The 288358-nt window shown below is 41.6% G+C and overlaps 4 protein-coding genes and 1 long non-coding RNA gene across 8 annotated transcripts; 4 read left to right on the forward strand and 1 right to left on the reverse strand.

The window, feature by feature from the left end:
• Positions 1 to 18828: 18828 nt before the first annotated feature.
• On the forward strand, positions 18829 to 29422 carry otulina (OTU deubiquitinase with linear linkage specificity a). The gene is made up of 3 exons (XM_060900037.1): positions 18829 to 19091; positions 25046 to 25167; positions 28457 to 29422. Exons 1-3 carry the CDS (start codon positions 18981 to 18983, stop codon positions 28887 to 28889), a joined length of 666 nt encoding a protein of 221 aa, XP_060756020.1. The 5' UTR covers positions 18829 to 18980; the 3' UTR covers positions 28890 to 29422.
• A 4522-nt stretch (positions 29423 to 33944) lies between these two features.
• LOC132867239 (uncharacterized) lies at positions 33945 to 81729 on the forward strand. 2 transcript variants are annotated; one of them, XM_060900039.1, is made up of 12 exons: positions 33945 to 34074; positions 37977 to 38051; positions 38153 to 38375; positions 38480 to 39607; positions 42399 to 42566; positions 43566 to 43835; positions 53105 to 53190; positions 53622 to 53728; positions 66095 to 66238; positions 69437 to 69568; positions 69816 to 70085; positions 77189 to 81729. In XM_060900039.1, the coding sequence occupies exons 3-12, from the start codon at positions 38227 to 38229 to the stop codon at positions 77381 to 77383; spliced, it is 2649 nt and encodes an 882-aa protein (XP_060756022.1). In that variant the 5' UTR covers positions 33945 to 34074; positions 37977 to 38051; positions 38153 to 38226; the 3' UTR covers positions 77384 to 81729. The 2 variants fall into 2 exon arrangements, with proteins under 2 accessions (XP_060756022.1, XP_060756021.1); XM_060900038.1 differs by lacking the exon at positions 33945 to 34074 and adding an exon at positions 34082 to 34213.
• ankha (ANKH inorganic pyrophosphate transport regulator a) lies at positions 81617 to 160241 on the reverse strand. Of its 2 annotated transcripts, none has more exons than XM_060900040.1 (12): positions 159797 to 160241; positions 141905 to 142121; positions 141431 to 141549; positions 138590 to 138673; positions 137255 to 137425; positions 131529 to 131663; positions 131309 to 131401; positions 120597 to 120683; positions 101561 to 101690; positions 91536 to 91659; positions 86061 to 86160; positions 81617 to 85882 (listed from the first exon to the last, which is right to left on the reverse strand). In XM_060900040.1, the coding sequence occupies exons 1-12, from the start codon at positions 159890 to 159892 to the stop codon at positions 85760 to 85762; spliced, it is 1479 nt and encodes a 492-aa protein (XP_060756023.1). In that variant the 5' UTR covers positions 159893 to 160241; the 3' UTR covers positions 81617 to 85759. The 2 variants fall into 2 exon arrangements, with proteins under 2 accessions (XP_060756023.1, XP_060756024.1); XM_060900041.1 differs by having other exon boundaries at positions 159775 to 159840.
• On the forward strand, positions 97699 to 145074 carry LOC132867241 (uncharacterized). Its single transcript, XR_009650700.1, has 3 exons — positions 97699 to 97754; positions 101524 to 101707; positions 144786 to 145074. It is a non-coding gene; the product is annotated as an uncharacterized LOC132867241 (long non-coding RNA).
• A 21254-nt stretch (positions 160242 to 181495) lies between the features above and the next one.
• myca (MYC proto-oncogene, bHLH transcription factor a) lies at positions 181496 to 183818 on the forward strand. Of its 2 annotated transcripts, none has more exons than XM_060900887.1 (3): positions 181496 to 181702; positions 182009 to 182614; positions 183085 to 183818. In XM_060900887.1, the coding sequence occupies exons 2-3, from the start codon at positions 182014 to 182016 to the stop codon at positions 183666 to 183668; spliced, it is 1185 nt and encodes a 394-aa protein (XP_060756870.1). In that variant the 5' UTR covers positions 181496 to 181702; positions 182009 to 182013; the 3' UTR covers positions 183669 to 183818. The 2 variants fall into 2 exon arrangements, with proteins under 2 accessions (XP_060756870.1, XP_060756871.1); XM_060900888.1 differs by having other exon boundaries at positions 181692 to 181761.
• Positions 183819 to 288358: the final 104540 nt, after the last annotated feature.

Below are 288358 nucleotides of genomic sequence, written 5' to 3' on the forward strand. Positions count from 1 at the left end.
CACACCTACGGTCAATTTAGAGTCACCAGTTAACCTAACCTGCATGTCTTTGGACTGTGGGGGAAACCAGAGCACCCGGAGGAAACCCACACGGACACGGGGAGAACATGCAAACTCTGCACAGAAAGGCCCTCGCCGGCCACGGGGCTCGAACCCGGACCTTCTTGCTGTGAGGCGACAGCGCTAACCACTACACCACCGTGCCGCCCCTACTTAAACGTTATATGTAAATTATATAATGCAAAATGGCTATGAAATAAAATTTGCATTCTCATACAATGCACCTGGTAGTCTGTCAGCACCTGTCAGCAATCATTAAAAATTGGCTCCAAATTATCTTTGCTTAATTTCTTTGTGAATACATATACTTCCTTGTTCAAGGGCACCATCCAAATGAGTAAAGCGTTTGTCTTGTGCAAGTGTTTAAAATTTTTGCAATCAGGTGATTAATAATACTAATCATCAAAAAACAGCACACATGAATAAAAAATTTAAAAAACAGAAATCAACAAACATACTCAGGAAGATAAAACACATGAAATAAATTAAGCCAATTATTATATCCTTTCAATTATTATATAAGCATAAAACTAAATAGAACAATATGAAACCAGTATATTATACATTAAAACATGAGGGAACTGCAAAAAAATCAGTTTTTACAGTTTTGTTATCAGATTATATAAGGAGTTTCAAATAAAGTTGAATGATGAGGGATAAACAGAATAGGGTTGATTGTTATATTAGAACTAACTTAGTATATGGTATATATGGTATATATTTAATTATGGGGATAGTTTATATCTTCATATTTACAGGGATAGGTATGTAGTAGATATTTATTTTTGTAATTATATATTTATATAGATATTTATGAAGTGTATATGTGGTGTATATATATATATATATATATATATATATATAGAGAGAGAGAGAGAGAGAGAGAGAGAGTAATTAAATATTTATATAGATATTTAAGAAGTGTATATATATGGTATGTAGTATATATTTTTGCAATTATATATTTTATTGAGGTATTTCACCTGACGTCACAGGGTCACGTGATGCCCCGGTGTCCGCCATTTTGAAGGTCAAGCTAGCTAATGTCAACAACATAGTAGCTAGTATGTTACTGTAGCAATGTTTACGTTCAGTCATTTGGATGACTGTTAAAACCTTTCAGTCTCAAGTTTTTCCTTTACTGTATTTACTAGTTTACTGTAATTATGATCTGGCAGCTATTTACACCGGATCCAGTGTAAATAGCTGCCGGAGTGCGCTCTGGCTTGCTCCCCCTCAAATTAAGCAGCGCGCTCCGGCTTGCTCCCGGAGTGCTCCGGCCGAGGTTCCGGAGCGCGCTCTGGCTTGCTCCCCCTCAAATTAAGCAGCGCGCTCCGGCTTGCTCCCGGAGCGCGCTACTTAATTTGAGGGGGAGCAAGCCGGAGCGCGCTCCAGCAGCTATTTACACTGGATCTGGTGTAAATAGCTGCCAGATCAAAATTACAGTAAACTAGTAAATACAGTAAAGGAAAAACTTGAGACTGAAAGGTTTAACAGTCATCCAAATGACTGAACGTAAACATTGCTACAGTAACATACTAGCTACTATGTTGTTGACATTAGCTAGTGCTAACAGCTAGCTGCTAGTACACTGCTACAACACAGACACCGACCCTAATAATACAGTTCTTGGTCATTGCCTGGTAACAGCAAATTTATAATGGGCCATGTCTCAGACTAAGAAGTTATTTCAGTGACATTTAATAACATTTTGTTTATCCTGAGGACCGAAAGTAAATGAAAATGTGAACAAACCTTAGCTGTAATAAAGATGGTGACCACCGGCTCCAGGGACGACCCGCTGATGTAGACATGTTACCCAGCCTGACACAAAATATTTGTAGGCATCCAAACTCTTATACGCTTTCAGATCAATACCTGTGTATGGCGATGGGTTTTTAACGACATAGGTATACAGATCATGTGGGCCGAAGTCAGGTAAAGACGAGGGCTTCATGTACTTCTGTACGTCAGTGAACAATCCTGGTGGAAGCAGGTAAATGTCGTTCTCTAAGCCTGCTAATCTCAATTTTTGCAAATACCTCTCCCTCTGCTCACCCTGTAAATGCCCTACGTCGCTGGATAGTGAAGGTGTTTTCTGCATCTCGCTCCTTTTTCTTTTATGTTTTTCGTTTGTCGCCTTCCTCGCATTCAAACTGATTCGAGCCGTGACGTCCAAAATGGCAGCCTAACGATGCATCACATGACTTGGTCACGTGGGTGAAAAACCTCAATAGTTGTGTTGTCGGGTGTCAGAATCGTAGCAGTGATGGGGTTAAAATGTACAGAATTCCAGCAGGATCTCACCCATTCCAAAAAAAATCGCCGACGTCTATGGCTACAAGCCATCAAATGTGTAGACTGGGATGAAAGCACTATCAAAAACGAGCGGGTTTGCAGCGCCCACTTCATCACAGGTAAGATCAGGCTATTTATTAAATCTTTCTTTTTTATTCTTTCTAGTCTTCGTTTATTGATGTAGCAAAATACTTTGGTAGCGTTTGTCTGATTAGCTGGGTCATAGTTACACAATGTAATGAATATTGTTAGCATGTTAACTTAGCTTTGCATGCAGTTTTGTTTGTAGGAGAGGTCTCGCTTGACTCAAGCAGTCCAGATTTTGTGCCATCATTATTTGTGTATGCCGAAAATCACAATTTTAAAGCAAGGATGGAAAGGTAAAATTGTGTGCCCTCACTCTAAATGCCAACTTACGTTGACTGCTCTAACCTAGCTCCCGCCCCGTTCAGTTTCATTTCTGCTCTCTGCCTCTCGCTTTTTACGCAGCTCTGATTTCTCTTAGCTGCACTCTTTACACTATCATTCCTTTCATGCCATTACCTCCTGCAAATTGCTGTTTAGTGTTGGTATTTGCTGTTGTAGCTAAAGCCACATTGCCATCACATCACTGGCATAATTTGATTAAAACAAAATGAATATGAATGTCCCATTGTTAATCAAGTTGTACATGCCCGCACATAACATAATCATATGCGTCTAAAGACTTGTAGGCACGAAGTTTTTCGTGGGTGTACACTGAAGTCTTGTCAATAAGGTACGAGTAGATATCCGGCCATCGTATACCAGGGAACTTACTAACATCGTCCGTCCACTCTTTAATTAAATACGGATCCGGTAGGCGATGTCCACTTGTTAGAGTTAACTTATTTATGTAGCATTCTCGATCTTGTAACGACAATTGTTTGGCATAATCTGACAGCTCATAATGCCGGTCTATGGGCAGCGCCATTGTTTCTGGGTCCAGGCTGCGCGCGCATCCTGGCAACGATCGGTTTGTTTACAAACATGCGAAGGGGTCTATAGATATTCATGAAGTGTATATATGGTATATATTTTTATAGGTGTATTAATGTAGTTTGGATTTCGGGGTAGTTAAAAAGGGGTGGGAAATTAAAAAAGTATTGTACTTCTTCCCACTCCTTTTTCGAACAATGTGCGGTGTATTGTAATGTCTTAGCTCTTTATGTTATTTTATTTAGTTATTTTTTTGTCACTTTCTCGTTGTCTTTCTTTTGTATGTACAAATAGTTACATACATTTTTTTATACATGTTCGAAATAAAAATAAATTAATTAATTCATTCATTCATTCAATTCAAAGTTCACATTCTACAAACCAAAGTCCAAGCTGGATCAATAAGAAATGCTGACAGAGGAGAAGAACCTTTCAACGGGGCAGCCGAGCCAGAGGGCATGGTTCCCATTACCACAGCCAACTCTTTGGGTGTTACAGAAAATCTAAACAATTCATGACAGTTTAATAAATAACCCCGGGGGATTAAGTAAGTGACTGACCAAAAGTACTCCTTTGTCAACCCGGTGTTGAAGAAGTAAAGATTTATTCTTGTAAAGAATGTCACAGTTGTGACAGATTAAATATTTGTGTGGAGAAAAGTTGTTTGCAAATTATGGACTAAGCAACTGTTTGTGAAATGCAGACAATTTTACTGTCCTTGTCTTTTTTTCATAATTCTTTTTGAAGAAAAAAAAATGGTGATATTGAGCTTGGAATGCACAAAGTAAGGTGACCTTCCTTCCTTCCTTCCCTCCCTCCCTCCCTCCCACCCACCCACCCACCCACCCTACCTACCTACCTACCAACCTACCTACCAAGTGTCCCAAAGTGACCTGTCTCAAAGTGTCCAGATTATCAAATTCAGGCTGTACAACCCCGATTCCAAAAAAGTTGGGACAAAGTACAAATTGTAAATAAAAACGGAATGCAATAATTTACAAATCTCAAAAACTGATATTGTATTCATAATAGAACACAGACAACACATCAAATGTCGAAAGTGAGACATTTTGAAATTTCATGCCAAATATTGGCTCATTTGAAATTTCATGACAGCAACACATCTCAAAAAAGTTGGGACAGGGGCAATAAGAGGCTGGAAAAGTTAAAGGTACAAAAAAGGAACAGCTGGAGGACCAAATTGCAACTCATTAGGTCAATTGGCAATAGGTCATTAACATAACTGGGTATAAAAAGAACATCTTGGAGTGGCAGCAGCTCTCAGAAGTAAAGATGGGAAGAGGATCACCAATCCCCCTAATTCTGCGCCGACAAATAGTGGAGCAATATCAGAAAGGAGTTCGACAGTGTAAAATTGCAAAGAGTTTGAACATATCATCATCTACAGTGCATAATATCAAAAGATTCAGAGAATCTGGAAGAATCTCTGTGCATAAGGGTCAAGGTCGGAAAACCATACTGGGTGCCCGTGATCTTCGGGCCCTTAGACGGCACTGCGTCACATACAGGCATGCTTCTGTATTGGCAATCACAAAATGGGCTCAGGAATATTTCCAGAGAACATTATCTGTGAACACAATTCACTGTGCCATCTGCCGATGCCAGGTAAAACTCTATAGTTCAAAGAAGAAGCCATATCTAAACATGATCCAGAAGCGCAGACATCTTCTCTGGGCCAAGGCTCATTTAAAATGGACTGTGGCAAAGTGGAAAACTGTTCTGTGGTCAGACGAATCAAAATTTGAAGTTCTTTATGGAAATCAGGGACGCCGTGTCATTCGGACTAAAGAGGAGAAGGATGACCCAAGTTGTTATCGGCGTTCAGTTCAGAAGCCTGCATCTCTGATGGTATGGGGTTGCATTAGTGTGTGTGGCATGAGCAGCTTACACATCTGGAAAGACACCATCAATGCTGAAAGGTATATCCAGGTTCTAGAGCAACATATGCTCCCATCCATACAACGTCTCTTTCAGGGAAGACCTTGCATTTTCCAACATGACAATGCCAAACCACATACTGCATCAATTACAGCATCATGGCTGCGTAGAAGAAGGGTCCGGGTACTGAACTGGCCAGGCTGCAGTCCAGATCTTTCACCCATAGAAAACATTTGGTGCATCATAAAACAGAAGATACGACAAAAAAAGACCTAAGACAGTTGAGCAACTCGAATCCTACATTAGACAAGAATGGGTTAACATTCCTATCCCTAAACTTGAGCAACTTGTCTCCTCAGTCCCCAGACGTTTACAGACTGTTGTAAAGAGAAAAGGGGATGTCTCACAGTGGTAAACATGGCCTTGTCCCAACTTTTTTGAGATGTGTTGTTGTCATGAAATTTAAAATCACCTAATTTTTCTCTTTAAATGATACATTTTCTCAGTTTAAACATTTGATATGTCATCTATGTTCTATTCTGAATAAAATATGGAATTTTGAAACTTCCACATCATTGCATTCCATTTTTATTTACAATTTGTACTTTGTCCCAACTTTTTTGGAATCGGGGTTGTATTTTTTAAGCATCAAGGCAAGTTTATTTATATACCGCATTTCATACACCGTGGCAGTTCAATGTGCTTTACAGAGGTAAAAGCAAAACAGTAAACAATAGAAAATAAAATTACATAAAATAAAGGGGGAAGAAGAGAGAAAAAAATAATAAGAATTAAATAGTAGAAATAAAATAATAAAATGAAGTAAAAGTTCAGTAAAAAAACAGCAGAATAAAATGGAATAAAAGTTAAGTAAAGTTTAAAACATGTAAAGATGATGATATTTATCAGTTAGCAGAAAGCATCTGAGAACAGCTTGGTCTTTAGTCTAGATTTGAAGCTGCCAACAGCAGGAGCATTTTTGATGTCCTCTGGGAGTTGGTTCCATAGCTGTACTGCATAGTAGTTAAAAGCTGCTTCACCACACTTTGTTTTAACAACAGGTTTTACCAGTAAATTTAGCTGCTGCGATCTGGTAGATCTGATTGGGTTCGGCCGCTGCAACATATCAGAGAGGTAATTGGGCCCTGTACCATTTAGAGATTTGTACACCAGCAGCAATGCTTTAAAGTCAATTCTGTAGCTTACTGGAAGCCAGTGAAGGGACCTTAAAGAACACTAATAGGTGTGGCCTGTCTCCTCTGGGTATGACATCTACAGTCTTTCTTCTTGGGTGGTTAGAAAACATCTTAGGGATTACAGGAAGGTATAATTTGTTGATCTAATGTGTTAGACAGATAACACTGGCTTTTGTTGACGGACCTAAGCGGAGTTTGCTGGCTTGATTGAAACACCAAGTCTACTGAGGAAATTTAAACAATTATATGCATTGACTCTTGAAATCTTTCAATAAGGTATGATTTTAAAAAGTGAGACCAAATTTAAAGGTAGACTGCCTTTCAGATTTTTCAAGTTTAGGTCATAAAAATAATTTTCCCTGACACCCAATTATCTTTGTTTAGTGGACTGAAAACTACTGAATTCAAATCACAGACTTCCAATTTTATTATTATTATTATTATTTTTTAATAGAACAATTAATTAATTTAGGGCAACGTGGCCCTAAATTCTCCGCTATTTTTTCTTGCTTCACTGTGACCCAACTCAAGATACTACGTCATGCATTATGTGGTGGGCTTTCTATGTTCGCTCAAGGCATTGTGGGATACAAATTTCAAACAGGAGAGGGAAATGGATGATGTGAGTGTGCGAATGAAACATGAAAGACCAACTACAGTAGCAGAAAGTGAGAAGAAAAGATGTTATGTTGCGAAGGAAAGGAAATGCAGGCTCAAACTAATAAATATCGGCGGTCAGCGAGCACCTTGGTGTGATCAGTTGTTCGTTTAGTGACAGAATGATGTAACTGTCAGTGCACGGTCAAAGTAAACCTGTAGATGGCAGTAATGCAACACTGAATGCCGCATGACGGAAAACCCAACAGAAGAAAGAAGAGAAGAAGAAGAAGCAGGTAAACCTGCGCATGGACTTTCTCTATCTGTTTGACTGCGTGAAGTGACCGATTTTACAATAATAATAATAATAATTTCGATTTATATAGCGCCTTTCTCAAAACCCAAGGTCACTTTACAATTATAAGGGGGAAAAAAAAGTCCACCAAATAAAGGTCAGAATGTCATTCCAATGGTGTAGCAGCCACAGTCCCACCAAAAGGCGCATGAAAACAAGTCCCACACCGCCTACACAGCCGCCACGATACCGCCAGGTGACATCACTCAGAACACCGCGCCATGAATCCACAAAGTGAGCACAGACGCACCACCATGCAGAGTGCTGGTATGTTCCAAACTGCCTGCACATCCGCCATGACACCACCGAGCAACATCGCTCGAAACATCACAGCAAGCACTAAAGCACTGCTGCACAGAGCACTGGACAACCACGATGTCAAAATGAGCAACGAGCTCAGTGAAGTCCATAGCTAGGAGCACAGGCATCACCCACGGCAAACCAAGGCCTGGAGGGAACCGATGCCCAAAACTGGGTCTGGAGTTATACCACATTATCCTCAAATTAAATAACTTCCCAGCCACAGAATGGTCTCTTTTTTTTTTTTTAAGATATTACAGACATAAACATATATCACAATGACCAAATTTCAGAGGGAACTAAATTTCACCGATTTTATGAAATCGAAAGGCCGTCTACTTGGGCGGCATGGTTGCCTCACAGCAAGAAGGTTCTGGGTTCGGCGGGGGCCTTTTTGTGCAGAGTTTGCATATTCTCCCCGTGTCTGCGTGGGTTTCCTCCACGTGCTGCAGTTTCCCCCACAGTTCAAAGACACGCGGTTAGGTTAATATAGGCCTTGGGCTGAGGTCCCCTTGAGCGAGGCACCTAACTTCCAACTGCTCCCTGGGCACTGTTAGCATGGCTGCCCACTGCTCTGGGTATGTGTATGTGTGCATGTGTGTGTTCACTGGCTTCAGATGGGTTAAATGCAGAGAGGAATTTGACAAGCATGTGATGAATAAAGCAGACATCCCAAGTCTCCTGGAAGTTCCAGGAGTCTCCCGCATATTGATAGCGGCTCCCTGATGCCTGCAAATTACATACAATCTCACAGAATCTAGAGCAAGTGAGCAAGCTTCATCCCGAACCGACCAGATGCAAACTTGTGTACATCACAATAACAGGCCTGTGGTGTGGTGGCACACTATTGAGTAGGGTAGAGTGCGGTTTGGGATGCGGCCAATTTCACAACGCGTAGTTCCAGTTAAAGAAAAAAAAAAAAAAACAAGTGTACACGCGTGCTCTCTGGTGGTTCATATGTGTGTGTACGCACGAGCCCTCTGGTGGTTCATATGTGTGTGCACGCACTTGCAATGTAGTGGCGATGGCGCGTGAGGCATGTTTTCTCCCGCCTCTGCATGCGCTGTTTGGCCAAAGCAGTGGAGAGGAGAAGAAATGAACCGGCCGCCATTTTCCACGCGCTTCTCCCTCTAACAATGATTCAGTCAGTCAGTGCATAGGAGCAGGAGCGTCATGGCAGAGGCAGAGTGCCCCAAGAAACGAAAATAGGACATATTCTACATCAGACTACACAAAAGTGTACCCTTGTCTGATAAGAGTAAGGAATACTCTGGGTGTCCAGATTCAATCAGTCTTCTTCTTCTGGCTGCTCTTAGGGGTCGCCACAGTGGATCTTTCGTCTCCATTGCTCCCTGTCTTCCACATCCTCCTCTACCACACCTGCCACTTTCATGTCCTCTCTCACCACATCCATGTATCTCCTCTTTGGCCTTCCTCGTTTTCGTGTGCCTGGCAGCTCCATCCTCAACATTCTCCTTCCCACATGCTCTGCATCTCTTCTCAGGATGTGCCCATACCATCTCAGTCTCAGCTCTCTTAGCTTAATTCCCAAGGTCTCCACATGTGCTGTCCCTCTGATGTGCTCGTTCCTTATCCTGTCCAACCTCGTCACTCCCATCGCAAACCTTAACATCCTCAACTCCGCTACCTCCAACTTTGCCTCCTGTCTCTTCGTTAAGGGTACGGTCTCCAATCCGTACATCACAGCTGGTCTCACTACTGTCTTATACATCTTACCTTTCACTTTTGCTGGGACTTTCCTATCACAAACGACTCCCGAAATCCTTCTCCAACTGCTCCACCCTGCCTGCACTCTCTTTCTCACCTCACTATCGCAGACCCCATTTTCCTGCACAGTTGACCCCAGGTACTTGAATTCACTGTCCAGATTCAATCAGTAAGAAGCTTAATATATTGTGGTTATCATAGTTTATGGGTTGGGGGCAGAGGTGGACAGTAATGAAGTACATTTACTTGAGTACTGTACTTAAGTACACTTTTTGAGTATCTGTACTTTACTTGAGTATTTTTTTTTTTCTGGAAACTTATGACTTTAACCTCACTACATTTGAAAGACAAATATCGTACTTTTTTACTCCACTACATTTCTATCAAGGCCCTTGTTACTTGTTACTATGAAACAGCTTTGAAAGTGGATTTTTTTTCTTTTCTTTTCTAAAATGTGATTGTTTTTTTCACAGGTGACACCTGAGACAGTCTATCAGTAATCACTAGGATCACGTCACATCCATAGACTGTATGAAATCAAGTTCAATGATTTTTCAGCAGTATTATTTGAACACGATCAGTTGATGGCAGAATGGAAGGAGGCGGTTCTTCTGGAGAATGCATGACCCATGAACCCATGTTTCAGTTTTCTGTACGGATTAAAGATTCATTTCGTTTTAAATGTTTGCTTTGTTTGCCTAAAACGAACCACATCACGGCCTATAAAAACCCGCCGTCCAACCTGTGGAAGCATATTGAGGTATATAAACATTTTATGCCAAGAGAAAGCTTGCAATGAAGTTGTCTGTGCTTTTAGAGCTAGCGATAATGTTGCAATAGCTATGCAGTCTGGTTAAGTGTACTGCATGCTCTTGCGACAAGGCTTTCGCAGATAGCTTTTCGCAGACAGTTGTAATTTATCGTTGAGCGGGGAGTAATAGGTGTGCGCGATGTTATTCACCGCCACAACGCAAGGGGGCGCGAAGTCGCGAAATCGCTAGGAGTAGTTGGTGGGTGTGGTTAGTGGAGTGTTTATCCTCCGGTTACTTATAATGACTAGAACTGGAGTCGTATAGATGTACGTACTTCCTCGATCAACCGCTCTTCGTGCTGCTCCATCTTCGCTCGTGTTTTTAAAAATGGCGGTCATGAAAACAAACCAAACCGGGAAAGTAGGGAAGCGGAAGTGCGTGTACAGCGGATGTAGAGTGGACCACTCAGAGCCCTCTTGTCTGCGACACTGTCTGCGAGGCTTCTGCGGTGGTCACAATTTTTGGGAGGTGCGCGCAGAGCGTCTGCGAAGGGGGGGGGGCTACGCAGACGCTATCTGCGACGCTATCTGCGAGGACTGGGTTGTCAGCATAAATTGGCCTTTAGTCAAACGACTTTCTATGGATTTGCCTACCAAGTTGCCATTGTCTTGTCCACAGCTAATGTTGACACGTAGCTAGTTAACTTGGACACTGTTAGTTAGCATGTAAAAACAGAGTTTCGCGAACATGAATAACGTTAACTTATCTGAAGTCCTTTCAGAAATGTTTTAGCATAATCTTGCCAAATAAACAGAATGTAGAAATCTTTCTTTTCTAATAGCATTAGCTACCCAATATGATTTCGAGTTTGAAAAGAGTTTGCTAGCATGTCAGGTGGAGTTTCACTGACTAGCTAGCTTAATGTTAAACCACCATGATGGCACAGCATGCGTTCATTTTGTAAATCCAGTCGGTTGCTTCAGAGACATTAGGTTTTGTAAGCGTTGTGGCGATGATACAACAATGCACTGACAGAAAATGTACTTTTAATACTTAAGTATTTTTAAAAGTAAATACTTTAACTTAACCCTTTGATGCAAAACATGGGTCAAAAGTGACCCGGCTGAGTTTTTATCTTCTATATCTTTGCAATAAATTAATTCCATCATTCAGTATTCAAGGTATTCCTCAAGTAACTTGTTTTTGATCATCATACATCCTTATTTTATTTTTTCCTTTCTTACTTTTTGAATAAAAACCCTTTTTGTATCATTACCCTTCTAATGCACAACATGGGTCAAAAACGACCTGCATTCATTTTCCAGGTTATTTCATGTATGGCTGAGTGTTTCTATGATATACTTTTGAAATAAATTCATTTTGTCATTTACTTTTCCAAATATGCAGTAAATATCTTGATTTTGTTTAGCACAAATCATCATTTTTATTTTTCCTTTCTTAAGTTATGAACAAGCACAGCTTTTGTAATTCTACATCAAGTTTACACACATGGGTCAGAAACGACCCGCATGCATTTACTCCAGCGTTTGGTGGGAACTGTGAATTGTGCTTGTGTCAGACATTTCACAGCTCAGCACAGCGCCCTTTGCCCATCTAATACATGTAAGTAATGTTTTTCAATTGTTCTAACATTACCTTAGAAAAAAACTGATTATGTTTAGGTTACCTTGAGAGTGAGTAGATTACTTGTCAGAAAGTTACAAGTAATTACTATTAGCTACCTAGCTGTTGACATATTCTACTTTAGTTAGCTAATTTTATTGTAGTTGGCTTAGCTACAGTGGGGCAAAAAAGTATTTAGTCAGCCACCAATTGTGCAAGTTCTCCCACTTAAAAAGATGAGAGAGGCCTGTAATTTTCATCATAGGTACACTTCAACTATGAGAGACAGAATGGGGGGAAAGAATCCAGGAAATCACATTGTAGGATTTTTAATGAATTAATTGGTAAATTCCTCGGTAAAATAAGTATTTGGTCACCTACAAACAAGCAAGATTTCTGGCTCTCACAGACCTGTAACTTCTTCTTTAAGAGGCTCCTCTGTCCTCCACTCGTTACCTGTATTAATGGCACCTGTTTGAACTCGTTATCAGTATAAAAGACGCCTGTCCACAACCTCAAACAGTCACACTCCAAACTCCACTATGGCCAAGACCAAAAAGCTGTCAAAGGACACCAGAAACAAAATTGTAGACCTGCACCAGGCTGGGAAGACTGAATCTGCAATAGGTAAGCAGCTTGGTGTGAAGAAATCAACTGTGGGAGCAATTATTAGAAAATGGAAGACACACAAGACCACTGATAATCTCCCTCGATCTGGGGCTCCACACAAGATCTCACCCCGTGGGGTCAAAATGATCACAAGAACGGTGAGCAAAAATCCCAGAACCACACGGGGGGACCTAGTGAATGACCTGCAAAGAGCTGGGACCAAAGTAACAAAGGCTACCATCAGTAACACACTACGCCGCCAGGGACTCAAATCCTGCAGTGCCAGACGTGTCCCCCTGCTTAAGCCAGTACATGTCCAGGCCCATCTGAAGTTTGCTAGGGAGCATTTGGATGATCCAGAAGAGGATTGGGAGAATGTCATATGGTCAGATGAAACCAAAATAGAACTTTTTGGTAAAAACTCAACTTGTCGTGTTTGGAGGAGAAAGAATGCTGAGTTGCATCCAAAGAACACCATACCTACTGTGACGCATGGGGGTGGAAACATCATGCCTTGGGGCTGTTTTTCTGCAAAGGGACCAGGACGACTGATCCGTGTAAAGGAAAGAATGAATGGGGCCATGTATCGTGAGATTTTGAGTGAAAACCTCCTTCCATCAGCAAGGGCATTGAAGATGAAACGTGGCTGGGTCTTTCAGCATGACAATGATCCCAAACACACCGCCCGGGCACCGAAGGAGTGGCTTTGTAAGAAGCATTTCAAGGTCCTGGAGTGGCCTAGCCAGTCTCCAGATCTCAACCCCACAGAAAATCTTTGGAGGGAGTTGAAAGTCCGTGTTGCCCAGCGACAGCCCCAAAACATCACTGCTCTAGAGGAGATCTGCATGGAGGAATGGGCCAAAATACCAGCAACAGTGTGTGAAAACCTTGTGAAGACTTACAGAAAACGTTTGACCTCTCTCATTGCCAACAAAGGGTATATAACAAAGTATTGAGATGAACTTTTGTTATTGACCAAATACTTATTTTCCACCATAATCTGCAAATAAATTATTTAAAAATCAGACAATGTGATTTTCTGGATTTTTTTTCTCATTCTGTCTCTCATAGTTGAAGTGTACCTATGATGAAAATTACAGGCCTCTCTCATCTTTTTAAGTGGGAGAACTTGCACAATTGGTGACTGACTAAATACTTTTTTGCCCCACTGTAACTACATAGTTAATAAATAAATAATTAACTGGCCCCATTCACTGCTAAAGTAATTACTTGAAACAAATTATTATTATAGTATTAAGACATTTAATTTTAAATCACACTTGGATGACCCATGTGTAGTAATATAAAAAGTATTTTTGTTCATAAAGTAGGAAAGAAAAAATTAAATTAATGATTTGTGGTAATTAAAAACAAGATATTTAAAGAATACTTGGAATATTCAATCATAAAATAAATTGATTTCAAAAGATAGAGCAAAGAAAAACTCCGTCAGCATGAAATAACCTGAAAATGAATGCGGGTCATTTTTGACCCATGTTGTGCATTAGAAGGGGTGTGCATATGTTTTGCATCAAAGGGTTAAGTAAAAATTTGACTGGACGACTTTCACTTGTATCAGAATAACATTTGACAAGTGGGATCTGTACTTTGACTTAAGTTATGAAGTTGGGTACTTTGTCCAACTCTGGTTGGGGGCAGCTAATTCCCCAAGTCAGGGTGTCAGCTATGAATCTGAGTGAATTCAGATATTGTTCATCTCTAAAAGGCCACCCCAAAATCCACCAGAATGCAGGAAATCTCATCTCATCTCATCATCTCTAGCCGCTTTATCCTGTTCTACAGGGTCGCAGGCAAGCTGGAGCCTATCCCAGCTGACTACGGGTGAAAGGCGAGGTACACCCTGGACAAGTCGCCAGGTCATCACAGGGCTGACACAGACACAGACAACCATTCACACTCACATTCACACCTACGGTCAATTTAGAGTCACCAGTTAACCTAACCTGCATGTCTTTGGACTGTGGGGGAAACCGGAGCACCCAGAGGAAACCCACACAGACACGGGGAGAACATGCAAACTCCACACAGAAAGGCCCTCGCCGGCCACGGGGCTCGAACCTGGACCTTCTTGCTGTGAGGCAATAGCGCTAACCACTACACCACCGTGCCGCCTGCAGGAAATCACATCAACCAAATTCAAAATTTTCTCGGGGAGTACCACAAAAAAAAATAAATAAATCCCCAAAGCGGGGAGACCTCCCTGAAATGAATTTTGTCAGGTTGGGATGTCTGATAAAGTTCTTCTTTTTGTAACTGGTTTATTTTTCTGCTGGTTTGGCGACACTAAACACGACAGAAGATAGGTGGCGATGTCGGTTGTTTCCAGTTAACCAAAGCAAGTGAAGAAGAAACAAAGTGGCAGCCATTCAGATTGAGGTTGGGGAAATGCCCTTATATTTAAGAAGACAGCAGCTTGCCCTGGTGTACTGGGCTAACCTCAGGGGTCACAATGATGGCCACATTACTCAGCCAGTCCTGAGATATTGCCAAGAGCGACTGTATGAGGGAGGGAAAAGCTTTGGGTGGACAGTCAGGGATTGGGTTATGAATATGGGATTAAGTGGCTTTAATATCTGCCCTACAGTATCATATTCTACAGTTCCCCCTTGGACCTTTGAGGAAGCTAAAGTAGACCTGGGGCTGCTTGAAGAAAGGCAGGAGTGTGAGGTGGACAAGTGGAGAGTTGATGGGTACAGTCATGAACATTACAGCAAGAGTATGTTCATATATACAGATGCCTCAAAGGGTCCTGATAAAAGGGTGGGAGTGGCGTATGTGGTACCCGAGCTGGGGTTGGCCATTAAAAAGAGAATAACTGATGACCTGGCTGTGTATACAGCAGAGCTGGTAGCCATATGGTTTGCCCTGCTCTGGATAGAGGGTAATGGGGATAGGCACAGGCAAGTGGTCATAGCATCTGACTCTAGCTCTGCTCTTGTGAGTATTCAGAACTCACATTCCACATCCAGGAACGGCACTCTTCTTGACATTTTACAGTTGACAAGTGTGTTAATGAAGGCAGGTTTTAAACTTTCCTTTTTATGGGTTCCAGCTCATGTAGGGGTGGAGGGGAACGAGTTGGCTGATAAATATGCCAAAAGAACGGCAAGTAGGGACAATATAGATACAAATATACAGTATAGTAAGGCTGAAGTCAAAAGCATCATTAAGGCCAGAGTACATGGGAGATGGCAGCACCTTTGGGAGAATGGGTCTTCTGGGAGGCATCTTTTTAACATTCAGCCTGATATACATAGAGCTATTGGTTCACTTAATGCTAGGGTGACCAGATTTCCCTAGTCTGAAACCGGGACACTTTTGCGCGCGACCATGCTCGTGCACGCACACCTTTTTTTTACGTAAACGTGACACTCAGAGAGGTGCTCTTATCATTTTGTTGAAGCTCACATTTATCAACATCTCACATGAAATAAAACAAACAGGCATTTTGTTATCTAGTAGCATAGTGGTATACAGATCAGTTAAATTATGGTCAGACAACAGATTTTGTAATGGCTGAGAATAGGCCAGGCTATGTCCATAGGCCAAATTTAAACTGATTTATTTCACCTGTTTGTGAGAACACCAAGAAGAACGCATATGCACATGTAGGCTATATCTCTAAAATTGTATGCACTATAGCATGAACTTAAAAAGTAGATATGTGACCTCAACATAGCCTAGGTCAGACTCAACCTTACTAACCATTCCCCACAACTGCATGAATAAAGCAAGAAGATGTGTACAAAAGTGAACACTTTAATGGAAGGTGCAACAAGCTGTTCAACACAGCAATATGGCCAAACTGTCAGAATGGTATGTTAAACAGAAACAAAAAAAGAGAAGTGATTTGAGAATATACACTCAAACAAAACAGAAATAAAGGAGGAGAGGGGCGACAGCCCGAGGAAAGCCCCCACAGGAGCGCACATCATTTGCAACATAGGCTACCCAACTCAGTACAAGAACAAAACACTTACAGTGTGTGCAGTAGGCTTCGTGCGCATTGTTCTGCACCTCTCGGAGGAAGGAGTAGGTGCCCTGTAAATCTTTGGAAAAGGTACATTTTCTTTTCGGCATAATTGCTGCGGCATTACTGCTGCTAGCTGCTAGACAAAGAACATTCGCGCCAGTTAATGTTTATTTTATTGTTGCATGGCAACACGTTCTGTTGTCTGGAATAATGTGGCTAAATAAACACCCATGCCACAGGGCCAGGGGGCAGTAACCAGGAAAGTTTGCGATTCCCGTCAATTCATCAAAATAGTAAATGCAGACATTTCTCCGCTAATGATTCCCACGCTGCTCAGTCGCAAACATCGTGAGTGGCGAAAACCGGGACATATCCGTGTCCCGACAGACTTTTGTCGGGACTCGGGACCACGGGCGATTGCTCTAAGACAACGAGGGAGGCTCAGCCTCCTCTAAAAATGACGAATATCGTGTAGGATGAATTGCGCTAGGCTTATGTTATAGCCGACCTTATAACATTGCTATTTCAGATCCAGAATCATAGAAATATATGTGCTTAACCCAACTACAGTGCGAAATCATTCCCTTATAACTTTAATGTGTGCGTGAGTTTTCCCCCCTCGTGACAGCGCGATGCAGCGCAGCCTCAGTGGACTTCAATGGCATTTGGGAGCTCTGCACTTTTCAATCTCAAAATGCAAGACGATTATTGGACAAATACTGCGAAAATGCCCGCCTACGGACTCCCAGCCTCACATGGGAGGGACATGGCAGTTTCCGCGAGGAGACTGGTGATTGGTGAAAGCGGCCGGATATTTTCTTTGATTGACAGCTCGTTTCAAATATAGACAGGCAGCGGTGAATCTCAGTTCAGTCCCATGCGGATTCGCAAGTGCTGTGGTGTATTGTAAGAGATCAGCTTACATTTCGATTTCATTCATTACATACGGTTTCTACCAGCTTTTTTAGTTTGTATATATTTTCATTGTAAATAAAGTGTAAATATAGTGTTGTCAAGTTTGCTATCTTAGTTCCAGAAATTTTGTTTATTTGAGTGACTGAACTTGAACTTGAGGGGGCTAGTCAGCTAGCAAGAAAGCTGCGCACGGATGCCAAGCATTGCTGATTTAATTTTGGCAAAGCCATTTGCCAGTCTTCCTTTCGAGGAAAAAATTAAAATTAAAGAGCAGGGTAGACCAACGCCTCAAATTGACTTGGTGAAAAAGGTAGGGAATAATACTTGTTCCTTTCAGCTCTCCTGGTACGAGAAAGTGAATTGGCTAACAGCAAGTGACCCACATCAACAACAGTAAATAGGCTACTTTAGTAATATGTCATGGATGGACCAAAAATATAGAATCTATTTAAAATGTTTATGCTGAGTATATTATATTGGAATATATATTTTTCTGGATATGAATTAAACACCGCTACAATTTGGAAAACATTTTTAAACAAAAGCACAGCCGAGAACATTTCACACTACAGACCTGGATTAAAAGTGAAGGGTTATCAAAATTGTCAATAAAACATTTCTCAGTAAAAAAAAGTAAAATATAGGCAAAGTGTCATTGAATGAAATGCGTGGCACCCAGCTCTATGTTTGGCTCCCCAAGGTCAGTGCTTGTGCCTATTCCAGAACACTCTGCTGTTACTGCTGAGGTTCCTGACAAAGAGCTGCTTTCAATAATGATCAATTTTTAAACAACATGCCACAATTTTAAAATATAAAATGTTAAAATATACCCCTCCCCCCAACACCACCATCATGTATATTGGACAGTAGGCTAATGGGCCAAAAGAACCTGTTATTGCACAGTTTGTGACGCTGCCAACAATCAGCCAGATCAGAGGCAAGAGTATGGGCAAAATTGATGTGTTTTTTCTTTTAAAATCTAGAAATATCGTAACCGACCAGCCTCCCCTGTTTGAAAGACTACCAGCCGCCACTGTTCGGGACACACAACCCCAAATCGTGACTGTCCCGGTAAAACCGGGACGTCTGGTCACCCTACTTAATGCAAGACAGGAGGAAGTGGTATTGGCCAGGCTGAGAATTGGGCACTCCCATCTCAATAGTACTCTCTTTATTATGAGTAGGCATGCTGATGGTAACTGCGAGTATTGTGCATCACAAAGCCCAGAGACTGTAGAGCATGTTCTTATTCATTGTCAAAAATACTATCAAGAGAGACAGAATTTTATTGCTCAAGTCGAAGCCAATAATACACCCTTTAATGTCAGAAATATCTTACAAAGAAGTAATGGGAAAATTTTATCTTATTTGTTTACTTTTTTGAAAAACACAGGATTATTAAAACGTATTTCATTTCTAGATAAGAAGCAACTCCTGTTCCACACTCCAGTCCAGCGGTGGCGGTAATACACAGAAACAGTTGTCAATCGCCATATAAATCAGAAGGAGAGAGAGAAAGAAGAAACAAACGACGCGATTGGATGACGTGGTCACGTGGCCAGAGATTATGGCGAGCTCCTCCACAGGCGTGTTTCTATGGAGAAGCGCTGTTAAAGACGGCTGGGAAAGGCCGTAGTGGACGGTTGGATTGAGCAGCTTGGTGTCTGTGAGCTGATAGGGTTGAAGTTTTAGTCAGCATGTCCTGGGTAATGGCGGTACCGCAAAGCGATGATGTTTATGATGAGGACATAGATGAACTAAGTCTTCAAAACAAAGAATGGAGATTCATGATGGAAAAGCGAGCTAAGGTGAGGCAGTTTTCTGTCCTTCTCCAATTTATCTGCCAGTCATGGCGCTCTCATGTACTGTAAAACGAATAATAATAATAATAATAATGTCCACATAGATTACCTTTATGGATATTCACTTTTGCTGGACAACCGTTTGAAACCTGTCGAAGCATACACTACGGTTTATTTCAGTTAATTCATAATCTCCTGAAGGTGCCTCCCTAGCCAAACAAAAGAATTATGGACCAGGATCCAGGTATTAACGTGGTCCAGTATTTGAGGTTAATATTGGAACTGAGCAGCACATTGGTCTGGAAAGAATTAATTATAATATTTTAATAGTCGGGTTATTTTACAATCAGGGTACAAAGTTTGTGTCACAGGGGTCCAAAATTCAAATTGATTCTTGTACCAGTTTTTAAGTGAAGGACTAGTTAAAGAACAGATTTCAGGTAATTTTTTGACATAATAGGGCTGTAACGATACACCCAACTCACGATTCGATTCGTATTGCGATTTTTGACCCACGATTCGATACACCCACGGTTTTTTAAAATATATTTTTAAAGTAGTAAATTTGACTTAACATTTACTTACTTACATTAACTATTTAATAACAAATAATTCAGACCACTGCAGAGAATGAGTAATATGTATGCAAAAACGAACAAATGTATATCCAAAGACTGTTTTATTTCTCAAAATAATACTGTTGAGCCGGAAGCTCTGTTTTTTTCGGTTCTGAAAAAGTCATTTTTTCCAAATCGTGTAAATCCGTTAAGATTTTTTTTTGGGGGGGTGGCTCTCTCACTGTCTCACTCTCATAGGGCCAATGATTTTCTGTGATCGCGGAAAACAGATGGAAATTACGGAATTTTTATGGTGAAACATTGCTCGCGTGTCTAAGGTGGGGTTTACATTAGACCGTATCAGCAGATCATCAGATTAACGTTTTTAAAAACGATATTTTCATACTTTTATACTCTTTAACGAAAGGTGATACAAGGCGGAAGTCCGCGCCGTTTTTCAGCAGTCGCGTCACATGACCAACGCCAGCTAATCAGGAAGGTGGAGGTCACAGTGACGTTGTCCAATGACGACGCCAGCTAGAGCTCAGCACAGCGTATCCGCGTATTCTCAATGTTTACACAGCACCGGATCAGACACGATCTGGATTGAATATGTGGACTCTGGCGGATTCCCGTTTCCCGGCGTTTCCAGGCGTTTTAATGTAAACGGACAGTGCATCCGTGAAGAAAACGAGACAGATACGGTCTAATGTAAACTTGGCCAAAATGTAACTGCCGCAGAAGCAGACATGCCTTCAGTATTGCCAGATATTGCTAACATTTTCCACCCCAAAATATGTTCAAAACCAGCCAAAAAGCACCTAAACCTGCCCAATCTGGCAACACTGCATGCCTTTCCGGTCAAGTGATTGTGATTGGCTTGTGGCACACCTAGCCAGCCAATGAGCTGCTTGTTTACAGATTCGCTCCCCGCGTCGCAACCAGAATGGTGACCGCTTAAAAGAAATGAATGCTCTGCCAGTGGCGAGTGTGGACGTTGCGTGACTCGCAGAAGATTGTCGCAGGTCGGCGAAAAAACGACTTACTAATAGATATAAAAAATAAAAGTAATTTAAGTAAGTTTAAAATGTAATTTAAATAAAAAGTAAAGTATTCATAAATTGAAGTTTGGAAGCACCTCTGTTTTTGGGCTGAGGAGAAGTTTGAAAGGGTGTACTGCGATTCTGCCTTCTTGTATCGCGACACGGATCGTGGCTCTGCGTATCGCGATTTCGATTTGCATATTGTTACAGCCCTAATGTGTATGGTAGTTTTGTGTAATCTGCTATAAGATGGGAGAAACAAATGAAGTGATTCTCGGAGAGGACTTTTTTTTTTTGACAATTCAGAATCCACTACTTCCATAGTGCTTTTAAATATAAGGCTGTAAACTTTGTGTTAGTTGTCTCTAATATTTATGTCCCAATATCTTGACCACATTTTAGGATGAAAATAATCATTTTAGATATTTTATATTGAAAAATTAGCTGTCTCGGAGAGGACTTTTTTTGACACAATTACATACTAATTTGATCAAAATAGTCTGAAAACTTACTGGCATTCAACATTAAAACTTAACTATGTTTCCAATGATATGGAACCAAATGTGTTTTATGGTATAAAGAATGATTTAAGTGCATCCCTTTTGGAGCTACCTGTGGTCAAAAAAGCACTTTTTCTAAATGACACGAGTAATTTTGCTAAATATGACACATATTGCCATACATTCACCAAAAATAATGTTATCACCAAATTTTTTTTTTTTTTTGCATGGTAAATAGAGCTATCACAGGGCTACAATAAACAATCAAGTTTATTTAGTCAAGCCTTTTGATGCTGAAGATAAGTATTAAATGTGATTTTTAGTTTGCGTACCCTGATTGTAAAACAACCCAGTCTAGTATTTGTTCATCTACAGTAATAGCATCATCCCGGTAAGGGTTTGTGGTGGATAAGGAGCCTGTCCTGGGAACACTGGGTGTGGGGTGGGAACACACCCTGAATGGGGTGACAGTAGCAGGGACACTATGTGCACACACACACTTTCGTACCAGGGCTCGACATTAACTTTTAAAATTTCCACTTGGAAAATGATCACATGTTGAGTTGAAATTTGGTCATCCGTTACTGTTTTACTTGTAACGGACAATAACAATTGTATCCAAAATAGTTTTTCCTGCCATAGTCGATTTATTTCCATTTCATGTGATAAGAAAGTCCCAGCAAAAGTGAAAGGTAAGATGTATAAGACAGTAGTGAGACCAGCTGTGATGTATGGATTGGAGACCGTACCCTTAACGAAGAGACAGGAGGCAAAGTTGGAGGTGGCGGAGTTGAGGATGTTAAGGTTTGCGATGGGAGGTTGGACAGGATAAGGAACGAGCACATCTGACGGACAGCACATGTGGAGAGCTTGGGAATTAAGCTAAGAGAGCTGAGACTGAGATGGTACGGGCACATCCTGAGAAGAGATGCAGAGCATGTTGAGGATGGAGCTGCCAGGCACACGAAAACAAGGAAGGCCAAAGAGGAGATACATGGATGTGGTGAGAGAGGACATGAAAGTGGCAGGTGTGGTAGAGAAAGATGCGGAAGACAGGGAGCAATGGAGACAAAAGATCCTCTGTGGCAACCCCTAATCAGGAGCAGCCAAAATAAGTAGTCATCAATTTATTTCCATTTTGCATGCAGCTGTTGTAAAGTTCAGTGTGTTTGTGTAGAACTCTCTCAGACTCTAGGTTCATTACTCGATAATGTAGAAATCATAAAATAGAAATCTATAACAAAGTTTGTATGAAGAAAACAGTAGGGTGCCAAGACTTTTGAACAGTACTGTGTGAGAATATTTATATATGGGTTTTTTTTTTTGGTTATCATACACCTCTAGGTTAAAAAAAAAAAAAACAACAACAACCTGCGCTGCCTGATGACAGACAGGATAATGTTTGAGTTTAAAATTATTGTTTAGTGTGTAGGTTGTGGGTGTTTTATACAGACCTGGCAACTTGTAACCGAATCAGCGCAGCCAGTCTCATGACGCAGCACTTTTTTTTTTTTTTTTAAATAAACCTAGAGGTGGATGATATAACAAAGTGTGTGTGTATATATATATATATATATATATATATATATATATATATATATATATATATATATAAATAGCATAGCACAGGACTGTGTTCCTTTGATAACAGAAACAAAGCTCCAGCTCTCTCTGCTCTTAATCTGTTCCTTCAGGATTTATCGCGCATGTCGCTCCTTGTTGAGTTTTTTTTATGCCCAAGTTGTTTTTGAAACCAATCAGGGTTTTCTGTGTCAATTAAGGAAGCGGCTTCACCTTTAAGAAAATCAAACACTTTCATGAAGGAGCTGTCTTGAATGCGAACAGAAAAAATAAAACGAGATTCTTAAGCAAACTCTTCCGTCCTCATTTCCGACTTTCTGCTTTTGTAAAATACATTTTAAATACAATCGTAAATTTCTCTGGAGTTTTCAGGCTGAGCTCCTCTCCTCGTATTCTTTAACCACTCATTTCCTCGTTGTTCTTGAAGCATTTGCTTCTATTTGTTAACATTTTTCTTGATAGTGGGGAGACGGTAATACCTTTTATCTATTTCTGTTTGAACAAGCACAAACAGCGCAAAAATTAACCATATTGAAGACAGATTAAGCCTTGCTTGCATGAAGGACGGTGTCTGTCTGACCCCAGCTGTAATTATCACGTAATGCATGACGCCACAAGGAGTCTATAAACAGTACGTGTACCAGACTACAATAGCGGGGGTATATAAAATAACTTGCAAAGCAGTAAATGAAACCGAGACTAAGAAAACAGCCAAGGCCTAATGGTGGATACGTAGTGAGGGACACTTTTAGGAACTAAAATAAAAGATCAAAAAGCCTAATTTTTGTGGTGCTAGTTTGTAATATATCAGACCCTCCAGGATTTCGCGATGTTGCGATTTGCAACTTCAACGCAAATTCAACCAATCCCCGCGAATTCAGGGCGGTGTTGCAATTATATCCAATCACCGCAACTTCCCCGCAAATTTGACCAACCGTTGGCGTCGTCTTGAGGTGACGTCGACAAACTACCTTCCGCCAGTGTATACGTTCAAGAGAAGCAGCATGTGCGAGTCAGTGTTTATATAGGTTTAAATTCTGTTACTGAAAGTGTGTTATGTTTACAGTGAAGGACTGTGTGCACTTTACATTATTTTTTTACTTAATACAAGAAATTAATGGATGCCAACATTTTTGCCAAAATGGTATTTTAGTTTCCATTGTTTAGGCAGCTTCAGCATCATACTGTGAGATTCTGTTCAAATTGTTTTTTTTTCTTCTATGAAGCCTGAGCCATTTATTTTATTAGTTTATAATTATTGTTTAATTTAGTCTTCAGGAGAGACTGCCTGCACACAGTACTAGTATTAATAGTTGTTTTTTTCTTACATGAAAGCTGAGGCATTTATATTATATTTTAAGGTAACTTCATGTTGTGCTGTGAGGTTCTGTGCACTTTAACTTTTGAACCAACAGGTGCATTTGGATAAGTAAAGCCTATTTTTCTGCATTTTTGTAGTCCTGGTAATCTTTTATATTGGTAAAGTTGTTTATAGGACCATTTCTCAGTGTCTTTTTGTTTTTTTTAATCAATAGTTTTTCAGTAATAACTTAAATATTTAACATATCACTCAATTTTAATCACAAAAAGAGAAAATCGCAACAATTTCTCGCAACTTTCACTTCCTCCTGCGATATAATCGCAACAAAAACCTAAAAAACACCGCAACTTTCACTTCCTCCCGCAATGTAATTGCAACAAAAACCTAAACACCGCAACTTTCATCACAATTTTTTGGAAAACCCCCTGCAACATCAGACATTTTAGCCCGCAACAATCACAAAAAAGGCCCACGAAATCCTGGGGGGACTGATGTATGCTCGTTCCAACTTGCCCGGTCGGGCATGTCGGGGACATATCCCACTTGCCCGAATGCATGTTTCACTTGCCCCGGGCAGTCCTTAATGTTGAGCCCTGCACACCTTGGGGCAGTTTGGCATGGCCAATTTACCATGCGTGTTTTTGGAAGGTGGGGTGAAACTAGAAACCGCATAGGTGGTTTTAATTCTATGACAAAAACATATTTTCTGTACCAAGTGTGGAACAGTTGTATGAAATAACTTGGTATTAAGCTCAGGATAGAACCGGGCACCCTGGAACTGAGAGACGGCAACTCTACCCGCTGCACCATTAGTGCTGCCTGTTTTTTAATATCATGTTTTGATTAATTGTGGTACAAAAATGCCCTTTCTGTACTTACCATGTGGAACAATTGTGACTTAACTTGGTATAATAAAATTGGGGATGGGACTGGAATGGACAATGTGGTTTTCTATCAGGACGGTTTCAGGGATGGAATTGACGCAGGCAAAGAGGCTTCCCTTCAGCAGGGCTTCAACTTGGGCTACAGGGAAGGCGCTGTTAAAATGAAGGCTATTGGCCGATTCAAAGGAATTGTGAGGTAAGTCTTTCCTTATGACTGCGTTTTCCTTTCTGTAAGTAGTCCAAACAATCCTTTGTCCATACTACGTATGTCAAGATTAAACCTATTATAGCTCCTTTTTAATGGTTGGCAACCTCATTATATCTCTAAAAACTTAACAGTATAAAGGGGGTCTAAACTTACAGTAAATACCCCTTTTTTATAAAGTGCAAAAGCATTCAACCCCCTTAAATCCTCAGATTTGGCTGAATTACAAATGGCACACAGACCATTCCAGGCAGTATGTTTATTGTAAACCAATATGCTCAAAGTCAAAATTCGTGATTTTTCTTGCTGACAAGTCATTTTGACTTCTGTCACATCACCACCATTATTGAGGTCATGCACGTGAGAGTGACCTGTTCTGCTTGTCTTCAGTGTGCCTCTGTATTATCCTGCACATACCAGAAACAGCCCAGTCTCATTATGTGCATGGTTTTGCACTATTTCACTGTACTCTCCATTTGCCAGTCAGCAGTGCTTTTTTTTTTTTTTTTTTTTGCTTTTTTTTTTTTGGAGGTGTTTTGTTACCTTTTTTTTTTTTTGCATCTTTTATTTACTAATTTGCTGCATCAGTGCTTTGGTGTAGTATGTAGTGCCTTAGGCTACATCCACACGACAATGGCAACAATATTTTATTTTTTATTTTTTTAAATATCGCGTCCACATGGGCAACGGATCGGTAAAATATCAGGTTCGTATGGCAACGCAACGCTTGCTGAAAATGATGCAATACACATGCCACACCTCTACATGCGCTGTAAGACAGTCCCATCGAAGACACCAGAACAATAGAAGTAGACGCATGCGCATAAACCCCTTCTTCTGTAGCATCAGCCACAAAGTTTTGATTATTAATCAGTAGCGTAAAACGAAAGACACGGAAAGAGGAATGAATGGGGGTAGATGGAAGCCGGTACGCCAACATTCTGATATCCTCCAGAATTCTTTAATGGTCCGGAATAAATTGAATGCTACACGTTGATGGATTACTTTGTTCTACGCCCTTTTTGAGGAATGTATTGTCGGACTTAAACCAACATCTGAAGAGGTGAGATTGCTCCTTTTTTTTTTTTTTTTCTATTTTTGCTGGTGGGATTGTTTTTGTTTTTGGAAAGCGCACGGGCGGTGCACGGTTTGGTACTGCTTCCGCAGTGTTTGGACTAAAGACTCTGCCCTAAGGGCTATTCTCTCTCTCTCTCTCTCTCTCTCACACTTTGCACCATTACACAATAAATATTCACAGTGAAAATATTTTGTAAGCGTGTTTCATGAACCAAGTTATAGGATTTGTTGACAACTCGCATCGAGTTCGTTACACTTCTACCCGGCGTGAAGCACTGACAGTCATGTAGTTGTGACGTCATCGTAAACAAATCCGTTCTACTCATCCAGACGACTTCGCAACGGCGCCGTTGCCAGATTTTTTCACTCTGGAACCCGTTCTCAAAAGATTTTGTTTTGGGGCACCCAAAACGCCGGTGCCGTGTGGACGCCAGGCCGAAACGATAAACAATTTTATCAGATTCACCTGAATCCGTTGCCGTGTGGACAGGGCCTTAGTCAGTACAATATTGTATGGAGAGAGAGTTTTTGTTAATTGCTTTAATAGAGAGAAATGAACAAATGTATGATTTTTATTTTATTTATTAATTTTTTTTGGCCAAAGTTTCAGCTATGCACTGTAGTGTTCTTGCTTCACACCACGCTTAAAATATTATTTGGGTCTGGCTAGCATGTTTTGTGTTGGCATGTTTAAAGCATGCAGTGACTTTGTAGTACACAGGAAAAATTTTATGACCACCTTGTTAGATGTATCGTGTACAGGTTCATGAGCGTCCACGTTTCATAGTTTACCGTGTTCCTGATTCTGAAAAGATTATCTGTTCTGCTAGTGCACTTAATCGTCCAAGGAAGACATGTTCTAGCATAAGACAGATGGCGCCTTAGCCGATGTGTGTGGTATAGGAGGTGATGGGATTTGAAAGCACACACGAGTTATATCACTGAAATGTCGCACCACCATGAAAATGTTTATTTTGCAAAAGTCGGTAAGGAGTAGGGTGGGGTTTTTTGTTTTTTCTTCCCATCTCCCCCTGGTTGTTCTACTTACTTCTCTACTAAGCAATTAAGACTAAAAGGAATCTGCTTCTTTTGCTCACTCAAGCCGTTGATTTGTATAACTCTGGATTTCTATAGCTGGATAGAAAATGTCCCTAAAAACATATTGCCTTTTTCTTATTATTCTTTCATCCAGGCCAAACCTAGTTATTTAAGTCACTTTAGCACAGTGTTTCGCAAAGTGAGGTCCGCGAGAGACCTCAAGTGGTCCGCGAGGTGATCTACAAATGTAGTCAGCGTTTTCAAGATAAGCTAGCATATGCTTTGTAACATTATTAGAAAGTTAAATTTATCCAATCTTGTTTTTAACGGCAATAAAACGGGCCTGTAATTTCATTATTATTATTTAAAAAGCGTTCTGCATCTGAATTTGCACCACATAAAACTTGTAGTGTGCACGTGCTCTTATTCCGCCTCTCGTCTCTAGGCAACAGTCACCTCACAAATCTCTGCCTCACAGGCAGGCAGACCTGAAAACAAGCAAATGAAAATTCTGAACATATAGGCTAATCCTAACTAGCTCGTGTTCATGGCGATATTTATTTATTTATTTATTTATTTTTAATTTACTGAAAGTGAAAACTAAAAAGCGAAACCGAGTCAATGTGGCCCCCAATCTCAGATTAAAGCTGTCCAGCTTGGAACCAGATATTAAAATCATTGATGCTTAGTATGCATCAGCACCACTCCTCCCATTAAGAAAAAAGAGTCAGTTTTGAGCAGAAGACAAGTAAGTGTAATCTGTTAAATCTAAAATTTTTGTTCATTTCAGTTCATTCATGTTCCTCCTAATTTTGAACAATTTTGAACTATTGATATGAAATGTTCTGATTAACTGTTTGCTGAATTTTAAACCTCCATACTTTTGCCTTTAAAAACCACGGAGGATATGGCATGGATAGGCCTTTAATGTATTTAGTTAACCATAATTTTTTCAATTAAAAACACCTAATAGTACACATCTCTGTATGGTGTGGGGGGCAGGTGTTGACAGGTGGTCCCTGAAATTTTTTTTTTTTTTTGGGACAAAGTGGTCCTTAGTCTGAAAAAGTTTGAGAAACACTGCTTTAGCACATCATTACTAATTAGCTCATTTGTGCATGTGGATGATATGATGAATGTGACACATTGTCCTTGCCTTCTACAGTGCTCTGCGGTGTTGGTGTCAGTTACAGCCATCAATGAGCTCTGAGCCAATCACACAGCTGCTCCAGAAAGTAGAGGAACATGAAGAATGCCTATTTGAGGCCATGCGCAAAGCTCAGGAGCTTCCTCTTCCCAGTGTATCAGAGCTTGTTGGAGATATGGATGACCTGGGTGTAGGTCAGAGTGATTGTGGAGACTCTGACCGCTGCAGAAATTACGAAGATGGCGAACGTTGCCGGGAAGGACCGAGTGACTGCTGTGGACATGATAAGGACATTAGTGAGAATTCAGCTGGGATTCATGCTGAGAGTTTGTTTGTGAAGGGTGAGAGTCTGGAGCAGTTACTTCAAAGGTGTATGGCACTTGTGACTGAAATGGGACTGCCTGATGAGCTGAGGCTCCATATTCAACAGCTCAGACCCACATGTATTTGACTTGAATTTATTATAATACAAGTGAGCCTCAGTTTCATGACCTTATGTTTCTGTTAGACTTTTACACACACCGTCTAAATAAATTATTTCCAGAAAAATAAATTCCCTATGTAGTGTTTTGTGTCCCAAAAAAAGACAGACATACAATTTGGAAAGCCATATGAAAAGATGCATAAAGCAAACTGTTCTACATTTGAGTGTTAAGATGTTAAATGTACCTTCTGTTTCATAAAGAACATTTTTAGAAACCCGATTTTTTTTATTCACTGATCATAAAATAACCTTTTGCACAGACATAGCGTCTATGTCCAAAACTGTATACTGTATGTTGGGATTAAAATGCAACAGGGTGTGCTGTTATAGGAAAATAATCAGTGCCTGGGTGGTGTGCTGTAGCTCAATGCAAAACTCAAGTACACATTTGATTCCTATTTATACCATAGCGTTTTGCCAACAATAACCTTTTGTTTGTTAAGAATAGCCCATTATAATTTCTTACATTTAATTTTTTAATGCTGTAGAACTGTAAAACAAGTTAGTTCCTCTTATCATTTGCATTATAACAGCTATAAACTGTCATTCTCTCACCAGCCTCTTGTTTTCCTCTCACACAAAATAAATTATTGGCACTATAATGAGCACATTGTCTCCAAGACGGCAACGTGCACAAATGCAGCGGCCCAGAGCTCCCTACGTAGAGACCCCCCCCCCCCCCCCCCTTTATTTACACAATCCTTCATTCTACAGGGTGTCCCAAAAGTCTCCATACATGGGCTAAATTAAGAATTTTTAGCAAAATATAACTTTATTTACAAAGCATCCTCTGCATTTTGCATGACTGCCATTTCATCTCTCCCACTTGTGATGAACTCGTATTAACACACCTGATTATGCATGCAATAACATTGTGAATGTGCTCCTTTAGAGTTTTGTGATGTAGCCATGAGAATTATTTCAATACATTCTTCTTTTGTCAAAAGCATTTTAAAACACTATCTGGGGGGAAAAAAAATCTATCCATAAAATAAACTAAGAATGAAAATTTTGGGAGACATTTTGCTAAAAAATTAATTTCCACTATATATGGAGACTTCTGTGACACTCTATATCTTTTGTCTTTACTATGATGGCATCCACTGGCTTGTTCCAAATGTTCTCATTGTACGGTATTTGAAATTTTGTAAAGACAAACTGAGCATTATTATTTTATTTTTATTTTTGGATTCCAGACCAGGTTGGCCTCGCTGGTAATAAGCAGGCAAATAATGCAGTCACTAAAGAGGTCGCTGAATATAAAATCCCATCCTTAGACCTCAGATCTATGCTGGCATCTTATTTTTTTAAGGAAGTAGCAGACTGAAAGGGATGAATGTCTTGAAAACAAATTGTATGAAATCAACCCTGCAGTAATAAGACACTTATTCTTAGTTCGAACCAGGCATGATCAAGTGGTGTGTATTCAAGGCTCACCTATGTTTGTTTGTTTTTTTAAATTAAAGGGTGAAGAACCACCATCATGCCATTTCTGTAGGATATCTCTGATTTTCAAGCATATTTTACTTTATTGTCCACAGGGGCACAGTTTTATTCCCAAAGTACTTTGGATGATTGTTTTTAACAAGGTGTCGCCACAAAAAGTTTTAGAATTATCACGTGTGTATCTGAAGCATCTCATGTATGTATGTATGTATGTATGTAACTATTTGTTTTAATTATTTATTTATTAAGACATTTTATAACCCCATTTCCAGAAAAGTTGGGATATTTTGCAAAACGCAACACACTCGGAAAAGTTGAGACAGAGGCAAAACAAGACTGAAAAGTTGATTGGATATTCAAGTAACACCATTTTGGAAGATTCCATAATAAGCAGGTTCATTGGTATCATGATTGAGTATAAAAGGAGCATGCATAAAAAGGCTTGGTCTTTGCAAGCAAGGATGGGGCGTGGCTCACCGCTTTGTGCCAAAATTTGTGAGAGAATTGTTCGTCATTTCAAAAACATTTCTCAATGCAAGATTTTTAGTCTTTCAAAATCTACAGTACATAATATTTTGAAAAGATTCAGGGAATTCTGAGACATCTCCGTGTGTCAAGGGCAAGGTTAGAAACCACTGTTGAGTGTGCGTGAACTTCGAACCCTCAGGCGGCTCTGCCTGAGAAACTGTCATGCTAACGTGACACATATAGCCACATGGGCTCGGGAGGCCTCATTCTGCATGGGCTCCAACAGCTTGGCTTTGTAGACACAGAGTGCGTGTGCTTGACTGGCCTGCCGCCAGTCCAGCTCTGTCTCCTATTGAGAATGTATGTGGCATCATGAAGAGGAGAATCAGACAACAGTGACCACGGGCTGTTGAGTAGCTGAATTCTTGTATCAATCAAGAATGGACAAAAATTCCAATTGCAAAACTGCAACAATTAGTATCCTCTGATCCCATGTGATTAAAAAGTGTTATTAAAGGAAAGGTGATGTAACACAATGGTAATAATGCCTCTGTCCCAACTTTTTTTGAGTATGTTGCAGGCATCAAATTCTAACTTCATTTTTATTCACAAAATACAGTTGAGTTGGTCAGTAAAGCTATTGAAAATCTTTTCTTTGAACTTTTGTCAGTTAAATAAAGGTTCACACAAATGAATTAAATTACATTTTTGTTTTTAATGCATTTTGGAAAAAATCCCAACTTTTCTGGAAATGGGGTTGTAGAAATGCTCTTGCCAGCCTTAGGTGCTGACATAGCATTAAAAAAAAAAAAATTTATATATATTTTAAATAACTCTCTCACCCCATCGTATGGTGCCTTAGTCTTACCATGCAACGCTACCTTATTATTGCTGCTGGAACTACTGACATAAAATTAATCCACACTTCCTGATCAATTAAAACTGAGCATTCTGTAGTGCAGTGGTACAAATTATTACATAATGTACAACATCTTCAGAAAAGGACCATTGCTCACTAGGCAATATACTGCATGCTACATTGTTTGTATGAGTTGTTAAGAGGCTCAAAGAGAAGACATTTGTTTGAGCGTACAACAAGCCACAGCAGTATAAATGAGCTGTTTACTTATTCCATCCATTATCTGTAGCTGCTTGTCCTGTTCTACAGGGTTGCAGGCAAGCTGGAGCTCAACTATGGGCAAGAGGCGGGTACACCCTGGACAAGTCGCCAGGTCATCGCAGGGCTGACACATAGAGACAAACAACCATTCACACCTATGGTCAATTTAGAGCCACCAATTAGCCTAACCTGCATGTCTTTGGGGGAAACCGGAGCACCCGGAGGAAACCCACGCGGACACCATGCAAACTCCACACAGAAGGGCCCTCGTCGGCTGCTGGGCTCGAACCCACGACCTTCTTGCTGTGAGGCGAGAGTGCTAACCACTACACCACCATGTTGCCTGCTGTTTACTTATTCTTAATCCATCCATCCATTATCTGTAGCTGCTTATCCTGTTCTACAGGGTTGCAGGCAAGCTGGAGCCTATCCCAGCTGACTATGGGCGAGAGGCGGGGTACACCCTGGACAAGTCGCCAGGTCATTGCAGGGCTGACACAGACACAAACAACCATTCACACCTACAGTCAATGTAGAGCCACCAATTAACCTAACCTGCATGTCTTTGGGGGAAACCAGAGCACCCGGAGGAAACCCACACAGACACCATGCAAACTCCACACAGAAGGGCCCTCGTCGGCTGCTGGGCTCGAACCCAGGACCCTCTTGCTGTGAGGCAACAGTGTTAACCACTACACCACCATTCCGCCCGTTGTTTACTTATTTTTATTGTTTCGTTTTAATTTATCATTGTGGGTTTCCCCCCCCCCAGTTTTATCTGTTACAGGTATTCAGCATTTTATTTTATGGGGCTGCACGGTCACCTCACAGCAAGAAGGTTCTGGGTTTGAGCCCAGCGGCCGGCAGGGGCCTTTCTGTGCGGGGTTTGCATGTTCTCTCCGTGTCTACGTGGGTTTCCCCACAGTCCGAAGACATGCAGTTAGGGTTAATGTGGGACGGCCTTGGGCTGAGGTGCCCTTGAGCGAGGCACCGAACTCCCAACTGCTCCCCGGGCACTGTTAGCATGGCTGCCCACTGCTCTGGGTGTGTGTGTGTGTGTTCACTGCTTCAGATGGGTTAAATGCAGAGAGGAAATTTCACAAGTGTGTGATGTTGTGCCTTCTTTCTTTCTTTCTTTCTTTCTTTCTTTCTTTCTTTCTTTCTTTCTTTCATTCATTCTAGTAATTTTACTGTGTATCCATGTTTAAATTTATACCTTGTGTTAGTTTTTACTTCTGTGTAAGGCTGCTTTAAAGTGCCATTCCACCATTGGATGTATTCTTTGGCATAAAATACAATATATTTTATGACAACATGACTAGACAGAGAAATCTTTTAGCTTCAAAATGATATATCAAACAATGTTTTGACAATGACAAGTATATTAATTTTGCGACCAAAGTCACCTACCCTTTTAATTTCCGCGCGGTAGTGAAACGTGATGTCATCGGCAGGTTCCCCTTCTTGTGTACCACGTCACGTGTGACGTGGCACAGATTATCAGCAATGGCGGATAGAACGCGATTTCCACTTGTCGATTGCTGTGCCGATATTCACCATCGACCGTCTCCTTTGGGCATCACTTGCTATTTTCCTTCGCTTCTTTTCCGAAGCTGACAATCGCATTCTATCCGCCATTGCTGATAATCTGTGCCACGTCACACGTGACGTGGTACACAAGAAGGGGAACCTGCCAGTGACATCACGTTTCACTACCGCGCGGAAATTAAAAGGGTAGGTGACTTTGGTCGCAAAATTAATATACTTGTCGTTGTCAAAAAATTATGTTTGATATATCATTTTGAAGCTAAAAGATTTCTCTGTCTAGTCATGTTGTCATAAAATATATTGTATTTTATGCCAAAAAAATACATCCAATGGTGGAATGGCACTTTAAGACCATTTCAACCGTGAAAGGCGCTGCACAGATAAACTTTACTACCATGGGGATTGGGACGCGACCCAAGGCTGAAGTCTCCTAGTCTTACAGTTGCGCAAGACCATTTATTAAAACCCTTCCTCTGTTAAAAGCTTTGGGAATCATGTTTCCGTCCCGTCTTCCATTTATAGCACGAACACACTGGCCTGAGACATTATAATGGACAAGGTAGTTTTAAAGTAAGTATTTACTTTTTTAAAGTATATAAGAAGTTCACGAGTGGGCGTGAGCCAAGAGGAAAAGCGAAACTACAGTAAAAGTCAAACTTCCTGCTTGATGGTGTCTCAACAAATGTCAAGCAAAGGCTGTAACAATTAGGTAGGTAAAAGGGAAGTGCGCAGTTAATATACTACCATGAATAGATGCACGGGTTTTTTGTGTGTGCGTGTGTATATATAAAGATAAAAGAAAGAACTGCTTGTAATTTTGGTTAGCGTTAGTAATTTAATGCATGTCGCAGGTTTAGAATGTGAGCTGCCGGAAATCAGGAGCACATGTCGCGCTTTTGGTAAACAACCTGACTGAAATGTATTTCAAAGAATATTTCATTTTAAATCCGTCGTGTCGTAAAAATGTCGTGCGCGTATGCGTTGTGAACAGTTGTTTCATTGTTCAGGGTTTAGCACAGAGTGGTACTTTTATATCGCTGAGCCCAGGACGCTTTTATTCAAGCTAGTGAGGCGAAGTGAAATCACACCAGACACCTGTTAACTGAAAGTTCAGCAGCTGAGGAACAAGTGCAGAAAGTTCGAGAAACATGTTAAAACACCAGGGTTGGAGAAAGTTCAGTAAACAGATGCGTTGCAGGTCAAACTAGACAAAGGTAGAAGAGGTCATGCTCGAGCAGTGATTATGCAGAAATCTGGACAAACTTCTGCTCTGGAGTTTTTTTTTTTTTAAAGTATAAAAGCGTCACAGAGCTCTACAGAGACCCGTATTAGCTTCCATATTCCACATAGTGCGAATGCCACAGTGAAAGCACAAACCCTACTGACCCAATTCTGGAGCTGCAACTCCAGTTACTTGTTCCTTCCTTCCTTCGTGTTGTGATTCATGTTCAATGTCATGTTTTTGACAATATTTCAAAGCTTCCTTCTTGTACAGGTAGCAACATGGTTGAGATTTCTTTATCTTCCTTCAACCTGTTTTCATTCTCATTGATCTTTAATAGCCATTTTATTCTGGTAAATGTTATTGTGGATCTCAAACCCGCCCTGGGAACACTGTATGAGGCAGGGTTCTCGACTTTTCAGAAATAAAAAGGTGGTGGTGGGGTTTGGGGGCCGCCTAGGCCCCCCAACAGGATCCAGGGGCGGAGCTGTGGTGGGGGACTTCCTGAAGCTGACGGACTTTTTTTGACAGTGAAACTGGCCGATAAACAGATAGGAAATGCTAAATCTTTATTAAAAATCATTTTACAACAAATGAACATATTCTTACTGTACATATCATCTTCGTCAATATGAGACTCATTTGACATTTCAGTTGAGACTGATGCGCCTGTTGCACATCCCTGAATTATTTTTTTTTTTTTGTGTGTGTGTGAGAAAAACTTCCATGCATAAACAAAATACCCAATTACAATAAATACATACATCCATTATCTGTAGCAGCTTATCCTGTACAGGGTTGCAAGCAAGCTGGAGCCTATCCCAGCTGACTACGGGTGAGAGGCATGGTACACCCTGGACAAGTCGCCAGGTCATCGCAGGGCTAACACAGAGACAAACAACCATTCACACTCACGCTCGATTTAGAGCCACCAGTGAACCTAACCTGCATGTCTTTGGAGTGTGGGGGAAACCGGAGCACCCGGAGGAAACCCATGCAGACACTAGGAGAGCATGCAAACTCCACACAGAAAGGCCTTCGTTGGCCACTGGGCTTGAACCCAGGACCTTCTTGCTGTGAGGCGACAGTGCTAACCACTACACCACCATGCCGCCCATTTTATACAACCCCAATTCCAAAAAAATTGGGCCGCTGTGTAAACTGTAAATAAAAACAGAATGCGACCATTTACAAATCATGGAAACCCTGTATTTCATTGAAAATAGTACAAAGACATCAGATCAAATGTTAAAACTGAGAAATTGTATTGTTTTTTGAAAATTATATACTCATTTTGAATTTGATGTCAGCAACACATTTCAGAAAAGTTGGGACGGGGCAACAAAAGACTGAAAAAGTTGTGTAAAGCTTAAAAAAAAAACTAATTTGGTAAATTGGCAACAGGTCAGTAACGTGATTGGGTATAAAAAGAGCATCCCAGAGAGGCGGAGTCTATCAGAAGTAAAGATGGGGAGGGGTTCACCGCTCTGTGAAAGACTGTGTGGGCAAACAGTGCAAGAATTTAAGAATAACGTTCCTCAATATAAAATTGCAAAGAATTTGGGGATCACATCATCTGTGGTACATAACATCATTAAAAGATTCAGAGAATCCGGAGAAATCTCTGTATGCAAGAGACAAGGCTGAAAACTGACATTGGATGCCTGTGATCTTCAGACCCTCAGGCAACATTGCATTAAAAGCAGACATGTGCCTGGAGTGGAAATCACTGTATGGGTTCAGGAACACTTCAGAAAACCATCATCTGTGAAAACAGTTCATTACTGCATCCACAAATGCAAGTTAAAACCAGATATAAACAATATCCAGAAACACCGCCACCTTCTCTGGGCCAGAGCTCTTTTATGATGGACTGAGGCGAAGTGAAAAACTGTCCCGAGATCTGACAAATCAAAAATAAATATTCTTTTTGGAAATCATGGACACCACGTCCTCCAGGCTAAAGAGGAGAGGGACCATCCAGCTTGTTGTCAGTGCACAGTTCAAAAGCCAGCATCTGTGATGGTATGAGGGTGCATTAGTGCACATGACATGGGTAGCTTGTACATCTGGAAAGGCATCATTAACGCTAAATGATATACACACGTTTCAGAGCAATATGCTGCCATCCAGACAAAATCTTTTCCAGGCAGGACCTTCCTTCTTTCAGCAAAACAATGCCAAACTGCTTTCTGCACATATTAAAACTGCATGGCTCTGTACTAAAAGAGTCTGGGTGCTAAACTGGCCTGCCTGCAGTCCAGACCTGTCTCACATTGAAAACATTTGGCACGTTATGAAGCACAAAATATGACAAAAGAGATCCCAAACTGTTGAGCAACTGAAATTGTCTATCAGACAAGAATGGGACAACATTTGTCTTTCAAAACTACAGCAATTGGTCTCCTCAGTTCCTAAACGTTTACAGAGTGTTGTTAAAAGTAGGGGTGAGGCAATACAGTGGTAAACATGCCCCTGTCCCAACTTTTTTTAAACATGTTGCTGACATCAAATTCAAAACGAGCACATGTTTTTCAAAAAACAACAAACTTTCAGTTTCAACATCTGACATGTCTTTGTACAATTTTCAATGAAATACCGGGTTTCAGTGATTTGCAAATCATTGCATTCTGTTTTTATTGATAGTTTACCCAGCATCCCAACTTTTTTGGAATTGGGGTTGTAATACACATAACGTCAATTGGGTGAAACCACTCCAATCCATGCACAAGCTGGTCCGCGTGCCCGAGACTGGCACGCACTACAAAGCCACACCTCCGTAGTTCGGGTCCTTTGACTTAGGAACTCAGAAGTCCTGCAGTAAACAAACAGTGAAGCAACAGGAAAATGCAGCTCTCGCCTACACAATCACAGATACGTAAAAAAAATTTTTTTTGGCCAAGGGAAGAGTGGCGGGCCAGAATTATAATGTGGTGGTGCGCCACTTTAAAAGCGCCCGTGGAGAACACTGCCCTGGATGGAATGGCAGTCCATCACAGGGCAACACACACGTTCATTCACACCCGAGAGCAATTTATTACAGCCTGCCCACCTACCCGCATGTTTCTGGAGGTGGGTAGAAACCAGAGAACCAGGGGGATGCCCATGTGCACATGTAGAAACACCATAGCAACAGTAACCCAAGCTCAGGCTCAAACCAGTGACTCTGGAGCTATGAGGTGGCAACACTCTTTGCTGAGCCAACTTGCTACCCCTAACTACAACTAATGTGGTTTTTTGCTGTTAACAGGCTTGAGTGTTGGACCTGTCTGGACCACTTCAGGCTCTTCTGATAATCAGCCCTCACCAGATTGCAATAGTACAGGTATACCTCATCACATGTGTTCATATGCATTGGTAGTAGAGGACACTTTAAAACTGTATTTTCAGGTCTATCGTTAGTAAATGTATTTGAATATTCTTCAGTCTGGTCTTCAACTGAGGAAAAAGTGGACGATTGAGTTCAGATGTTTGGATGAGAGTAATTGTAAACCATTAACATGGGGAACAGCTCCTGCTGCCCATCTTCAAACCCGTGTAATCACACGGTGGATGAAACTCAGGGGCTGCTGAACTCACCTGATTCAAAGGTTTCAGCCAGGCCGCTAACCACTGATGGCGTCAGCCAAACACTGGAGGTTGAGGGAAGGTAAGGTGCTCAATAAAACCTCTTTGACAAATGTGATGTAAAGAAGAGTTGTAATAAAAAGACTGAGCGATGATTTATTTCTTGGGTCTCCATTATTCTTCCAGCAAGAAAAATGATGCAGACTGGATAAGACAAGAAAAAGATGCAGTGAGCACGCAACCGATAGCAGCTCCCAAGTCTACCGAGGGGCCTGTACAAAGTTCTTATGGTTCTGTTATCCAGATACTCCACACGGATGTCTCCCTCGCTGCACAAGCTAGCCAGAGTGCCTCACCTGTGTCGAAAGTGCCAGAGGAACAAGTAGATGCAGCTATTACAGCCACAGAAACAAAAAAGGATGATGAGACTATGGGAGAGACCCAGACTTCTGCCACTGAAGTCACTGATGCATTGGCAGTTAAAGCACCAACAGAGTTGGCTGCAGCTAAAGAGGAAACAGAAGCTCAGATAACTGACACACTGGAAAAAGAAGACAAAGCAGGCAAGCCTAAGTTGATGGTACATGATGCAACAGCAGAAGGTCCAGCTGATGAGCAACATGGTGCGCATGTGGACACACTGAAGGAGGTTGCTGAAAACAACACTGAGAAGAGGCCAGCTGAAGCTGATAAAAATGAGGATTCTGCTGAGACAAATAGAAAGAAAGAAGCTAGTGAGGTTGATCTAGAGAAGGAGGAACTTAAAACACCTGTACAACATTTACCTGTGATAGATAGCCTCCATACCACTGAGCCAGTTCTGAATAACTCAGCAATGGATGAACTTGAAGTAAAAGAGTTGCTGACTCCTATGGACATGGCACAGAACAGTGTAGATACCTTACTACCAGAAAATTCCAGTGCAGAACCACTGGTATCTTTATCAGAGCCCTCATGTAAGGTAGAAAAAACATTAGCCATTGAAAAATCAATTGCTGATAAAGTGCTGGAAAACCATGAAGAACATGTTGTTTCCAACATGACTGAAATGAAGGAAGAAAGCTTACCTCGTAAAACTCAGGAAACTTCAGAGCAAGAGTCCTCTCCAGCAATGAAAATTAGTGCGGAACCCACTGTGACTTATATAGAAAATGGCCAAGTGAATGACTTGACTTGTGATTTGAAAGATGGAAACCCTGCTGAGGTGAATGTAGAAGTACCTCAGTTGATTGAGATATCGCCGATACCTTGTGAGGAACCTTCACCTATTGAGAATCAAGAGCTGATGTGTGAACCCCCTGCAGGCAGTAAGAGGTGAGCATCTATTACTGAAACTTGTTTTGTATTGCTTCTACTGATTTATTAGTTTTGCTGCCTTTTATGTTCTTATGATATGACTGCAACCACCAGTCAAATATAGGCCACTGGACACCATTAAGCAACAGTAACCCACTGTCACCTGCAGTTTTTGTGGTAACATTAGTCTACTTACACTGCACCCTACCTCTCATTATTGGCACTGGTCAGCCCTCATTAGCACTCGCTAAACCTTCTGAATTGATGTTGGTGACCCATGGGGGGGGGGAGTGTTCTCTGGCTGTTCATCTTGTAGAGTCGGTGCAGCAGAAGGGAAAGCAAAGTAGATAAAGCAAACAAATGCGCAGATGTGTAGTCTTATTTATAACTACTGCCTATCTCTACAGTATTTCTCAGTTTTGGCTCTTGTGTTCTAACTAGTTATATTTATTCTACAAAGTCATTGAGCAGATTATTTAAATCAGATAGGCTCCAATTCAATACGGAGTTTTGCAGCCTTTATTTTGTTACATGCAGTGTCTTGCAAAAGTATTCAGCCCCCTTGGTGTTTTGTCGCATTACAAGCTGGAATTAAAATGGATTTGGAGGGAGGTTAGGGTTAGCACCATTTGATTTACACAACATGCCCCTGAAGCACCCAAATACTACTGCCATCTCCTGCCCTGGAAAGTTATTTCCTGAAGTTGTAATTTAAAGCGTTTTCCCAATGTCTTGTGACTTACCTGGCATTCATCACATAATATTTTATTTATGTAGGCAATACAGTGTCTTGCAAAAGTATTCATCCCCCTTTGTGTTTGTCCTGTTTTATTGTGTTACAAGCTGGAATTAAAATGGATTTTTGGGGGTTAGCACCATTTGATTTACACAACATGCCTACCACTTTGAAGATGCAAATTGTTGTTTTATTGTGACACAAAAAATAATTAAGATGAAAAAAAAATCTGGAGTGTGCATAGCTATCCCCTCCCCCCCAAGTCAATACTTTGTAGAGCCTCCTTTTGTTCTCCAAAGGAGGACAAACTGTTCAAACTCCTTCAAGTTAGATGGATTGTGTTGGTGTACACTAATCTTCAATTTATGCTACAGATTCTCAATTGGATTGAGGTCTGGGCTTTGATTAGGCCATTCCAAGACATTTAAATGTTTCCCTTTAAACCACTCCAGTGTAGCTTTAGCAGTATGTTTAGGGTCATTGTCCTGCTGGAACGTGAACCTTCATCCCAGTCTCAAACCTCTGTCTGACTCAAACAGGTTTTCCTCCAGAATTGCCCTGTATTTAGTGCCATCCATCTTTCCTTCAGTCCTGACCAGCTTTCCTGTCCCTGCAGATGAAAAATATCCCCACAGCATGATGATGCCACCACCATGCTTCACTGTAGGAATGGTGATCTCAGGGTGTTGGGTTTGCACCACAAATGGCATTTCCCATGATGGCCAAAAAGATCAGTTTTAGTCTCATTTGACCAGAGAATCTTCTTCCATGTGTTTGGGGAGTCTGCCCCATGCTGTTGGGCAAACTCCAGTTTTTTTTTTTTTTTTAAAGTAATGGCTTTTTTCTGGCCACTCTTCCATAAAGCCCCACTCTGTGGAGTGTACAGCTTAAAGTGGTTCTATGGACAGATACTCCCATCTCTGCTGTGGATCTTTGCAGCTCCTTCAGTGTTATCTTTGGTGTCTTTGTTGCATCTCTGATTAATGCCCTCCTTGCCTGGTCTGTGAGTTTTGGTGGGTGGCCTTCTCTTGTCAGGTTTGTAGTGGTGCCATATTCTTTCCATTTTGCTATAATGGATTTAATGGTGCTCCCTGGGATATTCAAAGTTTGGGGTATTTTTTTTATAACCCAACCCTGATCTATACTTCTCCACAACTTTTGTCTCTGACCTGTTTGGAATGCTCCTTGGTTCTCGTGTTGACCAGCTCTTATTTAGAGGTTTCATACGAAAGGGCAGTGAATAGCTATGCACACTCCAGATTTCTGTTTTTCCATCTTAATTATTGTTTGTGTCACAATAAAACAACAATTTGCACCTTTAAAGTGGTAGGCATGTTGTGTAAATCAAATGGTGCTAACCCCCCAAAAATCCATTTTAATTCCAGCTTGTAATGCGACAAAACAGGACAAACACGAAGGGGGATGAATACTTTTGCAAGGCACTGTATGTTGGTTTGTTGTTTCTTGAAGCATAAGCATTACATACATTATTGTAAGCTCACAGACATAAACTCTTTATTTGTATACGATATGCCAATTTCCCTGAAAATGGAATATGTTGGAAATGAGATTTTTACCACTGGGCATTAATCTGTAATTTTAACATGAGGCAAGTTAAGTCTCTTTTTGTTTTTTCCCCTATACTTATTATATAAATTTAGGTTACAGATCATTCTCTGAATAACATGAATTCCTTTCACAACTCTACCTATTCAACTGAATTCAGCATGTGTCATTTGACTTGTCTGTGGGGGCAATACATTATATAACAATAAAATGATTGAATTGTGTGCGAATGTAGCACTGAAAAAATATTAAGTGTTGATCATTTGTGCAAAACTTGTAGCGATTAAGCATAATATGCCTTTCTTAACTGATGCAACATAATCGTGGTAGTAATTTTGACTACTGCTCAATTCTAATTAGGGTGCCAAGTCACATAAATATCACGCATTCTTGGATATATAACTGCACTTCACAGATTGAGCCTTTTACATGTAGTACACAGCTGTGCAGCCCCAGATCAGGACACGATGAGATGATGTCCATTTAAATCTTGTCTCTTCTCTCTAGTACCAGCATTGCAGAGGAGATGAAGAAACCAGAGTCCACAGACCCTGCAGAAGCCCAGCAGACAATCACTGAGTGTACAAAAAAGGAAGGAGATCCTGGAGAGATCTTTCAGAATGGTTTGTACACACATGGTCCTCTAGAGAAGCCCGAATCTACAGAGAAGCCCAAGTAAGCACTTCCTGTTGTTTACACTTCCCTCCACCAGGTGGAATTAAAGGGCCAGAATAGCTTTCTAAATTTGTTTTGATGTTAAGAAGGGGGCTAATAATAGCGCAGCCACCACCATATTTTTACTTTGGAACCACAAGGTGGAATTTTGGACTGTCTCTTCACATGCTTTTAAGTTTACTATTTAAATTTAACAACAATTGGCTAAATATGAAAAATCTTATGGATCAAGCAAGAACATGTTTTTAATAAAAGTCTCCATCAATTCTCAAGTCTATAACAGACCTGTTATCTCATCTCATTATCTCTAGCCGCTTTATCCTTCTACAGGGTCGCAGGCAAGCTGGAGCCTATCCCAGCTGACTACGGGCGAAAGGCGGGGTACACCCTGGACAAGTCGCCAGGTCATCACAGGGCTGACACATAGACACAGACAACCATTCACACTCACATTCACACCTACGGTCAATTTAGAGTCACCAGTTAACCTAACCTGCATGTCTTTGGACTGTGGGGGAAACCGGAGCACCCGGAGGAAACCCACGCGGACACGGGGAGAACATGCAAAGTCCGCACAGAAAGGCCCTCGCCGGCCACGGGGCTCGAACCCGGACCTTCTGGCTGTGAGGCGACAGCGCTAACCACTACACCACCGTGCCACCCCCTGGACAAGTTATACTGTCTTTATTTTGCTTTTGAAAACAAGTTCACTTAAAAGCTGTATTTTCATTGCACATGGGTTGAGCAGGTCTGGGCAAAGTAATTTATTTTATGATCTCGTAATCATAGGGGAGGTATTTGCAGAGGAGATTTAATATTGAGTTAGTGATTACAGCATGTGGCTATGATGTGTTATTGCACTCTCACGAGGGCCAAACTTTATTTAGAACTCCGTGGCCAACAGTGATAAATGAATAGTGTAATGGACTTTGCTATGTGTATTTTAATTGAAAGAATTGTTACTTGTGTACAATGTCACCCAAATGGTCTCATTTTCAGCGAACAAGTTGATGAAAATGAGCCTGAAAGGAACGTCACTGGTCCAAGTGAGGCATTCTCATTGGATCATGACTGCATGGAAGCAATGGAGCCAGCACCCCAGGCGAGCGAGAATGATGAGACAACAGCAGAAGACAAAAATGAGATTGCAGAAAGCAACCAGGCCCGAAAAGGAGAAATTATTTTCAGCACTGGTCGTGATATGAAAGTTGCACTGATACCAGTGAGTGACATAGGAAACATTGCAGAGAAGGAGGATGAGCACAAAGAGTAAGCATCTCTCAATCATCTTAAGCATCTCAGCTTCCTAAGCTTCATTCATTTTAGTAGAACAGAGATTAAAGTTTATAGTATTAGTTTTTATTTTCTTATAAACTTACAATGCCTAGGCTATCTTTCTGCATAGACCATATTGTGTAAGAACACAAACATGGTGTTAAATGCAGTCAGTTTGCCTAAAGATTTCTAAAACTTTGCTTGCTAAATTTGATGTCCTCATACAGTGAATGGCAGGTTTTAATCATGTTGTTGGATTGTTGTGTTGAGTTTCACGAAATCAGTTACATGCATACGTTCTGTCCTTGGACTTTTAAAATGCTGTAACCTGTAGTTAGGGCTGTGCTCACAGCTCGCGATACTCGATCATGCACGATTTTCGGGGGTACGATACGATATCGTTTACTCACTGAAAGGTTTCTTCACCTCTTGCCTTCAGCCTCAGCCAGAACGATTACACCATCTCGAGATCAGTCCCCCCATGTCACCCAGAGCTCTGGGGGTGAGTCGCGAAGAAAGACAGGAACCCCATAAGTTCGCAATCTTTATTCACAAGTCCCCCAATGAGGCAAGAGAATACAGGGGATTTTATATGTGTATGTTATCTGTATGGATGAAATGACATCACTGCAGAGGGTGTGTGTGTGTGTGTGTGTGTGTGTGTGCGCGCATCATTGCATGCTTCAGAGACTGTAGTGAAACCTTGAGCAGGTCACATCTTAATTACATCACTGTTCTGATGGAATGTTCAGATGTGTGTGTGTGTGTGTGTGTGTGTGTGTGTGTGTGTGTGTGTGTGTGAGTGAAACCTTGGCGAGGGTACAGATTTACAGCCTGTTCTTATGATATGATAGCAATGTTCAGACAGATATAAAAGGCCATTCCTTAGGTCAGAGATAGCAAAGGGCAATATGTTCAAAAAGATATCAATATTACGTCTCGAGCGATATGTCATCACGACAGTACTGTGTCTAGCTGAGACAGAAGGTCACAAAAGATTTCTAGCTAAAATAGTAAAATAGAATAAATCCTTACAATATTATTTATCCTTACAAAGGAATAAATCCTTACAATCCCCTCTTTGATACTAATATCACTAGGATCACACCCTGGTATTCTGATCATATATGGGATTACATCGAGAATTAGGATTAGATGTATGCTTGAGTTAATCCTTGCTCTTCTTGATGTGTTTTGGTGCTCAGAGGGCGGGCATGCCCTATCAGCCCTCGTCCCACCTCACCGGAGCTTAGAGAAACTCGAAACCTCTTAATTTGTCCCAAATACACGCTACTTCCTTCAGAGTAATTTGTTCTAAAACAGTGAGGGAAAATGAAATTAGAGGGCATATCGACCTGCAGAGTAGTGAGAACAGAGTCCTGTAAGAATACAGAGCTTCAGAGCATAGAGGCAAAGGTGGACGTGTAATAATAGTAGAAGGCGGCATCAGATGACAGACATAACTTTCATTCGTGTGCGCTCGTGCAGTCCAGTTAGCGAATTGCCAAAGGATGTCATCTCGAGGTCCAGCTCGAGCGGCTAACCCTGCCCCGAGCAGCAGTAGAGTGGTCACGAAGCTCGTGATGAGGATTTTCATGGTTGTAGTGAGGATGATTGGTCCCAGACAGGGCGTGAGATCCCCTCTTTGTTCACAACGTCTTGCAGGGAGTAATCTGAGGATTCTCAGTCGGCCAGGGCTGCACAAATGTCACGTCAAATCTGTGTAGAGCTCAGAGATAGAGAGAGAGAAAAGAGACTGGATAGGGACACAGAAAACGTTAATAGCAAACTTGTCATTGTAACACAACTTTGTTATGGAGCCTTCTTCAATCGCGTGGCATGGATCCACTGTGGAAAAAGATCAGTTAAAACAGCAGTACAAGTAATGGCGACTATGTCTGCAGGCCCACTATATCTAGGTTCTCCCAATTGTCCAAATTGTTTAAAGAGTGTCACCAGCACCTTGTCTCCCACGTGAAAGGGGTGTGTGGGTGCTGCTGGTGGAGATAATATTGTACTATTGACCTTGGTACACATTTTATGCAACTTATCTATAAGGGCTGCAGAATACTCGTCCATATGTGTTTTCAAATCAGAGGTACCCAGAGCCAGAGTTCCCTTCCTCAAGGGGAGAGGGAAAGGTCTTCCAAAAATAATTTCTTGGTGTCATATGAATTTCAGCCAGAGTGGCTGGCAATAAGTCTACCCAATTTTTCGAACCTGTGGCCTGCATGGCCTTAGTTAGTTTGTCTTTCAGTGTTCGATTAGTATGTTCTACGATACCAGAGGATTGAGGGTGGTACGGAATGTGAAAACGCCAGTTTAGTGAGAGATACTTACAAAGGTTTTGTGGGACTTTCGAGGTAAAAGGGGTACCTTTGTCTGAGTCTATGGCGTCTGAAACCCCATAACTATAACAATAATTATTATTATTGATTTCTTATTATTTTATAGTTATTTTATTGTTCTGCTTTTATTGTTTGTTTGTTTTTTTACTGTTCAGTGTCCTTGGGTACCTTGAAAGACGCTTATAAATAAAATGTATTATTATTATAACTAGGTATTATTTCTTTTGCCAGAATACGAGTAACTACCTTCGTGTTCTCTCGAGAACAGGGAAAAGCTTCTACCCATTTAGGGAATTTGTCCACAATCAAGATGACAAAAATCAAATGAGAAAGGAAGAGCGTATGCCTCATGCACAATATCAGGCAGTGAACACACAGAGTAACCACAGAGGTATTATAAATATTATAAATTATAAATATTATACACCGTCTGAGGGTTTAGAACAAGAACCATCAACAAAGAGTACTTCCCCCATCCCTAGAGGGCTGGAGGAGAGATCAGACCTGATACTAGTAGTATGTACGATTTTAGACAGACAATATCAATGTCATCCCAAGTGTCATCCCGAGAATTAAGGAGGCGTGCGAGAGCGTGACCTACAGTATCGAAAGAGGATGTGGCATGAATTGAGATTATTAGTAGAACAGAGAATAAACAGTCATATGTTGGGTCTGTAAATTTTGCAACACCTGTTTAACTTGATGTGACGAGTGCAAGATCAGTGGGTGAGACAAAACCAATTTTTTCAGCGTCTAAAACCATCAAAGTAGCGGTCTGCGCGGGTCGGATTTTTCAGTCCCGCACCCGCATTGTGCAGTCCCGCTCCCGCAAAGAATTATGATTTTCAGTCCCGCTTCCGCCCGCGCCTGCATTGTGCAGTCCCGCTCCTGCAAAGAATTATGATTTTCAGTCCCGCTCCCGCCCGCGCCTGCCATATTTTGTCCTGCTCCCGCCCGCAAATCCTGCATGATGCAGACGTTCGTGTTATTTCTCAGGAAAGTTCTTGTCTTGACACAGCGTGATGGTGCCCCGCCCCCTAATTTGAGTGGATTTGAGCATAAATATCTACAGCTCACGTTCACGTTTGTTATTATTTACCTTGTTTCTGAATTCGGAATGTTGAAATGGCAACATGTAGACCTAATAATAATAATTATTTAAGGAGGCTAATCATTTAAGTATGCGCTCTCCCGTGGTGCGTCTCCTATGAATAATTAGTGTGAAAGGAGGGATGGATCGCACTCTTGAACTTATTCTTTTAGTTACATTTTTCAGTTGTTTTTAGCAGCAGAAGGAGACAAACATTTCGGCTGTTGCCTTCATCAGTGTCTCTAATAATAATAATAATAATTATTATTATTATTATTATTATTTAAGTAGGCTAATCATTTAAGTATGCGCTCTCCCGTGGTGCGTCTCCTATGAATAATTAGTGTGAAAGGAGAGATGGATCGCACTCTTGAACTTATTCTTTTAGTTACATTTCTTTTCAGTTGTTTTTAGCAGCAGAAGGAGACAAACGTTTCTGCTGTTGCCTTCGTCAGTGTCTCTAATAATAATAATAATAATAATAATAAACAATAAAAAAAAGACAGGCGAGCACGTAATTCCAAGTGGAAATTTGGTATATTTATTGTTCAGCCATACAAAACATTAGGCTAACCCAGTTTACATTTGTAAAGCATTTCTAACTAGAATATCCTAGTATGTCAGAACCTTTTGGCACTTATCACAGCAAGCAAAGGGCAGCTGATTTCCCTCCGCGTCGTACACGAGTGAGAATGATTTCCAAATGTTCGATTTCAGGACTCTTGACTTTTTAACGGTAAATGTACCTCTTTTTAAAGCAGCACTTACTTTTGAAGAACTTTGAGCTTCAGTAGAGGAGCTCTGCTCTTCTGCCATGATCGGAGATCTCAAACACGGAAGAGGAAAGGAATCGGAAACGTACGAGAGATATTTATCCTCTCCTGGATCAGAATCAGAATTCTGATGACCAGCTCGTCTAAGGTGTCATTGAGGCATCATGTTAGCCCATGTTTACATTAGACCGTATCAGCGGATCATCAGATTAACGTTTTTAAAACGATTAGTGTGCACACAGCAACACCAATACATGATTTGCGTGCACATAGCAACGCCAATACACGGATACGCTCTGCTCCGCAGGCATCCTGCGCTCCAAATCACTCCGCCCTGAACAGCGAGTGCCCTCTGGAGGGTGCGCACTCCGGCCCTGCGCAGCTCACAGAGCGCGCGAGTGAAGTGCACAAGCCACGATTCGGGACTGAGCCGCTGTGTGTGTGATCCCAGCGCATATCACTTATCACTTGCAAGTGGAAGGATGGCAAGCCTAAAGACAATCATAACTACACAATGGGCAGTATTTGCATCAGTATTTGCAGTATTTTCATACTTTTATACTCTTTAATGAAAGGTGATACAAGGCGGAAGTCCGCGCCATTTTTCAGCAGTCGCGTCACATGACCAACGCCAGCGAATCAGGAAGGTGGATGTCACAGTGACATTGTCCAATGAGACGCCAGCTAGAGCTCAGCACAGCGTATCCGCGTATTCTGAATGTTTACACAGCACCGGAGCTGACACGATCTGGATTGAATACGTGGACGCTGGCGGATTCCCGTTTCCAGGCGGTTTAATGTAAACGGACAGTGCATCCGTGAAGAAAACGAGACAGATACGGTCTAATGTAAACGTAGCCTTAGTGTGGGTCACTGGAGGCTGGGTGTGAACGGCGAGTCATTAGAGTGATCAAAGGATTGCCCGTTAGGGTGATCAATGGCAATCTGACTCTCTCTGCAAATTTAGGCATCTTAAAATGTTTTTATTAATGCCAAATAAAATATCCAGCACAAATTATATATGATAGACATAAATTAATAATTTATAAATTTTATTTTAAACACGTTTTTAGTTAGTGGGACTGTAGCTTATCACCGCTCCCGCCCGCATTGTACACTCGCGCCCGCAATGAGCTTTCAAAATTTGTCCCGCGCCGCACTGCTTTGCGGCGGGTCCCGCGGGACTCCCGCGGGAGTGCAGGGCTCTACATCAAAGCACATGCGGAGACAGCCCTTAGACACGCAGGTAAGCCTTGAGCAACAGTGTCTAATGGTTTAGATAAAAAAAACTGCACAAGGACGCATCCCCCCCCCCATGCTCCCGGGCCAACACCGCAGAGGCTGTGCCTTGGTGTTCACAGGCATAGAGGTGGAAGGACTTGGAGTAATCAGGTAAACCCAGGGGTGGAACAAAGGTCGCTTTTGAGGGAATGATAAGCGTCCACCATAGCGTCAGTCCAGGTCAAAGGGTGTTGCAGTGGATCGTGATGAGAGATTGCAGAACGGAGAATCTTGTCATATAAAGAGCAGTCAGGGATCCATTATCTGCAGTAATTGATGAGACCCAGAAAAGACATCAGTGCATGTTTAGTTGCAGGGCGTTTTGTGTCTAGAATCACCCACACCCGATCAGATGACAGCTTACGACAACCTTGTGAAAGTTCAAAACCCAAATACTTAGTGTCCATGCAATATTGCAGCTTGGTCCTGGAAACCTTAAAGCCCTTGTGCGCCAGATGTTGGAGCAGGCATAAGGAAGCGTCTTGGCAGATTTCTGGTGACTCAGCAGATACCAGAAGATCGTCTGCGTACTGCAGGACCACAGAGCCCTGGGGGAGGGAGAGGTCACAGAGTGCGTTATGAATTATGGCTGAGAAAACAGCAGGAGAGTCAATGAAACCTTGAGGCAGATGTGTCCAAGTATACTGTCTCCCCTTGTGCGTGAAAAAGGCAGAACAGAGATCAGTAACGGAAAAACAGCAATGATGGGCAGGAACCTGTGACATTACAGAAGAAACGTCAGGTACAATGGGTGCAACAGGGACAATCAATTCATTAATCTTACGTAAGTCCTGCGTAAAATGCCAGGTACCATCAGGTTTAGGTACTGGATTGACAGGTGTATTGTACGAGCTGGTACACGGTCTCACCACGCCTTGCTCGAGAAGAGACTGTAGGATGACATCAATCCAGAGAGAGAGGGTACTGCTTAACATAAACCGGATGAATAAGTTTATATAAAACAGGGCAAATTGAAATGACAAACAATTTCACTGAATGTAATTTGAATAAAATTGAATAGCTGATAAGCACTTTTTGTTGGATTCGATATGTGACAGATACTCAAAATACATTTTTAATTCAATTAAAAATAATGGGAATGAGAGGGTTTGTTGTCTTGGACATTTTGACTTTATGTATATGGACTTTACCTAGTAATATAAAGAGATATTAATTATATTAAATTTATTATTGTGTGAGAAAGTGCCAAAAATAATGATTTTCTCATCAAAGTGATACTTGACTGTAGTTTTAGCGAAAATAAAATTTCCCAAATCTTTCGACACTTCAGATATCTGTGTGTCCTTGTCTGCTATGCTTGCATGGATGGTTGTTTTGTTGATATTATTGCTATCTGTAACTGGGTCAGTTTGTGAGCCCTTATCTCAATGTTGGCTGAGAAAAGAGACAGAGACTGTAGTGATCATATTGCTACGGAACAATTATTCAAAATATTATATTTATAATAGGATGACAATTATTCAAAAAATGTCGAAGTAAAGAGCGGGTTAGCTCGCTGCTGATCTAATTGCATGTTTCCCAGACAAGTCCACGTCTCGCTAAAACGCGTCAGAAATAGGAGTATACAGGATATTTAAAGGTTAGAATTTTCAGCATAACCGTTACACATGATTAATAAAAAATACCACTACATGATCAGTTTTAAAATGTTTTAGATCAACATTAGGTCGTTGTTAAACTTTTCGGCATTTCCATTCACAAGTAGGGTAAATATGTTTGGGGTTAATGTTCAGGACGGCACGGTGGTGTAGTGGTTAGCGCTGTCGCCTCACAGCAAGAAGGTCCAGGTTCGAGCCCCGTGGCCGGCGAGGGCCTTTCTGTGCAGAGTTTGCATGTTCTCCCCGTGTCCGCGTGGGTTTCCTCCGGGTGCTCCGGTTTCCCCCACAGTCCAAAGACATGCAGGTTAGGTTAACTGGTGACTCTAAATTGACCGTAGGTGTGAATGTGAGTGTGAATGGTTGTCTGTGTCTATGTGTCAGCCCTGTGATGACCTGGCGACTTGTCCAGGGTGTACCCCGCCTTTCGCCCGTAGTCAGCTGGGATAGGCTCCAGCTTGCCTGCGACCCTGTAGAACAGGATAAAGCGGCTAGAGATAATGAGATGAGATGAGCAATGTTCAGACAGATATAAAGGGCCATTCCTTAGGTCAGAGATAGCAAAGGGCAATATGTTCAAAAAGATATCAATATTACGTCTCAAGTGATATGTCATCACGACTGTGTCTAGCTGAGACAGAAGGTCACAGAAGATTTCTAGCTGAAATAGTAAAATAGAATAAATCCTTACAATATTATTTATCCTTACAAAGGAATAAATCCTTACACTCACTTGAAAATCGAAAATCCCATATATGACATATTTCATGCATATCTCCCGGTTCTGTAGCAGGTTATCATCAATTTTCACTTGATTTAAAGCATGTTTCATGCCAGAAATCGACGGAAATTCATGCTTGCAACCTGTTCCAACCAAAAACGTTTTTATTTACAAATGGCGCTTCCAGTTACTCAGGGCATGCGCACTAGAAATGAGCCTTTTTTTCATCCAAACTACTTTTTGAAACCTTCATTCTGATTGGCTGGTGTATTATAAGCCAGCCAATCAGAATCAGTGTCTTAAGGCAACAGCATGCCGTAATGGCTGTTTGTTGTCTAATTAGTATCCAATATCTCTGTCATTTGTGCCTTTATTGTCCAACTTTTGTTATTGAAACACAACAAATGACAAAGTAGATAACATCTTTAGACATTTGGTGACCCAAATCTGAAGTTTGCTTGGATAATATCAACTGGAAGTGGCTCAATTGGTATGTTGTTATCAGTAGATTAAGTTTCAATGCGCTCTGCTACAGATGCTGCAAGCCGCTAATTACGTCCCCCATGTCTCCATGGCTTCGTCTCGAGACTCATTGATTGAATAATTTTGGCGCCAAACGTATTCGCGCCCTCTGCTTACAATACATTAAAGACATCGTTTAACTCGATATATCGCGATATATATGGTACGATATCGTGAGCAACTGATGGCAAACGAGCACAGCCCTACCTGTAGTTGAGATATATGCAAAAAGGAAAGACCTAGTTAACAAAAGAATGTAGTTTTCAGGACTATAAATATATCATAAATATTAACTCATTTGTCTATACAGTGCTCAGCGAAAATGAGTACACCCCCTTTGAAAAGTAACATTTTAAACAATATCTCAATGAACACAAACAATTTCCAAAATGTTGACGAGACAAAGTTTAATATAACATCTGTTTAACTTGTAACGTGAAAGTAAGGTTAATAATATAACTTAGATTACACATTTTTTCAGTTTTACTCAAATTAGGGTGGTGCAAAAATGAGTACACCCCACAACAAAAACTGCTAGTACTTTGTATGGCCTCCATGGTTTTTAATGACAGCACCAAGTCTTCTAGGCATGGAATGAACAAGTTGGCGACATTTTGCAACATCAGTCTTTTTCCATTCTTCAGCAATGACCTCTTTTAGTGATATTTTTAACCTTACTTTCACATTATAAGTTAAACAGATGTTATATTAAACTTTGTCTTGTCAACATTTTGGAAATTGTTTGTGTTCATTGAGATATTGTTTAAAATGTTACTTTTCAAAGAGGGTGTACTCATTTACGCTGAGCACTGTAAATCGTACAAAATGTGAAAATCTCACCATTTAAGAGTTTCCCAGGTTGCCACATATACATCTGTGTGTTTTGTGTTGCTGTTTTTGTTTTTTAAACAGCAATGAAGACCTTTACCGGGGAGATGATGAGATTGAACAAAAGCAGGCCAAAGAAATGAAACTGATGCCACTCCTGGAGTTTATAAGTATTATTTGTCATTTGATGTACATAATTGAGTGTCTTCATGAAGTTGTAGGAAGCAGAAGAGTGTCCTTGAATCCTCTTTTATTCTAATTACAGCTTGAAAACTTCACAAATTTGGTCTTGAGTCAGACCTTGCATATAGTCATGCCTTTTGGCGTTTTGAAGAAATGCATTCCAGTCAGTATTTTAGTCACCACTAGCCTGCTGGTTTAAGTCAGAAAAAAAAACTTGTGGAGAAGATTTGCTTATCTGTGTTAGAAATATGTAATCATAAAATAAAGTTCTAAGGAACTGTAAGAAATAGTGTACAGAACTAGTTTCTCTACTGCATGGCTTGTTAGTCAAATATCTTAAAAATTTGAGTGTTTTAAAGGAGTGTTTTAGGTAACGTAGCTCAGTTTATTAACAGTCATGTGTTATCTCTTCTTTCAGTCCCTGGAGTGGAGGAGAAGTGCAGCTTAGCACCTCCTGTTGACATTTTGGCTTACAGTGAGAGAGAGTGGAAGGGAAATACAGCCAAGAGCAATCTCATCAGAAAGGTAAGTGACCGTTATAAAGGGATGACAGATGTGCTACTCCTGCAGAGCAGTTACAGGGACATTAAAGGAGAACTGAAGGCAAATTTTTTTTATCAAAATTCTATTTATCTCATTCTATTAAATATAGGAATGCATTTTTGATAGCTATTTTCTCACTGCTATAGCAAGTTATGAGTGTTTGAAATATGCTATGTAATATATCAGTCCATATGTCAAAGCAATGGCCGTAATTGAGATTCGCTGAGACCTGTGTGAGACATCGTAGGACGGAAGTAAAACGTACAGCGGAAATCAAAGTGATCAACATCTGCCAACGTTAGAGCTGTGCAATATATCGTATTTTTATCACGATATCGATATTGGTGTCAAACGATATCAAAATTCATAATATCGATATGAAACGATTTTTTGTCATTTGTCGAAAGGGACGTGCACAATATTTCTACAATGGCAATAAAACAACAATAACATTGACGTGACAGTAAGGTAAAACGAACCCTTCTGTCCCCTAAGGCACACCGTAGCCTTGCATACGTCATCCATTCTACTCCCGCGATATCTCCGCAACAGTAAAAAATCAGTTCTTCTGTTTTCATACGTGTCGGGTGATTTGATATATTGATTTCTTAATATGTTGTTTGATTTGCTTGCTAATAGTTATAATAATACAATTAACATATATTTACGTCATATTTTTGGATGTGGGACTGGGTAATGTAAAAATGGCATCTACGGAAGAAAACAAGCACAACAATATTAGCACATATCCAGCTTGCTAGCTGTGTTAGAGGTGTTAAACCGTGTGGATTTAAGTGGAATAATTGCGAGTCGTCCTGTGGTCAAGGCAGCGTTTTAAGGTAAGGCAATTTGGTTATTAATGTTGCCCGCCGCGGCATGTTTACTTGGGTTCAGTTGATTTTGACTTGTGCATCTGCAGCTAGCATCATGCTTTGAAGTAGGTTCTGCTAAGGACGGGTTTATTGCGCGATGTAGACGGACTCAGATGTAATTACATTGTTTTTAAAATTCCGTGCGCTTAAAACGGTGTCCCCCTGCTAATCATGTAGCCCTAATCATGTGTTGCTTTTACTTTTCTTAATGGCGAGTGAAATATCTCTGCAAATGGTATTTCAATGCTGACATGCCAAAAAGATAGCGGAGTCCACATTTGGAAGATGAAGGAAGAGAAGCCTATTTTCATGTATGTTAATTCTTAAGGACTTGTCTCTATATTGTGCGTGTTTAATGTTGGTGTCTTAACAACACACAAGCTTACGTTGTAGTGTGTGTGTGTGTGTGTGTGTGTGAGAGAGAGATTTTATCCTTGGCTGGCTACGAGCCAGTGTGGACGTTACGCAGTAATCACTGGTAATACCAGCGCTGGCTCCATCCTCTGTGATCGGAAATGTTGAGTGAGGAGAACGTGAGCCTTGTGCAGGCTATAGGACCTATGCAAAGTACGCGCTTGCACAGTAAATAGTTTAAGTAAAAGGCGTTTCAGGGTACAACGGGAAGGGTTGACAGGTAGCCTATGAGGCCTGTACTATAAAAATGTGGCCCGGTGCCTCAGGTGTTGATGATCAGGGCTTTAAAAAAAGGTGTATAAATATCGTTTTAAAAATCGCGATATCGATATTTACTGAAAAAATCGTGATATTGATTTTTTCCAATATCGAGCAGCCCTAGCCAACGTTGTCAAAAGACGCGCGCGCTCTCTTTCGAATGCTGACGTAATCAAGCCGGTAGTTTTGTTTGTTTTGATAGCAATCAGGAAAGTTTGAAAAAAGTAGGCCGTAATCATCATTTAAACTAATTTTTGTGCAATATTTCGTTTGAGAAACAGTTTTCAAAATGGTGGCACTGACACCTGGCTGACCCTTCACGTTTCAAAGTCTCGTAAAGATCGCGTGGATAAGCGACGCCTGCCGTGGACCAAACGAACTAAATTCAACATGGCTAAAAACCGAATAGGCCGATAAGTATAATATTTAATTGCAATTACTTGCCAATACGAGTCACGATATAAGGTTACTAAAACCAAAAACGTAATTGAGTAACACATTAATTAAGAAATAAAGCAAGTTTAAAAATGACTTCAGTTCTGCTTTAATGCTAGCATAACTTCTGAGGGACAGCCAAAGTAAACTTCAGCGAACAACTGAGCTTTTCATAGTCTTTCTGAATATTAGGAGGACCTTAGCTGTCCATCAAACAATATATTAAAATTATAATAGAAAACATTCATTTGAAAGTATGATTTGAGGCTCTAAAATGTTTTTTTGAAAGCTTTTTAAATAAAGCAGCACTTTGTAGGACTCTCATCTCCTATTAAGATTTCAACTTGGATGGGCGAACTAATTTTTAAAATGTAGCTCGCTAAAAATTGATTCTGCATAAACTGCTCCATTTCACGATGTTGAAAGAGAAAAATGGCTTCATCCATCAGTTCAGTAACATGTAGAATATATTAAAGTATAACATGTAGTGTTTGTCTCTATGGGATAAATAAAATTGTTTCAACATTTTAACGATGCTTAGTTTAAAGTGTATAGCTTTACTATGATCACTTCCTCTGTTGAGCTCATTTTTGGATATTAGATTAAATCACGTTTTCTATTAATATATGAACTTGCATTAAGGTCCCCTTAAAGCTAGACTGCCTTTCAGATTTTTCAAGTGTAGGTCATGAAAAGAATTTCCCCTGACACCAGTTATTTTTGTTTAGTGGACCTACTTTTGTTAATTGAAAGCTACTGAATTATTTTTTTTTAATAATAGAACAATTAATGAATTTAGGGCCACATTTTGCCTGCTTCAGCATGACCCAATTCAAGATACTATGTCATGCGTCACGTGGTGGGCTTTCCCCGTTTGCACAAGGCATTGTGGGAGACAAATTTGAAACTAGAGAAAAAAATGGAGGACGTGAGTGTGCAAATGAAACGTGAAAGACCGACTGCAGTAACGGAAAGCGAGAAGAAATATATGTTATTTACCAGCTGGGAGGTCCGTATCGTGAAATACCATGAGGTCTTGAAAGTATTGACAGAGGCCGTCTGGGCCGAGGTCAGTATTCAAGGTCGAGGTCATGGTATTTCACCATACGGACCGACCGTAAGCTGGTAAATAATGTATATGTTTTTTTCTTTACCAAATTCTAACAGAAAATGAGAGCGCCCAAAAGGGAAAACCGAGCCGAGCCGCCATTTTGAATCCTCATTCACGGCTTTAATGCAAATGGCTTCCTCCTCGGTATACAAGTGCACTTCCATGGCAGGAAAAAAACTAGATTTTGCCACCTATGTAGTCCCCTATTTATACAAAATTGAGTCATTCAGAATTCAGCCATGTTTTTGCTCGGTGTTAGCAAGGCTTTCTCCTGAAATTTTTATTTTATTTCTTCTTCCTCAGGGTAGTAAAACTCACTTTCACTGTGAAGACTGTCGTTATCGTTATCCATGCTGTAAAATTAATGCTATTTTGAATCCTCATTCACGGCTGTAATGCAAATGGCTTCCTCCTCGGTATACAAGTGCACTTCCATGGCAGGAAAAAAAACTACATTTTAACGCCTATGTAGTTCCCTATTTATACAAAATTGAGTCATTCAGGGTTCAGCCATGTTTTTGCTCGGCGTTAGCAACAGTTACAGGTTTTTAGCTTTCTCCTGAAATTTTTATTTTATTTCTTCTTCCTCAGGGTAGTAAAACTCACTTTCGCTGTGAACACTGTCGTCATCACTATCCACGCTGTAAAATTAATGCTATTCTCCTGAGAAATGCTGGCAAAAATTTATAAGATTTTTGATAATCTTATAAATAAATCTTGTTAAAAAAAAAAAAGATAAATGTTGACAAAAAAATTCTACTATGTTTGTTGTTGTGAACGAGCGAGTCGCCAGAGGTCCATAACCGGGGTCCATAACTGGGGTCCGTATCGTAGGATACGGACCTGTTCGCCAGCCAATCAGAGCGCAGGATTTGATGGAAACTGCACCACGAAAAAAATAGGGCGTTATGTTGCGAAGGAAAGGAAACACAGGACCAAACTAATATCAGTGGTCAGCGAGCACCTCAGTGTGATCAGCTGTTCGTTTAGCAAAAAATAATGTAACTGTCAGTGCACAGTCAAGGTAAACCTGCGCATGCGCACACGGACTTCCTCTGTCTGCTTGACTGCGCAAAGCGAGCGATTTCATGCGCATTATTTGCTCAGGAAACCCCTCAGATTAAACCACTTCCCAGCCACAGAATGGCCTGATATTTTGTGAGATATTACAGAAATAAACATGACCAAATTTCAGATTTTGTGAAATTGAAAGGCCGTCTCGCGTTAACATTTTGTTACTACCTTAATAAAACATAAGTAATGTTGTTAAAGTAAATTAGCATATATTTTAAAGTGACATTACTTTGTTAAAATATAAGTGCACATCTTTACGGACGGCGGCACGGTGGTGTAGTGGTTAGCGCTGTCGCCTCACAGCAAGAAGGTCCTGGGTTCGAGCCCCGGGTCCGGCGAGGGCCTTTCTGTGTGGAGTTTGCATGTTCTCCCCGTGTCCGCGTGGGTTTCCTCCGGGTGCTCCGGTTTCCCCCACAGTCCAAAGACATGCAGGTTAGGTTAACTGGTGACTCTAAATTGACCGTAGGTGTGAATGTGAGTGTGAATGGTTGTCTGTGTCTATGTGTCAGCCCTGTGATGACCTGGCGACTTGTCCAGGGTGTACCCCGCCTTTCGCCCGTAGTCAGCTGGGATAGGCTCCAGCTTGCCTGCGACCCTGTAGAAGGATAAAGCGGCTACAGATAATGAGATGAGATGAGATCTTTACGGACAAGGGTGGAGGAGGATGCTCTGGTGAGATGCCTTACTCATGCTGTCATAGAATATTTTTTTATTCTGCTTATAACAAAGTTCTTATTTGTTTTGATATGACTGTGGGATATGCTGACTGCTGTATTGCCAGACAAACACATCATGAAGACAGAATGTCACATGCATGTGGGCATGCTTGAGTTAGAATGAGGAGAGGCCCAGTTTGTTGTGGCACAAATGTCCTGAACAGAAACCACAAGGCCCAAAGCATTAGCATTTCCATAGTAGACTGAACACATAAGCCAGCCAGGGCTTGTTGTCCCTTGCTAGTGTACACTAACTTGAGAACTACAATCCAGTCAGACAAGTACTACGTAGTTATAGGCTTTACCAAGAGACCTTCCCTCTCTTTTGTGCATGTAAATGTGCAAACTACATATAACCTGTAGCTGCTGCTGCTCCTCTGAAACAAAAGGGGAACAGTTGAAAAAGAAGCCGTCGCTGGTTCAGAATCCTTGGGGATAAAAGTTCAGTTAGGTTTCATTGTAAACCAGGCAACCCCCAGCACATACCAAGAGACTCACTTACTTTCTAAAATTCATGTCCAAGAACAAGGACGGAGCTCATAATGGAGCAAGCTGTTTGGACACAGGACTCTGTTCATGACACTGCATATGAAGTGTCCTACTGTCCTCTCACTGAAACCCATGTGGCAAGCAGGGATCATGGCCAAATACACATTATTCTGTAGAATGCTTTGTCCACTTCTGGAAAAAAATCATTGAGACTGAATATTGAAACAGAACAACTTATGATTTCTTGCAGCATTCCTCAGTAGGGTTGCCAACTTTCTCATATCCAAACGAGGGACACTTTGTTCCGGGTGCAGACAAGTACCGGTACAGGCCCTGTACGCGCACCCCAGCGCCCCCAAATAGTTACCGAATCACCTTTAGGTGAGGGTTTCAAATGTAGGCCACTACAAATTCATTTCTAAAATAGAGCTTTTAAAAATTAATAGACCAATTAATGGATATTTTAAGTAACTTAATGCAAAATAACAAACAATTCTAATATTATTGTCTCATTTTTCTCTTTTAAACTTTGGCCAAATAATTCATCAGGCCATATTTATGAAGGCAATGTCATAACCTGAAAAAGTATTTGCTGTAACTTTTAAAACCCTGATATTTGCTTAATTGTCCATTTGAAAACCCTAAGAACCTTCTGCAATGCTTCATAGCAGAAGAAGAAGAGAGAAAGATATCACAAAGGCAGGAGTGAGGCAGAAAAGCTCCCCTTCTATAGACCCTTTTCAGTCACGTGACCTTCGTAAACGCGACCACCATTTTGGACATGTAGCGGACTTCGGCTCGAATTGGTTTGAATGCGAGGAAGGCGACAAACGGAGAACATACAAGAAAAAGGAGCGAGATGCAGAAAACACCTTCGCTATCCAGCGACGTAGGGCATTTACAGGGCGAGCAGAGGGAGAAATAACAACAGTAACGACACATTAGCAACGCCGTACAGAAATAACGGTTTATGGCACAGACCCTTTCGGTTCTCGCTCATCTAGCTGCTACAATGACTGCTTAGACTGCAACAATAATACCTAACACACATTTAAGTATCCGTCGTAAAGACGTGAAACTCATCGAGTGACGAGTGTGTTCACTGATAAGCTAACACAATCTAAAAGTAGACATACCATCACACTGCCCTGGCGCTGTGTACAGTTTCCCTTCTATGGTTTGTGCACTCACTAGTTGCCATTACTTTCTCCAACCGTTGTTACAGATTACAGGGAACGGCCTGGATTTAAGAGACAAATACATGTTCCTCTTGTTTTGAACACTTATTTGTAGGCAGTGCTTAATTTGTAAAGTGGGAGGTCCCAGAGCGCAGAGGATGAGCGGCTCCGGTGCGGAAAAAAAGAAGGGGGGGCGCGGCGCTGCGCTTCTGGGCATGTTTTGTAATAACACTGCAAATTAAGTTCATCTGCAGATATTTTGTGGATGTCATTTCATGAGAGAAATCACCAACAAGACAGATATCAAAATCAGACATTAACACTAAATAAACTTGCATTTTTTTATTTAATTATTTGGGTTTTTTTTTTTGTTACATAGTCAAAAGAGGTGTCGGATCACCGGATCCAGTGTAAATAGCTGCCGGAGCCAACGCCCGAGGTTCCGGAGCGCGCTCCGGCTTGCTCCCCCTCAAATTAAGCGCTGTTTGTAGGACACTGCCTCTGATCTGTCCTACAGTCTACCAACAGCAAAGGCAAGGCAAGGCAAGTTTATTTATATAGCACATTTCATACACAATGGCAGTTCAATGTGCTTTACAGAAGTAGAAACAAAAACAGTAAACAATAGAGAAATAAAATTACATAAAATAATTTTATCTTTATTCTAAAATAATTAATTAAAAGAATTAAAAGAAAATAAGAATTAAACAATAGTAGAAATAAAATATTAAAATGCCAAAAAGAAAAAGGAGAAAGAGAAAGAGGAAAAAAAAAAAAAAACCTAGCAGAATAAAATAGAATAAAGTTAAAATAAATTTAAAACATGCAGAGAAAAAGATTATAAAAAAATGTAAAATATTAATTATTTAACAGAAAGCATCTGAAAACAGCTTGGTCTTTAACCTAGATTTGAAGCTGCCAACAGCAGGAGCATTTTTAATGTCCTCTGGCAGTTGGTTCCATAGCTGTACTGCATAGTAGCTAAAAGCTGCTTCACCACACTTTGTTTTAACAACTGGTTTTAATAGTAAATTTTTCTGTTGCGATCTGGTAGATCTGATTGGGTTCGGCCGCTGCAACATATCAGAGAGGTAATTGGGCCCTGTACCATTTAGAGAATTGTACACCAGCAGCAATACTTTAAAGTCAATTCTGTAGCTTACTGGAAGCCAGTGAAGGGACCTTAGAATTGGAGTAATGTGCTCTGTTCTTTTTGTTCGTGTGAGAACCCTAGCCGCTGCATTTTGAACCAGCTGAAGTCGTTTGATGGTCTTTTTTGGCAGGCCTGTGAAAAGGCCATTGCAGTAATCAACCCTACTAGAGATGAAGGCATGTATTAGTTTTTCCAAATCATGTTTTGACATAAGTCCTCTTAGTTTGGAAATGTTTTTTAGGTGATAAAATGCCGTTTTAGTGATTGCTTTCATGTGACTGTCAAAGTTTAGCTCGCTGTCAATGAAAACACCAAGATTTTTAACCATTTCTTTAGTTTTAATCCCTTTTGTGTCAAGAATAGTGGTAATCCTGAGTCTTTCATCTTTTTTCCAAATAGAATTATTTCTGTTTTATCTGTGTTCAGCTGAAGAAAATTTTGTGACATCCAGCTATTGATTTGATCGATACACTGGTAGAGACATTCAAGGGGGGCATAATCATTTGGTGATAGAGCAAAATAAATTTGGGTATCATCTGCATAGCAGTGATACAAAATTGAATTTTTATTGATAATTTGCCCAAGTGGGAGCATATAAAGGTTGAAAAGTAATGGTCCAAGAATCGACCCCTGGGGGACACCACAGGTCAAGGGCATTGACGTTGAGGAACAATTTCCCAGGGTAACAAAGAAGCTTCTATCTTTTAAGTATGATTTTAACCAATTGATAACTTTACCAGTCAATCCAACCCAGTGTTCAAGTCGATATAGCAGTATGTTGTGATCAACAGTATCAAAAGCTGCACTGAGGTCCAGTAAAGGAACACAACGCTAGCTAATGTCATTAGCTAATAGCTACTACAGAAGAACAAAGAGGTTACAATGGGTTATTTTAGCCTATTTGGTTACACACTCGCCACCACAGAATGTTAACAGCAATGTAATGCCTTTTCTGGCTAATTTTATTCGTCTTACCTCCAACAAAGTGGTCACTGCACAAGCGCTGGTATGCCGAGGGCTGCCAATCTTTCCTGTTTATGGCCGCTATCCATCTTCTCCGTCGGGATCCGATAAAATGATAACCCTTGCCTTGTTTGTTGATGATTACTACATCCAGGTGCACAACAATATAGTGGCATGATGGAAGTCTTGCTGAAAATAAACACTTTCTTTGCTGCCGTTCCTCAATGCTGGCTGTGGTAAACTACTGGTAGTATATGTCCAAAATGGTGGCCGCGTTTGTCGTGACGTCACGTGAAAAGGGTCCATAGGCTGAGGTCTATCCTGTTTCGGAAGGTTTTTTTAAGCTATCTGCTATCCTTATCGAACAGTTAGGCTGTATCCACTGGCTGCACCATCTGCTCTAGTTTAATTTGATGCCTATTTTGTCAGTATAGCTTAAAAATGCAGGATATGGCAGCCTTTGACAGTGAATGATTTTAAATCGCAGATGACCGCGACTCACGGTAATAGCGCTTCTCACGGCAGTAACGCAATTTGCACCATAGCATTGGAGTGAGGGGCAGGATCTGTCCCTGATGGGACAAATTAAAATTACCCAAAAAACAGGATGTCCCGCCCAATACGGGACGGTTGGCAACCCTATTCCTCAGACACTTTTTTATTTTTATTTCGTCAGGTTGGGACAAAGCTCTGGCATTTTGAATCATCCAGTTCAATTTTATTTAGGCCCTGGTCATACTACAGCTCGGGATGGGTTTGCGAATACTTGGCGATGAAAAATTGATAGCATCACCACCAATCGTGCAATATACGGCGATTGTTCTCCGAGCTTCGCAAAGTGTTTTTTTGTGTGTGTGTCTCTGGAGGATATGGAGGAGGTGAAAAATCTCAGTGCATGCATTGAAATTTGGTGGCGATGTTTGTTTTTGTCGGCAAACTAAGCAGCAAATACTTACAAATGGGTTTGGGAATATTTCTGGAAGCTTGGGGAACCTTCTTCAAGCCTCTTGAGATGCATTTGTCATGAATCCATGTCCCCAATGCTCACGGGAGCCTCATCAACGCAGCGGCTCGGCACAGCCTAACCTTCAGCGAGACTTGAAAAGTGCATTTACATTCAGGGATCCTTCGGAGCGCATTGTGCACGTGCTTGGGACCCAGTTGTTATGGGAAACACCTGATGCTGATTTGAGCGCAGTCAGCATGCACATATAAGGATGCTGCTTTCACAGAGACTTTGCTAGTATTCTGTAAGCGGCGGTAGACAGATGTAAATGCAGTTAGAGTGTTTATTGGCAGACGTGATATTTACAAAGATAAAACGAAACCGAAAGCAGACTCCTAAACATGGCTAGAAACAAACGTGACAGTGATAATGATAATACTTTGCAAAGGCTCTGTCTCCTTATATGTGCATGCTGATTGCACTCAAATTAGCATCCAGTGTTTTCCATAATGGCTGGGTCCTGTGAACAAGCGTGGCTGCTTGAGCTCACGAAGGTGTGACAGTCAAGCGTTTGCCTGCTGTGTGACCACAACTTTTAGCTTGCCTGTATATCGCCATGCATCATCACCAAAACAACTCCTTTTCAGCGATAACCCATAGAAAAGCATTGCAAACTGTAGTGTGACCGTAGCTTTATACAGCGCTTTTAACAATAGACAGTGCCACAAAGCAGAATTATAGAAATCTCACATTTATCCCACCTTTATACATCTATAATTGTTGCTATGACACTGTTTGGGAGTCCAGACTTGGTTAAATTGGACCTTTCACAGACTGTGCCCGAAGTACCAGGCCCTCTAGATGGAGAAAACAATCTTCCTGTGTGGCACAGGAGAAGCAGCCGCTCTACTCTCCTCACTACGAGAGAAACTCCTTCATGTGTTCCAGATCACAGGCAGAGCTGAGGCCATGAATCCTGTCAGTCTGAGGCACATCATGTGAAGGTGGCGAGACATGCTTCATTGACGGGCACGCCCTGAATAATGCTCAGTTGAGGGTTAGTCCTGTAGTAGTAATTGTCAGAACAATTTTGGAAGCATTCACCCATAAAGTTTGACTACTCGGATGCTTAGTGAGCATGCTGTGGTACTTCATAGCCTGTCTCTAAGCAGCCAGAAGAACAGACATCTATTAAAGTGGCAAGACAAAGGCCTTCTTTCTGAGTGGCACCACGAATTCCACATTTATGGAATTAACTAAATTCCATATGGCCTGTCCCTTTTTTGGAACTAGAAAATACTTTGAGGAGAAGCCCCACACTCCTCAGCAGGAGTGTATCCTGCTGACTGGTGTGTGGTTTGGAGGTCATCTCCACTTCTAGCTCAACCCATTATGCTATAAGCACAGAGGAGACGTCGAAGGCTCTTTTAGTTGTGGCAACTGACTTCTCTGTCTTGGAAGACTGGAAGCTCTCATGCTTGGAAGGAAAGGATGGGTCATCAGTTTCAGGCCTGAGTGCAGGTAAAAAAAACCCTTCCTGGGCTTGACTGGAGGAGAGTAATAAGCCACTTTCCATGTCCACACCATCAGCCAACCCCTGGATCGGGTTTTTGACAGAGAAAGGTTTATTCCATAAGAAGGTGAGTTATTCTCTGCATTCTGGAAATAGACAAGAGCTGCCTAGCTGCACATTTGGATTTGAGCAGCTACTCCCCCTCAGACCTTGCAGTCTCCATGTACACTGGGTTATGGAATGCCTAATTTCCCTACAGTGCACATCCTGCAGGTCCACGTAGAGCTACAAGGTAATGTAGGTATTGCTGCCATTGTCCTTTTAAACATTTAGTTAGGAAGCCTGCAATGAAGGAATGAAGGCTGGATCACTGAAGTCTTCATTCAAAAATACTAAGCAAGACAGCATCCTCCTCCTCCATGGGATCTGATTTAACTTTTTCAGTCTGATCTCTCCACCTTGCACTGGTTGTAATCTTTGCTGCCTCAGTCACCCTTTGCTGAAAAACCTCTTGTGGACCCCAACAATGAGTCTGGGTCTATCAAACTAGTGAAAGTGGGCTTGCTTGTTCACTGTTTTGAAGGTACAAGTTGAAGACTCGGTATCCCCTGAAGATCCTTCTTCTGTTGTAAAGATAGAAGGCGGGGTTTTTTAAATCTCATCTCATTATCTCTAGCCACTTTATCCTGTTCTACAGGGTCGCAGGCAAGCTGGAGCCTATCCCAGCTGACTACGGGCGAAAGGCGGGGTACACCCTGGACAAGTTGCCAGGTCATCACAGGGCTGACACATAGACACAGACAACCATTCACACTCACATTCACACCTACGGTCAATTTAGAGTCACCAGTTAACCTAACCTGCATGTCTTTGGACTGTGGGGGAAACCGGAGCACCCGGAGGAAACCCACGCGGACACGGGGAGAACATGCAAACTCCGCACAGAAAGGCCCTTGCCGGCCACGGGGCTCGAACCCGGACCTTCTTGCTGTGAGGCGACAGCGCTAACCACTACGTTTTTTAAATCATTTTTTTAAATGGTAAAGTTAAAGACTGGCTCCCAGCTGTTGAATTGTTGAAAACCGTGAACTCAGAGAGGCATATCCCAGAGAGATATTTTGAAATTAATTCTTGAAATTACTGACTTATTTTTGGAGTACAGTTACTCCCAGAAATGTTTAAAAAAATTTTTTTAATTTATTTCAAATTTTTGTAATCATTTTCAGGGCTACTCTGAGATATCTTGTAGTTTCACTGGGTTGAGAAGAGTGAGGGGGGACAACTACTGCTCTCTGAGAGCTACGCTGTATCAAGTGCTGGCCACTACAACGCACACACCAGCCTGGCTACTGGAGGAAGATTTCACATCGGTAAGAGCTTATACATTCAGTCCATAGCATTTTAGTTATTTAGAATCACACCACCGAGATACTAAACAATGGATCATATTGTTGTAGTCAGGTCAGTCAACCTGCATGAAGCCAAGCCCATAAAGTCAATATAAAAGAAAAAATGACCATCAGATCCAGATGTCTACAAAACAGTGTTTAGTGATAAAGCACTTAAATGATCCAAGACATTTTTTTTTCCCAAACTGGGATTGTGATGATATTTGCAATGATGCACCATATGCATATTTGATTAGTATGTCATCTGAATACATTATCAACTTTTCAAATGGTGTCTCATTGCAAATATTACATTATCTCAGTTTGAATTATTGGCACCCTGCATGGACAAAAAAAAAAAAAACTTAATCTCATCTCATTATCTCTAGCCGCTTTATCCTTCTACAGGGTCGCAGGCAAGCTGGAGCCTATCCCAGCTGACTACGGGCGAAAGGCGGGGTACACCCTGGACAAGTCGCCAGGTCATCACAGGGCTGACACATAGACACAGACAACCATTCACACTCACATTCACACCTACGGTCAATTTAGAGTCACCAGTTAACCTAACCTGCATGTCTTTGGACTGTGGGGGAAACCGGAGCACCCGGAGGAAACCCACGCGGACATGGGGAGAACATGCAAACTCTGCACAGAAAGGCCCTCGCCGGCCCCGGGGCTCGAACCCGGACCTTCTTGCTGTGAGGCGACAGCGCTAACCACTACACCACCATGCCGCCCCAAAAAACTTAATGAAATTAATAAATACAGTGAGGAATAATTTGTATTTAAACATATGGCAGTGGTGTATGGATTTATTTTTCACACTTTTAAGCTTAGGGTTTAAGTGGTGCATTTTTTTTCCCCTCAAAAATTTGCTTTTAAATTATCTAGCAAGGTTTGAGGCACTTGTACAATATCTTTCTTCTATAAAGATAAATTTAAAACTGTTATTATTCATCACATGCACACTTCAAGCACAGTGAAATTCATCCTCTGCATTTAACCCATCTGAAGCAGTGAACACACACACTCAGAGCAGTGGGCAGCCACACACAGCGCCCGGGGAGCAGTCAGGGGTTCGGTACCTTGCTCAAGGGCACCTCAGCCCAAGGCCGCCCCACGTCAACCTAACTGCATGTCTTTGGATTGTGGGGGAAACCGGAGCACCCGGAGGAAACCCACGCAGACATGGGGAGAACATGCAAACTCCACACAGAAAGGCCCTCGCCGGCCGCTGGGTTCGAACCCGGAACCTTCTTGCTGTGAGGTGACCGTGCTACACCACTGTGCCGCCCATTATATTCTTAGGTTTGCATATGTGGATCGCCTTCCTTCATTTAGACTACATATCATTTAATATTATTGAAACCCAAAGGCTGAGATGATTTTCCTAGAACATTGATTTTGAGATCTGTTAACCATTTCTGTGTTTATTTGGATGCTTGTTTGGGGTCATTATCTTGCTGAAAGATCCAACTTAAAGGACCCATGGCATGGTGGTTTGTTGATGCTTTAAATGGGCTCGTGGAGGCTTCTGGATGTTATATCCTCAGCCTTTCTCGAAATGAACCCTTGGCACGTAAATATAGCCTCCTGTGAGAAAGCCCCATTTCAGCGCTTTTCCCAGTGCGTCATTTTGCTAATGAGAAGCAGGAGGCGGGGAAGGGTAGAGGGTGGGGGCGGGCCATGGGGAGAGGGGCTTGACCAAGCTGCGCGCGCACATACTCGCTGCTATCAGCGCCTGTAGCCACGCTGCTAAGACAAAACCCCGTTCTCCCTCGGACTCCTTTCGTAAACTCAACGTGACACAGAGAACAGAGAGTGAGAGTGTTCGGAGTGGTAGTTTACGAACGTATAATACCCTAGGCTTGAACACGCACTCCATAACCAAAGAGGATAGAAGCAGCAACTACAGCAACATATCGCTTATCCAACAGAAGACATGCATTGCGGAGCAATAGTCAAACATAAGTTCATAAGTTACAGTCAATTTCCAGACTAAACTCGGTTTAACAGAGCATGCTGCATGCTCTTTAGTTTTGTAGCGCAGATTACCTGGCTAACTGCAGGAAGCGGTTAGCTGCACAGCTAATGTAGCTATTGCTAGGCTAACGCACCGATTTTAAAACACGGCAAAACGACCAGTTATACACTTACTTGTTCGGTGTTTGTTGCTAATGCGGCAGGGATGCTTGGTACGGACCCAGGCTTCAGTGACAGTTGATGTGCAAAACCTGCCCTGTACTGTCCCAAGTTGTGGAAACATTCCTCAGGAAAATGCTTCCGACAAACATACACCGTCTTAGGTAGACTCGACGGCGTATTATTGAAATAAATAAAATTAAGCCACTGCGTCTTCAGGGGCTCTCCCGTCGGCAGTAAAAACAGACTCTTTTCTGTGTTGTCACATCCATGTACAGCGCAATTTCCATGTTTCGCTCGCTTAGGTGATGCCATGTTGTTGTGTCCTCTATGGTCTCCTCACTACAACTGGGCGGGGCAATCCATACAGTGGGTGGGAATCCAGAGGGGGGGCGTAGGGATCATCTCCCTTGCTGACGCGCCGTTTTGACGCGCCATTCTCAAATGTTGAGCATAGTTTGGTTTACACATTATGAAATTTCTAGCCACTGGGGTGACTTAAGAAGGTCAGAGGAACTCATTTTAACGTTAAAAAACCTCAAAGTGAAAATTTCATGCCATGGGACCTTTAACCTCCTGGCAGAGGCACCCAGATTTTGAGCTGCAAAATCCTGGTACTAGAAAAATTCCTACTCACAAGAGTTTCTTGACCCAATAGGAATCCACCACTATGTTTTTCATTAAGCCTGTTAATTTTTCCTTTTATGCAGGGAATCTTTTTCTTTCTACAACATGGCGATTTTATGCACAGGCAAATGAGTCAAGCTTTGTAGAGCTGGGTTTGAATTAAGGGTTCTTTCACGTAACCCTTCCAAACAGCTTGTTGTTTTAGAGGTGGTAGTGATTTTTAAAACTTGATTATTCCAAGAATCAGCTAAAGTGTACAGTTCGGTTTGGACACTTCCTTGCCTTCATCATCCTCATCACTGTGCATGAAGGCAATATCCTCACTGTTCCAGATTGTTGAAAAAATCTGGCCTTGAAATTATGCTGGTCATCAAATACTAATTTACTTCTGTTTTATCCATTTTGAAGTTACCAGAGAAAATTGAAGCTCAGGAACACTTGATCGGTATATGGGTGTTCCCCCCTCAGTGTGTCAAAGCAGGAGATAAAGAGGATGCTGTGGAGAAACTTAAACACTATCTGGAGCTCCTGCAGAAAAGAGTAAATCACTTAAACACTTTTTTTCTTTCAGAAAATAAATTGTTTGCTAATATTTTTATAGTTGGTTAGTGTATTTAGTGTCCAAACTGTAAAACACTTATGAACTAACTTTATTCATAGTTTCTTTCTTTTGAATGTAACTGTAGGTTTTATAACAAGCTTAATGCTATATTAATATTTATATCTACAAACCTCATATTACATAATATCTTCTGATTGTGTGTGTCTTGGCTGTGTGTGTTCCCAGTGGCAGGAAGCAGCAGAGGCAGAGAGCCTAGAGGATAAGGAGAGCGTGTGCGATCATGTATTTCAGGGTGGAGAAGAGGAGTACGCTCTTCTGGAGGTGCTGAAGTTCCTCATGCTGGTCAAGGCGGTGGAGCTTCATAGCAAAATGCAGGCAGAACAGGAAGTGCCTGTCTTCTGTTGGCTACTGTTCGCACGGGACACATCTGAAAATCCCAAAATGTTCTTCAGCAATCACCTGAGCCAAGTTGGCTTCAGTGGTGGCCTGGAACAGGTGACGAAATCTGACCTTGTATAAATTGCTACACACACAGCTTTATGAACAAAGGCAACGCTTGAAGCGTAGTAGAATCCTGAATTAACACCGTTTTTGAGTATGTGCACTAATGGCACAGGTAGCATGGTTATAGGTGAAGCAATTACTATTACACTGCAAAAAATTGAAAACTGAATTTGAGGAGAAAATTACTTAATACTAGTGAAATTATCTTGCTGCACTGGCAGATATTTTTACTTGATAAGACATCTTAGAATAAGTTGGTTGTAATCTAGAACTAAGTTTAATAATCTCAGAATTGGTGTCTTGTATTCTTCTAATAGGAAATTTTAGATCGTTTCAACTATTTTCAAGATATTTTCACTTGCTAAGATATCATTTTTTGCAGTGTAGTCAACTGGAATAGAAATATCATCTATCCAGGTTGTAGTTTTTTTTTTTTTTTTATATTCAGCATTGCTTGGTTGAGTGGGGCTGCAAATTTTGAATATAATGTACACTGATCAGCCTTAATATTAAAACCACCTGCCTAGGATTGTGTAGGTCCCCCTTGTGACAACAAAACAGCTCTGACACATCAAGGCATGGACTCCATAAGACGTGAAGGTGTGCTGTGGTATCTGCCAACAAGAATTTAGTAGCAGATGATTTAAGTCCTGTAAGTTATGAGGTGGGGTCTCCATGGATCAGACTTGTTTTTCCAGCGCATCCCACAGACGCTCGATTAGACTGAGATCCGGGGAATTTGGAGGCAAAGTCAACTCCTTGAACACTTTAGGTACCTCAAAGTATTCCTGGACAGCTTTTGCACTATGTCAGGATGCATTATCCTACTTGAAAGAAGCCACTGCCATTAGGGAATACTCTTGCCATGAAGGGGTGTACTTGGTCTGCAACAACAACATAAATGCTGGGATCCACGGTTTCCCAGAAGAACATTGCCTAGAGCAGGGGTTCTCAACCTTTTCTACTTTGAGGCCCACCTATTCATACTTGTAACAAGTCAGGGCCCATTAAAAAAATATCCCAAATTATTTTGGCTCATCTATTCTATTAGAATCTAATAATCTATTGTAAAGTGTATTAATGGGATGTGACATCACTCCCTGTTACAGATGGGAGCCCAGGAATTAAATAAATGCAATAAAAACAAACTGTTTTTAATTGTAGGTAGTGTATTTAAAACTGTATGGATGTGCCAGAAGCCAAACCATGCATGCAGGGCGTTCTCAGTCAAAAGGGATTAATAATCCAAAAGTGGAGTCTGGTCCATTAACACAAGAACTTATTGCCATGTTTGTGTCCAGCAAACAAGCAAGTTATTAAAACCAAGAAGTACACTCAGAAGAAGTGGATATAGAAACCACTCAATGGGATGGAGCCTTACACGCTAACAAAGAAAAATTTTTCCTAAGAGTTGGAAAATTATCTGTCTGTTGAGTTCCTCAACATCTCAAACTACCTGGTGCTGCAGACATCGTTCTACATGGACACACACATGAAAACCTGGAAGAGCATAGAGGCGTACAACTTTTTATATGTGCCTGGGTTAAAGATCTGGGGATGAGGACACTACAAGACAAATCCTGTATCATTTAAGCCTGGGTAAGTTGGAATTTTGGGGCTTTTTGGACACTTTTTTTGATGTTTGCTAGGACACTACAAGTTTTAGTATCAGGTGTAAACAAACCACAACCATTCGATTCTCATTCCTCCCTGCTCTTCTCTTCCAGGTAAATCATTCAAAGATCCACAAAAACTCCTTTAAAGACCTGGGTATTCCACATATTACATATGTGTAAGTTTACAATATGGTGACCACCAGGGTGCGATTTGTCAAAAAAACAGAAGGGGGGATGGTTTTTTTTTTTTTTTTAATCATGAAACGTCACAAAATTAAGGTAACAATAGGCTAACAGCTCAATAACATCCGATGATATCAAATGAATAACACTAAATGAAAACGAACAATAAACCAGAGATAGTAAATTCATCTTCCTATCTCTCTGACTAAATACACGAACACTAACACAACAAACTTCGCATTGCTTGTCGCGTTGCTGTGATGTTTCTCTCCCTCCAGATTAAATGGACAGTGACTCGAAAATCACTAAAATACATGAATACTAAATGAACAGTTTGCTCTGATGGCGCAGTTCACATTGTGCGCAGCTTTCCGATTTAAACTGTTTTTTTCTCATCCTTATACTTCCTGTTTCATGGACTGTAACGGATTTGCTTATTTAGTAATTTTAATACAGAATTTACTTAGAAATTATAATCAGACACTCCAACGTCCCCCCTAAAAAAAAAAAAAATCGGCCGTGAAAAAGGCGGCATCCGCCAAAAGGCGCGCTGTTTGCATCCCTGCATAGAACGCAAAGATATTGTTATTATCTACAATGTATCTATTTGCTGGGGACGTTCGTGAACATCAAAGCTGCCACTTCGGGTCATTTTGAAAGTGAGTGCAATGTAGACCATAGAAAACTGTGTCACAACATGCCTGTCATGTCAACATTTTTTTTTGGTTTGTTTGTTTTATCGACGGGGTTGTCCCTGAGGATTTTTTTTCAGCAGAGATAAAAACCAGAGGGGGGGATGATCCCCCCCCAGCAAATCGCACCCAGGTGACCACGATCAAACAGGAAATAAAAACACATCTGAGGACTTAATTGTCTCCTGAACTTCAAAACATCACAGAATAACAGAACATGGCAAAAAAAAAAGTAATTTGCGAATCCAAGCGAAATAAATCAGAGGAATTTACAAACCTTTCCCAAAGTGATCACTGCAAACTCGAGCGCTCTTCGACTCAACTTCCTTCCATCACAATGAAAGGTTCAAGAGCCACCTCTCTCGTAATCTTTTGGGAAAATCCTTTGTCCTTTCACCCCTTTTTTCCCCCTCACTTCATGAGGAACCTAGAAGAAACTTATCAGTTTCAGGGTTTGTTCTATTCGAACAGCCCAAAATAACACTTGGGCATTTTAACAACTATCAAGGCACCCCAGTGATAGAAACGCTTTGTGAGCAGTGAACTTAGCTGACCACCACTTCATGTCTTGTATATCTAATGAGGCAGCTGTGACATCGGATGCAACCTAGCAATTGTACCCTACTAAAAATTAGCTTCAACTTGGGGGGAAAAAATTTGTGGCCCACTAGATGACGCTTTGTGGCCTACTTATGGGCTGAAGCCCAGTGGTTGAGAAACACTGGCCGAGAGCATTACAGTCAGTGTCTCTACCAGTTCACCCTCGTCCCAAAGTAAGCGATGCACCCAGCTATCCACGTGATGTAAAACATTTATTCATCAGATCAGGCCATCTTCTTCCGTTGCTCCATAGTCCACTTCTGATGCCTACATAGGCATGTCCATTGTAGGCAGTGGACAGGGATCAGCATGAGCACTCTGACTAGTCTGTCACTACGCAGCCCCATACACAGCAAGCTGTGATGCGCTGTGTATTCCAACACCTATCTGTCAAAGCCAGCATTAACTTTTTCAGCAGTTTGTGCTGCAGTAGCTGTTCTGTGGGAGCAAACCAGATGGCTCTAGCCTTACATGCATCAATGAGACTTGGGTGCCCATAATCCTGTCGCTGGTTCACTGGTTGTCTGTCCTTGGACCAGGTACTAGGTAGGTACTAACCACTGCATACCAGGAACAGCCAACAAGACCAGTGTTTTGGAGATGCTCTGACCCAGTTGTCTAGCCATCGCAGTTTGGCCCTTGTCAAAGTCGTTCAGCTCCTTGTGCTTGCCCATTTTTCCTGCTTCCAATACATCAGCTTTGAGAACTGACTGTGCACTTGCTGCTTAATATATCCCACCACTTGAGAGGTGCCACTATAATGATATAAATAGAGGATATCACACAGCTGCACGAAGATATGAAGTTTATCTTCGAGTGGTGAACATGTTCACAAGTAAGCGAACGAGTGAAAATATCTCATCTCATCTCATTATCTCTAGCCGCTTTATCCTTCTACAGGGTCGCAGGCAAGCTGGAGCCTATCCCAGCAGACTACGGGCGAAAGGCGGGGTACACCCTGGACAAGTCGCCAGGTCATCACAGGGCTGACACATAGACACAGACAACCATTCACACTCACATTCACACCTACGGTCAATTTAGAGTCACCAGTTAACCTAACCTGCATGTCTTTGGACTGTGGGGGAAACCGGAGCACCCGGAGGAAACCCACGCGGACACGGGGAGAACATGCAAACTCCGCACAGAAAGGCCCTCGCCGGCCATGGGGCTCGAACCCAGACCTTCTTGCTGTGAGGCGACAGTGCTAACCACTACACCACCGTGCCGCCCGAGTGAAAATATGTTCAATATAAGATAAAACTTCATGTCTTAGCACCACCGTGTCGTATTCTTTATATTATATGGACATATCTATAAAAAATAAGAAAATACGCAAGTTAATCAAAAGAATTTTAATTTTGAACCAGTTTGCCGTTTTGACAACATGCAACCAGTCAGCAGGAAAACACTGGGAGTGACGTCATCAGAGTGAAGTATCCGAAAATATGTCACTCAGAGCCGTGATGTATTTCGTATGAAAAAATGCGAGCTTTTCAACACGGGAAGATAAATTTATCTTCAAACCAACGTGTAATTTTCTTTTTATTATATAGACACATTCACAAACAAAAAGTACCCAAATTTATCAAAACGATTCATTGAGTTCCTCACGAGTGACACAGAGATTTGTCACAGTTTTGGATCTCCATGTACCGGATGTACTGCATATGAAAAATACAAGTGGCGTATTTCCCAGTAAAGCACTTGTTCATATAATATTCAGTTTTATTCACTTCACCTGTCAGTGGTTTTTAATGTTATTGCTGATCAGTGTGTGATTTAGTGGCACAGCTCGCTAATGAATTTATAATTTGTGAACTGCTAAGAGTAAGTGCTTTGACAACTAGAGTTACAGTTGCTTGGGACAGCTTTTTTTCCCATTTTTTAAAGCATGATAGATGTGTGTGTGGGGGGGTGGAATCCAAAAATGCAGTCTCAAAACATTTACAGTTAATATTCTATGATGCCTGCCCTAGAAAAATATAACCGCTCCAAGTATCCTGCAATATCTAACAATGTTGGAGACACTTGTAAAAGGATCTAGGCTCTTTTTTTTCCCGTGTGTGTGTGTGTGTGTGTGTAAAACATTTTAAGCTCTTTTATATTCTTTGGTTTGTGCATGTGAACTTCCCTCTTCAGTTCAGCCATGTGTCCTTAGCATAGTTCAAATTTAATTTGCGTTTCTTAAACCGTGTGTGTTGACTTGGAAGTACAGTGGTGCTTGAAAGTTTGTGAACCCTTTAGAATTTTCTATATTTCTGCATAAATATGACCAAAAACATCAGATTTTCACACAAGTCCTAAAAGGAGATAAAGAGAACCCAGTTAAACAAATGAGACAAAAATATTATACTTGGTCATTTATTTATTGAGGAAAATGATCCAATATTACATATCTGTGAGTAGTAAAAGTATGTGAACCTTTGCTTTCAGTATCTGGTGTGACCCCCTTGTGCAGCAATAACTGCAACTAAACGTTTACGGTAACTGTTGATCAGTCCTGCACACCGGCTTGGAGGAATTTTAGCCCATTCCTCCGTACAGAACAGCTTCAACTCTGGGATGTTGGTGGGTTTCCTCACATGAACTGCTCGCTTCAGGTCCTTCCACAGCATTTCGATTGGATTAAGGTCAGGACTTTGACTTGGCCATTCCAGAACATTAACTTTATTCTTCTTTAACCATTCTTTGGTAGAACGACTTGTGTGCTTGGGGTCGTTGTCTTGCTGCATGACCCACCTTCTCTTGAGATTCAGTTCATGGACAGATGTCCTGACATTTTGCTTTAGAATTCGCTGGTGTAATTCAGAATTCATTGTTCCATCAATGATGGCAAGCTGTCCTGGCCCAGATGCAGCAAAACAGGCCCAAACTGTGATACTACCACCACCATGTTTCACAGATGGGATAAGGTTCTTATGCTGGAATGCAGTGTTTTCCTTTCTCCAAACATAACGTTTCTCATTTAAACCTAAAAGTTCTATTTTGGTCTCATCCGTCCACAAAACATTTTTCCAATAGCCTTCTGGCTTGTCCACGTGATCTTTAGCAAACTGCAGACGAGCAGCAATGGTTTTTTTTTTGGAGAGCAGTAGCTTTCCCTTTGCAACCCTGCCATGCACACCATTGTTGTTCAGTGTTCTCCTGATGGTAGACTCCTTAACATTAGCCAATGTGAGGGACGCCTTCAGTTGCTTAGAAGTTACCCTGGGGTCCTTTGTGACCTCGCCGACTATTACACGCCTTGCTCTTGGAGTGATCTTTGTTGGTCGACCACTCCTGGGGAGGGTAACAATGGTCTTGAATTTCCTCCATTTGTACACAATCTGTCTGACTGTGGATTGGTGGAGTCCAAACTCTTTAGAGATGGTTTTGTAACCTTTTCCAGCCTGGTGAGCATCAACAACGCTTTTTCTGAGGTCCTCAGAAATCTCCTTTGTTCATGCCATGATACACTTCCACAAACGTGTTGTGAAGATCAGACTTTGACAGATCCCTGTTCTTTAAATAAAACAGGGTGCCCACTCACACCTGATTGTCATCCCATTGATTGAAAACACCTGACTCTAATTTCACCTTCAAATTAACTGATAATCCTAGAGCTTCACATACTTTTGCCACTCACAGATATGCAATATTGGATCATTTTCCTCAATAAATAAATGAACAAGTATAATAATTTTGTCTCGTTTGTTTAACTGGGTTCTCTTTATCTACTTTTAGGACTTGTGTGAAAATCTGATGATGTCTTAGGTCATATTTATGTAGAAATATAGAAAAGGGTTCACAAACTTTCAAGCACCACTATGTTTGGTTTATCACATGAAAAATAAGGCTGAACTTTATGGTAGAGTAACCATGTTTTGAGCTGAAATGTCCTGCTAGTTTGCAGGATTCATGATGCTATTAATCTTCACAAGAGCACCTGTGTCTGATGTGGCTAAACATGTGTATAACATAGAAAAATTGTAAAATGTAATTGGTGTTGGCACTGTTGCAGGTGGAGATGTTTCTGCTCGGTTATGCCTTACAGCACACCATTCAAGCCTTCCGCCTCTATAAGACGGACACAGAGGAATTTGTGACACACTACCCTGATGACCATAAGCATGACTGGCCCTGTGTGTGTCTCATCACAGAGGATGACCGCCATTACAATGTCCCCATCAGGAAGCCGACACAATACAGAATGTAACATCATTGTGTTCTGACCTCACCTGATTGGTCATTATCAAGATTTCTGGAAGGTGATTGGATTGGAGGAAGAAAATTGGGAGTGAAACTATGACATCACCATACTCTGCCTTCACCTGAGTAATTAACAATATAATATCTGGGAAGTCTTTAGTTATTAACAGGATTTCTGGGAGGTGATTAAAGGAACAGAGTTAAAGTGAATGAAATAATTCTAAGAGAAGAATATGTACATCTAATATTTGCTTGCATTTGGATAAAGTTAACTGTTTGGCTAAAGCTAATAGCGATAACAGAAGCACTCAGGTTTTTTGTGCAATTCATTTACATTCTTGTTTAGATTTTGTGTTCGTGTACGTTCAATTCTAATTCACTCCGTTGTCATGTTTAGAATGAAGTTATGCATGATGGTTATAAAACTACCCTGCAACTGTTTTAGTATAAACTGATTTCAAAACTTCTTAGAGTTCCAAGTGTGCAAACACAATGTCGCTAATGGTGATACAAACTGACCTTATAGAGACTACTCTGAGATACAACATTCAGTCATGTCAACCAGGCTTGTAGTACTCATGCCCTAATTTTAAGGACTCATGACTTGAGCACTGATGACTTGGACTCGTACATTAACTGCATTCGGACTCGTAAATTGGAGACGAGGGCTCTGATTTTTTCATTTTTTTTGTAACATGCCACAATTTGGCATAAGATATAAATATCTACGGTAAATTATTTTTATACTAATTTCATGCAAGAGAAAGCACATTCACCTGTTCATACGTCAGGTTCAAGAACAAATGTTAACGGCGCTAAAATGCCTGGAGAAAAGCCCCTAGGATTGTCCGCTTTGCTTATACAGACTTCTCGTGCAGTGGGAAAAAATGCACTGCTATGTGCTCCATATGCAGAAGAACTATCGAGGAGACGACGGTGACAACCTCGAACTTCAGGTCATCATTTGCTAAGACTCCACCCAGAGAAGGAAGTGACACGCTATGTTCATTGCTCTGTTGATAGCAGGGCTTGCTTGCTGAGCGATGAACTAGCTAGTAGTGTTAACATTCTCTCATGTTGTTTGCCCTGTTGAGAGTGGGCGGGGCTTGCTGAGCGATGAACAAGCTTTTTATCTGTAGCCTATTAACTAAAATGGGGCAGTCAAGCAGTAATGTTAGTCCAACACAGTAGCAGAGACGCTTTCACATAAAAGCAACAACAGCCGCTGTCAACTGGTGTGGCTGGAGTCTTGTTCTCAGGCTACATCCACACGACAACGGCAACGAGATGTTATTTAAAAAAATATCGCGTCCAAATGGGCAACGATCAGTAAAATATCAGGTCCATATGGCAACGCAATGCTTGCTGAAAACGATGCAATACACATGCCACACCTCTAGGGGCGCTGTAAGACGGTCCCTTCGGAGACACCAGAACAATAGAAGTAGTAAGGACGCATGCGCATAAACTATTATGCGCGAGACTTCATATTAGCCACAAAGTCAGGAAAATCTGTTCGTAAAATTACATTATAATGACCAAATACAATGAAAAGTATTTTTCCAGTCTCACCTGTGAAAGGTAATCCCATGTGATCTCGTTTGGACGGCAAACCTGTTGGTACAGTTAAACGCAGCTAATCTTTATTCTCCGCTTTGACCTATCCAATATGGCGGCGAGGATGACGTATGATTCTACGCGGAAGGCGGCGTCTTTAATGGTCCGGAATAAATTGAATGCTACACGTTGATGGATTAATTTGTTGTTTCTCACCTGTGAAAGGTAATCCCATGTGATCTCGTTTGGACGGTAAACCTGTTGGTACAGTTAAACGCAGCACATGAATCTTTATTCTCCGCTTTGACCTATCCAATATGGCGGCGAGGATGACGTATGATTCTACGTGGAAGGTGGCGTCTTTAATGGTCCGGAATAAATTGAATGATACACGTTGATGGATTAATTTGCTCTTCTACGCCCTTCTTGAGGAATGTATTGTAGGATTTAAACCCACATCTGAAGAGGTGAGATCGCTCCTTTTTTTTTCCCTATTTTTGCTGGCGGGATTGACTCTGCCCTAAGGGCAGAGTCTCTCTCTCTCTCTCACTTTGCACCATTACACAATAAATATTCACAGTGAAAATATTTTGTAAGCGCGTTTCATGAACCAAGTTATAGGATTTGTTGACAACTCGCATCGAGTTCGTTACACTTCTACCCGGCGTGAAGCACTCACAGTCATGTGGTTGTGACGTCATTGTAAACAAATCCGTTCTACTCATCCAGATGACTTCGCAACAGCAACGTTGCCAGATCTTTCCACTCTGGAACCCGTTCTCAAAAAGATTGTGTTTTGGGCACCCAAAACGCCGGTGCCGTGTGGACGCCAGGCCTAAACGATAAGCAATTGTATCGGAGTCACCTGAATCCGTTGCCGTGTGGACAGGGCCTCAGACTCGACTTAAAATTTTCTTGAAATGACTTGACTCTGACTTGAACACTGGGGACTCGAGACTGGACTTGGACTCGAGGTTTAGTGACTCGACTACAACGCTGGCGTGAACACATCCACATATCCCTGAAATCATTTTTATGCCTTGGTCAAAACTTAAAGCAATTAGGTCAAGAAAAAAATGATTTTTTTAAGCCAGTATCACATTTAGACAGAAGACACTTGAGAGTTCATGGATTTATAGTTTAACATTTAGAGGTGGGTGATAAACTGCAACGGTTGTGCAGTCGGGGGCATTTTGCTGGCATTGATTAGTTCCATTTGTCCCCTTAGCCCAAAGCATCACTGGAAATCAAGTCATTTGCATGTATTGCCAAAAACCTCAGACATCCTGATGGGAGCAGCGTCTTTCAGCATGACCCTGCCCACATCAGTAGAGCATGAGGGCTCACTGAATAGGTTCATGAGGATTAAAATCATATGCTAGAGCCTTCAAGTCACCACATTTAAGCCTGAACACCGACAAGAGAGTGATGTGTGTGATGAGAAATCATTCTCCACTACCACCATCAAAACACTAGTTAAAATAATATCTTTTCGAAGAATGGTGTTCATCCCTCCAGTCCAGTTCCATAAATTTATAGAATCAACACCATCGTCTTACTAACACACTTTAAGATGGTTTTCCTTTAATTTGCCATCTGTCTGTATGTTTATGCATGTATGTGTAAATCATTATAGCTAAAGAACTGAAGTTTTTGAAAGCTACTTTATAACACGGGTTGCAACATTGGCAGTGTAGAGTCTTAAGATTATCGTGCCAAATATTTTAGGAGGAAACCTTAAAACCATTTGAAAGAGGTAGTCTGTTACTTTAAAGTGTTGTTTTCACAGACTACACCAGATGTTCTCCTCAGACCACAAGGATAGCAGCCATTCCACATTTTTTTTTTTTTTACTATTCTGGCTCCCAAAACGTCTGAACTGTGTAATCAAGGGCTGTGGAGCACTTTTATTTATTTTTCTCTGGCTCCAGTATGCTTCAAGCTGGAATAGGAAAAGAAATGGACTACACTGCTGGACTTGATTGTTGGACTGAGGACTAGCTAATTTTGCTACACTTGTACCCATGATGATAAACATCATTAACATACAAACAAAGAGAACACCCTGGATAGAAATTTGATTCGGTTAACCTTCCAGGCATTAGCACAGAACATTTACTGCCCAGTTACCACCTCATCCCTTTATCCAGCAACCCACTTTATTGAAATGTGTGCGTCGATCTCTTTATATTTAATTTGAAAGATGAAGTTGGTGGAACGTGTTCCATAGCTGTTTAGATAACGAATGAAACCTGGCTTTTATGTGTTTTTAATTCTGTATTTCTTTCTTTCATTAATTATGTAATATCTTTTGAGTTTGTCTCAAACTGCTGCCAAAACGTTTTACTATTTTGTAATGTATAACTGAATGAAATCTGATGTTAAATGGTGCTGTAGAAAATGTCAGTCTTGCATACATGCACATTTTTTAAAGTCTACATCGTTTATCATCAGGCACGTTTTCTGCTTCAGGAGCAAAAAGTCAACATTTTATTTATGGTTAGCCTGATTAATTTGGTTCAGTATTGTGCAGAAAATGGAAAGAAGTTCTGTTGAATGTGTTTTTTTTTTTTTTGTTTTTTTAATGTAACGTTGAAGCTCTTGTTTGTGGAAGCATAAATATTTTATGAATAATGTTTACATCAAGTTAACGTACTATTAACCACCACTGGACAGACCTTTAAGCAGATTTTTATTTGACTAAACAGACAGCATAGTTACTTTAATTGCAAGGTTAACAAGTAACATAACTTGTTCATACAAAATGATGCAAAATAAAAAACATGCAACTACTAACCGGCCCAACTTTTGATGGAATAGTGTATTGCATGAATTATAAAAAATAGGACCGCAACATATATATTCCCCCCCACACACACACACACCTTGATATTACATGCTAAAATGAGCAATCACCTTCTGTATGACTGATCAAAAATAACTGGCACCACTGTTTGACTGTGTGTTCAAAATAGATGTTCTCTTTAAAGCGAAGAATGCTTGTTGATTTGTATTTAAAGATGCATTTAATGACTGACAAATCAAACCGTATACAATTTACAAATATTTTACTAACTTGCTCTACCATGATGGTGGTAGTTAAATAAAATGTACACTTTACTGACTTTTCCCCCAATACAAATGCATCAAAAATAAGTAGTATGCACTGGGTTCCTGTCAATACTGAATTTCCCTAGTGTTCAACTACAAACTGTTTTACCCCAACCATGTGAGTAACAATTCAGCTCAAGATATAGACAGCAAAAAGCTGAAAATATATACGCAAGTGATTAAAAGTTGAGGGAGGGTGACCTTAGAAATCTAAGTCCTGATTAAAAGTTAAGCTTCAGCCACGTTATTCATTTGTGAAGTTATGCATGAACTTGATCTGTAATGTAAAAGGATAGAAACTACACTTAAAACATGTCTTAGATATTTGTGCATAGGCAGGCCAGTATTTAAACAGCAACATTTTGAAACACTTCCAAAACTTTTACTTTTTTGGTTTTCATATGCACTACATGACTTTTCTTAGCTAAAAATGCCTTTGAGGCTGTCTGGAACCTCCAGAGACAAAACCAAGCAATCCCGTCAAAATTTGCATGATGCTTGTGGCAAGCTCTCCAAGACACTCGAAACACTATACCAGCCGATTTCCCGAAAGGGGAGTTCAATACATACTGAGATTCTCAAACACTCATCTCCTCTTTCAAATGCCAATCATAAATATGCAAAAGAGGGCAGTAAAACGGGCTAATTCCAAAATCCCAGAGTATTTCACAACAGTCCAGCCTCATCAAATTTTGGTGCATGAATATTGCATACGCCAGCCAATGTTCTAGCCTAGGCAATATTAATTCTGCTTCCAGCACCAGTGGTTGCGAGCAAATAGAAAAATGCTGGTAAGAAAGACAAAGGACTTTTCAATTGCTTTCTGCTTCAGGGAGATGTGGTTAAATGACCGAGCATGGCAACTCTACTCTCAGTCAGAAAACCAAAAGGTAGAGGCAAGTAGCTAGACATGCTGTAAGATTTTATCCAGTTTCTGATAGTCACATTTCCAGACTGGTTTCCCAGAGCACACCGAAGCCTGTGGACACAGTTTGAAGGGATGATCACGCCCTATTCTTGGGTTTCAGTCATGTGACTTTTCTTAGCAGTTTTACCGGAAGTGAAATAGCTGGTGGTCTAAACGGCTGCCGTAGTGCAAACAACTAGCGATAACTTATCAGAGTATACTTGTAATCTAGAAGCCACTGCTGGCTTTAGATATATTCAGAAGATTGCTATGTGCAATGGAATCGACCCCTACAGTCTGGGAAAGAAGGATTTGTCATACGATCTTGAAAGCTACCCTTCAGTCGAATTCCCCCGACATCTCGAACTATCTGGTGTTGCAGACGTCCTTCTACACCGCAAAACAGATGAAAGTGTGGAAGAGTATGGAGGCTTACAACTTTTTTGTATGTGGCTGGGTAAAGGACCTCGGTATCAAGTCGCTACTGAATGAATCCTGTGTTGTTTTTGCCCGTGTATGGTTTTTTTTAAGCTTTTCGTTTGTGTCTTTACAATGAAGCGCTGCAAGTTGAAGTGTAAACAAACAGTTGGCTTGATTCTCACTTGTGTTGGCTCTTATCTCTCAGGTAAATCATTCACAAAGGTCATCAGAAACCCCTTTAAAGACCTGGATCTTAGTTAAACAAGACAGAGAAGTGATCACGGCGCATTGTAACTGTATAGCTGGGTAAGAATTTTGTTGCCACCTTCATGCATACAGACTTTGTGAGGAGTAAACAAAGAAACAGCTGGGGACTTTAGCGCTTCATGACTAAAAAAAGTACCATAAAATAATGACACATAGCAAGAAAAGTACTTGGAAAACACTAAGGACAGCTGAGAGGGAAATACAAACCTTTCACCAAGTGATCACTGCAAACTCGAGCGTGCTTCAACTCGGCTCCCTTCGATTTCAGTGAGACGTTCAAAAGCCACCTTTCTCAACGTCTTTTTGTGAAATCCTGTGTTCGTTCACCCTTTTTTATTAGTTCACGGGGAACCCTGAAGAAACTTATCAGTTTCACGGTTGATTGATTCGAACAACCTAAAACAACGCAAGCGTAAGGCATTTTTCATGCGAGCAATGCACCTTCTCCGTACAAACGCTTCGTCAACTGAGCTTTGGTAGAACACCAGCTAAAGTTTTGAATAACTAATGAGGTGGATGTGACGACATGTGAAACCCAGCAATTGACACACACACCAGCTGCAAACCAGCCAATCAGAGCAGAGCTCATCAACATTAACAAGTCCACCAAAATAGGGAATATAGCTTTGTTCATTGTAAAACATGCATGTAAAACCACATCTGGGCATTTTTCACCCTGACCAAAGTCATGTACCTTCTATTTCAACATCAGAGAGCCATTTAAAATACTGAATGCTTTTCAGTATTGTATGGCACCTTTAAGATATTTGGAATTAATTTACCATGTTATTTCTTGAAGTTGATCGAATAACAAATGAACCAAGGATATTTTGAATGTAAAAAAAAAAAAAAGTATAAAAGGTTGCCATGAGCTATAGTTATGCCTGACACTAAATGGAATTAAACAAAATTCTGAATGCATGACATATCTTCACGTCTGAGATTTCGCCATCATACCAGGAGCTGAGACTGGTTGGCAGATGAAATTTCTTAATCCAATAACTCTTCATAATAGTTAGGCTGAAACATTTTTGATAATGCTTTGCAAGTATTTTAAAAAACAGTAATAATGAATCATAATGCTCAACTAAAAACATTACGAAAATTCCATGATGACTTGAAAGTATAATACTTCTATTCATTTAACATCTGAAATAAAAAGTTTACACTTCCCAAATGTACGTGTGCATTGTACCTTGTACTGTTTTATGAGGTTTTTAGGACACAAAGGAATGGAAATACTTGACTGGAGCTTTATGGGTATTTCTAGAATTCATAAAAAGCATCATTTCCATATTACAAAGACTCAAACACAATTAAAACTTTAATAAAATAGGTTTCAGATAAAAAAAGAAACATTTTTAGTGATTAAAATCGTAATTTCCATGGTCCTGCATTGATTTTTGTCTAAGCCGATGTTAGAAAGCTTTACCACAGAAGGTTTTTGGCCATTTAAAAAAAATATATATATATATATATTATATATAAAATCAAATCAAAAGCAACCTCCCTTTAATGACAGAACACTAGATAGGACAGGTTTATCATTTATATTAAAAAAAAAAATCTCCCTTGTGTATTTCCCTGAATAATTAAAAATTTTGTAAAATTTAGATATCACTGTAATACATCAACAGTTTCTTGTGCGTTAATAGACATTGTGCAATAACATATTGTGCATTTTGATGCCTATACTGTAAAAGACATGATTCACTGTGTCAAAGTTAAGTAAATCTGTTTACGTGCCAGACTGTATCTCTGTGCATTTAGATGCACTTGGGTGATGTTTGACAAGTTGGTGTGACGCACACAACAAAAACATCTTCTGGCCACTCCTGTATTAGCAAACATTTAGTTATTGGCTAAAATGGGCAGGAAGTCTCAGAAAGACTTTCAGTGCAAAAAGGTTGGTCAGTTGCAGAAAGTGCTGTAAAAGATACATCAGTTCAGGCTTGTCCTGAGTAGGAAAAACCTCACTCACAGGTTGCAGCCCTGTTATTTGGTTTCAGGAGTAAGGGTTTGCATTGTTAGTTTTTCCTTTAAGTAATAAACAAAAGTCCCTGTTTTTCCTTTGGATCATTGCTTCACCTCAAGTTTCGCTTTTCATTCATTTCACCCAGTTCACACCTCCTGTCCCTCTTCCCGTCCTTCTTGGATGTCCTCTAACTCAGTTGCAGATGAGAAATCATTCATTGGGGCAGAGTTGTCCCCCTGTATGGGTTGTTCTGTGCCCAAATTCTTTCTCTATCGTGAAGGGGTTTGATGTATGGAAGAATGAAAGAAATAAAACAGATATAAGTAATACACAGAGACTACAAATAATAAGGAGCCTTAGTATTTAAGTGTGCTTTTTAAGTCACTATGATCATGACATGATCTTTCCAGACAAGGCAAAGCTATTCAATTTGTTACATTAGCTCACCTGTTGTCGATACACAAAGCATGCACCCGCTGCCACCATCATGGCTTCTCCGAGGAAGCCAGCCAGTAGTGAGCCCACTCCTAATGAGGCACCATGCACCCTGTACAGTAATACACACAGTAAGACAACCTGAGCATTCTCCACAACACACATGCATACCAATCACCAAAAGAGCCTGAATACAAATAGCCACATCTACATCACAAAGACGTGTAAGAACACCAACATAGCTATGACCAAGCAAATCACTAGATGGTCCGACATGATCAAAACACAGATTTACAGACATGCAATGTTAACAGCCAAGTACATTTTATACATATAGTACAATACATGGATACTTTATGCCAACCCATCTATGTAGATATATGTACAGTGACTGCCTAAGCTGTGTATTTTCAGCTATAGTGGTCTGAGCACTGATCCGTTTCCACCCTATTCCAGGCAGTCTCAAAATCCACAGACAGAATGGCATTGAGATTGTCCAAGACTATGTGCAACATGCCCAATGAGTATGCACGTTGCCCAGTTGAAGCTTGATCTTGTTTTCAAAATTCTAAAATGGTTCTGCCCTAAATTTTTTGGCCCAAGGCTTCAACTATACAAATGAACTCCATTCAATCAATACAAGATCTAGTGCCTCATCCTTGCAGATACCGAGGGTCAAGTCTTTTGGTAAATCTAGTTTCCTTTACACTGGTATTCAGGCATGGAACAGTCTTCCTTCAGAGTTACACTACATATAAGAGTGGTCTAATTTTAAGAAAGCTGTACAAAGTTTATTTTAAATCAGATACCACACCAGGAAAGAAAGAAACACTTGTTTACTATTAGCTTCCATTGTGGTCTGTGTTAATGTTCACTAGTCATGTTTTCTTCTTGTAAATTTATTCTTGTTACCATATATTATATACTGACATTATCATCATTAGACTGCAGATGGCTCCGGTAAAACCAGAGGTGGAGGTTTGTGCATTTATATAAATAGAGCTTGGCATACCAACTCTTAACGCCGAGAGACACTGCTCACCTAACACGGAGTTTCTCATGGTTAAATGTAGACCTTTTCATCTCCCAGGAGAACTCATCAGTTATAGTTACTGCTGTATATACACCACCAGACGCTAATGCTAAGCTCGCAATGGGAGAATTGCATGCAGCTATTAGCAAACAGCAGGAAATGCACCCAGAGGTTGCCTTTATCTTTGCGGGTAACTTTAAAATCACTCCAACTTAAAGACAGTACTTCCCAGGCTGCATCAACAAGTTACCTGCCACACAAGAGGAAATAAGACACTGGACCATGTTTACTCCAACATAGCTGGAGCGTACAAAGTTACACCCCTCCCCCACATGAGAACAGTCAGATCACCTTTCTCCATTTCTCACCCCTAAGGCCAAGTTTACATTAGACCGTATCTGTCTCGTTTTCTTCGCGGATGCACTGTCCGTTTACATTAAAACGCCTGGAAACGCCGGGAAACGGGAATCCGCCAGGGTCCACGTATTCAATCCAGATCGTGTCTGGTCCGGTGCTGTGTAAACATTGAGAATACGCGGATACGCTATGCTGAGCTCTAGCTGGCGTCGTCATTGGACAACGTCACTGTGACATCCACCTTCCTGATTTGCTGGCGTTGGTCATGTGACGCGACTGCTGAAAAACGGCGCGGACTTCCGCCTTGTATCACCTTTCATTAAAAAGAGTATAAAAGTATGAAAATACTGCAAACACTGATGCAAATACTGCCCATTGTGTAGTTATGATTGTCTTTAGGCTTGCCATCCTTCCACTTGCAAGTGGTAAGTGACGCACATGCCCGATATGCACTGGGATCACACACACAGCGGCTCAGTCCCGAATCACTGCTCGTGCGCTTCACTCGCGTGCTCTGTGAGCTGCGCAGGGCCGGAGTGCGCACCCTCCAGAGGGCACTCGCTGTTCAGGGCGGAGTGATTTGGAGCGCAGGATGCCTGCGGAGCAGAGCGTATCCGTGTATTGGCGTTGCTGTGTGCACACGAATCGTGTATTGGCGTTGCTGTGTGCACGCTAATCGTTTTAAAAACGTTAATCTGATGATCCGCTGATACAGTCTAATATAAACCCCACCTAAGTACTCACCACTCATCCAATGTGTGAAACCCATAGTGAAGACAATAAACATCTGGCCAGAGGGGACAGACTCTGTGCTGCAGGACCAGTTCAAACACAGAGTCTGGAATATGTTTGCCATTCAAGCAACCTGTCACTCCCACACAGATAGATATCGAGAGCTATGCTTCCTCTGTACTGGACTACATCTCCACCACCATAGACGGTGTCACCACCCAGAAATTGATCACCTTGTACCCAAATCAGAAACCCTGGATGAACAGAGATATGTCCGTCTACTACTGAAAGCTCACAACACTGCCTTCAGATCAGGAGATGTACAAGCCTACAGTACAGCCAGAGCTGACCTGAAGCGTGGCATCAAGAAGGCAAAGCACTGCTACAAACAGAAGGTTGAGGAGCATTTCTCCAACTCCAACCCCCAGCGTATATGGCAAGGCATTCAGGTCATCAGTGACTACAAGTCCAACAACCCTTCTCTCCCATCCTCTGATATCTCCTTTCTCAACGAGCTCAACAATTTCTATGCTCGGTTTGAGGAGGACAACCAGGAGTCTGCATCCAGGGCAAGGGTGACTGTAGACCACCAACCCCTAACACTCTCCCCCACTGATGTCAAAGCAGTGCTGAGCAGGATCAATCCACACAAAGCTGCAGGCCCTGATGGCATCCCTGGATGTCTGCTCAGAGCATGTGCTAGGGAGCTGGCAGGGGTCCTGATGGACTTATTCAACATGTCTTTGGCCCATGCTGTTGTTCCGACCTGCTTCAAGACCACCTCCATCGTGCCAGTACCAAAACACTCCACTCCAGCATGTCTCAACGACTACCGTCCAGTAGCACTCACCCCAATCATTACAAAGTGTTTAGAGCAGCTGGTCTTAGCACATCTCAAATCTCGTCTTCCCTCCACCCTGGACCCCCACCAATTTGCCTACCGCAAGAACAGGAGCACAGAAGATGCAGTCTCTATAGCACTGCACTCTGTCCTCTCGCACCTGGACAATGGCAACACATACACCAGAATGCAGTTCATAGATTTCAGTTCAGCATTTAACACGGTCATCCCCTCCAAGCTCATCACCAAACACAGATCTGGGCATCAGTGCTCCCATCTGCAACTGGTTGTTGGATTTTCTAACCAACAGGCCCCAACATGTTCATTTAGACCATCACTGCTCCTCCACCCTCATCCTAAAACACCAGTGTACCACAAGGCTGTGTGATGAGCCTGTTCCTCTACTCCCTTTTTACTCATGACTGCAGACCTGTACATTATACCAACACCATCATCAAGTTTGCGGATGACACCACAGTGATAGGCCTCATCAAGGACAACGATGAGTCAGCCTACAGGGAGGAGGTGGACCACCTGGCTGTGTGGTGCAGCAAGAACAACCTGCTGCTCAATACCAATAAGACCAAGGAGCTCATCGTGGACTTCAGGAGGAATGCTCTCTCTCTCTCTCACACACACACACACAAAAAAAAAAAAAAAAAAAGGTGCAGCAGTGGAGCGTGTGACCAGTTTCAAATTCCTGGGGATCCACATCTCACAGGACCTCACCTGGACAACCAACTGCTCCAACCTGGTCAAGAAGGCTCACCAGTATCTCTTTTTCTTGAGGACTCTGAAGAAAAACCACCTCTCTTCAGACATCCTGGTGAACTTCTACCGCTGTACCATCGAGAGCATCCTAACCAACTGCATTACAGTCTGGTATGGGAACTGCTCTGTCTCGGACGAGAAGGCACTGCAGAGGGTGGTGAAAATTGCCCAGCATGTCGTGGGAGCCTCACTTCCTGCTATTGAGGACATCTACAGGAAGTGATGTCTCAGGAGAGCCATAAACATCAACAAAGACTCCTGCCACCCAGCACACAAACTTCACTCTCCTGCCCTCTGGAAGGCGCTACAGGAGCTTTCGGACCAAAACCACCAGGTTCAGGAACAGTTTTTTTTCCTTCAGCTGTCTCACTGCTGAACTCCGCCCCCCCACACACACACACCCCTTTTCCACCAAATCAGTTCCAGGGCTGGTTCAGAGCCAGTGCTGGTGCTGGTTCACAACTCATTCAACTTGCGAGCCAGCTGAGAACCAGTTTGCTTTTCCATAGCTCACGGTGCTAAGCGGAGCCACGTCATTACGTCACTGTATACGTCATTACATCGCTGTATACGTCAGTTGCAGTGCTACGTTTACATAAACCTTGGCGCGAATATCAAAGCAAAAACAACACGGAAGAAGCAGCAGTGGCAACAACAATAATAATGGAGGACTTCGCGTTTGTACAGCTGCTGCTTCTCGTCGCTTAAAAATGGCGATCTTTCGCGGTCTTGTTATTGTTGTTGGTCTTAACAACTCCGCCCCCCCCCGCTGACGTAAGCGGTTCTTTCCTCTGGCCCAGCAGAGAGTTGGTGCTAGCCTGGAACTGGTTTTTCTGGCCCCAGAGCCAGTTCTTCGTCAGTGGAAACAGAAAACCCGGTTCCAAACTAAGCACTGGCCCCGAACCAGCCCTGGAACTGCTTTGGTGGAAAAGGGGCACCACTCACTCACCAACCCCCAACAAACTGAAATGACTTGACTGCAGTATTACCATTTGCACTACTGTTTATTCATACCATGTTTTGTATATACTGCAAAATATCTATAAATCATACCATTGCACTATAGTACATTTATATTGCACATTTGTACATACTGTAAATATACCATTCCATACCCTGTAATTCCTGTACATTTATATATTACACTTATGTTATTTACTGCTATGCACTTCTGGTTAGATGCAATCTACATTTCGTTGCCTTGTACCTGTGACATGTGCAAAGTTGAATCTAATTAATTATTGATAGAATTAGTATGATTATTTCTTGCTATTATTATTACTTGTATTACTTTATTTATTATATTTTGGGTATTTACTTAGTATGGTAATCATGGCTATCTGTGATAAGTCTCTGGGACCACAGTGGAAACAAGTGTTCACACTTGTGTGTAATCCTAGTTTTTATGCAATGTTCATACTGTAATTTGTATGTACTGCATTTTAACCAAATAAATCAAATAAAAAAAAATGTTTCCAAATATTATGAAATTTGGAAGAAATATAGGTTATTAACAGTTCCCTGTGTATTTTAAAAACATTCTTCAAATGCCAACTTAAGGATGTTACAATATATTCTTAAGGTACACATACCTCCCTCATAAATCTTATCTAAAGAAGGAAACACAATGAGTGAGGAGAGGTGGTTCCTCAATAAACAGCAACACGTTCACCTTAAATTGCATTCTACTGAATCTAAAGTAGGGCAATCAATTAAAAGTACGGACATGTTTATAAATGCTGTTTATTCTCACCCCATATAGGGAAGCACTATGAGACTAGTGATGAGCACAACTATCCTCAGCACAGAGCTAGGGGCCAGCACAAACGTCTTCTTCAGAGTCATCAACCAGCCTGTCAGATGAGCTCGAATGGTCACTGGAACAAACAAAGCAGCTTGAAGGTTACACACATTGTATGCTGAAGGAGATGTGCTCTGTATTTACCAACTCTCCTGGAAACCTGAAGAGAAACCAAAAAGTAATCACAGATCTATAGTGCATTTTATATACAGGGGGCTGCAAAAGTAGGTATACAATAAGGATTATTCCAGTATTACCAGTATTATAATAGTGGTGCTAGGTTTCATTTAATACTAGACTTCATTAAAAGACAGGGTTTTCACATGTAAGCCACGTTCTGTTGATGCCATGATTCAGTTCATATAGGAGGCTTGGCAGGAAATTGATGCTGATAAAGACCTTTGTGCCAGAGTGTGCATGGGTGTCCACACTTGACTAGGAGTGTGTGAATGGCGGGGGCAAACAGTTTGAACATTTGAGCGATTAATATGTTTATTATTGATATGTTATTATTGATGCATGTTTGTATAATCAATAAAATAACATTTTGTGCAAACGTTTTGTTTTTCATTACCGTATACCTACTTTTGCAGCCCCCTGTATATACATGTGTACGTGTGTAAAAATCAGGTAGTGTACTGAATGTTAAGATAGTAACACTTTAGAAGTTGGAGCTACAACAGACAATCCATCAACAGACTGACAACATCCTGTCAGATGATGATCACCCAGCCTATCAACTGAGATTCAATATAATTCCTTGGTTGGTGAAACTTATGCAGTTTATACAGTATAATTTGTCAGCTGAATGTTCTGTAAAAGTTGATTGACTACTAGAATATCTATAACCATGCATATTTTTATGCTTACTTAGTTAATAGCATCCAAAAGCTGAGTTTATTTAACAATTATTCAGCAAAGGTGAAGTGAATATCGGTGAATAATAATAACAACCACCGAGACAAAGTCGAGGTTATTCACAAATATTCACTGAGCCTGAGATGGATAATTGTTTTAATGTAAATACACGGGTGTTTTTTTTTTTTTTTAAACCATTTCTCTCAAACTTCAAAAGCGGCATGCAGATGTAATTGGCGCAGACTTGTCTATATCGAGTCACATAAAATGTTCTGTTCTGAAATGGATAAATCAAAGCACAATTCCACTGTACCTTTGAATAGTTGAGACCAAACTTCATAACAGCTTTAGTGCTTTTAGGGACAGCATTTTCAAGATTGCTTTATCATCATTGTGTAAGATACACAACGAAATTTCAGTGCGCTGCTTTATGAAACGGACCTCAATATATACATACATAAAAGAGATTTACATAAAAGATGTAAGATTTACAAACAAGATGATGTATAGATATAAGGGTTGACAAATTTACAAGATGTGAATGAAATTTACAAAACAGGAAAGATATAAAATCTACAGACTTTCACATAACATACACTGAGCTGAGTCATGGGTATTGCAGTAATAGATGTTGCACTTTGTCAGAGGTATTATGGTAATAGATATTGTACAATAGCAGATAATGCACTTGGTAATGGATAAATAACCATAAGAATTAATATTGCTCAAGATGTGGGTGTTTTCTGCAGTCCTTATGACTCTTTGCAGTGCCTTCTTATCTGCTGCAGAGCTGTTAGCATACCATATCAAAATGCCGTTTGTGAGGACACTCTCAAATGGTACAGCAGAACATCAATTTTCTTTCATAATGTGCAATTCTTCCTCATTTACAGGTGACAAAGCGATTGGCCGCCACTTTGCCAAGTTACTCAAGGTGATTATCGAGAAATAATCCAAATTTCTCAACCAATCAGGACACACGATTTCCTATAAAAATCACCTGTGTATTTATACTAGATACAGATAAGTGGCACATTAACCCTTTAACTCTTTACCCCTTAATGACGACATATGATGACCCCGTGTATATCCCTTAATGACGACATATGATGCCTTGTCTAAAACCTTGTCAAAACCTTGTCTTTAGACTTTTTTTCTTGTAAATATGTTCTAAGGGAGGGTGGCACGGTGGTGTAGTGGTTAGCGCTGTCGCCTCACAGCAAGAAGATCCAGGTTCGAGCCCTGTGGACGGCGAGGGCCTTTGTGTGGAGTTTGCATGTTCTCCCCGTGTCCGCGTGGGTTTCCTCTGGGTGCTCTGGTTTCCCCCACAGTCCAAAGACATGCAGGTTAGGTTAACTGGTGACTCTAAATTGACCGTAGGCGTGAATGAGAGTGTGAATGGTTGTCTGTGTCTATGGCTACATCCACACGACAACGAGATTTTATTAAAAAAAAATATATATATATATATATATATATATATATATATATATATATATATATATATATATATATATATATATCGCGTCCACATGGGCAACGGATCAGTAAAATATCAGGTACATATGGCAACGCAACGCTTGCTGAAAACGATGCAATACACATGCCACACCTCTACGTGCGCTGTAAGACGGTCCCATCGGAGACACCAGAACAATAGAAGAAGTAGGACGCATGCGCATAAACCCCTTCTTCTACCTGGCGTGAAGCACTCTCAGGAACAAGCACACAACAACAAGAAGATGGCTGCGACTACACGAGGAAATCGTGCCTTTTTTGTGTGTAGTTTTATTAGTGTGCATAGTTTTATATTACTTAATTTTCTTATTGTGTGTGAACATTTTGAAAAGCATTTTTATATAATTTATATAACTTTTTATATTGTGTGTGAACATTTTGAAAAGCAGTCTTATCCAATAAAAAAAAAAGAAATTCAAGAAATGGTTCAGTTACTTGTTTAAAAGAAAAGCTGTATACAAAAGTGAATGCAATGCAGTGGTTCATACAAAACAGCGAGAGTGCTGCTTGTTCTAGTCATGTGGTTGTGATGTCATCGTAAACAAATCCGTTCTACTCATCCAGACGACTTCGCAACGGCGCCGTTGCCAGATTTTTCCACTCTGGAACCCGTTCTCGTTTTGGGGCACCCAAAACGCCGGTGCCGTGTGGACGCCAGGCCGAAACGATAAACAATTTTATCAGATTCACCTGAATCAGTTGCCGTGTGGACAGCCTCTACGTGTCAGCCCTGTGATGACCTGGGTGTACCCCGCCTTTCGCCCGTAGTCAGCTGGGATAGGCTCCAGCTTGCCTGCGACCCTGTAGAACAGGATAAAGCGGCTAGAGATAACGAGATGAGATGAGTTAACAGACACTCAATGAAATACTTGTGCTTTTTAGGTCACTGCTTATTAATTGGATCACATTCAACAGAATTTCATTAATTTTTTTTAAATTCACCCTTTAGATTAGGGTTTACAGAAGTCTACCAGCCAGCTGCATTGCCAATAGATATGCCTATTGAGCACAATGAACCAGTAATATTGCTTTACTATTACATCTACATATTTAATGGATATGAAATTACAATAAAATATTTTTAGGTATATCGTCTCCTAAACACACACTAAACAGGACAAAACCATGACCATCGCATTCTATACAGTTTATTGCCATTTAGATGATCATCATCTATAAAGACCACCACCATCTAAAAAAGACCATCACCTTATACAAGGCTACCACCGCCTATAAAAACAAACAAAACAAGAAGATATGGTCATCACTATCCCCCGCCAAGCCCTCTTAACACTTATGCCCTTATAAAAGCCCATTGCTTTAATATTGACTTATGATGTCCCAAGTGCTAGACACCTTCATAAAATACTACCCAGCTTTTTTCAGTAGTATGAGCATGCAAAGTTTCATTGATGTAGCTTATGTAGTTTCTGAGAAAACTTGTCCAGACTGAGGTGGGGTTTACATTAGACCATATCAGCGGATCATCAGATTAACGTTTTTAAAACGATTAGCGTGCACACAGCAACGCCAATACACGATTCGCGTGCACACAGCAACACCAATACACGGATACACTCGGCTCTGCAGGCATCCTGCACTCCAAATCACTCCGCCCTGAACAGCGAGTGCCCTCTGGAGGGTGCGCACTCCGGCCCTGCGCAGCTCACAGAGCACGCGAGTGAAGTGAACAAGCTGTGATTCGGGACTGAGCCGCTGTGTGTGAGATCCTAGTGCACATCGGGCATGCGCGTCACTTAACACTGGCAAGTGGAAGGATGGCAAGCCTAAAGACAATCATAACTACACAATGGGCAGTATTTGCATCAGTATTTGCAGTATTTTCATACTTTTATACTCTTTAATGAAAGGTGATACAAGGCGGAAGTCCGCGCCGTTTTTCAGCAGTCGCGTCACATGACCAACGCCAGCGAATCAGGAAGGTGGATGTCACAGTGACATTGTCCAATGACGACGCCAGCTAGAGCTCAGCACAGCGTATCCGCGTATTCTCAATGTTTACACAGCACCGGACCAGACACGATCTGGATTGAATACGTGGACCCTGGCGGATTCCCGTTTCCCGGCGTTTTAATGTAAACGGACAGTGCATCCGCAAAGAAAACGAGACAGATACAGTCTAATGTAAACTTGGCCTGAGTCCACTTGTACAAAGTCCATCCATCCATTATCTGTAGCCACTTTATCCAGTTCTACAGGGTTAAAGCAGTTAAAAGGTTGTTTGTCTCTGATACAGAGACAAACAATCATTCACACTCACATTCACACCTATGGTCAATTTAGAGTCACCAATTAGCCTAATCTACATGTCTTTGGACTGTGGGGGAAACCGGAGCACTTGAAAGAAACCCACGCAGACACGGGGAGAACATGCAAACTCCACACAGAAAGGCTCAAACCCAGGATCTTCTTGCTATGAGGCGACAGTGCTAACCGCTACACCACCGTGCTGCCCCTTGTACAAAGTCCAATAACAAATCAAGGGCCATAACTGAAAATAATAATTAATCGCAAATTATTTTCGAACTCAACTTGGATCATGAGGAGTTATATGAGCACGCAAAGTCTCACTGGTGTAGCTCATGTAGTTTCTGAGAAAACTTGTCCAGATTGAAATGGACAGACGGACGGACTCCATTCCTATATCCCCGTGCACTTCGTGGCAGGGGATAATAAAATGTACTACATATCCTACACACATACGTAGTGGATGTTCATTATGTCTAACTATTACAAATATTTTAAGTTCGTTTCTTAGACAAGGATATTTTTTAATCTTGTTACCTTGTTGACAGTTTCGGCGAGAATCTCCCGCCTTCTTCAGAAACAGTCACCAGATGTCGAGTGGTGACGTGCCTTATCAGCTGATGTTGCGTGCAGGAGGCGTGAACGTCCCGCCCAATTTGACAGGTAGTTCACGCCTCCTGCTGTCAGGTCGCTCCTCCAGGACGGCGCTCCAGGTGTGCGACAGTGCATACGCTCCCTCGTCCCGGTTCATCGTCCTCTGCGCCCGCTTGCGTATCTCCACTGCCTCTAAAATCCAACGCTGGAATCTATTTTCTTCAGCGCGAATGACTCTGGCCTCTTCCCAATTCATTATGTGATTTTGCCGTTTGCAGTGGTCTGAAATGGCTGATTTTAGGTTTTCTTGGTTTGCTTTTTCTTTTTCGGATCTTGTGAGTCTTCTTGTTGTTTCTTTTTCACATTCTAATTGGTGTTCTTTCCTTCGAGTATGGAAGCATCTGCCCGTTTCACCAATATAGACTTTATTACATGAACGGCAAGGGATTTCATAGATGACGTTGCATTTATTGTCCAGTTGTATTTTGTCTTTGGGGTGAACTAGCAGCTGTCGGAGGTTCTTGTATGGTTTGACCGGGGTGTTGATGTGGTATTTCCTCATGGATCGTTGGATGCGTTCTGTGACTCCTTTTATGTATGGTAGTGTGACAAAGCCTCGGTTTGTTTTTTCGGTGTTTTTTCTTGTTTGTTTATTTTCTTTTATTTGTGTCTGTAATTTCCCTTTCCGAATTGCCCACGGTGGATATTGGCAGTTTTTTAATGCCTGTTGGATGTGTTGTTCCTCCTCCTGTCTGTCTTTCTCCTCCGTAATGTTCTGTGCTCGGTCGTATAGGAGGCGTGAACTACCTGTCAAATTGGGCGGGACGTTCACGCCTCCTGCACGCAACATCAGCTGATAAGGCACGTCACCACTCGACATCTGGTGACTGTTTCTGAAGAAGGCGGGAGATTCTCGCCGAAACTGTCAACAAGGTAACAAGATTAAAAAATATCCTTGTCTAAGAAACGAACTTAAAATATCCTACACACATACCCAGAAACTGGATTCTATATATTTTAGCAAAAATCTCACGGAAATTTAACCCATAGCCATTCAATTTGAGAGGATGCCTAGTTTGTCGCTTTTCCTTTCTGTTAATAAATATGAGAAATAAACCCTTAAGACTGTGGTTCACGAGTGTGGGTTTCTTGTTTACCGATACATTTGATGTAGTGTCATTTTGATGACGACGAGCCATCTTGATAAAACATTACACTCTTGAAATTATTGAGAAATCTAGTTCACAGCTGACTGACAGGAGGCAGTGAACTCCTGCTATAACCACTTCAGTTTAGTGACTTAAGCTGTGTTCACATATATACCGGTACGATAGTGGTATAACTGTATCGATACAAAGTATACCAGTACAGTTTAGTGCATCTGTCCACACTAGCGAGAAATGTTTGCGGTTTTCTTTCACAGTAGTTGAAATGTGCGTGCGCGAAATGCTTCCGTGGTTACCGAGTAACTTCCTTCCGAGAATATGGCGGATGAAACAACGTGTGTGTGCTTTTTGTTGTCAATGTACAGTCTGTATTTCTGGTGGTCATTTATTCAGTCAAATCGTATAAAACGCACGAGGCAGTTGAGAAAGAAACAAAGAAAACGAATCTCCGTTCTTCACTAACTGTTCCTGGCATCGCTCGTCTCCCCAAAGCTCCAACAAACACATAACTTCGTCTTTGCTCCATGTAGCTCCACGGTCGTTTTGAGCCATTTTGACGTTTTATTTACAGCTGGAAAGCACGTGGGTATTGTATTGTATGAATAACCCGGAAGAAGTAGGAATGGTTCATTGCGCATGCACATTATATTTGTATCGATACAGAACCGCTTCATCTGTCCACACTACACGAAGCGCTACAGTACCGATACTGTACCGGTACGAAACCCATACATTTGTGGGTTTCGTACCGATACAGTTATACCGGTACAGTACCGGTATAGTTGCTAGTGTGGACAGGTGTTGCGGTACGAAAGTAATATCGTATCGGTACAAAATCCCTAGTGTGGACAGGGTATTAGTGGCCCTACAGTAACACGCTTTAACACAATACGTACATAAATACCCCCTGCATTTATGTATGGGTTGTGTTAAAAGGAGGGTTATGAACCATTACACAATGATTAATATTATAAGATCAAGAGTGAAAAGTCAAAAACAAGGTACACATTTCAGCTTTTTACTAACTTTTGGTATTCTAGCTTCGGTAACTTGAATGAGCAGCAGCACTGCCTAGATTTCAAAACTGAAAGCGTCCCCTTGTGAGCGTATTGTCAAGAATGTTCATAGTCATCCCTTGAAAACCTAGAGACAAATTTATGGACGCTATACTATATTGGAATTACAACAATAAAATGTGTGTAACCACATGGCTGAGCCTGTTAAATTGGGGCTTGGAAGGCATCATTTTAGCTTGCATGCACATGCAGAAGTGGGAGCAACACAAGCATTATTTCCACACTGCTGTATAGTTTATGTACATCTGCAGGATTAAAGCGTCATTCACTAGATGGCACATCAGAGCCATAATATCCCTGTTCATTTACTGTCCAACTGTAACGTTTATGAATTCATAGTATTGGAAAAACTGACAACCTCCCTTTCCTGAAAACTTTCTGCCATTGTTGTGATTGTTGTCAAGCGGAGTTAAACTGAAAACTCCAATGTTACATTTATAAAGTATTTACTAATCCAGAAAAATCCATAAAACAGACCTTTATGGTAGGTCTGAAGGCTACATGACAGATTTTTAAACCTATATTTCAACTTGAAACACCAACCATAATAATTCAGTTAGTGCTAGTACTTGATAGTCAGTGCATACATATCATTATGAATATTAATTATTTCCATTGGTACTGAACCACATGGACACATTGTATAACCACTGTGTTATTCTGACTAATCACCTTTATCCTATGATGGAACATTTCTCTTTCTGGGATGGTTTGATCAATATAAAAAAAACTTCTTAACCTAACTGAACATCTATGGGAGATTTTGAACCAACATGTTAAACAGCGCTCGCCACCACAGCATCAAAACCACCAAATGAGGTAATACCTTCTGGAAGAATTATAGGAGTGCGCTGTATTGTTGGCAAAAAGAGGGAGGTTGCACAAAGTGCTAAATACAAGGGTGCCAATAACCATGACAAAAGGATACATTTACATCAAGTAAAAGGTTAGATATGGTCATGGGAAAAAGTAAGTAGATCTTCCTTGAATTCTATGTTTTTACTGAGACCAAGGTGGAGTTCGTTGGTCATCATGCATAGTGTCATGTTTGGCGAAAACCAAATACAGCACATCATCACAAACACCTCATACCAACTGTGCAGCATGGTGCAGCGGTGAGGATTTGGGCTTGTTTTGCAGTCACAGGGCCTGGGAAACTTGCAGTCATTGAGGTAAAAAAAAAAAAAAAGATGAACACAATGCTACAATATTCTTGAAACAAACGTGAGGCCATCTGTCAGGTGGCTTAGGCTGAAATAGGTTTATGCAACAGGACAGTAATCCAAAGCACACCAGCAAGTCAACCTCTAAATGTCTGAAGACACTGCTGGAATGGCCATGTTGAAGTCCAGAAGTCCTTCAAGGCCAAGTTTACATTAGACCGTATCTGTCTCGTTTTCTTCGCGGATGCACTGTCCGTTTACATTAAAACGCCGGGAAACGGGAATCCGCCAGCGTCCACGTATTCAATCCAGATCGTGTCTGGTCCGGTGCTGTGTAAACATTGAGAATACGCAGATACACTGTGCTGAGCTCTAGCTGGCGTCGTCATTGGATAACGTCACCGTGACATCCACCTTCCTGATTCGCTGGCGTTGGTCATGTGACGCGACTGCTGAAAAACGGCGCGGACTTCCGCCCTGCATCACCTTTCATTAAAGAGTATAAAAGTATGAAAATACTGCAAATACTGATGCAAATACTGCCCATTGTGTAGTTATGATTGTCTTTAGGCTTGCCATCCTTCCACTTGCAAGTGGTAAGTGATATGCGCTGGGATCACACACACAGCGGCTCAGTCCCGAATCACTGCTCGTGCGCTTCACTCGCGCGCTCTGTGAGCTGCGCAGGGCCGGAGTGCGCACCCTCCAGAGGGCACTCGCTGTTCAGGGCGGAGTGATTTGGAGCGCAGGATGCCTGCGGAGCCGAGCGTATCCGTGTATTGGCGTTGCTGTGTGCAGGCGAATCGTGTATTGGTGTTGCTGTGTGCATGTTAATCGTTTTAAAAACGTTAATCTGATGATCCGCTGATATGGTCTAATGTAAACCCCACCCAACCCCAAGGAGATGCTGGGGCAGGATCTTACAAGAGCTGTGGATAAACAAATTCCCTCAAACATCAATGAACAGATGTAAAATGTTGTAAAGAAGCGTGGGCCAAAATGTCTCCAAAACAAATGAGAGAGACTGTTGAACTATTTAAAATGTTTACTTCAAGTTATTGTTGTTTAAAGTTACGACCTGTTACTGAACTACAAGGTGTACTTATTTTTCCCACCTGGTTTCTGAATGTTGGTTTGAGGTTATATATAGTGTGAGAGCAAGTTAATTAACCAGAAAGACATTTTTCCCGAAAATCTTTTTCTACCCATTCACAAAAGGTTTCCAATAATTCTAGATTAATCTATCAAGCAATCTATTCATTTTCTCTCTTTTTTGGTGTGTGTGGATAATGCTCAGCATTCAAGCAGTGGATGAGTTGGGCATACAATCTAACCTGGAAAAGGGAAGAAGGAGAATATCCGAAGAGGAACTATGCAGAGCTGAGCAAAATTTGCATCCACCCCAATTACGTTCACCAGGATCAGCTCCGACACACCAGGGGTCCAGAACACCATGAAGCATAACTAGATGGGAAACACAAGTATGAGCAAGTATTAAAGCATCAGTCTTACAAAGCACTATGCACGGTTTCAAAGAACCAACACGGACAAAGCATTTAACATTTCCACAAACAAACAAAATCTCATCCTGCCAGTCATGCTCTGTAGTGTGTATTGTAACGGTCATGGATGTTTTTCTCATCTGTGGTGTTTTGAACATGCTGTGGAAACCCTGTTTTGGTCACTGTTCATGCAGGGACATGCAGCTCAAAAAGTTTCTTCAGCTGGTGTCTGAAATGCTGTGCCAAACACAAGCTTGAATTACTTGTTTTCAAATGAGAGCGTCTGCCTTAATTTCCAGGCTCTTTCCGCACCTTTCTGAAACGCCTCCCCGCCCGCAAACCATTCTACATCCCACAAAACATCCTGTTATTGAACTGAAAAAGCTCCCAACTGCACCAGAGAGCAGACTTCAAAGAAACATATCCTTAACCCTAAATCCCAGTCTTATTCTTGCCATGCACATGTTTCCCCCCTTCATCCAAAAGAAATGGGCTATACCATTTTCAAACATGCATTAAAACACATCTAACAAGAACAAGGAGAACTAGAAGATAACTGGTTGTGGTTAAAAAAAAAAAAAGATAAACTGATGACAGGTATCTGTATATGGGTCTGTGTGCAATAACTAGTTTGTCATGTTTACGAGAGTTTCTACTGGTGAGAATGTTGCATTTTATGGGAATACCAACTTTACTACACTTCTTAAGTCAGTATTTTGAACAAAAACATGGACAGAGCTAAGGAAGGCAGTCTCAGCTAAAAGCCAGTGCAACTTTCAGTAATTACAATACATTGGATGTGGTTAGATATCAATATTTGATTCTGTTAAAAGGATTTTAGGCTACTATCTATATCTGCATTAAACTGTATTCTAGTATTAAAATCGCAGTTATAATGTAGAAGAAAAGCCACTTAAAAAAAAGTGCTTCCCATTAATATACAATAGTCAAGTTAATTTATTTGTAGCGCTTTTAACAATAGACATTGTCGCAAAGCAGCTTTATGGAAAAATTTATCCCCAATAAGCAACCTTGAGGCAATAAAATGTTTCACACACACAGTGAGGAAAGAGGAATTAAAATAGATATATACTGCAACATCTAATATGACTTTTCATAGACTTCTCACTGGAATAAGGGGCACATAATCTGCTCATCCATGTTTACTTAAGTCCAAGTACACAGCCCACCCCTCAAAAATCAAAACAGTAGAACTCACAGCTGTGTTTAATAATGAAACCAAGAGCATTTCCCCATGCACAATATGACGAGAAGAAGTCAGAGGACTGGGATGAGACTAAACAGTTGTGTGGACATAAGAAAACCACTTGCTAGTGAGACTAAAATCACAAGAAAAGGCTTCAATTTGCTAGGGAGCATAAAGATTAGACTCTGGTCATGATGAGCCCAGATTTACCCTTTTGCTGAGTGATGGGTGTGTCAGGATAAGAAGGGAAGAGCCTGAAGTGATGCACCCATCATGCATCATGGCCACTGAACAAGCCTCTGGAGGCAGTGTTCTGATCTGGGGTTGCTTCAGTTGCTTCTCTGATGGCACGAGCATAAAATTAGGACTCCGATTGTGAAAGAGTGGTTCAGGGAGTATGAGGAATCATTTGCACACATTAATTGGCCACCACAGAGTCCCAACCTTAACCTCATTGAAAGTCTTTAGTATGTGCTGGAGGAGACTTCACAGAGTGGTTTGACTTTCCCGTCAGGAGAAGACCTCTGCTCACAAGATCAACTGTGAGCTACTGCTCACTAACGTATCCCCCTCCCGCTCTCGCTTGGATCAGAATGCAAGCGATTGAAGGAACAGGACATTTATTATGAAGGTTGACTTCAACAAATAATTAACCCTGAAACAAGCAAGTAAAGAGCAGTGTTCTCCCCAGGGATTTCAAATCGCATCCTGGTAAACTGTCATTTTGAAATATCATTTTGCTTCTTGAAATAGCGTCAAAAATCCATCCTATAAAAGTTTTGTAAATACATTCAGTCGGTAAACAGGAAGTCGATGTGTGACAGACGTGAAAACAGTATACACAGTATAGAAGCCCAAGCTGAAGCTCGGTACCAAATATCAAGCAGTTGTGATTTGTAGTTGCTGAGAAAAGTGTTATGAAAATTTTGTAAATCCATGCCATGTTTCATAAATACATTCAGTCGGTAAACAGGAAGTCGATGTGAGACAGACCTGAAAACAGCACACACAGTATAGAACCTCAAACGGCTACGATTTGTGTTTGCTGAGAAAAAGGGTGTTTTGGACAGACAGAGGTAAAACAGCATCCCCCCCCCCCCTTTGGAGCAGGGGTATAATAAAAAGTTAATGCAACTCTAGATAGAAATAATTGTGACGATGCATAAGGTTGCTGAAACAGTGCCATGGCAAACGTATGAAACCGTGCATGCGAGTGAGTGAGAGACTTTTTAAAATTGTTGTAAAAAAGTATGGTAATTGTTGTAAAAGTATGGTACAATGCAATGGAGTTCTTGATTTGTTAGAATATGTTACTATTCTTTATGACACATCTTTGTTGAATACTTGATTCTGATTGGTCAGTTATAGCAGTCTTAATTCCAAACAGCAGACCGCTGCTATCGACACAGATCTGATCATCAGAGCATTTTTTAAGGATTTTCCAGGAGACCAACTGGTCTGGGCAATACAATCACAGGCCCCAGAGTCCATGCAGCTGCACCGCTGTGGCATATTCTGTGATGCAAAATGGTTCACCAATCGCCATACAGACAAACACACTACAGTGACTACACAGCTATCAAGAGCAATTACCAAGCACAAATGTTATGTCAAAGACACTCAGCCCATGTTTACATTAGACCGTATCAGCAGATCATCAGATTAACGTTTTTAAAACGATTAGTGTGCACACAGCAACGCCAATACACGGATACGCTCGGCTCCGCAGGCATCCTGCACTCTGAACACCCTGAACAGCGAGTGCCCTCTGGAGAGTGCGCACTCCGGCCCTGCGCAGCTCACACAGCGCGCGAGTGAAGCACACTAGCAATGTTTTCGGGACTGAGCCGCTGTGTGTGTGATCCCAGCGCATATCACTTACCACTTGCAAGTGGAAGGATGGCAAGCCTAAAGACAATCATAACTACACAATGGGCAGTATTTGCATCAGTATTTTCATACTTTTATACTCTTTAATGAAAGGTAATACAAGGCGGAAGTCTGCGCCGTTTTTCAGCAGTCGCGTCACATGACCAACGCCAGCGAATCAGGAAGGTGGATGTCACAGTGACGTTGTCCAATGACGACGCCAGCTAGAGCTCAGCACAGCGTATCCGCGTATCTCAATGTTTACACAGCACCGGAGCTGACACGATCTGGATTGAATACGTGTACCCTGGCAGATTCCCGTTTCCCAGCGTTTCCAGGCGGTTTAATGTAAACGGACAGTGCATCCGCGAAGAAAACAAGACAGATACGGTCTAATGTAAACTTGGCCTCAAAGTTACACAGTAATGACATTGGATTCTGACATCAGCCATCTCAGTAACCAAATTTTAGTTTTGTTTTTCTTAACCAACATGATCTTGTGTGTATATCTTATAACATAGATCTTCGTTTTCCTTGTGAAATGTATACTTACATGGTGCTTGGTTAATTAATTGCAACTGATTGAACCAAATGATAAGACATAACTTGGTTTAAAATTTGGTCTCCCAGTGAAGCTGGTTTGGCATTGACTAGGAGACCAAATCTGGCCACTGGGAGACCATTTGGTCTCCCAGTAACTATGTTAAAAATGCTCTGGATCATATGCTCAGGAGGACAAAAGGTCCAATCATATCAAATCTGCAGAAGGAAGACCAATAAATTTTGTTGCTTTAATAATCAAATTAACAAGTTCAGCTCGTTCGCGACTCCGTGGCACAAAACGTTATTCCATCAGAAAACACAATAGAAGATTTTTCTAATACTAATATTCAGTTTAACATTAATTATAATGCCAAGTAGGTGAATCTTAAGAAGGCTACAGAGTTTATGTTGATGTTGCTATAGACACAGTTCCAACTGTGGAATCTACTGGAAGTTTTTTTTTTTTAAGTCAATATTGTGTTTCAAAAGTATTGATTTCTTTAGAAAGTAACTGAGTAATAAGTCAGATAATGTACATTTCATGAGCTCCACATTCAAACTGTTCCATAGCTTTACTCCACAAATAGAAATACTGAACATTTTTAATGTTGTCCTAGCACTGTGAATTTTAAATTTAAAATGATTTCCCCCTAAAATTATAGCCCCCACCATCCGAGAACATTGTTTGGATATTCCTTGGTAAATTTAAAATAATTTTTTTTTTTTTTGGTGAGAGACGACCTTTTGCTTTAAAAATAAAAAATAGTAGTCTCCGGTACAGTGAGTACAGTTTTATAAGGAAATGAGCTGTAGGTTTTACTGAGCATCTTACAGAACCAGCCACAGTTCTTCTGGACACTTTGTCACACTTGCTTAATTCTGCACCAAAACCCAGTAGCCTTCATTATGTTTTCTTTTTTAGTCTGAAAAGTGGTTTCCTTATGTAATATGCTGCTCAGATGGAAACTTTTTCCCCCCTGTAACATTTAAATTTGTGCTGGAAAACAAACGTTTGTAACACTAAAATATTTTTGTACTGATTCAATAATGCAGAAGTCATAAAATACAAATCTATAATAGTTTATATATAAAAAAAAAAAAAAAATAGGGTGCCTAAGCCTTTTGCACAGTACTGTATGTATACAATCATCTCTCTCTCACACACACACACTTTTACTGGGAAATATGCCACTTGTATTTTTCCATATGAACTGCATCCAGAACATTGAGAAATGTGTCACAGTTGCTGTTCTTCAGGTCACTCGTGAGGATATCAATTAAGTGTTTTGATAAATTTGGGTACTTTTTGTTGAAATATATAAATTATAAAGAACATCACATGAAGGTTTGAAGATATGAAGTTTATCTTCTCATGTTGACAAACTCGTTTTTCATACGAAATAACTCGCAGATCTGAGCAACATCTTTTCCGATATTTTACTCCAATGACATCATTCCCAGTGTTTTCCCACTGACTAGACACACTGTCAAAATGGCGAATCATTTCAAAATTAAAATTCTTTTGATCAACTTGTATATTGTTTTTTTTGTGGCCATGTGCATATAATATAAAAGAACATTACATGGTGGCACAAAGATATGAAGTTTTATCTTCTCATGTTTAAAATATTTTCACTCATTCACTTCGCTCACTTGTGGGACCTTTTGTCCCAGCTATCGACACCTAGCCCCACTGCCTTGTGGGTGGCCTGGAAAAGCCAAAGGCTAAAGGGAGTCAACCCTGACAGAAAAACCGGAGTGGTGCCCCGAAGGCGGGTGTTTGGCATAGTTGCCTGCTTCCGGCAGCGCCTGCATCCTGCTACGTCCCCAGCCATCTTGACTCTGTCTTGCCACTGGATCTGGCGTACCAAGATGAGAGAGTGAGGCTGATTCAGCGCATGTCTCCCTCACTTTAATCCAATTCATGCGCAAGTCAAGACTTCATGTGTTTTCACATCCTCCAAGTCCTACGGCGATAGACGAGTGGCGAAGCGACAGGTGTGGACTCACTGGCAGTCGTAGTCACAAATCTACACATCAGACGGCTCAGGCCATAGGGTCGCTTTCCAGCGAATGAGACAGCACTGGAATTCGGCAGCCACCTGAGCGACGAAGCAGCCCTCTTTAGGACAGCACTGCTTCCCCCCTAGCCTGGGGAAGGGGCTAGAAAAGGTGCCCCAAAAATTGCCTGTCTCACCTCTCCCTAGCCAGCATGCCGCGGCTGGCGGGGGTCCCATACCAGCAGTAAGAAGACAAAGAAGAGAACCAAAACACCTACGGTGACAGCTGTCACCCTGGGCGCATGGAATGTCCGAACCCTTCTTGATTGTGCCGGCACAAACAGACCAGAGAGACGAACCGCCCTCATCGCCAGTGAGCTTGCTCGCTATAATGTGCACATCACGGCCCTCAGTGAGACATGTCTAACTGAGGAAGGAGAACTGACAGAGGAGTCTGCTGGCTACACTTTCTTCTGGATCGGACGAAGTCAGAACGAACGACGAGAGGCAGGAGTTGGCTTTGCCATCCAGTCCAACCTGCTCCAGAAGCTGGCTGCTCGCCCAAAAGGGATCAATGACCGGCTGATGACAGCCCGCCTCCCCCTTCCGAAGAAGAAATTTGCCACATTGATAAGCGCCTATGCCCCCACTATGACAAATCCTGACGAGGTGAAAGAGAGATTCTACGAAGATCTGAAGGACGCCATTGCAGCAGTGCCACGGACTGATAAGCTCCTCATCCTTGGTGACTTCAATGCCCGAGTTGGGAAAGACCACACAGCTTGGGAGGGAGTACTGGGGCGCCACGGTATTGGCAAATGCAACAGCAATGGCCTACTCCTGCTTGAGACGTGCGCCACGAATGATCTCCTCATAACCAACACGGTCTTTCGCCTGCCTAACTGCAACAAGATGTCCTGGATGCACCCTCGCTCCAAGCACTGGCATTTACTTGACTACGTCATTATCAGACAACAGGACAGGCAGGACATCAGAGTCACGAAGACCATGTGCGGCACGGAATGCTGGACAGACCACCGCTTGCTAATCTCCAAGTTGAACCTCCGCATTACTCAACCTAAGAGGCCTCAAGGCATCAAAGTACCAAAACGTCTGAACGTCACCAAGCTCAAGAATGACTCGGTGAAACAACAGCTCGTTGATGTGCTGCAAGAGAAGTTACCACCCCCCAACGTCGGCCCCAACGCCGACGTGGAAGCTGAATGGGCCAGCCTCCGCGACTCTCTCTATGATGCAGCCTCTAATGTCTTAGGCCAATCAGTCCACAAACACCGGGACTGGTTCGATGAAAACACTCGCATCCAGTCACGTCTCGAAGAGAAGCGGAAACTCCATCACGCACTCCTTGATGATCCAACATCTGTCTCTAAAAGGGATGCCTTTCGCGCAGCCAAAAACACAGTTCAGACTGAGCTCCGGCGCATGCAAGACGACTGGTACAGTCAACAAGCCGATTCTATCCAGGCATTTGCCGACAAAAAAAGATATGAAGAACTTCTATAGTGCCCTCAAGACCGTCTACGGTCCAACCTCATCCAGCTCGCCCCCTCTCCTCAGCGCAGACGGAAACACACTGATCTCGGACAAGGAGAAAATTCTTGAGCGTTGGGCGGAACACTTCGAAAACGTCCTTAAACGCCCCTCGAACATCAACAAAGAAGCCATTGAATGACTGCCTCAGATTCCAATTGATGAGTCACTGGCTGATCCACCAACTGTAGAAGTCGTCACAAATGCCATTAAGCGCCTCTCCAGCGGCAAGGCACCTGGTGCTGACTCTATCCCTGCAGAAATTTATGCCTGTGGCTGTCCCAAACTGACGCAGAGCCTCACTAGTCTGTTTAACACCATGTGGACTCAGGAAAAACTGCCGCAGGAGCACAAAGACGCCTCTATCATCCACCAGTACAAGCGCAAAGGGGATAGAAAATCGTGCGATAATCACCGTGGCATCTCCTTGCTTATCACTGCGGGGAAAATCCTGGCCAGGATCATGCTCAATCGCCTCAACGCACATCTGGAACGTGGCTTACTTCCAGAAAGCCAGTGTGGTTTCCGTGAAGGCCGCGATACCACCGACATGATCTTTGCAGCCCGACAACTCCAGGAAAAATGTCAGGAACAGAACGTTGGACTTTATACTACCTTTGTGGACCTAACGAAAGCCTTTGACACTGTCTGCCGTGAGGGTCTATGGAAGATCATGGCCAAGTTTGGCTGTCCAGCTAAGTTCATTGCGATGGTTTGGCAATTCCACGACGGCATGAACGCAAGGGTACGAGATGATGGTGAATACTCGCAGCCCTTTCCCATCTCCAATGGCGTGAAACAGGGCTGCGTGTTAGCTCCTACTCTCTTTAGCATGGTGTTCTCCGCAATGCTATCTGACGCCTTCAGAGATGGTGATATTGGCTTCCATTTCCGCACTGACGGCAACCTATTCAACCTCCGTAGACTGCAGGCAAAGACTAAAGTACGTCATGACACAGCCCGTGATTTCTTGTGTGCTGATGACTGCGCACTGAATGCCAGTACCCATCACGACATGCAGCAGAGCGTGAATCTCTTCTCCAAAGCCTGTGATGACTTTGGCCTCACAATATCCACCAAGACGACTGAAGTCCTTTACCAACCAGCACCAGGCTCACCCTACACCAAATCAAACATCAAAGTCAATGGCGAGAGATTAGCAGTCTCAGAAAAGTTTGTCTACCTTGGAAGCACTCTCTTGCGCTCAGCTAACATTGATGAAGAGGTGGCCTACAGAATAGCTAGAGCAAGCACAGCGTTTGGCTGCCTGAAGCAGAATGTGTGGGAGCGTTGTGGGCTCAGCCTGGAAACTAAGCTCAAAGTGTACCGAGCAGTTGTGTTACCATCTTTGCTCTATGCATGTGAGACATGGACCATCTACAGCCGACATGCCAAACAGCTCAATGCTTTCCACCTGAGGTGTCTAAGAGCATTGCTCCGCGTCAAGTGGCAGGACAAAGTGCCCGATACCGAAGTTCTTAAGCGTGCCGAGTCTGAGAGCATCCATGCCATCCTCCTACGCTCTCAGCTCCGTTGGGCTGGTCATGTCCGTCGCATGGACGACAGTCGCCTCCCGAAAAGACTGCTATATGGCGAATTGTCAACAGGCAAGCGCTCACTGGGGCGTCCAAAGATGCGTTACAAAGACACCCTGAAAGTAGCCCTCAAACACTGCTTGATCCCGAATTCTTCGTGGGAAAGGTGTGCTGAGAACTGGTCTGCGTGGCGTTCACTTGTCAGCTCGGGAGTAACAGCCTTCGAAAACAAACGCATCCGCGACAAAGAGCAGAGCCGCATGAGGAGGAAAGAGAGACAAAGCGCTACCTGTCAACCTGGCCAGACACCAAGGATTCCCTGCCCTCATTGCGACAGACATTTCTCAGCCAAGATTGGTCTCATCAGCCATCTTCGTACCCATCCCAACCCCCAGTGATCAGAAGTCTTGGTCCTATTCGAATGACGAACATCATATTGTTTTTTTTGTGGCCATGTGCATATAATATAAAAGAACATTACATGGTGGCACAAAGATATGAAGTTTTATCTTCTCATGTTTAAAATATTTTCACTCATTCACTTCACTCACTTGTGATCCAGCCATTCACCACTCAAAGATAAACTTCATATCTTCACGCAACCATGTAATATGCTCTCTGTACAGGATGTAATGCTATAGCATACAAAAACAAGACCTTCAATTATGGGGCCACTGTAATTGGTGCAAGCTGTAGTGGTTTCCCAGCCATAATGTACGGTATGTACATATATAGATCTTGCTATGGCAAAGCTAATAAATCAAATTTTAAAAAGTCAAATCAAATCGAAACCAAGAGTCCTAGACCAATCATGTTCCAGCATGACAATGCCCCAGTGAACAAAGTGAGCTTCATGGTTTGCCAAGTTTGGTGTGGATGAACCCGAGTGGCCTGCACATCCTGATTTCAACCCCACTGAACACCTTTGGGGTGAACTGGAATACCAGCTGCACCCCAGGCCTACTCACCCAACATCAGTGCCTGAACTCACTAAAGCTATTGTGGCTGAATTGGCAAAATCCCACAACCATGCAACAAAATCCAATAGAAAGCCTGTATATTACTCTCTCTCTCTCTCTCTCTCTCTCTCACACACACACACACACACACACACACACACACACACACACACAATTATGACCACTGACAGGGGAAGTGAATAACCCCGATTATTATATTAACATTCACTCGATATGAGCAATTGCACATGCTGACTGGCTATTCTACTACTAGACTATCAGCTCATATACCATGAGTAGAGAAAAACAAAATGGCAGGGCATGTTGCTGAGTCAACTGAGGATGAAAAAAAAAACCCTCTACTCGAAAAAAAATACAAAAAAAAGAGCAATGAAATATGGAAAAAAAAAAGTTTTTGATGGTAAGAGCTTTTTTTTTCCTCCAAGAATTATCGCATTTTTCACAAATTGCTCCTGTCATTTCACCAGTTTGTTAAGGCGCTACGCGTCTAGTCAGCGATCATCTCATGTATGACTCCATCCATTATCTGTAGCCGCTTATCCTGTACAGGGTCACAGGCAAGCTGGAGCCTATCCCAGCTGACTATGGGCGAGAGGCAGGGTACACCCTGGACAAGTCACCAGATCATCACAGGGCTGACATAGACAACCATTCACACCTATGGTCAATTTAGAGCCACCAATTAGCCTAACCTGCATGTCTTTGGACTGTGGGGGAAACCAAAGCACCCGGAGGAAACCCACACATGCCCCTTTTCCACGAAAGCAGTTCCAGGGCTGGTTCGGGGCCAGTGCTTAGTTTGGAACCGGGTTTTCTGTTTCCACTGACAAAGAACTGGCTCTGGGGCCAGAAAAAACGGTTCCAGGCTAGCACCAACTCTCTGCTGGGCCAGAGGAAAGAACCGCTTACGTCAGCGGGGAGGCGGAGTTGTTAAGACCAACAACAATAACAAGACCACGAAAGATCGCCATTTTTAAGCGACGAGAAGCAGCAGCTGTACAAAAGCGAAGTCATCCATTATTATTATTGTTGTTGTTGCTGCTGCTTCTTCCATGTCGTTTTTGCTTCGATATTCGCGCCAAGGTTTATGCAAACGTAGCGACGTAACTGACGTATACAGCGACGTAACTGATGTATACAACGACGTAACTGATGTATACAACGACGTAATGATGTGTCCTCTCTTAGCATCGTGAGCGATGGAAAAGCAAGCTGGTTCTCAGCTGGCTCGCAAGTTGAACGAGTTGTGAACCAGCACCGGCTCCGAACCAGCCCTGGAACTGATTTGGTGGAAAAGGGGTAACAGACACAGGAGAACATGCAAACTCCACTCATGCCCCTTTTCCACCAAATCAGTTCCAGGGCTGGTTCAGGGCCAGTGCTTAGTTTGGAACCGGGTTTTCTGTTTCCACTGACAAATTACTGGCTCTGGGGCCAGAAAAACCAGTTCCAGGCTAGCAACAACTCTTTGCTGGGCCAGAGGAAAGAACCGCTTACGTCGGGGGGGGGGGGGGGGGGGGGGGGGGGAGCTGTTAAGACCGACAATAATAGCAAGACCGCGAAAGGTCGCCATTTTTAAGCGACGAGAAGCAGCAGCTGTACAAACGCAAAGTCATCCATTATTGTTGTTGCTTCTTCTTCTCCATGTTGTTGTTGCTTCGATGTTCGCGCCAAGGTTTATGCAAACGCAGCGACGTAACTGACGTATACAGCAACGTAATGACGTGGCTCCCCTTAGCACCCTGAGCTATAGAAAAGCAAACTGGTTCTCAGCTGGCTCGCAAGTTGAACGAGTTGTGAACCAGCACCGGCCCTGAACCAGCCCTGGCCCCGAACCAGCCCTGGAACTGATTTGGTGGAAAAGGGGCAACAGAAAGGTCCCCATCAGCCACTGGGCGCGAACCCAGGACCTTTTTGCTGTGAGGCAACAGTGCTAACCATTACACCACCGTGTTGCCCTTCATGTACGACTCAATTATGTGGAATAAATGTTAAATTCTCTCAGTACAATGTCACCCATCAATGGGATGGGATATATATTAGGCATCAAGAGAACAGTCAGTTCATGAAGTTGAGGTGTTGGAAACAGGAAAAAACGAGCAAGCGTAAGGATCTGAGCGATTTTGACAAGGGCTAAATTGTGATGAATAGATGACTAGGTCTCAGCATCTCCAAAACGGCACATCTTGTGGGGTGTTCCTGGGATGCAGTGGTTAGTACCTTCCAAAAATGCTCTGAAGAAGGACCAGTGAACCACTACCAAGTCCTCCCATTTCAAATGTGGTAGTACAGTACAAATCAATCAATCCTTAGTCTTTGGCCAATTCACTTTTATATACAGAGCACATGTCTATAAGTTACAACACAGATAATCTGAAGTGTTTGAACCGGCACATCAAAATTCCTGGCAGGCCTCAGTTCTTAAGTCATTTTTATGGCAATCTGCAGTGTCTTGCAAAAAGTATTCATCCCCCCTGGTGTTTGTCCTGTTTTGTTGCATTACAAGCTGGAATTAAAATGGATTTTTGGGGGGTAAACGCCATTCGATTTACACAACATGCCTACCACTTTAAAGGTGAAAATTGTTTTATTGTGACACAAACAATAATTAAGATGAAAAAACAGAAATCTGGAGTGTGCACAGATATTCAGCCCCCAAAGTCAATACTTTGTAGAGCCACCTTTTGCTGCAATTATAGCTGCAAGTCTCTTGGGGTACGTCTCTATTAGCTTAGCAAATCTAGCCACTGGGATTTTTGCCCATTCCTCAAGGCATAACTGCTCAATCAAGTTAGATAGGCTGCGTTAGTGTACAGCAATCTTCAATTTATGCTACAGATTCTCAATTGGATTGAGGTCTGGGCTTTGATTAGGCCATTCCAAGACATTTAAATGTTTCCCTTTAAACCACTCCAGTGTAGCTTTAGCAGTATGTTTAGGGTCATTGTTATGCTGGAACGGAAACCTTCGTCCTAGTCTCAAACCTCTGTCTGACTCAAACAGGTTTTCCTTCAGAATTGCCCTGTATTTCATGCCATCCATCTTTCCTTCAGTCCTGACCAGCTTTCCTGTCCCTGCAGATGAAAAATATCCCTACAGCATGATGATGCCACCACCATGCTTCACTGTAGGAATGGTGTTCTCAGGGTGTTGGGTTTGCGCCACACATGGCATTTCCCATGATGGCCAAAAAGTTCAATTTTAGTCTCATCTGACCAGAGAATCTTCTTCCATTTGTTTGGGGGAGTCTGCCACATGCTGTTGGGCAAACTCCAAACGTGTTCTTATTTTTTCTGGCCACTCTTCCATAAAGCCCCACTCTGTGGAGTGTACGGCTTAAAGTGGTCCTATGGACAGATGCTCCCATCTCCGCTGTGGCTCTTTGCAGCTCCTTCAGTATTATCTTTGGTGTCCTTGTTGCATCTCTGATTAATGCCCTCCTTGCCTGTGAGTTTTGATGGGCGGCCTTCTCGTCAGGTTTGTAGTGGTGACATTCTTTCCATTTTGCTATAATGGATTTAATGGTGCTCCATGGGATATTCAAAGTTTGGGATATTTCTTTAGAACCCAACCCTGATCTACTGTATACTTCTCCACAACTTTGTCTCTGACCTGTTTGGAGGCTCCTTGGGTTTCATGTTGCTTGCTTAGTAGTGTTGCAGAGTCAGGGTCCTTCCAGAACAGGTTGATTTATACCGACATCATGTGACAGATCATGTGACACTGATTCCACACAGGTGGATCTTAATCAATTAATTATGTGACTTATGAAGTGAATTGGTTGCACCAGCTCTTATTTAGGGGTTTCATATGAAAGGGGGTGAATACCTTTGCACACTCCAGAGTTATGTTTTTTTCAGCTTAATTATCGTTTGTGTCACAATATAAATAAATAAAAATATTGCACCTTTAAAATGGTTGGCATGCTGTGTAAATCAAATGGCGCTAACAAACACCGGGGGGATGAATACTTTTGCAAGACATTGTAGGTGTCAAAAGAAAATCAATAGGCCTCATATCAACTGTATTAACACAAACTACAGTCTGCTTTGACAGTACTGAAGATGATATTTGGGACAGAGCATCAGGCAAAAGTTTGGACACACCTAATTCAATGGTTTTTCTTTATTTTTATTAATTAAAAGAAACTTCTTGTTTTAAGTAATAATGGATGTTGTTTCTCTTAGGCCCTGTCCACACGGCAACGGATTCAGATGAATCTGATAAAATTTATCGTTTCGGCCTACTGTCCACACGGCACCGGCGTTTTGGGTGCCCCCAAAACGAAATCTTTTGAGAACGGGTTCCAGAGTGAAAAAATCTGGCAACGGAGCCATTGCGAAGTCGTCTGGATGAGTAGAACGGATGTGTTTACGATGTCACAACCACATGTGCTTCACGCCGGGTAGAAGTGTAACGAACTCGATGCGAGTTGTCAACAAATCCTATAACTTGGTTCATGAAACGCGCTTACAAAATATTTTCACTGTGAATATTTATTGTGAATTGGTGCAAAGTGAGAGAGAGAGAGAGAAAGAAAATAGCCCTTAGGGCAGAGTCAATCCCGCCAGCAAAAATAGGGGAAAAAAAAAAAAAAAAGGAGCAATCTCACCTCTTCAGATGTTGGTTTAAGTCCGACAATACATTCCCCAAAAAGGGCGTAGAAGAACAAAGTAATCCATCAACGTGTAGCATTCAATTTATTCCGGACCATTAAAGAATTCTGGAGGATATCAGAATGTTGGCGTACCGGCTTCCACCTACCCCCGTTCATTCCTCTTTCCGCGTCTCCATTCAAAAAATGAGCATGTGATTTAAAGGGACTATATCCATAGGATAGGGAGTGAGAAAGTGTGTGCGTGTGACAGTGACAGGGATAGTCACTGTGTGCGTCTACTTCTATTGTTCTGGTGTCTCCGATGGGACTGTCTTACAGCGCATGTAGAGGTGTGGCATGTGTATTGCATCGTTTTCAGCAAGCGTTGCGTTGCCATATGAACCTGATATTTTACTGATCCGTTGCCCATGTGGATGCGATATTTAAAAAAAATAAATAAAAAAATAAACTCGTTGCCGTTGTCGTGTGGATGTAGCCTTAGTTGAGCACGTCTTGACATACAGATTACTACGGTTGTGGAATAAGAGCTATTTACTGTATTTTTATTATTTAACTATTTACTGTTTGATCTCACTCATTAAGAAGGCAATAAAATTGCACTAATTAACTTTTGACTAGACATACCCGTTAACTGAAAAGCATTCTAGGTGACTATGGGCAGAGTGTAATACCTGGATACTACCTAGTGCAAGTGCATACATACCAAGGTTTTTCAACAATGTCACGTAGTCAAATATTATGCAGTATTTGCTAAATAATACAGTCACACAGCTTCCTACCTGTACGTCAGACTACATGAACAGGATATGAAAGTTATTCACTTAGCAGCTTGTGAGCACAGCTGGAGCTATACTGGCGTCTTGCCCTCCAAAGCTCAGGATGGCCTCCTCTCATTTCTCACTACCCTGTTGACCTTTTCTTCTATATTACAAGAATTACTTATTGAACATTACTTGGCTCCATAACACACTTCAAGTCAGTTTTCCCTTATAGACATTAGTTTAGCTCAGTACCCTAAAGCTGCATATTGCTGCTATAGCAACACACCGTAGCATAGAGATGAAACAGTATGAAGATTTAAGATCACGATTATGGCAACCAAAATGAACACTTCAGTATTATCATGGTATTGTTAAAATATGCTGAAAATGTTCAAAGAGTATGGATACACAAATTTAAATTATTTCAGTAAGTTTTATATTGAAAACCACAACTAAAATTAGCAGCACGATGCACTTTTTCTGAACAAAACATTAAAATAACATTTCGGGCTGTTATTAACATTTTTCTATTATCAACTGTTCTACAGAAGTGTTAAACAATAAGCAGCAAAGGCAGACAAAGTACCCAACTTCTTTACTCAAGTCAAAGTACAGATCCCGCTGGTCAAATGTTACGCGATACAAGTGAAAGTTGTCCAGTCAAATTTTTACTTAAAGTTAAAAAGTACTGAAGTACTTGTTTTTAAAAATACTTAAAAGTACATTTTCTGTCAATGCATCGTGGTATTATTGCCACGATGCTTACAATACATAATGCAGTTACCAAAGACAGAAATGTGAATTCACAAAATGAATGCATGCTGTGTCATCATGGTGGTTTAATGTTAAGCTAGCTAGTCAGTGAAACTCCACCTGATATGCTAGCAAACTCTTCAAACTCGAAATCATATTGGGTAGCTAACGCTACTAGAAGAGAAAGAGATTTCTACACTGTTTATTTGGCAAAATTATGCTAAAACATATTTCTGAAAAGGACTTCAGATAAGCTAACGTTATTCATATTAGTGTAACTCTTTACATGCTAACTAACAGTGTCCAGGTTAACTAGCTATGTGTAAACGTTAGCCGTGGACAAGGCGATGGCAACTTGTTGGGCAAATCCCTAGAAAGTCATTTGACTAACCAGACTGCATAGCTATTGCAACATTATCACTAGCTCTAAAAGCACAAATAACTTTGTTGCAAACTTTCTCTTGGAATAAAGCGTTTACATACTTCAATATGCTTCCGCAGGTTGGATGGCGAGTTTTTGTAGGCTGTGAGGTGGTTAGTTTTCAGCAAACATTTAAAACAAAACTAATCTTTAATCCTTTCAGAAAACCAAAACATGGGTTCTAGGTATGGCCATGAGTGCGTACATTCTCCAGAAGAACCACCTCCTTCCATCAACTGATTGTGTTCAAATAATGCTGCTGAGAAATCATTGAACTTGATTTTATACAGTCTATGGATGTGACATGACCCGAGTGATTACTGATCGACTGTCTCAGGTGTTACCTGTGAAAGAACCAATCACATTTTAGAAAAAAAAAACAAAAACAACCACACATCTAGTTTCAAAGCTGCTTCATAATAACGAGTAACGAGGACCTTGATAGAAATGTAGTGGAGTGAAAAGTACGATATTTGTCTTTCAAATGTAGTGAAATTAAAAAGGTCATAAGTTCCCCCCCCCAAAAAAAGAAAAAAAAAACCTCCAGTAAAGTACAGATGCTCAAGTAAATGTACTTCGATACTGTCCACCTCTGATGAACAGTACTCTGCCCTGGCCTGCTGGAGACATATCCACTGAAGGCAAAGAACCCACATCCAATTGCAGGAAAAGTACAGCCCCAATAAGACCTGACAGTAGAGTCGCAGATTTATACCCACACAGTTTTACAAGAGCAGTTTTAGGCCAGTGGCATTTGGCACATGTGCTGGGACTTTGTTTTGTTATTGTTGTTGTTTCTCTCGGCGGCTGTTAGGCTAGACCAATATTTACAACCACGAAAAGCAAGCGAAGCTAAACTCTCTCTCCTTCCCTCCTTGTGGGAAAAAGAGCAGATGTAGTTTTGAGCCAGTCTGTCTCCAACATACAAAAACCAGCATAAAATAAAAGTCAGCTAATTTTTACCTTACCTTTTAGTCTTACCTTTCCTGAATAGAGTTGGTGTTTCAATCAAGCTACCTAAGTCCGATTTTAGAGACATGAAACAGTCAGAGATGGGCATTGGTCACAGAGATAAAGACCTTGAAAACTTGTCCAATACATTTTCAACTAGCATTCAGCAAACACAAAAATGGAGCACACCCATATTGTGGCTAAACTTGAAAAATGGCAGCATGTGTTTAGATGAAAAAAAACATTAGATTAAAAAAAAAAAGTTATAAATAAATAAAAATATTGTATAAAACATACATGCACTACTGTGCAAAAGTCTTAGGCATATATAAAGAGATGCTGTAGACCAAAAATGGCTTAAAAATAATAAAATGTTTCAACATTTAAAAAAACAAACAAACAAACAAACAAACAAACAAACAAACCCAACAACTATAAACAGCAGTAAAGCATAATAAATGAAAAAGTCCATATCTGGTGTGAGACAACCCTTTGCTTCAAATAAATAAATAAATAAATAAATAAAAGTCTCAGGTACAAGGAGTGCAGTTTTATAAGGAAGTGAGCTGTAGGTTTTACTGAGCATCTTGCAGAACCAGCCACAGTTCTTCTGGACACTTTGACACTTGCTTCTTAATTTATAATATATTTAAATAAATTTAATCTGAAAAGTGGTATCTTATGTAATATGCTGCTCAGAGACATTTTTCCCCCGTAACATTTAATTTTGTGCTGGAAAATTAACGTTTGGAACTTTTTTTTTTTTTTACTGACTTGATAATGTAGAAGTCATAAAATAAATCTAACAAAAGTTTGTATGAAAAAAGGGTGCCTAAAACTTTTGCATAGTACTGTGTGCATTTTATTTAAAAAAAAAAAAAAACCACACAATCATGAAAAAGCAAATTTTTTCATAATTTAATTCAAAAAGGTAAACTTTCAGATATCCTTAAATTAATGGCATGTAAAGTGAAATGGATGGAAACATCCAAGTATTGAAAAATTTGTGGCTCCAAATATTCTTAGACATTACAGTACACTTTCTATTATTCTTAACCAGCTTTCTATCTGAACAAAAAATATAAAATACTTTATTACAGACAATCTTCCTGTATCTGCCTCAAAATGTTAATTTGATTCCCATTCCACCTTACTTGAAATTACATCATTCAGAATTAACATCAACTGTGTTTTCCCATAGGATCAGTTTTGGTACCAGATATACATCCTATACATGTATACAACTATATATCCCAGCTCAACTGTCCCCCCCAAAACAAACAAACAAAAAAAACCCTCTGCAAAAGCAGTGGGATACCAAGGGGGTTTTGTCCATAATACTTTTGTAAATAGAATAAATTAGATTCTCTGCCTTGTTCAATCAGACATCAATTGGCCCTAGTCTGCTTACTCTATGACTGAGGTGTATACAAAATACATTTTTTTTTAATTCCAATTGAGATATTGGGTAAGATTACTAGCCATGTTAACATGTAGCGCAATGCACGTTTGTGTACAGGAAATGAGAGGCTGAACCAACATTACATAAACACCTTCAAAGCAAAATTTTAAGTGAAACCTTTAAGGTGATCATTAAATTTCAGCTTTTAGCAGCAATAAACCAACACAATGCACAGGACAATAAACATACTCCTGAAATAATTTACATCCATTCTTACCGTTACAGAGAAGGTAAAGCAGACTAAAGTGAACCTCTTGATATGGGATTTTGTCACTTCAGCACCAAACTTGTTGGTCGAGTTATTCTGGGTAAAGAAAAGGAAAAGAAAAACGTTACAAAATGCTGGAAAAGGTCACCAGTCAAGGAAGGAAAATTAATAGGTACCAGGCACAAAGAGAAAACAAGCAATAATATGATGTTATTCCATCAAACCTAGTTCTCTACCATCTTGCAGTGCACCTGGGTTTTGACTTTTCCTCCAGGGTATGTTTGCGCACACATGTTTCCTCAATTTCCCCTGGATTAGCTACTTTGAACTGAAAGAGGTATGAATACATGTGATGCCCAGAGTTGGAATGGCATTACATTCAGGGTATATTCCTGCTAACTCCTAGAGTTCTCAGGACAGAAGAACTCTTTCTACACCCACCAAAACAATTACCAAGGATGAATAAATAAAAAAAAATGAATTTGTAGATTGCAGAACACAAAATGGCAAAACAGAGTGACCATCTTTCATATCCCATCCCTTTACTGCTTAAAAAAAAGAAAAAAAAAATTTCAGTAAATATGGCAAGCGCTGAATCAAGTCCTATATAAAAACAGTGATGGGTCAATAAATTAGTGTTTTTATTTATATTCAAATTTATAATTAGGTTTACATTTAGCTTTGGCTTTTTTTGCGCTCATTTTTGCTGTTGACTAAACGTTTCAAAAATGTACTTTTGTACATGTGTAAACAAGTAAATTAACGCATTTTAAAATTTGTATTTACTCTTAGGCTACGTTTACATTACGTCGAATCAGCGGATCATCAGATTAACGTTCTTAAAACGATTCGCGTTTACACTAAAACCGTTAGCCGTGCACACAGCAACACCAATACACGGATACGCTCGGCTCCGCAGGCATCCTGCGCTCCAAATCACTCCGCCCTGAACAGCGAGTGCCCTCTGGAGGGTGCGCACTCCGGCCCTGCGCAGCTCACACAGCGCGCGAGTGAAGTGCACAAGCCGTGATTCGGGACTGAGCCGCTGTGTGTGTGTGATCCCAGCGCATATCACTTACTACTTGCAAGTGGAAGGATGGCAAGCCTAAAGACAATCATAACTACACAATGGGCAGTATTTGCATCAGTATTTGCAGTATTTTCATACTTTTATACTCTAATGAAAGGTGATACAAGGCGGAAGTCCGCGCCGTTTTTCAGCAGTCGCGTCACATGACCAACGGCAGCGAATCAGGAAGGTGGATGTCACAGTGACGTTGTCCAATGAGGATGCCAGCTAGAGCTCAGCACAGCGTATTCGCGTATCTCAATGTTTACACAGCACCGGACCAGATACGATCTAGATTGAATACGTGGACGCTGGCGGATTCCCGTTTCCCGGCTTTTCCAGGTGGTTTAATGTAAACGGACAGTGCATCCGCGAAGAAAACGAGACAGATACGGTCTAATGTAAACGTAGCCTTAGAACAGACGATTCAGATGCACCCACTTAACATATACTTATTTAGAAAAACAGCTGTACACACACCCAAAAAAAAAAAAAAAAAAAAAAAAGGTTGCACATTATGTACAGTGCTCAGTGTAAATGAGTACACCCCCTTTGAAAAGTAACATTTTAAAACAATATCTCAATGAACACAAACAAGTTTCCAAAATGTTGAAAAGACAAAGTTTAATATAACATCTGTTTAACTTATAACGTGAAAGTAAGGTTAATAATACAACTTGGATGACACATTTTTCAGTTTTACTCAAATTAGGGTGGTGCAAAAATGAGTACACCCCACAACAAAAACTACTACATCTAGTACTTTGTATGGCCTCCATGATTTTTAATGACAGCACCAAGTCTTCTAGGCATGGAATGAACAAGTTGGCGACATTTTGCAACATCAATCTTTTTCCATTCTTCAACAATGACCTCTTTTAGTGACTGGATGCTGGATGGAGAGTGATGCTCAACTTGTCTCTTCAGAATTACCCAGAGGTGCTCGATTGGGTTCAGATCAGGAGACATACTTGGCCACTGAAAATCACTTTCACCCTGTTCTTCTTCAGGAATCCAACAGTGGCCTTAGATGTGTGTTTAGGATCATTGTCATGTTGGAAACGTGCATGACGACCAAGGGCATGGAGCGATGGTAGCATCTTCTCTTTCAGTATAGAGCAATACATCTGTGAATTCATGATGCCATCAATGAAATGCAGCTCCCCGACACCAGCAGCACTCATGCAGCCCCACATAAGGACACTGCCACCACCATGTTTCACTGTAGGCACCATGCATTTTTCTTTGTATTCCTCACCTTTGTGACACCATACAGTTTTGAAGCCATCAGTTCCAAAAACATTTATCTTGGTCTCATCACTCCAGAGTATAGAGTCCCAGTAGTCTTCATCTTTGTCAGCATGGGCCCTGGCAAACTCTAGGCGGACTTTTTTGTGCCTGGGCTTTAGGAGAGGCTTCTTTTGTGGGCGGCATCCACGCGTGCCATTCCTCTGCAGTGTACACCATATTATCTCACGGGAAATAGTCACCCCAGTTTGGCTTTCTACTTCTTTAGATTACTACAGTGAACTTGCATGCCGATTTTCTTCAACCCTTCTCATCAGAAGACGCTCCTGTCAAGGTGTTAACTTCCATGGATGACCTGGACGTCTCTGTGAGATGGTTGCAGTTCCATCTTTCTTAAATTTTTGTACCACTTTTGCTACAGTATTCTGACTGATAAGTAAAGCTTTGCTGATCTTGTAGCCTTCACCTTTGTGGTGTAAAGAAATTATTTTCTTTGGGGAATTCTGAAGAGACAAGTTGAGCATCACTCTCCATCCAGCATCCAGTCACTAAAAGAGGTCATTGTTGAAGAATGGAAAAAGATTGATGTTGCAAAATGTCGCCAACTTGTTCATTCCATGCCTAGAAGACTTGGTGCTGTCATTAAAAATCATGGAGGCCATACAAAGTACTAGATGTAGTAGTTTTTGTTGTGGGGTGTACTCATTTTTACACGACCCTAATTTGAGTAAAACTGAAAAAAAAAATGTGTAATCTAAGTTTATTATTAACCTTACTTTCACGTTATAAGTTAAACAGATGTTATTAAACTTTGTCTTGTCAACATTTTGGAAATTGTTTGTGTTTATTGAGATATTGTTTAAAATGTTACTTTTCAAAAGGGGGTGTACTCATTTACGCTGAGCACTGTATATCAAAAGGATACCTTATCCTCTGCAGTCAAACAAACACAAACAACTGAATCAGACTTCCTGGCAGGTTCATACCGCCACAGGCAAGTCACTATTGGATCACTGCTATGTAATTAGCTACAGGTGTGCTTAAAAGGAGACCGTGGGGGGGAGAAAAAAAAATATCTTGGCTGTACTGGATGTGTGAACATTCCACCTTCTTGGTGCAAATCAGGACATGTTTGAGAATTCTTTTCTCATGGATGACAGGTGAACATCTTTCTTTAACTGAACACACCTTACATAACCCTTCCAAAATGTTTTGCTAAAGCTGGCCCCAAACTAGAGGATAATTTGGGCAGATTTTGGGTCCAATTGTTTAATTGCCCAAAAACCCTTGTTTCATCTCATCATCTCTAGCCACTTTATCCTGTTCTACAGGGTCGCAGGCAAGCTGGAGCCTATCCCAGCTATTTACAATTTAAAAGCCTATAGTGTGTGTGTGGGGGGGGGATAAATAAATAATAAATAAAAAAAGGAGAGTGATAGAATATTGAGTAGAAACCCAAAATAGCCAATGAGAATGAGCTGACTGGGAAGGGTCACCAACCATAATGTTGCATATATTAACATGGAACAGCATTCCCATGGCATTGGAAGATCAGAGAATGTATTAAAGGACCTTTATAAGGATCACAAGTTTCATTCTCCCCTCCACCAGTATACAAATAACTACTACAACATCATTAGCTTGTAGGACTTGCCCCATCAGTGGTCTCAAAGTTTAGGGGAATAAAAGGGTATGAAGCAGAGAATAGGAGGATACAATTAAAATGGCTGAAGCCCTTCACCGTGAACCATGGCCTCTCGCCCATAGTCAGCTGGGATAGGCTCTTATCTGTCCATCTGAATTTCGGCCTGTCTGAATGGTGGGCCAAAGGCCCTGAACAATGTGGCTGGGGGTCCAGGGCTTGCCTTAGGGCTCCGGAAGCTGAAGGGCTTTAGATGGCTTCTCAGCTATTTCCAGGCACATTGTGATCTTCAAAGGCCAAATTACACGAGATGTTATAAATTATATTAGACAAATATAATTACACAACAGATTGAATAATTTACAAGAAACATGTCAGTTTCAAGAAAAACATGCTTAAAAGTTATACCCAAGAAAACAGTAGCACACATAGGTCAGTTCCATGTCTAAAAAAAAGTAGGGGGGGGGGGCAAGGATGTTCCAGTTGGTTACAACTTACTGGGACTCCTATCCATCCATCCATCCATCCATTTATCCATCCATCCATAATCTGTAGCCACTTATCCTGTACAGGGTCGCAGGCAAGCTGGAGCCTATCCCAGCTGACTATGGGTGAGAGGCGGGGTACACCCTGGATAAGTCGCCAGGTTATCGCAGGGCTGACACAAAGACAAACAACCATTCACATTTGCATTCACATCTATGGTCAATTTAGAGCCACCAATTAGCCTAACCTGTATGTCTTTGGACTGTGGGGGGAAACCGGAGCACCCGGAGGAAACCCACACAGACACGGGGAGAACATGCAAACTCCACACAGAAAGGCCCTCGCCAGCCACTGGGCTCGAACCCAGGACCTTCTTGCTGTGAGGCAACAGTGCTAACCACTACAACACTGTGCCGCCCCGGACTCCTATATCGGTACTATAAAAACACTCATGAAACATTAGGTCAATGACTATTTTTTATACTATGTTTATAATAAGTAAATAAGAAACTTAGTAAAATCAACAGTACAACTACTCTTACACAAGAGAGTTAAAATTGAGTATGAGATTCCAAGTAACTTCGGAACAAAAACTTGGAAAATGACTCAAAACTAGACATAGTTGGGTTTCAGACTAAAATCTGCTGGACTAGAACTTAGAAAGAGAAACCAATTGAAACTGAAAGACTGAGTGAAAGTGATGATCATGCTGTTACCATGGGACTGGTTATAGAGTGTGTCTGCAATCAGCCAATCACAGGCCGTGTTACAACAATGTATTTGTGCAGTGTAACATTTGGAAGAAAAGTAGAAGTAGATTAGACCCATATCTTTACAATTTTTCATGGACCATTTTTCAATGATTTTGAAATACAGATGGACAAACGCAAAAATTACCAGTCAATGTCCACCGGTCTGGCCTCATTTCCCCACACTTACGTCGATGCATGAAGTTCCTGTGCCCTGTTAAAATCCAACAGGACTCTCCCAGCTCACTTTTTGTTGCATTCGTGTCATGAGTGAAAAAAAACCTCAGACCTACTATTAAATATAAATTTATACCATAAACTCTTCAGCTCAAGCCCACATAATGATTTATTTATTTAAACCTTATTAATTACATAAAATAGGTGGGCATATCTCACTATCTGCAATACTAAAACTTATTTATTTATTTTTTTGGACCGGGGGTGTGCACCGCGCTGGGCTGGGCTCCCCCAAATCCACACCAGAGTATTTCACTCTGTAATCATAGTGATGGCTAAAATTAGGCTTTGAACCAGGCATCTAACGTGCCGCTCTGCTTCTTAGTCACCATTTCTAGCCATATGGTAGCATGGCTCAATCACAGCATACCTTGTCAGCCAATCAGATTACATCTTAGTTGCAGCATAATGCCTACCTCTATTTCAAATAATCTCACCTCATGATTTTCTCTGGTTATGGACCAATACATATTGAATGCATTCAAATACTAAACCTTAATCCATTAAAAATTCAGTATAGCAAGTGCGTGCCCTTTTTTTTTTTATTTAGTCATTTGGTTGATACATTTCGTTTTTACTTTCACCTTGAAATGCGAAATATCTGGGATATACTTAGAAAATGCTGTACCAGCATCACATCATTATTTCTCAGTGTTGTCTGGAGCACTTACATCAAAGGGGGACACTATTAGAAGCACTACAATGTGTGTTTAAGGGTTTTAAAAAAAATAACTACAAAGGGGAGGGGGGAAATAAAATTTTCAACATGAGGGCCAATTTGTTTTTCAGAGCAGACTGTGAAACTTAGTGGCGATCTAGGACATGACAACTGTGATGGCGCCGATAGCATGAAATTTGAAACTTTGGAACCTTTTCTGAACAGAGCATACAGATGAGTTGATGAGAGCGGGACACACTAAAAGGCTAATACACTGTCTTTAGGGAGAGATAAATCCCACTGGCACAGGCAGGTAGTTCAACAGAATGATGGGTAACAGAAGAAACCTTTAACCAAAGTGAAAAAATAGATCACGTTAATGAAATGGGCATGGGAAAAAGAAAAGCACACCCTTATTCAATTCTGTGTTATTTATTATCAGGGGCTAAATAATTGTGTTGTCCTCACCAAATGCTATAAGCAAACAACTTTAGGTGACAAACAGATTTCAATACATAGTAATTTTTCCCCTCAAAACGTAAATCAACATTCAGAAACCAGGTGGGAAAATAAAAGTACACCTTTCCTACCTCTACAAATCATTGAGAGAGTAATTAACAGTCAGGTTTTCCTAATGAAATGCACAAGATTAGTTGAGCATGACCTCAGAGACGCAACGGATACTGCTCATTAATTTGGGAAGGGTTATAAGGCCAAACAATTTGAAACTCATCACAATCAAACAAGGACCGTACAAGTACGGTTCCATGGAAGGGTGGCTAGGAAAAAGCCCCTTCTCTCCAAAAAGAACATGGCAGCATGACTTGGGTTTATAAAATCGTAAAACCCACAAAAGATCTGGAACAATATCCTTTGGCCTGATAAGCCCAAGATGGAGATGTTTGGTCATCATGCACAGCACCATGTTTGGCAAAAACCAAACACTGCATATCACCACAAACACCTCATATCAACAGTACCTCATACATGGTGCAGGGGTGATGATTTGGGCTGGCTTTGCAGGTCACAGGGCCTGGGAAACTTGCAGCCATTGAGAAAAAGATACCAGAACCACTTAATACCAAAATATTCTTGAGACAAATATAGGCCATCTGTCCAGCAGTTTAAACTGGGCCGCAATTGGATCATGTAAACAACGACCCCACTGAAAATGGTGCCTACTGCCATCTGACAAGGCATGCTGCAACACAGATGCGAGTGGGGAGTCAAACTCTCGCGGTTACCAGAGGACTAGCCCCCCACTGTAACCCTAGCTATGTAATATAGGCAAGAGGCCAAGGGCTACGAAACGGAGATCGGCACTGCCAAACACGCCATGAAATGGTGCAGGAAGGACTGACTTTTTTTGATGCAAGAGTCAGAAACTCTTGCAGAAAATATTTACTTCAAGTTATCATTGCTAAAGATGGCTCTACACATTACTGAAATATAGGGTGTACTCATTTTTCCCACCTGGTTTCAGAATGTACAAAATGTTTACGTTTTGGGAAAAAGGACTATATATTGAAGTTTTTTTTTTGAAGGAGGGTGTACTTCTTCCTCCCCTTGGTGAATACAGGTTTGATTACAGCCTGAATCCACCAAAGCGGGATATACTGCTTCGCTCCTGCACTGGCAGCATGGGGATCATTCACCTGGGAGGGGGACAACACATGCTCAGCAAGCAGACTGCCAGGGGGTGTCAGCCCCTGCTTTTGTGGTGTGGGGACAGGGGTACGAGAAAGAGAGAAGAGCCAGGAAGTCTGCCTGCCACTGAAACGGTCATGAGATGGTCCTTTGCCAACACAATTGCTCAATCCAGCAATGTCAGCCAGTGGCACTGGACCCACTCCACTGTCCCTCCTGGCAGCCAAGCGATGAACTGCTCCAGTGCCACCGCGTTGAGGATTCTCTTGACATCATGGTCTTCCACCCTCAGCAGGCATCCTGGAGCTGTTAGCCAAACGTGAATGGCCGGCCGGCCCTCCCTCTTCCAGGGTGAGCGTACTGACAAACTGTAGGATAGCGTACTTTAGGTCGACGTACTCCATCCTGTTGTCAGTGGGGAGCTGCTGAGCGACAAGCTGCACTTCCCCAGTCAGTAGTGGCAGCAAGCGAGCCATTCGCTGCCCGACTGGCCACCCCCACTGCTCTGCAGTTTGCTCAAAGAGCGCCAGAAATTACTTGGGATCATCGTGCGGGCCAATTTTCATCAGGGGTGACATGGGGGGAAGCCTGCAGACACAGTGGCCGGAGTGCCCACCGATGCAAGCAGGTTCTGGAACGTCTGATGTTCCTCCTGCTGGACCTGCAGCAGGGCCTCAAAGCACTGCTCCTGTTCTGAGGTCCTTGAATGGCAAGGACTCCATACAGGTGGTTCCCTTCAGTGTTTCCGAGTTTCAGTGCTGGTAATGGGCAGAACACTGAAGCACCTGACAGGTGGGATAATTGCAGGACAATTGTTTTATTCAAGTTTTTCAGCTTAAAGTTCAAGCTCGCTCGCTCTCTCTCTCTCACACACACACACACACACACACACACACACACACAGGGAAGCTCTCTCCTCTTTGCTTCCTCTCTCTATATAAACCTTCAGCTGTCACTGCAAGACATACACACAATTACTTCAACACAGGTGTGATCAATTTGCCACTCACTTTCCCTGGCCTCGCCCTCCATTCACAAACTGGTACTTGACCACACCCCTGCTGTTACACCATGGTTTTCAGGGATACATCACCATACACACATTACACAGCAATACAAGTCACTGGCACTTGTGACAATCACCTAAGAAGCATCTTAAAACCAGGTCAGACACCCATTGCTAACAGGGATTCAAATAAAGGGGAGGGGAGTTTGACTAAAATTTTATGGCTGAGGGAACAACAGAAAGTTAACATGCTCTGAAAGCGTTAATCTTCCTACATTCCGTGCTTTTAATGCATTTAGAAGTATATTTGAAGATTTGCTGAAACAGCAAATAGACCAGGAAGAATTGTCTAGACACACCTCATGAGAATAGCTCGTACGGCATTGTGCAAAAGTTTCGACTATAGACCTTGAATATTTGAACTTTGAATTTTTATTGCACCTACTGCAGCATGTTCTAGGGATCGACCGATATGTTTTTTTCAGGGCCGATACCGATTATTATGGAACTGGGATGCCGATAACGGACATGTGCAACCGATAAATGTAAACATTATAATTCACATGAAATTAAAACATAGCACACACTGACACAGACCTTCATATCTATGAAATGTATGTTTAATTGTAAAATTGAACATGAAATTTTGTGCAGGGAAATGCCAGCAGCATTTGTACAATAAAGTCAAACATTAGTTAGAATAAAATGAGAAATAAAATAATAATAAAATAAATATTCACCAATAAAAAAATAAATCACTCCCTACTATATTACAGCTCACCATTTTCAGTGGAAAATAAATGAAAATACACTCTGGATTCTTTTACACTAAGAACTAAGTAAGACTTACCAACTTCAAGTAGTTTTTAAATAACAAATCAAGTGTAGGGAGCTGCCTGCAGCATTTTTTAAAAAGTAAAATCAAACATAAAGTAGGCTATCACTCCCTATTATGTAACAACTTAACAAGTAACCATCTACATTCTAATGCTTTTAATGCCCAAGCCTAATATTCCCAATTTAGGAGGATTATATTGTAGTGAAGGAAGCATTACATGTAGTTTCAGCGAGACTAGTTGGTTGTAGGCTAATTCAAGTGCTTCCTTCCGTAAGCTAAGTTTACCTGGCTACACAGATGCAAATGGACAATTTTAACGAGTAGTAGATGAAGAATGTAAACATATAATGATGTTGTGCTTTTGCAACTTGTGTGTTTGTGACTTATTGCGGCAAAAGCAGCGTGTCCTTACCTTGAAGTGGGCTCTGCTTCTGCCCGAGTGCCCATACGGCCGCCTTGAAACAGTTCACAGCGTTTAGATACGCATGTTGATTGGCTGTATCCCTTGTGCTGCTTCTGCCCGAGTGCCCGTACGGCCGCCTTGAAACAGTTCACAGCGTTTAGCTACACGTGTCGATTGGCTACATCTCTTGTGCCAAACAAATCAGATGTTGTGGTGGGCGGGACCGTGTTCTTGAACTCAGAGAGGCGAGTGCAGGAAAGGACATGCAGTGACAGTCGCGTTAGGAACGAAATGGCTGCAAAAAGGCATGTTATCGGCATATCGGTGGAAATTATGGCCGATACCGATAACCCTAAAAATACAGAATATCGGCCAGGCCGATTATCGGTCGACCCCTAGCATGTTCCATTGAAGATAATGGTAAATGTAAAGGAAAAACAGCAAATGCAAAAAGTAAAAACCTAAAAAAAAGCCCGTTTGTTTTTGCAAATAATATATACAGAGAAGTTCAAAACGCTTCCATTTTGGATTCTTTTCTAATTTAATAGAACACCTTTCGCTACAAAATGCTATCAACAACTTGACTGAAAAGTAGAATCTTAGAAATGTATGCATGAATTTTCAGAATTGCTTAGCATTTGGTATGTCCTAATGCTAAGACCTGGCATCAGAGAGTCATCTGAATGGAATCTTGTTTGTTAGGATGTCAAGGATAAGAAGTAAAAGATGGAAATGCACCTTGTCAAAGGCTGGATAGACAGCCCGTAGTTCAGTTAGCCAACCATAGGGCATGTGTCCCACCGGGTAGGCGGCTGTGAGCACTGCTACAGCCTTGCAACACACACACACACACACACACACACACACACACACACACACACACACACACACACAGAGTAAATGCTTACAAATGGGTGTTGTACCTATTTGTCACAAGCTAAAAGCCAAGACCACTAACCTCTGTGGAAGCAGTGCTGCCTCCGAGATCTCGTGACACAAAAAGGTTAACAATAGGCCTGCTAATCCTCTGGGTTGCCAATATGAGGGCCAATGGCCACCAGAAGCTCAACATCTTCCTGAAGGTGGTATCTCCCTAGAAAACACAAACCTAACATGAGAAATTAATGGTCTAGCAAAGCCCTTTGAATGACCATCTTTGACCAATCAAGTCTCTACTCTGTAATATTAAGCAATAGCATAGCTGTTACTCACACTGCAGATAATGCTGAGCAGCAGAACAGTCTCAAGCCAATATTACAGCTGTATGAAGGCGGTGCAATATTCACAACCATCATCATTATAATCACTAATTGCCATAAAAGGTGAAAGTTTAAAGGGATCCTCCAACAAATTAATCCTCAAACTTATTTTAAGTACAAGTAGTTGCAGATTTAAATAAATAAATAAATAAATAAATAAATACCCCACCCACGCTTACATTTTCATTATTGGAGACCAAATAGTGTTCGAGATAAAGTAATTTAAGATTCCACATGCTGCAGGCATGCTGCAGATGTCCTGTGGTGGCGACATGTGATGACATCATGTAGTGTTCGCTTGGAGCAACTTAGCTGCTTATATTCTCCATTTACACTGCAGTTTTGTGAGCATTTTACCGAATTTATTAGTTTTTAAATAAGTATGCCTCATTGTGTAGCATATACAGTAGATTTAAAATATAATTTTTTTAATTAAAAAAAAAAAAGTACACACGGGCGGCACGGTGGTGTAGTGGTTAGCGCTGTTGCCTCACAGCAAGGAGGTCTGGGTTCGAGCCCAGTGGCCGGCGAGGGCCTTTCTGTGCGGAATTTGCATGTTCTCCCCATGCCCGCGTGGGTTTCCTCCGGGTGCTCCGGTTTCCCCCACAGTCCAAAGACATACAGGTTAGGTTAACTGGTGACTCTAAATTGACCGTAGGTGTGAACGTGAGTGTGAATGGTTGTCGGTGTCTGTGTGTCAGCCCTGTGATGACCTGGCGACTTGTCCAGGGTGTACCCCGCCTTTAACCCATAGTCAGCTGGGATAGGCTCCAGCTTGCCTGTGACCCTGTAGAACAGGATAAAGCAGCTAGAGATAATGAGATGAGATGTGTACACACCCAGTTAAAATGATTTTTTTTTTTTCACATCAGAAAAACCTGAGACCATGATAAATTATTTCAAAATTTTTCCCTCCTTTAAATGTGACCTATAACCTTTATAATTCAATTGAAAAACAAAAATCTGTTACGGGGAATTTTTTTTTTAATAAAAAAAAAAGTACAATAAGCTGGAGGGTGGCACGGTGGTGTAGTGGTTAGCGCTGTCGCCTCACAGCAAGAAGGTCCGGGTTCGAGCCCCGTGGCCGGCGAGGGCCTTTCTGTGTGGAATTTGCATGTTCTCCCCGTGTCCGCGTGGGTTTCCTCCAGGTGCTCCGGTTTCCCCCACAGTCCAAAGACATGCAGGTTAGGTTAACTGGTGACTCTAAATTGACCGTAGGTGTGAATGTGAGTGTGAATGGTTGTCTATGTGTCAGCCCTGTGATGACCTGGCGACTTGTCCAGGGTGTACCCCGCCTCTCACCCATAGCCAGCTGGGATAGGCTCCAGCTTGCCTGCGACCCTGTAGAACAGGATAAAGCGGCTACAGATAATGAGATGAGATTCAGTCTTTTTGGGTACGAGTCCATCAGCCTGCCACATCTAGACTTGGCAATATTTGCCCACTCTTCTTTGCAAAAGTACTCTGGATCTATCAGATTGCGAGGGCATTTCTTGTGCACAGTCTTCTTTAGGTCACCCCACAGATTTTCAATTGGATTTAGGTCTGGGCTCTGGCTGGGCCATTCCAAAACATTAGTTTCCTTCTGGTGAAGCCATTCTTTTGTTGATTTCAATGTATGCTTGGGGTCATTGTCATGCTGAAAGAGGAAATTCTTCATTAGATTAGATTAGACAGAACTTTATTGATCCCTTTGGGCAGGTTCCCTCAGGGAAATTAAGATTCCAGCAGCATCATTACAGGATAAACAGAGAATAGAAAATAGAGAAAAAAAAAACTTCTAGATAAATTAAAGTTAAAGTATTTACATATACAAATATACAAAGAATAAGATATGGGGAAGAGAGGAAGGGGGTCGGGGGGTAAGGGGGGGGGCCCAGCAGGAGAGATATTGCACATTGTCCAGTATTGCTTATTGTTAGGCTAGGCTACTGCTCCTTCCCGTCCTCTGTCCTCCTGTTACCCCCCCCCGAGAGGAGTTGTACAGTCTGATGGCATGAGGGACAAAGGAGTTTTTAAGTCTGTTCATCTTACATCTTCAGTTTTCTAGCAGACACCTGAAGTTTTTGGGTCAAAATTGACTGGTATTTAGAACTGTTCATGATTCCCTCCACCTTGACTAAAGCCTCTGTTCCAGCTGAAGAAAAACAACCCCCAAAACATGATGCTGCCACCACCATGCTTCACCGTGGGTATGGTGTTCTTTTGGTGATGCGCAGTGTTTTGCGCCAAACGTACCTTTTGGAATTGTGGCCAGAAAGTTCAACCTTGGTTTCATCAGACCATCACACATTTTCCCATATGCTTTTGGGAGAGGTTTTTTTTTTTTTAATTTAGCCGGGCCTGGATGTTTTCCTTTGTAAGAAAAGGCCTTGCGACCCTACCCCATAGTCCAGACATATGAAGAATATGGGAGATTATCACCACATGTAGTACACAACTAGTACTTGCCAGAAATTCCTGCAGCTCCTTCAGTGTTGCTGTAGGCCTCTTGGCAGCCTCCCTGACCAGTTTTTATCTTGTCTTTTCATCAATTTTGGAGGGATATCCAGTTCTCGGTAATGGTCATTGTTGTCCCATATTTTCTCTACTTCTTGATGACCGTCTTAACTGTGCTCCATGGTATATCTAATGCCGTGGAAATTTTTTTTTATACCCTCCTCCTTTCAACAATGAGGTCCCTTTGATGCTTTGCAAGCTCTCTGCGAACGCTGGCTATTGCTGGAGGATGCAACTGAGTAAATGTCAGTAAAACCCTACTAGGACAGCTAAACTTTATTTGGGGTTAAGAGTCATTTTAACTGATGGCAGGTGTGAACCCAAAAAAGACTGAATACTGTAATTAAATCAAAAGGTGCTTCAAAGTATTAGTTTAAGGGTGAGCACCCTTTATATCCACTGTAAATGCCATAATGATGCTAAAAAGAAAAGCACAACCTGGAACTAGACCGCATTTCTACAGAGAAAATGCAAAGTGTGCTTGTTCATCTGGGGCAAAGTGTCACCAAGAGAAACTGGATCAGACATGAGACCTCGCACTGAAATTTTTTTTTTAAGAATCTTTTTTCACATACCAAGTGCATTCACATGGCAATATAGAATGAAGCAAGATTGCACTCTCAATGGTGCTGCTGTACTGAATATTGGAACTGCTGTGATTCAGCCATAGCTAATCACAACTGTGCAAATATTCAGTATAACAGCACCATTGAGAGTGCAATCTTGCTTCATTCTATATTGCCATGTGAATGCACTTGGTTTAATGGTGTTTAATAAAACAACAACAACAACAAAAACCGTGATATAAAAGACATTGAGTAACTGACATTTTGGATACAATATGACCAAATTTATTCATTATAATTTATTTTTGGTCCACAAAACAGGGAATGCTGCTAGAATTGGAATGGTGAACACAGACTAGCTGAGTGATACAGTGAAACATCCCAGTACTGTTATACAACCCCAATTCCAAAAAAGTTGGGACAAAGTACAAATTGTAATTAAAAACGGAATGCAATAATTTACAAATCTCAAAAACTGATATTGTATTCACAATAGAACATAGACAACATATCAAATGTTGAAAGTGAGACATTTTGAAATTTCATGCCAAATATTGGCTCATTTGAAATTTCATGACAGCAACACATCTCAAAAAAGTTGGGACAGGGGCAATAAGAGGCTGGAAAAGTTAAAGGTACAAAAAAGGAACAGCTGGAGGACCAAACTGCAACTCATTAGGTCAATTGGCAATAGGTTATTAACATGACTGGGTATAAAAAGAGCATCTTGGAGTGGCAGCGGCTCTCAGAAGTAAAGATGGGAAGAGGCTCACCAATCCCCCTAATTCTGCGCCGACAAATAGTGGAGCAATATCAGAAAGGAGTTTGACAGTGTAAAATTGCAAAGAGTTTGAACATATCATCATCTACAGTGCATATCATCATCAAAAGATTCAGAGAATCTGGAAGAATCTGTGCACAAAGGTCAAGGCCGGAAAACCATACTGGGTGCCTGTGATCTTCGGGCCCTTAGATGGCACTGCATCACATACAGGCATGCTTCTGTATTGGAAATCACAAAATGGGCTCAGGAATATTTCCAGAAAACATTATCTGTGAACGCAATTCACCGTGCCATCCGCCGTTGCCAGCTAAAACTCTATAGCTCAAAAAAGAAGCCATATCTAAACATGATCCAGAAGCGCAGACGTCTTCTCTGGGCCAAGGCTCATTTAAAATGGACTGTGGCAAAGTGGAAAACTGTTCTGTGGTCAGGCGAATCAAAATTTAAAGTTCTTTATGGAAATCAGGGACGCCGTGTCATTCGGACTAAAGAGGAGAAGGACGACCCAAGTTGTTATCAGCGCTCAGTTCAGAAGCTTGCATCTCTGATGGTATGGGGTTGCATTAGTGCATGTGGCATGGGCAGCTTACACATCTGGAAAGACACCATCAATGCTGAAAGGTATATCCAGGTTCTAGAGCAACATATGCTCCCATCCAGACGACATCTCTTTCAGGGAAGACCTTGCATTTTCCAACATGACGATGCCAAACCACATACTGCATCAATTACAGCATCATGGCTGCGTAGAAGGGTCTGGGTACTGAACTGGCCAGCCTGCAGTCCAGATCTTTCACCCATAGAAAACATTTGGCGCATCATAAAACGGAAGATACGACAAAAAAGACCTAAGACAGTTGAGCAACTAGAATCCTACATTAGACAAGAATGGGTTAACATTCCTATCCCTAAACTTGAGCAACTTGTCTCCTCAGTCCCCAGACGTTTACAGACTGTTGTAAAGAGAAAAGGGGATGTCTCACAGTGGTAAACATGGCCTTGTCCCAACTTTGAGATGTGTTGTTGTCATGAAATTTAAAATCCCCTAATTTTTCTCTTTAAATGATACATTTTCTCAGTTTAAACATTTGATATGTCATCTATGTTCTATTCTGAATAAAATATAGAATTTTGAAACTTCCACATCATTGCATTCCGTTTTTATTTACAATTTGTACTTTGTCCCAACTTTTTTGGAATCAGGGTTGTACCAAATATAAGCACTCTTGGAACACGAAATCAACCAATCAAATTAGAGGACTGGAACTAACCGTTGTAGAACATTGCTTGACTCCTCACATAACTGAACATTCTAGATTTATTACATTCTTGTTCCAAGTTACACACTGCTCACTTTGTATGAGGGGAAATCAAAAAGTTCTAAGACAAATGAAAGAAATCTTTATTTATGAAAATAAAGTGATTTCTCTATCCTCCATTTAAGTCTAAACACTTCTGCAAGCGATGTTTCCATCAGAGAATTCCTTCTTTGGATTCTTTTGAAATTATAACATCTGTCTTAGAACTTTTTGACTTACCCTTGTATCTGAAGTGGGTAAAGACTTAGTAACTGTACCCCCATGTCCTGGCTGTTGGAGTCAGGAAAGTTGTCATGAATGTTGCAGTAGTAGCCCAGTCCCACAATGCTAAAGCGCACCAGTGCACCCATGTACAAAGACAGGATTGGAATGAGCAATGGTTCAACACACTCCAGGTTGCTATGGAGCAGGATTGCCACAAACATGATCTACAGGAAACAAAGATAAAATAATGTTGTGGCTGTTGTACTTCATCTTAAAACAGTGCTGAACGTGTTAACCATGAAACCATATCCTTCTCACAAACGGCAGCGATACAACAACACATGCAGAAAAGTAAATGATACAATGAAAATATTGAAAATGAAATCGAAAGGCTCAGTTATGATTACATCAAAAAATGAGAGCTGTATCAGTAGCAAAAATTAAAAAAATAAATAAATAAATAAAAAACCTGCTGAATGGAAATCATTTTCACCCGTGGCAGAACTAAAAACAGTCTGACAAGTTCCAATTTTATGTTCATCCCACACCATTATCCTCCTCTCCCGATGCTGTATCCATGCATTTAAAAAAAAAAAAAAAAAAAACACCTCTCTCACACACACACACACACACAAATCAATTGTTCATGTGTTCACCCATGACCCAGGAGTTTTGCATCTTAAAAGGAGAACTGAAGGCAAATTTTTTATTAAATCAAAATTCTCTCATTTTATTAAATATGGGAATGCATTTTTGATAGCTATTTTGTCACTGCCATAGCAAGTTAGGAGTGTTTGAAATATATATTACATAGCATATCAGTCCATATGTCAAAGCAATGGCCGTAAACAAGATTTGTTGAGACCTGTGCGAGACATCGTAGGACGGAAGTAAAACGTACAGCGGAAATCAGTGACCAACATCTGCCAACGTTGTTAAAAAGACGTGCGCACCCTCTTTCGAATGCTGACGTAATCAAGCCGGAAGTTTTGTTTGTTTTGATAGCAAATCAGGAAAGTTTGAAAAAAGTAGGCAGTAATCGTCATTTAAACTCGTTTTGTGCAATATTTCATTTGGAAAACAGTCTTCAAAATGGCGGCACCGACACCTGGCTGACACTTCATGTTTCGAAGTCTCGTGAAGATCTCATAGATAAGTGACGCCTGCCGTGGACCAAACGAACTAAATTAACATGGCTATAAACCAAATAGGCCGATAAGTACAATATTTAATTGAAATTGGTTGCCAATATGAGTCATGATAAGTTTACTAAAACTGAAAAATGTTATTCAATAAACACGTTAATTAAGAAATAAAGCAAGTTTAAAAATGACTTCAGTTCTCCTTTAACTGACAGATGAGAGGAAAGAGTGCAAGAGATCCATTACCTGTGTTACAACATCAGAGATGGAAGCAGAACCCACCACAAGGCTGTATTTATGCTTTAGAAGAATGCCAGCATGAATCCATGCCTTTTGGGGGGGGGGGGGGGGGGGGGGATAAAAAAAAAAATTCAAATTATTCAGGCATCATGTCTTATTCCACCTGATGAACACAATATAGTTTAGCAAGTAAATCAAGGTTTAGCTGGAGAACCTGGTTAAGCATCAAGTTACATTTGATGTACGACTAAAACACAGGAGTTCAATACTTTAAATTAATAAAGATTGTCAACTCAAGTGGTGGTTAAGACTTTAAGCTACAGATTAGAGAGTTGTAAGGACCAAATCCCAGCACTGCCAAGCTGCCATGGTTAGGTCCTTGAGCATAACCAAGTTGCTTTGGGTAACAAAATTTAGTTGGGGGGACCACACACACACACACGTTTATCGCATGCTTATTATATAAAATACTACATGTATCCTATTTATTTCAGTCATTCATCCATTCCCCCATATAACTCATCTACTCATTCTTTAGTTTTTACTTAAATCACGTTTTCCTTTTCAAACACACACCCACACCAATATAAATAGGTGGTGCTATACATCACTACCTATATACCCATTCTTTTGTTTTGATTATTAATTACTTAATCAAAAAAGGGAGGGAGGGGGAAGCAAAGAATGGTTAAGAGCTTCTTAAAATTCTTATTATTTCAGAATATTTATCATCTTCTGCCTGATGGAGAAAAATGGTGCGTCTCCCCACAGGAACATCCTTATCTGTGTTATGAATTAAATATTTTGAGAAAGAGCTTTTTGTTGAGCAAGTGCTTTTTTGAGGAGGGCATTCAGAGAGAGTGCCTTTGCAGGAAGGCCTATGATGAGTGAATTACAGTCATCTAAGTGAGATGGAAGAATGCAAGTTTGGCGAGTGATTTAATGTGAAGATCAAAATTGAGTGATGGATCAAATAGTACTCCATAACAGCAGCAGGCTAAACAAGCACACCATCAACACAAACAGAAAAAGTTGGAGGACTCAAATAGTAAGTTATACCAGCGATACCCATCAGGGCCTTCCACATGATGTCAATGTAACTGCAGATTTGTTTATGTGGTCATATTGCTGGGCAAGCTTTATTTGACAATGATCAATACAAGTGTACACAAGTGATTGAAAGCCCAATTCAAAAAAAACACCTACAGATAAATTTGTAAAAAAAAAAAAAAAAAAAGGATGCGTCTAAAAAGAACAATGCCAGAGACCTACAGTGGTGCTTGAAAGTTTGTGAACCCTTTAGAATTTATGTTTCTGCATAAATATGACCTAAAACATCATCAGATTTTCACACAAGTCCTTAAAGTAGATAAAGAGAACCCAGTTAAACAAATGAGACAAAAATATTATACTTGGTCATTTATTTATTGAGGAAAATTATCCAATATTACATATGTGAGTGGCAAAAGTATGTGAACCTCTAGGATTAGCAGTTAATTTGAAGGTGTAATTAGAGTCAGGTGTTTTCAATCAATGCGATGACAATCAGGTGTGAGTGGGCACCCCATTTTATTGAAAGAACAGGGATCTATCAAAGTCTGATCTTCACAACACGTTTGTGGAAGTACATCATGGCACGAACAAAGGAGGCTTCTGAGGACCTCAGAAAAAGCGTTGTTGATGCTCACCAGGCTGGAAAAGGTTACAAAACCATCTCTGAAGAGTTTGGACTCCACCAATCCACAGTCAGACAGATTGTGTACAAATGGAGGAAATTCAAGACCATTGTTACCCTCCCCAGGAGTGGTCGACCAACAAAGATCACTCCAAGACCAAGGTGTGTAATAGTCAGCGAGGTCACTGGCTAATGTTAATGTTCATGAGTCCACCATGAGGAGAACACTGAACAACAATGGTGTGCATGGCAGGGTTGCAAGGAGAAAGTCACTGCTCTCCAAAAAGAATATTGCTGTTTGTCTGCAGTTTGCTAAAGATCATGTGGACAAGCCAGAAGGCTATTGGAAAAATGTTTTGTGGAAAGATGAGACCAAAATAGAACTTTTTGGTTTAAATGAGAAGCGTTATGTTTGGAGAAAGGAAAACACTGCATTCCAGCATAAGAACCTTATCCCATCTGTGAAATATGGTGGTGGTAGTATCATGGTTTGGGCCTGTTTTGCTGCATCTGGGTCAGGACAGCTTGCCATCATTGATGGAACAATGAATTCTGAATTATACCAGCGAATTCTAAAGGAAAATGTCAGGACATCTGTCCATGAACTGAATCTCCAGAGAAGGTGGGTCATGCAGCAAGACAACAACCCTAAGCACACAAGTCGTTCTACCAAAGAATGGTTAAAGAAGAATAAAAGTTCATGTTTTGGAATGGCCAAGTCAAAGTCCTGACCTTAATCCAATCTAAATGTTGTGGAAGGACCTGAAGTGAGTAGTTCATGTGAGGAAACCCACCAACATCCCAGAGTTGAAGCTGTTCTGTATGGAGGAATGGGCTAAAATTCCTCCAAGCCGGTGTGCAGGACTGATCAACAGTTACCGGAAACGTTTAGTTGCAGTTATTGCTGCACGGGGGGGGTGTCACACCAGATACTGAAAGCAAAGGTTCACATACTTTTGCCACTCACAGATATGTAATATTGGATCATTTTTCTCAAAAAAATAAGTGACCAAGTATAATATGTTTGTCTCACTTGTTAAGCTGGGTTCTCTTTATCTACTTTTAGGACTTGTGTGAAAATCTGATGTTTTAGGTCATATTTATGCAGAAATATAGAAAATTCTAAAGGGTTCACAAACTTTCAAGCACCACTGTAGGTACTTCATACTCACCATGGCATCCAGCAAAGGGAACACTGCAAGGTAAAGAAATGCCTTTCGCGTCTTGTTGCCAACAGATTCGTCCACATGGTGGAGTTTGTTGATGATGTAATATCCTAGATCTGTGTAAGCTGTCACACAAGAACACCATTTGCAATGGATTTATAAGCTGTGGAACCACCATGTGTCGTATTGTCAATTCTGTTTACAGCAAATGAAAGTAAAAGTAGACAGGCAGGAGGTATTTACTTGCTTCTAATTCCAGCATTGTACCTTGCTTAACTCTAATATCACAAAGCAAGTTCTAATATTATCCAATATAATTTTCTATGTGAAGAATCACACTATTAATTTGTATTACTATTGCACATCTATTCCTGGTGCTTAAATGAAAATCAATCTGTGACAGCAACTTGGACTTTTAAACAATACAATCAATTACCTGTAAAAAAAAAAAAAAAAAGTCCCCAAAACACACACACATACCTATGAGAATATGAAGAATCATGGCTATAACACCAGCCACAACCATACATAGCATTGCTTTTCTTCTGTCCTTCTTGCTGTGGACCAGCACCAGCCCAACACTCTTAAAGTCACTCATGGGCCCAGTGAAGAACTTCATAAGTGAGTAGGCCAAACCATAGCTGGCTAGCATCTCCACACGGTCCTCTTTTACTGAAGCTATACCTCTGTTCAGAGCCTGCCAAAGACAAAGATGAGACAAGCACAATTTATCAGTTTTGAACTTCATTTAATTTGCCCATTCTGTGATGCTTTTATCCAAAAGGTACTGCCAAGGGAGACTGAATACAAGCCAAACATACAGCCTCTGTGGGGATTTTATATGCATAAACAGAAAGTAGGGAAGTACAACTCCGTTCTTAGTACACTGTGGTAGGGAAAGAAGGTGCTGCTTTACAGGTAGACAGTAATGATTTTATTCAGGAGTGGTATAGTATACCTGGAGCAAAACCACGTGACATTATTTGTAAATGAGGGTTATGAGGCGAAAGATTTGAGGTATATGGTTAAAAGAGCAGATACTGTTGATTGGAACAAAACAGAAAACCCATCGATTTTCCATGCCTCAGACAGCTCAATGATAAAAATACTTTGCACAACAGCAATACCTCAAGAGATAGTTGTGAAAGAGAAACAGTGACAAAGCTAAAGAAACAGCTAGTTCAGATGACAGAGCAAGAAAGCTAATTGTGACAGCAAATGCTAGAACAGATACCAGATGTGTTATGGTCTAAACAGGACACAGATGTAGGGTTAGTGAAACCTGCTAGCCCAATCAGGATAGGAGTTAAAACCAAATATTAGATTACCTAGAAGAGCTCAATATCCTATAAAAACCAGATGCAGAAAAAGGGAATGAAAGACCAATACAGGGTTTAGTCACTGCAGGAGTGCTGGTAGAAACAGTCCCTGTAACGTTCAACGCACACGGACGATTTTCCGTTGCTTGGTCATGCAACTTTTTGACGCAAGTGAAAACCTGCTTCGTGTGCGGATATTTGTGACCGCGATTTTTTGTTGCTTGCGACAGATCACAGGCATCAAACATGCTTGATATTCTGCGACAAAAATAAATAAAAATCGCCAGTCGCCAACTTGTTGCAGAGATATCGCCACATATGTGTGTGTGTGTGTGTGTGTGTGTCTGTCTTTGCGATAACGAAGAGATCACCTTCAAAGGCTAAGCCAATCCCTGCCCACGAAGTATTCCCGTGATTTCCACATGACTTGTATCCCCCTCCCCAAATTGCCCACAGATAACATGCACAAGCAGCTACCCAAGAGAGGAAACTTGCACCCAAAAATCGCAATACGCTTCGACGAGAAGTCGCCTGTGTGCGCTCCGGGCTTTACACACCTATTCTTCCAGTCCAGAAGACTAAGGCCCTGTCCACACGGCAACGGATTCAGGGGAAGCCGATACAATTGTTTATCGTTTCGGCCTGGCGTCCACACGGCACCGGCGTTTTGGGTGCCCCAAAACGCAATCTTTTGAGAACGGGTTCCAGAGTGGAAAGATCTGGCAACATTGCCGTTGCGAAGTCGTCTGGATGAGTAGAACGGATTTGTTTACGATGACGTCACAACCACATGACTGTGAGTGCTTCACACCGGATAGAAGTGTAACGAACTCGATGCGAGTTGTCAACAAATCCTATAACTTGGTTCATGAAACGCGCTTACAAAATATTTTCACTGTGAATATTTATTGTGTAATGGTGCAAAGTGAGAGAGAGAGAGAGAGAGAGAGAGAGAGAGAGAGAGAGAGAGAGAGAGAATAGCCCTTAGGGCAGAGTCAATCCCGCCAGCAAAAATAGGGAAAAAAAGGAGCGATCTCACCTCTTCAGATGTTGGTTTAAGTCCTACAATACATTCCTCAAAAAGGGCGTAGAAGAACAAATTAATCCATCAACGTGTAGCATTCAATTTATTCTGGACCATTAAAGACGCCACCTTCCGTGTAGAATCATACATCATCCTCGCCGCCATATTGGATGGGTCAAAGCGGAGAATAAAGATGCCTCATTCATGTGCTGCATTTAACTGTATCAACAGGTTTGCCGTCCAAACGAGATCACAAGGGATTACCCTTCACAGGTGAGACTGGAAAAATACTTTTCATTGTATTTGGTCATTATAATGTAATTTTACGAACAGATTTTTCTGACTTTGTGGCTAATATTAAGTCTCGCGCATAATAGTTTATGCGCATGCATCCTTACTTCTTCTATTGTTCTGGTGTCTCCGAAGGGACCGTCTTACAGCGCCCCTAGAGGTGTGGCATGTGTATTGCATCATTTTCAGCAAGCGTTGCGTTGCCATATGGACCTGATATTTTACTGATCGTTGCCCATGTGGACGCGATATTTTTTTAAATAACATCTCGTTGCCGTTGTCGTGTGGATGTAGCCTAACAAGTCAAAATGTAGATTAGTACATAATCTCTGTGCAGTTAATGAAGTAGTGAAAGATTGGCACTTCAGCTGGCCAAATCCTCAAACATTACTTGCCAATGTTCCTCCTGATGTTAAGTATTTTACAGTCATAGATCTTTGTTCAGCCTTTTTCAATGTACCATTCACTGAAGAATCTAGGCATCTTTTTGTATTTACATATAGTGGGAAACAATACATTTACACTAGAATGCCACAAAGGTTGAACACATGAGGAGAATGTTTAAATCAAGTGTTAAAACAAGATCTGGAAGAGTTGGACCGGGTTCTCTTTATCTACTTTTAGGACTTGTGTGAAAATCTGATGTTTTAGGTCATATTTATGCAGAAATATAGAGAAGTCTAAAGGGTTCACAAACTTTCAAGCACCACTGTTTTTCCACTTACAGTTGTGAAGCTGACCATGCAGAAATGGGACAAGGAACCGACTTGGGGACTGTTTTGTGAGATTTGCTCTGGTAGAAACTACAATATGGAAATGATGGAACAGTAGTGAGGACAGGGGCCAAGGAAGTGCTAGTAACCTGTCTGCCCCTGCAACAGTCCCTCTACATGGCGTAAATTCACATGGGACAGGACACCGAAAATTGGAAACATCTGGACTTGAATGGACTGAGATGAATGTACACATTTGTGTTATTTTTTTCCCCCACTCTCACATTTACAAATCATTAGTTATCAGGTCAGTATGTTAATCTCTAGCTGTGATTTGTTTTAGTCGCTAGAGTCTGACTTTAAAGTCGGGGGGGGGGGGGGGGGGGGCAGATGTGGCAATTTTATATGCAAACACACACACACCTTGATGTAATGTTTACATATGAATCAAAATACATGCATGATTACATCAAGGTGTGTGTGTGTGCATGCATATAAAATCAAAAATACATGCGTGATTACATCAAGTCAGCCCTGCGATGATCTGATGACTTGTCCAGGGTGTATGTACCCCGCCTCTCGCCCATAGTCAGCTGGGATAGGCTCCAGCTTGCCTGTGACCCTGTAGAACAGGATAAGCGGCTACAGATAATGGATGGATGGATGGATGGATTACATCAAGGTGTGTGCGTGTGCATATAATCTCAAAATACACGCGTGATTACATCAAGGTATGTATTGCACATGTATTTTGATTCATATGCAAAACACACAGACACCTTGATTTAATCACATAAGCAATAATTTGGTTTATGATAATGATATGGCGGCACAGTGGTGTAGTGGTTAGCACAGTCGCCTCACAGCAAGAAGGTTCTGGGTTCGAGCCCAGCGGCTGATGGGGGGGCCTTTCTGTTGCCCCTTTTCCACCAAAGCAGTTCCAGGGCTGGTTCGGGGCCAGTGCTTAGTTTGGAACTGGGTTTTCTGTTTCCACTGACAAAGAACTGGCTCTGGGGCCAGAAAAACCAGTTCCAGGCTAGCACCAACTCTCTGCTGGGCCAGAGGAAAGAACCGCTTACGTCAGCAGGGGGGCGGAGTTGTTAAGACCAACAACAATAACAACCGCGAAAGATCGCCATTTTTAAGCGACGAGAAGCCGCAGCTGTACAAACGCTTAGTCATCCATTATTATTACTGTTGTTGTTGCTGCTGCTTCTTCCGTGTTGCTTTTGCTTCGATATGCGCGCCAAGGTTTATGCAAACATAGCGACGTAACTGACGTATACAGCGACGTAATGACGTATACAACGACGTAACTGATGTATACAGCAACGTAATGACGTGGCTTCCCTTAGCACCGCGAGTGATGGAAAAGCAAACTCGTTCTCAGCTGGCTCGCAAGTTGAACGAGTTGTGAACCAGCACTGGCCCCGAACCAGCCCTGGCCCCGAACCAGCCCTGGAACTGATTTGGTGGAAAAGAGGCATGTGTGGAGTTTGCATGTTCTCCCCTTGTCTGCATGGGTTTCCTCCGGGTGCTCCGGTTTTCCCCCACAGTCCAAAGACATGCAGGTTAGGCTAACTGGTGGCTCTAAACTGACCGTAGGTGTGAATGTGAATGGTTGTTTGGTCTCTATATGTCAGCCCTGCAATGACCTGGCAACTTGTCCAGGGTCTACCCCGCCTCTTGCCCATAGTCAGCTGGGATAGGCTCCAGCTTGCCTGCAACTCTGCACAGGATAAGTGGTTACAGATAATGGATGGATGGACGATTGTATTTTGATTCAAAGCTAGTCATGTTGATTTTCAGTAAAAAGTTATTACAGATATATTAGTCAAAACTTTATAATGTTAACCGAACCCTGAAGCATGTGTTAAACCAGAATCAAGCCTTGTTTGGATGTAGATTATTGGAATGACCTTAAAAGCCTTGTTTGGATACACATTTGTCACTGAGCACAGGTGGTCTGTTTTAATATTAAGATCAATCAGGGAGGTCTGTCCTCGAATTAAGAACAGTGCAGTCCACTTTGGAAATATTGGGAGAGTGAGGCTGAAATGTATCCTTATAGAGAGTGTAAGTCTGCCATTGGTGAAATACTATTTATAAAAAAAAAAAAAAAAAAAAAAAAAAAGACTTGCAATTTGGAACCAGTTCACTCTGCAGACTGCACTCAGCTTTTATTAATTGATTTAATAAAAGGTCTAAACTTGTCTGCAATCTCTTTGACTTTCAAATATTTTTGCTTGGGAGAGTTTGAGAGTTTCCACGACACCTCAGCAGTTGATGGTTGATTGAGAGCCCAACTGGTGCTCTTTAACGGCTGTTGGATTTGATCTAAAAACCTGGTGCTCAAAATCACAGAGCCTCAAAAACATGCAGGCACCATAGTGACACAAATAAGCTGTAAATGTGGTCAGAGATATCCCTAAAAAGGGTGTTTTCCGCTATATTCTAAAATGGGTTGAAAACATGCTTTGGGAATGAAAGCATGTGAAACCAAAAAAATAAATCAATAATTCTCAGAAGTAATGGGTTACTTTTTTTCCCACGTGGGTGAAAGCAGTTAGTCATGCATTCAAGAAACTCTACAGTTCATTACATAAATACATGTAACACCCTGACTCATTCCTCAGTCAAGTTTATCAAACATCTATCTGTCTGTGAGAGCTTCTAAAAATAAACACAGACACGAACCTCGTACAGGAATAGTAGTGAACAAAACAATTAGTCTACAGTCCACTTCACTGTAAACAAGCCCAATTCTACTTTAAAAAAAAAACAAAACACCACTGCCTGACCAAACTAATATAGATTAACTGTGAAATTTTTTGAATGCCTTAAAAACTGATTAGTTCATGCTTGGTGGTTCATCTCATCTCATACCCTGTAGGACAGGATAAGCGGCTACAGATAATGGAAGGATGGTTCCATACACTGAATTTCTTTTAAAACATCAAGTTACAATGATGGCACATTGAAAATAGCATTCAAGGTATGCAAAATCCATGTTAAACCGAGACAAAATTGACAGTAGCTTCGCAAACTGGCTGGCTATATACACACACGCACACAAGTTTACCAAAAGTCTTTTTCCAACTATGGAGGATCTCTCACTGCCTTCACCCATGCCCGTATGTACCATGCCCGCTTTAACCATTACACCAATTTAACGTGGAGTGTGTGGCCTTTTTGCTGCTAGTAAACTGATGGCCCTTTTATGTCATTATGATCATGTCCTGACAGTTTGGATGCAGCTTTTTTTCTCATTTCATTATCTCTAGCCGCTTTATCCTTCTACAGGGTCGCAGGCAAGCTGGAGCCTATCCCAGCTGACTATGGGCGAAAGGCGGGGTACACCCTGGACAAGTCGCCAGGTCATCACAGGGCTGACACATAGACACAGACAACCATTCACACTCACATTCACACCTACGCTCAATTTAGGCCCTGTCCACATGGCAACAGATTCAGGTGACTCCGATACAATTGCTTAACATTTAGGCCTGGCGTCCACACGGCACCGGCGTTTTGGGTGCCCAAAATGCAATCTTTTTGAGAACGGGTTCCAGAGTGGAAAGATCTGGCAACGTTGCCGTTGCGAAGTCGTCTGGATGAGTAGAACGGATTTGTTTACGATGACGTCACAACCACATGACTGAGTGCTTCACGCCGGGTAGAAGTGTAACGAACTCGATGTGAGTTGTCAACAAATCCTATAACTTGGTTCATGAAACGCGCCTAAATATTTTCACTGTGAATAATTATTGTGTAATGGTGCAAAGTGAGAGAGAGAGAGAGAGAGACTCTGCCCTTAAGGCAGAGTCAATCCCGCCAGCAAAAATAGGGAAAAAAAAAAAAAGGAGCAATCTCACCTCTTCAGATGTTGGTTTAAGTCCTACAATACATTCCTCAAAAAGGGCGTAGAAGAGCAAATTAATCCATCAACGTGTAGCATTCAATTTATTCCGGACCATTAAAGACGCCGCCTTCCGCGTAGAATCATACGTCATCCTCGCCGCCATATTGGATAGGTCAAAGCGGAGAATAAAGATTCATGTGCTGCGTTTAACTGTACCAACAGGTTTACCGTCCAAACGAGATCACAAGGGATTACCCTTCACAGGAGAGACTGGAAAAATACTTTTCATTGTATTTGGTCATTATAACGTAATTTTACGAACAGATTTTCCTGACTTTGTGGTTAATATGAAGTCTCGCGCATAATAGTTTATGCGCATGCGTCCTTACTTCTTCTATTGTTCTGGTGTCTCCGAAGGGACCGTCTTACAGCGCCCCTAGAGGTGTGGCATGTGTATTGCATCGTTTTCAGCAAGCGTTGCGTTGCCATACGGAGCTGATATTTTACTGATCGTTGCCCATTTGGACGCGATATATTTTTAAATAACATCTTGTTGCCGTTGTCGTGTGGATGTAGCCTTAGTCACACCAGTTAACCTAACCTGCATGTCTTTGGACTGTGGGGGAAACTGGAGCACCCGGAGGAAACCCACGCGGACACAGGGAGAACATGCAAACTCTGCACAGAAAGGCCCTCGCCGGCCACGGGGCTCGAACCCGGACCTTCTTGCTGTGAGGCGACAGCGCTAACCACTACACCACCGTGCTGCCACACCTTTTTTTTGTTTAACAAAATGCATTAGAAACGTAATGAATTGTGACAACTTCAGCTTGACATAAGACGATTTCACACACAACACAAACATGCGTGTGGGTATTATCATCAGCATTCCTATGCATGTCGTGCTGAAGATCTCATCTCATTATCTCTAGCCGCTTTATCCTGTTTTACAGGGTCGCAGGCAAGCTGGAGCCTATCACAGCTGACTACAGGCGAAAGGCGGGGTACACCCTGGACAAGTCGCCAGGTCATCACAGGGCTGACACATAGACACAGACAACCATTCACACTCACATTCACACCTACGGTCAATTTAGAGCCACCAGTTAACCTAACCTGCATGTCTCTGGACTGTGGGGGAAACCGGAGCACCCGGAGGAAACCCGCGCGGACACGGGGAGAACATGCAAACTCTGCACAGAAAGGCCCTCGCCGGCCACGGGACTCGAACCCAGACCTTCTTGCTGTGAGGCAACAGCTCTAATCACTACACCACCGTGCCACCCGTGCTGAAGATGCTGCAGTTTGTTGTGCCATCAGTATGATAACCAATTGTAGTGGAAAACGAACTACCAATATCAAAAGCGAGTACAGTAGAGTTAAACCGATACCATTCAGTGGAAAATGGCCATTAAACACCAATTTTGATTTTAGAGACACAATGAACAGCCACTTTTACATATAGTGGCAGGTGCAGCAGAGCCCCAGCATGCAATAGTGCATCTCAAACAATTAAAGTATTGTAAGAAAGTTCAATATTTTCCATCAGTTATTTAAGAAAGTGAAAATGTAATATATTCCAGACTCATTACACATAAAATATTTCAAGCATTTTTCTATTTTATAATTTTGATAATTATGGCCTACAGTGCAAGGAAGCAAATAAATAAATACCATCTCAAAATTAGAGCGTTTCATTTTGAGTTTGAGTAAAACAGTAAAAGTACAGTGCATTTCTCAATCTAGTTCAGCACACACAACCACAAACAAGGGGAAGACTGCTAACTTGACAGTTGTCCAGAAGAGGATCATTGGCACCCTCCACAAGCAGGGTCAGCCACAGAAGGTCACTGCTGAAAATGCTAGCTGGAAAAGGTGCACAAGCAACAGGGATGACTGCAGCCTTGAGAGGATTGTCAAGAAAAGTCAATTCAAGAACTTGGGAGAGCTTCACAAGGAGTGGACTGAGGCTGGTGTCAGTGCATCAAGAGCCACCCCGCACAGACATCTTCAGGAAAGGGGCTACAACTGTCGCATTCCTCATATCAAGCCACTCCTGAACCAGAGACAACGTCAGAAGCATCTTACCTGGGCTAAAGAGAGAAAGAACTGGACTGTTACTCAGTGGTCCAGTCCTCTTTTCAGATGAAAGTCATTAGTCCAAAGTCAACACAGCCATCTACTAGGAGATTTTCGAGCACGTCATGCTTTCATCTGCTGACAAGCTTTATGGAGATGCCAATTTCCTTTTCCAGCAGGACTTAGTAGTTTTGGCACTGTGGGCAGGTGCTATCAAATGGTTTAATGAGCTTGATATTACTGTGCTTGATCAGCCAGCCAACTTGCCTGACCTGAGCCCCAGAGAGACTCTATGGGCTATTGTCAAGAGGAAGAAGAGAAACACCTGACCCAAAAATACAGATGAGCTGAAGGCCGCTATTAAAGCAACCTGGGTTTCAATAACACTTCAGCATTGCCACAGGCTGGTTGTCTCCATGCCACACCCCACTGATGCAGTAATTCATGGTAAAGGAGCCCTAACCCAGTATTGAGTGTATAAATGAGCAGACTTTTCAGAAGTTGGACATTTCTGTATTGCAAATCTTTTTATTTATTATTAATTTTTTAAAATATCACCTTAGGAAATATTCTAATAATTTTAGAAACTGGATTTCTGATTCTCATGAGCTCTAAGCCATAATTATCAAAATTAAAATAGGCTTAAAACAAAAATGTCACTTTACATGTAATGAAAATTTAATTTAAAAAAGTAAATTATGAAAAAGGGCGGCACGGTGGCGTAGTGGATAGCGCGGTCACCTCACAGCAAGAAGGTCCCCATGGCCAGCGAGGGCCTTTCTGTGCAGAGTTTGCATGTTCTCCCCGTGTCCGCGTGGGTTTCCTCCGGGTGCTCCGGTTTCCCCCACAGTCCAAAGACATGCAGGTTAGGTTAACTGGTGACTCTAAATTGACCGTAGATGTGAATGGTTGTCTATGTGTCAGCCCTGTGATGACCTGGCGACTTGTCCAGGGTGTACCCCGCCTTTCGTCCGTAGTCAGCTGGGATAGGCTCCAGCTTGCCTGCGACCCTGTAGAACAGGATAAAGCGGCTACAGATAATGAGATGAGATGAAATTATGGAAAAAAAAAAAAATTTACTTTCACGATATTCAAATTTTTTTGAGATGCACTAGTATATCAGCAGTTCAACAAATCTAAAAAAAAAAAACCTTCATTCTCAACTGCATACCTTTAAATACCATTGACTAAGTCTAATTAAGTCAATAACCACCAATTTAAAAATAAATTATATATATATATATATATATATATATATATATATATATATATATATATATATATATATATATATATATATACATACATACATACATACACCAATGTTCAACTGTTTTTCTTGATGTTGCACAATTGTTGGGTTTCAGTCACGTGACTTTTCTTAGCAGTTTTACTGGAAGTGGTGGTCTAAACAACTGCCTTACTGCAAAAACTAGCGATTACTTAAATCAGAGTACGCTCGTAATCTAGAAGCCACTGCTCGCTTTAGATATATTCAGAAGATTGCTATGTGCAATGGAATCGACCCATACAATCTGGGACAGAAGGATTTGTCATACAATCTCGAAAACTACCCTTCAGTCGAGTTCCCCGACACCTCGAACTATCTGGTGTTGCAGACATCCTTCTACACCGCAAAACAGATGAAAGTGTGGAAGAGTATGGAGGCTTACAACTTTTTTGTATGTGGCTGGGTAAAGGACCTCGGTATCAAGTCGCTGCTGAATGAATTCTCTATTGTTTTTGCCCGTGTATTTTTTTTTAAGCTTTTCGTTCACGTCTTTACAACGAAGCGCTGCAAGTTGAAGTGTAAACAAACAGTTCTCTTGATTCTCACTTGTGTTGTGTTCTCCCGATTCTCACTTGTGTTGGCTCTTATCTCTCAGGTAAATCATTCACAAAGGTCATCAGACACGCCTTTAAAGACCTGGATCTTAGTTAAACAAGACGGAGAAGTGATCACGGTGCATTCTAACTGTATGGCTGGGTAAGAATTTTGTCGTGACCTTCATGCATATATGGACTTTTTGAGGAGTGAAGAATAAACAAAGAAACAGCTGGGGACTTTTTTACTAATAAAAGTACCGTAAAATAAAACATAAGAAAAATATTTGGAAAACACTAAGGATATAGCTGAGCGGGATATACAAACCTTTCACCAAGTGATCACTGCAAACTCGAGCATGCTCCGACTCGGCTCCCTTCGATTTCAGTGAGAGGTTCAAAAGCCACCTTTCTCGATGTCTTTTGTGAAATCCTGTTTGTTCATCCTTTTTTATTAGTTCACGGGGAACCCTGAAGAAACTTATCAGTTTCATGGTTTGATCGATTTGAACAACCTAAAACAATGCAAGCGTAAGGCATTTTTCATGCAAGCAATGCACCTTCTCCGTACAAACATTTTGTCAACTGAGTTTTGGTAGACCACCAGCTAAAGTTCTGAATAACTAATGAGGTGGTTGTGACATTACATGAAACCCAGCAATTGTGGTGCAGCAAGCCCAGTTTGTTTAACTCCACAGAGTTAATATTACACCTAGTGGTCAAAAATAGAAACTGCAGCAAACACTGATGCAGGAATCACACCATCTCATGCTTGCTCTATGAGCATTCAGTTTATGAGCAGCAGCAGACAGGACAGTTAATGACAGGTTTGCCATGCTCCATTTTTTTTTAAACACCAAACTGTGCAGAATGAAAATCTAATACATTTCTGCAAACAAAGCCAAACTGCAAGTGTAGACCACATTTCCATGATGTACTAAACCATTTCTATTGTAAAATAAACTGCAAACATTAGGAGAGAGAAAGAGGGATTATGGAGAGGATAATGTTCATGCTCTAGAAATGCATGTGCACCTTGGGACAATGGCAACAAGAACATATTTGTGGTATCAAAACATTAACTGTACCGGAGACAGTATAAGGGAGGAGACAAACCACTTAAAGAATCCTGAATAGAAATGTATGGGGGGGATATGTCATACCAAAGATGGCAGCTGTATGCACATATGGTACCCCTCTCCATAAAAACAAACAAACTAGGAAGTGATCAAGTTATTCCAGTGAAAAAAGCTCATAGTTGCACATCCATCATTACATACCATAGTCTAGGCAAATGAAACTGAACAGGCTTAATGTGGAGCAATATAAGATTTATTCCTCAAAATTTGAATGAGAAATTCAAAAAGGTATGTAGATTCTATGTGAACGATTTCACAAATTTTCAATATTCGCGAACCCGCTCGACCATCTCTTCCGATGCTGGTGGTTCTCTCATAAATGCACGCTGCACAGTCTTGTTTGACTGTGTTCGAGCGTACTCTAACACACAAAACACTTTCTTTTCCAGTGAATGGCATTTCTATACCATCCATCCATTATCCGTGACCGCTTATCCTGTACAGGGTCACAGGCAAGCTGGAGCCTATTCTAGCTGACTATGGGTGAGGGGCTGGGTACACCTTGGACAAGTCGCCAGGTTATCACAGGGCTGACACAAACAACCATTCACACTCACACCTACGGTCAATTTAGAGCCACCAATTAACCTAACCTGTACGGGTCGGCAGCAACTCCTCCAGCACTATCACATTGAACACGGGGGCCCCCCCCAAGGATGTGTGCTGAGCCCCCTCCTCTTAACTCTGCTGACCCACGACTGCACACCAACATCCAGCTCTAATCTCTTCATTAAGTTTGCGGATGACACGACTGTGGTGGGTCTCATCAACAATGGCGATGAGACAGTCTACAGAAGTGAGGTGAGCCGCTTGGCCACGTGGTGCAAGGACAACAATCTCCGCCTGAACGTGGAGAAGACGAAGGAAATTATTGTGGACTTCAGAAGAGCACACACCCAGCATGCTCCACTATCTAATCGACGGTGCTGCAGTGGAGAGGGTGAGCAGCACCAAGTTTCTGGGTATGCACATCTCTGAAGACCTGTCCTGGAGCAACAACACCGCATCACTAGCTAAAAAAGCCCAACAGCATCTGTACTTCCTCCACAAACTGAGGAGAGCAAGAGTCTCGGCCCCCATCATACACACATTCTACAGAGGCACCATCGAGAACATCCTGACCAGCTGCATCACCGTGTGGTACGGCACCTGCACCATGTCCTGTTGTAAGACTCTGCAGCGCATCGTGAGAGCAGCTGAGAGGATCATTGGTGTCTCTCTTCCTTCTCTATCAGATATCTTTAACTCCCGCCTCACCCGCAAAGCCATCAGGATTGCAGGTGACCCCACCCACCCATCTCACAGCCTCTTCAATCTGCTGCCATCGGGGAGGAGACTGCGGAGTCTCCGGACCAAAACCAGCAGGTTCAAGAACAGTTTCTTTCACCAGACGGTCAGGAGGCTCAACTCCCTCCCTGTTCTGCCCCTCCTCCCCCTGCCACAGATTCTGCTCGCACACACCCCTGCCCCCCCTTCAGCATCTGACGTCACCCTCACAGTCCCCCCCCCCCAACACACACACACACACACACACACAACATTCATTAACACACTGAACTCAGGGACTGCACATTTCACTTTACCTCGCTCATTTGCACTATTCCGCACTACCTCACCTTAACAGCTATAAGTTTGTTTATACTGCTTATTTCATACCTCAAGTGCCATATATGAGTGTTTAGTCTATGTCTAGTTCTTATCTAGAGTGTTTATACTGTTTGTATTGTAGTCCGGGAGCCATGGGGCCGGACCCGGAATTTTTGGTTAAAGTTTTTTTTTTTTGCTTTATCTTATAGATTTGAGGTAGCTCTTCAAGATTTAAGAGGGTGCCCGGTGATATTCCTTGGGCAATTTAATATATTAACCCTTTAATGCCCTATATGCCCAAATAATGGAAGAAAATACAAAAAAAATAATATCAGTGTAAATACTGATATTAAATGCACCAAGTTGGCTGTATCTGATAGGTATTCACATTTTTCTCTATATTTGTCATTCAAATACATCAAATGTGGATTAATTAACCCTTTCATAACTTTTCCAAATTAGCGATTTTTATACAAGTATTACATAAACTCTACAGTTAATACAAAATAATGATCAATATCTATGTAAGAACTATACAGCATGCAAAAGAACTATATACAGCATGCACACACACACACACACACACACACACACACTAATGACCAATAACTATGTAAAAGAACTATATACAGCATGCATACACTCACACCAGTGATCCACTATGTAAACGAACTATATACAGCATGTATACACTCACACCAGTGATCCACTATGTAAACGAACTATATACAGCATGTATACACTCACACCAGTGATCCACTATGTAAAAGAACTACAGCATGCAATAGAACTATATACAGCATGCATACACTCACACCAGTGATCCACTATGTAAAAGAACTACTGTATATACAGCATGAAATAGAAATATATACAGCATGCATATACATTCACACCAGTGATCCACTATGTAAAAGAACTACAGCATGCAATAGAACTATATACAGCATGCATATACACTCACACCAGTGATCCACTATGTAAAAGAACTACTGTATATACAGCATGAAATAGAAATATATACAGCATGCATATACATTCACACCAGTGATCCACTATGTAAAAGAACTACTGTATATACAGCATGCAATAGAACTATATACAGCATGCATATACACTCACACCAGTGATCCACTATGTAAAACTACAGTATGCAATATATCAAGCATGCAAAATGGCATATACAGCATGCGCACACACACACACACACACACACACACACACACACACACACAAGAATAGCAAAAGATACTGATTTTCAATTAACCAAATTGGCTGTACAGTATTCACGCTTTACTGTCATTCAAATTAGTCAAACGTGTAATTGACCCTTTCATAAATTTGCAAAATTAACAATTTTGATACAAGAACTACAGTACATAAAGCATGTACGTGCATGCATGCATGCACACGCACACACACTAATGAGCAATAATTATGTAAAATAATTACATACAGTATGCAAACACACACAAAACAAAAACTATTTAAGGAAAGAACTAAGAGTTCAGATGAAAAAAAAAACCCTCTAAACCCTTTGCCATTGCTTAGTGTCTGTAAAAATATGCTTATGTACTGGATGCCAGCTAGTACAGAGGAGAATGTTAAGTAAACCTTACTCCCCAACGTTTTAAAAGTCGTGCTAGTCAGTGGAAGAGCAGTGTGGTTTGGAGTGGGGGTGAATCGGGGACAATGCCCTGAATTTTACTAGGGAACCAGGAACATTTACTATTTCAACAGTCAATATCGTAAAAATAAGCAATCTATTAGCTTAAGGAAACCTTACTGCCCAACGTTTTAAAAGTCGTGCTAGTCAGTGGACTGGCTAGTGCACATGACTCTCAGTCCACAAGCAGTGTGGTTTGGAGTGGGGGTGAGGGTAAGGTTAACAGACTTTTGAGATGATAATCAGGGACAATGCCCTGAATTTTACTAGGGAACCAGGGACATTACTATTTCAACAGTCAATATCGTTAAAATAAGCAATCTATTAGCTTAATGTATTAGCTTAAAAAAAATCAGTGACTAGCATTTACTAGGTGAGAGTTGGGTGTGCTAGCCAGTGTTGTGAAACTATGGGTCTAGTTCACTGGTGAGCAGTGAGTACATGTCACTGCTCTTTCATGATTACAGTCAAATAGTTTCTCTGCTTAGCTTATGCGTGCTGTGATCTTTTGGGGGCAGTGTGATTGACAGAGTTAGCAAGATAGCTACACAAATTGGCTTGAATTAGCTAACTGTGTCCCTCATATGCCCCTGCAGAAGTAAACACAAGGATGACAATGGAGTGTATGCCTAATAATTTAAGGCTCGCATTAACAACCAAAGTAATAGAGTAATAAAGGGCTTTTTGGTATAAGCCCCGCCCCCAATTGCATGGCCACACCCCCAACCATGGCTGGAACCCCACCCCCAGGCCTTAAACTCATCCTATTGTGTTAACAAACACAAAAATAAGTATGATATATAGACTTTGGTGAACATAAAGTGAAGAATGTCAAAATGTCAGAATTTAGGCTATGACTGCAGCACATCCAACAATAAAGGGCCAATATCCGGAATTGCCCAAGGGATATCACCGGGCACCCTCTCTTATCTTAATGAGTAGACCTTGGACAACAACCAACAGCAAAAAAAAAAAAAAAAAAAACTTTAACCGACGAAGCCAGGTTCAGCCAAATTTGGGCCTTTGGCTCCCGGACTATTGTTTATTTTCAATTATTCTATTTTTTATTTATTGCATTGCCTGTTTGCACTGTCTGCCCCTATGTCTTATTGTTTATTTAGCCTATGTCTAGTTCTTATCTAGAGTGTTTATTTCAAATATTCTTATTTCAATGATTCAGTTTTTTATTTATTGCATTGCCTGTTTGCACCATGGGTCAGAGAGGACTGAAATTTCAGCTGTGCTGTATGTCGAGCATGTACAGCATATTTGACAATAAAGTTGACTTGACTTTAGACTGTGGGGGAAACGGAGCACCTGGAGGAAACCCACGCAGACACAGGGAGAACACGCAAACTCCACACAAAAAGGCCCCGGTCGCCCACTGGGCTCAAACCCAGGACTTTCTTGCTGTGAGGAGACAAGGCCTCTGCATGCTCTTGCGACAAGGCTTTCGCAGACAGCTTTTCGCAGACAGTTGTAATTTATCGTTGAGCGGGGAGTAATAGGCGTGCGCGATGTTATTCACTGCCACAACTCAAGGGGGCGCGAAGTCGCGAAATCGCTAGTAGTTGTTGGTGGGTGTGGTTAGTGAAGTGTTTATCCTCCGGTTACTTATAATGACTAGAACTGGAGTCGTATAGATGTACGTACTTCCTCACTTCCTCGATCAACCGCTCTTCGTGCTGCTCCATCTTCGCTCGTGTTTTTAAAAATGGCGGTCGTGAAAACAAACCAAACCGGGAAAGTAGGGAAGCGGAAGTGCGTGTACAGCGGATGTAGAGTGGACCAATCAGAGCTCTCTTGTCTGCGACGCTGTCTACGAGGCTTCTGCAGTGGTCACAATTTTTGGGAGGTGCGCGCAGAGCGTCTGCGAAGGTGGGGGGGCTACACAGACACTGTCTGCGACACCATCTGCAAGGACTGGGTTGTCAGCATAAATTGGCCTACAGTGCTAACCACTACACCACCGTGCCGCCCCTATAGTTACACATGTGTAGAAGAAATATAGCAACTTCATAGCAACCTTGCACATGTGCGTTAGAACTATACCCTCTGAGGGGGTGAAAAAAGCTTTTTAAGCCTTATTTTGGAGCAAAGTCACCAAACTTTTAACACAGTTTAATCAGATTCGACTGGTGATTCTATACATGCAATTTTCATGTCCTGGTTGCCATTGAATGGTGTGATTGAGTGCATTTTCACAGACTTCCACTCGAGGGTGGGGTCAGGGGGAGGTGGGGTGTTAACATGTCTTGTTTTTTTATATGCAAATATCCTGAAGTAGATAAATACCAAACGGTCGAGTCTACAACAGAATCGACCTTGCAAGGTTCAGGATGACTTTAACCAGTAGATGGCGTTTTGAGCCATTTCTAAAACATGTCAATTTTGACAAAATTTCAATTTTCATAAAATATTAAAACACCAGCATTGATGTGTTTCATCACAGTACGGTCATATTTAATTTACAGATCAAAACATGTTTAAGTGTGCAGTACTTCTTTAATTTTAACAGATACTGTTTAAACAAGTCACACACAAAAAATAAATAACTATTTAATAATAATAAATTATTTATATATATATATATATATATATATATATATATATATATATATATATAAAATAACAATAGGATAATCTCTTCCCATGGAATCAGGCGACACATTTTCAAGGCTAAGCCAATGTTTACTGCCAGGTTTTTAATCATTATTTTTGTTTTTAATCCTTAAAGCTGTTTAAACCGTAGTGTGTTCAATAGCAAGACAACAAGCAACTTTACTTTACATTCCACCAAGCATATCTTGTGTCAAGATAAAAATCAGAAGAGACTGTTTACTTACTCGGTGATTCTTGTTTTCTTACCTGTTCCCCAAAATCGATGGCTATGTTGGTAATAGCCAGAGGAACCAAGAATCGGATGAGAGGCCAATAAAAAGTGAGGCATGCCAGCTCTACCATGATCCTAACCTAACAAAAACAAATCCACTTACATTCGGGTCAATCCGAAAATCAAATACCAGCAAGTACCAGGTTCTACCTTTTATATCTATAATAACTGGGTTTAATACTCAGCACTTAGCTAACTAACAAATAACGTCCTTCCAGAGATCATCATCCACAAGCTGCTTCACAGCGGTGGGAAATCATCATAATAAACAAATCTCATGACAGCCGCATGAAGAACGTGACGGATCAAAAACGGTCCACAACAAAAAACGAGATCTGACAGCTTATCTGTTCAAATTGTAACAGCACACACATGCTCTTATCTCCAGGGCACCATTGCTACACTGTAACAGTGTGTCCGTTTTTAGGACGCACGTGGGGCTGCATAACACCCTCCCCTCCGGAAATTCACGTCACAGGCTCCGCCCACCAACCTATAATAATCTTAATGCTGTGTTAATATTTACTGTAAATCAGTCTCACTTATAAATCACGACAAATGGAAAGTAAATACCTTTATTTACTTTCCATAAGAGTAGATATATTAGATAATTAGTGATCAGAGTATGAGTCCACTGGAGGAAGGCTGCCTGTGATCTGAACATAACAGTAGGTTAGGGTTTTTGTTTGTTTGTTTGTTTGTTTGTTTGTTTTTTACATTTATGTTTCTTCCTCAGAGCTCTTTTCAATTAAAGCATTCAAAATGTTATACAAAAGGAGCTGCACATGTGTATTCAGTGTGCAAGCTGTATTTCTGTATCACAAACAGACAGTGAAGGGTTTCATCTCAAACACAGGGAGTGAAACTATTTACCTTGTGCTATGGGTTGGTCATAATATAAAAACATCATGAAATAAGTGAAGAATTACGCCAAAAACATTTTATTTAACACTTCAAAATATTCAATGTTTGAACAAAGTGGCACAGTGGTTAGCACTGTTGCCTCACAGCAAGAAGGTTCTGGGTTCGAGCCCAGCAGCCTGTGAGGGCCTTTCTGTGCGGAGTTTGCATGTTCTCCCCGTGTCCGTGTGGGTTTCCTCCGGGTGCTCCGGTTTCCCCCACAGTCCAAAGACATGCAGGTTAGGTTAACTGGTGACTCTAAATTGACCGTAGGTGTGAATGTGAGTGTGAATGGTTGTCTGTGTCTATGTGTCAGCCCTGTGATGACCTGGCGACTTGTCCAGGGTGTACCCCGCCTTTCGCCCGTAGTCAGCTGGGATAGGCTCCAGCTTGCCTGCGACCCTGTAGAACGATAAAGCGGCTAGAGATAATGAATGAATGAACAAAGTGGCACAGTGGTTAGCACTGTTGCCTCACAGCAAGAAGGTTCTGGGTTCGAGCCCAGCAGCCTGTGAGGGCCTTTCTGTGCGGAGTTTCCATGTTCTCCCCGTGTCCGCGTGGGTTTCCTCCGGGTGCTCCGGTTTCCCCTACAGTCCAAAGACATGCAGGTAAGGTTACCTGGTGACTCTAAATTGACCGTAGGTGTGAATGGTTGTTTGTCTCTGTGTCAGCCCTGGGATGACCTGGCGACTTGTCCAGGGTGTACCCCGTCTCTCGCCCATAGTCAGCTGGGATAGGCTCCAGCTTGCCTGCGACCCTGCAGAACAAGATAAGCGGCTACGGATAATGGATGGATGAATAGATCAGAGTATGATTCCACTTCAGGAAGGCTGCCTGTGATCTGAACATAACAGTAGGTTAGGGTTTTTGTTTGTTTTTTACATTTATGTTTCTTCCTCAGAGCTCTTTTCAATTAAAGCATTCAAAATGTTATACAAAAGGAGCTGCATATGTGTATTCAGTGTGCAAGCTGTATTTCTGTATCACAAACAGACAGTGAAAGGTTTCGTCTCAAACATGTGGCGTGAAACAATTTACCTCATGCTATGGGTTGGTCATAATATAAAAACATCATGAAATAAGTGAAGAATTATGCCAAAAACATTTTATTTAACACTTCAAAATATTCAATGTTTGAACAAAGCGTGGGGAGGCACGGTGGTGTAGTGGTTAGCACTGTTGCCTCACAGCAAGGAGGTTTTGGGTTCGAGCCCAGCAGCCTGTGAGGGCTTTTCTGTGTGGAGTTTGCATGTTCTCCCCGTGTCTGTGTGGGTTTCCCCCAAAGACATGCAGGTTAGGTTAATTGGTGGCTCTAAATTGACTGAGTGTGAATGGTTGTTTGTCTCTATGTGTCAGCCCTGCGATGACCCAGCGACTTGTCCAGGGTGTACCCCGTCTCTCGCCCATAGTCAGCTGGGATAGGCTCCAGCTTGCCTGCGACCCTGTAGAACAGGATAAGCGGCTACAGATAATGGATGGACAAACACACACACACACAGTCTGTGAGCCAAATATGGCTCACTACCTTGTTTCCTTAGGCCTCATGAACCTAAAAAAAAAAGTGTATTGAAACAGCCCTCGGTATCTACTTGTCTACATTTTCCCACTCTTTAGAATTCTAACTGGCATAGACAGGAATTTTTTTCAGTTTGCTTATAATTGCATCATCATTTTAAGCCACAGTATCCTGTCAAACAAGCTTGTCATAGTAATAATGGTCCCATACGTGACCTTGACAGAAATGACAGTTCAACTGGCATGATGAAGCTAAATAACATGTCATTTTAAAGGGGAACAATATGGCTGAAATAATAAATACACTTAAACGATAAATCCTGATCTACTTTTCTTATTGCCGTAAACCTCCAGCAGACTACTTTATCAGCTCCTCACCTCCATAACTCTGCTGTCTGGTGAGTAGCTTTCAGATAGAAATGGGCAAAATGCATGATCCTAAATCGTTAATCCTGTTACTCACCATAGCAGATGGTAGCAATTAAAAAGGAATGCATTCATTCAAAAACAACAACAATAACAACAACTTTAATCAGTGTACTAATACAGTGGGAGACATAAGTATTCAACATATAAACTATTTTCTATTAAACATATTTACAGCACAGTTATCTACGTGGAATGTTGAGCAGACATTGATATCAACACAATAACAATAAATCGTAATTTTCCACTACATAAAATGTAATGCATTAAAGTGGAATGATACAGGAAAAAGTATTCGACACAGCAAGAAATCCAGCTGATTGCAATAATTAGTTTTTCTACCTGTGCTAATTAGAATCACTGAGTTAGTGCATGTTGGTAGGTTAGTGTTTCCATTCTCTGAAAAAGGGAAACTCACCTCTGAATGCAAGTAAACACATTGGCACTAAGCTGTCATGCAAGATATATCTTATGATGTGTAGAGGAAGAGTTCTCCTAAGACTTTCACAACAAGATTGTTGAGCAGCATTACATTACAATAAATTACATTATATTATGTGGCATTTAGCAGATGCTCTTATCCAGAACGATGTCCAACGAATGTAAAAGTCAGGTACATGAAGTGGTGAACTTATAGACAAGAAAGTTCTGGTGCCAACTGAACAAGTGACAGCAATATCTAGTGTAATATGCTGTTGAAATACCAATACTCAAACAGCCAAGGAAACCAACCAACCATATAAAGTATAACTAAATAGGGAACTCAAAACAGCTAACCCCAGGCTAGACTGAACACAGTCTGGGTTGGCCAAGACCAAAACGCAGTTACATAGTGGGCAGGGAACAAGGGGAGAGATGCAGCCTGAAGAGGTGAGTCTTCAGTCTGTGCTTGAAGGTGGTCAGGAAATCAGCAGTTCTGACCTCAATGGGAAGGTCATTGCACCAATGGGGGGACCAGGATAGACAGCAGTCTTGAGCGGGCTGAACAGGAGCAGAGAGGAGGAGGGGTCAGGCGACCAGTAGCAGCAGAACGTAGGGATTTGGCTGGTGTATAGGGGCGGATCAGACTCTGGAGGTATGCTGGCCCTAACCCCTTGAGAGCCTGGTAAGCTAGCATCAGTGTCTTAAATTTGATGTGAACTGCAATAGGTAGCCAGTGCAGGTTGGCAAGCAGAGGGGTGACATGGGAAGAATGAGGGAGGTTGTAGACCAGGCGAGCTGCAGCATTCTGAATGAGCTGCAGGGGTCTGATGGAAGAATCTAGAAGGCCAGCAAGGAGAGAGTTGCAGTAGTCCAAGTGGGAGAGGATCAGCGCTTGGACCAGGAGCTGAGCAAAGCAACATCACTTGTTACTGATAGTTTTCTCAACTCATAAATGTTCCTATCATGACCATTATCTGCAAGTGGAAGGAACATCACTCATCCATCAAGTGGCTATGTGCAGGAGCCCCTCCCAAGATTTTTGACTGGGAAGTCAAAACATTAGTCAAAAGAGTAGCCCGCAAGCTAATGATCACTCGAAAATAGCTCTAGAAAGAGCTGGAAGCAGTGGGTACAGTTGTCTCAAAGAAAACAATAGGCAATGTACTCCACGGCCCCAGTCTCTGTTCTCTTTCACTCCAGAAGAGTCCACATTACTGAAGAAAAGACATATTGAAGCTTGCTACAGAACATTTGGAGAAGAACATTACTGGGAGAATGTAGTGTGCTCAAAAAAATCAAACTTTTCAAAGTGCCATGACCTTAAACATATCATACCTACAGTAAAGTTCAGAAGTCGAAGCATCATAATATGGGGCTATTTCTCTTCTCATGGTGCCAGCAGAATTCAAATTATCAAGAGGAAAATGAATGGAGTCACATACTGGAAAGTTTTTTGAGAAGAATCTGTTGCCATCCACTAGGATGATGAGGATGAAATGTGGGTGGAGTTTCCAGACAGCAATCCAAACATATTGCAAAGGAGACTCTCAATTGGTCCCACTGGAAGAAAATAAAGGTGCTGGAATGGTCCAGTAAATCACCACACTTAAACCCAATAGAAATTTTGTAGAATCAACTGAAGATCATGCTTCACCATTTCATTTAAAGACTTTGTGTAGAAGATTGAGCCAAAATCCCACCTGAACACTATGAAAGATTAGTTTCTTCAAACAGGAAGCACCTTGAAGCTGTCATTGCAAGCAAAGTATTTTCCACCAAGTATTAAATACATTTCAGTTAGCATGTTCAATACTGAGGGCGGCACGGTGGTGTAGTGGTTAGCGCTGTCGCCTCACAGCAAGAAGGTTCCGGGTTCGAGCCCCGTGGCCGCTGAGGGCCTTTCTGTGTGGAGTTTGCATGTTCTCCCCGTGTCCGCGTGGGTTTCCTCCAGGTGCTCCGGTTTCCCCCACAGTCCAAAGACATGCAGGTTAGATTAACTGGTGACTCTAAATTGACCATAGGTGTGAGTGTATGGTTGTCTATGTGTCAGCCCTGTGATGACCTGGCGACTTGTCCAGGGTGTACCCCACCTTTCGCCCGTAGTCAGCTGGGATAGGCTCCAGCTTGCCTGTGACCCTGTAGAACAGGATAAAGCAGCTAGAGATAATGACATGAGATGTTCAATACTTGTTCCTTGTGTCAGTTCAATGTATTGCTCATAACCTTTTTTATAGATTGGAATATTATAATTTCTTTTTCTGTGTAGTTTTATTGCAATTATATCAATGTCTGCTCAACATTTTACGCGACTAGCTGCACTGGCAATGTGTTTAATAGAAAAACAGTTGATGTGCCCCTACTGTAACTGTTATAGTTCAAGCCCAGTGGCCAACAGAGGCCTTTCTGTGTGGAGTTTGTGTGTTCTCCCTGTGCCTATGTGGGTTTCCACCGGGTGCTCTGGTTTCCCCCCCCACAGTCCAAAGACATGCGGTTAGGTTACCTGGCTATGCTAAATTGCCCATACAGTTGTGGTCAGAAGTTTGCATACAGTGACATGAATGTCATCTTGTATATGAACGTCATGGCAATATTTGGGCTTTCAGGAATTTCTTTGAACTGTTCTTTTTCTGTGGCAGAATGTACAACATACATCTTTAATTAAAAACCAAACAAACAAACAAAAAAAACCATGAGAATTTGGTGCACAAGTTTTAATTTTCTTTGGGTTTTCTGAAATCAACACAGGGTCAAGATTATACATACAGGGTCAAAAATTTACATACAGCACACCTAATATTTGGATAAAATGTCTCTTTGCAAGATTCACCTTGACCAAACATTTTTTTTTTACCATGAACAAGCTTCTGGCAGAATTCTGGTTGGATATTTCATGACTCTTCATAGTAGAATTGGTAGAGTTCAATTAATTTTTTTTTCTTGGCATGGACTCGATTTACAAGCACGGTCCATATATTTTCAATAGGGTTGAAGTCAGGGCTTGTTTTAAGCTTAATGTTAGCCTGCTTTATCCTCCACAACCAGCTCTGATGCATGTTTGGGTTCATTGTCCTGTTGTACCTCCTAACTCCCAAGTTGTGTTCAAGTTTCTGATGATTTATGCTGAAGAATTCTGAGGTAGTCCTCGTCTTCATTATTCCATCCACTTTGTGCAATGAACCAGTTCCACTGGCAGCAAAACAGCCCCAGAGCATGATGATCCTACCACCACCACCAGCTGGAACAGTGTCCCTCTGTACATGGTGGTCACTGTGGCCAAATGACTTAATCTTTGTCTCATCTGACCATACAGCTATCCTCCAGAAGGCTTTTTTCTTTGTCCGTGTGGTCAGCTTCAAACTTTAGTTAAGCTTGAAGGTGTCAATTTTGGAGCAGGGGGTTATTTATTGGATAGCAGCCTCTTAGTCCATGGTGATCTGAACTGTAGACAGTGATCCATCAGCTTCCAGTTCATGGCAGGGCTGTGCCATGGTGGTTCCCGGGTTGTTCCTGACCATCCAAACCAATTTCCTTTCAGCTGAGGGTGAAAGTTTGGGTTTTCTTGAAGCAAAGTGGCTTGGCAAAGTGACTACACCTCACAATAACTTGGATACAATTGTTTGAACTGATCTTGGAATTTGCAGTTGTTTAGAAATGGCTCCAATAGACATTCTGGAGTTGTGTATATCTGCGATCCTCTTTCTCAGATCTGCACTGAGCTCCTTGGACTTTCTCATTTTACTGTGTTGGTCAATCCAATGAGTGCTGGAAACAAACCCTTTTTATGAAGGCACAGAGAAGCTACCAGCTGTAGTCAATCATGATCACTAACAGGAAGTTAAGAGACCTCGGCCTTGGCAAGATAAGATAAATTTTTTAAAAGGGGGACCGGAAAGTGTGTTCCAACTATAGGGGGGATCACACTTCTCAGCCTCCCTGGGAAAGCCTATGCTGGGGTGCTGGAGAGAAGAGTCAGGTCGATAGTCGAACCTCGGATTCAGGAGGAACAATGCGGTTTTCGTCCTGGTCGTGGAACACTGGACCAGCTCTTTACCCTTGCAAGGGTACTGGAGGGTGCATGGGAGTTTGCCCAATCGGTCTACATGTGTTTTGTGGACCTGGAGAAGGCTTACGACTATGTCCCTCGTGGTGCCCTGTGGGGGGTGCTTTGGGAGTATGGGGTTCAGGGCCCACTACTGCAGGCCATTCGGTCCCTGTATGACCGGAGCAGGAGTTTGGTTCGCATTGCTGGCAGTAAATCGGACTCATTCCCGTGCATGTTGGACTCCGCCAGGGCTGTCCTTTGTCACCGGTTCTGTTCATAACTTTTATGGACAGAATTTCTAGGTGCAGCCAAGGGGCAGAGGGTGTCTGGTTTGGTGGCATCAGGATCACATCTCTGCTTTTTGCGGATGATGTGGTCCTGTTGGCTTCATCAATCTGTGACTTACAGCATGCGCTGGGACGGTTTGCGGCCAAGTGCGAAGCGGCTGGGATGAGGATCAGCACCTCCAAGTCCGTGGCCATGGCGCTCAGCCGGAAACAGGTGGAGCGCCTACTCCAGGACAGGGGGGAGTTGCTACCTAAAGTGGAGGAGTTTAAGTATCTCGGGGTTTTGTTCACGAGTGAGGATAAGGGGGAGCGGGAGTTGGACAGAAGGATCAGGGCAGCATCAGCAGTGATGTGGATGCTAAACCGGTCTGTTGTGGTAAAGAGAGAGCTGAGCCAAAAGGCAAAGCTCTCAATTTACTGGTCCATCTACATTCCCACTCTCACCTATGGTCACGAGGTATGGGTAGTGACCGAAAGAATGAGATCGCAGATACAAGCGGTAGAAATGAGTTTTCTCCACAGGGTGTCTGGGCTCTCCCTTAGAGATAGGGTGAGAAGCTTGGTCATTCAGGAGAGACTCGGAGTAGAACTGCTGCTCCTCCACATCGAAAGGAGTCAGCTGAGGTGGTTTGGGCACCTTGTTAGGATGCCCCCTGGACACCTCCCAAGGAAGGTTTTCTGGGCGTGCCCCACTGGGAAGAGATCCCAGGGCAGACCCAGGACACGCTGGAGAGATTACATCTCTCGGCTGGCCTGGGAACACCTCGGTATTCCCCCGGAAGAGCTGGTGGAGGTGGCCGGGGAGAGGGAAGTCTGGGCTGCTCTACTTAGGCTGCTACCCCCATGACCTGGATCCGGATAAGCGGTAGAAGATGGATGGATGGATGAACAGTTGACCTAATGTGCATGTCATTGGGCTGTGGGAGGAAAATGGAGACCTTGAGGAAACCCACACAGTCCAGGGAGAACATACAAAGTCCACACAGAAAGGCTCTCATCACCCACAAGGTTTGAACCCAGAACCTTCTTGCTTTCAAGTGACAGTGCTAACCAGTGTGTTTTTGTGTAAGAGTGTGATGCTAGTCTAACCTGGCATTAGCAACAATACAGGCTAATTTAGTTAAATATAGCCAGTTAATGTCAGTAAATTAATGAAACCAAACTAAACCATATTTATAAAACTGAAAATCCAGGCTAAAATTAAACTATACTCAAAGATAACTAGCGAACCAATAAATTCTGTTCCTGCTTAAAAAAAGTAAATTAACTCAAATAACCATGCTTTACAACCAGGGAGATCAGAAAAGCATCTCAGGATGTACGACATATCTAAGTTTGAGGCAAATGGATAACAACAACAAAAGACAACATCAAGTTCCAGTCCCGTCAACCAAAAACCAGAATCTGATGCTACACTGGGCACAGGCTTCTAGAAACCGGAGAGTTGAGGATTTAACATTCTTTGGTCTTTTTTTCTTCTTCTGATCTTCAGCTGACCAGTTTTGATGAACTTGTGCCTTCTGTAGCGTCAGATACCTGGTCTTGGCTAGCAGTGTTGAATTCTTGAAAATGATTGTTCAGAAGGTTCTAAATAATTTAAAAACCGCAAATCACAGGATTATATTAATGTGCTCATTGTATGCTTAGGGCGGCACGGTGGTGTAGTGGTTAGCGCCGTCGCCTCACAGCAAGAAGGTCTGGGTTCGAGCCCCGTGGCCGGCGAGGGCCTTTCTGTGTGGAGTTTGCATGTTCTCCCCGTGTCCGCGTGGGTTTCCTCCGGGTGCTCCGGTTTCCCCCACAGTCCAAAGACATGCAGGTTAGGTTAACTGGTGACTCTAAATTGACCGTAGGTGTGAATGTGAGTGTGAATGGTTGTCTGTGTCTATGTGTCAGCCCTGTGATGACCTGGCGACTTGTCCAGGGTGTACCCCGCCTTTCGCCCGTAGTCGGCTGGGATAGGCTCCAGCTTGCCTGCGACCCTGTAGAAGGATAAAGCGGCTAGAGATAATGAGATGAGATGAGATGAGATTGTATGCTTATGTAGAAATCATTTTGGGACATACTGTTGTTGGAAATTAACCAACTTTATGGGGGTAACAGAAACTCTACTTCATGTTAGGCCACATCCCACCAGCCCATCCATTGCTAATTATTTTTCCTCTAACAGCATGCCCCATAGTTTTTTTTTTTAATCAACATCTTCAGACCAATCAGAATCGAGCATCCAATGGTACTGTGCAATCAAAGATTTTATATTTGGAAGCAAAGAAATCACTTTCATTACAATTATGTTAGCATAAGCTGGGTGGTATGTCTTTGCTGCCCCCTTGTGGACATTATTGTGTAACGTGAGGATAGCCTTTGCAACTTTGAAGTTTAAAACACACACACACACACACACACACACACACACACACACACACACACACAGAATTATTCTCCATATTATAACTGCCTATGTTCCATAGCAGGCTGCCAGCTATGGAACATAGGGAGTTATTCATTGAAACACCTTTTTAGTGAAGATTTAGTGTCGATAGTGTGGGTTTTGGTCTGTATCAGTAGAATTTTAGAGAATTGTGCAGTGGTATGACAATCAATCTCATTTTGTAATCTACCATGAAAGCACTAGACAAGCTGCTTTATATGTCGGTATCATAAAAAGGTTCAACAGGTTCTTTGGGTAATTAATGGTTCTTAATTATTTGGGAAAATTATTTGATTATTTGTGTAACAAATGAACTCTCACAAAGCAACTTTAGAGTAGTCTGTATGTATAATCTACGTAGGTCTCGTGAGCAAGAAAGAGACTACAGTGGCAAGAAAACCTCCCTGAGAAGACATAACATAGAAACCTTGAGAGGAAACAGAACCACCAGATAGTGGGATTAGAAATAATTACAGTAAACATTTATATAGAGAAAAGGCAGGACTACATGTGGTGAAGAGATATGAAATGGTTGCAGTGATTGTCTTATGAATAGAAGTCTTGCAGTGATCATGAGACAGATTTTATTATCACATCAGCAGTTCATATGGGGTGCTATATTCTCCAATCGAGATGATCCACTGTAACAGAAAGGTGAGTCTCATGCATAAACAGTTTTTGGGAAGTACAAGGCTTTATTGTATTCAGGTGAAAATACACTCCATGTTATACAGTCCTAGGGTTCCCCCAGAGGGACAAAGTGAAGAACCTTTTAAGAGGGTGTTAATGTCATGATTTCTGAATTAAAGGGGGTACAGTGCTTGGCAAGGTTGCCTCACAGAAAAACATGGATGATGCCTGACAGTCCGAAAACATGCTGATTAGATTAACTGGCTACTCTAAGAGGCTGTCCACAAGGCAACGGATTCAGGTGAATCTGATAAAATTGTTTATCGTTTCGGCCTGGCGTCCACATGGCACCGGCGTTTTGGGTGCCCCAAAACGATATTTTTTGAGAACGGGTTCCAGAGTGGAAAAATCTGGCAACGGCGCCGTTGCGAAGTCGTCTGGATGAGTAGAACGGATTTGTTTACAATGACATCACAACCACACGACTAGAACAAGCAGCACTCTCGCTGTTTTGTATGAACCACTGCATTGCATTCACTTTTGTATACAGCTTTTCTTTTAAATAAACAAGTAACTGAACCATTTCTTGAATTTCTTTTTTTTATTGGATAAGTGCTTTTCAAAATGTTCACACACAATATAAAAAGTTATATAAATTAGATAAAAATGCTTTTCAAAATGTTCACACACAATAAGAAAATTAAGTTATATAAAACTATGCACACTAATAAAACTAATTTGTACACATAGAAGGCATGATTTCCTCGCGTAGTCGCAGCCATCTTCTTGTTGTTGTTGTGTGTTTGTTCCTGAGAGTGCTTCATGCCGGGTAGAAGAAGGGGTTTATGCACATGCGTCTACTTCTTCTATTGTTCTGGTGTCTCCGATGGGACCGTCTTACAGCGCACGTAGAGGTGTGGCATGTGTATTGCATCGTTTTCAGCAAGCGTTGCGTTGCCATATGTACCTGATATTTTACTGATCCATTGCCCATGTGGACGCGATATTTTTTTTAATAAAATCTCGTTGCCGTTGTCGTGTGGATGTAGCCTAAATTGCCCATAGGTATGAATGTGAGTGTGAATGGTTGTTTCTGTCTGTGTTAGCCTCGAGATAGAGTGTTGACCTGCCCAGAGTGTACTCTGCTTCCCATGACCCTGATGGACAAGCAGTATAGACAATTGATAAATGGACGAATACAAAAGGCCATTATTCAGGTTTTTCAGTATTCATACTTATCACTCTGTCCGACACTCTCTTTACCGTCAAAACCTTCTTGACATACTCTTCTTTCAAGATAATCCCTACCCCATTTTTCCTCACATCCACACCATGGTAGAATAATTTGAACCCACCTCTGATGCTCCTTGCCTTGCTCCCTTTCCACCTGGTCTCTTGCACACACAGTATATCCACCTTCCTTCTCTCCATCATATCTCCCATTACCAGTCATAGCACCAACATTCAAAGTTTTGACTCTCACCTCCACACTCCTACCCTTTCTCCTCTCCTGCTGCCTTTGGACATGTCTTCCCCCCTCTTTCTCCTTTTTGCAGCAAGAGCATAGTTTCCACCTGCACCCTGCTAGCCCACAGTACCGGTGGCGGTCATTGGTAACTCAAGCCTCGACCGATCCGGTACGGAAATTTGATTTATGATCCGCATATTTGATTTGGCATAGGTTTTACACTGGATGCCCTTCCTGACACAACCCTCCCCAATTTATCCTGGCTTGGGACTGGCACTAAGAATGCACTGGCCTGTGCAACCCCAGTGGCTGGGTTAAAAGCTGAACCCTTTATAAGAGTGTCTTATGTACCAAGACAGACTTGCCAGTCTGGGAGAACTCAGTCTACATATGCTTACAGAACAGTAAGTTGTATATCCTTTTTACCTTTAGTACTGGCTTTTGAAGAATCCAATTCCCATCTTTTCCTGTTTAAACCTGTGATCCTCTGAGCTCTGCTGTATTTTCATTTTACACACATTACATCACAGCAGAATGTTTTACCTGTAAAAGATGATAAATAAAATATTTCAGCAATGTTTAAAAATAAAAAAAAACATTCTTCTACCAGTGCACCACTTACATATTATATTATACAGTGGTGCTTGAAAGTTTGTGAACCCTTTAGAATTTTCTACATTTCTGCATAAATATGGTCTAAAACATCATCAGATTTTCTGACAAGTCCTAAAAGTAGATAAAGAGAACCCAGTTAAACAAATGAGACAAAAATATGATACTTGGCCATTTATTTATTGAGGGGTGGCACGGTGGTGTAGTGGTTAGCGCTGTCGCCTCACAGCAAGAAGGTCCTGGTTCGAGCCCAGCGGCCAGCGAGGGCCTTTCTGTGCGGAGTTTGCATGTTCTCCCCGTGTCCGCGTGGGTTTCCTCTGGGTGCTCCAGTTTCCCCCACAGTCCAAAGACATGCAGGTTAGGTTAACTGGTGACTCTAAATTGACCATAGGTGTGAATGTGAGTGTGAATGGTTGTCTGTGTCTATGTGTCAGCCCTGTGATGACCTGGCGACTTGTCCAGGGTGTACCCCGCCTTTCGCCCGTAGTCAGCTGGGATAGGCTCCAACTTGCCTGCGACCCTGTAGATCAGGATAAAGCGGCTAGAGATAATGAGATGAGATGAGATGAGATTATACAGTGGTGCTTGAAAGTTTGTGAACCCTTTAGAATTTTCTACATTTCTGCATAAATATGACCTAAAACATCATCAGATTTTCTGACAAGTCCTAAAAGTAGATAAAGAGAACCCAGTTAAACAAATAAGACAAAAATATTATACTTGGTCATTTATTTATTGAGAAAAATGAGCCAATATTACATATCTATGAGTGGCAAAAGTATGTGAACCTTTGCTTTCAGTATCTGGTGTTTGTGACCCCCTTGTGCAGCAATAACTGCAACTAAATGTTTCCGGTAACTGTTGATCAGTCCTGCACACCGGCTTGGAGGAATTTTAGCCCATTCCTCCATACAGAACAGCTTCAACTCTGGGATGTTGGTGGGTTTCCTCACATGAACTGCTCGCTTCAGGTCCTTCCACAGCATTTCGATTGGATTAAGGTCAGGACTTTGACTTGGCCATTCCAAAACATTAACTTTATTCTTCTTTAACCATTCTTTGGTAGAACGACTTGTGTGCTGAGGGTCGTTGTCTTGCTGCATGACCCACCTTCTCTTGAAATTCAGTTCATGGACAGATGTCATGACATTTTCCTTTAGAATTTGCTGGTACAATTCAGAATTCATTGTTCCATCAATGACGGCAAGCCGTCCTGACCCAGATGCAGCAAAACAGGCCCAAACCATGATACTATCACCACCACCATGTTTCACAGATGGGATAAGGTTCTTATGCTGGAATGCAGTGTTTTCCTTTCTCCAACCATAACGCTTCTCATTTAAACCAAGAAGTTCTATTTTGGTCTCATCCGTCCACAAAACATTTTTCCAATAGCTTTCTGGTTTGTCCATGTGATCTTTAGCAAACTGCAGACGAGCAGCAATGTTCTTTTTGGAGAGCAGTGGCTTTCTCCTGCCATGCACACCATTGTTGTTCAGTGTTCTCCTGATGGTGGACTCATGAACATTAACATTAGCCAGTGTGAGAGAGGCCTTCAGTTGCTTAGAAGTTACCCTGGGATCCTTTGTGACCTCACCAACTATTACACTCCTTGCTCCTGGAGTGATCTTTGCTGGTCGACCACTCCTGGGGAGGGTAACAATGGTCTTCAATTTCCTCCATTTGTACACAATCTGTCTGACTGTGGATTGGTGGAGTCCAAACTCTTCAGAGATGGTTTTGTAACCTTTTCCAGCCTGATGAGCATCAACGACACTTTTTCTGAGGTCCTCAGAAATTTCCTTTGTTCGTGCCATGATACACTTCCACAAACGTGTTGTGAAGATCAGACGTTGATGGATCCCTGTTCTTTAAATAAAACAGGGTGCCCACTCACACCTGATTGTCATCCCATTGATTGAAAACACCTGACTCTAATTTCACCTTCAAATTAACTGCTAAACCTAGAGGTTCACATACTTTTGCCACTCACAGATATGCAATATTGGATAATTTTCCTCAATAAATAAATGACCAAGTATAATATTTTTGTCTCATTTCTTTAACTGGATTCTCTTTATCTACTTTTAGGACTTGTGTGAAAATCTGATGATGTTTTAGGTCATATTTATGCAGAAATATAGAAAATTCTAAAATGTTCACAAACTTTCAAGCACCACTGTACATATTATTACACATATTTTATTGCTTAAACCATTTTGTTGCTTAAGACAGATTGAAGCCTAAAAATAGTTTTAATGTGACGGAACATCTCATCTCTCATCTCATTATCTCTAGCCGCTTTATCCTGTTCTACAGGGTCGCAGGCAAGCTGGAGCCTATCCCAGCTGACTACGGGCGAAAGACTGGGTACACCCTGGACAAGTCGCCAGGTCATCACAGGGCTGACACATAGACACAAACAACCATTCACACTCACGGTCAATTTAGAGTCACCAGTTAACCTAACCTGCATGTCTTTGGACTGTGGGGGAAACCGGAGCACCCGGAGGAAACCCACGCGGACACGGGGAGAACATGCAAACTCCGCACAGAAAGGCCCTCACCGGCCACGGGGCTCGAACCCGGACCTTCTTGCTGTGAGGCGACAGTGCTAACCACTACACCACCGTGCCGCCCCGTGACAGAACATCTCATCTCATCTCATTATCTCTAGCCGCTTTATCCTTCTACAGGGTCGCAGGCAAGCTGGAGCCTATCCCAGCTGACTACGGGCGAAAGACTGGGTACACCCTGGACAAGTCGCCAGGTCATCACAGGGCTGACACATAGACACAGACAACCATTCACACTCACATTCACACCTACGGTCAATTTAGAGTCACCAGTTAACCTAACCTGCATGTCTTTGGACTGTGGGGGAAACCGGAGCACCCGGAGGAAACCCACGCAGACACGGGGAGAACATGCAAACTCCGCACAGAAAGGCCCTCGCCGGCCCCGGGGCTCGAACCCAGGACCTTCTTGCTGTGAGGCGACAGCGCTAACCACTACACCACCGTGCCGCCCGACAGAACATCATTATTATTATTATTATTATTATTATTGAAATTTTTAGAATCACCCAATAAAACAAAGCTAAATAAATCCTCTTCTTCTGGGCACATATCTCACCAATAGCTGCCTTCTTCACAATCAGAAACTAGACAATTGATAGGTCAGGATGCAATGAAATGTGAACTTGTTACAGCAGTATCTCATTACTGATTTTTTTAAACATCACAACAGTTGGGCAGCACAGTGGTGTAGTGGTTCGCACTGTTACCTCACAGCAAGAAGGTTCTAGGTTCGAGCCCAGTGGTTGACAGGGGCCTTTTGGTGTAGAGTTTGCATGTTCTCCCCGTGTCTGTGTGGGTTTCCTCCGGGTGCTCCGGTTTCCCCCACAGTCCAAAGACATGCAGGTTAGGCTAATTGGTGGCTCTAAATTGACCGTAGTTGTGAATGTGAGTGTGAATGGTTGTTTGTCTCTATGTGTCAGCCCTGTGATGATCTGGTGACTTGTCCAGGCTCCAGCATGCCCGCAACCCTGCACAGGATAAGCTGACTACGGGCGAAAGGCGGGGTACACCCTGGACAAGTCGCCAGGTCATCACAGGGCTGACACACAGACACAGACAACCATTCACACCTACGGTCAATTTAGAGTCACCAGTTAACCTAACCTGCATGTCTTTGGACTGTGGGGGAAACCGGAGCACCCGGAGGAAACCCACGTGGACACAGGGAGAACATGCAAACTCCACACAGAAAGGCCCTCATCGGCCACGGGGCTTGAACCCGGACCTTCTTGCTGTGAGGCGACAGCGCTAACCACTACACCACCGTGCCACCCATAATAATAATAATAATAATAATAATAATAATAATGTATTTTTGCATTTGTTATAAAGTTTATATTCAAAGTGAAACTCCTTGTGGACAGCACAGTGGCACACAAGAGCCTAACAAATCTAGGATCTCTTGTTCCTTAGTTCTGTACTAGTCTTTTGCCTGTACTTGTGTTCATGTGGGTTTGTTATGAGTTCTCCAGTTTCCTCCCGACACCTAAACACACGGCAGTAGGTGGATTTTCTAGCCGACACTAATTTGCCCCTAGATGTGAACCAATGTGTGGATTTCTGTCCAATCCAGGGTGTATTCCTGCCTTGAGTCTCGCTTCTAGGATCCACCGCAATTGAACTGCATTGCCAATAAAACTAAAGAATAATAGTGACAGCAGGGGGCGCCATACATCCATCTATCATTACCTACACACACCCATCTATTATCAGCAAAGTTACCGTCATAATTTAATTCCAGACCTTTTTTTTTAGGTCTTGTATGACCAAAACCAGCCATAAACATACATTCATTGTTTCTGAGTTTAATTATAATAATGATACATTAAGTGTTATTGCATTAATAAAACCTGTTTGTTTGTTTGTTTGTTTGTTTGTTTGTTTGTTTGTTTGTTTGTTTGTTTTAATACAGAACTGGGTTTTGGAAAGCATGCACTTGTGCTGTTTTAATGTAGACACATTCATGATGACTGCTGACTATTACAGTCTAATCAAGTGAATTAACCTATTAGGATAAGAGCAGATATGATGACGTATAAGAAGGTCTGGGTTCGAGCCCCGTGGCCGGCGAGGGCCTTTCTGTGTGGAGTTTGTATGTTCTCTCTGTGTCTGCGTGGGTTTCCTCCGGGTGCTCCGGTTTCCCCCACAGTCCAAAGACATGCAGGTTAGGTTAACTGGTGACTCTAAATTGACCGTAGGTGTGAGTGTGAGTGTGAATGGTTGTCTGTGTCTATGTGTCAGCCCTGTGATGACCTGGCGACTTGTCCAGGGTGTACCCCGCCTTTCGCCCATAGTCAGCTGGGATAGGCTCCAGCTTGCCTGCGACCCTGTAGAAGGATAAAGCGGCTAGAGATAATGAGATGAGATGAGATGAGATGAGGATAAGAGCAGATATGATGACGTATAAGAAGGTCTGGGTTCGAGCCCCGTGGCCGGCGAGGGCCTTTCTGTGTGGAGTTTGTATGTTCTCTCTGTGTCTGCGTGGGTTTCCTCTGGGTGCTCCGGTTTCCCCCACAGTCCAAAGACATGCAGGTTAGGTTAACTGGTGACTCTAAATTGACCGTAGGTGTGAGTGTGAGTGTGAATGGTTGTCTGTGTCTATGTGTCAGCCCTGTGATGACCTGGCAACTTGTTCAGGATGTACCCCGCCTCTCGCCCGTAGTCAGCTGGGATAGGCTCCAGCTTGCCTGCGACCCTGTAGGACAGGGTAAATGGCTACAGATAATGGATGGATGGATGGATGGATGACTGACAACAGTTAGAAATAGTCAAAAGTCATGTGACTTAAATATTACAAAACGTGCTTGTGGCACCAAAATGTCCTAAAAAGCCAACGACTTCCTGTAACTAAATTATGTTGAATATTGCTTGGCATGCCCAAATGACTATGAAAAAATGACTTCAAAGTGAATCACTCTATCAATGACTCACATCTTGCAGCCCCCTGACACTCAACACTTCAGGCTTTCTATTCCTTTAGATTGATGTTCAGACTATTAAAGCAAGCCCATGCTGGTGTTTTGGTTTTATCACTTTAACCTACTCAAGCAGATAAAATGAGTCAAGAGCATACTTTAGCTAACACCTTCATGTAGTTTAATTTAATGCTCAACTTATGTTAAGGCATGCTAACTGGACTACAGACTGTTCCAGGGAAACAAACCCAATTTACATGTTTATTGTGAATGCTGTAATTACATAACCATAAATGTTCTTAATCACTTTTGGGTGTTTAATGTTGATATACACATAGTCTATTATACTCCTTTTTTGCTTGGTTTTTTTTTTCAAAATAAGTTCTGTGATTTTACATTTTCTTAATGCTATCACCCTTATGTCTCTTTCGTTCAGGTTCTACAGTGTAAAAAAAAAAAAAATCAATCAATTTCTCAGTTCTACTACCCTGATTGCATACGCCTGAGTCTATTCTATGTAAATTTTCATTTAGGCCTATGTAACCTATATAGAGGATTGATAATATAAATGCTTTCACATTTATGTCACGCTTTGAGCCATTGTATTCACCTTTTCTTTTTATGTTATACATGTGCTTCCCCAATTTGTGCTTTACCCCATTTCTCCAGCCAGATCTTTGAAGTAAGTATCCTTGCTCACCTTTTTTTTTCAGGTGAGCTGCAAGCCCAATTCTACCCTGATAAAAACTTTTTTTCAGATTTGTCTGCTGTCTAATTACCCTCTACCCCCTGCATGCCCTGATACCCATAGGAAATAAATGAGTATCTCTTATACAGTAGAAGTAAGTTCATATTGGTTAGGTACACCAATACCTGCACTCTGTGTTCCTTTTAGTATCTATGCAGAGTTTCTGTGCATGTTTCCTCCATGTCTGTGTGGGTTTCTTTCATGTTTTTCTGTTTCCTCCCACTTCCCAAAAACATTCAGGTAGAAGTGCATGTTCTGACTACCCCTAGATATGAATGATTTTGTGAATGTGTATGCATAGTGCCTTGTGATGGTGTTGTTCCATCAGGGTGTAGGCTCATGAATGAATGAATGAATGAATGAATGAATGAACTTCTCTACCCACTGAAGGATCATAATAACAGCAATGAGTTCAAAAGAGAGTACAGACAAATAAAGAAGCTCTGTTTTTTTTTTTTTTTTAATAGTTGACTGTAATTTGGAGGCAGCACGGTGGTGTAGTGGTTAGCACTGTCGCCTCACAGCAAGAAAGTCCTGGGTTCGAGCCCAGTGGCCAACGGAGGCCTTTCTGTGTGCATGTTCTCCCCGTGTCTGCATGTGTTAACTCCAGGTGCTCCGGTTTCCCCCACAGTCCAAAGATATGCAGGTCAGGCTAATTGGTGGCTCCAAATTGACCATAGGTATGAATGTGAATGTGAGTGTGAATGGTTGTTTGTCTCTGTGTGTCAGCCCTGTGATGACCTGGTGACTTGTCCAGGGTGTACCCTGCCTCTCGCCCATAGTCAGCTGGGATAGGCTCTAGCTTGCCTGCAACCCTGTAGAACAGGATAAAGCGGCTAGAGATAATGAGATGAGATGAGACATCGCATGAGGGTTTTTTTTTTTTTTTGCATTTTCAGTTTACCTAGTCTCTATAATAAAAATTCATAAATACAAAGTCAAGATGCCTCCAATGGTTGTTTGTCTCTGTGTGTCAGCCCTGTGATGACCTGGCGACTTGTCCAGGGTGTACCCTGCCTCTCGCCCATAGTCAGCTGGGATAGGCTCCAGCTGGCCTGCGACCCTGCATAGGATAAGCGGCTACAGATAATGGATGAATGATAATAAATGTATTGATAAACTACAGTATATCACTGACCCTTAAGGCATGATGTGATTAATCAAATCTCTGTGTGATTTGAAATATACGTCAACATATTATAATTCAAAACATCGCATGAGGGTTTTTTTTTTTTGCATTTTCAATTTACCTAGTCTCTATAATAAAAATTCATAAATACAAAGTCAAGATGCCTCCAATGCTTGTTTGTCTCTGTGTGTCAGCCCTGTGATGACCTGGCGACTTGTCCAGGGTGTACCCCGCCTTTCACCCGTAGTCAGCTGGGATAGGCTCCAGCTTGCCTGCGACCCTGTAGAAGGATAAAGCGGCTAGAGATAATGAGAATGAGTTTACCTAGTCTCTATAATAAAAATTCATAAATACAAAGTCAAGATGCCTCCAATGGTTGTTTGTCTCTGTGTGTCGGCCCTGTGATGACCTGGCGACTTGTCCAGGGTGTACCCCGCCTCTCGCCCGTAGTCAGCTGGGATAGGCTCCAGCTTGCCTGCGACCCTGCACAGGATAAGCGGCTACAGATAATGGATGAATGATAATAAATGTATTGATAAACTACAGTATATCACTGACCCTTAAGGCATGATGTGATTAATCAAATCTCTGTGTGATTTGAAATATACGTCAACATATTATAATTCAAAACATCGCATGAGGGTTTTTTTTTTTTTGCATTTTCAATTTACCTAGTCTCTATAATAAAAATTCATAAATACAAAGTCAAGATGCCTCCAATGCTTGTTTGTCTCTGTGTGTCAGCCCTGTGATGACCTGGCGACTTGTCCAGGGTGTACCCCGCCTTTCGCCCGTAGTCAGCTGGGATAGGCTCCAGCTTGCCTGCGACCCTGTAGAACAGGATAAAGCGGCTAGAGATAATGAGAATGAGTTTACCTAGTCTCTATAATAAAAATTCATAAATACAAAGTCAAGATGCCTCCAATGGTTGTTTGTCTCTGTGTGTCGGCCCTGTGATGACCTGGCGACTTGTCCAGGGTGTACCCCGCCTTTCGCCCGTAGTCAGCTGGGATAGGCTCCAGCTGGCCTGCGACCCTGCACAGGATAAGCGGCTACAGATAATGGATGAATGATAATAAATGTATTGATAAACTACAGTATATCACTGACCCTTAAGGCATGATGTGATTAATCAAATCTCTGTGTGATTTGAAATATACGTCAACATATTATAATTCAAAACATCGCATGAGGGGTTTTTTTTTTTTGCATTTTCAATTTACCTAGTCTCTATAATAAAAATTCATAAATACAAAGTCAAGATGTTTGTCTCTGTGTGTCATTGACTGAACTGCCTTCTGATAGAAAAAGTAGTCCCTGTCAGTCGGTCAGACGATCATTTCAAGAGTATAAATGAGCATGGATTTTGGAAGGAAAAAAAAAAAGACGTCACCAGACTGAAGAAGATTTGTTGTTTGTAGAATGTTTGGAGAAAGTAGTATTTAGAGTGTGTGCTGATTTGGCGGGAAACTGGGCGGATGGATATGAACGCGAGGGAGGGAGGGAGGGAGGGAAGGAAGGAAGGAGGGAGGGACAGAGTAGTGAACAGAGTCTATTCGCTTTGCGATGACAAACACGGATCAGACAGATTACTGACTCTGAGAGAGTGTGTGTCGCTTTACTCATTACTACACACACGCTTTGGATGAGGAGTAGGTTGGATTTATGCATGCTGTCTGGGAGCACTACACACTGCTGGATTATACTCTTTCTTTTTTTTAATGCACTATTTCACTGGAGTGCTGAACAATTTGGAAAAGTGATTAGTGTTCATACGTGGTGAGTGTGTGTCCGGATCGGATCAATGCGTCATTCTACAGGTTTAAACTGAGTGTTAGGTGTGTGTGTGTGAACTTTATAGCTCAGCATGTAAGTGTTTTTGCATGCACTGTTTTGAAAATGTGTGCAATCTTGCACAGGGTTGCACACAATGCTGTAGCTGACATGATCAGTCTGCACGTGCGCTGTGTAATTAATTAATTAATTAATTAATTAATTAATTAATAATAAATCATACTTGTGCTCCAGCTGACACAGAGAAGTTCATATCTCTCTCTCTCTCTCTCTCTCTCTCTCTCATCACAGCTATCATGCCGATGAGCAGCAGCCTGTCTTGGAAGAACTACGACTGCGACTACGACTTGGTCCAGCCGTACTTCTACTTCGACACCGATGAGGAGGACTTTTACACACAGCTGCAGCAGGGCCAGGCGCCCAGTGAGGACATCTGGAAGAAGTTCGAGCTCTTGCCTACGCCGCCGCTTTCCCCATGCCGGCGGCCCTCCATATCCGAGCAGCTGGAGATGGTGAGCGAGTTCCTCGGTGATGATGCGGTCAACCAGAGCTTCATCTGCGACTCGGTTTCATCGCAGGCCTTCCTCAAGACAATCATCATCCAAGACTGCATGTGGAGCGGCTTTTCTGCCGTCGCCAAGCTTGAGAAGGTGGTGTCTGAGAGGCTCGCGACGCTGCACGCAGCGCGGAAAAGCTTGACCACGTCCGCCACTTGTGACGCAACGGACAGCAGCGGGGTCTACTTGCAAGATCTTAGTGCGTCGGAGTGTATCGATCCGTCCATGGTTTTCCCTTACGCGCTTACGGATTCGCCCAAGTGCGCAAAATTGACAGCGGCTCCGGATCACGTGCCGCTCGTAGACACTCCGCCCAGCAGCGGCTGCAGCAGCGAGTCAGGTACGTTGAAGGCTCTGATTGTAGAAATAAAATTAAAACGACACACATGCTTCATCGTGAGTCATGATCACGGACATCATGTAGTTTAGAGACAGGGACTCCTGCATCTGTAATGAACAGATCAGGACTGGTCAGGCAGAGAAAGGGAAAGTGTACCATTTTTGCCATGAATCTGAATGATCTGGGCTTGCATAAGCTTCCTCCTCTCCACCCACATGTTTGTGAACAAGTCTGGACCACAAGTCAAGCTTTGAGACTGCAGTGTTCAAATATCAGCTGATAAAGAAAGTGGGTGGGGACCAGAATGCAGAGATTTTTTTTCCCTCCCCTCCCTTCCCTTCTCTTCTCTGTCTGTGCAGCATGCCGCTCGCTACATTCCAACATTTTCCCACAGCTCACAGCTGTGTGAATGTGCAAACGCTGATAAGATTTCTCTACTCATAGCTAAAATATTTTCATTTTTATTGCAGATGATGAAGAGGAGGATGAAGACGAAGATGATGATGATGATGAGGATGATGATGATGAAGAGATTGATGTAGTGACAGTAGAGAAGCGTCAGAGGAAGAGTGAGGCTGAGGTAAATGAATCCAGGCAACCCAGTCCGCTGGTGCTGAAGCGCTGCCACGTCTCCACACAGCAGCACAACTATGCTGCCCAGCCATCCACGCGGCATGAACATCCAAGCAGCAAGCGCCCACGCCTTGAAGCCTCTTCCACAGGCCACGGTGCCAACCGGCACAGTAAGCCAAGGAAGTGCACAAGTCCACGCACATCAGACTCGGAGGACAACGACAAGCGGAGGACACATAATGTGCTGGAGCGTCAGCGCCGCAATGAACTCAAGCTGAGTTTTTTCGCCCTGCGTGACGAGATCCCTGAGGTAGCCAATAATGAAAAAGCAGCCAAGGTGATGATCCTGAAGAAAGCAGCAGAGTGCATTCACAGCATGCAGGCAGATGAACGGAGGCTGCAGTCCATCAAAGAACAGCTGAGGAGAAAAAGTGAACTACTAAAACACAGACTACAGCAATTACGGAGGTCCCAACTATAAAATACAGAATTTTACATAGAGACTTTTAAGAAAACTAAGCAAACAGACTTTTAAGAACCATTTCTCCTCATTTTTTTATGCAAGTTGTGCATAATGTGATTTTTTTCTTTGTCTTCTTTTGAATATTGTCAGATTTTTGTCTGTTTAAAACTGCCACAATTTAAAGTGGTGGTCAAGTTAAATAATTTGTATTTAAAATCATTTATTTTTATTAATAAAACAAGAAAACACAGGGAGTTGTGGCCCAAACAAAATAATTTGTTTTTTTGTATATACTGAATTTCTATTTCATAAAAACCTTATTTTTGATCTCAATTGTCTGATTGTTCTTCAGACAGTATTTTGTTTTGCTGTATGTTCAAACAATTCTGAACCATAAATATTTTTTTCCTGAAAACACCGTGTTCTGTATCTCGTTTTTAATGTTTAAGTTAAATATTAAATAAGGTAAATATGCACGCCCATCTTCAGCAGTTCCTTAAATATATGTTTCTCAGCAATAGCACAACAGTGACACACAATCATTTTTAAACCCCATCTATTATCTGTAGCCGCTTATCCTGTACAGGGTCGCGGGCAAGCTGGAGCCTATCCCAGCTGGCTATGGGCGAGAGGCGGGGTACACCCTGGACAAGTCACCAGATCATCACAGGGCTGACACATGAGACAAACAACCATTCACATTTCACACCTACAGTCAATTTAGAGCCACCAATTAGCTTAACCTGCATGTCTTTGGAGTGTGGGAAACCAGAGCACCCGGAGGAAACCCACACAGACACGGAGAACATGGACACAGAAAGGCCCTCGTCGGCCGCTGGGCTCAAACCCAGAACCTTCTTGCTGTGAGGCTAACCAATACGCCACCGTGCCGCCCATTTTAGTCTGAGCACTGAACACAGAGCAGGGAAATCTTCTTTTAACTGCAGGGATGATATCTGATCTAATCAGACAGCAAAATAAGGTGTAGACTAAAGTGTGATGCTGGAAAGAGGTGGCGTGTATGTGCAGGATTTTATAGGGGCTTAGCACTGTCGCCTCACAGCAAGAAGGTCCCGGGTTTGAGCCCAGCGGCCCGCGAGGGCCTTTCTGTGTGGAGTTTGCATGTTCTCCCCGTGTCTGCATGGGTTTCCTCCGGGTGCTCCGGTTTCCCCCACAGTCCAAAGACATGCAGGTTAGGTTAACTGGTGACTCTAAATTGACCGTAGGTGTGAACGTGAGTGTGAATGGTTGTCTGTGTGTCAGCCCTGTGATGACCTGGCGACTTGTCCGTAGTCAGCTGGGATAGGCTCCAGCTTGCCTGCGACCCTGTAGAACAGGATAAAGCGGCTACAGATAATGAATGGATGGATGGATGGATATACACACACACAAATTTGAGTTTGTCACATCAAAGCTGTATATTTTGTCTCTGGTCCAACATCAGTCATATAAAAAGATGCACACAGCAAATGTTGTTTGCTTTCTTGTTTGTTGCAGCTGACTGCCAGGACCAAACCTGAGCACTTACAGTTGTGGATTTTACACTGCCACTAGAGACTCCACCGCAATCACTGCTGTTCGGTACCCAACCACAACCGCCCACACTGCCTTTAACGTTATTTCCCACCAATATTCCGGCAAAATCCCGCCTCATGCGTTTGATTGGTTGGATCCGTGCAGTTCCTGCGCTATGATTGGACCGCGGCTCACATTTCGCCGGATGTGTAACCAATGCAAAGCAAACCTTTATTTAAAAGGTGAAAGTATTCAGAAAACGGATAAGGCAGAAAATAAAAGTGTCATGTCTGTTCACATGGTAAACAAATGAAACAGATTTCATCCTTAATAACTCGCGAATCATTTAAACAGTGTGAATCATGAATCTGATTCGTGGGGAAGGAGAAGGCTGTGTTTAAAAAAAAAAAAAAAAAAAACCACCATGTAGCAAATCTAAGAAATATTAAAATCATCAATGAAGTCTGTTGTGACGTCGCTATAAAACTTCCGTTCCGTGGTTCAAGACGGCGCGTGCCTCTGAGGTAAACCCGTGATCTCAGCAACTGTACACCATGACGTCACCAGCAGTCTCGTGCTGTGTGCGCAGCTTCGAGCACATGGGATTCGAGCTCAGCCACCCAAAGTAGGCAATAACACAAAGAGGCACCGTGCACCTCAAATGGAACACAAGTGGAAGAAATACTAAGCAGAAGATGGTAGGTGTAGGCTTATTTTCCCTTTTTCATTCCACCTTTTGTGATTGGTCAGTACCCTGTCAAGAGCAAATATATCTGCTAGATTCTATGTGCATGCAACTCTGTAAGAGTAAATGCAAGATTAAATAAAACTATATTTTCCAATTGTGTCAATGCATGTCTTATGTGTATATTATATGTTTATACATGTATGCATTAGTCATATGCATGTGATAACTGGCTTTCTCTTATTTGGTATCTGAAGTATCTTATATCTCATTTTTATATGATATATCTGTGTTTTGTTTATCAGTACAGTTGATAAGTTCTTCCTGAAATCTGCAAAGAAGTGTGTTGTTCAAGTAATACAAATCATTAGGTTATTATCAAGTATCGCAATACAGGCTATTCCTTTGTTTTTCTATGAACATGTCATGCATCATATTGTGCACAGTTATTTTGTAAATATGTATAGACTTTAGCAAGATTCAGCTGATATGTTTGGATTGTGCTTTCTCCATCTACCTTTGTATTCAGAAAGACTGTTGTATAGTCTCGAGTGTGTTGTTATTGTTTATGCCTATGTCAATAAATATGAAATGATTGGCTGCCTTTCGTGCACTTTGCTTAAAATTATATCTAAATTGTCTATGTGCCAAAAAATTTCACACCGAGGAACAGATCTGTTATGCTGCATGTGTGCAGCTTGTTGATTTGCTTTGTGGAAAAACCAGCCGCTGCATTGTAAAGCCAGACATGTTCACTCTGCAGTAAAATGCTGCACAGCTCTACAAGAGACTGCATGAATAATTTTAATGTTTTAAAGTACCTGCATTTATTCTGCTGGCTAATACTGTTTGTAGTGTTAGCTTGAGTAGTGTGTGCATGGGAATGAGTATTGTGGTTTCGTTTTGTCTGTCCTCCTCCAGAAACTCCTATGTCCTCATCTTTGTCAAGGATTAAGGATTTAGTCCAGAATTAAGTAAAACAATATTAAACACAATTTTATAGCATCTACCGTGTTGTCAGGGGCAAAGTTTTATTCATTGTATAAACACACAAACAGAGCACAACAATTTTGCACAGAAATGCTAATATTACTGTCACATTTAAAGGAGATACACAGAACCATGGCCTCACTTTTTGTTTATAAATGCCTTGAGACCTCAAGAATGGCATAGGAATAGTTTTAAGCATTAACAATAAATCTAATATAGTCATTTTTACGATTAAAATGATTCATATAGGTAGCGGTCTGAGTGAATGACCTTGACATCTGTGACGTCACTGCAGGAAGGCTATCGGTCTCATCGCCATTTCCGTTATACTAAAACACAGAGCTGCCTGCAACTTCGAGCTTCCATTTTGAGCTAATTTATCGCCATGCCATGTAGATGTGTTACTGGCTGTGGAGCAACACGACAGAAGGAAGATTTATGTTGCGTTCATGGCCCAAGAATGTTCAAACTGCAAAGATTTGGACACGTTTTGCGAGAAATTCATGGAATGGGCGCCTACAAAGTGGTCTCTCCTCTGGTCTGCACATTTTACTGAAGACTCGTACAAGACCTCTGATCTGTTGAGGAGTGTTGGCTATAAGCCCGTATTGAAAGAGGGTGCAGTACCAACAATTAAAGGAAAAGAAAACTACAAGAAAAAGAAAGTAAGTTCAGTTGCACCAGTTCTCCCGGAGTGTGAGCCGAGGGTTGTTGCTAAAACTCGGGACGGAACGGGACGAGACATATTATCGCTCGGGCAGTGACCTCCCTGCAGTTGCTAAAACCAGTGACGTTCCGTCCCGTCCCGGGTTTTAGTAATTGCCTGAGCCAAGCAGTCATGGCGGAGTACTCAGTATGGAGAAAATGGAGAATGAGTGGACCAGCCGTCTGATTTCTCTGCTGGATATGCTTGCCTCAGCAGCAATATCTCACCCTTACATGGAAGAAGCGAATGAACGGAGAACTGAACAAACAACTGAAAGTCAGATTGTTTCAAAACAATCAGCCACAAGGTCGGCCTTCAAGAAGCAAGAGCACAGATGGGTAAGATGCGACTCTCATTTGGATACAAAACAACAAAAACAACAATACTCGTTTACCTGCATTTAGATTAATACATGTAACTTGTATTGTGTATTTTAGTTAACGGTATAAGATTATTTATTTTGCTTCAGAATGTGAATAATCAGTTCATCTGATTATTTAATTAGCCTTTTACATTTTATCAGTGAAAATGCATGTATGTACATGTATGTTGCAGAAGTTATAACACCTAGCCTGTTTTAATGAGAGTCAACCCACAATCAATGAAGTCAAATCAGTCTTAGCTGTTGGTAACAGTATTTCTTACTTTCACCATAAATTTTTATTTATATGACTTTGGTCTATAGCTGTCAAAGGCCTCGGCCTTAAAACCGGTTCCTGCTGTGACGTCACACACCCAGGGCTGGCTGACTCAGCGGGGCAGCTCGAATGCCAACTTTGCGGTTGATTTTAACTCTCAAAAATATATATATTTTTATTCCCGTTTATGCAGCATACAAGAGTCAAGGATGGAGATACTATCCACTCAGAAATGTATTTAAAAATAAAGGTTCTCCGTATATCCTTTAAAGCCATAATCAAATTCACTTCGTAGATGTATGAGTCAGTAAGCATGGCTAAAATCAGTACACAAAACTAAAATACATTGCCTGACATCTGCTCATGCATTTATGTGAATATTAAATACACACATACGTTCCTTATAGAACCATATGTAACATATAAAAATGATTATCAGAAGATGAAAACAGGCCTCTGATGGTGACTTGGAATGGCATTTGAACTAAACATTGTCCAAAGTTCTCTGCCAAAACAAAACACACAAACAAAATCCCCAGAAAATATACTAAATTAAAGAAACATTTAAAAATGTACTGCCTCAAATATACTGCCAACCACAAAGATACTGAAATATGAAAATGAATATCGAAATTATCTCAATCAGTCTTTTGACCTTTGCATGCTCATGAGACAAATGCTTGGCAAATCTACAGCTGATCCGGATTTTTAGAATTTTGTTTTTATCTATCACCACCTGTGCTGAATTGTGTTTGCGGTGTGATGATGTGACCCAGAATTCTTCTGTCCAACATATTCTTTTTTCTTAAAAATGTACATGCATAATAAGACATAAAACATATCTAGTACTTCTCATAAATAAATACCCACTTTAAATTTTCCCACATTTTTATGTTCAGTATATATTATTTGTTTATTCGAAAAGTCAAAACGCGACTATCCAGCTGTGCAATTCCGAAAACCTATATAGTTCTCCTTATTTTGCATAATTTAAAAAGTATTTTGTATTGCTAACAAAACTACAAAGCATTTGTATTTATATTTCTTTCATAATTCATGAATGAAAATTCTTTGAAATTATTTTACTGATGAGGTGTCCCTAACATCTTTTGGTGGTTTCTAACATCTGTGAGTGGTTGCCATTTTAAAGTCAGTATAGTGTGGAGGGCTTCATACAAGGGACTATCAACATCTTGTCCCAAGTCGTAAAGTAAAATACAAAATATTATCAGGTGCGACCATCAAGAAAATACCATTGTGAGATTCATCTCATCTCATTATCTCTAGCCGCTTTATCCTTCTACAGGGTCGCAGGCAAGCTGGAGCCTATCCCAGCTGACTACGGGCGAAAGGCGGGGTACACCCTGGACAAGTCGCCAGGTCATCACAGGGCTGACACATAGACACAGACAACCATTCACATTCACACCTACGGTCAATTTAGAGTCACCAGTTAACCTAACCTGCATGTCTTTGGACTGTGGGGGAAACCGGAGCACCCGGAGGAAACCCACGCGGACACGGGGAGAACATGCAAACTCCACACAGAAAGGCCCTCGCCGGCCACGGGGCTCGAACCCAGGACCTTCTTGCTGTGAGGTGACAGCGCTAACCACTACACCACCGTGCCGCCCTCTTTTCCTTTATTCTTTTTTTAATTTACTGATTGGCCATGCTTCATTAAACATTAAGTGAAGTCAATTTATTTGTATAGCGCTTTTAACAGCAAACGTTGTGGCAAAGCAGCTTCAGATAAAAATAAAGATTTTAAACATATGAACTAATAAATGTATCCTTAATAAATGTATTTATCCCTAATGAGCAAGCCTGAGGTGATGGTGACAACGAAAAACTCCCTCAGATGACATGAGGAAGAAACCTTGAGAGGAACCAGACTCAAAAGGGCACTCATCCTCATTTGCGTGATAACAGATAGTGTGATTATAAATAACAAGCTTCTATAAGTGCATCCTATATAGTCACAAAGTGCAATTTTATAACCAGGAAAATCATTATAGTTTTGACATGCAGTCTATTTTGTTAAAGTTATCAAGTGTTCATTGATGGAGACTTGTGAGCAAAACTGTTCATGAAAACTGCAGTCCTAAAGTTATCATGGTGATTGTAGTCCTAAGCCCTTGTCACAAGACTGCAAGTGTCCAGAGCCATCTTCTAAGGTGGGGTTTACATTAGACCGTATCAGCGGATCATCAGATTAACGTTTTTAAAACGATTAGCATGCACACAGCAACACCAATACATGATTCGCGTGCACACAGCAACACCAATACACGGATACGCTCGGCTCCGCAGGCATCCTGCGCTCCAAATCACTCCGCCCTGAACAGCGAGTGCCCTCTGGAGGGTGCGCACTCCGGCCCTGCGCAGCTCACAGAGCGCGCGAGTATAGCGCACGAGCAGTGATTCGGGACTGAGCCGCTGTGTGTGTGATCCCAGTGCATATCACTTACCACTTGCAAGTGGAAGGATGGCAAGCCTAAAGACAATCATAACTACACAATGGGCAGTATTTGCATCAGTATTTGCAGTATTTTCATACTTTTATACTCTTTAATGAAAGGTGATACAAGGCGGAAGTCCGGGCCGTTTTTCAGCAGTCGCGTCACATGACCAACGCCAGCGAATCAGGAAGGTGGATGTCACAGTGACGTTGTCCAATTACGACGCCAGCTAGAGCTCAGCACAGCGTATCCGCGTATCCGCGTATTCTCAATGTTTACACAGCACCGGACCAGACACGATCTGGATTGAATACGTGGACCCTGGCGGATTCCCGTTTCCCGGCGTTTCCAGGCGTTTTAATGTAAACGGACAGTGCATCCGCGAAGAAAACGAGACAGATACGGTCTAATGTAAACTTGGCCTAAGTGTATCTTTAGACTGTCCATATGGGACCATCCTCTACAGGAGCAAAGCGATAAGAACCTCAGCAAGAAGTAGGGCATCAGGATGGATCAGGCAGGTCCAAAGAGCAGGAAAGGCCAGCATCACTGGTATCTCAGAATTGACATGTAACTTGACAGAGAGAGAGAGAAATACAGATTGATAGGTATGCCTGCCGTCACCTAATCATTAACAACAATATACATTGTGTGTTGAATGTAAGCAGGGGCTCCAGCAAGATTAACTATGACAGCATAAATAAAAGGGAGAGCCAGAAGGTAACACAGATATGAGGGAGCCCTGAGACATAAAGCAGCCAGCCACTCCACCATCAACAAACCCGAGTGAATGCATGAGTGTGTGTGTGTGTGTGTGTGTGTGTGTGTGTGTGTGTGTGGTGTGTGTGTGTGGGGGGGCAGGATCCATACATCCAAGTTTATCCCCGAGAACCCTCCAGATCTACTCCTTTACCTAATAAAAAGCTATTAACAAATGGCTTGACTAAACAGATATATTTTCAGCCTAGACTTAAACACTGAGGCTGTACCTGAGTCCCAAACACTACTTGGAAGGCTGTTCCATAACTGTGGGGCTTTGTAAGAAAAGGCTCTGCCCCCTGATGTAGCCTTCACTATATGAGGTATCAACAAATAGCCTGCACCTTTAGATCTAAATAGGCGTGGCTAGTCATAAACACCAGAAATTTGCTCATGTACTGTGGCACAAGACTATTCAGTGTTTTATAGGTCGATAGTAGTATTTTATAATCAGTGTGATATTTGATTGGAAACCGGTGGATAACATAGGAGTGATGTGGTCATATCTTCTAGTCAGGACTCTTGCTGCTGCATTTTGGACTAAGGCTACGTTTACATTAGACCGTATCTGTCTCGTTTTCTTCGCGGATGCACTGTCCGTTTACATTAAACCACCTGGAAAAGCTGGGAAACGGGAATCCGCCAGCGTCCACGTATTCAATCTAGATCGTATCTGGTCCGGTGCTGTGTAAACATTGAGATACGCGAATACGCTGTGCTGAGCTCTAGCTGGCATCCTCATTGGACAACGTCACTGTGACATCCACCTTCCTGATTCGCTGGCGTTGGTCATGTGACGCGACTGCTGAAAAACGGCGCGGACTTCCGCCTTGTATCACCTTTCATTAAAGAGTATAAAAGTATGAAAATACTGCAAATACTGATGCAAATACTGCCCTTTGTGTAGTTATGATTGTCTTTAGGCTTGCCATCCTTCCACTTGCAAGTAGTAAGTGATATGCACTGGGATCACACACACAGCGGCTCAGTCCCGAATCGTGGCTTGTGCACTTCACTCGCGCGCTGTGTGAGCTGCGCAGGGCCGGAGTGCGCACCCTCCAGAGGGCACTCGCTGTTCAGGGCGGAGTGATTTGGAGCTCAGGATGCCTGCGGAGCCGAGCGTATCCGTGTATTGGTGTTGCTGTGTGCACGGCTAACGGTTTTAGTGTAAACGTGAATCGTTTTAAGAACGTTAATCTGATGATCCGCTGATTCGACGTAATGTAAACGTAGCCTAAATGGAACTTGTTTATGCACCTACAGGAACATCCAGACAGCAATGCATTGCAATCATCTGACCTAGAAGTAAGAAAAGGCATGACCTAGTTTTTTTCTGCATCATGTAGTGACATTATATTTTTTATCTTAACAATATTTTTGAGATGAAAGAAGGCTGTCCTAATATTATCGGCATGTGCTTCAAATGAAAGACTGGAGTCAATGATCACCCCAAGGTTTTTTACTACTGCTCATGAAGAAACTGAAAGGCCATAGAGAGTTATTATATAATCAGAAAATCTACTTCTAGCTGCATGTGGTCCTAGTAAAGGTACTTCTGTCTTAACAGAATTAAGTAGAAGGAAGTTAATAAACATCCAGTGTCTAATGTCCTTGACACATTCCTCAATTTTATTAAGCTGGTGTTTCTCATCTGTCTTTGTTGAAACATACAACTGTGTGTCATCAGCATAACAGTGGAAGCTAATACCATGCTTATGAATAAGATTACCCAGAGGTTAGTTTAGGATGGATAATTTTTTATCACGTCAAGGTACTGGACTGATTAGTGGTGAAATGATTCACAACCATGAATGATCTGTTTTGGTGTTTTGCACCTTCATTTTCATATATGGACTATGAATTGAGGTGAAATAAATTTTGGCAATGGCACATAAACCTGTTGTTTCAAAAAAAGCATGATGAATTTGGTTTTCCATGACAGCAGCACTTTAATGTTTTGTTTTAAGCATTCATTTAAGAAACAACCTACTAAAGACAGACAGGAATAAACAGAGAGCAAAATTAAGGGCTCTCTTAATTTACAAGTTACAGGGAGAGAACAAAGATGGCTATGGCTGTGTTAGACTTTATACCTCCATCAGTGTGAAGTACACAACATGCATTTGGACTTTTTTATAAAACTTTTGAAAAGAAAGTTTAATGCTTTATAAAATGTTTACGTGTAAGATTTATAGACCTGGTGTATTCGACTTGCAATGTGGAATTTCTTGTGTATTGATTTTTTTTAATCTTGCATTTTTTCTCATCATTTGGTGTGACTACCCGTACCCGATCATGTGGCATAATTTGTATAGCGCTTTTAACAACAGACATTGTCACAAAGCAACTTCATAGAAAAATAAAGACTTTAAACATATGAACTAATTTTATCCCTAATAAATTTATTTGTCCCGATTTTTCCGTAATGAGCAAGCCTGAGGCAACGGTGGCAAGGAAAAACTGCCTGAGACAACATGAGGAAGAAACCTTGAGAGGAACCAGACTCAAAAGGGAACCCATCCTCATTTGTGTGATAACAGATAGCATGATTATAAATAACAAGCTTCTATAAGTGCCTCCTATATGGTAAAAAAAGTGCAATTGTGTAATGAGGAAATTCATTATAATTTTGACATTAATTCTATTTTGTTAACCCTCATCCTACCATGCTATTTTACACCTTAATCTTACCATGTGGGGTCCGTTTGGACCCCAATACTTTTCTTTAAAATTAAAGCTTATAAAGACAAAATCACCAGATAAGTTTTGTTCAGAACATCTTGTATTAATAACAGCAATACACTAAAGGGCCCAAGGCATAAAGAACACACTTAACCTTCATCCTACCAGCCAATTTTACATACACAAACTACCAGGCGGGGTCCGTATGGACCCCAGGAGGGAATACCTTGAAATCAATGCAGTAAGAACCAATTCAATGCAGCAAACAGACATAACTTTATTGAAGAACAAAATCCACTATGGCTGAATATCAATGATGTATTATAAATGCAATAACATTGCAATAATATTGCAATAACTAGCATACATGTAGCAAATTATAGCGCACCAAAAAAAATTGGCATTATATACATGATTTTTGCAGCTCATGCAGCTGTAAAACATTCTGGATTACAACTTAGGTCTTTTCTTACAGAATTTAAAACAAAAAAGTAATTGTAAAATAATTTAGGGCTTTTGTTTTGCAGCCTGTGCTTATTGCAGCAGTGGGGTCCACACGGACCCCAAGAAGGAATGCCTTGGTAGTTTCATTATGGAACATAAAAGAAATAAAAGAAGTTAACTTTCAGTGTGCTATTCAATTATAAAATGAAAGACAGATAAACTTTACTCTGGGGTCCGGTTGGACCCCAGTAACAAATTAATTATACCTTCACAATGCAAAAAGCTGATCTTCCGGTGCTTTAGTGTTTTAATTAAGACATAAATTCCGACAAATTCATAAAACGGTGAGGCAGTATGTCACATATTTTTAAAATGGCAAACAAACATATAGGTGCGGGGTCCAGATGGACCCCACTTGGTAGGATGAAGTATGTCAAGTGTTCATTGATGGAAACTTGCGAGCAAAATTGTTCATGAAAACTGCAGTCCTGAAGTTATCATGGTGATTGTAGTCCTAAGCCATTGTAGCAAAACTGTAAGTGTCCAGAGCCATCTTGTAAGTTATATTATTTCGATTGTTCATTTGCGGCCATCCTCCACAGGAGTGATGTGATGAGAGTCCAGCCAGAAGTAGGGCATCAGGACGGATCAGGCAGGTCCGATAATGAATCAACAGTTTCATTAAATGTATGTGTAGTGGTTAGCACTGTCGCCTCACAGCAAGAAGGTTCTGGGTTCGAGTCCAGTGGCTGACGGGGGCCTTTCAGTGTGGAGTTTGCATGTTCTCCCCGTGTCTGTGTGGGTTTCCTCCGGGTGCTCCGGTTTCCCCCACAGTTCAAATACATGCAGTTAGGTTAACAATGGGTGGCCCTTGAGTGAGGCACCTAACCCCCAACTGCTCCCTGGGTGCTGTAGCATAGCTGCCCACTGCTCTGGGTATGTGTGTGTGCTCTTTGCTCACTTGTGTATGTGTTCACTGCTTCAGGTGGGTTAAATGCAGAGGTTAAATTTCACTGTGCTTGAGTGTGCATGTGACAAATAAAGACTTCTTCTTCTTAAAGACTTCAATACAGTTTGCTCAAGTGGGTATTAATTTTATATTAATAAAACACAAACAAAGAAACTCTGTAAAGTGTATGTATGTAAGTTCATAACTTACAGAAATTTGTAAATCGCAGATTACTGTATTTTTATAGACTTGTAAAACTTTTACGTACATTAAGGTAATATGTTATTTGAGGTTGATGCCACATGATCATTGTTAAGACCGTGGCCAGTCAATGTTGATGAAAAAGTGTAAATTCTCATAATTCCATGTTTTTAGATGTGTACATCACATTTCAAATGTTTCACTAATTGCCAAGTATATGTTTGATTTTGATATTTTTAATATTGCTTATTTGTCAATGATTCTTCATTAAATTTTAATTATTTTTACTTCAGTGTATTTTTATACAAATACCTGCAGTGGCATAGACAGGAATTAATTTCAGGTGAGGAATTATTAAATAAATTCACTGTGTGAATACAATTATATTAATTGCAATAAGTGTGATGTGCTTATGCTAGAGCTATTGTCAACCAATTGTCAAATTAGTAATATAGACATAACTTTATTACAGTTTATTACAGTAAAGGATTATAATTAAATGACTACTTTTTGCTGACAGAGGTTTAGCAAACCTATATTATGTGATATATATTATGTATTGTAAAAATATCTTCAAAAATCCATCCATCCATTATGCATAACCACTTGTCCTGTGCAGGGTCACGGGAGCCTATCCCAGCTGACTATGGGTGAGAGCCAGGGTACACCCTGGACAAGTCGCCAGGTCATCGCAGGGCTGACACATAGAGACAAACAACCATTCACACCTACGGTTAATTTAGAGCCACCAATTAACCTAACCTGCATGTCTTTGGACTGTGGGGGAAACCAGAGCACCCGGAGGAAACCCGTGAAGACATGGGGAGAACATGCAAACTCTACACAGAAAATCTCCCGTCAGCCACTGGGCTCAAACCCAGAACCTTCTTGCTGTGAGGTGACAGTGCTAACCACTACACCACCGTGCCATCCTCTTTAAAAATCGTGATATGATATTTTTGTCATTTGTCCAGCCCTGCCTGTGATTACCTGTTTTGTGCAGGTCAAAAGCAGTCTGTCTCTTTCATGTTGAAAGTTCATTATTCCTGCACAATAGCAGTTACACAAACCTAATATCAATACCCCTGGAAAACAGGACATGGCAGAAGGCTATAAAGGAGCTCCTGGAACTGAAACTGAGAGCAGTTTAAAGAATATATAACTGTGTGACATTTAAAAATATATATTCTGCAGCAGTGTGAGTAGTTTTGGAATTTCAGTCATTGTGTGCATTGTTTATTTCATGGAATCATTTATTATAATAGAAAATAAACATTACAGGAGTTGCCTATATGTGAGTATAAGCATGATGAAGCAAGAGTTTGTTGCCCCTGGAGAGCCTCCCAGGTTTCCTTCAGTTCTTCTCTTGGTTAAGGGAAGTGAAATCTATCAGCTGTGTGGGTGTGTGTGTGTGTGTGTGTGGGTGGGTGGGTGGCCAGTCTCCAGCACAGAGACAGACTTGTTGGCCTCTTTTGGGCCAGTATCCAAGGGTTATGTAATCCCTGTGTTTTGGAATGGAGCGCCATGCTTCTCCAGACTTAGTCAGATGGAGACCTCTCTCTCTCACACACACACTCTCTGTTTTTCTTCTTCCTCTTCTCCCCTCTCCCTGGCCCCTTTTCCTTTAACTTTTAAATGCATGGTTACATTTGCCAACTGTTTGTACATATACTGGGCTCTTATAGATGATTCAAATCAATCTCTTATGACCGTGTAAAACTGTCAAAAATTTGATTGGCTGACAAACACAAACATATTTTAAATCTTTATATATATATATATATATATATATATATATATATATATATATATATATATATATATATTTCATTGTTTTTTATTGAAAACAGATTAAGTAATAAACAGCTTCAGTTTGAGCCTGTAAATACTTGCTGTGAAGATAGTTTGTTAGTCACACAGAATGCAGATATATCTTAATTATAATTGGCAAAAATTTGTAATAATATATATTATTAATATTTTTAATTAGCTACCTAACAGAAATCAGTTTTGCTTTTAATTGTGTTCTTTTCAAAGAAAAAAAAATGTGGAAAAGTAATAAGGAGGTGGGAGGTAAGAAAAAAATAACGGATGAGGTAGTGTGGGGGAAATGGGGTCATGGGTTGTTAAGAGTAAAGGTATGCATTTTAGGGGAAGCCATGACACCATTTCCTCTGATGTCATTTCTCTACCTGCATGGAACCGCTATACCGCACAGAGATGGTTTCTCCACTTACGCACTCTTGCCTCCATTTTTCTTTATAACTTTTATTTGCATACCTATCAATGCATTTATGTCTTACTTATTTCTCTCTCTCTCTTTCCCCCCATCAAACCACAGCTCATAGCGTACACAGTGGTGCTGTGTGGGTTTTACCTACCTGTGTTGACCCAGACTGTTTTCTAAAAGCAGTGTGTTTATGAGTGTTGGAGTCAGTGGGCCTCAGTTCATAAGCATGAAAACATACTGCTGGAAAATACGCCCTCCCACATACACAAACTTAATAAGATGCACATCCACCACCACAGAGCAGTTTTCTACCTGGAAGCTTGATCCCTGACACTTTGGGGATTTAATGTTCTGTTTTTTGATGAGCAATAGCTATAACACTTTCTCAGGCCTGTCTTACTTTATGGCAACACAACTGTAATATTTATAAACTATCCAATACTCTGATCTAATTAATATTAACAAAATAATACATTTTGATGAAAATAGACACACAAACATATTCAAATTTAGGGGCTGTGAAATCAGACCATGTTCAGGAACCTTTGCATTCAGCTCTACAATTATTGGCTTCTTGGCATCTTAAAAAAAAAGCTACATAAATACAAATAACCCCTACCTGTCTTTAAACAAAAAAATAATTCCCAGAAGAACTGTTATTCGTTGTCCCAACATGCAAACATTGGGGCTAATTTCTCTCTCTCTCTCTCTCTCTCTCTCTCTCTTTTTTGTAAAGCACTGTGACAATACGAAATCCTGCCAGATTTGCAAAAGTTCCAGTAACTGATTTTTTCATACTTACATACATATGTTGATAAAGCACCTGAAAATGGACAAGTGTGGGTGGCATGGATGCACTATCACCTCACAGCAGGAAGGTTCTGGGATTGAACCTCGCAGCCACATGGGACTACATTGCTTATTGAACCATATGTAACATATAAAAATGATTATCAGCGGAAGAAAACAGGCTTCTAATGGCAACATGAAATGACATTTACACTACCGTTCAAAGGTTTGGGGTCACCCAGACAGTTTTGTGTTTTCCATGAAAAGTCACACTTTTATTTACCACCATAAGTTGTAAAATGAATAGAAAATATAGTCAAGACATTTTTCTGGCCATTTTGAGCATTTAATCGACCCCACAAATGTGATGCTCCAGAAACTCAGGCCCTGTCCACACGGCAACGGATTCAGGTGAATCCGATAAAATTGTTTATCGTTTCGGCCTGGCGTCCACACGGCACCGGTGTTTTGGGTGCCCCAAAACGAAATCTTTTGAGAACGGGTTCCAGAGTGGAAAGATCTGGCAACGGCGCCGTTGCGAAGTCGTCTGGATGAGTAGAACGGATTTGTTTACGATGACGTCACAACCACATGTGCTTCACGCCGGGTAGAAGTGTAACAAATTCGATGCGAGTTGTCAACAAATCCTATAACTTGGTTCATGAAACGCGCTTACAAAATATTTTCACTGTGAATATTTATTGTGTAATGGTGCAAAGTGAGAGAGAGAGAGAGAGAGAGTTAGGGCAGAGTCAATCCCGCCAGCAAAAATAGGGAAAAAAAGGAGCGATCTCACCTCTTCAGATGTTGGTTTAAGTCCTACAATACATTCCTCAAAAAGGGCGTAGAAGAACAAATTAATCCATCAACGTGTAGCATTCAATTTATTCCGGACCATTAAAGACGCTGCCTTCCGCGTAGAATCATACGTCATCCTCGCCGCCATATTGGATAGGTCAAAGCGGAGAATAAAGATGCCTCATTCATGTGCTGCGTTTAACTGTACCAACAGGTTTGCCGTCCAAACGAGATCACATGGGATTACCTTTCACAGGTGAGACTGGAAAAATACTTTTCATTGTATTTGGTCATTATAATGTAATTTTACAAACAGATTTTTCTGACTTTGTGGCTAATATGAAGTCTCGCGCATAATAGTTTATGTGCATGCGTCCTTACTTCTTCTATTGTTCTGGTGTCTCTGAAGGGACCATCTTACAGCGCCCCTAGAGGTGTGGCATGTGTATTGCATCGTTTTCAGCAAGTGTTGCGTTGCCGTATGTACCTGATATTTTACTGATCCGTTGCCCATGTGGATGCGATATTTTTTTTAATAACATCTCGTTGCCGTTGTCGTGTGGATGTAGCCTCAATCTGCTCAAAGGAAGGTCAGTTTTATAGCTTCTCTAAAGAGCTAAACTGTTTTCAGCTGTGCTAACATGATTGTACAAGGGTTTTCTAATCATCCATTAGCCTTCTGAGGCAATGAGCAAACACATTGTAACATTAGAACACTGGAGTGAGAGTTGCTGGAAATGGGCCTCTATACACCTATGGAGATATTGCACCAAAAACCAGACATTTGCAGCTAGAATAGTCATTTACCACATTAGCAATGTATAGAGTGTATTTCTGATTAGTTTAAAGTGATCTTCATTGAAAAGAACAGTGCTTTTCTTTCAGAAATAAGGAAATTTCAAAGTGACCCCAAACTTTTGAACGGTAGTGTAAACTAAAGATTGCTCAAAGTTCTTTGTAATGAAGTAAAATAGCTCAAGCAAAAACAAAACAGAAACAAACAAACAAAATCCTGAGAAAATATACTTAAAGAAACTTTTTTTTTAAAGGGCAGAACTGTTGGGGAAGTCTCATGGTGGTGCAGTGAGCACTGTCACCTCACAGTGAGAAGGTTCCAGGTTGGAATCTCATGGCCAGCGGGGGCCTTTCTGTGTGGAGTTTGCATGTTCTCCCCATGCCTGCATTGGTTTCCTCCAGGTGCTCCGGTTTCCTCCCACAGTTCAATGACATGCGGATTAGGCTACTCATTGTGAGTGTGAACGGTTGTTCATCTGTGTATTAGCCCTGTGATAGATTGCTGGCCTGGCCAGGGCGAACCTCATCTTTTGCTCGAAGTCAGCTGGGATTTGGTCCAGCTTAATATATAATGATGAATAAGCGGTAGGGATGATGGCTGGTCAAGTGAATTCATGGCACAGTGATTGAGTGACTTACATTTTGTGATGCCCACAATACTCAGTAAAAGGCAAAGCTCACAGAGAGCTGAAAATGACAACTAAACGGTGAGTGTCTCCTAAGGGTCTCTGCATGCTCTTGCGACAAGGCTTTCGCAGATAGCTTTTCGCAGACAGTTGTAATTTATCGTTGAGCGGGGAGTAATAGGCGTGCGCGATGTTATTCACCGCCACAACGCAAGGGGGCGCGAAGTCGCGAAATCGCTAGGAGTAGTTGGTGGGTGTGGTTAGTGGAGTGTTTATCCTCCGGTTACTTATAATGAATAGAACTGGAGTCGTATAGATGTACGTACTTCCTCACTTCCTCGATCAACCACTCTCCATGCTGCTCCATCTTCGCTCGTGTTTTTAAAAATGGCGGTAGTGAAAACAAACCAAACCGGGAAAGTAGGGAAGCGGAAGTGCGTGTACAGCGGATGTAGAGTGGACCAATCAGAGCCCTCTTGTCTGCGACGCTGTCTGCGAGGCTTCTGCGGTGGTCACAATTTTTGGGAGGTGCGTGCAGAGCGTCTGCGAAGGGGGGGGCTACGCAGACGCCATCTGCGATGCCATCTGCGAGGACTGCGTTGTCAGCATAAATTGGCCTTAAGTGCAGTGTGCATTAGGCCTTTCAGTAACACAACTCAGCCACTGAAGTGTGTTGGCTAGCACAAACATACAGTACCAGTCAAAAGTACGGACGCACCTTCTAATTCAATGTTTTTCTTTATTTGTATTAATTAAAAGACACTTCATGCCTTAAAGTAATGATGGACTGTCACTTCTCTTTACTTAGTTGAGCAGTTCTTGACATAATATGGATTACTACAGTTGTGGAATAGGGCTATTTACTGCATTTTTATCCGAATCAGAATCAAAAATACTTTAATAATCCTAAGGGGAAACGGAGTACGTCTGCAGTTGTTCACACTCAAGCAGAGAAAAGAAATTACAGAATTAAACAGATATGTTAAACTTATGAACTATGTAATAATATATAAAAAAATAATATATGTAAAATATTTTAATGTAAACCATATATATATATATATATATATATATATATCTCATTATCTCTAGCCGCTTTATCCTTCTACAGGGTCGCAGGCAAGCTGGAGCCTATCCCAGCTGACTACGGGCGAAAGGCGGGGTACACCCTGGACAAGTCGCCAGGTCATCACAGGGCTGACACATAGACACAGACAACCATTCACACTCACATTCACACCTACGGTCAATTTAGAGTCACCAGTCAACCTAACCTGCATGTCTTTGGACTGTGGGGGAAACCGGAGCACCCGGAGGAAACCCACGCGGACACGGGGAGAACATGCAAACTCCGCACAGAAAGGCCCTCGCCGGCCCCGGGGCTCGAACCCAGGACCTTCTTGCTGTGAGGCGACAGCGCTAACCACTACACCACCGTGCCGCCCCATATATATATATATATATATATATATATTGCACATAACTATCCATAGGGAAGGATAAACAACAATGTAGATGGAAGAAAGAAAGTTATTGCACAGTTATTGCACAAAAGTAGTAAATAATGGCTACGGTACATAGAAGTAATTACATAATTACATTAGTATTGCACATTGATTGAGGTATTGAATAGATATGTAATTATTGAACCCAGGTTCAGTGTGGATGGATGAAGTGTAATGGAATTATTACATTGGTGTAGTATTGAATAGCCCATTGTCTATTGAATCTCTGAGCCTCTGAGGGAGAAGTTGAAAGTTTGATGGCCACGTGCAGGAATGATCTCCTGTGGTGCTCTGTGGTGCATTTTGGGGAAATGAGTCTATCCCTGAAAGTACTCCTTTGACTGGCCGGCTCATGATAGTGTCAGTGGGAGACATTGTCCAGGATGATACACAGTTTAACCAGCATCTTCCTCTCAGACACTGTCTCCAGAGACTTCAGCTCCATTCCTACAATGTCATCTGCCTTGCGGAACAGTTTATTGAGCATTTTGGCATCTGCTGCCCTCAATCTGCTACCCTAGCAAACCACAGCACACAGGAGAGCACTGACCACCACAGACTCATAAAACATCCTCAGGATAATCCTGCAGATGTTGAATGAGCTCAGCCTTCTCAGAAAGTAGAGGCGGCTTTTTGTATATAGCCTCTGTATTCTTACTCCAGTCTAGTCTATTGTCAGCATCTACCCCAGGTACTTGTAGTCCTCCACAATGTCAACACTGACCCAATGGATCAGTGGGTCACCGGTGCCTTGTTCCTTCTCATGTCCACCACATCTCATGCCCACCATAAAGACTCATGTTCTTTGGGCTACGTTTACATTAGACCGTATCTGTCTCGTTTTCTTTGCGGATGCACTGTCCGTTTACATTAATCCACCTGGAAAAGCCGGGAAACGGGAATCCGCCAGCGTCCACGTATTCAATCTAGATCGTATCTGGTCCGGTGCTGTGTAAACATTGAGATACGCGAATACGCTGTGCTGAGCTCTAGCTGGCGTCCTCATTGGACAACGTCACTGTGACATCCACCTTCCTGATTCGCTGGCGTTGGTCATGTGACGCGACTGCTGAAAAACGGCGCGGACTTCTGCCTTGTATCACCTTTCATTAAAGAGTATAAAAGTATGAAAATACTGCAAATACTGATGCAAATACTGCCCATTGTGTAGTTATGATTGTCTTTAGGCTTGCCATCCTTCCACTTGCAAGTAGTAAGTGATATGCGCTGGGATCACACACACAGCGGCTCAGTCCCGAATCGTGGCTTGTGCACTTCACTCGCGCGCTGTGTGAGCTGCGCAGGGCCGGAGTGCGCACCCTCCAGAGGGCACTCGCTGTTCAGGGCGGAGTGATTTGGAGCGCAGGATGCCTGCGGAGCCGAGCGTATCCGTGTATTGGTGTTGCTGTGTGCACGGCTAACAGTTTTAGTGTAAACGCGAATCGTTTTAAGAACGTTAATCTGATGATCCGCTGATTCGACGTAATGTAAACGTAGCCTTAGTCTTTATCACATTCAGCTGCAGATGGTTCTGCTCACACCATGTAACAAAGTTTTCCATCACCGCCCTATACTCAGGTTCATCATCCTTACTGATATGTCCAACTATAGCAGAGTCATCAGAGTACTTCTGAAGATGGCAGAATTCTGTCTCATAGTTGAAGCCCATGGTGTAAAGGGTGAACAGGAAGGGAGATAAGACTGTTCTCTGTGGTGCCCCAGACTTGCTGATCACCTTGACTGACACAAAGTGTTGTAAGCGTACATACTGTGGCCTGCTGGTCAGGTAATTGACAATCCAGGACACGAGGTGGGACTCCACATTCATTGCTGTCAGCTTCTCACCAAGACGCACTGGCTGTATGATGTTGAAAGCACTGGAGAAGTCAAAGAACATTATCCTCAGTGCTTGCCAGTTTGTCCAGGCAGGAGTAGGCATGGTCTAGCAGGTGGATTATGACATCCTCAACTCCGAGTCGACAAAGCTGCGGGGCACAGGCTTTGAGCACCTTGGGGCTGACACCATCAGGGCCAGCAGCCTTGTGTGAGTGGAAATGCTTCAGCTGTCTTCCCACCTGGTCAGCAGTGAAACTCATCATGGAGGTTTCAGGTAAGGGAGGAGTGGTGGTCTCAGTTTATCCAGAACAGTCTCTATAGTACCCCTTTTCCACCAAATCAGTTCCAGGGCTCGTTCGGGGCCAGTGCTGGTGCTGGTTCACAACTTGTTCAACTTGCGAGCCAGCTGAGAACCAGTTTGCTTTTCCATAGCTCGTGGTGCTAAGGGAAGCCACATCATTATGTCACTGTATACAGTTACGTCGTTGTATACGTCAGTTACATCGCTACGTTTGCATAAACTTTGGCGCGAATATCGAAGCAAAAACAACACGGAAGCAGCAGCAGCAGCAACAACAACAATAATAATAATAATAATAATAATAATGGACGACTTCGCGTTTGTACAGCTGCTGCTTCTCGTCGCTTAAAAATGGCGATCTTTCGCGGTCTTGTTATTGTTGTTGGTCTTAACAACTCCGCCTCCCCGCTGACGTAAGCAGTTCTTTCCTCTGGCCCAGCAGAGAGTTGGTGCTAGCCTGGAACCGTTTTTTCTGGCCCCAGAGCCAGTTCTTTGTCAGTGGAAACAGAAAACCCGGTTCCAAACTAAGGTGTGGTTTACATTAGACCGTATCAGCGGATCATCAGATTAACGTTTTTAAAACGATTAGTGTGCACACAGCAACACCAATACACGATTCGCGTGCACACAGCAACACCAATACACGGATACGCTCGGCTCCGCAGGCATCCTGCGCTCCAAATCACTCTGCCCTGAACAGCGAGTGCCCTCTGGAGGGTGCGCACTCTGGCCCTGCGCAGCTCACAGAGCGCGCGAGTATAATACACAAGCAGTGATTCGGGACTGAGCCGCTGTGTGTGTGATCCCAGCGCATATCACTTACCACTTGCAGGTGGAAGGATGGCAAGCCTAAAGACAATCATAACTACACAATGGGCAGTATTTGCATCAGTATTTGCAGTATTTTCATACTTTTATACTCTTTAATGAAAGGTGATACAAGGCGGAAGTCCGCGCCTTTTTTCAGCAGTCGTGTCACATGACCAACGCCAGCGAATCAGGAAGGTGGATGTCACAGTGACGTTGTCCAATGACGACGCCAGCTAGAGCTCAGCACAGCGTATCCGCGTATTCTCAATGTTTACACAGCACCGGACCAGACACGATCTGGATTGAATACGTGGACCCTGGCGGATTCCCGTTTCCCGGCGTTTCCAGGCGGTTTAATGTAAACGGACAGTGCATCCGCGAAGAAAACGAGACAGATACGGTCTAATGTAAACTTGGCCTAAGCACTGGCCCCGAACCAGCCCTGGAACTGCTTTGGTGGAAAAGGGGCATAGGAGACAGTGAGGGGAGGAGGGGTGGATAATGGCATCACTTGACAATGATGAGCCATTAGGAAGTCTAGGGAGGGGTGGAGGTGTTGATGGTGCACTTGATGGTGCTCCTAAGCAGACAACAGTTGGGTCAGGGGGACGATGACAATGGACACCAAATCAAATCTATTGAAAAACAGATTTAATTCACTGGCCCTATGAACACAACCCACAGCCACTTTGCCCATCGGTCTGAAGCCAGTGATGGTCTTCATGTCACTCCACATCTCTTTCATGTTATTCTGCTGGAGTTTCCACTCCAGTTTCCTCCTGTACTTCTCCTTAGCCTCCCTAATTTTCACTTTCAGATCCGCCTGGATAGTCCTCAACTCCTCCGTATTGCCAGCTCTAAAAGCCTTCTTCTTGGCATTGCGATTGTCCTTTATGTCTGTTGTTACCCATGGACTGCTTTTTGAATAACAAATGACATTCCTTTCTGGGACAATGCAGTCCACACAGAAGTTGATGTATCTGTAATACACTCACTGAGCCTATCAATGTCCTGTCCGTGTGGGTCACATAGTGCCTGTAATTCTGCAGCCTCAAAACAACCTTGAAGTGTCTCATCGGCCTCCTGTGAGTCCCTCCTCACTGTCCTTCTGGTCACAGGCTGTCTTTTCAAATGCATTAAGAAAGCAAGAAAGTCCACAGATTACATTTTGACAAGACAACCTGTTAATTGAAAAGCATTCCAGGTGACAACCTCATGAAGCTGGTTAAGATAATGCCAATATTGTGTAATTCTATCATCAAGGTAAATACTGGATATGTTGATGAATCTAAAACAGGAAACATATTTTGTTTTTTAACACTTTTTTTTGTTTACTCCATAATTCCATATATGTTCCATATGTTATTTCATAGTTTTGATGTCTTCAGTATTGTTCCACAATATGGAAAAATAGTCAAAATACAGAAGAACCTATAAATGAGTACATATGTCCAAACTTTTAACTGGTACTGTACACTAACTCTTCCTCCTGTTATAGGATTGTATTTTTTGTTCCAATTAAATAGTTTTAATTGTCTTAATTTATAATTGTCTTTTGGACGGCTTTTTATTTTAAAGTCATTAATACAACCCCGATTCCATAAATGTATGGAATCAGGGTTGGATATAATGACTGGTTTCCACATGATTTTCATTAAATTTCTGCATGCTGTTGAAACTAATAAGCTACTTAAATTTGTCAGCATAATCTGTACTAGCCTGGGCCCGCCCATCCTAAGTGTGACGCAACACGAGGGCCTGTTGCGAGCTTAGTCTGGCAAGGCAAGCTATCTACAGCTCTTCCAAGCGCCCGAAAAATCAGGAGCCAATCAACTTTGAGCATCTCCAACGGCCCTGGGTAGAGGCGTGTTCAAGGCACTGACGTAGTAGAACTGCGACCGGAAGCCATAGATTGTTTACAGAATCTATGCCGGAAGTGCTTCATTCATTAGAAACATTACGAACATGGAGCAAGTTCTCATTGAAAACGGAGCAAAGAGCAGCCCTGGAGGTATTTATTGAAAGGAAGGACGTTTTCGCCTTGCTTCCGACCGGCTTCGGTAAGAGTTTAATCTACCAGTTAGCCCCGTCGCGTCACATACGTCAGAGGAAAGAGTGATGTAATTGGTTTAAGCTTCGTCACAGCCTTTTCTGGCTTCGACCAGTAGCAAACTGAGGCATTTCAGGGAGGCGGGTCAACCACACACTTTGGGAAACGGTTGGGCTTAATATCTTTGCCAGACCAAATGCTCGCAGAGCTTTGAAGTCGCGTTAGCCAGACTAAATCTGTACATAACATTGGAATAGCTCATTGCCAATTATACAATTTGAAGCCTAACAATCAATTAGTGAGCCTGCTTATATGGAAGTTTACACACAATCTCATGCAGGAACTCTCGTAGAATGTGAATGTCGTTCCCAATTAGCAGGATTTTCAGAGATAATACATTTATTGTGTAATTGCTCTTACTAATGTTTTAGGAATAAATTTTGTATCCTGTTGGATACATGAGGCTCAATGTTATGCATGGAGCAGTGGTCCAAGAGCCCTCTTTTTTGAAGTCTTCTTTAAGTTTTTTAGACATTACAGGAAAAAAAAGCTTAATGCTGTTATTGTCTGTATAGACAGTTTCACCAAATTGTATGTGAGGCAATATTTTGCAAAGAAAATTGCACTAATTAAGAAAACATTTGAAAAAAAAGAAAAGATTGTGATAACATAAAGGTATGCACCGCATCATTTATTGCATGTTTAATTCATGGTATATGCTATATTTTTTCTCACTTTTATGAAGTGTGCTATTCATTCTGTTGTTGATTACAGAAGTATTCCTTTATCAGTTCCCTTTTGCATTAACTCTGGTATTGACTTTTGTCGATGTCCTTCCCTATCACTAAACTGCTTGTGGTGTATCTAAAATACATGTGAATTGTTCTGTTTAAAACATTCATGCACATTTCTTTTCATTCCTACAACATAACCTGCTAACTCACTGTATTCATTGTGCAGTTTTTTTTCCCCCCAAAATATAATCCATTTGATCAGAAATGTACAAGATAACTGGAGGAAGACAGGGAGAACTATGTATAAAATATGAGTTTGGAGTAAGTGTGAGGACCCAAAAGTACTACAAATTCTAGTCGTTAATGGTTAGTCAGTCTAGGAAAAATACCATCCAGTGTTAGATGAGCAAATCCTTCCATCCATTTTTGCCTATCACTACAGTGACATGGCCACTCTGATGGCTTCAGCCATCAAAGTCTCTAGGGAACATTGCAGTAGTGGTTTCCTATTGCCTTCTACTGGATTATTATAGAGGTTTTCTCCTCTCAATCATTCACACCTATGGACAATTTAGGCCCTGTCCACACGGCAACGGATTCAGGTGAATCTGATAAAATTGTTTATCGTTTCGGCGTGGCGTCCACACGGCACCGGCATTTTGGGTGCCCCAAAACGAAATCTTTTGAGAACGGGTCCCAGAGTGGAAAAATCTGGCAATGGCGCCGTTGCGAAGTCGTCTGGATGAGTAGAACGGATTTGTTTACGATGATGTCACAATCACATGACTGTCAGTGCTTCACGCCGGGTAGAAGTGTAACGAACTCGATGTGAGTTGTCAACAAATCCTATAACTTGGTTCATGAAACGCGCTTACAAAATATTTCACTGTGAATATTTATTGTGTAATGGTGCAAAGTGAGAGAGAGAGAGAGAGAGAGAGAGAGAGAGTGAGAGAATAGCCCTTAGGGCAGAGTATTTAGTCCAAACACCGCGGAAGCAGTACCAAACCACGCACCGCCCGTGCACTTTCCAAAAACAAAAACAATCCCGCCAGCAAAAATAGGGAAAAAAAAAGGAGCGATCTTACCTCTTCAGATGTTGGTTTAAGTCCGACAATACATTCCTCAAAAAGGGCGTAGAAGAACAAAGTAATCCATCAACGTGTAACATTCAATTTATTCCGGACCATTAAAGAATTCTGGAGGATATCAGAATGTTGGCGTACCAGCTTCCATCTACCCCCATTCATTCCTCTCTCTCTCCATCTACCCCCATTCATTCCTCTTTCCGCGTCTTTCATTTTACGCTACTGAGTAATAATCAAAACTTTATGTGGCTAATGCTACAGAAGAAGGGGTTTATGCGCATGCGTCTACTTCTTCTATTGTTCTGGTGTCTCCGATGGGACCGTCTTACAGCGCACCTAGAGGTGTGGCATGTGTATTGCATCGTTTTCAGCAAGCGTTGCGTTGCCATATGTACCTGAAATTTTACTGATCCGTTGCCCATGTGGACGCGATATTTAAAAAAAAAATCTCGTTGCTGTGTAGCCAGTTAACCTAACCATATGTCTTTGGACTGCGGGGGAAACCAGAACAAACCCACACAGACAGGGAGAACATGCAAACTCCACCGTCAGCCACTGGGCTCGAACCCAGAACCTATTGCTGTGAGGCAACAGTGCTAACCACTTGCACCACCTTGAGCAAATAACACTAGAAATAAAGACAGTTTTGCACTATTTCTTAAAGTAACCCTCCACATTAACCCAAATTAAATCTGCTCATATTGAAATATTTGTGATGTGCTTAGCAATTCTGGTGCTGCTCTGTGAATTGATGCTTTATTTTGGTTATGCATGTGAGAACCAAATTTTACTTTAAGAAACAGTGCAAAACTGTCTTTATTTCTCATGTTGTTCACTCTAGAGGTGAGCTAACACCGGCTGGTTGTGTGTCATGATGTCACAGGTAGACATTGCTAGCACAGTTACAGTGGTGTTTAATAGTAGAAAGAATTCAACAACAATCTTAAACATAACGGATGAAACCTAGGTTTCTCTGTTACCCAGAGCTTCTTACCTCACTCTAATTTCCGGTGACATTTAGTGTCATGTTAATGAGAAATCTAAAGTAGATGTAGTGGAGACAGAAAATGCTAGACTCAAAGTTACAGAATGCGTTGCAGCGACAGTATATGAGGAAGCTGTGTGGAGTTACAACACAGGCTCATCTTGGCATTAGTTAGCGAACTAGAGATGATGAGTATAATAGTGTTAACAGTTGAAATAATACGAAAGTTGAATTTTGGATGTTGATCTGTGTAAGCAGATAAGGAGGTGAGAGAGCTGGACAGACTAAGGCCGTCTTGGGTATCTGGATTTCACACCTTAGCGCACTTGAATTCAACTTAGACCCAGTTTACGTAACATTTTTAACACAGAATCGATAAAATGGACATTTATATGTGATGCAGAGAAGGTTCACTAGTTATAATGAAAGAACAGCTAATTATTTGCATGTGTCAATATCCAGAGCTGTTTTATATAACCTTAAAGGCATTCTATGTCATTCAGAAAAACAACAGAGACAGTAGTCTTATGCCCTCTTCTCAAAGGGTGACTAAAGCAGAACCTTTTTGCTTTGACGTTTAGCTACATGATGAATTTGAAAACATGTTATTCCATTGAGAAGGTGGGTGAGAGGAGGATGTTAGCTAAGTTAATATCAATCATGGACAACACTTCTCATCCCCTACAGCTTTGAGCAGCTCCTTCAGCAGCAGACTGCTGCACCCACCATGCAAGAAGGAATGCTACCGCAGGTCTTTCATCCCAACTGCTGCCAGACTTTTCAGTCTAGCATAACATACAGTGGTTCTTGAAAGTTTGTGAACCCTTTAGAATTTTCTATATTTCTGCATAAATATGACCTAAAACATCATCAGATTTTCACACAAGTCCTAAAAGTAGATAAAGAGAACCCACTTAAACAAATGAGACAAAAATACTATACTTGGTCATTTATTTATTGAGGAAAATGAGCCAATATTACATATCTATGCGTGGCAAAAGTATGTGAACCTTTGCTTTCAGTATCTGGTGTGACCCCCTTGGGCAGCAATAACTGCAACTAAACGTTTCCGGTAACTGTTGATCAGTCCTGCATACCAGTTTGGAGGAATTTTAGCCCATTCCTCCGTACAGAACAGCTTCAACTCTGGGATGTTGGTGGGTTTCCTCAAATGAACTGCTCACTTCAGGTCCTTCCACAACATTTCAAATGGATTAAGGTCAGGACTTTGACTTGGCTATTCCAATTCATTAACTTTATTCTTCTTTAACCATTCTTTGGTAGAACGACTTGTGTACTTAGGGTCGTTGTCTTGCTGCATGACCCACCTTCTCTTGAGATTCAGTTCATGGACAGATGCCCTGACATTTTCCTTTAGAATTCACTGGTATAATTCAGAATTCATTGTTTCATCAATGATGGCAAGCCGTCCTAGCCTGTGGATTGGTGGAGTCCAAACTCTTTAGAGATGGTTTTGTAACCTTTTCCAGCCTGATGAGCATCAACAACGCTTTTTCTGAGGTCCTCAGAAATCTCCTTTGTTTGTGCCATGATACACTTCCGCAAACATGTGTTGTGAAGATCAGACTTTGATAGATCCCTGTTCTTTAAATAAAACAGGGTGCCCACTCACACCTGATTGTCATCCCACTGATTGAAAACATCTGATTCTAATTTCACCTTCAAATTAACTGCTAATCCTAGAGGTTCACATACTTTTGCCACTCACAGGTATGTAATATTGGATCATTTTCCTCAATAAATAAATGACCAAGTATAATATTTTTGTCTCATTTGTTTAACTGGGTTCTCTTTATCTACTTTTAGGACTTGTGTGAATATATGATGATGTTTTAGGTCGTATTTATGCAGAAATATAGAAAATTCTAAAGGGTTCACAAAATTTTAAGCACCACTATAACCGCATGTCATTGAACTGTGGGGGAAACCAGAGCACCCAGAGGAAACCCACACAGACAGAACATGCAAACTCCACACAGAAAAGTCCCCGTCAGCCGCTGGGCTCGAACCCAGAACCTTCTTGCTATGAGTCAACAGTACTAACCACTACAACACCATGCCAGAAGATGGGCTCCCATTGCCTTGAACTTATATGCTGTGATGATTTGAATCTGCAGTGGTCACTGCTCCTACCCTGAAGCAGTGGACTGTGTAAATTTTGGGGATGCAGGCCACAGTGCTGGCAAATAAGATGTAGATGAGTAGCAAACCAGCATCTGGTCATAATGCTTCCAACCTTGGTAGAGAATAGAGGCTCACATGGGTTTGCATTTGGGAACCAGTGCAGGCAGCAAGCCAGAGAGAACAGGGGACAGAAATTAATGTTAGTTTGTGATATGATAACAGAAACATTTCCTTATCTGTTTTAAACTGTTTCAGGGAAAGAGAGTAATAGTTAGAATGCATAGTAAGATCTGTAATAAAGAGGTCCAACAAACAGTGAAAACCCTTGGTGTGAATTGTGAATTCCCCACACTTCGAAACCAACAGAAAACTGTGAAAAGACTGCTTCCAGAGATAAATAGACCCTATCTCATCTCAGACACCATTTGTGAATGATAGAGCGTATAAAAGGTAACCATTTATCGTATCATGTGATCTTTAGCAAACTGCAGATGAGCAGGAATGCTCTTTTTGGAGAGCAGTGGCTTTCTCCTTGCGACCCTGCCATGCACACCATTGTTGTTCAGTGTTCTCCTTATGGTGGACTCATGAACATTAACATTAGCCAATGTGAGAGAGGCCTTCAGCTGCTTAGAAGTTACTCTGGGGTCCTGTGTGACCTCGCTGACTATTACACGCCTTGCTCTTGGAGTGATCTTTTTGGTTGACCACTCCTGGGGAGGGTAACAATGGTCTTGAATTTCTTCCATTTGTACACAATCTATCTGACTGTGGATTGGTGGAGTCCAAACTCTTTAGAGATGGTTTTGTAACCTTTTCCAGCCTGATGAGCATCAACAACACTTTTTCTGAGGTCCTCAGAAATCTCCTTTTTTCGTGCCATGATACACTTCCACAAACATGTGTTGTGAAGCTCAGACTTTGATAGATCCCTGTTCTTTAAATAAAACAGGGTGCCCACTCACACCTGATTGTCATCCCATTGATTCAAAACACCTGACTCTAATTTCACCTTCAAATTAACTGCTAATCCTAGAGGTTCACATACTTTTGCTACTCATATCTATGTAATATTGGATCATTTCCCTCAATAAATAAATGACCAAGTATAATATTTTTGTCTCATTTGTTAAACTGGGCTCTCTTTATCTACTTTGAGGACTTGTGTGAAAATCTGATGATGTTTTAGGTCATATTTATGCAGAAATATAGAAAATTCTCAAGGGTTCACAAACTTTCAAGCACCACTGTAGCATTGTTTCTCAACGTCACTATTACCTTTTGTCACTTTGTCACTTTATTTGCATCCCATCGCCATCTTCTACTTATGTTGTGCAACAATATTACTATTTGGTACAATATCCTTTGCATTTACAAGTATTTGGTACAGTATCATTTTCATTTGCAAGTGTTTTTCTTATTCATGTCTCACACTCATAATTATTCAGTACTATTGTTCTGTACCATTATGTTCACATATTGTGCTTTTTTTGGTAATTTATTAGTTACTTTACACACATGTTCCATCGTCGTTAGTTATGTTATGCTGTGCAATAACATTCACTACCTGGATAAATATTTCTATTTCAGCTGCCAGTATTTCATTAGTGTAATATTGCTACTTCAGGTGAAGTACTACTCTTACTTAAGTTCCATTCTTATTTTGTTGTTACATTACATACATGGCCTATGTTTTTAATTTTTACTTTATTTTATTATTATATTTTATACTTTTATGGCACTCTATTTTTTGTTACTGTCTATTTCTGACTCTTTCTATCTGTGAGCTGTTGGAACATGTAGACATCATCTTAGAAAGATGTGCATTCCCGCTGGTGCCACTATTAGTAAGCAGTCGAACAACATTGTGGGTAACATAGTAAACCATTGACCAGCATGTTGATTACAGAGGTTTAAACTAAAAAAGTCAACTCAAAATGTAATCTTAAAATAAAACTTTTATCCCAGTGAAGATCACATATTGATTATAATTACTGATATTCAAGTCATTCAGGGTGTATTTTTCCTTTATTGTTATTAATTTAGAGAGAGAATTTACGTGGACAATGTCATTCAGTGAAAAACATCTGGTGGAGAAACATTTTGTTTAGTGAAACTGCTTTCACATTGCAGTGGTTTTCAGACACACGCTAACATCAGGACTACATACAACATCTGTTGACTGGCTTCGTTGTTTGTTAAGGTCTGTTTTCCAGACAGTGTGCGTAATGAAGTCTGTCATTAGTTTGTAGTTTAACAAGTGTCTCATGTTATTGAAGTGTTTTAACTGAGCCCACCCAAGTACACACAGACTCAGACATGCATACAGGTAAAAAGTTACATAATCTTAGTTCTCGTCTTTAGTTCTAATCTTAGTTACATAATCTTTAGTTCTAGGGCTTTTGCTGGTGCAGGTTGACTCTGTAACCTTGATGTGTTTTAGTCCTGAGAAATTATCCATAACGTGCAATTAAAGTAAATTTGCAGTGGTAAAGATGGCAATAGGAAAAAAAAACGTTTCCTAGTTCCAGCTGTGTGAATCCTTGGATGTGTGTAACATAAAAGGCTGACTGTGTGTGTTGAGGTGAAGTGTATTTGTACTTGTATTGTATGCCTTGGCATAGTAGGCTGGAGAATTGCATGAAGAGTAATACACGAATCTCAAATATGTGCAGTTCTAGGGATATGAGTAAACAAAATCATAGACACACACACAGAGAATTTGTAAAAGTGGATGTGCTGGTTTAGCTTGTAAAATTAACCTAAATTATTACAAATTCATCTTCAGTAACTTTTTACTGGAGCGTATGCCGGGAACACTAGGCATGAATACGTCCTGAATGGGATTTCTGCAGGGCACCATCATGCACACATGTATTCACACATAGGGATAATTTAGCTAACCTGTCCACCTACTAAGTGGTGCAGTGGTTAGCACTGTTGCCTCACGGCAAGAAAATTCGGGTTTGAGTCTCACGGACAATGGGGGCTTTTCTGCATTGAATTTGCACCCCCACCACCACCACTTTCCTCTCATGTTCCAAAGACATGCACATTAGGTTAACTGGCTACTCTAAATTGCCCATAGGTGTGAATGGTTGCTTGTCTGGATGAAGCATGCTCAAAATAGACGCAGACAACCTCATAAGAGCCAACTGGTCAACAGGCATCAGAATGGGTAAAGGTTGCCCCTTTTCCACCAAAGCAGTTCCAGGGCTGGTTCGGGGCCAGTGCTTAGTTTGGAACCGGGTTTTCTGTTTCCACTGACAAAGAACTGGCTCTGGGGCCAGAAAAACCGGTTCCAGCCTAGCACCAACTCTCTGCTGGGCCAGAGGAAAGAACCGCTTATGTCAGCGGGGGGGCGGAGTTGTTAAGACCGACAACAATAACAAGACCGTGAAAGATCGCCATTTTTAAGTGACGAGAAGCAGCAGCTGTACAAACGCGAAGTCATCCATTATTATTATTGTTGTTGTTGTTGCTGCTGCTGCTTCTTCCGCGTTGTTTTTGCTTCGATATTCGCGCCAAGGTTTATGCAAACATAGCGACGTAACTGACGTATACAGCGACGTAATGACGTATACAACGATGTAACTGACGTATACAGCGACATAATGACGTGTCTTCTCTTAGCACCGCGAGCGATGGAAAAGCAAACTGGTTCTCAGCTGGCTCGCAAGTTGAACGAGTTGTGAACCAGCACCAGCACTGGCCCCGAACCAGCCCTGGAACTGATTTGGTGGAAAAGGGGTAGGTGTGAGTGAGTCCACCATGTTTAGGGGAGGTGAGGAAACCAGAGAACCCAGAGGAACCCATACAGACATGGGGAGAACATATGAAACTCCACACAGACAGTAACCCAAGGACCATGCTGTCCATATAAAAGTTTTATTGCACTGTATTACTTTTATTACACACACACACACACACACACACACACACACACACACACACACACACACAGGGTATCCCCTAGAAAAACTGGAAATAGTAGTGGCCCCTCGAGAACAATGAGGTGCAAAGAGCACGCTGCCATAGGTGGCGTGTAAGTTAGGCGGGTCTGGGGGCATGCTCTGCCGGAAATTTTTGAAATATAAGGGTTCATTTCATGGCCTCTGTCAATACAATACCCACTTGCAACTCACAAGAAGTGTCCTATTCCAAAGGAGACTGCAGTTAATTTCACATCAAACAAAGTGAATGGTGATGCAACATGGCACTAGTTGTTCAAAATACTGGTCATTCAATTTTGGTAATAGTGCGGATGACTAAATACCTAATACTCAAAACTGAAGTGAACAATAAACAATGATAAAATGAAAAAAACATCAGATGATAAAATGAAAACTCAGATGACCTGGCATTTGGCAAAATTTGGTCAGCAGCATGCAATGAAGTGGCCGTCATGGTCTCACAACTATGGTCTCCCACTTTTGCTGAGTTGTTTTCTGCAGTTTTCTTTGTGAAAAACTCCGTAATTAAGCTGCAACCCATCAGTGTTTTGCTCACTCGTACCCAGCTTGAAGGCTGCGCCATTTTTGCATAACTTACCTAGAAATATTAATTGTCCATTGCTCATCCAATCAATGCGGGATACCGCACACACTCAGCCAATCAGCTCGGAATACCCTTCTCTGACATCAGCTGTAAACTTAAGTCAAGTTCAGGGCTATGGGCTTGCATGATAAATTGCATTTCGCTATAAGGCTTACTTTGGTTGCAAAAGTAGTCCAGAAAGAAAGTATGGTGTTTTGTAATAATGAATCCACCATAAACATTATTTAAAAAAGTTGCTTTTCAACCCTTTTCATGAACAGGTTGCTGAGGTGCCCAACATGGTCATGTGCCATGGGGAATTTCACAATTCAGGCAGTACAGTACATATTCCTGGCCTAGATAAATGGAAAAAAAATGGTGATTGTTTTCCCAATTTAAATTTCAGCAATTCACATTCCCATGCTAGACACTGTCTCAAAAGTTCTAGCCTGTCTCCCTTTCAACCTAACATTGCTATACTAGATGATAATCTGCAATGCTTAGTGTATTACAGCCTTTCAGTACATGAGAGCAGGTTTGGCAAAAGCTACTTAAAAAAAAAAACATATGACTCAGCCTGTTCTTACTTTCCCCAGTGGACCCCACCATAATATATGCATTTATAGTCCACTGTTTTGAGTCACGGAAATTATAGCACATATAAAGCACTGGTCTTTATATGGGCTTTATACAGAGATGCCTGGAACCTTCAGTTCAGAGGCTACTTGGGAATCCTTCAGTCAATCTTTTTCTCAAGGGCATCAAAAGTAAAGTCTCTCTGTTTACAATAAATGGTTACCTTTTACACGCTCTATCATTCACAAATGGTGTCTGAGATGAGATAAGGTCTATTTATCTCTGGAAGCAGTCTTTTCACAGTTTTCTATTGGTTTCGAAGTGTGGGGAATTCACAATTCACACCAAGGGTTTTCACTGTTTGCCCATGTTTACATTAGACCGTATCAGCGGATCATCAGATTAAAATTTTTAAAACGATTAGTGTGCACACAGCAACGCCAATACACGATTTGCGTGCACACAGCAGCACCAATACACGGATACGCTCGGCTCCGCAGGCATCCTGCGCTCCAAATCACTCCGCCCTGAACAGCGAGTGCCCTCTGGAGGGTGCGCACTCCGGCCCTGCGCAGCTCACAGAGCGCGCGAGTGAAGTGAACAAGCTGTGATTCGGGACTGAGCCGCTGTGTGTGTGATCCCAGCGCACATCACTTACCACTTGCAAGTGGAAGGATGGCAAGCCTAAAGACAATCATAACTACACAATGGGCAGTATTTCTGTCCCCTGTTCTCTCTGGCCTGCTGCCTGCACTGGTTCCCAAATGCAAACCCATGTGAGCCTCTATTCTCTACCAAGGTTGGAAGCATTATGACCAGATGCTGGTTTGCTACTCATCTACATCTTATTTGCCAGCACTGTGGCCTGCATTCCCAAAATTTACACAGTCCACTGCTTCAGGATAGGAGCAGTGACCACTGCAGATTCAAATCATCCCAGCATATAAGTTCAAGGCAATGGGAGCCCATCTTCTGGCATGGTGTTGTAGTGGTTAGCACTGTTGACTCATAGCAAGAAGGTTCTGGGTTCGAGCCCAGCGGCTGACGGGGACTTTTCTGTGTGGAGTTTGCATGTTCTGTCTGTGTGGGTTTCCTCTGGGTGCTCTGGTTTCCCCCACAGTTCAACGACATGCGGTTATAGTGGTGCTTGAAATTTTGTGAACCCTTTAGAATTTTCTATATTTCTGCATAAATACGACCTAAAACATCATCATATATTCACACAAGTCCTAAAAGTAGATAAAGAGAACCCAGTTAAACAAATGAGACAAAAATATTATACTTGGTCATTTATTTATTGAGGAAAATGATCAATTATTACATATCTGTGAGTGGCAAAAGTATGTGAACCTCTAGGATTAGCAGTTAATTTGAAGGTGAAATTAGAATCAGATGTTTTCAATCAGTGGGATGACAATCAGGTGTGAGTGGGCACCCTGTTTTATTTAAAGAACAGGGATCTATCAAAGTCTGATCTTCACAACACGTTTGTAGAAGTGTATCATGGCACAAACAAAGGAGATTTCTGAGGACCTCAGAAAAAGCGTTGTTGATGCTCATCAGGCTGGAAAAGGTTACAAAACCATCTCTAAAGAGTTTGGACTCCACCAATCCACAGTCAGATAGACTGTGTACAAATGGAGGAAATTCAAGACCATTGTTACCCTCCCCAGGAGTGGTCGACCAACAAAGATCACTCCAAAAGCAAGGCGTGTAATAGTCGGCGAGGTCACAAAGGACCCCAGGGTAACTTTGCTAAAGATCATGTGGACAAGCCAGAAGGCTATTGGAAAAATGTTTTGTGGACGGATGAGACCAAAATAGAACTTTTTTGTTTCAATGAGAAGCATTATGTTTGGAGAAAGGAAAACACTGCATTCCAGCATAAGAACCTTATCCCATCTGTGAAACATGGTGGTGGTAGTATCATGGTTTGGGCCTGTTTTGCTGCATCTGGGCCAGGACGGCTTGCCATCATTGATGAAACAATGAATTCTGAATTATACCAGTGAATTCTAAACAAAAATGTCAGGACATCTGTACATGAACTGAATTTCAAGAGAAGGTGGGTCATGCATCAAGACAATGGCCCTAAGCACACAAGTCGTTCTACCAAAGAATGGTTAAAGAAAAATAAAGTTAATGTTTTGAAATGATTTTTTTGTAATTCTTTTAATTAATATAAAACACAACCTTCCTTTGTTTCAAGCGTCAATACTAAAGCAGTGCTTCTACCCACTCTCCTCTATCTCTTCGCAAGCTTAAAGGCAGCGACCACACTCTCACTCTCCATTCGATTCTCTGAATCTTTTGATGACATTATGGTTTGTCAGTGGTGAAATTCCTAAATTCCTTGCAATTGTACATTGATAAATGTTGTTCTTAAACTGTTGGCTTATTTGCCTATGCAGTTTTTCACAAAAGTAGTGACCCTTGCCCCATCCGTGCTTGTGAACGACTGAGCCTTTCCAATTACCAATTAACCTGTTTACCTGTAGAAGTTTCCAAAAGTACTTTTTTGAGCATTTCACAACTTTCCCAGTCTTTTGTTGCTCCTGTCCCAACTTTTTATGTCTCCGCCACTGTAAGGTGCAGAAGGCATTATGTTTTCGGGTTGTCCGTCTGTCCGTGTGTGCGTGCGTGCGTGCATCCCTCCCGAAACCTTGTGAACACGATATCTCAAAGGCTAATGAAAGGAATTTCACCAAACTTTCACCATTTGTGCGCTTTGGGACAAACATGAACTGATTAGATTTTGAGATCAAAAGGTCTAAGGTCAAGGTCACTGTGAGGTCAAATGTCTGTCCGAAAACCTTGTGAACACAATATCTCCAAGGCGAATGAAAGGAATTTCACCAAACTTTCACCATTTGTGCATTTGGGGACAAAGATAAACTGATTAGATTTTGAGATCAAAAGGTCTAAGGTCAAGGTCACTGTGAGGTCAAGTGTCTGTCCGAAAACCTTGTAAACACAATATCTCCAAGGCTGATACAAGCAATTTCACCAGGTCAAGATTACTGTGAGGTCAAATGTCCATCCCCAAATCACAAGTTAATAAGGCGTGTAGTCTACCGGGCGGAGGCATCCCCATCGACTCCATTGGCGCCGTTGGCGTCAAGTTCTATCTAGTTTGGAATGTGTCAGAGGCATCACATTCAGGATGAGTAATGAGAGAATATATGTACAAAACAACAACAACAACAATAAAGTTTATCAGTTTGAACAATATCTTGTCTTTGTATTGTATTCAACTGAATATAGGTCAAGAAGGATTTGCAAATCATTGCATTCTGTTTTTATTTATGTTTTACACCTCATCCCAACTTTTTTTGGAATTGGGGCGTGTGTGTGTGAGAGAGTGCGTGTGCGCGCGCACACACACACACACACACACACACACACACACACACACACACACACACACACAGTGAGAATTCCTTTCAGCTTCACAAACAAGGATATTTACTTATCAGAGCCATTTTAGAATATTACATTTATGGAACCCAGGTTATGTGGTGTTTATCTGTAGTTTTGAAACATGATGTATCATATTAGCAATATTTTTCCTGTTTTTATGGAAATTGCCAGGGTTTGGATTAAATCCATGCAATCCAAATGGCCAATCAGTTAGGCTTACAGTGGCTGATCTGATGAACTGATCACCAAAATTTATTTTAAGGCATAAAAGGTAAAGACGATACATTTCTTTTCAGCGTTTTCTGCAAGATTTGTGTATTATTTTTGTTTTGTACAATTGGAGAGTGAGAAAAGAAAAGGAACACCATGTGAAAGTTTGGGCACCCCAATACATTTGAGTTCTCAGGTAACTTTTACCAAGGTTCCAGACCTTAATTAGCTTATTGAGCTGTGGCTTGTTCAAATTCTTCATTAGGAAAGGTCAGATAATGCAGATTTCCAAGCTGTATAAATTCTCTGACTCCTCAAACTTGTCCCTAAAATCAACAGCCATGGGCTCCTCTAAGCAACTCCCTCGTATTCTGAATAATAAAATAATTGATACAAAGCAGGAGAAGGCTACAAGAACATAGCAAAGTGTTTTCAGGTAGCTGTTTCCTCAGATTGTAATGTTATTAAGAAATGGCAGTTAACAGAAACAGTGGAGATCAAGGTGAGGTCTGGAAGATGAAGAAAACTTCCTGAAAGAACTGCTCGTTGGATTGCTAGAAAGGCAAATAAAAAACCCTGTTTGACTGCAAAAGACCTTCAGAAAGATTTAGCAGACCCTGGAGTGGTGATGCACTGTTCTACTATGCAGTGACACCTGAACAAATATGGCCTTCATGGAAGAGTCATCAGAAGAAAACCTTTCCTGCATCCTAGCCACAAAATTCAGCATCTGAAGTTTGCAAATGAACATCTAAATAAGCCTGATGCATTTTGGAGACAAGTCCTGTGGACTGATGAAATCAAAATAGAACTTTTTGGCCACAATGTGCAAAGGTATGTTTGGAGAAAAAAGGGTGCCAAATTCCAGGAAAGAACACCTCTCCAACTCTGAAGCATGGGTGTGGATCGATCATGCTTTGGGGTTGTGTTGCAGCCAGTGGCACAGGGCACATTTCATTGGTCGAGGGAAGCATGGATTCAAATAAATACCAGCAAATTCTGGAAGCAAACATCACACCATGTGTATAAAAGTTAAAGTTAAAAAGAGGATGGGTCCTACAATAAGATGATGATCCAAAACACACCTCAAAATCTACAATGGAATACCTCAAGAGGCACAAGCTGAAGGTTTTGCCCTGGCCCTCACAGTCCCCTGGCCTAAACATCATTGAAAATCTGTGGATAGATCTCAAAAGAGCAGTGCATGCAAGACAGCCCAAGAAACTTGTAGAACTAGAAGCCTTTTGCAAGGATGAACGTGTGAAAATCCCCCAGGTAAGAACTGAAAGATTATTAGCTGGCTACGAAAAGTGTTTACAAGCTGTGATACTTGCCAAAGGGGGTGTTACTAGGTACTAACCATGCAGGGTGCCCAAACTTTTGATTTGGGCCTTTTCCTTTTTTGTCATTTTGAAAATGTAAAAGATGAAAATAAAACATTGTTTTTTGCTTAAAATATAAAAGGAATGAGTCATCTTTAACTTTATGCCTTTTGGAGATCATTTCATCTTCAACTTGCTTAACTGTTCACAGTAACAGCAATTTTGACCAGGGGTGCCCAAACTTTTGCATACCACTGTCTCATCTCATTATCTCTAGCTGCTTTATCCTGTTCTACAGGGTCGCAGGCAAGCTGGAGCCTATCCCAGCTGACTACGGGTGAAAGGCGGGGTACACCCTGGACAAGTCGCCAGGTCATCACAGGACTGACACATAGACACAGACAACCATTCACACTCACATTCACACCTACGGTATATAACAATATTTAAGTTACTAAATAATGGCTGTAACTCATACAACAACTTTGATAGTGGCTGATCGTGGTCCCTATCACTGTAACATCATTAAAAATAGTTATACTCTTGCCCCACTTTGAAAACCATGGCCTTAGAAGCCATCTATAGGCATAATATTACTATACTATAAAACGATAAGTAACAGTAAGAATAGCATGTGTTGAATATTACAATATTATTGTAGATTTGATTACTGGTACATGAGCTGTATAAACTCAATTCGGCAAAATCAGTATGACACTCAGTCATGACCAGAGGCCAAACAGGGAAAAAGGTCAGCAGCTGAAGGAGGCACAAGCTCTCACAGGTCCATTTTCAGCTTCTGTTAACGTGACCCACATGATTCATAGCTACTACAAACAGTGTGTTTGTTTCTTTGCCAGCACTCCACATTCTAGAGAATCACATGCACTGCATACACACACACACTAGTAATAGTGGTGGTGATTCATTTCCATGCTGTACAAATGACCTACTCTTGTCATTGGGGCAGGAGCTCTAAGATTTGTCACTCAGGAGGTCCAGACATTCAGTCTTTAAAGAGATTAGATTAAACATGGGCTGTTATTATTAAAAAGGGGAAAGTATTTTTTTTATGTTGCCAGTAAAATAGCCTAAATACAGTGGATGTTTAAATCACATGAAATTGACAGTGTATGAATGTGTGTGTGTGTAAGACACGCCTTGCAATGGCTTGTCCTGACAAGGTGTATTCCTGCCTTACATCCAGTGGTCCAATGATTAGCTCTGGAGTCCCCATCAACCTGTCCAGTGGTTTAGGTACAATTATATGAGGTGTGATCAAAAAGTTCTGAGACTTGTTCCTGTTCTTAAAAGATGGAGAGTGGGGCATGGTCATGCATGTGCAGCAGGAGCAAGCAATAACTTTTGTGAGTCAGTATTCTGTGTAAAACTTGGGAAATTGTGTGTTGTCTTGAAATGCTTCAGCAAACCAATGAAGCAATGACCTGGACAAAATGTTTTAAGTGGCATTTGCACTTGAAGAGGGGTAGGACGTCACTGGAGGATGATAGGAGGTCAGTGCAGTCTGACGACCCTGACACAAAATGCACTCAATTTCATGGGCATTTTCAAGGGTTGTACATGTGAATCATTTCAAGGGTCTACATTGCCAATTTCCTGAGTTTTTGTTGTCTGCATTTGATATTTGCTCTCTGCTCAAATTTGAGGTCCATAGTAAAATTGCAAATTTGCATGCAACAGCATGATGTGACACGTCATACTGACTCACGAGAGTTTCTGTTTGCTCCTGCTGCATGCACATGACCATGCCACACTCCATTCATTCGGAACAGGAACAGTCTTGGGACTTTTTAATGGCACCTCATAGTTACAATGTTCACTTGCATATACTGTGGTTGCATGTCATCACACCACCCTTCTCTGCTTGTTGTTGTTGGATTTTTCTCTCACACTGATTTAGATTTGGTTATTCTGAATTAAAAAACAAACAAACAACAAACATCCCTTTTGTGAAGCCCTTGCCAGAATAGCTAAAAATGATACAGCAACCACACTCTTTTGCATAATGTTCAGCTTTACTGAACCAGATTTTTCATTTGAAATGAAGTGCATGAGGGTGGCATGGTGGTGTAGTGGTTAGTACTGTCGCCTCACAGCAAGAAGGTTCTGGGTTTGAGCCTCACATGGCGCGCATTTACTATAGAAGATATGCTCAAGCAGTTGTTACACTCAAGAATTCCTTTTGTTTCTTCGCTATGCCGACTCTTTGTGCTGTAATTGGATGTAAGCGCAACTCTATTCAAGACAAGGGGACTTAAGTTCTTTAGAATTCCAGCAATTATAAATAATTAAGGAGAAAAAACAAGAGAGTTGTCCACGGAGCATAGACGTCAATGGCTGTCCAACATAAACCGGGCTGATCTAAGCAATGTGAGAAAGCAAAAACCACACGAGTCTGCAGTGAATATTTTATCAATGGTCAGTGCTACGAACTAGTTATTAATGAAAGAAAGATGGCAGTATATAAGAAATATTGGATTGTTTAATAGCCTGGTTGTGCAGAAACTCGCCACTGTCAAATGTAACAAAGTCGTGATCATCGAGTGTGTGAGCCAACAATCAAAGGCTTCTACGATTATTTCATTTTAAAAAGAGCTGTATGTAATTTTTGATGATGCTGTTTTTATTTTGCTTTTTCTTTCCATTAGGGAAACCAGCTGATCTCTTCAATTTTACGGATCCAGACTGGGCTCCAACACAAAATATGGGCCACAACAAAATCGAAGATGGTAGCTACTAAAGCAGGAGCTTGAAATGCTAGGCTTACAGAGCACAGAAAGAAACGCAAAATTATTGAAGAATCTTCCCAAACGATCACAGAATCAATCAAACAAGATCCGTGTCAATCCCCTACGTCAAATACTGTAGCCTCCTCGCCTGGTGAGTGCTCTTTTATAACTAAATATGTTATATACTAGTGTGTTAGATGCCTATGTTTTGAAGCACTCAAAATTATTGTTTTTAAAATAGATTTGAGAAATGACTAGAAGCTTCTAAATGTAACTCCTCTTTACCTTCCAGTCTGTACTCTTTCCACTGTGTGTGTATATATATATATATATATATATATATATATATATATATATATATCCCCAATATGGCGGTGGTCAATGATGCAAGCAGTTTTGGTCACGTGGTTGCAAATGAAGGATTAAGACTGCAGAAGACTGATTTAAGGATTAGACCTGGAAGTGTACCGCTCATATCCATCCATCCATCCATCATCTGTAGCCACTTATCCTGTACAGGGTTGCAGGCAAGCTGGAGCCTGTCCCAGCTGACTATGGGGTACACCCTGGACAGGTCGCCAGATCATCGCAGGGCTGAAACATACAGACAAACAACCATTCACACTCACACCTGTGGTCAATTTAGAGCCACCAATTGCAATTGGACCAAATGCAGCCTAACCTGCATGTCTTTGGACTGTGGGGGAAACCGGAGCACCCGGAGGAAATCCACATAGACACGGGGAGAACATGCAAACTCTACACAGAAAGGCCCTCATCGGCTGCTGGGCTCGAACCCAGGATCTGCTTGCTGTGAAGCAATAGTGCTAACCACTACACCACCGTGCTGCCCCTGCTCATATCCAGAAATGCAAATTAGATATGTAGTGGACTTTGAAGAAATAGTGATTTAAAAAGCAGTGGATCTGTGCATCACATGAATACTCACTACATTTCACAGAGTGCTGAATATTTAGATAACAAAGATTTCAGTTCTGTTTTATTATTATGCCTTAGTGCAGTGGTTCCCAAACTTTTTGGCTGGGGACCCCCTTTTGGACTTCAGAATATTTTTGGGACCCCCTGACATCGCCCCCCCCCCCACCACCACCACCCATTATGCAGTGTGTAGTGTAGTAATAATAACAATAATAATAATAATAATAATAATCATAATCAGACGGATATGAAAGTTGCTATTTTTTATTCACAGAAGAGCATTATCCACAAAAGAGCATTGCTCATCATAATAAAACAGAACATTACACAGAACATCAGAATATTTTTTCAGTGACTTGTGTGTGCTTGCTTTTCAGTTTTTCAAATCTTGGTGATAACTGTGAGATCGCCACCCTTAGTTCGTTTTCAATGTTCAACTTTGCCCTGTATTTGGTCTTGATGGAGGCCACTGCAGAAAAGCCCACCTCACAGAGGTAGGATGTGGCAAAAGGGAGGAGTATGGCCACAGCCTTTCCACCCAACAGTGGGTAGTCTTTTTCCACCCCAATCCAAAAGGCAGACAGTGACTTGGCCCTTAACTGCTGTTTGTATCCTATGTCTGAGGTCACATCAATGAACTGTTCCTGTTCAGTAACACTGAGATGAGCAGGTGGCCTTGTATTGAAGGGGTCTGTGATCCATTCATAGTGTGCCAAATCCATAACAGGAAAGTACCTCTGAAAATGTTGTTGGAGGGCAAAAATGTGTGAACGAATGCATGGCATGATTGTGTTGTGACTGTTGGTGTTATGGAGAAATGAATGCAAGTTCTGAAAGCAATCTGTTGTTCCCTCCTCAATCATCTTTCCCCACAGCTCCAATTTCCTTGTAAATGACTGCATTTTAGCAACAAGCTGAGGGAGATGGGTGTTGGGTCCTTGCATTTGCAGATTCAGTTCGTTCAGTTTTTGGAAAATGTCACTGAGGTAGGCAACTGTCATCAGGAACCGTTCGTCGTTGTAACAGAGTGCCAGTGCATGATTCTCCTCCTCGAGAAAAATCTGTATCTCCTCTCGCAGCTCAAACACCCTGTTCAATACCTTCCCACGTGACAGCCATCGCGCTTCGCTGTGAAACAGAACTGCCGTGTGTTTGGAGCCCATTTCTTCACAGAGAGCAGCAAAGAGTCGAGCTTTAACAGGGCGCGTTTTGATATAATTGACAGTGGCGATTACGTCCGTCATCACCTTGTTCAGTTCGGGACTCAGCTGCTTCGATGCCAACGCTTCTTGGTGAATCATACAGTGGGTCCACTGCACATTGGGGGACACACGCTTTATGAGCGCTTGTAGCCCACTGCGCTTCCCAGCCATAGCCTGAGCCCCGTCCGTACACACTCCAACACAGCACTCCCACTTCAATTTTGCCTCTTGCAAATAAGTGTCAATCACTCGGAACAGTTCATCAGCAGTGGCTCGTGTTTTCACCTCCTTGCAGAATAGCAGATCCTCTCTCATGTCCTCTGTATCAACGAAACGGATGTACGTGATTAATAAACAGTCTCGGTTGCTGTCAGTGGCTTCGTCGAGCTGCAGAGCAAACCGGGTGCTTGCACGTACTCGGTCGGTGAGCTGCTCCTCAATGTCGCCAGCGATGTCATGTATGCGTCTTCCAATCGTATTATTTGAGAGGGGGATCGCCCGTAACTTGTTTGCTGTTGCCTCGTCGACCATGGTCCTCACCATTTCAATGGCACAGGGCAGGATCACCTCCTCCGCTTCTGTGTGTGGCTTCTTGCTCTGCGTAAGGAGGTAGGCCACTTTGTAGGAGGCGAGCTGGGCATTGACATTGACAGACGCAACTTTAGTGTATGCATCATCATACCGCCTTATCTTTTTCACTGCCGAAGTGCATGGGAACTCGTCCTGTGCAGCAGCCTTGCATTTTGTAGGAAGCATGCGTAGAAACTTGTCCATGTTGTCATAAAGTCGCCGTCCGATGTTTTGTTCTGAATCTCAAAATAGGGACCTGTTTTATACAGTTTGTATTCACAGGAGGAGGGTTTGCTAATAACAACAACAATATCAGAGCAATCCAACAGATTGGCGGTTTAGCATAAATTGAATGGAATTAATATTCGGGGGGGGGGTGGCACGGTGGTGTAGTGGTTAGCGCTGTCGCCTCACAGCAAGAAGGTCCGGGTTCGAGTCCCGTGGCCGGCGAGGGCCTTTCTGTGTGGAGTTTGCATGTTCTCCCCGTGTCCGCGTGGGTTTCCTCCGGGTGCTCCGGTTTCCCCCACAGTCCAAAGACATGCAGGTTAGGTTAACTGGTGACTCTAAATTGACCGTAGGTGTGAATGTGAGTGTGAATGGTTGTCTGTGTCTATGTGTCAGCCCTGTGATGACCTGGCGACTTGTCCAGGGTGTACCCCGCCTTTCGCCCGTAGTCAGCTGGGATAGGCTCCAGCTTGCCTGCGACCCTGTAGAAGGATAAAGCGGCTAGAGATAATGAGATGAGATGAGAATATTCAAGGGTGGAGCGCGATTACTGAGTGAAAGGGAGCAATTGAATTCTAATGACCGTGGCAGCTATACACTGACACATTACCAACATTCCGACGCCATTCAAAACATTCCAATGCCCGTTTTTTTTCTGTGTTATGCAAACAGTCCCGTCTCTCCGCGACCCCCCTGGAGTCCCTCCGCGACCCCCAAAGGGGGTAGCAACAAATTGGTCATCTGTCAGATCTCTATTAGGCAAACCATTATGAGTGTTGTAAGCGATTTGCCTGAAGGAGCTGTTCAGCTAACTTCTTTGGTCTTTTGATCAGTCTGTCACTTTCTGTTTGTCTCGAACATGTTTTTCCATCAGGGTTAATTGGGATGATTGACAGACTATGTGCTACGACCTCATTCGTAGTGAATCTGAACATGAAATAAGTCTTGGCTTCCACCTGAGAAGGTTGTGTGTGGTTAACATAAAGCCGTTTTTAAAAAAAGAGTAGTAATTATGGGAACTGTCTCAGAGCTTCATTCATTACATTGGGGCATTGATGTGATCATAATACGAGTCTCTCACTTTTGAAGTGCATGCATAAACTTGCTGTTTTACAGAATCATTCAGTCGTCATAAAGAGAGTGCCTTTTACACGTTACACGTAATTACGTCCTGCGTTCATTCAGGCATATTTGCTCCAGTTATGCAATGTGTCTTTGAAATCACATTGTTGATTTATTAAACGTTTTAATGTTGGAGCTGTCCTTTACAAGCCCATGCAAATGAAAAGCGTTCTCCCTGTTCCTCATCCCACTTCTACACTGCAGCTCACACCTCTTTGTTGTTCATCTCACACTTTTTCCATCTTCTGATGTGGATCTACTGCGTCAGTGGGAGTGTGGAAAAAATGACACAGTCAACACTAGATCCTCTACAGTGGGACTGAAGTGTGTGTGTGCGTGCGCGTGTGCATGTGCGCATTGCTTTGTATTTTTGTCTATTTTTTACACACTCCTACAGCCTCTCCTGAGTTGAGGTAAAGAGGAATCAATCAATCAATCAATCAATCAATCAATCAATCAATCAATCAATCAATCAATCAATTTTATATTATTTTTATTTATTTATTATGGGAATTAGATGTCAGAAGAATTTTAGCATAAGACATAAAGTGTCCAGGGAAACAGGATGTATTGGAAAAAAGTTCCTTAATCAGCAATTTGTCCACTACACTGCAGTTTTTACATGTAATCTACAAGTATTATTCAAGTACACTGCAATTACTTCCTGGTTTCTTATTCATATATCAAAATTGGCTTGTTTGAAAAGCATTACCGGAGTTAGTCGTAGCCTGAGAATTGTCTCACTATGATCTTTCAAAAAGCAGCATAAAATCACTATAAGACTAAGCTATTAGGACAGAGAAGCACAGACTATGCGTGTAAGTACACACCGGATATCATGGTTGTGATGGAGACCGGGTCGGGGAAGCACCACACACCTGATCCCAATCAAGCATGTCAGCATCAGTCTTGGTCTAATTCTGTGAAATATGCAACTCAGTTTCAGAAAATTCCCCTCTTTGAGCACCATGTAAGTGAATGAGTGCAGAAAGGCAGACTTAGAGCACTAGCATAGATCATAGTTCTCTATACATATCCATCAATCAGGCCACAATGTATGAATTTCTTTTTCAAGCCAAGGCCTTTAAATTGCAATCTGATATTTTGTAAATGGAGTTTCTTCCCACACATGGAGTAGCACTGTGGAGTAGTGGTTAGCTCTGTCACCTCACAGCAAGAAGGTTCTGGGTTCAAGCCCAGTGGCTGATGTGGGGCCTTTCTGTGTGGAACTTGCATGTTCTCTCCATGTCTGTGTGGGTTTCCTCCAGGTACTTTGGTTTTCTCTCACAGTCCAAAGACATGCAATTAGGCTAATTGGCAACTCTAAATTGCCCATAGGTGTGAATGTGTGTGATGGGAAAATGGGAGGGTTGTAGCAGGAAGGGCATCTGATGTAAAACTATGCTTCACTTAATATGACATGTGGATCAGTAGGGTCCACATGGACCCCGACCTGGCAGCAGTGCTGAACAAGGAGGAAGAAGAAGAAGAAGTTTCTTCCCACACATGATAGTAAATGGCAGCTCTTGCTTGATTATAGCACCTCTATTTCTTTAATGGTGAGAAGCAGATTTGGACATATTTTTGATTGGCTTAGACTCATTATAAGAATGCATGAAATGAAAAGGTTTCTCTATGGGTAGAAACAGTGAGCCTGTGTTCATCACCACCACCACCACCATCATCTCTCTCTCTCTCTTTCTCTCTCTCTCTCTCTCTCTCTCATTTTACTTTTATTCCCCAGTGCATCTTTTACATTCAGTTTGTCTTTTCACTTTTGGTATTGCTCACAGCAAATAGAAAAGTTGCCAAATGAATCACTGTATACAATTAGGTGGACTATATGTATATGACAGTTACTTGTGAAATGCACATGCCTGCTTTCTTGGTATGAATGGATTTAAAAAGTTTCTCATGTATCCTGTGTTTGAGAACAATACAACAATCATGAAATCATGTGGTATCATTTACCACAATCCACAGTATTCTGGAAATCATGTGTTAACACTCTGAGGTCCTGGGCCTGTCAGACACTCTGTGGCAGTCTGATAAACCTTGACATTTTTAAGTATTTCATCTAACTAAAAACATCCATGCAAAAGTGACACACATGGTTATATTCTGGACACCCTCAGCAATAATAATATGAGAGTAAAGTAAATGTAATGAAATTTGATTTTATTTAAATTAAGTGCAAACACAACCTTACAAAAATCTATTTTCAGAGTCTTCAAACCTTGTAAAAAAACACTATAAATATATCTGCACAATACTTTTGAAGTCTGAACCTTGTAAACATAGGTGTTGGCTACATAAAAGTAAGAACAGCATTCAGAAATGTTACGTAGTTTCAATACTAATTGTAGAAACTTCAGACTACCTTTGTTTTCTCCAAAGCCAGTTGCCCTTTCAAATGAATATTGATGAGGTAGGTGTAATTCACCTGTAATCCCCCCTGTCACTGTTAATAGTCCATTTGTCAAAGACAAAGACCCTGGCCCTGGCCCCTGTACCTCCCTGCCCCCACATCTCTCTGCTTGGAAAGTTACTGCAAAGAAAAGAAGTCCTAAAAGCCAAAGCTATCACAGTCACAGATTAAATATTCTGGCTTCTTCTAAATCTTATAATAAATATGCCCTCTTCAACTGTAAGATACTCAATAAAATGTTCAATAGCTAATGATCATCCCTGGATTGTGGCTCTCTGCTGTCAGTCCTCATCTGGATGCCAAGCATCATAACAGTTCCTGTCAGGTTGAAGGCAAAGGAAAACATCACATTTTGCACTTCCACAGGGTTTTTGTTTTCCTTCCCTGCAACCTGCAGTACACACAGGCTCTGCGACCATCACCAGCCCTATTCCCATTTATGTTCAGCTCAATCCCACAAACTGGCTTGTGAGCTTTGCCAACTTTCTTCAGAGGAGCCTTTGGGGCCTCAAAACGCTGTGGCACACCACACAGCTGTGCAGTGAGCTCCTCCATGAAATCCCTGTGGCTCAGGCTTTTCTTCTGCATGTTTTACATGAGTTCTTTGTGGAGGATGAAGGCATTTGTTGCAGCAATGTCCAGGAAGTGAAGAAAAAGCTTCTTGTACCACTTCACAGTTTTGTGCTGTGCTGTGTAGTACTGGATCAACTGGTCAGACAAGTCCACACCACCCATGAACTTGTTGTACTCTATCACGGGTTTGGGGCATGGAACAGACTGTCTTGACCAGGCGCTTCCTCAAAGTTTCTCAGTTGGTATGGAAACAAGTGAACATGTGCACTTGTTTATACTGGTGAAATGGGGCATGTTCTCACCTCCCCTTGCTACACAATGAGCAAATGAGGACACTGATGTTCCATGCGCTTAACATGTGAATAGCTGATGGGTGTGTCGTTAAGAGGCTGCTGCTGGCTGAAGTACTGAAATTCACAAGATTTGTTTTTATTCTCTTTACAAAGTGCTAAAGATAAAGTTTGTTTTAAGGATATACATATTTGAAAACTAGAAGATTCAAGGTTTCTAGTGGTGTTACTTGAATGTTTCTAGCACAAAAACACGCGGTGCTTTAGATGTGTGTTTACTAATAGTCCCTAAAGTCCCCTGTGGGGGGTTGGCAATCTGAGAGTGGTAAGGTGGTATTTAACCAAACACTTAGGCTACATCCACACGACAACGGCAACGAGATGTTATTTAAAAATATATCGCGTCCAAATGGGCAACAATCAGTAAAATATCAGGTCCATATGGCAACGCAACGCTTGCTGAAAACGATGCAATACACATACCACACCTCTAGGGGCGCTGTAAGACGGTCCCTTCGGAGACACCAGAACAATAGAAGAAGTAAGGACGCATGCGCATAATGCGCGAGACTTCATATTAGCCACAAAGTCAGGAAAATCTGTTTGTAAAATTACATTATAATGACCAAATACAATGAAAAGTATTTTTCCAGTCTCACCTGTGAAAGGTAATCCCATGTGATCTCGTTTGGACGGCAAACCTGTTGGTACAGTTAAACGCAGCTAATCTTTATTCTCCGCTTTGACCTCTCCAATATGGCGGCGAGGATGACGTATGATTCTACACGGAAGGCGGCGTCTTTAACGGTACGGAATAAATTGAATACTACACGTTGATGGATTAATTTGTTTCTCACCTGTGAAAGGTAATCCCATGTGATCTCGTTTGGACGGTAAACCTGTTGGTACAGTTAAAGGCAGCACATGAATCTTTATTCTCCGCTTTGACCTATCCAATATGGCGGCGAGGCTGACGTATGATTCTACGCGGAAGGCGGCGTCTTTAATGGTCCGGAATAAATTGGATTAATTTGCTCCTCTACGCCCTTTTTGAGGAATGTATTGTCGGACTTAAATCAACATCTGAAGAGGTGAGATCGCTCCTTTTTTTCCCTATTTTTGCTGGCGGGATTGCACCATTACACAATAAATATTCACAGTGAAAATATTTTGTAAGCGCGTTTCATGAACCAAGTTATAGGATTTGTTGACAACTCGCATCGCATCGCAATGAGAAGATCATTGGCACTACTGGTGTTAAGAATCAGACCATTTCATAAATGAATATTTTGCTGTAGAGCTGCAGTGTTTGTACAATTGCATGTTTTTGCTTCACTATTACTGTCACTATTCTGCTTCTTGCATTACTACTGTGAACTAACACTGAACATAATAATAATAATAATAATAATAATAATAATAATAATATCCAAGCTCGTGTTTCACTCTCACTAGTGCTCTGTAAGGCTTTTTCCTGGTGATATTCGTTACACTTCTACCCGGCGTGAAGCACTCACAGTCATGTGGTTGTGACGTCATCGTAAACAAATCCGTTCTACTCATCCAGACGACTTCACAACGGCAACGTTGCCAGATCTTTCCACTCTGGAACCCGTTCTCAAAAAGATTGTGTTTTGGGCACCCAAAACGCCGGTGCCGTGTGGACGCCAGGCCTAAACGATAAGCAATTGTATCGGAGTCACCTGAATCCGTTGCCGTGTGGACAGGGCCTTAGAAGTATGTAAAAGTTACAAGACATTAGCTTGTTCATACAGTATATTATCTAGCATGACTCAAAGAATCTTAGTCAAGTTAACCAGCTATCAAAGTTAGCTCAGCAGTTTTCTCTGTACGTATTACCTAAATGCCTTAGCTTGTTTATATTCAGTTGACAAAGCATTTTAGCAATAATAGCACCTTAGTCATGAAGAAAAAAGAACTATTATAGCCAGAGCTAAATATAGAATTATGAATTATAAGTGTAATTTACATTGAATATGTGCTTTGACTATCATTTATTATTCTCATCTCATCTCATCTCATCTCATCTCATCATCTCTAGCCGCTTTATCCTTCTACAGGGTCGCAGGCAAGCTGGAGCCTATCCCAGCTGACTACAGGCGAAATGAAAAGTAAAATAAATAATTGGATTGCATTGCCTTTTTTTAATGTATCAAAAGAAAGACTGTGACTGTATCTAAAAATCATCCGAAATCGAAGCACTTCATCAAAAAGGGCCACTTATTTTCAAAGATTGTGTCACTGGAGCAGAGTCTTTAGGAGAGAGAGAGAGAGAGAGAGAGAGTGAGTGAGTGTGTGTACACACAGAGATGCGGGTGAGGTATGAAATGTGTTGCTGACATCAAAATCAAAATGAGTATATATTTTTCAAAAACAATAAAATTTCTCAGTTTCAACATTTGTTATGTTGTTTTTGTCCTATTTTCAGTGAAATATAGGGTTTCCGATTATCACATTCTCTTTTTATTTACAGTTTACACAATGTCCCAATTTTTTTTGTAATTGGGGTTATTAAACTGTACTGTGCTATACTACACACTATACTCTGTATTACAATTAATGAAATTCAGACATGGCATTGCAAAGTATAAGCAAACTAAACATTTCCTCTCACATCACTGTTATCATTGATCTGTAAATTCCTGAGTTAGTTTACTTGGTTTGACTGTTTTAAACAGAGAACATTTTATATTATTACAATATGTTTTAAGGAACATTGAACACATTGAACTAGTTGTTTCTGAGATATATCTCTTTTTCACTCCACTAGATCAGTTGCCCTACACAGAAACATTTTATAGTTGTGCAAGTTTGTCTTAATGGGTGGTCAGTTTGGTGTCTGTGGTTCAGACAGTCTGTCAGTGTCGAGAGCTGAACCGTGTTGTCAATCATAGCAGCACATTCACAAAACCATTTATTTGGTATGTAAATACTCAAAAGAATGCCTACCCCAATTCTGAATACAGGTCGATGAGTAGCTGATGACAAAATATTGGGATGTAAAATGCTTGGATTAAGATATATGGATTTAATGAGACTCATTGTAGGAAAGATGGAAAAGCACTACTGGATGTGTTGCATTGTTGAGCATATTAGTTGCTTGTTTGGATTTAGGATGTTCACAGATGCACAAAACATCTGAACCATCAGAATCTTGTTTCTGTGATATGTACAGACATACAACATTAATTTATTCATATCTGGGGGAATTTCGTGTAGACAATCCATATACTGGTGAGGTTTTGGGAGGTAGGAAGAAACTAGAGAAATATCACACAAAAAGTACCGTAAGTTCAAGATCAAACCAGGGAACCTGGCAGGCCCGGCGCCAGGAACAGTTTACTAAGGGGGAAATTAGAAATCGCAAGGGGGCAAATATTTTTTCATATAGTGTGTAGTAGTGATGGCGGTCTGACAACGTGTTTCAAACAATTAACTGCGCCAACCACAAAACCACGGCCCCGAAGGTTGCTTTAGTCCGGGAAAATCATGTGGCATATTACCAGGGCAGTTTTATCAACTCCCGTGCCCACCTGTTAACCCTCCCCTCCAATTTTCTCACAGACACGCGGTACAACCGGAAAGATGCCAAACATAAAACAACACACACAAACCTACAGGCAAGTCCTTTACATTTAAAATACATACAAATAGCTCCGCGGCATGAAAACAAAACGTCAATGCAAGTCTAAGGTACTTGGCTCGGCGGCCAAAATCATAATAAAAAAAAAACAGACCCCGCGGCCGCACCAGTAATAGCCTTCCTGACTCGCACCGAGTCAACGCTAACCACTTAATCCGCGATCCCAGTTTAGGCGTGTAGGGGACTAAACACTCTGAAGTGATGAATTTTCACCCCCGCTGCATGGGGGGTGACGTCAACGACACATATTATTACGCTATTTGCGCACAAAGCGGACCATATATGAACACATACACCAACATAAACGGAGATAAACTTAGCTGACAAAGAAAGAAAATGGATTCACAATATTGTGATTGAATTCGTTTAATTCGGTGGGGGAAAGACTACTCCCGTAAACTGACAGGATATTGCAGAGACAGTGCACTTGTAAGTGTACATGTAAAAACCCCGCCCGCACGACCCCTCCCCTTGTCCTTATCACAGGTCTGTGTGTGCGTGGCTGTGTCAGCATTTCACACATACACCCACAATAACTAGTAGTCCCGAGTAGTTAGGATTGATACATATGTCTAAAACAGGGTTAGTATTAAATTCAGGCTTTTTGAAATAATCCTACCTTAATACAGTTGAATTCTACGATTGCAACGTAAGAATCATAACAACCAATCAGATTTGTTCTACCGTGCCAGTTTTAGTAGTGATTTATGTGAAATGTATTTTTGTGCAATGCGCAACCACTTAATATTTCGTATTTGAAAATGCAAATTATTAATACGTCTATAATACATTATATTTTCATAAGAAAACAATTAAGTGATCTGAGTCTCCGTTGAGGGGGCGGGGCTGTAGCCACGAGGGGGCGACGCCCCCTTTCGCCCCCCCATGGCGCCAGGCCTGGAACCTGGCACTGTGAGATATGCATTTTACTGGACCTGAAGGGTATGTATTTTCTGGATAATGTTTAACTTATTAATATACCACAATAATCGGAGTAGAGATATCAGAACCATGATAACGACTAAGATGTCTTTAAATTGGGTCACATCCTACTGTGTTCTTAATAATAATAATAATAATAATAATAAATTTTTTCACTTAAATATTTTCTTTTGCTTACTGTTCATTAACCACACAAACATATAAAGAGGCAGAGGTCAAAGGTTACTCAGTAGGGAGGAGAGGTGCTAATGGCAAATTGGACATTCAGATCTTCTCAGTGTGATGGCATGAAAAGAACTGTGAAACACATTGAGTCATGAGGAGACGTGTGCTGTGTGTTTTTGTCTTGACAGAAAAATAAAGGTGTGGAGTAGGAGCTATAGAGGGGATGAGAATATATAATATAACATTTGCCAAGTTTAGGCTTGCCTTTTATTCAGTGCAGTGACAAAAATAATAAATATTTTTAATTGCATCACTCTGCTATACTTAACCAAATTATTTCTGTAGAAGTCATTTACAGAAATGGCACTATATGTCTAATGCTCAGACTGTCAGAGTCATTACATTCCAACCAATTTTCCTCAATCAATTTTTTTAATCAAAACTGTGGTAGAACCTTGAAATGGCATGTCCATAGACAGAGAAAATCCTCAATTCAGTAAAGTGTCACTTATTGCTAAATGCTGCAATTTTTGTGTGCCCCTATTTATATGTATTATTTATATATCATCCATCCATTATCCATAACCACTTATCCTGTACAGGGTTACAGGCAAGCTGGAGCCTATCCCAGCTGACTATGAGTGAGAGGTGGGGTACACCCTGGACAAGTTGCCAGATCATCACAGGGCCAACACATAGAGACAAACAACCATTCACACCTATGGTCAATTTAGAGCCACCAATTAGCCTAACCTGCATGTCTTTGGACTGTGGGAGAAACTGGAGCACCCGGAGGAAACCCACGCAGACACGGGGAGAACATGCAAACTCCACACAGAAAGGCCCTCGCTGGCCACTGGGCTCGAACCCAGGACCTTCTTGCTGTGAGGCGACAGTACTAACTACTACACCACCGTGCCGCCCCTATATTATATTATATTATATTATATTATATTATATCATCTCATTATCTCTAGCCGCTTTATCCTTCTACAGGGTCGCAGGCAAGCTGGAGCCTATCCCAGCTGACTACGGGCAAAAGGCGGGGTACATCCTGGACAAGTCGCCAGATCATCGCAGGGCCGACACATAGAGACAAACAACCATTCACACCTACAGTCAATTTAGAGTCACCAGTTAACCTAACCTGCATGTCTTTGGACTGTGGGGTTAACCGGAGCACCCGGAGGAAACCCACGCGGACACGGGGAGAACATGCAAACTCCGCACAGAAAGGCCCTCGCCGGCCACGGGGCTCGAACCCGGACCTTCTTGCTGTGAGGCAACAACGCTAACCACTACACCACCGTGCCGCCTTATATTATATTATATGTAATACAGCTATAGAAAAAAATCAAAAGCCCACTTTTAATGGTGGTCACTATTAAAAGTGATTTAATTTTTTTCCATATCTGTATAATATTGTTCGTAGTAATCTGATACCGCCACCATCATCATCCTGCATACTTTTAGCCCATGTTTACATTAGACCGTATCAGCGGATCATCAGATTAACGTTTTTAAAACGATTAGTGTGCACCCAGCAACACCAATACACGATTTGCATGCACACAGCAACACCAATACACGGATACGCTCGGCTCCGCGGGCATCCTGCGCTCCAAATCACTCCGCCCTGAACAGCGAGTGCCCTCTGGAGGGTGCGCACTCCGGCCCTGCGCAGCTCACAGAGCGCTCGAGTGAAGTGCACAAGCAATGTTTTCGGGACTGAGCCGCTGTGTGTGTGATCCCAGCGCAGATCACTTACCACTTGCAAGTGGAAGGATGGCAAGCCTAAAGACAATCATAACTACACAATGGGCAGTATTTGCAGTATTTTCATACTTTTATACTCTTTAATGAAAGGTTATACAAGGCGGAAGTCCGCGCCGTTTTTTAGCAGTCGCGTCACATGACCAACGCCAGCGAATCAGGAAGGTGGATGTCACAGTGACGTTGTCCAATGACGACGCCAGCTAGAGCTCAGCACAGCGTATCCGCGTATCTCAATGTTTACACAGCACCGGATCAGACACGATCTGGATTGAATACGTGGACCCTGGCGGATTCCCGTTTCCCGGCGTTTCCAGGCGGTTTAATGTAAACGGACAGTGCATCCGCGAAGAAAACGAGACAGATACGGTCTAATGTAAACTTGGCCTTAGTGTGTGCCTTGTGCCTTTTGCCTGATGGTCCTGTCCTCTTTTGTATGCCTTTTTTCCCAGGTTCTGTTGATTTCTATCAGACAACAGGCAGAAATAGAGCAGTCTTCAGTTAATGCTGAATCACTGAGGAAAGAACACATCCATTATATCTACTTTTCCCTGTGTTGGTTTCTTCTATAACTGATGTGAGCTGAATTACCAGATAATAAAAGAGAGCACAAAAACACACATGCACGTGAAACATGAATTCACTGCAGGAACAGGGGACAAATCTCCAAATAATTCGTCTAATTTACAACCCCGATTCCAAAAAAGTTGCGATAAAGTACAAATTGTAAATAAAAACGGAATGCAATAATTTACAAATCTCAAAAACTGATATTGTATTCACAATAGAACATAGACAACATATCAAATGTCGAAAGTGAGACATTTTGAAATTTCATGCCAAATATTGGCTCGTGGTGTAGTGGTTAGCGCTGTCGCCTCACAGCAAGAAGGTCCTGGGTTCGAGCCCCAGGGCCGGTGAGGGCCTTTCTGTGTGGAGTTTGCATGTTCTCCCCGTGTCTGCGTGGGTTTGCTCCGGTTTCCCCCACAGTCCAAAGACATGCAGGTTAGGTTAACTGGTGACTCTAAATTGACCGTAGGTGTGAATGTGAGTGTGAATGGTTGTCTGTGTCTATGTGTCAGCCCTGTGATGACCTGGCGACTTGTCCAGGGTGTACCCCGCCTTTCGCCCGTAGTCAGCTGGGATAGGCTCCAGCTTGCCTGCGACCCTGTAGAAGGATAAAGCGGCTACAGATAATGAGATGAGATATTGGCTCATTTGAAATTTCATGACAGCAACACATCTCAAAAAAGTTGGGACAGGGGCAATAAGAGGCTGGAAAAGTTAAAGGTACAAAAAAGGAACAGCTGGAGGACCAAATTGCACCTCATTAGGTCAATTGGCAATAGGTCATTAACATGACTGGGTATAAAAAGAGCATCTTGGAGTAGCAGCTAGGGTTGCACATCTCTCTGTGATAAATGATTCGATATGCATCAAGATACACAGGTTACGATTCGATTAAAAAACGATATTCTTTTATTATAGACCGATTCGATACGAATCGATTCCATACAGTGTAAGAACGATACAATTTGATTCTATGGTTAATATTTGTTGTAGATATTTTATATAATAAAGAAGCCAAGTCTATGAAAGTGACAGTACAATAGTTTATTTTCAAATATGTAAAAGACTGGCACAAAAAAAAAAACAGAACAACAAAATCACGTCAATGTATTTATTTTTAGACATGGACCAAAAAAAAGTCTGTCTGAATCGTTGGATGGGAACTCCAGAGGTAAAAGTAGCACAGAATAGTAACAACAAAAGGTACAATATTTCAGCCTGAGCACAGTGTCTTGAACACTAGGTAACAAAGGTACGATATTTCAGCCTGAGCACAGTCAGTGCGTTTACATGCACATAGAGAAAATCGAATTTCTGCCGTAGCTCGACTGAAATCGAAGTTCTAAATGCCATGGAAACACCTTAGCTCAGCTGAAATCGAACCGAACTGGATTTCTCGTAATCGAGCTACGCGACCTAGATTATGCGATTGTAGCCGAGCTACTTAGTGCATGTAAACCCTATCGAGCTACGTAGTCAAGCTACTTACTTCAGCACTGCCCCTTCCAGAAGTGACGAGTGATGAGACCACAAGCGGGAAACACAACAGCCTCGGTCGGCATGACAACAGTAGTAGAAACGTGCACTTCTGGAGCAATGAGGAGATAGAGTTCATGCTCATTCAGCTTAAGGAGTTGAAAAAAAAAAAAAAAAAAATATATATATATATATATATATATATATATATATATATATATATATCGATGTTGCGGTCCTCGTCGTTGTTCTTCTTGTGAACATGGAACTGATAACTTTGTTTATACTCTTGAATAGCTCTTCTTCATGATGACAACCGGAAGTTTACCAACACGATGGGGCGTGTAGTGCCACCTGTGGCTCGGGTGCACAATGTACCTCACACAATAGCTCGATTTCCTTGTGTGCATGTAGGATTGGATTTCTCTGGCACCCCTGCTGGGACCCTTAGCTCGATTACCGACAGTAGCTCGATTTGGATGTGCATGTAAAAGCACTGAGTGTCTTGAACACTAGGTAACAAAGGTACAATATTTCAGCCTGAGCGTAGTGTTTTGAACACTAGAGGTAGGTAACAAAGGTGCAACATTTCAACGTCAACAAGTTACACACCTATAAACAAACATCTCAAAATGTGGCAACAATGCACACAGTGACAAGTGCTTTGTGTAAAAAAATTAGAGAAAATAAATACATATGTATAAAATAAATCAAACTACTGTGTGTGAGGTGCCATATCCCAGGTCAAAAAGCAGCAAAGTAGTTCACTTACACTATGCCTGTGCATTTTCATCATCACTGTCCTCTGTTTTGTTGGAGGGCAGATTTTTTTAAGGAAAATCAACTGATCCACATGCTCATGTTTGAGCAGACTACGTTTTGTGGAAACAATGTCTCCCACAGTACTGAACACCCGTTCAGATGCCACACTGGTGGCTGGGATGCAGAGGTATCTTTTAGCGAGAGATGACAGCAGTGGCAAGTCCTGCTGCTCTTTCCACCACTGTAGTGTCTTTTTTTTTTTTGCAGGGGCAACGGATCACGCTCTCTGTACCTCTTGACTTCTTCACTGGCCTTGTCTCTTACAGATGTAGCTGTCATCCTCAATTCAAAGTCTTTTCCCAACAGCTGGTCCAACTCTGACATTTTCTTCTTTTTGACAGGAGGGTCATCATCTGAAATAGAAAACAATTATCATATATTACTGGCTTTGTTTGCCACACCTCAGTGGTGCTTTTTTTGTACCTGACTTTACCATTTCATCTATCTTCATCTGATGGTCAGAATGAATTACACTCTTGTGCACATATGTAAAAGTTGTATTATCATCATCATTATTAAACTATTTTTCTTTGCATGCCAATTCTCTCATTATATTGAATGTGTTGTTGCATGCTAATATTTTATAGCTGCAGCATGAGTTTAAGCCAATGTCAACTCTTTCTTGATTACAAGTTATAAAATACACAAACCTGGCTTATCTTGGTTCTGGGGTGCATCACTGCTGATGTCCAGATCTCCAAGGGCAGGTTCAGTCTGACATGGATTTCTCTGCAGTGGGTCTCTCTGGATTGGATCCCCTGTTGTCTAGAAATAAAATATAAAAGACAGTTAGTGTGTAGTGTACACAATCAAACAGACAGTAACAGCAGTCAGAATAAATCTAATGACAGTAGACTAAAGAATGCATAATATGTATTTTGTGTTGAGTAAATGATGTTGTGTTGGGGGATTTACCTTGTTATGCAGGGATGTAGCTTCTGCTGTTATGCTTGTGAACATCCGCTCAGCATCATGGTCCGTCAGGAATGGCAGAGATTTGAAGCGGGGGTCCAGAGCTGCTGCAGTGTAGGAGAGATCATCCAGGCCAGTGTAGCGCTTCATCTCATTATCATCTCATTATCTCTAGCCGCTTTATCCTGTTCTACAGGGTCGCAGGCAAGCTGGAGCCTATCCCAGCTGACTACGGGCGAAAGGCGGGGTACACCCTGGACAAGTCGCCAGGTCATCACAGGGCTGACACATAGACACAGACAACCATTCACACTCACATTCACACCTACGGTCAATTTAGAGTCACCAGTTAACCTAACCTGCATGTCTTTGGACTGTGGGGGAAACCGGAGCACCCGGAGGAAACCCACGCGGACACGGGGAGAACATGCAAACTCCACACAGAAAGGCCCTCGCCGGCCCCGGGGCTCGAACCCAGGACCTTCTTGCTGTGAGGCGACAGCGCTAACCACTACACCACCGTGCCGCCCTCCAGTGTAGCGCTTCTCCAAGTAATTTCTGAATGCTTGTTTCATCTCTCTGATTACCACCGAGTCTTCATCTAATGGTTCAAAGTTCTTTTTAAGCTTAGCTCTGACAGGGGAAATCATTGAGAGTGTGGGGCGCTTGTCTTCACACATGCTGGTGGTCACAAGTTTGACCGGCGCAATCAGCTTGACAATGTCTTCAATATCACAAAAGTCTTTGTCCTTAAGAATGTTAATCTCTTCTCCTCTTCTGAGATCCCTGGACATAAGTGCAGCAGAAATGGCAGGCTGTTGTTCCAGTACACGTTCAAGCATATTCTGGGTACTGTTCCACCGGGTGGACACGTCTTGGATGAGTTTGTGGATAGGCAAGGCCAGTTGTTTCTGTTTGTCTTGTAGAATTTCTGCTCCCCTGACACTGCAGTGAAAAAAGCCAACCACTTTCCTCACCCTCTCCAGCAACCTTGCTACTGTGTCCACTTTGAAGGCTTTCTGTGTGGCCAGATTTATTGTGTGTGCAAAGCACATGAAGTGAGGGCTCATCTCTGCTTCTACACCAGCTAAAATCATGTTTGTGGCATTTTCAGTTACCAGGGCTGGCTCTTTATCAAGAAGGTTCCAGTCAGCACAGGCCTGCTTCAGCAGAGCACCTACCGTACATTCTTCCCAGTGTGGGATCCTTTGAATGCCCTGGTCTGTAAGACATGAACATTTAATTTCCAATCTGGAGCGATGTGGTGGGCTGTGATGGTCACATAAGACTCCATCGCACATGACGTCCAAGCGTCTGTTGTTATTGCCACTCGTTCTGCATTTGCCAGTTCTTTTTCAACTTGGCTCTTAACTTGGTCATACAACGCTGGAATGCACATGTTGGTCATATGATTTCGGGATGGTATCTTATACCTGGGCTCTAACGTATGAATCAAATCCTGAAATCCTTCCCACTCAACTATGTTGTAAGGACATAATCCCTTGGCGATAAAACGCGTTATTGATGCCGTGATTTCCTTAGCACGTGCTGAATTGTGACCAAGTTGCCCGAATAAGTTAGAAATGGTGTTCTGTTCTTGGCTGTGTGCTACTGCTCGCTGCATGCTCCTGCTCGTTGGTACGGGGTTTGAACTCACCGTACTCTTGACCTTGTTTCCTCCTTGCATGCTGGTCAAGATTTGTAGTGCTGCTAGTGTACGTCAATGATGCTCTGCACAGTTTACAAATAGCATGGCTTCTGTCGAGCTTCCCTTCCTTCTTATAAAACCCAAAAACGGTCCACACCTTGGATTTTTGTTTCCCTGATGCGTTGAAAATCTTTCTCGGTGCATTATCACCTTCGGTCAGGCTGACGCTTTCGTTCTCCACCTGCTCCATTTTCTGTGTCGTCCCTTGTTTATCACTCATGCTAATACCACCTAGGCAGCTACGGCGTTTTGCAGGCAGCTTCAGCTCTCTCTCGCGTTGTTTTAGAGACATGGTGCGTGTGTAATGCCGCCAGCCGATTCAAAGTCTCGTGATACCCGATCCATGACTCTATAACCGATTCATCTAGAAATTCATTGATAATTCATATCGATTGAGGAGGCTGCTACTGATGCAGCCGTATCTCTCACTTGTTGAACCGAATATCCGGTCGCATCGGTTTATCATTAACAACCCTAGTGGCAGTGGCTCTCAGAAGTAAAGATGGGAAGAGGATCACCAATCCCCCTAATTCTGCACCGACAAATAGTGGAGCAATATCAGAAAGGAGTTCAACAGTGTAAAATTGCAAAGAGTTTGAACATATCATCATCTACAGTGCATAATATCATCAAAAGATTCAGAGAATCTGGAAGAATCTCTGTGCATAAGGGTCAAGGTCGGAAAACCATACTGGGTGCCCGTGATCTTCGGGCCCTTAGACGGCACTGCATCACATACAGGCATGCTTCTGTATTGGAAATCACAAAATGGGCTCAGGAATATTTCCAGAGAACATTATCTGTGAACACAATTCACCGTGCCATCTGCCGTTGCCAGCTAAAACTCTATAGTTCAAAGAAGAAGCCGTATCTAAACATGATCCAGAAGCGCAGACGTCTTCTCTGGGCCAGGGCTCATTTAAAATGGACTGTGGCAAAGTGGAAAACTGTTCTGTGGTCAGACGAATCAAAATTTGAAGTTCTTTATGGAAATCAGGGATGCCGTGTCATTCGGACTAAAGAGGAGAAGGACGACCCAAGTTGTTATCAGCGCTCAGTTCAGAAGCCTGCATCTCTGATGGGATGGGTTGCATTAGTGTGTGTGGCATGAGCAGCTTACACATCTGGAAAGACACCATCAATGCTGAAAGGTATATCCAGGTTCTAGAGCAACATATGCTCCCATCCAGATGATGTATCTTTCAGGGAAGACCTTGCATTTTCCAACATGACAATGCCAAACCACATACTGCATCAATTACAGCATCATGGCTGTGTAGAAGAAGGGTCCAGGTACTGAACTGGCCAGCCTGCAGTCCAGATCTTTCACCCATAAAAAACATTTGGCGCATCATAAAACGGAAGATACGACAAAAAAGACCTAAGACAGTTGAACAACTAGAATCCTACATTAGACAAGAATGGGTTAACATTCCTATCCCTAAACTTGAGCAACTTGTCTCCTCAGTCCCCAGACGTTTACAGACTGTTGTAAAGAGAAAAGGGGATGTCTCACAGTGGTAAACATGGCCTTGTCCCAACTTTTTTGAGATGTGTTGTTGTCATGAAATTTAAAATCACCTAATTTTTCTCTTTAAATGATACGTTTTCTCAGTTTAAACATTTGATATGTCATCTATGTTCTATTCTGAATAAAATATGGAATTTTGAAACTTCTACATCATTGCATTCCGTTTTTATTTACAATTTGTACTTTGTCCCAACTTTTTTGGAATCGGGGTTGTAGTATTTATTTTAACGGTGGTAAAAGCCTTCCTCACAAACATGCATTGTGAAGATTAACCTTTACTAGATCCCTGTTCTTTAAATATGACACTCACACCTATTTGTCATCCCACTAAATAAAAACACCTGACTAATTTCACCTTTAAATTAACTACTAATCCTAGAGTTTCACATACTTTTGCCACTCACTGATGTGCAATACTGGATCATTTTCCTCAATAGATAAATAATCAAATATAATATTTTGTCTCATTTGTTTAACTGGGTTCTCTTTATCTACTGTTAGGACTTGTGTGAAAATCTGATGATGTTTTAGGTCATATTTATGCAGAAAAAAATTCTAAAAGGGTTCACAAACTTTCAAGCACCACTATATGTTAGCTATGTTTAGGTAGTATTTAACTTAGAATTAGTATCCTAGTGCTGCCTGCCTCCAGTTCTCTGGAGCATGTTTTCAGCAATGGTGGCATCACACTACAGCGCCATCATGCATAAATGACTGAGAGACTTTTGGCCAATTTGGTCTTTGGCAAATTACTTTCTCTCTCTCTGTCTCTCACGCACACACACACACACACACACACACACACACACACACACACACACACACACACACTGTTATTGAATACACAGGCCAGTGTTGATATTCATTTAAAAAATAATTTTGTCTTTATGGCAGGGTTTGTATTTGCTTCTATGCATGTGATCTTTTGGCTACCCTGGTTGGTAGCTGTCATGTGATGGGGAGAAAATTGCGGAAGTGATATATCTGGTGTGACTGAAAATTACTTTCTAACAAATCCCAAGGCAAAGCCAAATTGAACTGAGATAGATGGGTACCCTTACACCCCCTTTCCACCAGTGCAAACCAGGTACTAATTTTGGGCTGGTGCTTGTGCTGGTGCAACTTGTGAACCTTTTAAGAACTGGTTTGCTTTTCCACAGACTAGAGAGCATCACTGTATGCAATTCCGCTAGCCCTGCTGCTAACCCACCACACCAGCGCCATTAGCACAACAGCAACAGTGATGGACTACATTGTCTCTTTTCCTTCTTCTCTGGATTATTCAGACTAGATGCTATACTAGCTCTGTTTTTTTTTGTTTGTTTTTTAATGACAGTCACAAAGTTTTAGTTGGTCTTGTTGATCATGGTAATCCCACCCCCAGCCCCTGATGTAAAAGATTCTTGGTTCTAGACCAGCAAAGAGGTGGTGCCACTCTGTGACCAGTTTTCCTTGCTGATAGCCAGTTCTTTGGTTATCGAAACTGGTTCAAGAGTAGGTACCGGCTCCGAAACAGCCCTGGAACTGCCTTGGTGGGAGGGGGTAAAAGTGAAAATAGTATACACCGCTACCTCATCTCATGTGAAACTGAACTGAAATATTCTGCTTTGATAGACTATAGTTATGTCTACTCTCAAATACCATTATATTTCCATTGATACGGTATATACAGTTTGTCATGAAAGTGGTGAACCCCATTAAAAATAATCCTGCATGATTTGTGCAAATGTACTTTTCTAATTATTACTTTGGCCTTAAATTTGGTACAGAGCACTTTATGCCATGCTGTTACACAAAAATTATGTACACCTTCTGACCAAACGAACCACACTGTGGTATAAGCAGACTTACAGTTAACAAGAAATAATTTTACCAGAAACCCCCTCAACCTGAGGACTAATTGGATGTTATTATTATTATCATTGTTGTAGGCGTTTATAGTGTTTTTAAGCTCATGGCTTTTGAGACCTTGTTGTGACATTTCACCTGATTTGTTGGGTTTCATTTGCATATCCAGATATTTGTGGAAGCAATAATTTATTTGGTATTGTTCAGCATGAACATCACCATTAAATGGTCACCATGTGTTCTAAATTTTATAATGTTTTTGGGAAGCTAGACCTATGTTTGTTGAGAGTTGGAACCTGTCACACACCTGAAACACATTTAAACATATTAAACACATTTAAAACATCATTCCAAGTGGGGTTTAGCATTCATGTATATTCTTGTGACTGTTCATATGTCCAATAAAATCATTTTTAGCCATTAGGTTCTTTCACTTGAATATTTTGCTTGACATTTGCTTGAAATCATTGATTGGTTTATACAGTGTCTTGCAAAAGTATTCATCCCCCTTGGTGTTTGTCCTGTTTTGTTGCATTACAAGATGAAATTAAAATTGATTTTTGGAGGGTTAGCACCATTTGATTTACACAACATGCCTACAACTTTAAAGGTGCAAATTGTTGTTTTATTGTGACACAAACAATAATTAAGATAAAAAACAAAACCCAGAAATCTGGAGTGTGCATAGGTATTCACCCCCTTTCATATGAAACCCCTACAGTAAATAAGAGCTGGTCCAACCAATTCACTTCATAAGTCACATAATTAGTTGATTAAGATCCACCTGTGTGCAATCAAAATGTCGCATGATCTGTTACATGATGTCTGTATAAATCAACCTGTTCTGGAAGGACCCTGACTCTGTTTTTCATCTGCAGGGACAGGAAAGCTGGTCAAGACTGAAGGAAAGATGGATGGCACTAAATACAGGGCAATTCTGGAGGAAAACCTGTTAGAGTCAACCAGAGGTTTCAGACTGGGACAAAGGTTCACGTTCCAGCAGGACAATGACCCTAAATATATTGCTAAAGCTACACTGGAATGGTTTAAAGAGAAACATTGAAGTCTTGGAATGGCCTCATCAAAGCTCAGACCTCAATCCAATTGAGAATCTGTGACATAACTTGAAGATTGCTGTACACCAACGCAACACATCTAACTTGAAGGAATTGGAGCAGTTTTGCCTTGAGGAATAAGCAAAAATCCCAGTGGCTAGAGGTGCTAAGCTAATAGAGACATACCTGAAAAGACTTGCAGCTGTAATTGCAGTAAAAGGTGGCTCTACAAAGTATTAATTTTTTTTTTTTTTTTTTTTGGGGGGGGGGAAATACCTATACACACTCCAGATATCTGTTTTTATCATCTTAATTATTGTTTGTGTCACAATAAAACAACAATTTGCATCTTTAAAGTGGTAGGGATGTTGTGTAAATCAAATGGTGCACCCCCCCCCCCCCCCCCCCCCCCGAAAACTCATTTTAATTCCAGCTTGTAATGCGACAAAACAGGACTAACACCCAGGGGGATGAATACTTTTGCAAGATACTGTATACAGCCAAAAAAACAGATGCTGAATAGTTGCAATGCACAGAAATGTGAGGCAATGCAGCTGTTTTTTTAAAGGGAGTGTTCAGTCACTATACATTGTATTGTGTTGGTTACACTCCTCTGTATCCATATGTCCTGAAAAGGAGGTGAAGAGACTTGAAATGCTCATAAGAAAGCGTGTGGTCTGGCAGTCATCACATGGCCGAAGGTGTTTTGTCTAAACGTATGCCCTTGCTCTTTATTTTTTCTCTCTTTCTCTCTGTCTGTCTCTCTCTCACCACTGTGTCCCTCATACTTTAAACAAACACTGGCGTCTTATGTAAATATTTAGCGCTTTCTCTGGGAGTGTTCAAAGGCTTCTGGAAAAATGAATGGAGCAGTTTTCACTCTGTTCACATCCAAACAGAGCAACTAGAGAAATAGAGAGATGAAGCATGAGCCAAAATGAGCAGCTGTACGTGAACGTGGGTTAAGAGAGTGCAAAGCAAATCAAGTGTATTTGCCTTTGTAAAATTTCTGATTAGTTATGGTGAGAACCAGAAAGGAAGCTGTTCTACTCATTATTTAGCAGTAATTCTTCAACTCATTTCTGACATAAAGATAAAATATGTTAATTTTTGCAAGAAAGGTTTGATAAGACGTGTGCGTTCTTACTAGAATTAGCATATGATACCCAGAATCGGTATCCACCGATACCAGCAAAAAGTGGTATATCAGATATCGAAGAAAATATATCAGATACTGTAACAAATGGAAAAGATTGGAATTGGATTTGGGGGAAAAAAATCAGTTTTTAAACTGGAAATATTTATATATAAAGAAACTTGACTGTTGTGTTAGGATTAATGTTATTATATTTATACTTTATTACCTCTGTCAACTTTGCTGGAGAAGGTTATGTTTTCTTCTCTTGTTTGTTTGTTTGTCTGTTCACAACATAACTCAAAAAGTGGCAAATGGATTTTGATGAAATTTTAAAATGGGCCATGGGCCCAGGAACAATTTTGATGCAAATACAGATATGCATGTGGATCCAGGATTTTTTTTTATTTTGCCTGTTCCCAACGTAACTCAAAGTAGTGAACACATTTTGATTAAATCTGGTGTACAGCTTTAGTATTATCCTAGGTTCAATTGATTTGATTTTGATGTTGATAATATGTGGCTTAGCAGAGGTATGCACTCTACCCAGTGCCCTTCTCATTGTATTTACAACGTAAGTTAGTTTTGTGTGAAAGAGCTTAAAACATTTTAAAGCTTAGTAGTGTTTTCAAAAAAACAATATTGGTATCAGTATTGGAAAAGAAGGTATCGGTATTGGTAAATACAATCGGCATTGTACCATCTGTACATTTCATGCTTATAGTATATTGGCTATGAGGTTACAACTTTGACCACAGCTGACATCTTTACCTCACTTAACTTCTTTACATTGACAATAATGGCCTAAAAGAAAGGGGGGAAAGTGATCAACTAATATCAAGGACCTGAAAGCTTTCTAATTCACACTAAAAAATCAGCTTGAATCAAATACGCAAAAATGATTTTCTGAGAATAATGACAAATACTACAGTGGTAGAACATGCTCTTTTACAATCAAGTTATAAACAGTGTTTAGAAATATATTATGGTGACACATGAACATTTCCTTAAACACCATTTGCAAATAGCAGTCATGTATGCAGGTCCATGCTTATGTGCCAGTGGAAATTGGATATTACCATGTTTAAAAATAGCGCTCTGCAATCCAGCTCAGCCCAAAGTACAGAGGAAAAGAGCAACTGTGGTCATCTTGTGGGGTGGATTCTGCATACCCTTGTTCTCTTTCTCTTCCACACATGTACACCAACACTGCCGCAACAGCGAAAAATGTATATGTACAGTGTCTAGTACTTGTGGAAATCATGTCTCACTTGCACTCACTTTGCCACAAGTAGAAGAAAAAACTCTTTTAACTCGTTCCACTGCCTTCAGACCAAAAACGTCCAGTAAATGATTTTGTTTCCCCTGCAGCAGTGTGACCAGCAGGAAAGATTATTCAAATTTACTAGTGAAAACTAGTAGGACCTAGTAATACTGCAACTGTCAGCAATCTATCAATAATATACACTAGTTCTTATATATTAAAGTGCAATATCTAGCCTGCATTTTTAAAGAATTCGTTAATTGTAGTGCATCTCAGGTACTCAAGTCTGCACTCAGATCTGATTCTGGGCTGGGGCTCATATTTCTAAAATTTTAAATTATATCACTGACTCTTACTTGCCATTTTCTTCAAACCAGGGTAATAATTTTTCAAGATTCAAGAAGTTTACTGTCATATGCATAGTAAAAACACGGAGGTTAGACAATGCAATGAAATTCTTACTTTGCTGCTCTCCTTACACACAACAGTAACATATACACTCAACAAACACATGCCAAAAAAAAAAAAAAAACACTACACCCTGATCTTAGTGTCCTCTTGGTCTTTATCCCATTTTGTTCCAATCTTGTTTTGGTCTTGACCATAAGTCTTGAACATGATCAAGAAAACCAATGATGCCATTGCCTGTAATTTGAATTTGTAAACCTTAAATAGTTTCCAAGGACATATCAGAAAATCACTTGCCTCTTTAGTCTTTGCCTCAATTTGGTCATATTTTCAAGGGCCTTGGTCTTGCCTTGGTCTCCAATATGTTCTTGACAACAACACAATCTAGTGATCATCACTGATGAATAGCTATGAAAAGAATATTTATTTCCTTCATTTGTGTGGTATTCTATTGCAGATTGGCAAATTCAAGCAAAATTACTCTTTTTTATTGTACAGTCTTAGAAAACTCTTGAGGCTTTAGTACTTTCAGTTTCTTCTGGTAGGAGAACCCTTAAACATTGTCAAAAGGCACTCTTTTTTCTAATAGTGTTTGCATAATTGCAGGTAATTTAGTGGGTGTGCTAATTGGAAGCTCAGGACTGCTTTATTCATTGGCTGTTTATACAAGCTCTGATCTTGCAAAATTCAACTTTACACCAGTTTGAGCATGATGAAAATCAGTGCTGCATCAAGAAGCTCATCTGGCAATCAGTGAGTGTGTGTCCTCTGAACACAAATCTGACAGGGTTCAGTGGAGTGAGAAATTACCTGTTGCTTTATCTGCTACTCCAGCAGGAGACATGAGACTCATAACTGTCAGTCAGAATGATGAGCTGTGTCACAATGAACCATCTTGTGCCTTGAGTAATGTTAGATGATGCAGCAATCTTGAAAAATAAATAGGAATTATTTCTATGAGTAATTTAGAAAAAATAGCACTTGCAGTAGAGTGGCACGGTGGTGTAGTGGTTAGTGCTGTCGCCTCATAGCAAGAAGGTCTGGGTTCGAGCCCCGTGGCCAGCGAGGGCCTTTCTGGTCGGAGTTTGCATGTTGTCCGCGTGGGTTTCCTCCGGGTGCTCCGGTTTCCCCCACAGTCCAAAGACATGCAGGTTAGGTTAACTGGTGGCTCTAAATTGACCGTGAATGGTTGTCTGTGTCTATGTGTCAGCCCTGTGATGACCTGGCAACTTGTCCAGGGTGTACCCTGCCTTTTGCCCGTAGTCAGCTGGGATAGGCTCCAGCTTGCCTGCGACCCTGTAGAACAGGATAAAGCGGCTAGAGATGATGAGATGAGCAATTGTAGTAACATCATGTGAAGTCTGCTCATTGTTTTTAAAATCATGCCTTAATTTTCACATTTCTAACAAATTTTTGAATAACTGGTTAAATTTACTATGACTGCGATTTGTATGTGACAGACTCTTTAGAGATTTGTTAGTGGGAGTAAATTTAAGCAGTTATTCAAAAATGTGTATATTGACAGTGGTGTTCACCTTTGACACCACTGATCATACTATTCTCCTTGATAGACTCGAAAATGCCATGGGAAGTTAAGGGAACGGCCCTTGGCTCAGGTCTTATTTAACTGATCGCTATCAGTTTGTTGATGTACAACCCCGATTCCAAAAAAGTTGGGACAAAGTACAAATTGTAAATAAAAACGGAATGCAATGATGTGGAAGTTTCAAAATTCCATATTTTATTCAGAATAGAACATCATCTCATTATCTCTAGCCGCTTTATCCTGTTCTACAGGGTCGCAGGCAAGCTAGAGCCTATCCCAGCTGACTACGGGCGAAGGGTGGGGTACACCCTGGACAAGTCACCAGGTCATCACAGAGCTGACACATAGACACAGACAACCATTCACACTCACACCTACGGTCAATTTAGAGTCACCAGTTAACCTAACCTGCATGTCTTTGGACTGTGGGGGAAACTGGAGCACCCGGAGGAAACCCACGCGGGTATGGGGAGAACATGCAAACTCCACACAGAAAGGCCCTCGCCGGCCACGGCGCTTGAACCCGGACCTTCTTGCTGTGAGGCGACAGCGCTAACCACTACACCACCATAGAACATAGATGACATATCAAATGTTTAAACTGAGAAAATGTATCATTTAAAGAGAAAAATTAGGTGATTTTAAATTTCATGACAACAACACATCTCAAAAAAGTTGGGACAAGGCCATGTTTACCACTGTGAGACATCCCCTTTTCTCTTTACAACAGTCTGTAAATGTCTGGGGACTGAGGAGACAAGTTGCTCAAGTTTAGGGATAGGAATGTTAACCCATTCTTGTCTAATGTAGGATTCTAGTTGTTCAACTGTCTTAGGTCTTTTTTGTCGTATCTTCCGTTTTATGATGCGCCAAATGTTTTCTATGGGTGAAAGATCTGGACTGCAGGCTGGGCAGTTCAGTACCCGGACCCTTCTTCTACACAGCCATGATGCTGTAATTGATGCAGTATGTGGTTTGGCATTGTCATGTTGGAAAATGCAAGGTCTTCCCTGAAAGAGACGTCGTCTGGATGGGAGCATATGTTGCTCTAGAACCTGGATATACCTTTCAGCATTGATGGTGTCTTTCTAGATGTGTAAGCTGCCCATGCCACATGCACTAATGCAACCCCATACCATCAGAGATGCAGGCTTCTGAACTGAGCGCTGATAACAACTTGGGTCGTCCTTCTCCTCTTTAGTCCGAATGACACGGCGTCCCTGATTTCCATAAAGAACTTCAAATTTTGATTCATCTGACCACAGAACAGTTTTCCACTTTGCCACAGTCCATTTTAAATGAGCCTTGGCCCAGAGAAGACGTCTGCGCTTCTGGATCATGTTTAGATACGGCTTCTTCTTTGAACTATAGAGTTTTAGCTGGCAATGGCGGATGGCATGGTGAATTGTGTTCACAGATAATGTTCTCTGGAAATATTCCTGAGCCCATTTTGTGATTTCCAATACAGAAGCATGTCTGTATGTGATGCAGTGCCGTCTAAGGGCCCGAAGATCACGGGCACCCAGTATGGTTTTCCGGCCTTGACCCTTACGCACAGAGATTCTTCCAGATTCTCTGAATCTTTTGATGATATTATGCACTGTAGATGATGATATGTTCAAACTCTTTGCAATTTTACGCTGTCGAACTCCTTTCTGATATTGGTCCACTGTTTGTTGGCGCAGAATTAGGGGGATTGGTGATCCTCTTCCCATCTTTACTTCTGAGAGCCGCTGCCACTCCAAGATGCTCTTTTTATACCCAGTCATGTTAATTACCTATTGCCAATTGACCTAATGAGTTGCAATTTGGTCCTCCAGCTGTTCCTTTTTTGTACCTTTAACTTTTCCAGCCTCTCATTGCCCCTGTCCCAACTTTTTTGAGATGTGTTGCTGTCATGAAATTTCAAATGAGCCAATATTTGGCATGAAATTTCAAAATGTCTCACTTTTGACATTTGATATGTTGTCTATGTTCTATTGTGAATACAGTATCAGTTTTTGAGATTTGTAAATTATTGCATTCCGTTTTTATTTACAATTTGTACTTTGTCCCAACTTTTTTGGAATCGGGGTTGTAAATGGTGATTTTTCTATGCATACTACTATAAAATTTGGTGTTCCACAAGGTTCTGTCTTAGGCCCACTGCTTTTTTCTTTATACATGTTACCTCTGGGTAATATTATTCGTAAGCATGGTATTAGCTTCCACTGTTATGCTGATGACACACAGTTGTATGTTTCAGCAAAACCTGATGAGAGACACCAGCTTAATAAAATTGAGGAATGTGTAAAGGACATTAGACACTGGATGCTTATTAACTTCCTTCTGCTTAACTCTGACAAGACAGAAGTACTTGTACTAGGAGCACATGCAGCTAGAAGTAAGTTTTCTGATTACATAGTAACTCTGGATGGTCTTTCTGTTTCTTCACATGCAGAAGTAAAAGACCTTGGGATGATAATTGATTCCAGTCTTTTATATGATGCACATGCTGATAATAATATGAGGAGAGCTTTCTTTCATCTCAGAAATATTGTAAAGATAAGAAATATAATGTCACTATGTGATGCAATAAAACTAGTTCATGCTTTTGTTACCTCTAGGTTGGATGATTGTAATGTCTTACTGTCTGGATGTTCCATTAAGTGCATAAACAAGCTCCAGCTAGTCAAAAATGCAGCAGCAAGAGTCCTTACTTGAACTAGAAGATATGACCACATCACCCCTATCTTATCCACACTGCATTGGCTCCCAATCAAATTTCACATTGATTATAAAATACTACTATTGACCTATAAAGCCACAGTCCCTGAGTGAACTTCTGGTCTTTTATGACCTGCCACACCTACTTAGATCAAAAGGTGCAGGCTATTTGTTTGTACCTCAAATAGTAAAGGCTACATCAGGGGCAGAGCCTTTTCTTAGAAAGCCCCATAGTTATGGAACAGCCTTCCAAGTCGTGTTTAGGACTCAGACACAGTTTCAGTGTTTAAGTCTAGGCTGAAATCATATTTATTTTATTTAAAAAAGTCAAACTTTTTGATAATAGCTTTTTATAAGGTAAAGGAATAGATCTGGAGGGTCCTCAGGCATAGAGTGTTTTGGTAATCTGGGATGTATGGATGCTATCACCTCCACCCCCTCACACATTCACTCAGGATTGTTGATGGTGGAGTGGCTGGCCGCATTATGTCCTAGGGCTCCCTCGTGTCTGTGTTACCTTCTAGCTCTCCCTTTTAGTTATGCTGTCATATTTAGTCTTGCTGGAGCCCCTGCTCACACTCAGTGCACAATGTATACTGTTCTTAACCATCAGGTGACAACAAGCATACCTAACAACCTCTCTCTCTCTCTCTCTCTCTCTCTCTCTCTCGTTACACATCAATGATGCTGGCCTCTCCTGCTCTTCAGACCTGCCTGAGCCATCCTGATGTCATACTTCTGGTTGAACCTCTCATCACATCACTCCTGTGGAGGACGGCCTCATATGGACACACATAAAGATACAATTAGAAGATGGCTCTGGATGCTTACAGTTTTGATACAGTGGTTTAGGAATACAATTGACATGATAACATTAGGATTGCAGTTGTCATAAAAAATCTTGCACTCAAGTCTCCATCAATGAACAGTTGATAGCTTCAACAAAATAGACTTCATGCTAAATCTATAATGAATTTCCTGGTTACACTGTTGTACTTAGTGAGTATATAGAACACTCTTATAGAAGTAAGTTATTTGTGACAATGTCTATTGTTAAAAGTGCTATACAAATAAATTGACTTAACTTGACATCTCTGCTCTAAAAATGAACAAATGATCTGCTGTACAGGCACAGACAGCATCACCACTCATTTAAGGGACATAAAGTTAATAGCCGGAGATGAAGGGAAGGAACTTATGAACCAGTGGATATATGGAAGACAGAGATTAAACCTCCGGGCCCTGAATCAGTGCCTCGGGTTTGGACAACAAGCATTTTTCCAGTGGGTGGCATCGATAGCCTCTGTGTCATCACTTTCTAAATACGTTCGTTAAATGTTATAAAAACATATTTTGAATGTGGTCTTTTTATTTCTTCAACAGCAATATATCTTCCCAGGTCTCTGCTAGTGAAGCTCTATTTGCCATTCAGTTAAGTAAATGAGTTTGTGATGATTCAGTGTGTGGAAAAATATCATTTTGGAGGCAGTTTTATTACAGTACAGCTTTGGATAATGATTTTTACAGTCTAATGAATACTGTATTACTTTGATTCTTTTTTATAGTCTTTTTTGTCAAACCTATGATAATAAATAAATAATATAACCAATCTGAAACTCATGGAAAAAGTTTGTGTGTGTGTGTGTGTGTGTGAGAGAGAGAGAGAGAGAGAGAGAGAGAGAGAATGGAGCAAACAGAGCTAAACAGAGTTTGTAAAGCTGTTTTTATAAAGTGTAAGTGGAGAAAAATGAATGAAAAAATCATTTTTCTTCACTTACAAATAATATTTTACATCACATGATGAACGGCTGGTGATCTCAAGCATGTCATTCTTCACATTCACTGGTTGCACTTCATGCCTGTCAATCAAGTTTAAAGCTAGACGGCCTTTCGATTTCATAAAATTGGTGAGATTTAGTTCTCTCTGAAATTTGGTCATTGTGATATGTTTATTTCTGTGATATTTAAAACAACAACAACAACAAAAATCAGCCCATTCTGTGGCTGGGAAGTTATTTAATTTGAGAGGATTCCCTAGCAAATAATGTGCATGAAATCACTCGCTTTGCACAGTCAAGCAGAAAGAGGAAATCTGTGTGTGCATGTGCAGGTTTACCTTCTTCTTCTTTTGGGTTTTATGGCAACTGGCATCCACGGTGTTGCATTACTGCCATCTACAGGTTTATCTTGACCGTCCACTGACGGTTACATCATTCTTCGCTAAACGAACAGCTGATCACACCGAGGTGCTCGCTGACTGCCGATATTTATTAGTTTGGCCCTGCATTTCTTTTCCTTTGCAACATAATGTCTTTTCTTCTCTCTTTCAGTTACTGTTGTCGGTCTTTCACATTTCATTCGCACACTCACATCCTCCATTTTTCGCTCCTATTTCAAATTTGTATCCCACATTGCCTCGCGTAAACGGGGAAAGCCCACCATGTGATGCATGATGAAGTATTTTGAATTGGGTCATGGTGAAGCAGGAAAAAATAGTGGCGAATTTAGGGCCAAGTGGCCCTAAATTCATTTATTGTTCTATTTAAAAAAAAAAAAAGTTAATAAAATTGGAAGTCTGTAATTCAAATTCAGTAGCTTTTGGTCCACTAAACAAAAATAATTGGGTGTCAGTGAAAATTCTTTTTATGACCTACACTTGAAAAATCTGAAAGGCAGTCTACCTTTAATGTGTGTAGTTTACAGGTTGCAGCTGTGAATACGACTCCAAGTATTACAAACAAACACACTGATCAGTATCTAAGAATGTAACCTTTCTGATGGCTATAAGCTAACACAGCTGTCATTGTCCCACTTGTATGATGAAATGATTTAGAAGGCCAGATAGCTATGCCTTAATCTTGATTTTGTTTTCAACATTGCTCTGGTAGCCAACTAAACTGACATTTGCAATTCAGTTTCTCTCTTTTTCAGCTACTCACTCTTATTTCTTGGTAATCTTTCACTTACAATCTTTTGAGGTAGGTTGGAACTTGAAGCTAAACTGTGAGCTTAAACAGTCTGTTACTCACTGAAAATTTAATTGATGTTACATTGAGCCAGAAGAATTCACATGATGAGTTACATGCTCTATATTTCTCAACCATATGATTCTGTTTGCCAATATTGTCAAGTCGCTTATTTTTCCTGAACTTATTTTGTACATCTCATCTCATTATCTCTAGCCGCTTTATCCTTCTACAGGGTCGCAGGCAAGCTGGAGCCTATCCCAGCTGACTACGGGCGAAAGGCGGGGTACACCCTGGACAAGTCGCCAGGTCATCACAGGGCTGACACATAGACACAGACAACCATTCACACTCACATTCACACCTACGGTCAATTTAGAGTCACCAGTTAACCTAACCTGCATGTCTTTGGACTGTGGGGGAAACCGGAGCACCCGGAGGAAACCCACGTGGACACGGGGAGAACATGCAAACTCCACACAGAAAGGCCCTTGCCGGCCCCGGGGCTCGAACCCAGGACCTTCTTGCTGTGAGGCGACAGCGCTAACCACTACACCACCGTGCCGCCCCTTATTTTGTACCAATGATGATTATTTAAGACCAGTTATCTCTACTATTATCTCTTTAAGATTTTAGACAAAAGACATACAGCTGTTTGGTTTTTAGAATAAATTATAGAGTTTATGTGCATTAATAGTCTTTTGATTATTCATACCCATGCCTGCCAAGACTACCTGAAATGAAGAGGCAGTCCAAAGCTGTGTCATGTCTGATGTTTCCCCATTTCATGCTGCTTTTACATGAAGTTAAGAAACATCATATCCCAACTTAAGCCTTTTGTGGGTAAAAGAGCAATCCATGCTTGACATACTACAGTGTTTCTCAATTCTGCTTCTGGAGTAGCATTGCACGACTTATTTTTCCTGGCTCTAAGTTTCCTATTTTAACCATATGAAGGTCTGGGTAATTAGGTTATAAGTTGGAAGTTAGGTGATGATATTTAGGTGATGATGGAAGCTATTCACTATGGGGGAGCTGTTCAGGATAGAGGATACCCAGGGCCTGGATTTTGATACAATAGTGTTCTGCAAGCAGTGTATTTTCAGCTCCCGTGTCAAAGTAACATCTAACATCAGCTGTCTTTTAATTTTAGAAATAGCACATTTTTCTATAGGTGGAGAGATGTGAATAAATGGCTTCCTACCAAAACTACTAATAGGATTGCCAGATGGTAAATGTTAGAAACTTGAAGACAGCCAAAATACTCACTACTTATTTTTATTTCCTCTGGGCATACTAGAACAGCTGGTATGCTGCCACTTATTGGTTCAGGTCATGCCTAAAGAAGAATAAGGTTGGCCTTTAAACCCAGAAACCCTGGCCTTCAAGGGAAAGAACCTCTCTAGTGTCAAGTGATAAGACTTCACTGTTGCCTGTAGCCAACTAGGTCAGGCTTTCCTCATAAAAGCTTGCCTCCGGATGAGGAAAAGCAATAGTCACTCTGAACACATTACCACATCAACGGTGCTCCAGTTGTCTGCTGGCCAGCTGCCTTCCTGGCAGTTTATCAGGCCAAAAAAAGATAGACTTTGTCTTGCTCCAATATATTTAGCACATGAACTCTTGCTGAACTGAACCATAGTAAAAGAATAGAATAATTTCATTACTTAGCTATGACTTCTATACAGAGTTGGACCACAGTCCAACCATTACCAGACATCCTAAAGGCGATATAAATTAATTTAATTTTCTTGGAGAAAGGTTGTTTTACTTCCTGAAATGGTTCAATATCATTCTTTATGGTTCTGAAGAAATAGATCAGTGCTAAGGATATTTACAGAATTATGAAAGTTGCTTTGTGGCAGAATAGCAGCACACATATTTGCCATAAATCTAGGTCATGCTTGAAGGTTTTTTTATTTTATTTTATCCTAGTCCTGAAAAAAAATCCTGACCAATCCCTTCCACTCCCACAGACATACTTGAGCAATCCTTGCTGTTTGAACATTTTTGTATGCATCAGCCCATGATATTTCTAATGAGCTTATTTGGCTCTTATAATATGAACAGATTGGTAATTTAAACACAGTGACTCTGACAAGGATAAATAGATCCAGTTAATGTGTCACATTCAACACCCTCATATTCAACAAAATGGCCCTTCTTTCTCCTGTGAGCTTCATTTCTGACTGCCTGCTTCCACCTGCATGAGAATAAATAATGTCTTCTCATGGAGCTTTTTCTTTGATCCCCTGTTTCCTATGGGATAACAATCCAAATGGATACTTGAGATCATTCCTTTGAATTTCACCAAGCCAACAATTACAAATACTCTTAAACTTGTTCAGTGTAAAGGGTACCCTAGAAGAACCCCTGCTTGCTTTGTGAGGAAATAATGTCTGCTTTTCTACACTCAAAAAAATAACTTGCTCAGTGAATGTAATAAAATTATGAAAAGTATTTCTACCCAAGTAAAATGTGTTAACTTAGCCAGAAACAATTTTGTTGAGTGACCTAAATGTCAACCATTACATGTTAGACTTAGGTTCATGTAACAGACACCCATGTTGGGTTTTTTGAGTGTACATGGATGATGATAGTTAATCTGGGGTACAAATATGAGGTGACACAGAGGCCAATTTCCCTTCATTATCTACTGACATGGGAAAGATAAGAGAACACAAACCAAATGAGGGAGAAGTGTGTTGACCTTCATAAGTCAGGGAATAGTTAGAAAAAATAGCTACTCACCTGAAAATGTTCATTTCTACTATTAGGGCAAAATAAAAAAGTGGACACCAACTGGAACTGTTACAAACTTGCCTGGAAGAGGACCAAAGTTTATTTTGCCCCCATGTACAGTGGGGAAGAGGGTAAGAAAGGCAACAAAAAATCCCCAAGGATCACTGTTTGTGAATTGAAAAGAACAAGCAAAAATATTGAGGTTTCCAAGTTTCTGAAACCACCATGAGATGCCACCTCCATGCCAACAGATATGCCAGAAAAAGAAAAAAAACCCTCCCCCCCAAAAAAAACCTTTTCTATCAGTTAACCACAAATATAAGCACCTGAAGTTTGCGAACTGCTAATACAACTCTGGCTGGAGTCGTGTTCTCTGGTTTTATGTAACAAATATGGAGCTTTGTGGCAATAAACACTCAAAGTGGGTTTGACGTAAAAAGAAAAATGGCTATAATTACATTACATTACAGGCGTTTAGAGTGTAATATTCTCATCTCATCATCTCTAGCCGCTTTATCCTGTTCTACAGGGTCGCAGGCAAGCTGGAGCCTATCCCAGCTGACTACGGGCGAAAGGCGGGGTACACCCTGGACAAGTCACCAGGTCATCACAGGGCTGACACATAGACACAGACAACCATTCACACTCACATTCACACCTACGGTCAATTTAGAGTCACCAGTTAACCTAACCTGCATGTCTTTGGACTGTGGGGGAAACCCAGGCGGACATGGGGAGAACATGCAAACTCCACACAGAAAGGCCCTTGCCGGCCACGGGGCTCGAACCCGGACCTTCTTGTTGTGAGGTGACAGCGCTAACCACTACACCACCATGCCGCCATGTAATATTCTGTTGAAGTAAAAACAATCAGCAAACAGCCAAGGAAAACAAGCCAATGATACAAATGAGCTGACAAAGTACAACTAAATAGAGAAAAATAAAAACCCCAATGGCTAACATTTAAGTCATCATAACCAGGCTAGACAGTACACAGCCTGGGTTGGTCACGACAGCAAAGACAGCTATGTGATTACACAGTGGGCAGGGAAGCAGGAGAGAGGTGCAGCCTGAAGAAGTGGGTCTTAAGTCTGTACTTAAAAGTGGTCAGGGAGTCAGCAGTTATGACCTCAATGGGAAGGTCATTCCACCAATGGGGAGCCAGGACAGACAGCAGTCATGAGTGGGCTGGGCAGGAATGGAGAGGAGGAGGGGCCAGGGGCCAATAGCAGTGGAGCATAGGGATCTGGCTGGCACGTAGGGTTGGATCATTCTCTGGAAGTATGCTGGACCTGACCCCTTCACTGCCTGGTAAGCTATCACTAAAGTCTTAAGTTTGATGTGAGCTGCAACAGGCAGCCAGTGAACAGCAGCGAACAGAGGGGTAGCATGAGAGGAATGAGGGAGGTTGAAGACCAGATGGGCTGCAGTGTTCTGGATGAGCTGTAGGGATTTGGTAGCAGATGCTGGGAGGCCAGCGAGGACAGAGTTGCAGTAGTATAAGTAGGAGAGAATCAGCGCTTGGACCAGGATTTGAGTAGAGTAGATGGTGAGGAAGAGGCAGATCCTTCGAATGTTGTAAAGGAAGAATCTGCATGTCTGGGTCACTGCAGCGATGTTTGCTGAAGAGGAGAGTCTGTCATTTAACACCACCTCTAGGTTCTTTGTGCTGGGTGAAGGTGACATAGAGATGTCCAGATTTTCCAGTATCCTTTTCATTTTTGATTGTACTTTCACTTTCCTTTTTCCACATTTAAATTTTTTTGGAAGAATGCCAAGACCAGAAGCTTTCTTTTTTTCTCCTCCTGTGTAAATACCACAAGCGGAGGCCATCCACATCAGATTTGCTTTAATATCAACAGATCCTCGATTAAGGTACGTGAATCCTTTCATGATGGCACACCTTCAGCTTGTTCAGTGTGCAGGATGTTTAGTCATTCTTCCTCCGTCACTAGTGATAGCTTTATTTGTGATAAGTGCAGATTAGTTAGCTCTCTGACAGAGAAGATTGAAGCTTTGGAGGTGCGTATCCAGACTTTAGAGAGGGCTAGTGAGAATGAGAACAGTGTAGTTTCTGCAGGGGAAATCTGGATACCCTAAGTAGACTTAGTAATCCCACCAACTCCAGCATTAGAGTCCTCACAGTGGGGTGAATGGGTGACGACTCGGCAGCATAAGCATAGAGCCAAAGCTACCACTGAGGCTTGCCCACAGGAGCACCGCTCCTCTCTGCTTCATGTGTCAAACAGGTTTGCCCTCCTCAGTGATGCACCTGCTGAGAAACCTGAAAGAGCTCTGGTGATAGGGGACTCTATCATATGGCATGTGAAATTAGCTAGGTCTTTAGGGGCACCAGCAGCTTTAGTCAGGTGTATACCAGGAGCCAGGGTGCCGGACATAGCAGGTAATCTTAGGGTCCTAGGCAAGCACAGGTTTTCAAAGATAGTTATCCATGTAGGAGCTAATGATATACACCTTCGTCAGTCTGAGGTTACTAAGAGTAACTTTGAAGAGGTGTTTAAAATAGCGAAGGCGATGTTTGATGCTGTAGTATGCTCTGACCCCATCCCAATATGGTGTGGCGATATAGCTTACAGCAGGTTATGGTTGCTGAACTGCTGGTTGTCCAGGTGGTGCTCTGAAAACAGTGTGGACTTTATAGATAATTGGACTACTTTTGAGGGCACTGCTGGCCTGTTAGGGCAGGACGGTATCCATCTCACTCAAGGAGATGCTGCTCTCATTTCTTGCAGCATAGCTCATAGTCTCAGAACAGGTCTAGTTAACTTCTGACAATCCAGAGCCAAGGCCAGGGAGCAGACGAACAGGCTAAACCAACTGTCTGCTAGCTGCACAGAGGTGTCACTCAGGGTCCACTACATTGAGACTGTGTCTGTTCCCCGAGCTAAACAAAAAAATAGAAATACTCAGAGAGTTTGTTCCAGTAACCTAATCAATATAAAATTAGATCATACTGACTGTACAGCTGCTGCCAGTACCTTTGATCCAAAGGTAGGGCTATTAAATATTAGATCTCTTACATCTAAAGCACTAATTATTAATGAACTTATTACTGATCAGGAGTTAATGTACTGTGTTTAACAGAAACATGGATTAAGCCAAATGAATATATAGCATTAAATGAAGCCAGTCCTCCTGGATACAGTTATATACACCAGCTTTGTCTTACTGGCAGAGGAGGAGGCGTCACGGTTATTTATAATGATAATCTAGGTGTAACCAAAAAACCTGGTTATAAATTTAATACATTTAAAGTTCTTCGTACTAATATAATGTACGTAGCCTCAAAAAATAAGTCTATCCAGTTAATTCTATTACTTATTATTTACAGGCCCCTGGAACCATATTCTGAGTTTCTTTCTGAATTTGCAGATTTTATCTCAGACCTTGTTATTTCCTTAGACAAAGCTTTAGTTGTCTGAGATTTTAATATTCACTTCGATAACCCAGAAGACCCTTTGAAAGCAGTGTTTGTGTCCATTTTAGATTCAGTAGGGGTTAATCAGAATGTCATAGGACTGAATGATGGTGGTCACACTCTCAATCTAATACTAACATTCAGGTTAAATATAGAAAATATAGTCACACTTCCACAGTCTGAAGTTATCTCAGATCATTATCGCATCTCATTCAAAATATGTCTGAGTAATAATATATGCACCTCACCATGCCAGATACAACCCAGGAATTGTACCCTACTACGAGTAAAAAATTAACTTCAACTTGAAAAAAAAATTGCGGCCCACAAAATGGTACTTCCCAGTGGTTGAGAAACACTGTAATAGACCATGAGCAGAGATAATTGGGCCAAGAGACTGGGTGTAGAGGGAGAAGAGAAGTGGACCAAGGACTAAACCTTGGGGGACACCAGTGGTAAGTGGGCGTGGTGACGATACTGTACCAGGCCAGGTAACCTGGAAGGAGTGACTGGAGAGGTAGGACTTGAACTAATCCATGGCTGTCCCACAGATCCCCAGTACTGATAAGGATGACAGGAGGATGGGGTGATCAACAGTGTCAAATGCAGTAGAAAGGCCTAAAATAATCAGTACAGAGGAGAGGGAGGTGGCACATGCTGTATGAAGTGCCTCACTGATGGAGAGAAGTGCAGTCTTGTTGAGTGTCTGGATCAGAAGCCAGACTGATGAGGATCATGGAGGTTGTTCTGAGAGAAAAAAGAGGGGACTTGGTTAGCAACAGCATGTTCACGTGTCTTTGATAGGAAGGGGAGAAGAGAAACCAGGCGGTAGTTCTAGATGACAGAGGGACCTAGGATTGTTTTTTTTTTCAGCAGTGAGATGATGTGGGCATGTTTAAATCTGGAGGGAAAGTATCTGGAGGACAAGGAGGAATTTACAAGGGAGGTGATAAATGGGAGGATGTCAGGCATGATAGTCTGGAGGAGAGATGAGGGGATAGGGTCAAGGGCACAGGTGCTAGGATGATGAGAGAGCAGGAGCTGGGAGACATCAGATGTGGAAAAAGGGGGAAAAGCAAAGAGCAGGGGGGAAGGGACAGGGAGGGTGAGGATGGAAGGGGGCAGGGGTGGTGAAGGAGGAGTTAAGAATTGCCATGATCTTTTCTTTAAAGAAGACCGCAAAGTCCTCTGCAGTGATGGATGACTGAGGTGCAGCAGGTGGAGAGCTGAGGAGAGAAGAAAAAACAGTGAACAGTTGATGAGGATTAGAAATGGAGTTATGAATTTTAGAATGATAAAATTTGATCTTAGCTGATGTGAGTGAAGCTGTGAATTCTGCCAGGAGGCTCTGGTAGTGAGACAGGTCGGCTGGGGCCCTGGGTTTTCTCTACTTCCTCTCTGCTGCTCACACGCTGTTTCTGCTGGAGTGAAGGGTTTTGGACATCCAGGGAAAGGAGGAGAAGATCTTGCTGGCCTGGAAACAAGAGGAGATAATGTGATATGGAGAGAGAGGAGAGCAGGGAAAATGCAGCAGCTTCAATGGGAAGATTGGAGAAGGATTCAAATTGGGGAGAGAAGCAGTGACATAGGAGGCAAGAGAGGAAGCAGAGGTTATGACGGAATGTAACAGTCTGGGGAGGAGAGGTGGAGAGGAAGAGGGAGGGAAAATTAAATGAAGCAGTGGTCAGACAGATGGAGAGGGGTAACTGTGGGATCTGAGGCAGAGTAGTTTTTGAGGATGATCAGGTTCAGAAAGTTGCCAGCTTTATGGGTTGGCGGTGAGTGCAGCAGGGAGAGCTCAAAGGAATGGAGTAGTGGAAGGAAGGCAGTGAACTGGGAGGCTTCTAGGTGAAGGTTGAAGGTTCCCAGGAGCATCAGTGAGGTGCCATCTTCCAGGAGGGAGCGGAGTATGATGTTCAGTTCATTAAATAAACATCCCACAGGGCTGGAGGGCAGTAGACAACAATGACAAACAGGTTAACAGAAGAGGAGCCTGAAACTGAGTGAAATTCAAAGGAAGAGATGGAGAGGTGAGAGAGTGGAAGAGGTGAAAATTTTCACAATGGCGAGGTTAACAAAACAGTATCAGTTCCACGACCAGATGGTTGGGGATGTGAGAGAAAGAGAAGGAGGTGGAGAGGGCTGCAGGTGTTGTTGTGTTGTCAGACGAAACCCAGGTCTCAGTCAGTGCAAGGATGTGGAGGGTCAGGAGGGAGACTTAGGCAGAGATGAAGTCAGCTTTCTGTGTGGCAGACTGGCAGTTCCATAACCTGGCAGGGATCCAGAAGGTGTCAGTGGAGGTATTTGAGGGGTATATGAGGTTGGCGAGGCATAGTCCTCATGGCAGGCTGTAACGATGGAAACCCCTTCTGTGGGCGAGAGTACAAACGGGAATGGGGTAGAGACATATAATGAACAGGTTATGGCAAATGGTAAGAGAGGAGGAGAGATTTTGGGAAGGAGTGCTCGAAACTCCACAGACAGCCCTGCTAATTAGCAAATGAAAAACAGCTGATCACCTGGACAATGGGACAATCGAAACAGCCAGAAACTATTAGTAAAAATAAAACTAATAGGCAAATCCTGTCAAGTCAATAAGCAGATGTAAACACTGATCTGATAAAGTAACATGTGCCTAACAAGCAACAGATAAACACAGAGTATTCTAATCATGAAAACAATTGGCAAAACACAGAAACTTAGCCTGCTGTGGAAGTATTCCATAGCTCCTGTAATCAGTGATTAATGCATTCAACTATACAAAGATTCTGGAAAGAGGAATGGTCTCAGATACCCTGCTCTGAATTCTCCAACCTTATAAAATGTTATAGGAGGAGACTCAGTGCTGTTTTACTGGCAAAGGGAGGTTGTAGAAGATATTAAATGTGGGGTGCCAATAATAGTGGCACATGCGTTTTTGTTGAAAAAAATTAGTTCTTGATGAGGGATTTGTTTTTCTCTGAATACATTTATTTGCATTTTTATTTCAAATTTATTTCCAAAACACGACATACACCACTACTCATTTTCTGCAGAACACATTATCTCTGCTCAACCAACCACAGTGCACCATTCAAATATGGAAACAGTAATAGCATTTCCCACTGACTGTCAACATCATGGAGAATCTCCATCTGTTAGTGAAATTTTGAATTAAATAATTGAATAATTTCGATGGAATCAAACATTTTTTACCTAATTCCAGTAGAAAATATGGTCCAATGTTATTTTCCACTTTAAGAGCACCTGAGGCGGCACGGTGGTGTAGTGGTTAGCGCTGTCGCCTCACAGCAAGAAGGTCCGGGTTCGAGCCCCGTGGCCGGCGAGGGCCTTTCTGTGCGGAGTTTGCATGTTCTCCCCGTGTCCGCGTGGGTTTCCTCCGGGTGCTCCGGTTTCCCCCACAGTCCAAAGACATGCAGGTTAGGTTAACTGGTGACTCTAAATTGACCGTAGGTGTGAATGTGAGTGTGAATGGTTGTCTGTGTCTATGTGTCAGCCCTGCGATGACCTGGCGACTTGTCCAGGGTGTACCCCGCCTTTCGCCTGTAGTCAGCTGGGATAGGCTCCAGCTTGCCTGCGACCCTGTAGAACAGGATAAAGCGGCTAGAGAGATAATGAGATGAGAGCACCTGATTCCTCCTGGGATCTAAATATGCCATGTGTGTATACATATACACACTACTGTTCAAAAGTTTGGGGTCACTTTGAAATTTCCTTATTTTTGAAATAAAAGCACTGTTCTTTTCAATGAAGATCACTTTAAACTAATCAGAAATGCACTCTATACATTGCTAATGTGGTAAATGACTATTCTAGCTGCAAATGTCTGGTTTTTGGTGCAATATCTACATAGGTGTATAGAGGCCCATTTCCAGCAACTATCACTCCAGTGTTCTAATGGTACAATGTGTTTGCTCATTGCCTCAGAGGGCTAATGGATGATTAGAAAACCCTTGTACAATCATGTTAGCACAGCTGAAAACAGTTTAGCTCTTTAGAGAAGCTATAAAACTGACCTTCCTTTGAGCAGATTGAGTTTCTGGAGCATCACGTTTGTGGGGTCGATTAAATGCTCAAAATGGCCAGAAAAATGTCTTGACTATATTTTCTATTCATTTTACAACTTATGGTGGTAAATAAAAGTGTGACTTTTCATGGAAAACACAAAATTGTCTGGGTGACCCCAAACTTTTGAACGGTAGTATATATAAGTGCTGAGCGTAAATGAGTATACCCCCTTTGAAAAGTAACATTTTAAACAATATCTCAATGAACACAAACAATTTCCAAAATGTTGAAAAGACAAAGTTTAATATAACATCTGTTTAACTTATAACGTGAAAGTAAGGTTAATAATATAAACTTAGATTACACATTTTTCAGTTTTACTCAAATTAGAGTGGTGCAAAAATGAGTACACCCCACAACAAAAACTACTACATCTAGTACTTTGTATGGCCTCCGTGATTTTTAATGACAGCACCAAGTCTTCTAGGCATGGAATGAACAAGTTGGCGACATTTTGCAACATCAATCTTTTTCCATTCTTCAACAATGACCTCTTTTAGTGACTGGATGCTGGATAGAGAGTGATGCTCAACTTGTCTCTTCAGAATTCCCCATAGGTGTTCGATTGGGTTCAGATTAGGAGACATACTTGTCCACTGAATCACTTTCACCCTGTTCTTCTTCAGAAATCCAACAGTGGCCTTAGACGTGTGTTTAGGATCATTGTCTCTCATCTCATCTCATTATCTGTAGCCACTTTATCCTGTTCTACAGGGTCGCAGGCAAGCTGGAGCCTATCCCAGCTGACTACGGGCGAAAGGCGGGGTACACCCTGGACAAGTCGCCAGGTCATCACAGGGCTGACACATAGACACAGACAACCATTCACACTCACATTCACACCTACGGTCAATTTAGAGCCACCAGTTAACCTAACCTGCATGTCTTTGGACTGTGAGGGAAACCGGAGCACCCGGAGGAAACCCATGCGGACACGGGGAGAACATGCAAACTCCGCACAGAAAGGCCCTCATCAGCCGCAGGGCTCGAACCCAGGACCTTCTTGCTGTGAGGCGACAGCGCTAACCACTACACCACCGTGCCGCCCCTAGGATCATTGTCATGTTGGAAAAGTGCACAATGACCAAGGGCACGGAGTGATGATAGCATCTTCTCTTTCAGTATGGACCCTTTTCACGTGACGTCACGACAAACGCGGCCGCCATTTTGGACGTGTACTACCAGTAGTTTACCACAGCCAGCATTGAGGAATGACAGCAAAGAAAGTGTTTATTTTCAGCAAGACTTCCATCATGCCAGTATATTGTTGTGCACCTGGATGTAGTAACCATCAACAAACAAGGCAAGGTTTATCATTTTATCGGATCCCGACGGAGAAGATGGATAGCGGCCATTAACAGATTGGCAGCCCTCGGCATACCAGCGCTTGTGTAGTGACCACTTTGTTGGAGGTAAGACGAATAAAATTAGCCAGAAAAGGCATGACATTGCTGTTAACATTCTGTGGCGGCGAGTGTGTAACCAAATAGGTTAAAATAACCCATTGTAACCTCTTTGTTCTTCTGTAGTAGCTATTGTTGACTAGCTAATGTCAACAACATCATAGCTGGTATGTTACTGTAGCAATGTTTACGTTCAGTCATTTGGATGACTGTTAAAACCTTTCAGTCTCAAGTTTTTCCTTTACTGTATTTACTGGTTTACTGTAATTATGATCCGGCAGCTATTTACACCGGATCCAGTGTAAATAGCTGCCGGAGCCAATGTCCGAGAATTAAGCAGTGCGCTCCGGCTTGCTCCCGGAGTGCTCCAGCCGAGGTTCCGGAGCTTGCTCCGGCTTGCTCGCCCTCAAATTAAGCGGCTTGCTCCGGAGCAAGCCGGAGTGCGCTGCTTAATTTGAGGGCGAGCAAGCCAGACCGCGCTGCTTAATTTGAGGGCGAGCAAGCCGGAGCGAGCTCCGGAACCTCGGCCAGAACACTCCGGGAGCAAGCCGGAGTGTGCTGCTTAATTTGAGGGCGAGCAAGCCGGAGTGCGCTGCTTAATTTGAGGGCGAGCAAGCCGGAGTGCGCTGCTTAATTTGAGGGCGAGCAAGCCGGAGGGCGAGCAAGCCAGAGCGCGCTGCTTAATTCTCGGACGTTGGCTCCAGCAGCTATTTACACTGGATCCGGTGTAAATAGCTGCCGGATCATAATTACAGTAAACTAGTAAATCCAGTAAAGCCGGAGCGCACTCCGGAACCTCGGCTGGAGCAAGCCGGAGCGCGCTCCGGAACCTCGGACGGAGCACTCCTGGAGTAAGCCGGAGCGCGCTCCGGAACCTCGGACGTTGGCGTGTATGTGTATGGCGATGGGTTTTTAACGACATAGGTATACAGATCATGTGGGCCGAAGTCAGGTAAAGACGAGGGCTTCGTGTACTTCCGTACGTCAGTGAACAATCCTGGTGGAAGCAGGTAAACGTCGTTCTCTAAGCCTGCTAACCTCAATTTTTGCAAATACCTCTCCCTCTGCTCGCCCTGTAAATGCCCTACGTCGCTGGATAGTGAAGGTGTTTTCTGTATCTCGCTCCTTTTTCTTTTATGTTTTTCGTTTGTCGCCTTCCTCGCATTCAAACTGATTCGAGCCGAAGTCCACTACATGTCCAAAATGGCGGTCGCGTTTACGAAGGTCACGTGACTGAAAAGGGTCTATAGAGCAATATGTCTGTGAATTCATGATGCCATCAATGAAATACAGCTCCCCGACACCAGCAGCACTCATGCAGCCCCACATAAGGACACTGCCACCACCATGTTTCACTGTAGGCACCATGCATTTCACCTTTGCGACACCATACAGTTTTGAAGCCATCAGTTCCAAAAACATTTATCTTGGTCTCATCACTCCAGAGTATAGAGTCCCAGTAGTCTTCATCTTTGTCAGCATGGGCCCTGGCAAACTCTAGGCAGGCTTTTTTGTGCCTGGGCTTTAGGAGATGCTTCTTTCGTGGATGGCATCCATGCATGCCATTCCTCTGCAGTATATGCTGTATTGTGTCAAGGGAAATAGTCACCCCAGTTTGGCTTTCTACTTCTTTAGATAACTGCAGTGAACTTGCATGCCGATTTTTTTCAACCCTTCTCATCAGAAGACGCTCCTGTCAAGGTGTTAACTTCCATGGACGACCTGGATGTCTCTGTGAGATGGTTGCAGTTCCATCTTTCTTAAATGTTTGTACCACTTTTGCTACAGTATTCTGACTGATAAGTAAAGCTTTGCTGATCTTCTTGTAGCCTTCACCTTTGTGGTGTAAAGAAATAATTTTCTTTGGGGAATTCTGAAGAGACAAGTTGAGCATCACTCTCCATCCAGCATCCAGTCACTAAAAGAGGTCATTGTTGAAGAATGGAAAAAGATTGATGTTGCAAAATGTCGCCAACTTGTTCATTCCATGCCTAGAAGACTTGGTGCTGTCATTAAAAATCATGGAGGCCATACGAAGTACTAGATGTAGTAGTTTTTGTTGTGGGGTGTACTCATTTTTGCACCACCCTAATTTGAGTAAAACTGAAAAAATGTGTAATCTAAGTTTATATTATTAACCTTACTTTCACGTTATAAGTTAAACAGATGTTATATTAAACTTTGTTTTTTCAACATTTTGGAAATTGTTTGTGTTCATTGAGATATTGTTTAAAATGTTACTTTTCAAAGGGGGTGTACTCATTTACGCTTAGCAAATTGTTTGTGTTCATTGAGATGTTGTTTAAAATGTTACTTTTCAAAGGGGGTGTACTCATTTACGCTGAGCAATATAAAATGGTGGAAACTAAAAGAGGTTGAACATAAGAAGGAGTTTAGGGAAGAAATGAGACGAGCATTGAGTGGTCATGGAAGTCTGCCGGAAGATTGGAATACTACTGCTGTACTAGTAAGAGAGGCAGCAAGGAAGGTGCCAGGGTGGTCATTGGGAAGGAGGAAGGAAGACAAGGAGACATGGTGGTGGAACAAAGAAGTGCAGGAAATTATAAAAGAGAAGAGGCTAGCAAAGAAGAATTGGGACAAGCAGTGAGACAAGGAAACAGGCGGTTATACAGAGAGATGAGACAGAAGGCAAAAAGAGCTGTAGTGAAGGCGAAAGCAGATGCATATCAGGAGTTGTACGAAAGACTGGAGACCAAAGAAGGCGAGAAAGACGTGTACAGACTAGCTAGGCAGAGAAACAGGGAAGCGAGGGATGTACAGCAGGTAAGAGTGATGAAAGATGTAAATGGAAATGTGCTGACAAACAAAGAGAGTGTATTAAGAAGGTGGAAAGAGTACTTTGAGGATTTATTAAAATCCAAGAGAGAAAAGGTCAGATTTGTTGGAGACAGCAAATCAGGAAGCAGAGTTGGTTAGTAAGGATAAGGTGAGGGCAGCCATGAAAAGAATGAAGACTGGGAAAGCAGTCGGACCAGATGGTATCCCGATTGAGGCTTGGAGATGTTTGGGTGAGATGGCTATGGAGTTCCTAACGAGATTGTTTAATAAGATCCTAGAGAATGAGAAAATGCCAAATGAATGGAGAAAGAGTGTGCTAGTCCCAATATACAAGAATAAGGGAGATGTACAGAGTTGCAGTCATTACAGAGGAATAAAGTTGATGAGCCACACCATGAAGCTATGGGAAAGGGTAATGGAGGTGAGATTGAGAAGAGAGGTAGCAATCTGTGAACAGCAGTACGGGTTTATGCCAAGGAAGAGCATATCGGATGCAATTTTTGCTCTAAGAATGTTAATGGAGAAGTACAGAGAAGGCCAGAGAAAGCTACATTGTGTGTTTGTAGACCTGGAGAAGGCATACGATAGAGTGCCGAGAGATGAGTTATGGTATTGTATGAGAAAGAGTGGAGTGAATGAGAAGTATATTAGAGTGGTGCAAGACATGTATGAGAACAATGAAACAGCAGTGAGGTGTGCAGTTGGAACAATTGAATGGTTCAAGGTGAAGGTGGGACTCCATCAAAGATCTTCTTTGAGTCCTTTTTTGTTTGTCATAGTGATGGATAGCTTGACGGACGAAGTGAGGCAAGAGTCACCATGGAACATGATGTTTGCAGATGATATTGTGATATGTAGTGAAAGTAGAAAGGAGGTTGAGTTGGGTTTGGAGAGATGGAGGTATGCATTGGAATGAAGAGAAATGAAGATGAGCAGGAGCAAAACAGAATACATGTGCATCAATGAGAATGGGGAAGAGAGTGTAGTGAAGATGCAAGGAGCAGACATAAAGAAAGTTGGTGAATTCAAGTACCTGGGGTCAACTGTGCAGGAAAATGGGGGCTGCGATAGTGAGGTAAGAAAGAGAGTGCAGGCAGAGTGGAGCAGTTGGAGAAGGATTTCAGGAGCCATTTGTGATAGGAAAGTCCCAGCAAAAGTGAAAGGTAAGATGTATAAGAGAGTAGTGAGACCAGCTGTGATGTATGGATTGGAGACCGTACCCTTAACGAAGAGACAGGAGGCAAAGTTGGAGGTGGCAGAGTTGAGGATGTTAAGGTTTGCGATGGGAGTGACAAGGTTGGACAGGATAAGGAACAAGCACATCAGAGGGACAGCACATGTACTGTAGAGAGCTTGGGAATTAAGCTAAGAGAGGGGAGACTGAGATGGTATAGGCACATCCTGAGAAGAGATGCAGAGCATGTGGGAAGGAGAATGTTGAGGATGGAGCTGCCAGGCAAACAAAAACGAGGAAGGCCAAAGAGGAAATACATGGATGTGGTGAGAGAGGACATGAAAGTGGCAGGTGTGGTAGAGAAGGATGCGGAAGACAGGGAGCAATGGAGATGAAAGATCTGCTGTGGCGACCCCTAATCAGGAGCAGCCAAAAGAAGAAGAATATATATATATATGTCACTCAGATCTGCAATGTATTCATATGAGTTTTTCAACATGAGAAGATACATTTTATATCTTCGAGACAACATGTGATTTTATTTTAATTATAGAGACACATTCACAAACAAAAAGTACCCAAATTCATCAAAACAATTCATTGATTTCCTTACGAGTGGCATATAAAGATTTATGTCATGGTTTTGGTTCTTCATGTCCCAGATGTCAATTGTCCAAAAATACAAGTGGTATACTGTTGTATATTTCCCAGTAAAACACTCATGTCCGTGTGTATGTGTTTATATATATATATATATATATATATATATATATATATATATATATATATATATATATATATATATATATATCTACAGTGGCATGCAAAAGTTTGGGCACCCTTACTGAAAATGTCTGTTACTGTGAATAGTTAAGTGAGCAGAAGATGAACTGATCACCAAAAGGTATAAAGGTAAAGACGACACATTTCTTTTCAGCGTTTTCTGCAAGATTTGTGTATTATTTTTGTTTTGTACAATTGGAGAGTGAAAAAAGAAAAGGAACACCATGCGAAAGTTTGGGCACCCCAATACATTTGAGTTCTCAGGTAACTTTTACCAAGGTTTCAGACCTTAATTAGCTTATTGAGCTGTGGCTTGTTCAAATTCTTCGTTAGGAAAGGTCAGATGATGCAGATTTCAAAGCTGTATAAATTCTCTGACTCCTCAAACTTGTCCCTAAAATCAACAGCCATGGGCTCCTCTAAGCAACTCCCTCGCATTCTTAATAATAAAATAATTGATACTCACAAAGCAGGAGAAGGCTACAAGAACGTAGCAAAGTGTTTTCAGGTAACTGTTTCCTCAGATTGTAATGTTATTAAGAAATGGCAGTTAACAGAAACAGTGGAGATCAAGGTGAGGTCTGGAAGATGAAGAAAACTTTCTGAAAGAACTGCTCGTTGGATTGCTAGAAAGGCAAATAAAAAAACATGTTTGACTGCAAAAGACCTTCAGAAAGATTTAGCAGACCCTGGAGTGGTGATGCACTGTTCTACTATGCAGCGACACCTGAACAAATATGGCCTTCATGGGAGAGTCATCAGAAGAAAACCTTTCCTGCATCCTAGCCACAAAATTCAACATCTGAAGTTTGCAAATGAACATCTAAATAAGCCTGATGCATTTTGGAAACAAGTCCTGTGGACCGATGAAATCAAAATAGAACTTTTTGGCCACAATGTGCAAAGGTATGTTTGGAGAAAAAAGGGTGCCAAATTCCAGGAAAGAACACCTCTCCAACTCTGAAGCATGGGTGTGGATCGATCATGCTTTGGGGTTGTGTTGCAGCCAGTGGCACAGGGCACATTTCATTGGTCGAGGGAAGCATGGATTCGAATAAATACCAGCAAATTCTGGAAGCAAACATCACACCATCTGTAAAAAAGTTGAAGTTAAAAAGAGGATGGGTCCTACAATAAGATGATGATCCAAAACACACCTCAAAATCTACAATGGAATACCTCAAGAGACACAAGCTGAAGGTTTTCCCATGGCTCTGACAGTCCCCTGACCTAAACATCATTGAAAATCTGTGGATAGATCTCAAAAGAGCAGTGCATGCAAGACAGCCCAAGAAACTTGTAGAACTGGAAGCCTTTTGCAAGGACGAATGGGTGAAAATCCCCCAGGTAAGAACTGAAAGATTATTAGCTGGCTACGAAAAGTGTTTACAAGCTGTGATACTTGCCAAAGGGGGTGTTACTAGGTACTAACCATGCAGGGTGCCCAAACTTTTGTTTCGGGCCCTTTTCCTTTTTTGTCATTTTGAAAATATAAAAGATGAAAATAAAAAATTGTATTTGCTTAAAATATAAAGGGAATGAGTCATCTTTAACTTTATGCCTTTTGGAGATCATTTCATCTTCAACTTGCTTAACTGTTCACAGTAACAGCAATTTTGACCAGGGGTGCCCAAATTTTTTCATACCACTGAATGCACACACACACACACCCCAGGGCTAACAATGTATAGATTTGTTCTGTGAGTATGTAGCTTCATCACTCAATGGGAATCTGCTCAAAGGAAAATGGAACCATGTTGTGACAGTGACATGTGTCTTATTTCTGAAAAGTGACTCTGGGTTGGGTGGTGGTCATATCAAATGTATGCTTTTGATAGCAGTGCTCCTTCTGGCCTTTTACAGTGGGGAAAATGAGACTTTATTTGTGAATCTTTGTCAATGTCAAATTTCAACTTTTGAATCAGACATTAAAGCTCGGACAGTGAAATGGTTCTTTCACTGGTTCTTTACATATGCGTATACATGAGTTGGAATGCGTGTATTTAACTGGCTCATCATAAATAACACAGCCACTCTAGGGCAAAAGTGTGCCAGTACATGTGTCTGTGTGGGAACAAGTCAAGCCAGTCCCATTTTAAATGGCTTCTCCCCTTGTCACAAGCTCATGCCAAAACCTCATCACTATCCCAAGAATATCCTGCTGGGAGTGCTTAATGTCAGCGGTCCAGTGTGAAGAGTAGTGGAATTACAGCACATACTCTGGTAGCATTGTTGACATGATCTGGATTCAGACTAGGTTCAGATTTAGTATGATAGAAATCCCGTGAGGGCAGCACGGTGGTGTAGTGGTTAGCGCTGTCGCCTCACAGCAAGAAGGTCCTGGGTTCGAGCCCCGGGGCCGGCGAGGGCCTTTCTGTGTGGACTTTGCATGTTCTCCCCGTGTCCGCGTGGGTTTCCTCCGGGTGCTCTGGTTTCCCCCACAGTCCAAAGACATGCAGGTTAGGTTAACTGGTGACTCTAAATTGACCGTAGGTGTGAATGTGAGTGTGAATGGTTGTCTGTGTCTATGGCCCAATTCTAATTTCTACCCCTCCCCCTTCCCCTTGGCCCTTCCCCTTGAAACTGAGCTACAAGGGATAGGGCTTGAAATTCAACCCTTACGTATTGGGATAGCCCTTCAACGATCGCATACGTCATCGCGTACCTCCGTCAGCGTTTACGTTAGCAAAACGCGACCAAATGCGTCATTGGCTGCGACCAGCCGCTACAGTCAGAGCCAGAGCTCTCTGCTGGCAGGGTGTGATTTGTTAACTAACACCACTGAATGGGATATCTTTGGCGCTTCGTGCACCACATCCGACAGAATGAGGTGTCAGAACACTCATGTAAACAATAAAAGCGAGAATAACAGAACAAAACGTACGCAGTAAAGCAACCGAAAACAATACTCACTCCCAAAGCTTTTTAGCAGCAGCTTGGATTTCAGAAATCGCTGCTCATTCTCAGCTTGAAAGCGAATCAAGCGGCGTGTTTCCTCTGGATAACAACTTAAAACACGTAAATAATGGAGAAAATACATTTATGACAATCTTTCGCCGCGGGAACCGCCATCTTTCTGAAATCCGCATGAAATCTCGCTGAAATCTGCATGGCATTGTGGGAAATCACTCAAACCCCTTCGTTCGGAGTCAGCTCCAGGAAAATCTCCGTTTGGAGGGGTACAGAAGCCCTCCCCCTTCCCCTACCCCTCCGCGTTAACTGGGATTGGGATACCCCTACCCCTTCACGTGAACGCACAAAATGGAGGGGAAGGGCCAAGGGGTTGGTCCAAGGGGTGAAATGGGATTCGGCCTAAGTGTCAGCCCTGTGATGACCTGGCGACTTGTCCAGGGTGTACCCCACCTTTCACCCGTAGTCAGCTGGGATAGGCTCCAGTTTGCCTGCGACCCTGTAGAAGGATAAAGCGGCTAGAGATAATGAGATGAGATGAGAAATCCCGTGACCTACATCCACTCAAAACAAAGTAGTAATTATAGATTTTACACATTAACATTCTGTCTGTTCTCTGTATAAATAGTAGCATGTGTACACAGACCCTGCTTTCCCTAGTCAGGAGACAATCCATCCATCCATTATCTGTAGCCGCTTATCCTGTGCAGGGTCACGGGCAAGCTGGAGCCTATCCCAGCTGACTATGGGCAAGGGGCGGAGTACATCCTGGACAAGTCGCCAGGTCATCGCAGGGTCAGGGGACAATATGTATTTAAATTATTAAGGTTTGAGAGATGATGGTAGTGGTCTTTTCCTAGTCTAAATCATTCCTGCTTGCTGGAATTCCAATAAACTTTTAGTTGATTGTGGTCACTGGTACTAATCAGTATTGTTATTATGTGTCCTGACAACACTAATAATAGTGTCCTACAAGTATGACACTCAAGAAGTCATGCTGTGTTTTATCAGGCATGCCCACTCCACTCCTCACCTCACCACCTCACTTGTCATATATTCAGCACATCACTACATACACTGGTAAGGAAATGTAGCATGACCTGGATTTGAGCAGGGTTCAGCCTGAAAATCCTCCTACATGATCCTCATATGGTTATTGCAGAGGATTTTCCACTCTTAACATGGCATAGTGATGCTAACAATAGCATACTAACCCTAAACATCTGTCAGCTGATTGAGTCCATGCTACAGTGTCTCTGGTGGAAGTGATGACTATGGTGTATACAAAGTAGACTAAACAGTTGGCCATCAGCTACATTCTATATACATGACATTAACAAACTGAGCAATTTACAAGAAATTGCAGCAGTCAAAGTGCACAAAAAGTTACAAATGAGTTAACTTTAAGAAAGGGGCCATTAAGGTAGAGTTTTACTTCTGTATAAGTGTACATAAATATTGTAGATCGATGTCCAGATGCAGATGAGGGGGTTGAGCAACTACTGATTGGTTAAACAGGAAATTAAATACCTAAATACTTTGACAAAATAGAAGCAACAACTGTGTTTGTTATCTCTGAGTGTCATTTGTTGGTTTTGAAATGCTCTACCGTGTGCCCTGTTTTTTTATGACACCTTGGCTTGTCTATATGATTTCTGAATACTTAATGATAACGCCATTAAATCGCTAAGCTTTCATTAATTTCCACCTGATTTCATTTCACAATTTAAAGGCCGCTTCTTGATTCCATCTAAACACAGCAAAACATGCTTATCGAAAGTAAAGATTAGCTTTAATGCAGCTGTATAAGCACAAATCCTATATATTTCTGATTTTATATCCCATTTTTAAACTACAGCATAGGCTATTTTCTCTTTATATCCTTTATTATAATCATTATATTTTAGTGAAGATTACTGAAGGTTTTATCGTTTAGCCTGAGTTATGAGTGTAGATGAGAGGTGAAAATCTGGGATCCATTGTACTGTAAAAATCAGAATATTGTATCAAATTAAAAATTCATATAACAGCACTGTAGGGTAAAAGTGGAAAAGGGAAAGTGCTTCAGGTTAATATTCTCTTTTAATATTCAATATCCATGGTCAGGTTTTTGTGTGGAGAATATCTGAAAAATCAATGTCTGTTGTCTAAAAACCTGACCTATGACTTTTTGTTTTTGTTTGTTTGTTTCTGTGTCATTTCTGGCTGGTAGCTTATGCAAATGTCTATGCACAATGCCTATTAATGTGTGCTGATATGCAGATTCAGAAGGATAAATAAGTAGTGAACATGGGCTTCTTTTAGTGGACAGCATTCAAATGGCAGCGTTCATATTTTGCATGAGACTGGCCTGGGTGAGAGGAAAATGAATAAGAAGTCGCAAAAACAGACCCTTGAGCAAGACTCTAAATAGTCAAGTGCTTGCTTGGCTTAATGCTTGCTTTGGATTCTGTTGCACTTGTAGATCACTTTCTGCCAACAGGATAGATGTAAAGTTGAACATCCAGATTATCTGAGTATGAGCCTAAGAGTAGAAGAATACAATTGAAAAAAGTGATATGTTGAGCTGCAGTAATAGAAACTGTTATTTTGTTATAATTTGTTAAACTTTGGTTACAGTCGATTACTGAAACTTTGGTTACTTACTATAGTAGGTTACTATATTTCCAAAACAAAAAATAAAATATATTTCAAGCAAATCAGAAATAAGTACATATCCATCCATCATCCATAAACATCCATTATCCATAACCGCTTATCCTGTGCAGGGTCACTGGCAAGCTGGAGCCTATCCCAGCTGACTATGGGCGAGAGGCAGGGTACACCCTGGACAAGTCGCCAGATCATTGCAGGGCTGACACATAGAGACAAAGAACCATTCACACTCACAACTACAGTCAATTTAGAGCTACCAATTAACCTAACCTGCATATCTCTGGACTGTGGGGGAAACCAGAGCACCTTGAGGAAATCCATGCAGACACGGGAAGAACAAACTCCACACAGAAAGGCCCCCATCGGCCACTGGGCTCGAACCCAGAACCTTCTTGCTGTAAGGTGATAGTGCTAACCACTACACCACCATGTCACCCAAGTACATATCAAATAACTGAAATTATATAGGATGCAAATGGATGCAATAAGTGGCTCAAGAATTACAGTATAAACACAGAAGTATTCTCATTCTCTGGAAGTCTTGTTTGTCTACAGTTAAGCATGCTGGCATGGCTATAAATAAACCTGAACATTTCTAAGAATCAGTAAAAGCTTCACAAATTTATAAGGGACATGCTTGGTTGGTGATTCCACATATTAACTTTCTCTCTTATCCTCATCCCTCTCTAGACATAAAAAGGAAAGGACAGACTGTCACTGCTTCAAAGAACCTGACAGCTAATTGCCAAGATAAGAATATCAACAATGCCTGTATTAAGAAAAAGAAAATATGGTTCAGAAGTTAAAATGCACTGGTTTGAATGCTTTCTAAAGAGTAATTATGTATTTCAAGCTTTGTGCATCTGTTTGAATCCCCAAAAGGTATCTATTACTGTAAGTTGCGTAATCACTCATACTACAGCATGCTTTTAAGTGAGAAGTCAACACTAATGGACTCTTGGTTTAACAAAGACGCATATGTGTATATTTAAGGCCAACCAGCAGTTAAAGTTCTTTGATATCTTGAAGTCTTCTCTCTCTCTCTCAGTTCCAGCATGAAACTGCAAGATCCAGTAATCTCATCACCAAGTCAACGTCCAAACCAGCCTCCATGAAGACACATTATAAGATTATTTAAGAAAATACAAACATAATATCTGTAAACAGAGATTTTTGAGGTAAAACATAAATGTTCTTCAGTAACTCTTGCTGCATATAATAAATTGCATAATACTTAATAATACACTTTTCAGCAGTTTTGGCTGGGTGTTTCATTGTCCAGGACAACAAGTACTTTTTCAGTTCCACATCCTCTGTAGTTCCCATTTTATCATTTGATGTGCATGACATAACCCCACATAGAGCCTCTCTACAAACTTATATGCAATAGACCTTTTTAACATTTTATGAGAAAGAGAAATGTCCAAGGTATCCTCATGTATACAGAGTAAATCATGTATTATACATTCTTCAAAGGAATAAAAACCTATGATTTATTTTTGACAAGACAGCAAACCTCATCAAGAAATAACTATTTTCAACAAAAACACGTGCCACAATTATTGGCACCCCTGCTTTTAATACTTTGCACAACCTTCCTTTGGCAGTAAAGCAGCACTGAGTCTCCTATAATATAAGGTTGGAGATACAGAGCAGGGCATCTGAGACCATTCCTCTTTACACAATCTTTCCAGATCACCCTGGGTCCTAGGCCATCTCTTGTGCTCTCTCCTCTTCAGCTCACCTCACAGGTTTTTCAGTGGGGTTCAGATCAGGAGACTGAGACGGCCATTGCATTGTGGTCAGTGTGGTCCGCTAACCATTTTTTTGTGTTCATTTGGACATATGCTTTGAATCATTATCCTGATGGAAGCTTCAATGACAACCCAGTTTTCTGCAACCAGATTTTGATTTAAAGTGTCCTGGTGTTTGCTGGAGTGCATGATGCCATGTACCCGAACAAGGTTTGGCATTGGATGGTGGTTTTGGAATCTTGTAAATGCCAAGATTTTACTTTTTCTTGTAAGTTACCAACAGCGATCCTTGGGGATTTTTATTTATTTTTTGCCTCACTGTGCACGAGGGCATAATAAATTTGGGTCCTCTTCCAGGCAGGTGTGTAACAGTTCTAGTTGGTGTTCACTTTTTTTATTATTGCCCTAACAGTAGAAAATGGCACTCTCAGTTGAGTAGTTTTTTTTTTTTTAATAACCATTCCCTAACTTATGGTCAACACACTTCACTCTCATTTGGTTTGTGTGTTCTCTTATCTTTCCCATATTGGAGGATGACTAAGGGAATTTGGCCCCTGTATCACATCATATTTGTACCCCAGTTAATCAGGATATCATGGGTTACAACTTGAAATTCTTACACACTCCAATCAACTCAGAAATGTACAATTTAAATAGGAAACATGCTTCAGTTACATTGTGTTTGATATAATTTCCAGGGGTGCCAATAATAGTTGCATGTGTTTTTGCTGAAAATAATTGATTGAGGAGGGATTTGTAACTTCACTTCACATTAGGCCACATCACACCACCCCATCATTGGCTATTTATTTTCCTATAAAAGCACCTATGCACTCACTAATTACTTTATTAAGAACACTGTAGTAATCCTGGGAAAGATCTACCTTTGCTTGCAGATTCCTTTCCATGTTTACATGATGAATCACATAATTGATGCAGATTTGTCAGCTTCACATTCATGGTGTGAATATAACATTCTAAGGTGCTCTATTGGATTCAAATCTGGTGACTGTTGAGGCCACTGAGTTTAAGAAGAAGAAGAAACCTTTATTTGTCACATGCACACTTCAAGCACAGTGAAATTCATCCTCTGCATTTAACCCATCTGAAGCAGTGAACACACGCACACACACACAGAGCAGTGGGCAGCCACACCAGAGCACCCGGAGAGCAGTCAGGGGTTCGGTACCTTGCTCAAGGGCACTTCGGCCCAAGGCCGCCCCACGTCAACCTAACTGCATGTCTTTGGATTGTGGGGGAAACCGGAGCACCCGGAGGAAACCCACGCAGATATGGGGAGAACATGTAAACTCCACACAGAAAGGCCCTCGCCAGCTGCTGGGTTTGAACCCGGAACCTTCTTGCTGTGAGGCGACCGTGCTAACCACTACACCACCATGCCGCCCAACTCATGCTCATGAAACCAGTTTGAGACGACTTGTGCTTTGAAAGTATCCGTTATAAAATGAGCAAATTGTGTAATAAAAGTACGCATGTGGTCAGCAACAATACTTAGGCTGTGGCATTTAAACTATGCTTGATGAGTATTAAGGGGCCCAATGTCTGCCAAGGATACATAGCATTCCAAAAACCTTTACCTCTTAAGAGACCTTACAAGTACAGTATGTTCAGGAAAGCCACGTACAGAGACAACATTCGTTGCTTAAGAGTGTCTTTAAAGTGGCACAGTTCTTTAACCTTAAAGTGCAACATTATCTGGAAACCCACCCCTGACCATTATAAGAGACCCTCTAGGCCAAAATTCCCAGTTATACTCATACGCACAATCAAACACTCTGTGAAATGAGTTTGTGTATGTGTGTGGGAGTATAATTGAGAATTTTGGCCTAGAGGGTCTCTCATAGACCACTCTCTTCTTTCATCAAGACGACATTTCTGCCTACAGAACTGTTGCTCACTGGTGTTCCCCCACTATTATCTACAAACTCTAGAGACTGTTGTGCATGATCACTGGGTTTCTAAAATACTCAAATCAGCAATACCAAAGTCAAAATTCACTAAGATCACATTTTCCCCCATTCTCACGTTTGAACTGAATCTTTACCCGTATACAAGGGCAAGTCAAACAGTTCTAAGACAGATGCTATAATTTCAAAAGGTGTGAAAGACATCCCCCAGAATTCTACAAAGAAGGAATTCCCCAACGGAAACACCACTTGCAGAAATGTTTAGACTTAAATGGAGGATATGTAGAGAAATAGCTATTGTTATTTTCATAATGTTTTTCATTTTGTCTTACCCTCATTTTATATCACATATACATTGCCACATAATTGGCTGATTACATGACTGAGCAGGTGTTCCTAACAACATGATCAGTGATTGTATATCAGTGTTACGCCCCAGCCTAGAGGAAACCTGATCGTAGCATAAAATATTGACTTCCCCTTTCCCCGCTCACAAAGACGACCAGTGCCAGTCAGTCACAGTCCAAAATACAACTTGTTTATTTCAGCAAAGGTAAGTTAGCATCAGGGTGAACATGGCCCAGAATAAACAAAATCTATAATGACCTAACTACCTAACATAAACAGGAGAAAAACAGAATGCAACAAAAAGGGTTTCTCACCCCTACAGTTATCTGGACTGCTTTAGGAAACTAGTTACAATATTTACAACTTAAGCACTTTAATCAATGAGAAACACAAGACACAGTTCTGTTGGGAACCATGAAAAAGCGTAGCACGCCAGCGTCTCCAGAGAGCATTTTAAAGCCGGTGCAATCAACCATGGTCCAATCAGCTGCTGTCACCTACAACTGAAAATCCTTAAAGAAAAATCACAAGAACATATGAACAGCACCTCCCTCAGGCAGGGAGGGAAAACAACAACAAAAAGTAAGCAAACAATAGTATACATTATGACCCAGGGTCATAACATCAGCATGTCTAACAAAACAGTGGAAAAACTGTAGGTTTGAAAAAGGCAATTCAGTTCTTTTGAAAAGCCAGACATTGTTCCAAGATTATAGCAACTGCCAGTGGAAAGTTTCTTGTCACTACAAAATGCTATATAATAGTGAAAAGAAAACCTCTTTTTTTTGTGGAATGCAATAACTGGTCACTCTCAGAATTTGCCAAAAATATTAGGTCTTCAAAAAAATATTTGACTGTATGTGTATGACCATGACTTCACTATACAGGTGTATCAGGCATAAAAGTCCACAAAATATCTTTACAATGTGGGAAAAGCCATGAAAACTTTCATCACTGTGGAGATTTTATCTGGTTTCCTCATGTTTACTGAGAAAAAGGTATGAAGGACATGTCTGGTATGCAGTGTAATTTTGACAGTAAAGTGACAAGTGTAAAATCAGACGAAACACACACACACACACACACACACACACACACACACACACACACACACACAGGTTAGGTCCAAGGATAGCATCCTTTATTATAAACTCCATTCCAACACAGTTTTTTTTAAATAATTGCTTTTAATGATGATCACTAGTAACTTGTAAGTGACAAATTAAATTGCTTTATTTGCCCATATGTACATATCCAAATTTGATTAACAGATTAAAGTGACTTTCTTTTGGTTGAGAAACAAAGACATATCTTCCTCTTATTTCTAAAAAAACAAGATTTCAACAGAGCGGTATGTATATAAGTCAAACCAGAGGGCTTTGCATAATCATAGATTTCCTGGCATGATGATGTACATGTTCTCGGGTCTATCTCTCTGTTCATCTGTCATTGAGAAGTGTCTCACAAGAGAATCTTTTAAAAATTACATGTGTTAGAATGCCCCAAAGCATTTGAGGCCCTGAAACACACTTGTCTGTAATGTATAGAAAGTAGTGCATGCGATCTTCTGTTATCTCTCATGTATGAATCAGATGTATGAATCAACATTTCACTGTGACTCAAAAGACTATATCAACTTGACTATCAAAGGTTATGAAATGTAGTTCATCACAAATAAATGGAACTCCTAAACCTGACTCTGTTATTGTGTGGAATTCAATTTTATGCACAATGCAGTCTTGTTGAAAGATGTACTATACATTATTCTGTACTTACAATTTGCATTCTTTTCTTAGATATGTTTCCAGGTAACCTTCTGTAACCCGTACCTCTGCAAATACTTAATATGTGACATTTATTATTTTGAAAATAAGAAAGACTAATTGTTTTCTGTTCCTTTTTGCTTTTCCTGTCTTTTTTTTCTGATGGTGCAACTCCCTCTCCTCACACAGTAATCCTTTCTTCCACTCCCATAAGAGACTGAGTAACCACTTACCTATCTGTCACCAGATTAGGAATGTCCCAGTCTGAATTCTCACACAAATGGGAATATGTTCATTTGGTGAAAGTTCAATGGAATGTGTGTGTGTGTGTGTGTGTGTGTGTGTGTGTGTGTGTGTGTGATGCGAAGATAACATCTGTAAGGAAATAATATGGGTAAGGAAGTGATGCCCCTTCTGCAGCATTCCATCCACCTGATACTAAGTTCCAAGTGACTGATTTTCCCACTGTATCCTACATTCCATCCCTGCTTTTGAGGGAGGATATAGCCCATTGAAGGCTTAAGACATACAAAGAAGATAGAAAAATGTGTACACATACTCAACCCCCACACAAGATAACCTGTGCACGCATAGTCATTACTGCATCCTCTTTTCTCACCAACACAATAAGTCCAAAGATTCAAATGATTAATGTTAAGTTGAGTGATGGGGCTAGCACTTGTGTGGCGGATGCTACATATTATCATAGTCTAATAATACAATGATTTTTAAAAAGTGCTGTTATTTAAAGAAAAACATAAAATCTTTGATATGGTGAAGATTTTTTGGGAGGAGTCTCCAGTATCAGATCTTTGTAATGTTCAAGGAAAAGCTATTTTCTGTCAGGTCAACGATGGAGTCAAAGCATTGGGCTTTGTGGTTTCTCTGTAACAAGTCTTATTAATTTCAGGAACTAATTTGTTTTGTAGATGTTTTGCAACATTACATGTACCTATAAACAGTTATACAGTACCACTCAAAAGTTTGGATACACCTACTCATTCATAAGGTTTTCTGTATTTTGACTATATACTGAAGACATCAAAAATATGAAATAACATCTTGAACATATCTGGACTTCTGTGGTAAACAAAAAAAAGTGTTTATATATATATATATATATATATATATATATATATATATATATATATATATATATATATATATATATATATATTAGATTCTTCAAAGTAGCCATCGTTTACCTTGATGACAGCTTTGCACGTTAGTGGCATTATCCTAATGTTTTAGAAGCAGGATGCTTAATTGCCAGGATGATACCTCACCTGTGTAACCTCACAGCTGTTAAATTCACCCTTTTGTTGAAGGCCTTTCTCCACTGTGAATTCCACTGTCAACTTCCAGCACTTGAATCTCTCAGCCTCTCTATTTCATATCAAAAATGCTTTGTTCTGTACTCAGTAAAACCTCTTGCTTTCTATCTTGTCAAGAGAGATGGTGTAGATGTGAATCTAACAATCTTTTCTCTGTCTAATGACCAGCATAATATTGCAAATAAATCATATCTTCCATAAAGAGACATGTTGCTGCAAAGTTCCCAGGGT

This window comes from Neoarius graeffei, chromosome 19, assembly GCF_027579695.1.
Source record: "Neoarius graeffei isolate fNeoGra1 chromosome 19, fNeoGra1.pri, whole genome shotgun sequence".
NCBI classification, from domain to species: domain Eukaryota; kingdom Metazoa; phylum Chordata; class Actinopteri; order Siluriformes; family Ariidae; genus Neoarius; species Neoarius graeffei.

Excerpts from the sequence above, each read along its gene's own strand:
- otulina (XM_060900037.1), top strand. The coding sequence starts at position 18,981 with ATGTCCTGGGTAATGGCGGTACCGCAAAGCGATGATGTTTATGATGAG. Across the intron at positions 19,092-25,045 it reads TGATGGAAAAGCGAGCTAAG|GACGGTTTCAGGGATGGAAT; the intron begins GTGAGGCAGTTT and ends GTTTTCTATCAG. Across the intron at positions 25,168-28,456 it reads CGATTCAAAGGAATTGTGAG|TGCTCTGCGGTGTTGGTGTC; the intron begins GTAAGTCTTTCC and ends TGCCTTCTACAG.
- LOC132867239 (XM_060900039.1), top strand. The coding sequence starts at position 38,227 with ATGGGGAACAGCTCCTGCTGCCCATCTTCAAACCCGTGTAATCACACG. Across the intron at positions 53,191-53,621 it reads GCCACTCCTGGAGTTTATAA|TCCCTGGAGTGGAGGAGAAG; the intron begins GTATTATTTGTC and ends CTCTTCTTTCAG. Across the intron at positions 53,729-66,094 it reads AGAGCAATCTCATCAGAAAG|GGCTACTCTGAGATATCTTG; the intron begins GTAAGTGACCGT and ends AATCATTTTCAG.
- ankha (XM_060900040.1), bottom strand. The coding sequence starts at position 159,892 with ATGGTAGAGCTGGCATGCCTCACTTTTTATTGGCCTCTCATCCGATTC. Across the intron at positions 142,122-159,796 it reads CCATCGATTTTGGGGAACAG|GCTCTGAACAGAGGTATAGC; the intron begins GTAAGAAAACAA and ends TGTCTTTGGCAG. Across the intron at positions 137,426-138,589 it reads TCTCTGATGTTGTAACACAG|ATCATGTTTGTGGCAATCCT; the intron begins GTAATGGATCTC and ends TGTTTCCTGTAG.
- myca (XM_060900887.1), top strand. The coding sequence starts at position 182,014 with ATGCCGATGAGCAGCAGCCTGTCTTGGAAGAACTACGACTGCGACTAC. Across the intron at positions 182,615-183,084 it reads CGGCTGCAGCAGCGAGTCAG|ATGATGAAGAGGAGGATGAA; the intron begins GTACGTTGAAGG and ends TTTTTATTGCAG.